Source organism: Dromiciops gliroides, chromosome 4 (genome assembly GCF_019393635.1).
Source record: "Dromiciops gliroides isolate mDroGli1 chromosome 4, mDroGli1.pri, whole genome shotgun sequence".
Lineage (NCBI taxonomy): Eukaryota > Metazoa > Chordata > Mammalia > Microbiotheria > Microbiotheriidae > Dromiciops > Dromiciops gliroides.
Genome location: NC_057864.1, coordinates 25,155,063 through 25,443,420, shown reverse-complemented (window position 1 = coordinate 25,443,420; position 288,358 = coordinate 25,155,063). Strand labels below are relative to the sequence as shown.

The 288,358-nt window shown below is 47.1% G+C and overlaps 2 protein-coding genes across 2 annotated transcripts; both read right to left on the bottom strand.

Annotated features, from left to right (window-relative positions):
* Positions 1-13,496: 13,496 nt before the first annotated feature.
* LOC122754542 (phosphate carrier protein, mitochondrial-like) lies at positions 13,497-14,534 on the bottom strand. The gene is made up of 2 exons (XM_044003069.1): positions 14,484-14,534; positions 13,497-14,429 (listed from the first exon to the last, which is right to left on the bottom strand). The coding sequence occupies exons 1-2, from the start codon at positions 14,532-14,534 to the stop codon at positions 13,497-13,499; spliced, it is 984 nt and encodes a 327-aa protein (XP_043859004.1).
* Positions 14,535-115,862: 101,328 nt separating this feature from the next.
* GLIS1 (GLIS family zinc finger 1) lies at positions 115,863-240,802 on the bottom strand. Its single transcript, XM_044003066.1, has 13 exons — positions 240,772-240,802; positions 238,182-238,380; positions 237,085-237,258; positions 234,341-234,415; positions 228,083-229,229; positions 152,866-153,027; positions 143,359-143,469; positions 140,820-140,949; positions 135,746-135,908; positions 128,701-128,712; positions 121,122-121,303; positions 118,345-118,524; positions 115,863-116,250 (listed from the first exon to the last, which is right to left on the bottom strand). The coding sequence occupies exons 1-13, from the start codon at positions 240,800-240,802 to the stop codon at positions 116,114-116,116; spliced, it is 2,703 nt and encodes a 900-aa protein (XP_043859001.1). The 3' UTR covers positions 115,863-116,113.
* Positions 240,803-288,358: the final 47,556 nt, after the last annotated feature.

The following is a 288,358-nucleotide window of genomic DNA, read 5'->3' as shown; positions in this document are numbered from 1 at the left end:
AAAATGTGAAGTGCCTAGGGATTAGATGCCAAATAAGGAATTTTAAAAGTTCTATGATGAGGGCATTTACTAGATCTTTTTAAAGTTTCCCTTTAATTTCTAGATCTGATGGAGGCTGGTCAAAGTTTACTCCAAGTTGTGTTGGCTTTGTTATTTACCAGTGAAGATGAGTTCTTAATCCCAAGAGAGGAAGAAACCCCTCAAAAGAGAGCAGTTTTTGGAAAGTCAAACTGGATTCTGAAAGACAAGGTCTGGCTAACCTTTCAGCCAATGCCTCGGTGTCTGGAAGAGGACTGAATTCACAGCACCATAGGTCAAGCCTTGGACATGGAACTTGGGGGTCCAGCTGCGCCCCCAAATGACAAAGTGATCTGCACTTAGTTGGAGGCTGACAACATCCCCTAGATCAACACTATTTAAGCTTTTGTTGTTGTTTGTTTGTTTGTTTGTTTGGTGAGGCAATTGGGGTTAAGTGACTTGCCCAGGGTCACACAGCTAGTAAGTGTTAAGTGTCTGAGGCCAGATTTGAACTCAGGTACTCCTGCATCCAGGGCCGGTGCTTTATCCACTGCGCCGCCTAGCTGCCCTCTTTCTTCCTTCCTTCCTTCCTTCCTTCCTTCCTTCCTTCCTTCCTTCCTTCCTTCCTTCCTTCCTTTCTTTCTTTCTTTCTTTCTTTCTTTCTTCTGGGGCAATGAGGGTTAAGTGATTTGCCAGGCTCACACAGCTACTAAGTGTCAAGTATCTGAGGTCGGATTTGAACTCAGGTCGTCTTGAATCCAGGGCCGGTGTTTTATCCACTGTGCCACCTAGCTGCCCCCTCCATCTCCTCTTACTAGCCCATGCTGACCCTGCCAGGAGATAATGCAGGCAGGGGGCTTTGCAATCTTCATAGAGGCTACAGAAATGCCTGTATTGTCCAACACCAGCTGCCTTCCTCCCTCCATCTGCATCACTGCTTTGTCCCCATATCACCCTGCCTCGGGATACCTCTCTGTACAGAAGTCTCATCCCCCTCACTAGAACGTAAGCTCTGGGAGGGAAGACCTTCGGCTCACCTTGGTCTTACACACAGTCGGTGTCTCATTAATGCTTGTTGAATTGAACAGAGCTGAACACTTAGAGATCCCCAGAATCCATCTACAACCTCTAGAGCACCACCACATGGAGAAGGAGAGACTTTCTAATATTCCAGGGACTTCCCCTGGGAAACGGCTTCCATTCAAAGTTTATATTTGTCAGATGAATGAGGCCAAACATTAGAGGGTTTGGAAGTATGGGAGGTGCCCAGAGGGAAGACCCAGGAGGGCCCAAGGGGGAGGGGGAGTGAGGAGCACACCCCCCCCAGTCCCCTGCCAGGCACATCTTCTGCCTCTCCTGACAACGAGTCCTGGGATAATTGTCAGCACCGTGGCTTCTACAGCAGCTCAAAGTCTCAAAGTCCTTTACCTGCTTTATCTCATTTGATCCTCATAACAACCCTCATTTTGCAGATGGGAAACCAAGGCCTACAGAGGTGCAGGGACCTGCCCGGGGTCCCAAAGCCCTGGTCCTGGGTTCTAGTCTGTTCCTGGCATTCAGTGACCTTGGGGTCTTGAGCAACCTTACAGGGTCTGTTTTCTAACCTGCCTCCCCACAAACCAAGGACCCAGTGGAGTTGGGGACAGGAGAAGAGACACCACAAGTCTCCAAGGGGGCCAGAGGGAAAGCTTGATTGAGAACAAGGCATTGCCATCTTAGCTGAGCAAAGTGTGTAGGAAAGCATTTCTGCAAAGTGATAAATCCCATTTTTAAATGCACAGCTTTCCATTTAATGCATGAACCGCTGAAAAAGATGTGCTAAGACAACGACTGGAAAACATTTCCCAGAATAGCCCATGACACCCCAGAAAAGCAGGCAGCTTTACCTTTCTCCAGGTAAGCCCGCAGCTGAAATGGGGCCCTTGGCTCCCTTGGGATGGAGGACCCTACGTTAGAAGTTCTGATCGTCAGTATTGTCCAACGGCGTCCTGCCTAAACGCCACGGACCATGCTCATTCCAAGCTTCAGTAAACACACCTTCCTCACATGAATTCAAACCCTGAGACCAGAACTGTCTGAATTTTTGTAAAACCAAGACATGCATATATCCTAAATGTTTAGAAAAAACAGTTATGAAAAAAGAGTCCAGCGGAAGCTAGGTGGCACAGTGGATAAAGCACCAGCCCTGGATTCAAGAGGACCTGAGTTCAAATCTGGCCTCAGACACTTGACACTAGCTGTGTGACCCTTGGCAAGTCACTTAACCCTCACTGCCCCACCTAAAAAAAGTGAACTAGCAACTTATCATACCACTGATCTTCGAGGCTTCTTAGCTCAGGGGCACTGCAGAGTCTATGCCAATGATCCAGACAGACTCTGGAAGCAAATTAAGAAAGGGGGAGAAGCATGGAGGAGTCTCAGGGTTGGGGAAAATGAGGCTTTTGGGCTTCGAGGTCCCTCAGATGCTCCCCCCCAGAGGCTGGCACCAATCCTGCTCTCCCCCAGTAGGGTTCTTGGAATCAACCCACAGCTTTTGTTTGCTTGGTCAGAGCAGTACTTACAGAGGATTTATCAGGAACCTGTCAATACTTGAGGCCTTTTTTTTTTTTAATCTGGCTCTTCAGATGCATTCATCTAGTGAATCCCCTAGATTTCTCCAGGGTGGAGGATTTGAAAGAGAGCTTGTGTCTGGTGTAACGATTGGAATAACGCCACCTGCTGGATACTAACTGTAGAAGAGTTCTGCCCATGAAGCGAAGGTCTTTGAGGGCAAGACCAGGAGTCTTGTCTTTGGTATCAGGAAGTGACGCGGGCTAGTGGGAGGAGGAAGAAAGAGACGGGCGCTCGGTCTCACGCTCTTTCTTCTGGACTCTGGTGGAGAAGGGAGCTAGAAATGTGCTCTCCCTTTAATAGATAGGAATCTAGGCCTTTCTCTCTCTCTTTACCAAATTCTTATTCTCCTTAATAAATGCTTAAAAGTCTAACTCTTGCTAAAGCTTATAATTTATTGGCGACCACTCATTAGATATTTTAGACAGTTTAGCTAGAATTTTAGCCGTTAACAGATGGCTGACCACGAAGAGGAAAGCTAACCCTTAGTCTTCTGATCTTCTGGTTGGGTAAGAAATTTCCCCTCCCTCTCCCTTTAAATTGCTAAGTACTGGCGCACTGGCTGTGTTTTCCTTTAAATTTTTTCGAATGGACCTTTTAAACTCCCTAATTACCCTATTTTTGATTTTAGTCTGTTTGACCAGACAAATGGGAGATAAGATCATGTTAATGCTTTGTTTTTGTGGATTTTCTATTTTTCTTTTTCTTTTTGTTAAAAGAGCCAGCAACTTACTCACACAAGGAAATATCTCTCCCTCTCCCAACCATGCTTTTTCAGAGAAACCTGAAAAGATTCCCGCAGCTTTTCCCAGTTCTAACAGTAATTGTTGCTTTAATTTTGCATGCCTGGAGGCAATGACCCACCCTCTAGAAGCTTTTAATCCCCTAGCACCTGGAGGCAAAGTGGGGGAAGAGGAATCCAGGCCTGAGTTCAAAATCAAGTCTGATTCAAATTGCTCTGGTCCCTCCCCTCCTCTCCAGACCCCACCCTCTACTCCTCCTATGGCCAAGCCCATAGCTTCCCCTGCCTGGGAAGTCCAGAGATCTGGTGCGCATGCTCAACTTTTTCTACCTGCATTTGCAGCTTCAGGCTCAGCCCTTCCCCAGCCTGGCTGTGCTTCTGAGACAACCTTAGAAAACCCTTTAAATTCCAGATATGCTCGTTTTGTTCATAATTTTGCTAACCTGCTTTTGTCTTTAATTAGTAATCTTATAAAGCATTTGTATGGTGAAAAGACTGACAGACAATATAGAGGGGTTAAAGAAGAAAAACTTAAGCTGAATAAGAATGACAATCATCACCATAGTTCAAGACTCCGCTTCTTTTGCCATGGAAGTATATATATTTTACAGAAATGTAGAAGTAAACAGCAAGGTATTGATATGAGTATTGGGGATTTTAGATATCGGAATCAAAAGTGTTCTGAATTCATTCAGAGTGATAGTATCAATTCAGAGGTTACATAGGATTTCTATGCTATTACATATGCATTTTGAAATTAATGGTATAGGTTTATTTTCATAGAGATTTTCATGCTTTTGAGATTGTGTCATACTTAGTTTCTAAAACAAGGAGAATATTTGTAAAAGCTTTTTATAGTCATGTGATCAAGTTTATATTTTATAATACTCTTATTGATATTAAGTTCATATTCATTTAGATTTCCTTAGTTTGAATTTCACTGTATTTTATTGTTCCATGTGTATTTTCTTCTATTCATTCATCTATCTAATTTTGAAACATGGTTTTGATTTCATAATACAATGTTAATTCTAGGAGTATTGTGCTCCCATATTCTGAGTTGTTTGTTTTTGTTATTTTTTTTTCCTCAACTGATTATTTGATCAAACTCTTTAAAGCATTTCCCTGGCAAATTGGTTGCCATGGCAAGTGTAAATTGATTCTAGAAGTATTATTTTTGATAAGCATATTCCCCAAAAAAAAAAAAAAAAAAAAGAGGGGAACATTTGTAAAAGTTTTCTTTTTTCAAAAAAAAAAAAGTTCTTTGAGATTCTGTTGTGCTTTAACTTGTATTTAAGTATGTTCTGATTTTTCACAAAAGTAATTGTATACTAAGTAAAAAAAAAAAGGGGTATTATTTGAAATTGTTGCATAATTATATATTGTGTTCTGAGTCAAGATGTATTCACATTTTTTGCAATCATTTATTATCCTCAATTTTTAAATCCATATGAGACTTGGATTATGGGAACTTATCATTTAAGACATTAATTGCCTTTATTCTGAGTTATCAGATGCCAGTTGGCCAAGATGCCATCCAATCACAAGAGGAATACATGCAAGAGCAGACACTGAACTGTCACATGAGGGGAGACATGCATGAAGTCAAGGTATGGCCGAGGGAACGGCTTTTGACAAATGTTGAGGTTGGATTCTCTTGGTTTAATATTTTATTTTATTTTTCCCCACAATATTGTACAGATGGCTGGAAGTATTCATCCCACCCATCTCGCTCCTACACCTGGCTTCTATGCTCCCTCCTATATGCCTGATGCCATGGACATCTCAATCCCATGCATCTGATTAAGTCTGACTCAGTTTCTTCCAATATGTTCGGTGGCTTGGACATATATTCCATCCACCTATTTTAAGCCTGGCATACTGTATGGGCAGTACATATTGCTCAAGTGTGGGAATGCTCATATCCCATCATTTCTCTGTTCTTTTATGGTAACCCCCATAATTATCTCAGGTGTCATGATAAATACAGTGTTGAATTTGGCCTTGACACCTGTTACCAATTATATTAGATTTTTAAATTTCTCATAATGGCATGAGGATAATTAGGCAGATGATGCAAAAAGTGATGAAACAAAGATAAAAAATTATTTTTAATAATTAATATTGCAGCAATTGTCTTCTCAATTACCCTCCATAAGGGGGGGACTATAGTAATATTATAATTTTAAAGAATGTTTCAATTTTTGTTTTATTATATGTTTCATGTATAACAACTAAGATTCTGTATTCCCTTAGACATGTTTTTGAGAACTTTCATTGTTTGATTTGATTATTGACAAAGCTATTTTAAAGTTGTGTTAAGCTCAATTTTGTAGGAAATTTTCCTGGCTGATTACCAGCATCCACACATCAACCCCTGAAAAGACTTCCATTCCACGACTACACCTAGAGGACATCTGAGAAAAGACTTTCAGAGACTTTAAATGAACAGTTTTGATTTGTTGTTTTTGTTGTTTTTTTTCTCTTTCTGTTATAATATACACCATCTGTAACATGTATTCTCTGCAGAGGCCCTCCCTTTGCAAGACTAATGTCAAAGCGTCGGTTCATGAGGAAAAAAAAAAAAATCGCCCCTCTGGACAAAACTTTCCTCTCTTCCTTTTCTATATTGTTGTTCACATATTAGTTATCAATAGTTATTATATTCTTTTTACTGTTCCGTCAAGGAAACATTTTGTTTCTTGAGGAACAACAGGGGGGACTGTAACGATTGGAATAACGCCACCTGCTGGATACTAACTGTAGAAGAGTTCTGCCCATGAAGCGAAGGTCTTTGAGGGCAAGACCAGGAGTCTTGTCTTTGGTATCAGGAAGTGACGCGGACTAGTGGGAGGAGGAAGGAAGAGACGGGCGCTCGGTCTCACGCTCTTTCTTCTGGACTCTGGTGGAGAAGGGAGCTAGAAATGTGCTCTCCCTTTAATAGATAGGAATCTAGGCCTTTCTCTCTCTCTTTACCAAATTCTTATTCTCCTTAATAAATGCTTAAAAGTCTAACTCTTGCTAAAGCTTATAATTTATTGGCGACCACTCATTAGATATTTTAGACAGTTTAGCTAGAATTTTAGCCGTTAACACTGGCCAGGCTAGAAGGGAAAGAAAAGTACAGGATGAAAAACAAAAAGTAAAGACACCCACTTAGGATGGTGAAACATTTGCTTTTTCTTAAAACTAAGGCAGATAAAAAATAATTTTACTCATAAATGCTGGACAGTCTAATTTAGAATACAGTGTTCCCAGGTAATGAGGTAAACATGGGGCATGGTGGATAGAGAGGCAGGAAAACCCGTGTTCAAATCCTGCTTCAGATTCTCTGTGACTGGTTTCCTCATCTGTGAAATGGGCATGAATAAAAGCACCTCCCTCCCAGAGGGGTCAGGAGGATGAGATGAGACAACATATATGAAGAACTTTGCAAACCTTGAGGCACCATGTAAATGCCGGCTGTCATCCTTGTTATAGGTCAGTGTTGAAAGGAGGTTCAGGAAATCGCAATGACACACTTCTTCTGACAGGACCCGAGAGGTTCTGGCCCCTGCCCAAGCACAGGCCTTTCCCACGGCTGTAAAAACACTTGCCAAGGGCAGGTGCTAATTTTAAAGACTTCTGTACGACCACAGGCCACACACAACTTCTCTGGGCCTCCTCTGCTCGTCGATAAAATGAAGGGGTTGGACTCAATAGATCCCTCATCATGTCCTGCCCACTCTAAGACTTTCAAAACATCCGAGGAGAGAAGGCAAAACAGTCCAAGAAGGCACAACTGGCCAACATGACACGAGGTCTTTGGGGGCCTTTCTGCAAAGGTGTCCCCCTAGGCGCAGCTGACAGCGCTGCAGGGCATGTTGGCGTGGTGGGGTCTATCAACAATTTTCATTTTCAGGAGCATCCTTTATTTTTTAATTTTATTTCTTTTTATTCTGAACTTAAGCACCAAATCATGGAACTTTGCTTATGTAGGATTGCCCATGAAACAGCAGGTGTGGGGAGCTTGCTTTTCTTTGATCATGTGTAATAGGGCAGGCCTGTAGCTTTGCTTGCCTGGGATTCTTTCTTCTGTCCTCTGCTGTGTATTCTTTCAAAAGATGCTTCCATGAACTTTTCGTTACTATTATTATTATTTTTTGCTGCCCTGTTCCTAGTCCCTTCCTCCTTTCCCCACTGAGGAAAAAAAAGAAAAGCAAAGCAAAACCCTTGTGATAATATTCATAGTCAAGCAAAATGAATCCCCATTTTGGCAGTGTCCAAAAAGTAGTCATTTATTCCCTATTTATTCTGTATCTCGAATCCATCAAGCATCAAGGAATGTGATTCCTTAGGGGGGCATTAGTAGGTAATTGTTGTTGAGTCATTCCAGTCATGGCTGACTTTTCGTGACCCCATTTGGGGTTGTTAGAAACACAGCTAACAGTTCAAATAGTGTTGTGCAGCTCAAGTGTTGCTTGCAGCTCAAAGCATCCAAGCAGGCAGCAGAGGGTGGGTGAAGGCATCTTTATTCATCTTCAAAGATGGGTACTCTTCTGAACGTGCCACAGAGTGTGCACTGAAGTGAGGTCCCACACTGTTATTTATACCCGCCAAGAGTCCCTCTCAACCAATCACATTACAGTTCTCATTAACATACAGCATTACAAAAACAACCAATCATAGTATATAGTACCAACCTCCCATATATGATAACTGTAAGGACCAATCAGATTGCACCAGTCGACCAATCAGATTGTGACACTAGGCCTTAACCTTATTCTGGGCAAGAATGTCCCCGTTCCTCACTAGAACAGTGCTATGTGAACATATATAACTTGTCAAGAAACAAAACTTAAGTCAGGGTTTGAACACCAGGGTCACATGGAGATCACCTCGGGTGCCTCAAGGTGAACTCCCAGCTCAGCTCAACTCCCACAAAGCTCAGGCCCCATTCCAGGCCCTGCTCGGGCCTAAGGCCCAGGGCTTCAGCTCCTTAGAGCCTCATGTGTTGGGCGGCCCCCTGCTGGGAAGCTCAGGGAATGAAGAGGTGGGGCTTGAAATTAAACCCACTCTCTATCATTAAGGCTCTGAGAAGAATCCAAAAAGGGTCTTTTCTCTCAGGGTTTTCTTGGCAGACACTGGAGGGGTTTGCCACTTACTTCTCCAGCTCATTTTACAGATGAAGAAATTGAGGCAAACAGGGTAAAGTGACTTGCCCAGGATCACACAGTGAGTGAGTGTCTGAGGCCTGATTCCAGGCCCAGTACTCTATGCACTATGGCGCCACCTAGCTCCTACACTAGTGCACAGAGCCAACCTCAAATACAAAAAGATCTGGGTTCAGGTCCCACCTAACGAATACTGGTGGTATGAACTTAGGCAAGTCATTTTCCCCTCAGTGCTCTAGGCTCACCCTCTGCATGAGGCTCACAACACTCCCTAAGCGCCACAGGAATGAGATTAAAATGTAATTCGAAAACATTTAACAAAATTAATTAAAATACAATAAAACATAGACAACACATTCTAAAACTGAGTCAATACGTGGCCCTGGGATAATGTTACAGATGGATTAGTGGCCCTGTTTCTATTTGGGTCTGACACCCATGAGCTGCAAGGAAGCCAAATTAATAAGCATTTATTAAGCATCTACTATGTGCCAGGCGATGACTGTGCTGAAATACAAAGAGAGGCAAAAGACAGCCTCTGCACTCAAGGAGCTTACAGTCTAATGGGGGTGGGGCGGGAGCCAATAGGCAAACAACCAGGTACAGACAAGATAGAGACAGGATAAGCTGAAGATGATGGTAGAGGAACTTCCCTTATCTATATCCCTATATTGTTAATAAAATCATAGGACCAATTCCTAGCACTAATTTGGGGGCGTTTGGAGTAATTTTAGGCCCCGTGCTAGTATCTGTGTCTTAAGCTATGGTGTATTTTTTTAAATCACTGAAAATTAAAATAAGTATTAGAGCATTTTTTTTTAAATCCTAGGCTATATGTTCTTGATAGCCAGTGTCTTATACCTAAAAACTTTAACTCTGAGTTCTGTGACTTATGTATAAGTAGTCTGGGGAAAGTTCCCTGACCCCTCTGAGACTGGTATAAATTGTGGTATGAGACTGGAGCATAGTCCAGCATAGTCTACATGGAGCCCACAGACCCATCAGTCACAAGAATTATCTGCACCCTCAGGCTTCCTTGAAGTTCAGGTATGAGAAGGGTTGCTAATAGCTGTTTATTGATCTTCTTCACAGGATGGGCTCATTCTCCCAAGTTTGCTAAGTGGTCCCAGGGTCCCAGAGGAGGAGAACAGGCCACCCTTAGACCATGCTCATGCCCTGCTCCGAAAGCCTGAAATAGCATCCTTTGTATAAACGTTAGTGACAGGCCCACCAGTGACTAACACTTGCCTTTTCACCTTGTTGGCCCTTCCTCCCCAATTATATCCTCAAATTTTCAAGGAAGAAAAAGAAGAGGAGGTGGGGGAGAAGGAGAAGCTATTTAGGACGCTTCCCACCTCTATATCATTCGCCTCCATTTTTACTTTGGTTTTGATGTCTGCCTCAAGGTATTTATCCTTTTTCCTCCATGAAGTTAAAAGCAGCTCCTTCCCTCAAATTTTGGGATGCGAGCAGAGCTGTGGGCTTCAAAGGAACAGGAAAATCGGAAGCTCACTTGATAATGAGTTCACAAAATTCTGTGCTTGAATAAACTGATAAAAGAAACCCACCGAGGTTACGTTCAGCTCTCTTCTCCAAGGTGACAGAATTCAAGAAGACAAAACGATTTGAAAAACCTTCCTAAATGATGCTAAAATCTCTTTTTAAAACAGTTCTTTGCACATCATCAAGAACTCATTCATCTTTCAGACCACAGAAAACAAAGCACTGCAGTCAGATGAGATAGCCTTTCGCTTTAAGTAATTATTCTTGCCTTTGAAAACTGAGAAATTAGAGGCTGGGCTGGAAGAAAAATCTTCTTAAGACACACTTATGCCTCAAGGAAAAATATTCATAACATTATTATAATCATTATCCCGGGATTCTTCCGAATCATTATCACTGGTGACATTAACATGTAAATATGGCCTTTGTTTTTCAAGTGCTCAACTACTTTGCCCCCTTATTCACCTCTCAAAGGACTGCTCAGTGCTTGACATCACAACTGGTTGTCATGAAATTAATTATATCCTCCAGAAGGCTGCTTTAACCATCACCTGGGGGGGGGGGGAGAAACGCACTAAACCAGCTTCTTCCGTAGCTGGCAAAACCAGAGTGAAAGGAAAGAAAGAAAACCGAGCCCTCCCTCCCTGCCTCAGGCTTCCCTGAACCCAATTTTTCAGGGACACCCCCAGGCATCGGGGAAGGATGACTGCACATGAACTTGTGCTTGAAATCCTCCCAGAGTCCACCTGCTTCACAAAATTCTCAACCACACCAAGTTCTCATGCTAACGATCAACACAGCTGAAGCCACTTTCTCCAAGGAAGGGAAGCCGTAGAAAGACAACAGACCTTCCAGAGTGAAGACCCAGCCACCCATACAAGAAGCTGGCTGCAAAGCCAGCGGCCCTCTCCAACCTAGAAAATAAAGGAGTTGTACTAACCCTCTGAAGGCATTTCTGGATCAGAAAGTCTGGGTCTAGGCACAAAGAGTGATTCATTCAGCTCAAAGGGCTGAGCTGCACTCAGGTCAAGGACTATTGTTTGGGACAGGCAGGGATCTAGAACTGAAAGCTTACAGAAGTTGACAAACCACCCCCTCAATTTTACAGAAAAGGAAAATGAGGTCCTGGGGTCACCCAATAGTAAGTGGCAGGGCTGGAATTCAGACTCAGGCCCCATGACTCCAACCAAGCTCAGCCCTCTTTTCAGGGTAAAACAGCACCCCCTGAAGCATGAGATAATAATTGGAACACACACACACAGACACACACAGAGACATACAGACACACCCCAGGTTTATTCTAAGAACCATCGATGGACGTCCTGAATTGGGGGGGGGGCGGCTTTCTTTAAGCTTCCGAGGCAGCCTGGCAGCCTGGAGTCCACTTTAGATGTGGGGTCAGTGAATCTGAGGGGATAATTATCATAAGATCATAGAGCTGGAGGGGACTTCAAAGGTCTAGTCTAATCCCCTCATTTTACAGATGAGAAAACTGAGGCCCACAGAGGTGAGGTGGGTGACTTGCCCAAGATCATAGCCATTGTCCAAAGTAGGATTTGACCTCAGATCCCCCAAAGCCATAAATGCTCTTTGCACAATGCCAGGCTACCTCCTGAAAGGGCCTTCCAAGCACCACATCTCTGATCTTATGATTGTATTCTTTACCTATAATCTTTTTTTCCCTTTACCTATAATCTTACCAGGCACCTGTTGTACCAGACTACATTATTTGTATTAAATGTCAATAAAAGGCTGAATTAGAAATCAAAATAAATGAGAAATTACTGGATCATACACAGATGGTTCCCTTGGATTGAGATTAGCATTCTCTAAGTATAGAATCTTACAGAAGTTTCCTAGACCACCCCCCCCATCCAAAATTTCATGGGGTTGCTGTGGCCATAAGCCTCTTCCAAGAGCTGCCAAAGAATTCCACAGCCCTCTTTACCTAGCCTCCATGCTGAGATTTCACACAATTTTAAGGGATTCTCTTAGTTGTTTTTAAGAAATTATTTTCGGGGCAGCTAGGTGGCGCAGTGGATAAAGCACCGGCCCTGGATTCAGGAGGACCCGAGTTCAAATCAGGAAGAAGGAAGAAGGAAGAAGGAAGAAGGAAGAAGGAAGAAGGAAGAAGGAAGAAGGAAGAAGGAAGAAGGAAGAAGGAAGAAGGAAGAAGAAGAAGAAAGTATTTTACTTGGTAAATTAATGGCCACAGCAAACATCTACTAACATGACAGTGATGTGGTAACTGTGGGAAGAAACAAACATCTATGTTTTGGAATTTTGGTAAAGTGAGACTGAATCACAACTGCCACTTAAAAGAACAATTTGGATTTTCCACACAAAATTTCAAACACATTCCAACACAAAACCCAGTTATCTTTTTTACACTCTACCAACAAAAGTTTTCATGAAGAGACAAGAAATCTGAGAAATAATCAATTTCACTTTTTTATTCACAAGTCTTGACTACCTCTGTTCTTATTATTTATCTACCATGGTCTTTACTACCACTCAAAACATTTCAAACATGCTTATGGAAAAGTCTAAAACTCATTTTTCAAACATTTTGGTCAAATTAACGTTTTTAGCTAACGAAAAGGTTAATAATCAACATATTGCAAATGTGTAACAAGTTTAATGTCTTACACCTCTAAGACTATCATGGGATATTTCTGTGAGCTAAAATTTCATCACCACATCTACAGATTTCGTTTTCAGAATCCCACTTATTTCAGAGAATCTCGATAGGCAGACAGATATATGTAAGCTAGAGCAAACTGAGAACTGGCTCACCGCTTTTGAATTAAGTTGAATAAACTTCAAATATGGTATAACTATCATTACTGAAATAATACTAAAAATAATTGACCAATAAACTTGATTTCTCCCCTCAATGAGTTTACAAAACCATACTTTTTACTCAGAAAGAAAAAAACACACCAAGTTTACAACGGTTTTAGTTTACTTAGATAAGGTAGGGAGGTGGTCTTCTTGGGACGTGCGGTTGTTGAAAGCAGAAGCCAGCATTTTGGAGAGTGAAGATTGTTCTTTACTTTTCCCTAACAGTCCCAGGTCACTCTCATTCCATTTTGACCGCCCACTTTGATCCGATTACAGCAGTTGGTGGCGGGAGCAGAACAGGGAACAAGGCACAGTAAGAACAGAGGGACCACTTAGTTTTCCCCAGAAAATGCTTCCTAGACATTGGGAGTCACCCCGAAAGGAGGCGAAAAAACAAGCCTGGAGGTGTCCCCACCCTGGGCGGATCGCACGTGGAAGGAGGCAGCGGGTCTCCCCGCGGGCCCATTTAGCGGCTCCTCTGGTTCCGAGTAAGCCTCGGCCGAGGCCCGTCCCCGAGACCGCCCTCCCACCTGCCCCCACCTCCCCGCGCCCCTCGGGCGCCTCCTCCTCGGCAACCATAGCGACCAACGGCGAGCCCCAACAGACGCGAGCCGGGCGGGCGGGGGTCAGTCGTCGCGCGACAGCCCCAGTTTCTTGCGCAGGGACTCGGGCATCTCGGCGGGCGGGGGCCGCGGCAGCCGGAAGTAGACCTTGACCGCGTCGTAGATGAACCACTGCAGGGCCGTGAGCGTGCCGATCATGAGGATGCGCGGCCCCAGCCCCTTCCAGACGCCCAGCGGCCCGAGCTGCTGCAGCACGGCCTGCGCGGAGCTGCCCTTCTGCTTGTTGAGCACCGACACCACCGAGTCGGCCGGGTGCGAGACCACGGCGCAGAAGACGCCGGCCACGTAGCCGGCCACGAAGGTGACGCCCAGCTGCTCGGCCTTGCTGCACTGGCTCCGCGGCTTGGGCACCACGTACTTGTAGAGCGCCTCCACCGTGCGCTCGAAGCAGGCGAACTTCATCATGGTGTAGGGGATCTGGCGCAGCCACAGCGGGCCCACGCCCTTGTAGAAGGCCCGCGGGCCTTCCTCGGCCAGCATCTTGGGCGCCGCCTCCCGCAGCGTGCCCGCAAAGCCGGGCTGCGTCTGCACGCGCACCTTCACCGCCTCCATGGGCGCCAGCGCCATGTCAGCGAAGAACTCGGCGCTGGCCGAGGCCGCCAGGTAGAGGGTGGTGCGCCACTCGTAGGCCGCCTCGGCGCCCAGCAGCTCGGCGTAGCGCAGCTTGAACAGCTCGTACAGGCCGAACTTGAAGAGGCCCTGCATGGAGTAGCCCAGCAGGGTGGGCGCCCAGCCTCGCACCAGGCCGGCAGCGCCCTCCTCGTGCAGCGTCACGCCGAAGCCGCTCAGCAGGCCCGGGTACTTGACCGGGTCCACCTGCATGCGGCACTTGACCAGGTCCAGCGGCACGATGGCCAGGTGCGTCAGGCCACAGCTCAGCACGCCGCCCAGGCTACACAACGCCAGGTACTTGGGCGAGCCGAATTCACAGCTGTACTCGTCCCGCCGAGGCGGGGGCCGCTTCCCCTTATTGGACCACGATATGAACGCGCGGTCCTTGAGCGACGCCGCGGCCCACGCGCTGCCGGGAGGGTAGGCCATGAGCGCTCGGGCGGACTGGAGACGGTTGGGCGCAGTGGGAGGCCCGGGATGCGGCCGGAACTACCCCCTTCCCCCTCAGGCGAGTGAGCAAAGTGAGCCCGGGGCGACGAGTTCCCGGAGGTACCGCCCTGCCCCGCCTCCCCTCAGCCAATCACGACTGCCCTCCTCCCGAAAGGCCAGTCAAGTTTTTTCTTATCCCAGCCCCTCCACGTCTTCGACCAATGGCCTTCGTGCTCAATTTCCCGCTTCCCGGAGGCTACCCCCACCTCTTAACCAATCACCATCTTCATGTGGGGTTTCACCGGAGCCAATCATTATCCTTTACACTAGTCTTTCTTTTCCTTAACCAATCATCATCTATACTCCGTTAGCCAATCAGCATCCTATTGCTTGGCTTCTGACCTACCCCCACCTCCGGTCTACTTTCTAATATCCCCCCTCCCCCCTCCACTCCAAAATCACGTTCTTCTCTCCCTGTGGCAAAGCCCTGACTGACACTCCCTCAGCCAATCACATCCGCCTCCTCACTTCAAGCCCTGCCCTTTTTTCTAACCCCACCTACTCTTAAGTCTTCGAACTGACGATCATCATGTCCAGTTTCCCCTCCTTCTTAAGAGTGACACGTTGCTGAGCCAATGACCATCTTCACGCCGTGCCTCTCTCCCGCCCCCGCGCCCCCCCCCCCCATGTGCTGCTGAAGGCGAGTACTCCCCCGTACGTCCTCCCCTCCTCCTCAGCCAGCCCTGTTGGCTCCGTCAGGTCAGTTTGGGCTCATCCCCTCAACAATTTTAAACCAACAGCCATCATGGGGGCTAGGCGCTACAGCGCCTAGGAACCCAGGTTTAGAAGCCTCAGAGACAACATCTTGTCCAACAGCCTGATTTTATAAATGAGGACACGAAGGCTGGGAAAGGAAAGTGATTTATACTTATTCTAGAGCTATAAGGCCTTTATTTTATAGATGGGGAAACTGAGGGCTCATGGTGACGTCGCTTGCCTGGGATAACACCAGAAGTAGGATTTGAACTCCCCCCCCCCCCCCCCGCCCCAGCTCAGATTCCTCCTTTCTTCCATCCAGTTCAGAGGGAACTCTCCTCTCTCTGCCTTCTTTCCCATCACTTTACTTTGGAAAGTAAATGGTCGTAGAGTCCAGGGGTCCTCTTCCCCCCTTCCCACCTCGTTCTTCAGCCAATCAATATCCATAAACCGAGTGCCCTCTTTCTCTGTCACATATTCGGGAGAACCAAGGGCCTCGACGATATGGTTCCGCCCTCTTGGTGTCTCCTCAGCCAATCACCATGCCCAGATTACGTTTTCCCAACCCACCCCAACAAGCATCTTTAAGGGTATTTCCTCACCCTTGCCATGAGCAACCAATGGGAATCTTGCGGGGAAGGGTCGGCTTCTGGAAGCTCCGCCCCCGCTACACCTCCTCAACCAATCACTATATTCAATAAACATTTTAAAGTTTTCCCTCTTATGCCTGGGTGACCAACGGACATCCTGACTTAATCTCCCGCTCTCTGAGGTCCCACCCCTACTTGCACCTTCTTGACCAATCAGCAAGCTCATTCAAGTTGCAAGGCCCTCTCTGTCTCCCCCTTCACTATGGGTGACCAATAGCCATAGCTCCCGCCTCAAATCAGCCAATCCCTACGTTCATCCGGTGTTGCCCCACCTCCCAGGCAGGCCCGGCCCCACCCCATCCTCGTCCTTTACCTCGTGCGTCCAATGGACGCGCTGCTCCTGACTCTGCCCGCCCCCTTCCCCCCACCCCCACCCCCCGCTTCACTCTCGCAAGGGGGGGCAGGGGCGGAGAGAAAAGTGGGGAGAGCCGGCCTATTTTTCTCGGAAGAGGCCGTGGAAGAGATAAATCAACATGTGTAGGAAGGCGTACACGCACGAGTAGGCGAGAAAGTAGGTGAATAAGTGCACGACAGAGACCAGGCATCCATGCACAGCGCTCGGAGCCCAGGGGCCTGCGCAGACTGCCCCACCCTGCACCACCTAGCGGCTTCAATCGCAGGACGCGCGCCTATCTGTTACCATGACAACCGTGGGCAGCCCGAGCGGCGTTCCAGCCATTCTTTGGGACGCATCCCCGGGCTGGCCACGCCCCCATCCGTGTCCTCGACCCTGAGTTGAGTCCCAGACCCGACACGGCGCCCGGACTTGGGCGGGACTTCTGAGGAAGGGCCTCAAGGCCTTAGTCCCTTCCAGCCCCCGCTACAACCCCCCCACACACACACACACACTCTTGAGGAGACAAGCCAAGAAAGACAGCCAGATCATAAGCATTTATCAGGCGCTTACTGTGTACAAGGCCCCGCGTTAAGATTTAGGCAGAGAAGCGAAGCAAAAGCGGGGCCTGCTCTCAAAGGGCTTGCAGTCTGTCGGGAATGGCTGCGTCCATGCAGGATATACCCGGGGCACACCGTAGGGGACCAACGGCTTGGGGGAACCGCAAGCCTCGGGCTGGAGTCAGGACCCGGCTCTCCCCCCAGTGCCTGCGTGACCTTGGGCAAGTCACTTAACTTGTCTGTGCTTCTGTGAAATGGGGGTCAGAGCGAGACCGATGAGACCCTCCTGATGAAGCCCCAGAGACATCGGCCATCTGGGGTATGCTCCAGACCTTGGGGCTGCCCTCTTTCCTCTACCACCCGCCTCCAAATGTTGGCAGATTGGTATTTCGGAAAGACTCCCAGGGTCAAAAAGACCCGAGACCCCGCCCTGCCTCAGACGCTTCCCAGCTGTGTGACCTGGCTCCATGCCTCAGTTTCCCCATCTGTGAAAGGAGAGCAAGTCATCAGTGACTCTCCGGTCCCCATTTACCCTGAGCTGCCCGTGAGCCGTGGCCTCTTGGGGAGGCTCTCCCTCCCTAAAGAACAGGGATGACCAGCAGCTCCTTGTTGGACATTCCTCAAACGGGTCCTTCCAACCAGAAGCCCCTGGTCACTCCTGAACTTTAGCAAGGACACTGAACAAGGTCTGTAACTTGAGTCCCACCCAAAGACACTGGGGCTGGTGCACAGACCTGTGCTACCTAGCTGCTTTTAATCAAGCCAGGTAAATGCCCGCCCTCGTTATTCCTGAAATTGTTCTCGAAGAGGTGATCAGTCACTTCCTTATGCCTATACCCACTGGCCTTCGATCATCCTTGGGTTCCTACAGGGAGGAATGAGATCCAAACCCAGGCTCCTCATCTGGGGATTCCTTGGCAGAGATGCTGGAGTGGTTTGCCGTGTCCTTCTCCAACTCATTTGACAGATGAGGAAACTGAGGCAGACAAGGTGAAGTGACTTGTCCAAGGTCACACAGCTGGAAAGTGCCTGCGGACAGATTTGAGCTAAGAGAGATGAGTCTCCCTGACTCCAGGCCCGGCCCTCTGCCTACTGCAGCGCTTAATAAATGTTTGCTGACAGACTGACCTGGCTGGGACCTCAGAATGTGGCAGGTGGCCTGTGGAAGCAGGCGTTGGTCTCCTTCTGTTCGATCCACTCTTTGTCTTTCTTGGTATGCCTCTCTTTGAGCAAAGCTCCAGGCATACAGGAAGCACTTAATAAATGCTGGTGGACGGCTGCTCTGTTTGGGGCCAGAAGGCAAAACCAGAAGGAACAGCCGACAGAAGCTTCCTGAGCAATTCAATGGGGGAATACTCCCTCCAAATGAAGCACTTCTGTTCCTAGAGCCTTCGTTTCCTGTAAGGTTTGCTGAGCACTTTGTGCCCAGCAACTCCAAGAGGCAGATCATGCAAATTTTGTCATCTCCATTTTACAGATAAGGGAACTGAGGCTGAGAGCCGTTGTTCCCTGCCTATGTCTACACAGCCAGTAAAGGACTAGGGCTGGATCCAAACCCAGCAGCACACACACCCCCTCCCACCCCGCCCCGTGCCACCACCCCCACACACACACACAATGCCCCCTCTCTGAGCCTATCGAGTTGGAGCTAGCTAAAAACAGAACGGACTGGCTTACTTTCTTGCAGTGGACACGTTCCTCTGAACAGGGTAGGGCTTAATCACTGTACTTTTCATTCATTCCAAGGAAGTGAAGGAATCTTCACTCCCCAACACTGGGGCAGCTCCCTTCCGGCTGGGCAGCTGCAGGTGGGGCTAACGGCCTCAGGGCACCTGTCCCACCCGCTGTGAGACCAGTCCTGACCAACACTTGGGTAGCCTTAGGCAATCGTGAATTGCATCCCTTTTCTCTTTCTGGATCTCCATTTGCCCATCTTCAAATGAAGGAGATGGGCATGAGAACATCCGGGTCTCCTCCAACCCTAAACAAACAAACAAAGGGACAGGCAGATGAGCAGAGTGAGAGAGATGGATGGATATTGTTTGTCCTGAAGAGGACCATGACATCTGGGTGATATCATGACTTTACTGAGTTGAATTAGTGAGAAAGGGCTGTGCAAGTTCACCAGACTCACTCTCTCCTCCAGAGCCACCTGGGGCTAGTGGATGACTGGAGATCGCCTCACATGCTTAAGGCAATTGGGGTTAAGTGACTTACCCAAGGTCACACAGTAAATGTCCTAGGCAAGATTTGAATTCATGTCCTCCTGACTTCAGGGCCACTGCTCTATCCATTGCACCACCCGGATGGATGAACACACAGACAGATGAATGAGTGAATGGATGATGAATAGATAGATAGATGGATGGACAGGAGAGAGACAGACAGACACAGAGAAAGACAGAGAGAGACAGAGATGAGGCATGGGAAGGCAGGCAGGTAAGTAGGGGCTATTATAACCCCCTTTTTACAGATCAGGAAACTGAGGCAAACAGAGGTTAAATGTGTTGCCCAGGATCCCATAGCTAATAAGTATCTAAGGCCGGATTTGTACGGAAGCCCAATGTTCTTTCCAAGGAGCCCCCTAGCCGCCTAACTGGAGTATTTATTTTTTTATAATCCTTCAGTCTCTGTTTTCACTAGTATCAAAGGCATATAACTGTTTACGGCAATTACCCAAAGAAGACTAAGACCAGTTAGTGAAGGGGGAAGGTTAAGCCAATTAACTTTGAGCCAGGAAACAATTGTTCTGGACAACCCAATAGAATTCTAAAGAAACTTTACTTTTACAAATAAGGGGAAACAAATTCTGAAAAATGGTCCATTCCCATGACCCTCCTTCCTCCCCACCCTGAGCAGGCCTTTGTATTTGTGTCGGTTATAGTGACAAAGGATACTCATATGATCCTTTGCTGTTACAAAAACCTGTGTGTACATTAGCTCATCGTCACATACAGTAACATTGGGAAAGACAAAATAAGACTCGTGTCCATTTTAAAGATGAGAAAACTGAGACTCAAAGACAATGACCTATTCACAACAAAAACAGCTTTCATTCAACAAGCATTTATTGAGCACCTACTCTATTACTAGACCCTGCACTAGGTGCTGGGGTTATAGAGATTTTTTTAAAAAATGAAATCGTTCGGGGCCCCTAGGTGGCAGGGGCAGCTAAGTGGCTCAGTGGATAAAGCATCAGCCCTGGATTTAGGAGGACCTGAGTTCAAATCCAGCCTCTGACACTTGATACTTACTAGCTGTGTGACCCTGGGCAAGTCACTTAACCCTCATTGTCCCACCCCACCCCCCAAAAATTGTTCTGGCCCTCAGGAAGCTGACAGCCTACCCACATTTTAATAAAATTTCCAGGCTTCCAAAGCATCTTTCCTACAACAATGCTATGAGGTATATAATACAGGTATTATTGGCTTCAGCATTTTACAGATGATGAAACTGAGACTGAGAAAGAGCTAGAGCCAGCATTGAACTAGATTCTGGGTTTGGTTGGTGTTCTCTCCATTAATTTCAGTGATGGTGCAGGAGGCTTCAAACCCAGATCTCCTGACATGTAATCTCGGATTCTCCTAGTGCAGGACTCCTCAGAGAGTCCTGGACCAGTGTGATCTCAAGTAACCCAAGGAGACTTGGGGGTGGTCATGCCCTGGACACGGGGAAATCCTCAGTCTGGTTACCAGTGACTGGGACTGTCCGCTGATAGGTGTGCATGTGTGCATGTGTGCGCAATCCTGCCAGAAGAGGCGTTTTTTTAGAGCTGTCTGTGAAAGAAATGGTTCTCACCCTTTGCTTCCCTTGGATTTCCCAGATACTGAAGTGCCATGGGGGCCGGGAGGAGAGGTGGAGTTGTCCCTCCCTCCCACCCCACTCCCCCAGCAAGGGCAGAAAACTCACAACTTCAAGACATGCTAGCACTTGGTGAGCCTGAGTCTGGGAGTGGGGAGGGGTTCCCCTGGTCCTGGCCGTGCCTTATGCCTTTCTCCTTCCTTTTCTGAACACAGGTGAGAGCCTGGACTTCCTGGGAATGGACTTTCCGTGCCTGGGAGGTTCTCATGGGTAATCCCAGGTTCCAGCATTCCCAAGAGATGAAGAGTTCCTGAATTTGGTTGTCTTGGCACCAGCCTCATAGAGGAGACAAGAAGACGAGTTCAAATTCAGCTGGGGTAAGTTACTTCTGTTTGCCTCAGTTTCCTCGTCTATGAAATGGGGGGAATAATAGCACCTACCTTGTTGTGAGCTTCAAATGAGGCCAGTACATGTAAAGAGCTACATAAAGGTTAGCTGTCATCATCATCATTAATAATATTTGGAAAAATAAGTGTTTTACATTCAAGCTCTGCTGTGGAATCCAAGTGTCAGTGGAAGGAGCCCAACTAATATTCATTTGTTTGTTTGTTTTTGAGGGACAATGAGGGTTAAGTGACTTGCTCAGGGTCACACAGCTAGTAAATGTCAAGTATCAAGCGTCTGAAACTGAATTTGAACTCAGGTCCTACTAAATCCAGGGCCACCTAGCTGGCCCTTCCACCCCCACACCCCCACAAATGTTTCATGGAAACAGTGTTGAAAGTCATCGATGGCTTAGAGCAGACCATTGTAAATGTATTGTAAAGGCATTTTGTTATTTACTGCATAATCACTCCCCCCTCTACCCTGTATCCTCACTTCATCAACAAATCAGTATCAATAAACATTTATTAAGCACCTACTATGTGCCAGGCACTGTGCTAACCTGCCACATACATAGAGAGCCACTGGTAAAGTCTGAGCATGCCACCCCTCAGAATTTCGGGCTTTCCCCAGATGATTCCCCAGACTGCGCTTTCTTCACTTTGCATCAGCTCATACAAGTCTTCCAGTGCATCTCAGGACCTGCTAATTTCCCAGTTAGTCAACCATTCTCTAGCTGGTGGACACGTGCTCAGAGGGCCCAGCAGTCGTCCACACTCGTCAGCTTCGATCCATCTCCTTGCCAGGATGTTGGTCTTTTTTATCTTAATGCGATCTATAATTGTTTTGGCTTTTTTTTTTAGTGAGGCAATTGGGGTTAAGTGACTTGCCCAGGGTCACACAGCTAGTAAGTGTTAAGTGTCTGAGGCCGAATTTGAACTCAGGTACTCCTGACTCCAGGCTGGTGCTCTATCCACTGCGCCACCTAGCTGCCCCTAATTGTTTTTTGATATGGGTGTACTGAGGTGAAGAGGCGTCACCCTAGCTGGCCAAGTCCCTCCCCTACAAGGATCACTAGCCTTCTGAGCTCTAGCAGAAATCCAATGGACTTCTGGTGAGTGTGAGCCTGGTCCTAAGGGCCATGGAGAGGAGAGGGATGACAAAGGAGGACAGGAAATCCCAGGGTCTGGTAGCCATTTGTAATGCTTCAGTCAACAAGTTAAATCAACAAGCATTTAGTAAGTACTTACTGTATGCTTTGCCCTAGGGGTACAAAGAAAAGAAAAAGAAAATCTCTTCTGGTCAAGGGACTCACTTTCTATTGTAGGAAAACCTCAAATAAACCAGGGGGAGGAGGGCCGTGAGGTCTGGAGAATGGACTGCATTCTCCAGTGGGAGCAGGGGGCTGGGGAGGCCCGGAGGGGAAGTCCTGTAGAGTATCTTATCCAGTGTAAACAATGGGTTTTTCACCAGGACTGCCAGCCTACCTTCAGGTAATTTGAAATCTTGGCCACTTTATCTCCGGAAAGTGCTTTGAAGTTAAATGACTCATTATTGTGGATAGAGTTTTGTTTGAAGCCTGGAGATCCCCCGACTCCTCCAGCTCTGCTTTCTTCTCAGCTGGTGATAAGGACCGATCAGAAAGTGCAGGGATGGGCAGGGCCGATTTTTGTATATAGCTTCCTTTCTTTGAATAGGCTTGAACCGTAATGCTGCAAGAGTGGGAGTCTGCCAGTGATACCACCACGGGGTCTGTATCCCAAAGAGATCATTTAAAAGGGAAAAGGACCCACATGGGCAAAAATACTTATAGCCGCTCTCTTTGTGGTGGCAAGGAATTGGAAATCAAGGGAATGCCCATCAATTGGGGAATGGCTGAACAAGTTGTGGTATATGAATGTAATGGAATACTATTGTGGTGTAAGAAACGATGAGCAGTGATGGAAAATGTTCTCCAAATCCAGAAAAAAAAAAAAAAAGAACCGTGGAATCTGAATGCAGATCGAACCAAACTATTTCTATTGGGTTTTTTTTGTTGTTGTTGTCGTTTTTCTTTTTTTGAGGTTTTTCCTTTTTGCTCTGATTCTTCTCTCATAACATGTTTAATGTGATTGTACATATATAACCTCTATCAGATTACTTGCTGTCTTGGGGAGGGAGAACAATTTGAAACTAAAAATCTTATAAAAACAAATGTTGAAAACTGTCTCTAAATGTAACTGGAAAATAATAAAATATTTATATGAAAAAGGAAAAAAAGAAATGATGAGCAGGCAAATTTCAGAAAAAATCTGGAAAGACGTAAGTGTACTGATGCTGAGTGAAGTGAACAGAACCAGGAGAACATTGTACACAGTAACAGCAACATTATACAATGATCAACTGTGATAGACTTGGCTCATCTCAGAAATACAGTGGTCCAAGACAATTCCAAAGGATTCATTATGGAAAATGCTCTCCACATCCAGAAAAAAAGAACTGTGGAATCTGAATGCAGATTGAACCATACGGTTTCTACTTTTTGGCTGTTTTTTTTTATTTTTTGACGTTTTTCCCTTGCGTTCTGATTCTTCTTTCGCAAGATGACTAATATTTAATGTGATTGTACATATATAACCTATACAAGATTGCTTTCTGTTTTGGGAAGGGAGGGAGAAAAGTTTGGAGCTAGAGATCTTATGAAAACAGGTGTTGGAAACTGTCTTTGCATGTGACTGGAAAATAATAAAGTACGTTTATGATTAAAAAAACAAACAACAACAACAACAAAAAAGAGTGGGAGTCTGCATCGCCTAGTTATGATCTGGCTTCACATCCCCCCACCCCCACATTTGGCATCTCTTAAGTAAGTACCCCCAGGTTCTGCTATGAGTAGACTTAAGTTCTCTCTTTGGATGAGGTGAAATTTCATGTTGTTCCCAAGTCTCAGAGAGCCCCTTTACCTTTGTTTAGTCATGCCCCTCCCTGCCCCCACCCTGCCAATAAATGGTTGATGACTGTCCATGGTTGTCTCTCAGCTACTAAGACCGACAAAGAGAAGGTGCCTCAAGCTCCGGAGATAGTGCCTTCCATTTCTAGATAGCTTTCTTATGTTGAACCAGAACCCCCCCCCCCTCTCTCTCTCTCTCTCTCTCTCTCTCTCTCTCTCTCTCTCTCTCTCTCTCCCTCCCTCCCTCCCTCCCTCCCTCCCTCCCTCCCTCCCTCCCTCTCTCTCTCTCTCTCTCTCTCTCTCTCTCTCTCTCTCTCTCTCTCTCTCTCTCTCTCTATCCCCCGGTATCCAACACTCACTGCTCCAAGTTTTGGCCTCTGGGGCCCAGCAGCACAAGCCTAATCCTGAGAGTCCCGGAGCCCTTTGGAAGCTCTGCCCACGTTCCTCCTGGGCCTCACTGTCCCCAGACCACATCTCCAGTCTTCTCAGCCAGTCTTCTCAAGACATGATCTCCAGGTCCTTTCCAGCCCTGACTGCTCTCCATCCTTCTAGATGCTATCCGTCTAATCATTGTCCCTCATAAAACGTGGCACAATGTTCCAGATGCTGGCCATCTAGAGCCGAAGGCAGCAGAACTAAAAGGTTGCTGACTCCTAAATCCAAGCTTGTCTAGGGAGACCAGACATTTTGTTGTTGGCAGACGACATGTACTAGGCTCCACAGGACTCATTTGGACTTAGCCCAAGGTGATTCACACAGCATAATGTGGGGTGAAAACACTGGTCACCCCATCTTCACATTGGTCCTTTAAAGTTTTTTCAAGAAGAGTCTCTGATATGCATTAAAAGGGCCCAGTTAAAAACCAGGGGAATAACGGATTGAAAATGATTTTCTAACTAGAAGTCAGACAAGAGACTGGGACCAGGAATCCCAAGCTTGGGAAAAGCAGTTTATTTGTTTTTTGTTTGGGGGTTTTTTAAATCATAAAAGTACTTTTATTATTTTCCAGTTACATGTAAAGATAGTTTTCAACTTTTTGTGGGGGGGGGGAGGTGAGGCAGTGGGGGTTAAAAGTGACTTGCCCAGGGTCACACAGCTAGTAAATGTCAAGTTTTGAGGTCGGATTTGAACTCAGGTCCTCCTGCATCCAGGGCTGGTGCTCTAAACACTGCACCACCTAGCTGCCCCACAACATTTGTTTTTATAAAATTTTGAGTTCAAAATTTTTCTCCCTCCCTTCCTGCTCCCCAAGACAGAAAGCAATCTGATATAGGTTATACATGTACAATCACATTGAACATATTTCTGCATTAGTCATTGTGAAAGAAGAATCAGAACAAAAGTGAAAAACCTCAAAAAAAGAGAAAAAACAAACAAAAAAGAGTAGAAATAGTATGGTTTGATCTGCATTCAAATTCCACAGTGTTGCTGTTACTGTGTACAATGTTCTTCTGGTTCTGCTCACTTCACTCAACATCAGTCCGCTTAAGTCTTTCCAGGTTTTTCTGAAATCTTCCTGCTCATCATTTCTTACAGCAAAATATTATTCCATTATATGCATATACCACAACTTGTTCAACCATTTCTCAATTGGTGGGCATTTCCTTGACTTTGCCACCATAAAGAGAACTGCTATAAATATTTTTGTACATGTGGGTCCTTTCCCCTTTTTTAATGATCTCTTTGGGATACAGACCTAGTAGTTGTATTACTGGGTTAAAGGGCGTGAACAGCTCCATAGCCATTTGGTCATAGTTCCAAAGTGCTTTCCAGAATGGTTGGATCAGTTCACAACTCCACCAACAATGCATTAGTGTTCTAATTTTCCCACAGCTTCTCCAACATTTATTATTTTCCTTTTTTGTCATATTAGCCAATCTGCTAGGGGTGAGGTGGTACCTCAGAGTTGTTTTAATTTGCATTTCTCTAATAGTGATTTAGAGCTTTTGTTCATATGGCAACAGATAGCTTTGATTTGAGAAGATCAGTTTAAAAGACAGACTTTACAGTGCCTAATGGCTTTCATAGCTTGATAGTTGAGTGGAGTTGCAGAAGGAAGCTCTATCTCAGAAGAGGTAAAAATGGTCCCTGAGGTTATGGGGGTAATGTGAGTGGCAGACCTCTCTCCTTGAGGCCACAGGGTAGCCAAAGAACAGCAGGTGGTAGCAGAAAGCATTACATGGCAGAGAGCAGTGAGGTAGAGAACAGAGGTGGGGAAGAGCCCACCTCAGTGTCATCTAGTGATAGCATCTAAGGACTTGGGCAGAGGATACCAGTGACCAAGTCCTGTCCATTCTACCTTTGTAACACCTCTAGTACTTGCCCCTTGTCTCCCTTGACCCTGCCCCCACCCTGGCGCAGACCCTCATCCCCCACACCTGGATTATTGCAGTAGCTTTGGGTGGGGCTGCCTGCCTCAGTTTCCCCCCCAATGCAGCCCATCTTCCATTCAGCTGTCTTCTTAAAGCTCAAGTCTGCCCACATCTCTCTCCTAGTTAGTAAACTCCAGTGGCCCCCTCTTATCCCCAGGATTAAACATAAAATGCTCTGAATTTTGTAAGTCCTTCATCACCTGGCCCCTTCATACTTTTGCTGCCTTTTACCTTCCTGTACTCTGGGATCCAGGGGCCCAACTCCAGGCATTTTCTCTGACTGTCCCCCATGCCTGGAATCCTATTCCTCCTCATCTCTGCCTCCCTGCTTTCTTCAAGTCAGCTAAAATCCTGCTTTTTGCAAGAAGCCTCTCCCAACCCCTCTTTTAAAAATTATATTTATTTTGTTTTTAAAGTATTTTATTATTTTCCAGTTACATATAAGGATAGTTTTCAACATTTGTTTTCACAGGATTTTTAGTTCCAATTTTTTTTCTCCCATCCTCCCTTTCCTCCCTCATCCCCAAGATGGAAAGTAGTCTGATATAGGTTGTATATGTACAATCACATTAAACATATTTCTGCATTAGTCATATTGTGAAAGAAGAATCAGAGCACAAGGGAAAACCCTCAAAAAAGAAGGAAAAAACCAGTCCAAGAAACAGTATGATTCAATCTGCATTCATAATTCACAGTTCTTTTTTTCTGGATGTTGAGAACATGTTCTATCATGAGTTCTTTGAAACTGTTTTGGATCGTTGCCCTGCTGAGAAGAGCTAAGTCTATCCCCATTGTTCATCACACAATGTGGCTGTTACTGTGTACAATGTTCTCCTGGTTCTGCTCCTCTCAGTCAGCATCAGTTCATGTAAGTCCTTCCAGGTTTCTCTGAACTCCTCCCGCTCATCGTTTCTTACAGCACAACAGTATTCCATTACATTCATATACCACAACTTGTTTAGCCATTCCCCTGTTGATGGGCATTCCCTCAATTTCCAATTCTTTGCCACCACAAAGAGAGCGGCTATAAATATTTTTGTATATGTGGGTCCTTTTCCCTTTTCTATGATCTCTTTGGGATACAGACCTAGCAGTGGTACCACTGGGTCAAAGGGTATGAACATTCCCATAGCCCTTTGGGCATAGTTCCAAATTGCTCTCCAGAATGGTTGGATCAGTTCACAGCTCCACTAACAATGCATTAGTGTTCCAATTTTTCCATAGCTTCTCCAACATTTATTATTTTCCTTTTTTGTCATATTAGCCAATCTGCGAGGGGTGAGGTGGTACCTCAGAGTTGTTTTAATTTGCATTTCTCTAATCAATAGTGATTTAGAGCATTTTTTTTAATATGGCAATAGATAGCTTTGATTTCTTCATCAGAAAACTGCCTGTTTATATCCTTTGACCATTTCTCAATTGGGGAATGACTTGGATTCTTATAAATTTGATTCAGTTCCTGATATATTTTAGAAATGAGGCCCTTATCAGAAATGCTGGCTATAAAAATTGTTTCCCAGTTTTCTGCCTCCCTTCTAATTTTGGCTGCATTGCTTCTGTTTGTACAAAAACTTTTAAATTTAATGTAATCAAAGTCTTCCATTTTGAACTTCATAATATTCTCTATCTCTTGTTTAGTCATAAATTGTTTTCCTCTCCATAGATCTGAGAGGTAAACTATTCCTTCCTCTCCTAATTTATCTATGGTATCACCCTTTGTCTAAATCTTGAACCCGTTTTGACCTTATTTTTATATAAGGTCTAAGATGTTGGTCCATGCCTAGTTTCTGCCATACTATCTTCCAGTTTTCCCAGCAGTTTTGTCAAATACTAAGTTCCTATCCCAGAAGCTGAAGTCTTTGGGTTTATCAAATAGTAGATTATTCTAGTCTTTTACTACTGTGTCTCCTGTGCCTAATATATTCAATTGATCTACCACTCTATTTCTTAGCCAGTACCAAATAGTTTTGATGACTGCTGCTTTACAGTATAGCTTAAAATTTGGTACAGCTAGCCCACCTTCCTGTGCATTTTTTCATTAGTTCCCTTAATATTCTTGACTTTTTGTTTTACCAGATGAATTTTATTATTTTTTCTAACTCTATAATATAAATAATTTTTGGTAGTCTGATTGGTATGGCACTGAATAGGTAAATTAATTTATGTAGAATTGTCATTTTTATTTGTATTAGTTGGGCCTATCCATGAGCAACTGATATTTTTCCAATTACATAGATCTTATTTTATTTGTCTGAAAAGTGTTTTGTAATTGTGTTCATAGAGTTCCTGGGTTTGTCTTGGCAGGTAGACTCCCAAGTATTTTATATTATCTACCGTTACTTTAAATGGAATTTCTCTTTCTATCTCTTGCTGCTGAGCTTTGTTGGTCATGTATAGAAATGCTGATGATTTATGTGGGTTTATTTTATATCCTCCAACTTTGCTAAAGTTGTTGTTTCAAGAAGTTTTTTAGTTGATTCTTTAGGATTCTTTAAGTATACCATTATATCATCTGCAAAGAGTGAAAGTTTTGTTTCCTCCTTGCCTATTCTAATTCCTTTAATTCCTTTTTCTTCTCTTATTGCTATAAATAACATTTCTAGTACAATATTAAATAATAGAGGTGATAATGGACATCCCTGTTTCACCCTGATCTTATTGGGAATGTCTCTAACTTATCCCTATTACAAATAATATTTGCTGATGGTTTTAGGTAGATACTGATTATTATTTTAAGGAAAGCTCCACCTATTCCTATGCTCTCTAATATTTTAAATAGGAATGAATGTTGTATTTTGTCAAATGCTTTCTCTGCATCTATTGAAATAATCATATGATTTTGATTAGTTTTGTTATTGATGTGATTGATTATATTAATAGTTTTTCTAATGTTGATCCAGCCTTGCATTCCTGGTATAAATCCCATCTGGTCATAGTGTATTATCCCAGTGATCACTTGCTGTAATCTCCTTGCTAATATTTTATTTAAGATTTTTGCATTGATATTCATTAGGGAAATTGGTCTGTAATTTTCTTTCTCTGTTTTGGCTCTGCCTGGTTTAGGTATCAACATTTTTGTCATAAAAGGAATTTGGTAAAACTCCTTCTTCACCTATTTTTCCAAATAGTTTGTATAGTATTTGAATTTATTGTTCTTTAAATGTTTGGTAAAATTCACTTTTTTGTTGTTTTTGGTTTGTTGTGAGGCAATTGGGGTTAAGTGACTTGCCCAGGGTCACACAGCTAGTAAATGTTAAGTGTCTGAGGCTGGATTTGAACTCAGGTCCTTCTGACTCCAGGGCTGCTGCTCTATCCACTGCGCCACCTAGCTGCCCCCAGTAGAATTCACTTGTAAACCCATCTGCCCCTGGAGATTTTTTCTTAGGGAGTTCATTGATGACTTGTTCAATTTCTTTGTCTAAAATTGGCCTATTCAAGGATTTTACTTCCTCTTCAGTTAACCTGGGCAATTTATTTTTGTAAACATTCATCCATTTTATTTAGATTGTCAAATTTATTGGCATACAGTTGGGCAAAATAACTCCTAATTATTGCTTTAATTTCCACTTCATTGGTGGTGAAATCACCCCTTTCATTTTTGATACTGGTAATTTGGTTTTCTTTCTTTTTTTTTTTAATCAAATTAACCAAAGGCTTATTTATTTTATTGTTTTTTCATAAAACCAGCTCTTAGTTTTATTGATTGGTTCTATAGTTTTCTTGCTTTCAATTTTATTAATTTCTTCTATGATTTTCAGGATTTCTAATTTAGTATTTGGTTGGGGATTTTTAATTTGTTCTTTTTCTAGCTTTTTTAGTTGCACACCCCATTCATTGATCTCCTCTTTCTCTTTTTTATTCGTGTAAGCACTTAGACATATATAATTTCCCCTAAGTACTGCTTTGGCTGCATCCTATAGGTTTGGGGATGTTGTCTCATTATTGTCATTCTCTTGGATGAAGTTATTTATTGTTTCTATGATTTGTTGTTTGACCCACTCATTCTTTAGGATAAGATTGTTTAGTTTCCGATTAATTTTCAGTCTACCTTTCCGTGGCCCTTTATTACATGTCATTTTTTTGGCATCATGATCTGAGAAGGATGCATTTACTATTTCTGCCTTTCTACATTTCACCGTGAGGTTTTTGTGCCCTATTAATACATGGTCAATTTTTGAGTATGTGCCATATACTGCTGAGAAAAAGGTATATTCCTTTCTATCCCCATTCAGTTTTCTCCAGATATCTATCATATCTAACTTTTCTAATACTCTATTCACCTCTTTAACTTCTTTCTTATTTATTTTGTAGTTTCCTAACCTCTCTTAATGCTATTGCCTTCTGAATGAGATCATCTCCAACCTCTGGTATGTCCTTGTTCTTATTGAACTGTGAGCTCTTGAGACCAAGGACTGTTGTCTGCCTTTCTTTGTATCCCCAGCACTTGGCACGGTTCCTGGCACATAGTAGGTGCTTAATAAATGTTTGACTCTGTTTCCCCAAACATAGATCTTCTGTGATCACGTGTTCCCTACGTGTGCTCTGTTACCCACTAGCACTAAGGCAATCTGTGGCAAAGCTTACTCCTGAGGGCCTGAGGGGCAATCAGTTTTGTTGCTTTTATTGCCATGTTGTTTAGCCAAATGGCTTTTGCTTTTAACTGATGTGTCCTCTGGTTGGCTGGTAAATGAAGCACACTGTTTGGGGGTGGTGAGCTATGGTTCTAAAGTGGTCGCTGACCCAAAGCCCTGATGTGCTTCAGGCTGGGGTAGTGTAACGATTGGAATGACGCCACCTGCTGGAGACTTACTGTAGAAGAGTTCCACCCATGAAGCGAAGGTCTTTGAGGGCAAGACCAGGAGTCTTTTCTTTGGCGTGAGGAAGTGACGCGGACTAGTGGGAGGAGGAAGGAAGAGACTGGCGCTCGGTCTCGCTCTCTTTCCTTGGGACTCTGGTGGAGAGGGGAGCTAGAAATGTGCTCTCCCTTTAATAGATAGGAATCTAGGCCTTTCTCTCTCTTTACCAAATTCTTATTCTCCTTAATAAATGCTTAAAAGTCTAACTCTTGCTAAAGCTTATAATTTATTGGCGACCACTCATTAGATATTTTAGACAGACTAGCTAGAATTTTAGCCCTTAACAGTAGAATAGGGAGTGGGGCAAAGTTTGAGGAAGGGCACTGGGTGCCCTTTAAATGCTTCATCTGATGGGTCCTAGATTCCCATAGTCATGCTAAGTGCTACATTTGCAAAGCTTGCACAGATCCTTTAAAACATTCCCCTCACCAGGAGCTTTCCCATGGACCTGAGGGAGAAAGAAGATATTATTAGAGTTATCCATCCTATTCAAACTCATTATTCTGATGATCTACGGGGCTTTTTTGCACCTTCCCTTGCCGAGGCAGATTGGTAACAACAATGCTCAGCCTTCAGCTGAGATGATTTTGTCAAGCTCTGCCAGTTTGGTAGTGACTGGAAATAAATATTTATCTTGCAGGTTAAAAAGGGGAAAAAAACAACATCCCCAAATCTCATTAAACAAAGTAAGTCTAGCCATAGTTAAAGAAAAGGACTGTGGGAAGTTAAACGATCCCTGTGTGCCCAGATGAAAAATGGGCCCAACAAATCCTCCGGCTTCTCATGGCCTAAAAGGGATTGCTTTGTGCAGGAGTGGGCTGAGCATTCACCCCTGTCATAAATTTCCACCTGCAGTTGCAGGGAGAAGGTTATAAATTCAATAAATAAGTTTGATTAAATTTCCTGAGTACTTAACATTATTATGGGTCTTGGGACAGCATCTTTAATATAACTTTTACATTATTCGCCCTTGGTCTCTGTTAGGGATCTCACAGGATTCTGGTGCATTTACAGAACAGATACGGGGGAAATCTTGATATTTTCTTCCATTCAATATAATCCTTTCCTGAAAAATGGGCCCACGTGAGGGTAAACATGGAAATGTTTCTATTAAATATGTCAGCCCTAGTAGAATCAGGATTCGTAGGATTGAAAACTGGAAGGGTCCACGAAAAAGCATCTATTCCAACCAAATGCTTCATTTTTAAAATTGATTTTTAAAATGACTTACCGACTCAGGGAGGGGAGAGGCAAGGGAGGGAAGGAGGGATAAAAATTGGAACCCCAAACTATGAATAAAAATGTTTATTACTTTAAAAAACTCCCTGTCATTTCAGGAAATGCCCTCGGCCTCTCCACCTCTCCCTTGAAACAAAGATAGAGCAAAAACATCCCATACAGCGACCAAGGCCAGCAGACATCGTTTCCCACCTTGTTCCCAGCCTGTCTTAAAGTAGGAAAAAAAAGTATGTTTGATTTTCTGATCTCTGAGACCACTCTTGTTTATTCTGCTGCTCCTTTTAATTATCTTACTGCTGAAGTCACTTGTAAGGCCCCTTCTGAACTCAACTTGCACCTGCTGGCTGGGTCCCAGGAACACCCGGGTCCAGGTAGCCTGGCGTCCCTCCATCTCCAGACTCCAGGCCTTTTCTCTGCCTGTCCCTGCTGCCTGGAGCACTCTCCCTCCTCATCTCCACCACATGGCTTCCTTCAGGTCTTAGCTAAAATCTCACCTTCTTGAAAGCTTTTTCCTTCTTTGTTTGTTTGTGAGCCAATAAGAGTTAAGTGACTTGCCCAGGGTTACACAGCTAATAAGTGTCAAGTATCTGAAGTCGGATTTGAATTAAAGTCCTCCTGAATCCAGGGCCAGTGATTTATCCAGTGCGCCACCTAGCTGCCCCTAGCTTTTTCCTTCTTAACGCTAGTGCCTTTCCTATGAAATTACCTCCAGTTTAGCAAAGATAAATACATGTGTACACGTGCATGTACATGTATACATATGTATGGGCATGCAAAACACACACATGAATTTTGTACACGGTTGTTTGTGTGCTGTTCTCCTCTTGGATTGTAAGCTCTCCAAGGGCAGTGACCAGCCTCCATTTTGCTGGTTTCTGTATCCCCAGCAAATAGCACAGGGCCTGGAATACAGGAAGCATATAGTAAGTGGTTGCTGTTGCTGCCTTGTCGGAGAATTCAGGGTCACTACCTGATGGTACCTAAAGGACAACTTAGTCAATAGCATTAGAGAAGACCCATAAGCCTCAGGGTTAGCCCCTAGAATTGGGCGGGGGGTGGTGGTGGTGGTGGAAGGAGGGTCCTGCTAGCAAGCCCTCTGGGGACCCTGCTCCTTAGTGCTGGTGGCCCTTGGGATAAGATAAGGAGCCCCCAGAGTGTGTATAAGTCTCTATTTGTGCATATGTGCCTGTGGCGTCTACAGTTTTCAGTTCATGAATTCCCTGGTCACACCCATGGAAAGTGGCAGAGCCTTGATTTAAGGAGATTAAATGGCTGGTCTTTCAAGGTCACCAGATCATAGACTGGACAGATGAGTAAAGGAGGCTCAGAGAAGTGGTCTCAAAGGGATCAGAAACAACAAGGGCAGCACCAGGGTTTGAGCCCATGCATGAATTCCAGCAGCCACACAATCGCTGGACCAAGAGCCAGAATGACAGATCTGCTATTTACTGTTAGCTGTGTGGCCTCCCCTGGGGACGGGGAGATGGTGGCGCACACAGCCCACATGCCGTCTCACACGGCTGCTGGAGAGTGCACCTTATAGGAATGTCCGGGCTCTGTGAAAAGTCGGATGCGGTTAGTTAGCCATCTGGCCCAAGGTCTCGCTCTCCCAGCCAGCCCTATGTGGTCACTCCATAGGACAAATCCAGAAAGCATCAATTTGATTGAGCCAATAATTTAAATCTACAAGGGATTTAGCTTTAACACTGATCACAAACTATTCCCTGGGAATAAAAATAACCACATTGCAGGTCTGGAGACTGTTCCCCAAACATGTGGTCTCTATGTGCCCACGTTTCAGCATAAGCTGAAGACCTTGCATTTGGTATAAAACTACATTTCCCTGCTTATTTCAGTGAGTTTTGCCCATTTAAGTGCTGGATTTAGGCCCAGAAGTATTGGGCCTTGTTTTGATTTAGAGAAGCATATAGTTAAATTCCATCAAAGTCTTTTTTCTGTGCCTCTGGGAGAGATAGATTCTGTTGCAGTTATCACATCTGTACATTCCATAAGTGAACAGATGAGAAAACCTGAGAGCACCTGTGGAAAAGGATGCCTCCCGCTCGGACAGGATGGGCCCTAGGGTCACTCTCAGCTCTAAATCCTGGGACCCCCAAGTCCCTTCTAGGTCTTTTGCTGACCCTGTACAAATTCTGTCTTCTAGCATCACTGGTTGGGTGTGTGCCTTATCTCTGCCCGCAATATCCCCTCCTCCCCACCATGAGATTGTGAGCGCCTTCACAGCCAGAAGCAAGACCCTCAAATATGGCTTCTCAGAGGAGGTGTTCTTTACCTACGTTAATTCATTTTATGAGATGATGAAACAGGGGATCTTGTTTTTGGTTTTTGGTTTTTTGTGAGGCAATTGGGGTTAAGTGACTTGCCTAGGGTCACACAGCTAGTACATGTCAAGTGTCTGAGGTCAGATTTGAACTCAGGTCCTCCTGACTCCAGGGCCAATGCTCTATCCACTGCGCCACCTAGCTGCCCCTCGGAGGAGGTGTTCTTGAGGATGGGTAGGAATGGGCCAAGCAGATGAGAGAGGAGAGAGCATTTCAGGTGTCGAGGACAGTACAGGTAAGAGCACAAACACAGGAAAGAGGAGCCCATCTGATCTGAGTATAACTTATGTGAAGGGGAAAAGTAGGAGATAAAATAATGATAATGATGATAAACATAATTGCCATTTCTCTAGCACTTTTTTTGCAGGGCAATGGAGGTTAAGTGACTTGCCCAAGGTCACACAGCTAGTAAGTGTCAAGTGTCTGAGACCAGATTTGAACTCAGGTCCTCCTGAATCCAGGGCCAGTGCTTTATCCACTGTGCCACCTAGCTGCCCTCTCTAGCATTTTCAATTCTATTTCCACACTCTCCTTGAGCCTCAAAACAGCCCTGTGAGGTATGATGGTCCTCATTTCACAGATGAAGAACCAGGGGTCCCAAGGGGTGAAGAGATTTGAACACAGTCCATAAAGCTGCAAAGGAAGTTTGGAACTCTACTGTGGGAAGCCTTGAATGCTGGACCTAAGGGGTGTGGACTTGATTCAATGAGCAGTATTTGTGCAATGGAAAAGAAGCTGGGTTTGGAGTCCAGACAGACATGGCTTTGAAGCCTAGCTCAGAGACTTGCTGTCTATCCATATGAAAAACTCACTGCCTATCTCTGAACCTGTTTCCTCATCTGTAAAATGGAGATCATCACACTTTGTGCTCCACAGGCTGCTTTAGAAGAACATTCTGGGGCAGCTAGGTAGTGCAGTGGATAGAGCACCGGCCCTGGAGTCAGGAGGACCTGAGTTCAAATGCGGCCTCAGACACTTAACACTTACTAGCTGTGTGACCCTGGGCAAGTCACTTAACCACAATTGCCTCACTAACAAAAAAAGAAGAAGAAGAAGAAGAAGAAGAAGAAGAAGAAGAACATTCTGCTAGTGCAGGCCCTCATCACCTCATACTACTACAGTAGCCTCTTAATTGGTCTCCTGGCCTCCAATCTCTTCCCATTCCAACCCATCAGCTCTGCCCCAGCCAAAGGAGTCTTCCTAAGCTCCATGTCACCCACCAACCGGATGTCCGTTCTCTACTCTGGGATCCTGTCACAGCTTTTCTTTTTAAAGCCTTTAACAGTCTTCAATCAAACTACCTTGCCAGCCTCATTATATTGTTCTCCCTCTCTTGGGCTCTACATTCCACCCAGCCTGGACTTACCTTCTCAAAGGAAATGTCCAAATGGGAATAGGAATTAAGCACTAAACAGAACCACATAAAGAAGGATGGAGGGATTTTAATCTAAAACTCTCTCCTGTGTTGAAATCAGGTACAATTCACTTTTTTTAAAATTTTTACACTGCCTGACTCCTCCTCAAAAGCTGCTATGTTCACGGGCTGGAGTGACCTGCTATAGTATTGTTGCATTATCTGTCTTTGAATCTCCCCCCAAAAAAGTATCTAAACTGAATTCACCTGCCTGGCTAGCTACATTGATCAAATTAATTGAACAAGTAATTACTAACAAACCCTTGTTATTTGCAAGCATTCCCTGTCCCCCAGCAGAAGAGGGTGATCCACACTGGCCAAGGTTGCGGAGGGGTCAAGAAGGAAAAGGGCTGAGAGGTCACTAGATTTGGCAGTTAAGAGATCACTGGTAACTTTGCAGAAAACAGTTACTGTTGAATGACGAGGTCAGAAGCCGGATTGCAGAAGGTTGAGGAGCATTCATTGAAGTTACAATTAGTTGAAATTATTAACCACAGATTCACAGGCTCTCAGAGTTGGAGGGGATGTTAAGAGTCATCTTGCCTGACCAAGTAACCCCATCTACAACATAATCATTATGAGCTTATGCAGCAGAAGAAAAATGACCGTTGTTGGAGGGGCTGGAGGACAACAGGCCCCACTGTGGGAGTACTGCCATTCTGGAAAGCAGCTTGGAACCAGGTCCCCTCAGTCACTAAACCTTTCATCCCCTTGGACCCACTGATTCCTCCTGCTAGACCTACCACCCAAGGAGATCAAAGAAAGTGGGAAAGGACCCACAGGTACAAAAGTATTTATAGCTGCTCTTTCTGTAGCGGCAAGGGGGTGCCCATCCCTGGAAGAATGGCTGAACAAATCTTGATCTGTTCTTGGGATGGAGTGCTATTGTTTTATAGGAAATGAAGAAGGGGGTGGTTTCGGAGAAATCTGGGGAGAATCGTGTGAACTGATGCGGAGGGAAGAGAGCAAAGCCAAGAGGACAATTTATATCACAATAACATTAAATGACCGTGAAAGACTTTAAGACTAGATCAACACAATGCCCAGCCCTGAGTCCTGAGTAGATGATGCATCGGGCTGCCCACCTCCTGACAGAGCAGCGATGGGCTCATTGTGCTGAATGAGGCAAAACTTTTTGGACGTGGCCAGTGGGGAAATTTACTTTGCTTAACTGAACATACTTGTCACAAGGGTCTTCTCTCTCCCCCAAGTTGGAGCAGTAGAAGGGAGAGAAAATAAATGCTCATTAATTGAAAAAAATGAAGGGTTTTGGCTTCTGCTTAAAGACCTCTAAGGACAGGGAACTCCCCCTTCCTTAGGCAATACATTCCAGGGGGGGGGGTGGCTCTCACTGGCATAAAGGATGATATCAAGCCTAAATCAGCCTTTCTTCTGTTGCCCTCAGTCCTGCCCACTGGGGGCCAAGGTGAGTAAATCCAACTCCTCTTTCATGTGACTTCAGAGACCTGAAGCTATATCCTCTCTCTGTCTGAAGGAAGGGTGAGTACACTGACTTGCAAGATTTCGTATAAACTGAATATTAAACACTTAACACAATAACTTTGTCTTGTTACTATAACGTTCAAACAAGTACATTTCACACAATGTCCTAACACCTGCTCAGTCCCTTCTGCTAAGGTTCCACATGGTTACTTTGTCCATTCATTTGCTTTTTCTTTATACCACTGCAGGTAGAATAGACTCCTCAGGATCTGTTGGGTTGTTGCTGGCGGGTTTTTTGTTTTATTTTCAGGATTTTGTGGGTTTTTGCAGTGTGGGTTGTTTTTTTAAAAAAATGTATTTTATTTTGCTTTGCCTTACTTCTCAAAGATTGCTCTAGCTTTCTCCATTTTCCTGGTAGTTGTCCATTTTTTTTTTCATAAATACATGAGCAGTTTTACACTATTAAAGGCTAGTAAAACTGGCAGCTTGGCAGTAAAATGGATAGAGCACTGGGTCTGGAGTCAGAAAGATCTGAGTTCAAATCCCCTGGGGAAGGCATTTAACCTTTGTTTGCCTCAGTTTTATCAATTACAAAATAGGGATAATAATAACTTCTACTTCCCAGTGTTGTTGTGATGATGACATGAGATAATTATTACAAGATGCTTAGCACAATGTCTGGCACATAGTAGGGATTACATAAATGCTAACTATTTTTATTATTTGGTCCAACTCCCATCATCCCACATTAGAGGCCACTTAGGTCTGGAAAGAAGGGACACACACATTTTTATTTAAAGTTTTGAGTTCCAAATTTTATCCTCCTTCCTTCCCTCCCCTGCCCCCTCCCTAAGGTGATAAGCAATCATATATAGGTTATACATGTGCAGTTATGTAAAACATTAACGTATTAGTCATTTTGTACAAGAAAACTTGAATAAAAGAAAAATGAAAGAAAGTGAAAAACAGCCTGCTTCAGTCCACGTTCAATCAATATCAGTTCTTTCTTTGGAGGTGGATAGTATGCTTCATCATTAGTCCTTTGGACTAATTTGGATCATTGTATTGCTGAGAACAGTTAAGTTGTTCACAGTTCATTGAACAATATTGCTGTCACTCTGCACAACATTCTCCTGGTTCTGCTCACTTCACTATACATCAGTTCATACAAATCTTTCCAGGTCCTTCTGAAATCATCCAGCTTATAGCACAATAATATTTCATCACCACCATATACCACAACTTGTTTAGCCATTTCCAAATTGATGGGCATTCCTTTGATTTCCAATTCTTAAGCCACCACAAAAAGCTGCTATAAATATTTTTGTACAAATAGGTCTTTTTTCTCTTTTGAGGAGTATCTTTGGGATATAAACCTAGCAGTGGTATAAAGACAATTTTTTAACATTTGTTTTTCATAAAATTTTGAGTGCCAAATTTTCTCCCTCCCTCCCTGCCCTCCTTCTTCCCTCCTTGCCCTCCTCCCCAAGACGATAAGCAATTTGACATAAATTATATGTGTACAATCATATAAAGCCTATTTCCATATTAGTTATATTGTGAAAGAAGAGTTTGCAAAAAACCTTTTTTTTGCAAATTTTCAAAATTTGGGGGGTTCTTGTTATGCACTTGTTGAATTTGTCATAGATACTTTTTTTTTGGTGGGACAATGAGGATTAAATGACTTGCCCAGGGTCACACAGCTAGATAACTTTTAAAATATATATATATATATATATATATATATATATATATATATATATATATATATATATATATATATATATAACAAGGGAGAATTGGTGGCACAGTGGATAAAGCACCAGTCCTGGATTCAGGAGGACCTGAATTCAAATCCAGACCCAGACACTTGGCACTTACTAGCTGTGTGACCCTGTGCAAGTCACTTAATCCCCCCCTTGCCCTCGCCAAAAAAACGACTAAAATAACTTTTAAAAAGTAGTTTTGGGGGGCAGCTAGATGGCGCAGTGGATAGAGCACCGGCTTTGGAGTCAGGAGCACCTGAGTTCAAATCTGGCCTCAGACACTTAACACTTACTAGCTGTGTGACTCTGGGCAAGTCACTTAATCCCAATTGCCTCACTAAAAAAAAAAAAAAAAAGTAGTTTTGGGGCAGCTAGGTGGTGCAGTGGATAGAGCACTGGCCCTGGATTCAGGAGGACCTGAGTTCAAATCCAGAATTAGACACTTAACACTTACTAGCTGTGTGACCCTGGGCAAGTCACTTAACCCCAATTGCCTTGCCAAATAAAAATAAAAATAAAAAAGCAGTTTTCAAAAAAATATAAAACAAATCTACTATGATAGTTTCAACAGTGCCCTGTTTTTCTGCTTCCTTCTGAACTTTCTCCTGCTCTCTTCTGTGTACTTTAAAAATATTTCATTGACATTTTCTTCTAGTGCAAGGGATACTAAGAAAGGGGAAAACCATTCCTGTGCTCAGGAAGCTTACATTCTTAGGGGAGAGACAACAGCTAAATAGCTACATACAAACAAGATTTAGGGTACATGTGAGTTGCCACATGGTTGTGTGTTTCCACATGGGTCTATCTAGGGTGGCTTTCAGGAAGGTATGAATAGATATCTCAGGCCTCTCCTCCACCCACCTTTCCCCAAGGGAGATTGATTCCTGTCCGGAGGGGAACAGGAAATTGAGTGCTGGTCACTCTCCTCTCCTTTGGGCTAAAATAATATCTCTAAAGATTGTTAATCTCTAGGGAAAATAATTTTTAGGTTCAAGCTGTGCCCTGATCCCTACCCCTTAATGGGGAAGAAACATCCCTTTCTCCCAAATGCCAGTTCTAGCAAATAGAAAATAAACCCATTTTATTAAAGCTGGTATCAGAAATCCTGTAGAGAGGAGAATATATCAGAAAACACACAGAGTGAATGAGCTCTCCCATGGGGAGAGAGGCATATCAGCTCAAACAAAATAGGGGGAGACAGAGTGCCCAATCTCACCTAAGGGGACATTTCCTAAAATCTTCAGTCTGGTAAGCTGGGGATAGGGATATGATGAAGGTTCAAGCTTCTATTCATGTTGTCTTATTTCCAGACAGTTTCTCTCCCTTCAGGGACCTAAAGAGACTCCGGAGTCACATATTTTCTCTCTGAAGCCAGAAACCAGAAGACTCACCTCTCCCAAGCTCTGGTCCACTCTGACCTTCAGCTCAGACAGAACACATTGAATAATCAATCTTGTACATCCAGGTTAAGAACCCCCAATTCTACTCATTTTGCTGATGAGGAAAGTGAGGCTGAAAGAGTTAAGTAACTTGCCTATGGTTACCCAACTAGTATGGAGCAGGGCCAGGATTCGATTCCAGGTCTTCTGGGCCTATCCCAGGTTGAACTGGTGACCATCACAAAGGAAGCACCTCCTGCTTGAGTTCTCAAAGGGATCTGTGAATGGTCCCACTGGGAAGGACATTCGAGGGCGTCTAGTCCAGTCTCCTCATTTTTAGAGGTCCAGAGAGGAAAAAGTCCTGTGCAAGGCTCTAGAGATAGAATTAATCCCAGGTCTGCTGGCTTCCTCTCCACTGCTGGTCTCTACGGGAGCAGATGGACAATTCAAGGACTGTCACTTTGGACGGATTTTATATTCAGAATATCAGAGGCAGCTCCTACTGCTAGGAGAGCCAGGTGTTAAACACTTTGTTGTGGTTGAGTCATTCCAGTTGTGTCCCTCCCTTTGCATCCTCATTTGTGGTTTTCTTGACAAAGATCCTGGAGTGGTTCACCCTTTCCTTCCCCAGCTCATTTTACAGATGAGGAAACTGAGGCAAACAGGGTGAAGTGATTTGCCTAGGGTCCCATTCAAACCCTGAAACTTTGGCATCTCTTAATTAGTTGCGTACTAATATTCTCCAAGTGCAATGAAAATTCATATAACCAGATGCCGAATTTTGTTGAAACACATGGGGTCAACACAGGAATAATTTGGAGGCGGGGTGGGCTGATTCTTCCTTATCTCAGCATCCATTTCCTTCCTTAAATTAAAAAAAAAAAGTACTTCCTAATGTATTGGCTAGATAGCTGGCCTTGGAATCAGGAAGATCTGTATTCCATTCTTGGACTGTGAGACCCTAGGCAAGTCATTTAACTCTCAGGGATTCAGGCATCTTTCTAATACTTTAGTTGCAGAGAAAAAGGGCAGCTAGGTGGTTCAGTGGGATAGAGCACTGGCCCTGAAGTTGGGAGGACCTGAGTTCAAATCTCACCTCAGACACTTACTAGCTGTGTGACTCTAGAGAAGTCACTTAAATATCCAGGGCCATCTCCAGTCATCCTGATGTATATCCTCTCCACTGGACCCAGATGGCTATGGAGGAATGAGACTGGTGACCTTGCACAGCCCTCCTTCAAATCCAATTTACTGCAACTCATGACATCACCCTAACATCATGGTCCTCTTTGAGAGCAAAGGACAAACAATAACTGCAGAGAAGATGCTGACCTTCATCAGAAGAGAGTTTCCTCACCTGGGAATCCCCTTTATCAATATCCTCTTTGGTCTAGTCCCTATCCCTTAATATTTAACCCAAATAACATTAATATAATGATTTAAATTTGCTTTGCAACTCAAATAAACAAAATTCAATATGTAAAATGTCATAACTTGTCAGTGTTTCCCTTGCCCTATGTCTTTATCGGGATTCTTTCTCCATTCGTACTAATACACTTTGCCACTTAGACGATTGAAATTAGTACGGACTCTGTTCTTTTATTTAAGGCCTTTTCTGCTGAGCTTTATTTAATAAAGTTCTCTGCCTCTTTTCTTGCAGTCCTCATACAACTAATTGAATTGTAGTTTTCCATTACACTAATGTCCTACCACTTTATTCCCTCACTGTCAGATGTTTAAGTTGCTTCCAGGTTGGGTCTGCTTTTTTTTTTTCAATCACACATAGTCCTTGCCATGGCAATCTTTGGACAGACAGATCTTATTTTTATCCTTCAAAAATAAATAATTGGGTCAAAGGAGATCATCATGTTTATAACCTTTTCTGTATACTGCCAGATTTTATTCTAAAAAGATTCTTTGAGTTTGCAATTCCACTAGCAATGAATGAGTGTACCGTTTCCCCACAGCCTCACCAGCACTGAATTTCATTGTTTTAATCTATCATTTTTGCCAATCAATCAGCCAACAAGTATTTTAAAGAGGCTACTATGTGCACGGTGCTACGAGCTAGGGATACAAAAATAAAAAATGAAACCATCCAGGCTTCAGTTTTCTCCATCTGTACATTGGCGGCAGGGGTGGGGTGGGGTGGTGGAACCCAGTTTGCAAGTCACCTTCTGGCTTTACAATTCTATGAAATGAATTTAAATCCAGTTCAAGAAATATCTATTAAGCACCTACCATGTGTAAAGACTTGCTAAGGACAAGGGATAGAAAAATGGGATGGCAGAGAACCTGCCCTCAAGGAGAATACACTCTAATAACCACAATACAAGGCAGAACGTGAGAAGTACAAAGTAAAAGTATAGAAAGAACAATAAGAAATCCAGCACAGAAATAGATAGTGGTTATCAGATTGGGGAAGGACCAGGAAAGATGTGATAAAGGAGTTGGGTTAGACTCTGAGACCCCTCCCAATTCAGAGATTCTATGAGAACATAGTCATTTAGTCTACAGATGAGAGCACTTCCTTTTATTGTTCAAGGTACCAGCATCATCTTGGTCCTCTTGCCTAGAAACCTAGGTTTCTCCTAAAACCTCTTCCTCATTCCCCCTATTAAATGTTACCAAGCCCTACTACTCCATTGCCAAAACGCCCCTCATGTTGGCCCCCTTCTTCTCCTCTGATGCTTCCGTCATCATCTTGGGCCCAAATCTGTCTCCATCCCAATCCAGCTGCCAAAGTGATTCTCCCAAGCCACAGGTCTACTCAAGACACCTCAATGACTGTTACCTCCAAGAGCCAATATAAAGTTCTCTGGCATTCAGGGCTCTTCCAAGCCGCTCCCTCCCTTCTGTCTTTCCAGCTTTCTCCCATTTTCTCCCCTCCATGTTCTCCAGAGCACAAGGATGCTGCCCCATTGGCTTCCCTTTGCACAAGAAACCCACACCCATTTTTGTCTCTCCGAGCTGAGGGCTCATCATGTCTACAACGATCACTTTTCTCCTCTATTGCTTTCTTCAGGACTCAGTTAAAATCCCACCTTCTGCAGGTCTTTCCCCGGCCCCCTGAGGTACTTGGGCCTTCCCCTTTACCTCCCATCTCTTCTGTCGAGATCCTATTTGTACTTCCTTGTTTGTATGTTATCCCCCCGTTGGACAGTGAGCTCACTCAGGGCAGGGCCTGTCCTTTGCCTTTCTTTGTATCCCCAGACCTTAGTACAGTCAGTGCCTGGCATGTAGTAGGTGCTTAATAAATGCTCCCTGACTACCTGACTGCCCAAGCCCTCCCAGCTAATAAACAACAGAGTTGGGAGATGAAAGAAGGAAGGAAGTTTTTAAGAACATCCAGCTCCTTTTAAAACTCGGCTCAGCCTTGCAGCCTTTCTCCATCCTCCTAATAATGGGTCAGTACCCTTTCCCTCCTCAAATTAAAGAGGTGGCCAGTCGGGGTAGAAAGGATGCTTCATTTGGGGTCTGAGGACCTAGGTTCAAATTCCACATCTTTCACTTACTGCCTCTGTGACCCGGGACAAGTCGTTTAGCCTATAAACAATGAGTCAATAAGCACTTATTAAGCACCTACTTTTTGCCGGAAATAGGACTAAGTACTACGGATACAAAGAGGGACCGTCCTTGATCTCCTGGAGATGGGGTGGGGGGAGGGGCGGGGACAGGACACGTGACAACACGCAAACAAGCCTTCGACAAAGGGAATTTAAACTCCCTCGGCCTCAGTTTTCCTCATCTGTACATAATGGGGGGGGGGCACTGGGACTTGATGGCTTTTGATCTGCCTAAAGTTCCACGGTCACCTGTTTACCTAGGTCTACACTTTGCAATCCCGGGCTCTTCCAGGGCAGGCAGGGTTAGTTTGTCTGTGTATCCCCACGGTCTGGGGCTCTGCCAGTGCTTAGTGTCGCTGGATGGCACTGGATGGCTGTGGAGTGGGGCTGCATTCTGAGCTTCTTCCAGAGCAGGATGCCCACCAGGACACAAGCCTAGTGGAGACAAGCCCGCCAGCGGCAAGCCCACCAACCAGGCACCTCCCACCTTCCGAAAGGCCCTTCCTGGGCACCCTCGCAAATGACTTGGCCGGGAGCCGAGCAGATTTCGCTATGGAATTCATTTGCTGTTCCCACGATAACCCTAAAGGATGGGCCAGACTTTTGCAGGCACAGTTTTCAGTTTGTTTGCAAAAACAAATAAACAAAACAAACAAACAAAAAACCCAAGGGATACCCTAGACAAACAGGAGAAATCAGTCCTTTTTTTGATTTGAAAATTTTATTTTTTAGGTCTCCTTTATGTATACCATTTGTCTCTCTTCCTTTTCTTACCCGTATTATCTTTACATATCTATCTATCTATATCCACATATGTGTGTTTATGTATATGTGTATATATAATGTGCATATATGTACATATATACCGTGCATGTATGTTGTCCGGCACACAGTAGGCGCTTAATCAGTGCTCGTGGCATTGAGGTGGGGGAAGGGCTCCTCTGGGTCTAAGATGGATTCCCTGAACGTAGCTCCCCGCCGGGCCTTTGCAGCTCTCTCGTGCCACGCCTTCCCCTTGCACAGAGGAGAGGGGAGTGCCTAGCGAGGGTCACGTAGGTTCTCAGTAGCACAGCAAGGGTTTGAAGCCAGGCTCTTTGCACCCCGGAGACCTTTCGTACTTGAGCATTGCAGAAATGCCCGCTCGCTGTTTGGCTTCTGCAACGAGGTGGCAGGTGCACGCGTCGCGGGGACTGCAAGGGACCCGCCGTCCTTCCAAAGTTCCCAAGCACCAGAGATTTCCTAACTTGGGCCACGGGTGGGGGTGGGGGCGCGCAGTCCAGGCTGGCAGAGTTTGGGTAGGGAAAGCAACCCAGAGCCTCGCGCTCAACCCGAACAAGCCCCCTTCCCGCCCACCCCCACCCCCACCCCTCCCCCCACCCAGCTGGTCTCGGTGCAACAGCAACCTCCCCGGGACTGGAGGTGTGCGCCATGCACTCTTCCAGCCCAGAGGCGGCGGAGGCAGCCCGCGCTGGGCCTCAGTTTCCTCCGCTGTCCGAGCAGGAGGCAGAAGCCTATGCCTGTCCGGGCTGTCCAGCCTCGATGAGCACGGAGGCCCCTCCCGGATCCCCTCCGCGGGCTCCCGGGGTGCTTTTGCACCCAAAAAAGGGGCTGCTGTGCAAATGGTCTGCAGAGGCGCCGACTTGTTACAAGTGTAACGACCTGGAGCACGCGGGGCTTCCTCCCGGGCGCCAGCAGCCACAGGAGCTGGAGCAGCCGCCGAGTTCGCCTGCTCCGACGGCGCCGTCTCCTCCTACGCCGCCGCCTCCACCTCCCTCCTGCCCCGGCGGCTGGGCCATGAAGACGGAGCCCCCCAAGGAGGCCCCCGCTGACAAGATGCTGCGCACCCCGAAGTGCTCCCGCTGCCGCAACCACGGCTTTCTGGTGCCGGTCAAGGGCCATGTGGGCAAATGCCGCTGGAAGCAGTGCACCTGCGAGAAGTGCTACCTGATCACCGAGCGCCAGAAGATCATGGCCGCGCAGAAGGTGCTCAAGAGGCAGATGCACGACGGCGACGAGCCGGACGACCCGCCCGCCGAGCCTGCCGTCGGGGCCGCCGCCTTGGGCGGCCCCGGGCCGGGGCCGGGGCCCGCGCCCTGCGCCCGCCCGCTGCCGCTGCCCATGCCCATGCCTCTGCCCATGCCCGGGCCCGGGCCCTGCCCCTCCGATGCGGGCCCCGACGGCAGAGCCGCCGCCTATGTGGCCGCCCGGCCCGGCCCCCCGGGGCCCTTTGACCGGGGACCCGGGAGCAACGGCGGGGGCGGCCACGTAGGCGCCGCGGAGGCGGCCGCGGGGGCCGCGGGGCTGGGCGTCCGGGGTCTGGACGGCTGCTGCAAGGCCGGGCCCCGGCGGGCGCTGCCGCTGCCCATGCCCATGCCTCTGCCCCCGCCGCCGCCGCCGCCGCCCCCGCCGCCGCCGGTCACCGCCTCCACCTCGGCTTCCCCGAGCCCACCCTATGCTGATTTCGGTAAGGACTCGGGGCCCCTCGTCCTGGGGGGCGGAGGGGATGGGGGGCCCCACCGATAGGCAGCCCGAAGGGAGGCCCAGCAGATGCGAGGGGCTCCCCCTCCCCTCATCCCGGCGGGCTCCGGTTTTACAAAGGGGAAAGTGCGGCCCAGGCGGGGTGGAGCCAGGGGCGTAGCGCCCAGGGGCCCCCAGTGACCCAGCAGCGAGGGCCCGGGCTCTCCTTCCAATTCTTTTACGCCCAGAAAAAGGCTTCTTTCCCCGCCTCGTCGCTGCCCTCGTCGCTTTCCGCAGGCCTTTCTCAAACTCTTTGGGCCTCAGTTTCCCTATTTCTAAAAGAAGCAGTTTTCTCCCTTCTGCCCCTCCCCCCAGGTCCGATGGTTTGGGACCGAGGGCGCTCCCACCGGGGACCCAGAATCTCCAAGGGCGCGACAAGTTCCTTAGTGGAATTCGGTTCTGCACCCGGCCCGAGCCCGACAGAGCCTCATTTTTTAGCTCGGCAAAATGGGGCTCCGCCTCCCTCCGCCATTCGATCCAAGATGGGCGATACCCTGTCCTTTGTAAAGCTGGGAGGCCCAGGGTTAGAGAAAAGACGAGTTGGTAAACCTGAAAGTATTATGGAGAGGGGGCGGTTAACGTCTCTGTAAAGGCCAAATGTCTGCGCCATTGAATTTGAACTGCATGGTGTTAGGGCGAGAAGGGAGCTCCTGGACCGCCGAGCCTTCAGTTTTATAGAGCAGGAAACTGAGGCCTATGGAGGTTCGGTGATTTGCCCACCGTCACTCAGTAGTGGAAAAATGGCCAGTCTGGGTCCCTTCCCTCCCTTCCCTATCGGGTTCTTTCTACTACAAAACGTGATACAATCCCTACAAAGTGGGGGGGGGGCGTGCACAGTAATTATAACGTGCTTTTCTTTAGTGCCTTAACTTGTGTGTGCCCTTAGATTTTTGCAAAGCACATTTTCCACGTGATATAGGTAAGACAGATAGCATAGGGGCCGAGCCTTAAACCCAGACCAGTATACTCTAAAAGTTTGTCATCTTACAAAAAGGGAGTTAGAAACGGAGCCCGGCCCCCCGCAGGCCTTTCTTTTAGTGAGCAGGGAGCTCACTAAGTGGTAACATCCCACGGGCCCCTTTTCGGGGGGGGGGGCGTGCAGGTGGAACCTTGTGGGGAGGGTGGGGGAAAGAGGAAAATGACTGGGAATCCGTCTGCCAAGCTGAGTACCGTATTGAGTCGCCATGATGTGATGGATGATTTTTAAAAGTACATTTGTGGGGCAGCTAGGTGGCGCAGTGGATAGAGCACCAGCCCTGGAGTCAGGAGGACCTGAGTTCAAATCCGGCCTCAGACACTTAACACTAGCTGTGTGACTCTGGGCAAGTCACTTAACCCCAATTGCCTCACTAAAAAAAAAGTACATTTGTAAATTCTTATCTATGTGAATTTCAACCCTTGGTGTGCTGGAAAAAGCCGGGACTTGGATTCAAATCCCATTCCAGCTACTCTAGGCGGGGCATTGGTGGGATTCTAGTTTGCTGGGCTTTAAAATGGGGTTGGTGTGATGGGTGCTTGGCTCTCCAAGATCTGTCTGGTGGGAGGAAAACGCTTTGCACATGAATTCTGGGAGGGGCAGTTAGATGGTGCAGCAGCAGAGAAAGCACCGGCCCTGGATTCAGGAGGACTTGAGTTCAAATTCGACCTCAGACACTTGATGTAGCTGTGTGACCCTGGGCCAGTCACTTAACCCTCATTGCCCCAGGGGGGAAAAAAAGCAAATGAATTCTGGGGCTCTGTGTCAGTTTCTCTTCGGAACACTGTCTTTGGATAGGTAGTGTCGCAGTGCCTTAGTGCTTTTGTGTCTGACCAGTTTTCTGTGGTTCCCCACTCTGGGGCCTCTGTTCTTGTCTTCATCCAGGGCACCCTTCCAACATCGGTCCAGAGTGCATGATGGGATCTGACTATCTGGAGAGAGAGCCATCCAAAATGTACCCTGGTTACGCCAACATGTACCACTACCGCCCATTTCCGCTGGGCCTTGTCAACCAGCCCAGCTACCGAGGCTCTCCTGCTGCCCCAGGGATCCCCCTGCAGAGGGGTTTCCGCCATGTCCCCAGCAGCCACGGAGCGGGGACCTCTTCTTCTATGCTTGTGAGTAGGGGGTCGAGCATCTCTCCACCTGACTTGACTTAGGGAAAATGCCTACCTTTAGGACAGCTGGGGCTGACCTCTGAAGTAGTGAGTTCCCTCTACCCAGAGATATTCAAGCCAAAGCTGATTCATTTGACCTCTCCCCCCCCCCATTCCCTTTTACAGAGGAGGAAACTGAGGCCTAGAAAAGAGACATCATGATAGAGTGGACAGAACACATGCTCTGGAGTTGAGTTGGGTTCAAATCCCGGCTCTAATCTTTCCTAGCTGTGTGACTTTGGACAAGTCCCTTTAACTTTCTGGGTCTATTTCCTCATTTGTAAAATAAGGAAATTGGACTGGCTGGCCTCTGAGGTTCCCTCTAGGACCCTCAGATCTTCTTCAATATGATTTAATCAGTACCCCCTCAACAAACCCTGCCCTCCACTCCCACAGTGCTCGGTCTCTCTCCTTCATGGTGGATCATCTGGTTCCAGATGCCGGCCTCTAGATTCACCAAGCTGCCTTGTCACAAAATAAATCCCCATGTACCCCAGATGGAGAGTTTTCTGGCCCTGGAAACGTGTGTGTTTGTTTCAAAGAAGGTTTCTCTCATTTCCACTGCCTCCGATGCCTACCCCTGGTTTCAGCAGTGCCCTGCAGGGTCCCCAAAAGCCCTGGAACCCTGCTTTTCACTTAGGTGGCTGCCGGCCCACTGAAGGGCATGGAGGGGGGCGTGTTTCAGCACAAAGAAGGCAGCTCGGCCAAGGCAGGGACAGCTCCGTCTGCAGCCCTGGGCACGGGGTCTTTGTTAAGTGGGTGTTGCTTCTGTGGGATGATCTGGGCTGTGGCATTAAAACAGACTCAAGCTTCCTGCCACAGCCAGTCAATCTCTGGGATAAGGTGGGCGACACCAGCAGGTTCTCGGTGGCTTGGGGCAGAATCACTTTGCATGGCTTATCCGGGGCCCAGAGGAAGGCCAGGCGGTTTGAAATGTGAGGTCCAGGATTCTTAGGCTTGCATATGGCTTGGCTCTGGCCTCACCCCTCCCACCCACCGCCCCTCAACAACATTTGGTCCCAAAGTGTGCCCCCCCCTTGCCCCTTCTGAAGAAGGGAGAGAAAGGGGACATTGTCGTTTCAGTTCTAAATGCCTCCTAGTGTGGCCCAGGGTCTGAGAGGGATGGGCGTCCCTGGTGTGGACCTCAGCTCCCCGGGGGGCTTCCTTTTTCTTGCCTTCCCAGTGTGCACTCACAGCTCTGGTCTCTGTTTTCAAAGATGCAGGATACCAGTGGAGACTTCAGACAAGGCTACTACCCGCCACTGCCTCAGTTCATCCCCCCGGCTTTTCTGCCGGGGCTCCACTACATCCCACCTCCTCTTCCATTGAATGTTCTGGCTGACAGCACCAAAGAATCGACTGGTAAGTGGGCCTGGCTCAGGAGGGCTCCCAGCCTTAAAGTGTGATAAGATTGGGAGCAGCTGTGATTGGCAGGACTGTGGCTGTGGGGAGGGGGAGAAGGGCCCAGAGGCCTGGGCCTGGCAGGAGCTCAGGGAGAGTGAAGTCACAACCCCAAGCATTTCTGAAGTGCCTACTGTGCGTCAGGCACTCGCAGAGGAGCCGGCTCGGTTCCTGCCTGTCCCATCTGAAGCTGACAGGAGGGTTTGTAAATGAGAGACACAGTTCCTGTTGACAGACCCATTGGCTTTCTGTCAGCTCTGGTTTCAGAATCGTGTGTGCCTGGAAGAGAGAGGGCTGATTCAAGCAGACAAGTTGCCAACTTAGTGAAATCCTTTGTCATTTGTCAGAATCCTCTGGAGGCTGGAGCCCTGTGAAGCCAGGACCCTGCCTCAGAGAGACTAAGAGTTAGTGGATAGAGCACTGGCTGGGAGACAGAGACCTGAGTTCAAATCCTGTCCTAGGCTAGCTCAGAGACTACCTGCGAAAGGCAGCTTGGTGCATCGGGAAGCATCGTGGAATAAAAGTTTGTCAGGCTTTTCCCAGACAGAAACCCATGCCTTGTTCTGTGTTTCTCTTTCAGCCACCCTGACTGATGTCTCGGAATCGGGGGTGATGTGTGAGCACAGCCAGCCGTCTCCCCAGGAGCCAGCCAACTGAGTGCCCGGGCAGGACCTCAGGGCACACACTGTGCGGAGGGAGAGAGGGGAGTGGGCCCTGCCACCTGGCACCACCGGGGCAGGGGGATGATGGGGGCTGGCAGTCACTAGTTAAATGTTCTGTCTTATTGATTCTAAATGGTTAGCCTGGAAATAATGGGGCCCATGGCTGGCCAGTCTGGGGATGGAGAAGAGAGAGGGGAGGGGAAGATAGTTTGGTCCAAATTGGGACCTCACTGGGCCAAGAATGAATTGTTGTTTCCCCAGCAGAAGAGAGAAGGGGCGGGCCAGCCCCGAGCTTCCCCAAAGATTAATTTACCTTTTTCACTCTTAGAATTTTAGAAGGAGTCGGCCCGGCTCCCAGGGGCGGGCACCATTCCACCCCTTAGATATTCTGATCACAGGCCAAAGACGAGAGTCCGGGGCAAGGGAGGAAGTGAGGTGTCAATTGTTGAAACCTTTATATGAGAGGAAGAGAGGGGCCCCACCTCACTCCCCTTCCCTTAGCACCCCTACCCAACTCCCCCACCTCAGGGCAAGCGTGGTGGGGACCCATCCACTTGTCAGTCTCTGCACAGATGCCAGGTTGATCTCACTGACATTCAGACCCATGGGAGAGCCAGTTAAGACTCAGGAAAAAATAGATTTCTTTTAAAGCCCGTCATAAGGCACCGTTTGTCTGGTTGGAAAGTTGAATTCTGTTCGATGTTGAGCTATTGGTTGTTTTTAGAGTGACTGCTAGATGAGGGAGGTTTGACAAACCAAATGAAGCGGTATTTAAGCTTGCAACCTTAGCCACCCTCTTGCTCTGCTGGGGGTAGACAATTTACTGTTTCAATAAAAAAATAAAAACCAAAAAACAAAACCCCGACACCTTTATTTTTTCTGGGTGGAAGGTTGGTTCGCTCTCTGGCAAGTAGCTGCAACTGCTAGTCCTGGGACAGTGTTTGGGGGCTTAGTGTGGGAGGCAGGGAGATATCCCCCAAAGAGCCCTGGATTGGGAGGTTTGATTCTCACCTGGGTGCCTGCTGCTTGTGTGGCCTTGGGCAAGTCATATTGTTTGGAGCCTTATGTATATCATCTCTAAAGTGAAGGGTTTGTACTAACCGCTGAACTCTCTGGCTGTCTTAGGCTCCTGTGATGAGAATCCAAGGTGCCTCCTCTGAAAGAGGGGAGCTCTGGGTGCCTGCAGTTGTAAACTCGGATTGGAAGGGTCACCCCCACATCTGGATAAGAATATCTTTTTTAGTAAAACGAGCATTTCTGCATCTCTTCCAATATCAACAAGTGCTCATCGAAATTCTATTTGAAGACCTGCCTTGAGGGGCACCTCACTCCCCTGAGGTGGGCTCTTCCACTTGGGGACAACTAGTTAGCAAAGAGCAGACTATGAACGGGCCCAGAGCCAGGAAGACCTGAATTCCAATCCCATCTCAGACACTGGCTGGGTGATCTTGGGCAGTCAGTCAGTGTTTATGAAGTACCTACTGTGTGCTGGGCACTACACTAAATGCGGGCCTGCTTTCCAGAAGCGTTTAGTCAATAGTGAGGAAGATGATGTAAACAAGATAGAGGTAAAATGTTCATTGGCAATATTAACCAAGGGAAGGGACGGGAATCAGGAGAGGCTGGGAAAGACTTCCTCTAGAGGGTGGGAATTTGAAGGATGGGAGAAGTAGGTGTTTGTGTGTGTGTGTGTGTGTGTGTGTGTGTGTGTAAGGTATCAGAAGATTAGAATGTGGAGAGGGGGAGGTAGGCTACGAAAGGCCTTGAATGCCAAACAGGATTTTGTCTGGGCCTTAGTTTCCTAATCCCTGAAATGAGGTGGGACTCTGCCTTCTCCAGTCCTGTGAAGGATGGTTTGGAGGAAGAAGGGGAGGAGCAGTTAGGAGCTTGTTTTATTAGCACAGGGATGACAGGGTTCTGATGGGTGGTGGTCAGGAGTGTAGAAGATTTGTCGATTAACAAGAATGTGTTGGTGAGGCAGCTAGGTGGTGCAGTGGATAGAGCATCGGCCCCTGGAGTCAGGAGGCCCTGAGTTCAAATGTTACCTCAGACACTTGACACTTACTAGCTGTGTGACTCTGGGCAAGTCACTTAACCCCAATTGCCTCACCAAAAATAACAACAACAACAAAAACAAAACAAAAAAGAATGTATTAAGCACTTAGGGAAGGTAATAAATGTCCATCAAGTTGATTGTGTGTGAGGGTTATTTGGGAGGATAGTGGACAGAACTTGGCAATTGGTAGCCAACTGATGAGGCGGGGTGAGAAAGAAGGAAGAATCAGGGGCAGATAGGGGGATGGTGGTGGCAAGAGCAGAGATGGGGCTGAGAGGAGGGGCGGACTCAAGGAGGGAGATGACTGAATCAGAGCATTTCGGGTGGGTGTCTAGTGCACCTGGTACCTAAACAGGAATTACCTCTATGACACACCCATCGAATGGTCACCAGCCTCTGCAGACTCTCCTGTGAGGGCAAGCCCTCCCATCCTCCTACCCCGAGCAGTTCATCCTACTTACGGATGACTCTGATTGTTGGGAAGTTTTTTTCTGACAAATCTAAGCTTTCCTCTTTGTGACTCCTGCCCTCGTTACTCTTAGTTCCAGTCTCTAAGGTTAAACAGAATAAGATAAACCCTTCGTCCATCTGACAGTTCTTTGGGTAATTGGAGATCCCTATCACAGTCTCTTCATATATCGGGGACATGCTGGGCTTGAGGTGACACCCGGCTGAGGAGGCCTCACCTGGAGGGAGAAATTTGGGGCTGGGGTTTTATACAAGGATTTTTTTTTCTTTTCTTTTGGGGGCAATGAGGGTTAAGTGACTTGGCCAGGGTCATACAACTAGTAAGTGTCTGAGGCTAGATTTGAATTCAGGTTCCCCTGGCTCCAGGACTGATGTTCTATCTACTGCACCACCTAGCTGCCCTTCATAGAAGGACAGAGTAGTGACTGGGGAAAGTATTTGGGAGGCCATTTGACAAAGACTTAGTAAGCATTTATTATGTCTGTTCTGTTCTGTTTTTTTTTTTTTTGCAGGCAACAAGGGTTAAGTGACTTGCCCAGGGTCACACAGCTAGTAAGTGTCAAGTGTCTGAGGCCAGATTTGAACTCAGGGAATCAAGGGCCAGTGCTTTATCTATTGTGCCACCTAGCTTCCCCCTAGAGGTCTGTTCTGGGTGATACTTGATACAACCCTGGCCTTGTGAAACTGATAGTGTATAATAAAGAATCACACACAGACTACCTTAGGTGATGAGGGGAAGGTTCAGGAGGAGGAGGAGGGCTTCTTGGAGGAGGAGGCACACACATTTACCACTACAGGATGGGTAGGGGCATGCTGGCAGATGAAGAGGAGGTGGGAAGGTGGATGTTGCAGGCACAGGGACCAGGGTGAAGATCTGAGAGCAAGGTGGCCCAGTTTGGTTAGAGTGTGTGGTGGGATATAGTATGAGATAAGCCCAAAGGGCCTCGAATGCCAGGCAAAGGAGCTTGAGATTTACTTGGCAGGGAACACTACAAACCTTTGAGAAGAAGAGGGCAGCAATCTGCAGGCATTATCACAAGAGGCATAAATGATGGAGCATAGATGTACAGCTAGAATGGGCCGCCCCTTCATCTTACAGGTGAGGAAACTGAGGCAGAAAGAGGTTAATTGACCAGGGTTACCACTAATGTGAGGTCATTTGAACCAAGTTTTTCCTCACTGGAGGACCAGGAATCAAAAATAATGCTGAGCAATTAAAACAACTCTGAGGTACCACCTGACACCTATCAGATTGGCTAAAATGACAAAAAAGGAAAATAATAAATGTTGGAGAAGCTGTGGGAAAATTGGAACACTAATGCATTGTTGGTGGAGCTGTGAACTGATCCAACCATTCTGGAGAGCAATTTGGAATTATGCCCAAAGGGCGATAAAGCTGTGCATACCCTTTGACCCAGCAATTCCACTTTTAGGTCTTTTCCCCAAAGAAATCATGGAAAGGGGAAAGGGACCCACATGTACAAAAATATTTATAGCTGCTCTTTACGTGGTAGCAAGGAATTGGAAGTTGAGGGGGTGCCCATCAATTGGGGAATGGCTGGACAAGTTGTGGTATATGAACACAATGGAATACTATTGTGCTGTAAGAAATGATGAGCAGGAGGAGTTCAGAGAAACCTGGAGGGTCTTGCATGAGCTGATGATGAGTGAGATGAGCAGAACCAGAAGAACATTGTACACAGTATCATCAACACTGAGTGTTGATCTACTGTGATGGACTATATTCTTCTCACCAATGCAATGGTACAGAAGAGTTCCAGGGAACTCATGATAGAAGAGGATCTCCAAATCCAAGAAAAAAAAAAAAAGAACTGCGGAGTATAGATGCTGAATGAACCATACTGTTTCTTTTGGTTTTGGTGCTGTTGTTTTTTCTATTTTGAGATTTTTCATCATTGCTCTGATTTTTTCTCTTATAACAGGACTAATGCAGAAATAGGATTAATGTTATTATGTGTGTATATATATATGTGTAGAGATCTATATCTATATCTATATGTCTATGTCTATAGATATATAGATATATATAACCTATATCAGATTACCTCCTGTCTAGGGGAGGGGGGAGGGAGGGGAGGGAGGGAGAAAAATCTGAAATTGTAAAGCTCGTAAAAACAAAAGTTGAGAACTATCTTTACATGTAACGGAAAAAATAAAATACCTTATATGTAAAAGAAAATCGTAAAAAATAATAATAATAATAATGCTGAGCTTACAGACATGCGGAATGGGAAATGGCAGTGTCCGTGATGTCAGTGAGAGAGGCAGGTGGGGCCTCTCCGAGGCCAAGGAGAGCTTCAGATTTTTCCTGACCTACTAAGTAACTACCCTCCTCCTCCTCCAGCTCAGAGAAAACAAACGCAGACAATGCCCAAGAGGCGCAAATGAGGTGGAGATACTTTTGTCGTTTTCTCAAAAAGAGAATTTAAAAAATGGGGGCAGCTAGGTTAAACAGCGGATGAAGCACCGGCCCTGGATTCAGGAGGACTTGAGTTCAAATCCAGCCTCAGACACTTGGCACTTACTAGCTGTGTAACCCTGGGCAAGTCACTTAACCCTCAGATATCTGAGAGTCAGCAAAAGAATGCTTTTCATGCCTCAATCCCCCAAAGTAGGACGATGGTTGGTGTTATAGCTTCTAGTCCTATAAAGCTTTATGCTCTACATATTACCCTGTGAGGTGAATAGTGTAGGTATGATTGTATCAGTTTGACAGATGGGGAAACTAAGGATTGAATCAAGGAAAGTGACTTTGCCCGTAGTTTCAGAGCTGGGACTTGAACCAAAGTCTCCAGCCGGAGTCTTGAACCCTTCAGGTGGCACCGTGGTGCCTCCCCCATACCTACCTGCCAACCCTACATAACAACAGGCCTACCAAATCCACCTTGGCAGTAACCTTGTTCATTTGTTAAAACAGAATCATAGAAGATGAGATTTGGAGGGGACCTCAGGAGCTGTCTAGTCCAACCCATATACCAAAGGGGGATTTCCACTATTTTCCCTGACAAGAATCATCCCTGTTAAATTTTATTGTGTATATTTTTTCAGTGTTGTATAGGTCTTTCCTAAAAAAGACTATTTAGTGTATTAGCTGTCTTTCCTGGATTTGTGTCAGTCAGTCAGTCAGTCAATCAATAAGCATTTATTAAGTGCCTACTATGTACCAGGCACTGTGGTAAGCCCTGAATACAAAAGAGAGCTAAAGAAAATCCCTGCAATCAGGAAGCTCCCAGTCTAACGGAAGAGATACCATGTAAACAGCTATGTACGAGGATGGTATAGACAGCATGCATTGGAGCTATTCAACAGAGTATCAGTGGGAAATTTGATTAGAATGGTATTTGAATGAGTAGAATGAGATATTATTTGTAAAGCACTTAGCACAGAATCTGGCAGGGAGAAGGTGAGTACATAAATGCGTATTCCCTTCCCCCTTCCCTTCTCCTCCCCCATGCCTTTGTCCTAGTCATAGATAATAATGTTAGGGAGCCAGCAGGTCACTGCCAAGTTCCACCACGGACTGCTTTCCAAGCTGACATCGAGCCACTCCTCTTTGTCACCCATTCAACCACTTCCTAATGAATGGACCTGATTATACTATCATTTAGCCCGCATCTCTCTGTGTTATCCACAAAATAGGGCTTTGTCACATACTTTGCTAAAATCTAGACAAATCATCGGTAATATTCCCCCAGTCTACAAATCTAGAGGCACTGTCAACAATGAAATGAGCTCAATCCAACCAGCTTCCAGGTTCTTCACGATCACTGTTGTTGTTTCTAGGTGCTCAATACCCATCCCTTTACTAACATGCATCCACTCTGCCTCCTCCCCAACCCCTAGTCTAGCTCCTGGATTTCTTTACATTAGCATATATTCTTTTGGAGGGGGGCAATGAGGGTTAAGAGACTTGCCCAGGGTCACACAACTAGTAAGTGTCAAGTGTCTGAGGTTGGATTTGAACTTAGGTCCTCCTGAATCGTGGGCCAGTACTTTATCCACTGCATCACCTAGCTGCCCCAGCATATATTCTTCCCCCCCCCTTTTTTTCTTTTTTTCTTTTTTTTCTTTTTTGGGTGAGGCAGTTGGGGTTAAGTGACTTGCCCAGGGTCACACAGCTAGTAAGTGTCAAGTGTCTGAGGTTGGATTTGAACTCAGGTCCTCCTGAATCCAAGGCTGGTGCTCTATCCACTGTGCCACCTAGCTGTCCCCAGCATATATTCTTACATATGCTTATTTTTTATTTTATTTTATTTTTTGGTGAAGCAATTGGGGTTAAGTGACTTGCCCAGGGTCACACAGCTAGTAAGTGTTAAGTGTCTGAGGTCACATTTGAACTCAGGTCCTCCTGAATCCAGGGCCGGCGCTCTATCCACTGCGCCACCTAGCTGCCCCTCCAGCATATATTCTTAATATTCCATGCTAGTCAGCCACATAAACAGGGAATGTGTGTGGGTATACATGAAGGAATGATTCATTTCTACCTCATAGGACCTCTTATTACCTTCAAGACACATCTTAAGCACAAAGTTTTCTGATTGCCCCCAACCCTCAATTCCTAGTGCCTTCCCTCCCAAACTACCTTATATTTGTTCTGTATATATCTACTTACTCTCTCTTCCTATAGAATGTAAGCAAGCTCCTTGAGGCAGGAACTCTTTTGTTAATTTTTTTATCCCCCACACCTAGTAGAGCATCTAGCACATAGTAGGTGCTTTATGAATGGTTGTTGATTGATTATACTGCTTCTGTTGGGACTGTCCCATCTAGTCTTGCTGGGCAGATAGTCCCTGTATCTTTCAATGCATGATGTGTAATTCTTCTTTTAAATGTATAAAGTTAAATACAAAAGATTTTCAAGGAAGAAAAGATATATAATCTTCATATATAATAATATGATATATCTTCTTTCATGTGTGTGTACATATATATGTATATATATATATATGTATCTATGTATACTTATGGGTATGTCTGTTTAAAGCCCTTTTCTGAAATCTGCAAGACTCCAGGCAAATGCCTCCTCACCAGGGGTTGTTAAGGGTGCTCCATCCCTGGCCAGGAACTCATTATTCCATAGGAAGGAGCAGATCCAGCCTCAGACACTTGACACTTACTAGCTGTGTGACCCTGGGCAAGTCACTTAACCCTCATTGTCCCACCAAAAAAAAAAAAAACACAGATAAAGGCTCAAGGGATGTGAATAGGCAGTTTTCAGAGGAAGAAGAAATAAAAATCAAAGCTATCAAAACAAAAATGCTCTAAATCGCTAATAATGTTTATCTATCCATCATCTATCTATCTATCTATCTATCTATCTATCTATCTATCTATCTATCTATCTATCTATCTATCTATCTATCTATCCATACATCCATCCATTCATTCCAAATTCTGTCCCTCTCTCATTCCTTCCCTCCCTCCCCTCCCCCCTCTCTGAGGTGGTAGGCAATCAAATATAGGTTGTACATGTGCAATTATGGAAAACATTACCATATTGGTAATTTTATATAAAAAGACTCACCTAAAAAAAGAGCATAGAATAGCATGCTTCAGTCTGTGTTCAATCAATTGGTTCTTTCTCTGGAGGTATGCTTCATCATTAGTCCTTCGGGATTGTCTTGGATCATTGTATTGATGAGAGTAGTTAAGTCATTCACAATTGCTCATAGAACACTAATGCTGTCACTGTGCACAATGTTCTGCTTCTGCTCACTTCACTATACATCAGTTCATATGAGTCTTTCCAGGTTTCTCTGAAACCATCCTGCTTGTCATTTCTTATAGCACAGCAATATTCCATTACAATCATACACCACAGTTTGTTTAGTCATTCCCCAATTGATGGGCATTCCTTTGTAAATCACTAATGATGAAAGGAATGCAAATGAAAACAATGATGAGGCACCACCTCACACCCACTGGATCAGCAAAGTCCATAAAAAAGGAAAATGACCAATGCTGGAGGGCTTGTGGAAAAATAGGTGCATGGATGCACTGTGGGTGGAGCGGTCAACTGATCCAGTCATTCTGGAAAGCAATTTGGAAGAAAACTATTGAACTGTGCATTCCCTATGAACTAGAGACACTGCTACCAGATCTATATTCCAAAGTAATCAAAGCCCGGGCAGATGTCCAAATGACCATTTGGCAATTAACCTTAATTAGCTGGTCCTTTCTGGGCAATAAAATAGACCCAATATTTAGAAGCAGTGTCTGGAGTCAGCCCACTGCTGGGGTGGGTTGTTATTGGGCTTGGCAACTGCTGTTGCTCCTGTTGCTGCCCCCTCTCCCCCCTCCCCTGCAAGCTACAGAGCCCTTTCACCCCGGTGGCAATGAATATTCCTTTGGGATCATCAGATCTGACTGAGAGGTGGGAGAGGGCCTACCCTCTCAGGTTCCAAGTCTTTCCTGGCTTAAAATCCCCTTCCCTCAGGAAGATACTCCACTTTACTTTAGGCATAAATATAAAGAATTTCCAAGGAACCCAATTATATTGAAATGCATTATATGTGGAAATATATATTATAAGAGGCTCAGTGGATAGAGCTTTGAGAATGGAGCCAGGAAGACCTGAGCTCAAATCTGACCTCAGACACTTACTAGTTGTGTGACCCTGGGCAAGTCACTTCACCTCTGCCTTAATCCACTGGAGAAAGAAATGGCAAACCTTTTCATTATCTTTGCCAAGAAAACCCCACAGACAGTATTGGCTTACTATGGTCCATGGGATCATGAAAAGTCAGACACAACAAAACAACACCAGTATAAGACACACATGTGTTTGTGCACACATACACATATGTATATATGTGTGTATTTATACATATACACATGTATACATAGATAGAATTTCTATATAATTGGTTTCCTTGGAGATTCTTTGTATTTGATGTCATTCCTTTATTTATCTATCTATCTATTTATTTATCTTTAATTATTTATTTCTTTATTTATTTTGCGGGGCAATAAGGGTTAAGTGACTTGCCCGGGGTCACACAGCTAGTAAGTGTCAAGTGTCTGAAGCAGGATTTGAACTCAGGTCCTCCTGAATCCAGGACTGGTGCTTTATGCACTGTGCCACTTAGCTGCTCCAATGTCTCTCCTTTAAATGCATAATTACACAAAAGGCTCAAGAACCGCTTCATCGGATGATATGTCCTGATTCAGTTTTCTTTCCCATAGTTCTTTGGGATCTCATGCAGATGAGGACAAAGGGCCAAGTCTATACAGACCGTACCTTGGCGTTAGGGTTAGGTTACCCTAATTTCTCGCTATCCTCATATAATTGAAACAGTGGTGAAGGCCTTTCTCTGGGCCTCTCACCATCTAAACCTAATTTTCCAGCCTCCTTTCGCTAAATTCTTACCTCTTCCTACACTATATTCTAAGGTCCCTACCAGCTCTGACTTCTAGATTTAACATTCAAAGTTTTCTCCTATCTTTCAAGTCCTATATTTGTGTTCTGAGTGATTTTCCAGAACTGACTTTCTACATTCTGCATGCTAAAGTCTCTCCCAGCTTGAATGCCTCCACCCCAGGTCCTAACACATACATTCTCAAGTCCCTTCTGTCTCTAACACATATGCTATACTGTCCTCTCCAGCTCCCGGTGTCTCTCCTGGACCCCAGACTCCCAACCTGCCCTAGGAACACCCATCAGCAGCTTTGCTATGGTCTAGGCCTTGGCTTTCCACACCCTGCTGATGGAGTGGATGAGCGGCTGGGCAGCCAGGGGTGACGCCACAAAGCCTGGGCATTCTTCAAGCAGATGTGAAGCTCATTGTTCCATTTGTCCTCTTGCTTGATCAATAGCAGATGGGGAGATGCTAACATTTCGTGGTTAAAGCAGGCGTCAGCCTGAGAGTCGTTAGGGTGTTAGGGGACAAACTCTTTCCAGAGGGGAGTTTTGTCTTGATCTTTCTTTTCATATTATTATTGTTGTTGTTATGAGATTCAGAAAATAGATTTTTTTTCTTCTTGGAAGTCAGTTTGGCCTTTGGAAAACTCACGATGATGAGGGTTGTTTTTTCCACATTAATAGGGCAATTAGTTTTAAGGGCTGTTCCAAATAAACAGGGAGATGTTAAAAAAGCCTCTGGATACCATCCACAATTTGCTGTTTTATTCTCCCTCAACCCTGTTCCCTCCTTGGGGAAAATGAACATTAATGACAGGCTTAGACATGCCTGGCTTGGAGAAGTGACAATGTTGATTTGTTGTCAGCCAAGGAGTCACGTCCCATCCCCGTGCCTCAGTTTTACCTAATCTGTCAAATGAGCTAATTTGAACAGGTGATCTTCAAGGTCCCATCCATCTCCACCATGCTAATTTCTCAGGTCCAAGGTCTTCTCTATTTCTGATGTCTTGGTTTTCCATCCAATGCTGGTGGCAGCAAAGTACAGAGAGAGCTAGGATCACAGAGCCTAGAACATTCTCCTGGGCCCCATGAGTGGGACCACACTGTTGAGCAGAAGGGCCACTAGACAAAAGGCCAAGAAATCTGGATTTCAGGTCTTGCTTTGCCTTTCATTTTCTACAACCTGGAGTTGAGGAGCAGCGTGTCATTGTGGATAGGAAACCACTTTTGGAATTAGGAAGACCTGAGTTCAGGTCCTGCTTCTGACACACCAGCTAGTGACCCTGGGCAAGTCATCTCACCTCTCAGTTTATAGAAGTAGTTTCATGACTGGGAGTTCCCTCCATCAAGGAGATATAGACAGGTAGGTTTAGAAAAAATGGAGTCGATTCCCCTTCCCAGGCATCATCTATAAAGTGGTCCAGATTAATTTATCAAGTTCAATCAATATTAACATGGAGTCCCTGGGATAAGTCCTGCGGGTGGGAAGTGGGTGGATGTATATTTGTATAGATGAAGATAAATAAGTTTTCCTCTGTCCTTTGGGGAGTTCACAGTCTTAGAGGGAAGGTAAGAGGAGCATGTACAAGTATAACTGTAATGGATGGAGCAGAAAGAAATATGGCCTCCAGATCTAGTAAATGAGTTCAAGAATCTTTGAATAAATAGTGCAAACAAAGGAAAATGGTCTAAGACTTGATCAGATAGTTAGAGGACCTTGTAAAATTTGAGGAGAACACGGAACCATAACATGCTGTTCCTGAGTGGTTAAAAAAATAAATGAGAATTATGAGAACAGAATCAGTGGCCTGAAGAGCAGAAATAATAGGAAGAATAGAAAACACTTGAATCTATGATGGCAAGTCTGGCCAAGGAAACAAGAGAGGACAACTGATTTGGAATGAAAATACACAGAAGTGAAGGACAATCTGCAAGAAGCGACATAAAAAGCAATAACATTATAAGAAAACACACTCTTCAAGCAAAACATTTTGACATCAAAGACAAGATGTGTCAAGACAACATAAGGATGAGAAATCTCCTAGAAAAACACAAAAAAGTAAAGAAACAAACCTGAATACTGTAATGCAAGAAATAATATGAGAAAGCTTCCTGGAACTTCTGAATTCATACAATAAAGTACCAATCAAAAGAATCCATAGATCATCTTCAGTACACACACACACACACACACACACACACACACAAATCAGAGCTGTAGACTCCAAGATACATAACGATTATGTTTAATCATTCAATTCAGAAGCAACAAATCTGTAAGCAATTAGGAGAAAGACCTTCAAACACAAAGGAAAGGTAATTAGAATAACACAAGACTATCCTGCATCTACCAGAAAATGCAGGAGGGAGTGAAATAATATGTTCTGGAAAGCAATGGAGCTCAGAACATAGTATAAGGTGACCTACCTTGTAAATTTGAGCTTAACCATAAATGTTTGTTTGGTTTTTGTTTTTGTTTGTTTTTGCAGGGCAGTGAGGGTTAAATGACTTGCCCAGGGTCACACAGCTAGTAAGTGTCAAGTGTCTGAAGCTGGATTTGAACTCAGGTCCTCCTGAATCCAGGGCCAGTGCTTTATCTACTGCACCTCCTAGCTGCCCCTCCATAAATGAAAAAAGAAGAATGTTCAATAATAAAGATGTGTTCAATACATTCTTAGGGAAAAAAACCCCAGACCTAAAGGGATTTTTTGTTTCTCAAACACCCCAGACAACAGACATTCAGGAAGGGTGAATGAATGCATCTGGTAAGAAGACAGCAACAGCAAGAATGAAAGCAGAGAGACAAGTAAGAGATTTCTTCCTAACGTACACAAGGAGAAAGGGGGGAATGCGGAAGTTAGGACATAACATTGAAGAGGTGAGCCTAGGGCATTATTGCGTACAGGTGAATCAGGTTTTTTGTGGGACTAGATTTAAAAATAGGAGGGTACATGGAAACTGGAAGAGGAAGAAGAGGATAGGGGGACGGTGTGATGTACACTAGTCTAGGCTAGCAAGGAGGGGAAGGTGACTCCTGTGGTCCCTTAAGTAGAGGACAGCCTGTAATGAATGAAGAGGTAAGGAGAGAGAATGGAAAGGGGTAGAAAAAGTGAAGGCCTTGTTTTGGTGGTGAGAGGGGATGCAATTAATGAATACTCCTGTGAGTGAACAGAGAGGTTCTATAAAGGGAGATGGGGACCTTGCTCCAAGTGTTGACTGATGGGATTTGGTGTTTGGAGACACCATCCTGCCTTGGGAGAGGGAAAAACTGATACTTGGGAGAATGGGAGGAAATGGACCTGGTGAGGAGATTTTGAAGCAATACCCATGGGTAGGGTATAGATTGGAGGTGAGCTGCATAATTAGGAATGTAGTGGGGCAGGTCCTTCCATGGACAATGTCTTCTCTCTCACCTGCAGCAATGGCATCATTCTGGGATTGAGGCATTATGAGAAAGGGAGGTCTGGAGGACAAGCTATACAAGGCAGTGGCAGAAGCAGCTTAGAGAGAACCTCAGAAGCTGTGATTCCATGAGGAAAGCAGAGAATAGGGAGGGACTAGATATATAAAATGCTCATGATCTTGGGAATAAGGATCTAGAGTAGACAGAAAGGGCAGATGGAAATGAAGAGAGAGAGAAATCTTCTCTGGAAAGGGGTGCAGAAAATGAAAATCTAAAAACTAAAAAGGGGCAGCTAGGTGGTACAGTGGATAGAGCACCATTCCTAGAGTCAGGAGGACCTGAGTTCAAATCCAGCCTCATATACTTGACACTTACTAGCTGTGTGACCCCTGATTGCATTGCAAAAAACCCAACCCAACCAAACAAAAACTAATGAACAGGACAAGTTAAAGGGAAAAAAGATGAAGGGAGATTCTACTTGACTAACCGGGATTTGGGATGAGGAGAATTAGATAACCAGATAAAATCAGGAAAGAAAAAGCAAAGAATAAACAAAAAAGTAAAAAAGTATAAGCAAAACTCCATAGAGAAAGTGACAGATTATGGGGGAGGGGGAGGAATTTGGAGTTGAGAGAAAAAGACACAGTGGGAATAAGGCCACATTTAAAAAATTAAGCTAAAGTAACTAAAGAGACGTAATTCTGTGTTTAAGAGAAAAAGAATAAATATTAAACTGAAAAATCCTGATATTAGTGACAAATGGAGGAAAATATAAATCCAACTTTCATAACTTTAAATGTGAATGGGTTAAATAGTCCATTAAAATGAAAAAGTGACAGACTGGATAAGAAAACCAAACCCCATAATCTGTTGCTTACAAGAAACACATTTAAAAAACAAAAGTATATACAGAATAAACCTGAATGGCTGGGGAAAAAATATTTACTATGCATCAAGTGAATCCCCAAAAGCAGGAATTGCAATTATACGATCTGATAAAGAAAAACAAAAGCAAACATTCAAAAAAAATAATAAAGGATAAACAAGGAAATGACTTTATGCTGAAAGGAACCATGGGCAAGAAACTAATATTAATATTAAACATATGCTCCAAATGCCTTAGCATCCAAATTCATAAAAGAAACACTTAGACACAAGAATAAATAGATAATAATACAATAATGTCAGAAGATGCCAATGGCTCTCCCTCAGTTTTGGATCAGTCTAACAAAAAGATTAATGAAAGGGAAAAAATAGAACTGAACAAATTGCTGGAAAAACTAAAGCCTAACGACTTATGTCATCTTCTAAATGTGACTGCAAAAGAATTAAAATATTTCTTTTTTACTTCAGCTGAAGCATAATAGATTCTGCTCCAAACCTCTGTTTTAACTCTGTGTATGCATCTCTGCTTCCAGCATGTCATGTCAACAACACATTGTTGGATTCTTGTTTTTAATCCATTCTGCTTTCCTCTTCCATTTTATGAGTGAGTTCATCCCATTCACATACAGTTTTGAACTCTTGTGCATTTCCCTTCAACCTATTCTCTTCTATTTATTCTTCTATTTTTTTATCCTCGACCTCCTTAAAAGCCTGCTTTGCTTCTGACCACTTCCTCCCTTGATCTATGTTCTCTCTTATTACCCCCTCTCTCTTTCTCTTAGCCCCTTTCCCCCCTATTTCCCTATAGGGTAAGATGAATGTCTCTACTTAACTCTGTGTGTATACAGACAGATCTTGCTTTATATAAGTGGGCTGTTCTACAGACTTTTTTTTTTTTTTAGTGAGGCAATTGGGGTTAAGTGACTTGCCCAGGGTCACACAGCTAGTAAGCGTTAAGTGTCTGAGGCCGGATTTGAACTCAGGTACTCCTGACTCCAGGGCCGGTGCTCTATCCACTGCGCCACCTAGCTGTCCCCAGACTTTTTTTTGTGGGGCAATGAAGGTTAAGTGACTTGCCCAGGGTCACACAGCTAGTAAGTGTCAAGTGTCCAAGGCCGGATTTGAACTCAGGTCCTTCTGAATCTAAGGCCAGTGCTTTATCCACTGTTCTACCTAGCTGTCCTGTTCTACAGACTTTTACATAAAATGATTTTTATGTAACGTGAATTTGCCTGCAGACATGGAGAAGGGAGGGAGGAAGACAGGAAGGAGGCCACATGCCTGTAGAGGTGGGGAAGCTGGCACAAAGTTGAAGGACAAATGGAAGCTGGGTACAAATTTTCTATTCAGCTCTGGTCTTTTCAACAAGAATGCTTGAAAGTCTTTTATTTCTTCAAATATCCATTTTCCCCCAGTTGGATCATACTAATTTTTGTTAGGTAGGTTATTTTTTAGTATAATCATAGTTTCTTTGCCTCCAGAATATCATATTCTAAGTAATTTCCTTTACAGGGCTAGCTACTGAATCTTGTGTGATCATGAATGTAGCTCCATGCTATTTGAATTATTTTTTTTCTGACTGCTTTCAATATTTTTCCTTGATCTGGGAGCTCGGAAATCTGGCTATAAAATTCCTGGAATTTTTCATTTTGGGATTTGTTTCCAGAGGTTCTTTCAATTTCTACTTCACCCTCTGGTTTTAATATATCTGGGCAATTTTCATTTATGATATTTTGAAATGGTGTTTAGGCTCTTTTTTTTTTCGGGGCAATGGGGGTTAAGTGACTTGCCCACGGTCACACAGCTAGTAAGTGTCAAGTGTCTGAGGCTGGATTTGAACTCAGGTACTCCTGAATCCAGGGCTGGTGCTTTATCCAGTGTGCCACCTAGCCATCCCCTAGGCTCTTTTTAAAAATCATGGTTTGCAGGTAGTCTGATAATTCTTAAAATATCTCTCCCTGATTTATTTTCTAGCTAAATTACTTTTCTTATGAGATATTTCACATTTTCTTCTATTTTTTCAGTCTTTTGATATGGTTTTATTGTTTCTTTTTTAATGGTTTATTTAGTATTTTATTTTATCCCAATTACATATAAAGTAATTTTTATCATCCATTTTTTTTAAGGCAATGGGGGTTAAGTGACTTGCCCATGGTCACACAGCTAGTAAGTGTCAAGTGTCTGAGGCCGGATTTGAACTCAGGTACTCCTGAATCCTGGACCAGTGCTTTAACCACTGTGCCATCTAGCTGCCCCCTATCATCCATTTTTAAAACTTTGAGTTCTCAATTTTCTCCTTTCCTCCCTCCCCCTTGAAAAAGGCAAGTAATTAAATATAGGTTATATTTGTGTAGTCATGCAAAAACATTTCCATATTAGTCATGATGTGAAAGAAAACAAACTCAAGAAAAATAAAGAAAGCAATATATATATATATATATACACATATATATTATATACATATGCTTCAGTCTGCATTCAGACACCATCAGGTCTTTCTCTGGGGAAGGATTTTTCACCATAAGTCCTTTAGAGTTGTGTTGGATCATTGTTTTGCTGAGAATAGCAAAGTCATTCACAGCTGATCATCTTCCAATATTGCTGTTACTTTGTACACAGTACATTTCACTCTGCATCAGCTCATGTAAGTCTTTCCAGCTTTTTCTGAGAGCACCCTGCTCATCATTTCTTATAGCATAATAGTATTTCATCATAATTACATACCACAATTTGTTCAGCCATTCCCCAATTAATGGGCATCTCCTCAAATTCCAATTCTTTGCCACCAGAAAAGAACCACTATAAATATTTTTATACCTAGAGGTCCTTTTCCTTTTTGGTTTTTATCTCTTTTTGGATACAGACCTACTAGTGGTGCGAGTGAGATTTTCCCCACCCCTTAGATATAAGTGATTTAACTATGCTAATAATCAGTTTATAGATTACAAAACTGTGATTTAAGATGTTTAGGTATTCTTAAGTAGCTTAAGCAAATGTTAATGGAGTGTGTAAGACAGATATTGGTAGAACTGATATAAATGCTATATTGTAAACTGGTCTGGATAACTAAAACCATCAACTCAATTCCAGTTGTGGTTAGGTGTCTACCAATCAGCTTAAAGGTCAAATACCAAAAATAGTAACTTCTGAGTTGAAAGGGAACAATTAGAGTTAGAGAAAAGTTGGAACATCAGATGCTAGTAGAGCGAATTCAAATGCTATATTGCCATCAGGTCTAAGAAACCATCTAACTGACATTCATCTATTCCCCTTGCAATCATCTGGTTCATAACTAGTGGTTTCCAGCAACCAAGCAGGCATTGTCTTAGGTGGAAAAATCAAATCCAAGCAGTTAGCAACTTGGGTGATGAAAGACTGATGGTTTCTTTCTCTCTATATCATACTTATTGTACATGAACCACTTGGGTTGTGTTTAATTTGTGGGAGGAGTTATTGTGTATAAATATCCTTGGATCCTGAGGCTCAGGGTCTTTGGGTCCTAGACCTGAGACTGGCTTTATTGTGAGACAGGATCCCTCTCTCAATAAACCTATTTTCTTTGTCTAACCCTGCGACTTAGAAATTTTCGCAACAGTGGTATTGCTAGGTCAAAGAGTATGCATGGTTTTGTAGCCCTTTGAGCACAGTTCCGAATTGCTCTACAGAAAGGTTGAATTGGTTTACAACTCCACCAACAGTTCGTTAATATCTCATTTCCCCCACATTCCCTCCAATAGTTGTCAATTTCCTCTTCTACCCTATTAGCCAACCTAATAGGTATGAGAGAGTACCTCAGAATTCTTTTGATTTGCATCTCTCTAATCAATAGCGAGTTAGAGCATTTTTAATATGGCTATAGATAGCTTTAATACTTCATCTGAAAACTGTTCATATCCATTGACCATTTATCAATTGGGGAATGTCTCATTTTTGTAAATTTGACTGTTTTCTATATGATTGAGACATGAGGCCTTTATCAAAGAAACTTGCCTCAATTTTTTTTTCAGTTACTATTGCTAACTGTATTTCCCTCCATCCTATTCCCTCCCCCATCATTTATTCTCTTCTCTCTCTCCTTTCACCCTGTCCCTCCTCAAAAGTATTTTGCTTCTGACTAATCCCTCTTCCAAACTGCCCTTTCTTTTATCACCCCCTCATCCTCTTCTCCTCCTACTTTCCTGCAGGGTAAGATAGATTTCTATACCCAAATGAGTGTGTATGTTATTCCCTCTTTGAGCCCATTCTGATGAGAGTAAAGTTCACTCCCTCCTCACCTCCCCCATTTTCACCTCCACCGATTAAGCTTTTTCTTGCTTCTGCTTTTTTTTTGCAGGGCAATGAGGGTTAAGTGACTTGCCCAGGGTCACACAGCTAGTAAGTGTCAAGTGTCTGAGGCCAGATTTGAACTCGGGTCCTCCTGAATCCAGGGTCAGTGCTTTATTCACTGTGCCACCTAGCTGCCCCATAATTCTAACTTTTAAGGAATTATTTTCTTCAGCAAGCTTTGTGCTTCCCTTTTCATTTGGCCAATTCTGCTTTTCAAGACATTATTCTCCTCATTGGCTTTTTATACCTCTTTTACTGTTTGGCCTAGTCTGTTTTTTAAGATATTATTTTCTTCAGTATTTTTTTGTGTCTCCTTTACCAAGCCATTGACTTTTTTTCCATGACTTTTTTGCATCACTCTCATTTCTCTTCCCAGTTTTCCTCTCTGTCTCTCTCTCTTACTTGATTTTCAAAGTCCTTTTTGAGCCCTTCCATGGCCTGAGACCAATTCATATTTTTCTTGGAGGCTTTGGATGTAGGGGCTTTGACTTTGTTACCTTCTTCTGAGGGTGTTTTGATCTTCCTTATCACCATGGTAACTTTCTCTGGTGGGATTTTTTTTTCTGTTTGATCATCTTCTCAGCCTACTTCTTGACTTTCAATTCTTTGTTAAAGTGGGGCTCTGCTTCCAGGGTTGAGGGTGCACTGTCCCAAGCTTTAGGGGTTTTCAGAGATACTTCTAGGGATTTGTAAATTTTCAGTTCTTCCAAGGTAGTATGATCTGAGGAGAGGTGTGTTTTCTCCGCTCATGGTCTATGCTCTGGTATGTTTGCACCCACAAGTACTCTTTTCTGCCCTGGAACTATGAGGAGGGTCCCTGCTACACTGAGGCAGCTAGATATGGTAAACTAGTGCCCCTTTTTACCCTGGGACTTCCCCCTCCCAGAACTGCAACCTGGTACCAAGTATGGGCAAAGCAACAGAGTCCTGCTTCAGTGTTAACAGAGAGACCCCTCTAATCTCCTTCTGACCGGTTGTTTGACCTCCTTACTCTCTGTGGGTTGAGAGTTCCAGAAGTGGTCTCTGCTGCTGCTGATTCAGTCACTCTGAGGCCTGCTCCTGGTTTGCTGAGTTAGTGCTGACACGGCCTGAGCTGGACAGTGCTCCCCTCTCACCCTAGTACAACAGACCTTTCCTGCTGACCTTCCAATTTGTCTTTGACTAGAAAAATATTTCACCCTCACCTTTTGTGGGTTCTGCTGTTCCAGGAATTGTCTTATGACATTATTTGAAAATATTTGTTGGGAGAGAGCTCTGGTAAGTCTTTGTCTTTCCTCCACTATCTTGGCTCCACCTTTACATGCCATTTTTTAAAAATCATAAAAGTATTTTATTATTTTCTAGTTACATGAAGAAATAGTTTTCAACATTTGTTTTTATAAAATTTCTAGTTCCAAATTTTTCTCCCTCCCTCCCCTCCCTCTCCCCTTCCCAAGACAGCAAGCAATCTGATATAGGTTATATATGTACAATTACATTAAACATATTTCTGCATTAGTCATGCTGTGAAAGAAGAATCAGAGCAAAAATGAAAAACCTCAAAAAAGAAAAAAAAGTAGAAATAGTATGATTCAATCTGCATCTAGATTCCACAGTTCTTTTTTCTGGATTTGGAGAGCATTTTCCTTCATGAGTCCTTTGAACTATCTTGGACCATTGTATTGATGAGAAGAGTCAAGTCTATAACAGTTGATCAACACACAATGTTGTTGATACTGTGTACAGTGTTCTCCTGGTTCTGCTCATCTTACTCAGCATCAATTCATGTAAGTCCTTCCAGGTTTCTCTGAAATCTTCCTGCTCATCATTCCTTACAGTGCAATAGTATTCCATTACATTTAAATACTACAACTTGTCCAGCTATTCCCCAATTGATGGGCATTCCCTCAATTTCCAATTCCTTGCCACCACAAAAAGAGCAGCTATAAGGGGCAGCTAGGTGGCACAGTGGATAGAGCACTGACCCTGGATTCAGGAGGACCTGAGTTCAAATCTGGACTCAGACACTTGACACTTACTAGCTGTGTGACCCTGAGCAAGTCACTTAATCCCAATTACCTCACCAAAACAAAGAGCAGCTATAAATATTTTTGTACATGTGGGTCTTTTTCCCTTTTTATGATCTCTTTGGGAAAAAGACCCAATAGTGGTATTGCTGAGTCAAAGGGTATACACAGTTTTATAGCTCTTTGGGCATAGTTTCAAATTGTGCTCCAGAATGGTTGGATCAGTTCACAGCTCCACCAATAATGCATGAATGTTCCAATTTTTCCACAGCTTCTCCAACATTTATTATTTTCCTTTTTTGTCATATTAGCCTATCTGATAGGTGTGAGGTGGTACCTCAGAGTTGTTTTAATGTGCATTTCTCTAATCAATAGTGATTTAGAACATTTTTCATACAGCAATAGATAGCTTTGATTTCTTCATCTGAAAACTGCCTGTTCATATCCTTTGACTATTTTTCAATTGGGGAATGACTTGGATTCTTATAAATTTGATTTAGTTCCTAATATATTTTAGAAATTAGGCCTTTATCAGAAATTTTGGCTATAAAATTATTTCCCAGCTTTCTGCCTCCCTTCTAATTTTGGCTGCATTGCTTCTGTTTGTACAAAACCTTTTTAATTTAATGTAATCAAAATTATCCATTTTACATGTTGGTTTTATTGTTTCTTGATATGTCATGGAGTCATTGGCTTCTACTTGACCAATTTTAATTTTTAATGAGTGATTTTCTTCAGTATTTTTGTGCCTCTTTCATCAAGCTATTAATTCTCATTTCATAATTTTGTTGCATTGCTCTCATTTATTTCCATTTATTTTTTGTGGTGGACGAGATAAAGGCTTTCCCATACCCAATATCCATCCACTGAGTCCTGCTAAGTAATGAACAGATGAGTTGGGGACCCCATTGCCCACTTTGGGGGAACCAAGACACGAACCCGCCCCCAAAAAGTTTTATTTGGAAAATTTCCCTAGAGCTGTGCTCCAGATTGAGGGGTGGAGCCTGAGGGATGATGACTCTGGAGGTCTCCTCCCTGCTCCTGGGCTCTGAGTCTCTTACTTCAGCCTGGCTGTCAGGGAAGGCTTTCTGGAGAAGCTTGTACTTGAGTTTGACCTTGATGGAAGCAGAGACGGGTCAGACAAGCATTAATAATCTGTGGCACAGGGGTCAGCTAGGTGGCGCAGTGGATAAAGCACAGGCCCTGGATTCAGGAGGACTTGAGTTCAAATCCAGCCTCAGACATTTGACCCTTACTAGCTGTGTGACCCTGGGAAAGTCACTTAACCCTCATTGCCCTGCAAAAAGAAAAATTCGTGGTACAGAAGACAAAGACGCTGCTCCTCTCCACCCCTCCCTGATGTGTTTAGCATTCCAGTCCCAGTGGGGGGTCGTTTTTCATCCATAAATGGCTGACCAGAAATAGCTGGGCCGGGCATTTGTACCATGGAGAAACAGGTGATTATGGGTACTTTCCTTGGGTGGCTGTATCCACAGGCTCAGACCGTGAGACTACACAAGCTGCCCAGGCAGGGAGGGAGAAGAAGGCCTTCTGTGATGGAGAGGTGCCCATGGGCTCTGGAACACTGTGTAAATCGTCCCTACACTGCCCAGTCCTACAAAAGCTTCAAGTACAGGCTACGGTGCTGTCTGAGGCCCGCGCCAGCCAGATAGAATGAGAGAGCCTCCATTAGATGGGGAGCCCTTGAGAATAGGGACTCTCCTTTGCCCTTCTTTGTGTCCCTATTGCTTAGCCCAGTGCCTGGCACACAGTCAGAGCTTAATAAATGTTTGTGGACTGACTGACTAAGTTCCTTTTCTCAATCATCATTCTTCCTGATCTCTTGTAGTCTTTGGCACTATCCATCACATTCTCTTCCTCGATTCCCTCTTCTCTCTAGGTTCTTGGGACACCCATCTCTCCTGCCTCTCCTCCTACCTCTCTGACCGCTCCTTCTCTGTCTCCTTTGCCAGATCCTCCTCCAGATCTAACTATAGGGGTCCCTCAGGGCTCTGTCCTAGGCCCTCTTCTCTTCTCCCTCTATCCTACTTCCCCAGATGATCTCATCCACTCCCATGGATTGAATTATTATCTCTAAGCTCAGGACTCTCAAATCTGCCTCTCCAGCCCTAACCTCTCTGCTGACCTCCTGTCTCATATCTCCGACTGCCTTTCCATCACAAACTCAACACGTCAAAAACCAAACTCACCCTTTTCTCCAAACGCTCCCCACATCCTTCCTTCTCTCTTACTGTTTAGGGGGCCACCCTCCTCCCCATCTCCCAGGCTTGAAACCTACGTGTCATCCTTCACTCTTCACTATCACTCCCCCACCCTCCATATCCAGTCTGTTTCCAAGGCCTGTCACAGCATCTCTCAAATACACCCCCTTCCCTCCTCTGATACAGCCACCACCCCAGGACCCCCCTTACCTCTTCATGCCTGGACAACAGCCTGCTGGTTGGGGTCTCACTCCAGTCCACCCTCCGTTCAGCCACCAAAGTGGTTTCCAAAGGTGCTCATCCAACCCCATCAGCCCCATCCTCAGTAATCTCTCATGGTTCCCTCTTTCACCTCCAGGATCAAATACAAAATCCTCCATTTGGAGGTAAAAGACGTGTATGACCTGCTCCCCGCCTACCTTTCCAATCTTCTTAGACCCCCCACCCCCACCCCATGCCCCTTGATCCAGTGACACTGACCTCCTGACTGCTGCTCCAACAAGACCCTCCATTGCTAGGCTCCGGGCATTTGCTCTGGCTGGCCGTGATGCCTGGAACACTCCCCCTCCTCATTGCTTCCTGACTTCTCTGGCTTGCTTCAGGTCCCAACTAAAGTCCCACCTTCTAGCAGAAGCCTTTCCTAACCTCTCAATTCTATTGTCTTCCCTCTTCATTATTTCCCGCTTATCCTGTATGTTGCTTGTTGTATCATCTATTAGATTGTGAGTCCTTTAAGGGTAGAGACTATCTCTTGCCTTTCTTCATATCCCTCACGTTCCTGACACCTGGTAGGTGCTTATTCATAAATGTTTATTGACTCACTAAGTCCTCTTCCAGCTCTGGCATTCTCCGGTCTAAGCTCCCTCCTAGCTCTGACCATCTATGACATTTCCTGGGACCAGGAGCAAGGAGCCCACCAACTCATCATGGTGAGAGCGAGTGCCCATCAGGAATTACTCAACGTCGTTCCAAATCTGGTTTAAATGGAATCCATACTGGGAGTACCAGTCCCTCGTGCCCTCCTCCCCTTGCCCGGCTGCTGGGGTAGAGGGTTCTACTTCCCCCTTTCATTCTGTTTATTCTTTTGAACAAATTGTGAGTTTTACAAGCTTTTCAAGTCTTTTGGTGGCAAACACATGTTCACGTGTAAGTCATTAGATGGCTCTGTTGGTGGGCGTAAGCTCTCTCCTCTTAGAGGTACCCACAGTTCCCTGCCCTCCTTGGGCATACTCCAGCCCACTTTGTCCATAAGACTCACATGAAAATGTTTTCTCTCTTAGAATTTCAGAAAACCAGATCTAGAAGAGACTTCCTAGGTTTCCAAGTCTGACCTCTTCTGATGCAGAATTCCCCTCTACAACAATCCTGAATTGGACTCATACAGCCTTCTTTTGGAACTTGCTAGTGTCGGGGAGCTCACTTGATAATAAGACAGGGTTTACTATGTCTGACTCCCTGCTGTGTCCTCCCACCCATGGTTCAAATAATCTTCTAATTGATCTTCCTGTATCATCTCTCCACCCTGGTGTAGGTTTATATCACCTCTCCTCTGGACAAGTGCAATAGCCTTCCAATTGGTCTTTCTGCACCATCTCTCCCCACTCCACTCCATCCTCCACTCGGCTACCAAAGTGATCTTCCGAAAGGGCAGTTCTGACCATGTCACTGCTCCCCGTGGCTGTGTGACCTTCCACCAGTCACTTGATGCAACTTGAGTTCAGGTTCTTCATCCATAAAATGAAGGTATTAGACTAAATGACCTCCAGATAATACAACAGGTCTGTCACCCCCTTCCTTCTTGATCACTTCTTTCTGAATGGGCCTCAAGTCCACACAGGCTTGTGGGCTGCCACATTGGATGTTAGCTTGTCCCTCCCAGCTGAGACCCACAGAGTTTTATGGGATGAAGTTCAGCTATATGGGCTGTTGGTATGGGCTTAGTAAACTGTGGAGCAGTGGGTGCAGCTATTGCCAGGCAGCCTGTTTGTACTTCAACTTCCTGCTTCTAATTCTTTTGGGGGCTCCCCTGGAAAGTAAATAACTTGGTCCTAAACCAGCCCAAGGAAAATACTGCTCAATGTGGGTCACACAGACAGCCTCTTCAGGGGTCTCACCTAAATGAACTCAGGAGAGCTTGGAGCAGAGAATGTCAGATCTGGGAGGAGCCTTAGAGCAGGGAATGTCAGAATTGCTAGGGACCTTAGATCATGGAGTGTCAGAGTTAGAAGGGACCTTAGGATATGGAATGTCAGAGTTAGAAGGGAACTTGGAACATGGAATGTCAGAGAAGGGAACTTAGAACATGGAATGTCAGAAAAGGGAACTTAGAACATGGAATTTTTGTTGGAAGGGACCTTAGAACATGGAATGTTAGAAATGGGAGGGACCTTGGAACAGAGAATGTCAGAAGTGAGATGGATCTAGAGTGCAGAAAGAATCCCCTAGAAGAAAATCTACGAGATAGAGACCTGGGACCTGGGAGTTACCTTAGAAACAGGATGTGATAGATGAAAGGGACCATAGGTCATAGAATGACAGTGTTGAAAGGGATCTTAGAGAACGTAATGTCAAAGCCAAAAGGGACCTGAGAACAAAGAATGTCAAAAAAAGAGGGATATGTGGCAGGAAACCTAGAATGTGAGAGCTAGAAGAGACCCTAGAACACAAAATGCCACAACTGGCAAGAACTGGAGAACATGGGACGTTAGGACTGGAAGAGACCATAGAACATAGAATGACAGAACTGGAAGTGACCCTGAGAAATAGGAATTGCATGGTCTGGGAAGGATGGCTGGGATTTAGGAAGTCAGAAGGTGACAAAGGAGATTTTATTATTATTATTATTTTTAAAAATTTTTTATTTTTGGTGAGGCAATTGGGGTTGACTTGTCCAGGGTCACACAGGTAGTAAGTGTGTCAAGTGTCTGAGGCTGGATTTGAACTCAGGTCCTTCTGACTCCAGGGCCAGTGCTCTATCCACTGCGCCACCTAGCTGCCCCAAAATATATTTTTTTTTGTGGGGCAATGAGGTTAAGTGACTTGCCCAGGGTCACACAGGTAGTAAGTGTGTCAAGTGTCTGGGGTCAGATTTGAACTCAGGTCCTCCTGAATCCAGGACCGGTGCTTTATCCACACGCCACCTAGTGCCCCCCCAAAGGAGATTTTATAAATGTCAGCTCTCTCTTCCTGATTCCTTCCATGTACTTACAAGTACATCCAAATCTCCTGCATCCTTAAAAACCCTCAGTGATTCTTACCAGCCTTTGAAGAGAGATTTGCTGTTTCTCTCCTCCCTTTCACAAGCTCTTAGGAGAAGTTGCCCATCTCTCTTTTTAAAAAATAATAAACATTTTTATTTATAGTTTTGAGTTCCAAATTCTATCCCTCCTTCCCTCTCTCCCCTCCCCCCTCCCTAAGGCGGTAACCAATCAGATATGGGTTATACACGTGTAATTATGTAAAACATGACTATATTAGTCATTTTGTACAAGAAAACTTGAATAAAAGAAAAAATAATAAATGAAAGTGAAAAATAGCATGCTTCAGTCTGTGTTCAATCAATATCAGTTCTTTCTTTAGAGCTGGATAGTATGTTTCATCAATAGTCCTTTGGGATTGTCTTGGATCATTGTATTGCTGAGAACAGTCAAATCATTCACAGTTCTTCATCAAACGATATTGCTGTTTTTGTGCACAACATTCTCTTGGTTCTGCTCACTTCACTATACATCAGTTCATACAAGTCTCTCCAGGCCTTTCTGAAATCCTCCTACCTGTCATTTTTTATAGCTCAATAATATTCCATCACTATCATACACCACAGTTTGTTTAGCCATTCCCCGGTTGATGGACATTCCTTTGATTTCCAATTCTTAGCCACCACAAAAAGCTGCTAGAAATATTTTTGTATAAATAGGTCTTTTTCTCTTTTGGGGGATTCTTTGGTTGCCCATCTCTTTGCCTCAGTTTCTCTCTTTTCTATGGTCTCATCTCTGACCCCATCATTCAGCTGATCCAGCTCTTTCCAAAGTGACCAATGATCTCTTAATAGCCAAGCCATTGATCTTTCCTCCATCCTCATCCTTCTTGGCCTTTCTGTAGCATCTGACACCACTGACCAACTTCTCTTTGAGACTCTCTCCTTTTTGTATTTTCTTGGCAGTGTCTCCAGGCTCTCCTTCCACCTCTATGACAGCTCCTTCTCAGTCTCCTGGGCCCTTTTCTTGTCTTCCTTTATCTTCTCTTATTTGGTGAATTCATTATTTCCTGTGGGTTTAATTATCATCTCTCTGTAGATCCCTCCATTTACATGTGTTTGTTGTTGTTTAGTCATTTCCCATTTGGGGGTTTTCTTGGCAGAGATACTGGAGGAGTTTGCCATTTCCTTCTCCAGCTCATTTTACAGATAAGGAAACTGAGGCAAACAGGGTGAAGTGACTTGGCCAGGGTCACACAGCTAGTAAGTGTCTGATGCCAAATTTGAACTCAGGTCTTCTTGACTCCAGGCCTGGTGTTCTACTCACTGGAAGGAGTCTCAGAGGTCATCTTTTCTAACCCCCCTCATTCCCCTCTATTTTCAAGTGAGGAAACTCAGGAGCAGAGAGACTCGCCCAAGGTCACACAGCTAGTACCTTTTCCTCTCTGGGTCTCACTTTTGCCATCTGTCCAATGAGGGGATTGGACTAGATGACCTCTCAAGTGCCTGGCAGTTCTGACTTCTCTAATCCAGCATACAGGGACTTCCCAACAGAAGCTGCCTGCCTTCGATCCCACTGCTGTCCTCCCCTTGTCCTTACTCCCTCCTCCCCACCCTGTCTTTGCCTTTCCCAAGAGAGATGCCTGCCTGCCCTCTGCCTCAGCCCTGCCTGGCTGAACCCCCTGACCCTCCCCAGGATCCTGCTGTCAGACTCTAGTCCACCATGGTCTGAGCTAAGTCGGGAGCGGCCAGCAGGTGGAGCACGACACCAGCCAATGGTCCTTGCAGGCTGCCTACTGAGTTTAGCAGGGTCTAGATCACAGGATGATGTGGGACCAGAAGGCTGGGTTCTAGTAACCATCCTTGCAGCCCCAAAGCCCCCTGGGCTCAGGGTCAGGAGCCTGGCTCTGTAAAAGAAGCCAGTTGAACCAAATGCCACCTAGATCTAGGACCCCATAACCCCCCATGGTCCCTTCCATTCCTGAACCTTTGATCCAATGAATTTTGCCCTTGGCATTGTGATGTTTAAAATCTATATTGTGGTTGCCAAAATTAGAAGCTTTAGCACCAGTCTTTGGGCATTAAGCATACCAGGTATTCACATGGAGTTCAGAAAGTTAAGAAAAGGCCTATCTAGCCTAGATCAGCATGGTCTTGTTCTTCCTCAAGTCCTCTGCCACAAGCATGCTTCAATCATGAACTCTCCAGCAAGCTGATTGTGGAAGCTTTTTATAGGTCTGGAACAGAGTCCTTACACACTGCTTCAAGCTGATTGGTTGGCATCATCCAAATCCATTGGTTTTGAAAGTATTCTCAAGTTGAGTTCACAGTCTAGCTTCTGAGAACAATACCTTCTTTTTTTTTTTTTTTGAGGCAATTGGGGTTAAGTGACTTGCCCAGGGTCACACAGCTAGTAAGTGTTAAGTGTCTGAGGCCAGATTTGAACTCAGGTACTCCTGACTCCAGGGCCGGTGCTCTATCCACTCTGCCACCTAGCTGCCCCAGAACAATACCTTTTTAAGGGCTAGCCAGGTGTGATTACAATCCAGTTAACTTGAAGTAGGCCAATCAGCAGTCAATCACTCTCACTTGATTCAATCAGTCTAGATTAATCTCCAGGTGGGTCTTTGAGTATCTGCTAAATCCCATTATTTCATCACAGCATCTATGAACTGTGTGACACTGGGCAAGTGAGGACCATAGAAGGGCAAGCAGGGACCTCAGACCAACCTCTCCTTTGACAAAAAAGGCAACTGAGGCTCCGAGGGACTTGCCCAACATCACCTAGGATGGGCATAGAGGATCTTGGAGTGTGTAAAGTGGCAGAACCATCAGCTGCTCCACAAGCACCTGACTCCAAATTCAGTGCTTGAGACAGCAGAAAAAATGAGGAATCTGCAGGTAGGAAGAGCTGGGTTCAAATCCTGACACTGTCACTGTGTGTGGCCTCAGGCTAGTCATTTCTGCTATCTAAGCCTGTTTCCTAATTTGCAATTTCCCGGGAGTGTGGTTGGGAGGGTCAGTGAGAAAGATGATGGAGGCAAACCTCAATGCAAACCTTCAATGCTATTGGTATTTCTGAACAATTGCCTGGTTCTCAGGATTGTTGTGAGGATCATTATGTGGTTCAGTCATGTCTGACTCTTTGTGACCCCATTTGGGGTTTTCTTGGCAAAGATACTAGAGTGATTTGCCATTCTCCAGTTCAATTTACAGTTGAGGAAACTGAGGCAAACAGGGTGCCGTGACTTGCCCAGGGTCACTCAGCTAATAAGTGTGTGAAGTAGGATTTGAATGCAGATCTTCCTGAGTCCCTCCCAGCCATCTCTGACAACAGTCTTCCTACAGTCCCAACCTCCATGTCTCTCTCCTTTTCTCCTCCAAACTTTGTACAACCTCCTTGCTGGAGTCAAACCAATCCAAGCCATGCAGGCAGAGAGGCTGGCCAGAGTGTCCCAGGACTGGACGGCAGTAGTGGTCGGACCCTGAGGAAGCTCAGCTATTCCAACATCCTCAATGCACGATGATGTGGCATCGGCAGGGAGGAGGCACTACGTCGACCCCCGAATGATTCTCTGGGGAGTGTAGTTTGTCTCTAGTCCCTGTTTCTTTTCGGAGTCTGGGGTATGTTTGTTTATGTGCCTTAAAAGCAGGCTGTCTGCATGAGGGATGGGTTTCTAATGGGACGAGAAATCCAGAGCTCGTTAAAAACAACAACCACCAATAACAAAGAAACACAGAGTGAGTCATTTGCTGCAGTCATCAGGCCCCTGCCTTAAGGAGAATTTAATAGATTTGTCATCATTAAGAGGTTTTTTAAACACCAGATTCAGCCTCTGACATGTTTTCATCTTCGTGCTTCCCTTGAAAACTGTCTTTTGCGGAAGGAAGCTCAGGGTCATGTGTCTGTCTGCTTTCTGTCAGTCACTTGGGCAGACATTTACATAGCATCATGGGTTCCCAGAAACCCCTGGAATCCGGGGTCTCCCGGATATACAGAAGATATACAGAAGAATAAGCCAAAGCGCAGAGAGCTTAAATGAACATGCCCGATGAAAGGCAATCACAGGCTCTTGAAATTCATGAAGCGTACTTGTGATGCCTTAGACTGGGATCATACTAGGTGGCAAGCTCGGCTCAGCACAACCGTGTAGCCTGACCTGAGTGTGAATTTTCCTCGTGCTACCCTGGAAACTTACTTCCCCTCTCTGAGTCTCAATTTCCTCATCTGTGAAATGGGACTAATGATGCCTGTGGTATCAACCCACAAGGTTGTCACCAGGAATCAGGTGAGAGAGCGTGGGAAAAGGGGATATGGAGGAGTCACGGAGTGTGAGAGCTGACAGGGACTTCAGTGACAGAAAATAATCCCAATTATAATATCTCTGACAAGGGGTCACCCAGCCTCTGGCTGAAGACCTCTATGGAGGGGGACTCCACCACCTCTCCAAGCATCCCATTCCATTTTGGGACAATCCTTAATGTTAGGGTGTTTTTCCTGACATCAACCCTGAAATTGATCTCTTTGTAAGAAGAATTCAAGTCAGGAAAACCTGAGTTCAAATCCAGCCCTAGATCTTCCTACCTGTGCATCCTTCAGCAAGTCACTTAATCACTGTCTGCCTCAGTTTCCTCATCTCCAAAACGGGGGGTTAATAATAGCACCTACCTCCCAGGGTTGTTTTGAGGATAAAACGAGATAACATTCATAGAGTGCTTTGTAAGCATCATATTAATACTAATATCATTAAATTCAATTTCCCCCCATCACTCTCCTCTTCCCTTAATACTTGAAGACCACCCTCAGGTTCCTCCCTGAGTTCCTTCAGCTCTTCCTCATATGACACAGACTCCCCCCAACTATCCTTGTTGCCCAACTCTGGACACCATCCCAAGTATCAATGCCTTTCCGAAACTGTGGTCCTCAGAGTGGACCACACTCCTGCAGATGAAGTATGACAAGAGAACAATATACTGGCCCTGGAGTCTCTGTCCCTCCTGATGCAGCCCAGGATGGTAGTTATCACTCTTATCAGATCAGCAGCTATTATTATTATTACTATCCTAAAATTAATTTTTTTTAGTCCACGGGTCCTTAACCTCCCTGGTGTCATGGTCCCCTTTGACAGGCTGCCTAAACTCATGACTGGAAGAGATGCTGAAAAGATGTAATGTTTTCCCCATCCAAGTTCACAGAGCCCCCTGCTATCTACCACTGAATGTCCTGCAGATCCCCGGTCCAGTGCCCCTGGTTTAGTCTCAAGTTTCAATTCTCAAGCCCCTGATGCTCTGAGCCAGCCTCCTCTGCCTTCTGTTACAGTCTCTCACACCTCAAGATTATAGTCAGGTAAACAATTTAATTAAATTAGATACAAGAGTGATCAAAATGCAAATCATTAGACACTCTGTAAGGAAGGCAACATCAATGAGAGCAAACTAGCAGCAGGCACAAGAAGCCACCGACCAAGGGACTTAAGGGAGAAAGGTTTTTGAGAAAGACATAGAGGCAATGGGGTTATTGGGGGGACCTGGGGGGAGCCTTCCTTTTCTAAGTCTGCAGCCATGCTCTGGAGAGCCCGAAGCCCCACTAGCCTGCAGAGGTATGTGGATAGAATTTGGGCACTGGAGTAAGTGAGGAGGGGGTGGTGCAAGAGACTCTGAGCAGGAGGTGTTTGGTCAAAGCACCTGTTACCAGCTAAAGCTTCCCTGTCCATCGAGAGGAAAACGGGATTCCAAGCCCTTGTTTGTGAGTTAATCAGCATAAAATTCTGTGATCATCTCAAAGAACTTGAGTCGATCCTTTGCTCCAGGGGTAGCTGGCACATAGTAGGTGCTTATCAAAGGTTTGTTGACTGACTGACTGACGTGTAGAGCTGGGGATTTTTATTCTGCAAAAGAACTTCCTGGGTGAATCTGGAAGATATGGGATACTAATGAAGGAGGAAAGAAAAATGACTCCTTCTTAAAAAGCTTTCGAGTTGAGCACAATTTATTTAATTTCATTAAACTGTTTAACTTTGGCGGTTTGAGCGACTGAAGCGACATGTTGGACCCGGAAGGCTAAAGAGAGGTAAGAGAGAGGGGCACACACAAACCCATGAAAATAGAGGCTGGAAATGACAAGGCTGGATCCCCTGATTTTTTTTGTCAGACAAAAAAACTTTAGAAATAGGAACTAACAACAACAACAAAATATACTTCTGTTTGTATTCAGATACCATCATTTCTTTCTCCGTAGATGAATTGCATTTTTTTTAGTTTTCAACATTTGTTTTTATAAGATTTCTAGTTTCAAATTTTTCTCCCTCACTCCCCTCCCTCCCCCTTCCCCAAGACAGCAAGTAATCTGATATATATGTACAATAACATTAAACATATTTCTGCATTAGTCATGTTATAAGAGAAGAATCAGAGCAAAAAAGGAAAAACCTCAAAAAAAAAAAAACCCAACAGCACCAAAAACAAAAGAAATAGTATGATTCAATCTGCATCCATATTCCACAGTTCTTTTTCTACTCCTGGATTTGGAGAGCATTTTCCATCATGAGTCCTTTGGAACTATCGTGGATCATTGTATTGCTGAGAAGAATCAAGTCTATCATAGTTGATCAACACATAGTGTTGATGATACTGTGTACAATGTTCTCCTGGTTCTACTCATCTCACTCATCATCAGTTCATGCAAGTCCTTCCAGGTTTCTCTGAAATCTGCCTGCTCACCCTAATTTTTTTGAGGGGGGCAAGCATACAATCTATTATATGGAGTGATGGCAAGGATTATTTTATTTTCATTTTTTTTTGCGGGGCAATGAGGGTTAAGTGACTTTCCCAGGGTCACATAGTCTCTGAGGTAGGATTTGAACTCAGGTTCTCCTGAATCCAGGGCTGCTGCTTTATCCACTGTGCCACCTAGCTGCCCCTGGCAAGGATCATTTTTAAAAGCTGAGCTCTCTGTGTCTGTCTGTCTCTCTGTCTTTTTCGCTATCTCCCCCTCTCCCTCTATCTAGCTGCCCCTTTATCATCTACCCATCTGTCCATCTGTCTCCCTGTCCAGTTGTCTGTCGACTAAGCCTCTTTGAGTAGCAAGTCAAACGAGGGGATATTTTCCTTTGGCCTTGCAATACCCATCGAAGGCTCTGAGCTTCATTGTTTGCCTGCCATAGAACTTTCATTCATCCTATCTCTAAGTCTTCAAGCAGATACTCAGAAGATCTCAGATAGTATGACAGTGTTGTTGGCTTTGAACCTGGCGGAATCCTTACTTGTTCTTAAAGGTTAACATTTCAGAGTTGCCCTCAAATCACTCCTCGGGGCTACTGAGAGATGGATGACTCAGTCTTTGAGACTCCTGATTGAGGTTCAAGGACAGAGATCAGCCCCCCATGGAACTCGTAGCCCTTCCCAGATTGGGAGTTTACTTTGTTTTTAAAAAAAAAAAAAACTTCATTGGGGGTGGGAGGCAGGACAGCTTGTCCTAAGTCTTCTTGCAAAGTGGGTGTGGTACTAGAAGTAGGGGCCGGATCTCAGCCTAAGCAGAACAGGCAAGTGCATCACATCTATGGCTCTAAGACCAACCCAATGAACAGGAGGGTATCGGACACTTGGGTTGGTTTCTCTCATACCTCCAGTCCCAGGCTTATGTTGGGAGCATGCAATTTGTCCTTTGTTCTCAAATTATATACAAGTGCCTTCAGCATCTATTGAGGAGAATTAGGGGCAGCTAAATGACCCAATAGATAGAGCACTGGCCCTGGAGTCAGGAGGATCTGAGTTCAAATCCAGCCTCAGATACTTGACATTTACTAGATGTGTGACTTTGGGCAAGTCAACCAAGATTGTCTCAAACATCTGGGGCCATCTCCAGTCATCCTGATGTATAACCCAGCTGGCTGTGGAGGAAAGAGTGAGGCTGTTGACTTTGCACAGCCCTCTTGCACTTAAATCCGATTCACTGCAAGTCATGACATCACTCCAGTATCATGGTCCTCTTTGAGAATGAAGGACAAACACACCAAGGAGAGTTAGACATTTTAGGCTGTCAAGGCATTCGATTCAGCCCTAAGCTGACCACACATCCCCTCCATGATGGGCAGCTCTTGAGGAAGACCTCCAGAGATGGGGAGTTAGCAAAATCCCAGAACCAAGTCTGCAAGGGGCCCAAAAGGGACCCTATCCCGTTCAGCCTCGAGCAGATCAGGAATCTTCCCAACAACATAGTTGAAAAGTGGCCGTCCTGTGAAGGAGAAACCACTGACTTGGTTTGGTGGATAGAGCACTGGGCCAGGAATCAAGAAGATCTGAGTTCAGATCTGACCTCAGACACTTATTTGTTCAAGTCACTTTACTTTTGTCTGCCTCAATTTCCTCATCTGTAAAATGGGGCTAAGTGTAGCGCCTCCCTCTCAGGGTTTTTATGAAGATAAAATAGGGTAACCTTTATAAAGCTCTTTGCAAACCTTAAAATGCTCTGTCAATGCTAGTTAGCTATTATTATTACCTCCTAAAGCAGCCTGTTACACTTTGGGATAGCCCTGATATTAGGAATTTATTTTTCTAATCTGTTTTTGTTTTTGTTTTAGTGAGGCAGTTGAGGTTAAGTGACTTGCCCAGGGTCACACAGCTAGTAACTGTCAAGTGTCTAAGGCTGGATTTGAACTCAGGTACTTCTGACTCCAGGGCCGGTGCTCTATCCACTGTGCCACCTAGCTGCCCCGTATTTTTCTAATCTTAATCCTAAATTTTCATTCCTCCTCTCCCCTTGCTTCTAGTTCTGTCTTCTGGAGTCAAACAAGTGTCATCCTTTGTAGGCCTCAGTTTCTTTCTGTGTAAAATGCAGTGGGTTTGGACTGGGTGACCTTTTGGGTCCTCTCTCGATGTGCCTGTGGTGGGTCTGACTCTTTGTCTATGGCAGCCCTTCACTGGCCAAAAGGCTGCTAAGGATGCAAGTAAGGATGATGAATTCGGGAAGGATGCTGGGAAGGACGTCGGTGCTTGAGGGGTATTGTCTGAACTTTCTCATCCACATTTTGATAGTGGCAAGTCACATGTCACTTCCTAATAGGACAGTGGGATTCTCACCTCCATCCAGCTCTCTCCACCTCTCATCCCACTGATTATACTAATAAACATTATTCTAACCCCTCCCGGACCAGTCAGCCCCACTGTCTGAACCCTTCTCCTGGCTGCTCTTCTTCTGGGATCTCTCCTTAGCAGTGTGGACACCAGACATGCGTGAAGGTCTTGGCATGAGCTTTGACCAGCTGCCCCTGTGCCCTCAGTCATCAGTGACGAGAACTGTCATTTCTCTCACTGTTTAGAGAGCTTCACAACAGCTCTTGGACGCAGGCTCTCTAGGTGTTGTTATCCCTGTTTTATACATGAGGAAACAGGCTCAGAGAGAGTGACATTCCCAAGGTCACACAGCAAGATAATGACAAAGGCAAAATTGGAACCCAGGTCTCTGGGTCCAATTGGATTCTTACTGTATGGCACTGCCTCCTTCTCTGAATACCACTTAGCACAAATGCCTATTTTTGCCCAAATTTTCCTTTTAATTTAATCTAACCTTTTAGAATTCAATCAACCTTCTAATCCAGTGTGAGTTAAGATAATGGACCTGAGGGGGTGGGGGAAAGAAAGAAGGAAAAAAAGAAAGAGAAAGAGAAGAAGGAAGGAGAGAGAAAAGAGAGAAGGAAGAATTATATTATGGAAATGCTTGTTTTATTCCATAAATTGAAAGTAAAATACATTTTTTAAATTTTACAAAAGAGAGAGAGAAAAAGAAGGGAAAGATAGAAGGAAAGAAAGAAAAGAAGGAGGAAAGGAAGGAAGGAGAGAAAAAGCAAGAAAGAAGGAAGGGGGGAAGAAAGGAGGGAGAGGGAAAGAAAAAGAAGAGGAATAAAGGAAGGAAATAAAAAACCAGGAAGGAGGGAGGAAGAGAAAAGGAAGGAAAGAAAGAAAGAAAAAGAAAGGGGGGCAGCTAGGTGGTGCAGTGGATAAAGCACCAGCCCTGGATTCAGGAGGACCTGAATTCAAATCTGACCTCAGAACTCGACACTTACTAGCTGTGTGACCCTGGGCAAGTCACTTAACCCTCATTGCCCTACAAAAAAAGAAAAGAAAAAGAAAGAGTAGAACTTCTGCAGAGGAAAGTGGCCCTTTTCCCCACTGATACCCCCAATACTGATCCCCGCTCCAGACCTTTCCTGATGCTTCACCAGTGTCATCTGTTGGACAAGATGACCGCTGAGCTCGCTCCCAGCTCTAGGCTTCTGAGACTCGATGGCCCTTTGATTCATGCCTTACCCTGGGCCACTTTGGGGGCCATTCCGTCCACCTGCCGCTTCGTCCAGCCCAAGGAGCAGGAGGAGAGACAACGACCCTCTGTGTTCTCAGCCCAGTGCCCAGCTCATGTCAATATTGCTTTTCCTCCAGTGCCCACGACCCTGGTTTATTTTCTTAAACACGTTGGGTCCTTTTCATCAGAAGATGTGTGGGGACAGCGAGCAAGGCCTCGTACGACTTCATGGTGCAGCCAGAGCCGCCCCGTTTGTTATGTCTACCAGCTGATCAGCCTTTCTAAAAATATTTAGCTAGTAACACGACCCTCCCAGCCGCCTGTTTTTACTGCAAACACTCAATTAATCACCCTAATTTTTCCAATTACCCAGAAGTCTCTGTTGTGGGGGGGGGCCCTAGAATGCCACAGGGTAGGGGGCTGCAGTTCCCTGCAAAGGGTAAATTGGCTGCACACAGTAGGCACTTCATAAATGTAGTGCTGGATTGGATTGAATTGAGCTGCTTGCTTTGAACTGGGGAAGTTTCCACTTATTATTCCACTTGTTAAAAGCGAGCTCTGGAGTGATGCGGGGCCAAGAGAATAAAACCATGAGTTGTGGTTTTGAAGGACCCCTAGGTAGTAGTTAGGAACTAGTATTTCTATAGGGCTTCAAGGTTTGCAAAGTGCTTTACAAATATTCACTCATTTGATCCTCATGCCAACCCTGGAGGTAGGTGCTATTATCACCCCTATTTTATTGATGAGGAAACTGAGGCATGCATTGGTGGTCATGGACTCCAATCCAATAACCTCATTTGACAGAGGGGAGAATTGTGGTCCAGAGAAGTCACAGAGCCAGAACTGGAAGGAGCCTTTAGAAGGAAGTTGTCTAATCCAGTCCTCTCCCCTTCACTCCCATTTTACAGATAAGAAAACTGAAGCCCAGAGAGGTTTGACTTCCCCTCCTCCCTTCTCCGCCCCCCCCCCAAAGTTGCATAGATATTGAACAGTCAAGATTTGAATCCAGGGTTTGGGACTCTAGATTCAGCGTGTGTTTCATTGACATTCATTGGCTCTGCCTTTGAATTTGCTCTGTTCCTTGGGCTAGGTGGAAGGTCCCCCCTCCATACTGTAGGGATTTGGATCAGTGGGTTTCTAAATGCACATCTAGCACTATATAGGATGGCTCTCTGATTATTAATACCCATTTTACAACTGAACAAACTGAGCCGGTGCCAGACCCAGGAGCAGAAGCCAAGTCTTCATGTCATCGACCTCTCTGGGCCTCAGTTTCCCCCAAGAATTTCAGGCTTACAGAAGTGAGAACTGGGGTGGACTATCAGAGTCATTTAGCACAATGCACTGGTTTTACACAGGAGGAATCGAACCCTGGAGAGGGGGAGTGATTGCCCAAGGTCACACAAGGAACAGAGATTGAGCTGGGATTTCTGACCCTGAATCCAGGGTTCTTTCCAATGCATCATGACTTGGATAGGAGAGAGAAAAGGCTGATATGTCCATAGTGATGCTTGGGGGAGGTCAAAGCTGCTTTCAAATCATCCTACACCTTCCAAGTCAGCCAGTCAATGAGCAATGATTAAGTTCCTACTGTTTGCATGACACCCTACTGTTACATATCCCCAGTTAACAGGTTTTAATTGAGTTTCTAGTTCCTACAAGGGAAGAGGCCCAGGAAGGTGGACAGAACTGGCTCGGAGGTCTCAGTCCTGCTACTAATTCACTGCCTCAATATTTCCATCTTTAAAATTAGGGAGTTTGGATAAGTGATCTACATTTTAACGTTCTAAGTTCTAAGATTACTCCTGGTTTGGTATAGGGGCAGCATGCTAGAATTGGAGTCAGCAAGATTTGGGTTCAAATCTAGCTTCTGATGTTTACTAGATGTGTGATCCTAGACAAGTCATGTAATTTTTTCCAGCCTCAGATTCCTCATTCATAAAATGAGAGGGATGAACTCCATTGATCTGAGAGTTCAGTGCCAGAAGTGGGGAGGTGCTTCCTGGACCCATAAGTTCTCTAAAGAGGTGCTTTCGCCCCCAATGTACTTTAAATTTGAACCCATTTTTCCAGGGACTCTGTATGTGTGAAGGTTTTGCTATCACTGTTCTTGATATACCTTCTCAGTAAATACTCTTGGATGCTTACAGAACTCTACCGATTAATATTGGGGCCATATCAGATGGGAGCTTACGAGCAACACTGTTAGAAATCACAACCCCTCATGGATACCCCTGGAATCCCGAAGAGTATTGTTCCCTCTAGCAAGCTATCTTGTGAGTTAGGAGAGTGGGTGGGGGTTCAGGGAGGGAGGGGAGGAGGCAGAGGAATAGAGCAGAAAGAGAGGGAAAGGAGTGGGGGAAAGAGAGATAGAGTCAGAGAGGAGAGAAAAGGCGACAAGGAGGGAGAGGAAGAGAGGGAAGAAATAAAGGGGAGAGATACACACAGAGAGAAAGGAGGGGGAGGGGAGGGGATGAAGGAAGGAAAGAAGAGAGAAAGGGAAGGGAAATTAAAGAAGGAAGGAAGAAAAACAGAAAGGAAGGAAGAAGGAAAAATATAGAATAAAGAGAAAGGAAAGAAAGACAAGGAAAGGAAGAAATAAATTAAGAAATAAAAACCATGACGAAAGAAATAGAAAGAAAAGAAAAGGGAAAGGGAGGGAGGAGGGAAAGAGGGAAAGATAAAGGAAAAGTCAAGAGAAATAGAAAACAGAGTGGGAGGTTGCCCAGGAAGCTGGCAGAAGATGAGGAAAGGGTCTCTCACGGAGAGAAGTGGGTAGCCCTGTTCTGAGTCCTAACCCAGAGCTCCCTCTGGTGGAGCATCGAGGGCAGTGCCCACCAAACTTGGCTTCCCTAGGGAAGCTCTGCAAGTGGGTGGGCAGGGAGTGGGCTGGATTCCCAAGAGTTCTAGGGCCAAGCTGAACTAAACAGGGTTGGCCCTGGGAGTCTCCTGTCTACCCAGGGCACCTTCTGCAGCTCCCAACTCTGCTCCCACTCTGGATTCAGGTGGAGATCAGAGGACAATAGCTTTAGAATAGGAGTGGCCGCGTCGAGGGCCAGAGAGGGAAAGTGATTTTTCCAAGGTCACACAGGCAGGGACATTTAAACCCTGGTCTCCTGCCTCCAAATTCAGCAAACTTACAAAATAGTTTTATTTTTATTTATCTTTTGGTTTTTTTTTTTTTTTTGGTTCTGAACTGTTCCTTCCCCAGAGTTACCTTCCTCCTGTTCAATTGCACCATCGACTGAAAATAAATGTGTAGTCAATCACACTCTCCAACTGCTATGTCTGATAACATATACCTCATTGTTGTTGTTTCAGTCACGTCCAGCTCTCTGTGGCCCCATCTGGGGTTTTCTTGGCCAAGATACTGGAGTAGTCTGCCATTTCCTTCTCTAGCTCATTTTATAACTAGAGAGGCAAATAGGGTTAAGTGACTTGCCCAGGGTCACACAGCTAGGAATTGTCTGAGCTTAGATTTGAACTCAGGTCTTCCTGACTCCTGGCCTGATACTCTACGCACTGTAGTGCAGCTACCTGCTCACACTTCATTCTACACCACCAATTCATCACTGCTCTGCTAAGATGTAGGAGGCGTGATTTATCATGGGTCTTCTGAAGCTGTGATAGCACACCACCTTCAGCAGGGTTCTGATGTCATTCGGTGGTATTTTCCTTTACATTATTGTGGCCACTGAGTAAATTGTTCTCTTGGTTCTGCTCACTTCACTCTGCATCCGTTCATTCAAGTCTTCCCCAGGTTCTCTGAATTCCTCACAGCACAGTAACACTCTGTCACATTCATCTATCTAGAGTTGTTCAGCCCATCTCCAGTCACTGGTCACCCACTGGACTTTCCTCCCCACAGCACCGTGCTGCCTCTTCTCTAGCTACCCATCCCTTGGGTCAATAATAACCCCGCACATGTGACCAGCTGTTACAGCTTCCAAATATCTTTCCTGTCTGTGATGACCATGATTTCTGGTCCTCATTTAACAACAGAGCTGCTGTTCTGCAGGAAACTGTGGCTGCCTCTTTCATGAAGGGACCCAGTTATAGGCTCAGTCCTAGAGGAAGACATCTAAGGAGAAAAAAGAGGCTCTTTCTTACTGTCTCTGGCTCATCATGTTTCTGCCCCAGGACCCTGGGGAAAATTACTTAAAGCTTAGGTTTGTATTTTGTCCGGGATCTCCCCAAAAGGGAGTAGAAAAACACAACAGCTAGGTAATGCTGTGCAGAGTGCTGCACTTAGAGTCTGAAAGATCCGAGTTCAAATCCTGCCTCAGTCTCTTGCTGGCTGTGTGAGCCTTAGTGAGTCTAAACCTGTAGGATGTTCGGTTTTCTTATCTGTAAAATGGGATGGATTCCATGGCCTCTGAGGTCCCTTCCAGCTTTATATCTATTCTTCTATGACCTCCATGGTCTCTCCCAGCTCAAAACTTGTGCTCCAGTGAATCCCGCTTCTGATGTCTACTGGCTGGCAACCCTGGGAAAGGGAGGGCAGTAGATCATGGAGAGAAATACATAAACCACAAAAGACTCACAAGCACATATTGACAAAGACCTAAACATAAGTCTAATTACACTCTCCTGGGGCGGGGAATGCATAAATCACCCACTTTATGAGTCTGTGAAAGAGGCATTTCTCCTTCCCTTTGTTTTACAGTTCCTCCTGTAAGCCGGGGCATGGAGGTGAGAAGGATAGAGTTGTAGGAACCTCTCCAGTGATGAGTCAACTCCAAGTGAGGAAGTCAGACACTTTTGAACTACTGAGGGAGTCACTCTGGAAGAATCTAATCACCTGTGCTTAGAGAAGGAAACATACAGCAGAAGAGGCAGCTAGACACTTGAGGTCCAGGCTCACCTCTATGCCCGATTCCCTGTGCCACAGTAGCTGCCACAATTGGTGGGAAAGGGTGGGGAAAAAGAGGAGGAGCCCCTCTCTTGACCATGAGAAGTCCCAGAGAGAATTCTAAGCCACACATCAGGTGAGAGGAAGAAGGGAGTGAGGGCAGAAGTCAATCCCTTTAAAGTATCCTGGGTGGGGGGAGTGGGTGGGGCTCTTTTCTAATTGGTCAGTCCTCTTTGATGAAGCCTTCTCTCCCCCAGCTGCCGTCATGAGGACCAAGACATCCCAAAGTCCTTTAGCACTCACTGAGCATATGCCCCCAGAAGTCCTTGGACATGGCCAGGGGAGCTCAGTTCATCTCTATAGTCCATCTTGCCATGAAATTGTCTCTATTATACTCACCATGGCAATCCAGTAGAATTTGAGATCCTTAAGGGCAGAGATTCTAATTTTCTCTTTATATTCCTAATGACTGAATAGAGGACACCACACACAGTAGGGGCTTAATCTAGTCTCCAAAGCAGAATAGACTGATTTGGGAAACACAGCCCCTTATCACTGCAGGTCCTCAAACAGAGGTTGGGTGCCCCACTTATGTGGGACATAGACAAATAACAAAGGCAGCAGTGTGGCCCAGCAGGAGGACAAAGACCTCACCCTCTTACCTTAGCATTTACATTTATTGCTAAAAGATCCTGTGGGCCTGAGGAAAACCATGGAGCCTCACCCCCACACAGCCTCTGCAGATTGTTGGAAGGCAGCCCCCAGAGTGATTTTAGGGGGATCAAGGTTGGCAATTGGGAATTTATGGGAGTTAAGGGTTGGATAAAGTTAAAGGTTAGATATCCTGACCTTAAATCAGGTAGAAACTTGGGACACAGATGCTTACTTTGCTTGTCAGAAAAACAGATCATTTTAGCTTGGGAGCACTCTGTGTGGTTCTGGAACAATCAATCAATCAACACATGTGTATTGAGCACCAACTGTATGCTAGTCACTAGGGATACAAAGACAAAAAATTTAGTATTTCTTGCTCACCAGAAGCAAACATTCGATTAGAGGTGACAACAGACATATGTGTGTGTGTGTGTGTGTGTGTGTGTGTGTATATATATATATATATGCAAAATAAATAAATATCTAAATACAGTGTAACTAGGGAGAGAGGGCACTAGCAATAGGGGCATCTGGACTTGAATCTGGAAAGACAGTCAACAAGCATTTATTAAGCGCCTACTATGTGCCGGGAACTATGTTAATTACCTGGAAGTAAGGATCCAAATAGCATGACAGGTGGAATGCAGGTTGTGAAGGTAAGCAGAACCAAAGAATCTCTAGAGGCAGTAGGGAGCCATTGAAGTTTAATGAGTACATGAATGATGTGGTCAGATTCATGCTTAAAGAAAACACTCGGGCAGCTGCATGAAAGATGGATTGGAGAGGGGAGAGATTTGAGGTAGGGAGACTTATTAGGAAGCTTTTGCAAGGCAAGAGATGACAGGGGCCCAGACTCAGGTGGTAGCTGTGTGATTAGACTGGATGGGAGGGATGTTGTGGAGATGGAAAAGGCAGCATCTGGCGATCGGTTGGCTATGTGGGGTGGTAGCGAGCCGGGCACTGAGGATAACACAGACTCAGGAGACTGAAAGAAGGTGGTGCCCTTGATAGAAATAGGGAAGTTTGGTAAAGGGGCTAGGTTCAAGGGAAAAGATAACGAATCCCCTTTGGGACATGTGTTTGATCTGCCTATGAATCATCCAGCCTGAGATGGGACGGGACAGGCATTTGATGACACAGGCCTGAAGCTCGAGAGAGAGACTGGAGTTGGGTATGTTGACCTGTGAGTCATTTGCATAGAAATGATCATTAAAGCCAAGGGAGCTGATGAGGTTACCAAGAGACTGTGGGGAGAAAAAAGATGAGAGCTCAGGGCAGAGACTTTGGGTATACCCATAGGTAGGGAGCATCATATAGATGGTGAGGCAGAAAAGGAGGCCAGGTAGGGGAACCAGGATAGAGGATGTCACAAAGGTACCGAGAGGAGAGAGTAGCTAGGAGCCTTTGGGCTGGTTCACAGTCTTAGTTATAACTAAGGAGGCATAAGGCTGGCATGACTAGGGAGAGGCTTTCTAGTTGCTGCACTTTGGCACACAGAAGCAGAGATGGTCAGTGTGTGGTCCTGAACGGCTGAAATTGAGCCCATTAGCGTCTAAGCTAAAAGAGAGATAGTGGAGTCCACTCACCTTATGAAAAAGCCATACAATCTCACTTGAGGACTGCAGCTGAGGCCAAGTAGGTGGAAAGTTAGGGAAGTCCAGGAGAGAGAGAGAGGGAGAGAGACAGAGACACAGAGAGAGACAGAGACAGGAGACAGAGAGAGACGCAGAGAGAGAGAGACAGAGACACACAGAGACACAGAAAGACAGAGACAGACAGAGACACAGAGACAGACAGAGACAGAGACAGGAGACACAGAGAGACAGAAAGAAACAGAGAGAGACAGAAAGACAGAGACAGACAGAGACAGAGACAGACAGAGAGAGACACAGAGAGACAGAGAGACAGAGACATTTGATGACACATAGAGAGACAGAGAGAGACAGAAAGACAGAGACAGATGGAGACAGAGAGACAGAGACACACACAGACAGAGACAGAGAGAGAGCGAGAGCACGAGCAAGCAGCGGAGGGATAACAGGATGGTGATGCTCTCCATAGGGCAGCAGATGCAGAAAGAACAGAATGAGATCAGCAGAAGATACTGGGCATTGAAGCATCAGAGGTATGATGTCAGTGCCTTAGCTATACATGTTCCCTGGGCACATGTTTCTTATGTGTCTCCACTATTCCCACCGATGGCACCTATATTCAGGGGAAGGTGTGCCCCAGTTTTGTTGGGTGGATCGTTCTATTGCTAATTTTCTTAATACATTGTTTCATGTTATGACTTTGCTTTGGACGAATTGTGTCATCTGACCTACTAGTCAAAGTAAATATGTTAGTGTGGGCTCATAAATTGTGGTTTTCAGTGAATACAGACCCTTAGAGTATCTTCAACCTGAAGTAGTTTGATTAGGAAGCTCACATCTGGCTCCAGAAGCCACATGCTTCACATTAACCAATCAATCAATCAATCAATATTTATTAAGCACCTACTATGTGCCGGCACATAAAAAGAAAATACAATTAGTCTGGCATGACATCTCCTCCTCTCCCCTCCCCTCCTCTCCTTTTCTCTCTCCTCCCCTTCCCTCCCTCTTTTATCCTATTCCCTCCTCTCTTTTTTCTCTTCTCTTCTCCTGTCCTCTCCTGTCCTCTCCTGTCCTCTGCTCTCCTCTGCTCTCCTCTCCTCTCTCTTTGAACTTGGAGTCAGGAATACCTGAGCTTGAATACAGTCCCAGACATTTACTGTGTGACTCTGAGCAAGTAATTTTCACCTTACTCAGCCCCAGTTTTCTCATCTATAAAGCAGGGGGTAGCAATAGCACTTACCTCCCAACTGTTTCAAGCATCAGATGATATAACATTTGTTCTTGGTGAAGCTTAAAGCTCTTTATAAGTGCTAGTTATTATTATTATTTCTTTCCCTACTTTCTTCAACTATGTTCAAGTTTTCCTTATACTTAAAAACTTTCACTGGGCACTCTAATTTCCTCAAGTCATCATCCTAGATTTTCCCTCCCTTACTCAGCCCAAGTACTTGAAACAATCTATCTTCCACCTACCTTCATTTGCTCTCTTTTCATTCCCTCTTCAGCCCTTTGTAATCTGCCTTCTGGATTCATCACTCAGTGATTTAATCAACAAGCATTTATTAAACACTTATTACATGCCAGGCGCTGGGGTAGTCATGCCCCTTCTTATTTCTGTTGCATGCCCCACCATCTTTTCAGCATCTCAGGTCTGCAATCAGCATCGTTCTTCGCTCCTCCCTCTCCCTCACCTCACCAAGCCAATTAACGACCAAATCTTGCTGTTTCTGTGACCACCTCTTTCTCATCTGACTCCTCTCCACTCAAAGAACCACCACCTCATTTCAGACTCTTGCCTAGCTTATTACATCATATTCCTCCACTGGTCTGCTGGCCTCAAGTCTTGGGTAGCTAGATGGTGCCGTAGTGCACAGAGTGCACTTACTTCTCTTTGCCTCAGTTTCCTCATCTGTAAAATGGGTTGGATAAGGAAATGGCAAACCAGTCTACTATCTCTGCCAAAAAAAACCCCAAACGGGTTCATGAAGAGTTGGACATGACTGAAATGACTGAACAACCAAAAAAAGGTAAGAGCTCACCTCACAGAGCTGGGAGACTCAGGGGTAGAGTCCATCAATCATTAAGGTTGGGGGAGGGAGGAAGAGAAGGATGATGGTAGGAGTATAGGAAGCATAGTGAGGAGATGGCCAGGAAGCTCAGACATTTATTGGTTGTCTTCCTCATTAGAAGGTAAGTTCCTTTTTAGTAGAGCTTATTTCATTCTTTGTATTTGGTCCGCAAAGCATGGCACGTAGTACATGGGTGCTTAATAAATGCTGGCTGATTGATTGACTTTCTAAATGCTCAAAAACTATCCTTTTTATAATAAGGTGCTAGACTTTTGCCAGGAATTCTTCTGATTTATTTCCAAATTTAACATGGCTAATGGATGGATGTGCCCTCATCTCTGCTTCCACTGGGCTGAGCCAGGCAGGTCACTTGAGAGCTCACTCCTCGCTGTTTGGCTTCTAACAAATGCCACTATGCTCACAGAATCTGGAGCCTCACAATGTCATGACCAACTCCAATCTCCTTTGCCTAAAACAGGAAAGCACAAATGTAGAAGAAGTGATCAGAGGCTTGTGGACCATACGTGGACAGCCAGTGGGGTGGACAGGACCTCAACCCTTACAGCCTTTCCCCTCTCACACCTGGACTGTAGCCAACAGCAAATTGAGAGCCAGTGGGCCCTGGCTGACTTTTGACTGTGGTCCATTGCCAGGGGTGTGGCCAATCAACAGACTCTTCATCAAACAGTTGGCATATGGGGTCTGAACATGCTCCATATTGGGGAATGGCATCCTTCCATTCTATAGCATCACGTGCTTTTGAGAGAAGGATCCCCAGCCCCAGGGGGACTGCACCATATTCCCCCATACACACAATGAGGCCCTTAGAAAGGGATTTACCTCAGGTCATGCAGTTTGCAGGTGGCAGAGGAGGGGCTGCCTGGGTGAGTTTTTGAGTTTTTCTGAGTCAAGGCCTTTTCCTTGTCATTTCCCAGGGTAACTAACAAAAGAAGTGTCTCTAGCCTCGTGGTCACTATGGTTGCTTTAAAAGTGGGTAGAAAATAGGGCAGCTAGGTGGCACAGTGGATAGAGCACTGGCCCTGGATTCAGGAGTACCTGAGTTCAAATCCGGCCTCAGACACTTAACACTTACTAGCTGTGTGACCCTGGGCAAGTCACTTAACCCCAATTGCCTCGCTAAAAAAAACAATTGGGTAGAAAATGAGAGCTAGCTTTTTAATGTTTGCAAAGCACCTCACATGTTACTTATGGGTTGGGAGTGATGTATAGAGCGTCGTATTCGACTGATGTGTCAGAGAGTTGAGCAGAACTACTCCCTCTCCCCTTTTTCCTCTTTCTTTTTTTCCTTTATTACAAGGGATGGCCCATTGGGCAGGAGGAAGGATGGGATACATTGGGGAAAACTATATTGAAAAAAATATTTTTAACTGTTTAGAAAAAATAGGGTGGGGTTCCACTCTTTGAAAGAGGAAAGAAATAAACAGAGATGGGAAGGCGTCTGTCCAACACCACACAATGTGCACACATCAGGGATGGAATGACAGCCCCCTTTTGGAATCCAGGACAGAAATTTGACAGGGCTCAGTTTGGCCCAGGGTTGAATGATGAACTTGATCCTGGCTAGGATCTGGGCTGGAAAAGCAGGCAACATGTCTACAACCAGGCAGCTCCAAATCCCTCTGGCAGAAGGTGTGGGGGGTGATTGGGGCATAATCATGGGGCTTCCTATATGCGTGGGATGAGCAAGGACAGATCCTGCAGCCTGGACCCCATTAACACCTGTCAGCATCCTGGGCTGGTCCCAAGTGCATATTTCTAATTTTACTGTTAAGTAATCCCTACCTTGGCTGCTCCGAGGTAGAGCCAGACACCCAAACCCAACATCTGAAGTCGATTGCTGATCACTGGCTGAGCCCTCCTTGTTCAGCCACTGGTGGGCGGATGTGTAAGTGATTAGAGGCTTAAGGAAGTCTAAATAGCCAGCTTCTCGAAATTGATAACACACGGAGAACTGGGGAGAATTCCCACAGCAATTATGGCCACCTCCTCCCTCCCTGCTGCTCCCAGCTCTGGGAGAATTTGATAATGTTTTGACACATCCTACGGGAAGCGGTCCCTACACACACACACACACACACACACACACACACACACACACACACACACACACACACTTAAAATATCTCTTGCTTTCAGGATCTTAAGTGGGTGATTTGACTGGGTCACTGAGAATCATGTGGTCCAGTTGAAAGGTCACTGATCTGGGCATCAAGAAACCTACAAGACGGTTCTGGCAATACCACCGAGGTGCTGAAGGACCATGGGTAAGTCCACCAACCTTTCCTCCTCTGTCAGCCAAATGAGACAATCACAGATGATGCTTCAGACTGACTTTCCCCACAAAGTTCTCTTTTTTATCAAGCTCCCTCTTCATTTTAGGGAGAGAAGCTTTGATCTAACCCCACTGTCTTTACTATTGGCCAGAGGTGAAGGGGGCTAGGGTTATACAACTAGTAAAGATCTGAGGCAGGATTTGAACCTTGGTCTTTCTGATTTCAAATACAGGGGTCTACCCATTGTGTCACCCAGTTACCTTTTAGATCATCTTGTAAGTCCTTTCCAGTTCTAAACCAACTCATCATTTCTTTTTTTTCCCCGTGGGACAATGGGGGTTAAGTGACTTGCCTAGGGTCACACAGCTTGTAAATGTCAAGTGTCTGAAGCCAGATTTGACCTCAGGTCCTCCTGAATACAGAGCTGGTGCTTTATCCACTGTGCTACCAGCTGCCCCCCAGTTCTAAATCAAGACTACAGATAGAAGACCCTTTCCATTGCACCATACTCAGTCAATAAATATTTATTAAGCGGGGCAGCTAGGTGGTGCAGTGGATAGAGCACTGGCTTTGGACTCAGGAGGACCTGAGTTCAGATATGACCTCAGAAACTTAACACTTACTAGCTGTGTGACCCTGGGCAAGTCACTTAACCCCAATTGCCTCACCAAAAAAAAAAAAATTATTAAGCACCTACTATGAGACGGACACTGTGTGAAGTTGTTTGTCCTTCATTCTCAAAGAGGACTATGACATTGGGAGGTGATGTCATGACTTGCAATAAAATGGATTTAAGTGAGGGAAGGATATGCCAAGTCATTAGCCTCACTCTCTCCTCCAGAGTCCAATAGCAAGATATACATCAGGATGACTGGAGATGGCCCCAGATGTTTGAGGCAATTGGGGTTAAGTGACTTGCCCAGGGTCACACAGCTAGTAAGTGTCAAGCGTCTGAGGCTAGATTTGAACTCAGGTCCTCTTGACTCCAGGGCCAGTGCTCTATCCACTGTGCCACCTAGCTGCCCCACTATGCTAAGCGCTGGGCATACAAAGTAAAAGACAGTCCCTGCCCTCAAGGAGCTCACAATCCAATACCGGAGGCAACAAGAAAATAACTATGTACCAACGAGCTATATACAGGATAAAAAGAAAATTATTAAATAAAGGGAAGGCAGTGGAATTAAGAGGGACCCAGAAAGGCTCTGTCTCCATCCTGGAAGAAATCAGGAAACCATACCCATGAGGTCCATGAAAAATGTGTGTTTGTGTATTCACTAGTGGGCCCTCACTGCTGAACAGCTTCCCTAATCTCTGATTTACTAACTTCATTTTCTCATCTCTGTACTCATATGTGTGAGAAACGGATGTGAAGGATAATAAGAAAGTTGTTACGAGGATCAGTGAGACAATTGATGTAAACTTATATAACAATTACATAAACTTTGTAAACTTTAAAATGCTATGTAAATGTTAGTTATTGTCATTATTATTCATTAGTATCATTAGTATAAAAGGCATATCCAATTAAGGACTTTTCCCAGAATACCAGGATCTAACTCATCCGTTGCTCATCTGGAAAACTTCCCAGAACTTAATGGTCCAGGAGGAGACGATGATCAGGAAAGAAAGAAGGATAGTGACAATGAGGAGAGAGGGATGAGTGCAAGCAACATAGATACAGACCAGAACTGGGGTGCCAGCTAGCAGCAATGACCAGGCAAGGCCAGGACTATGAAGAGCCGAGATTGGGGGACACAGATATAGGATGAAGCAGATTTCTAGCAGTGACAACAAGGCTCTCAGTCCTGAAGACTCAAACTCCTCCCCATACTGGAGCAATGAATGTAGGAGGAACTCTTTCCAGATCATCCCGGGGGGTTGGAGACAGGGAATGAAGTTGTACTCTGTCCAATCCAGAATGTGGGTGATTGTTTCCATGCGTGATGATGATTCATTTTAGCCCCAATTAAATGTTTTATTGATTCAATGCTATCTTTTGCCTAACTCCTATTAGTACAATGGTCAAAACAATATCCCGGCTTGAGTGTCTTTGAAAGTTTCCAGTTTCAATCAGGGTGGGGGCAAATGAGCCAGATGAAATAAGTTATCCATAAATTAGCCATCCTCTATGACCGTGCCCTAATCTTTATGAATACAGCGATGAGTGCGGAAGCATAAGTTACAGAGGGTCAGTGTGAAGATGATAAAAGACAGACTTTGGCCTTTTTATAAGGACAAACTTCCCAACAATTTCTGAAATCCAGAAGTGGAATCAGCTGCCTTGGAAGGGAATGGATTTTCCCTACCAAAGCCTATGTGGTCATTGGTCAGAGATGGAGTAGGGGCATCTGGTTAGGTATGGGTTGGACCAAATAAAGACAAAATTTTAAATCGGAGGGCAAAGCGAAGATGACAGAGTACAGGCAGCCACCCGGTCGACCTCTTCCAACATTCTCCTCCAAACAACCTTAAAATAACTCCTCAAATCAAATTTTGGGCTGGCAGAGCTAACAAAAGGTCAGAATATGATATTTTCCAGCCTAAGATAATTTAGGAGGTCAGCAGGAGAGGTCTGTGACACCTGAGCGGGATGCCACCTAGAGCAGTGTGGCAGCAGCACCGGTGGTGAGCCTTGAAGGTGGTTCAGACAGAGGCAGCAGCAGCAGCTTTGGGAGCCCAAAGAAAGTAAAGGGGTCAGTAGGAGATTACAGAGGACCTTTGCTGACACTGGATGCAGCAGGTGCTAATGGGCAATTCAACTGCCTTTACACAGTTCTGGGGTGCAGTTCCAGGGCAGAAAGAAATACTTGGTAGTTGGAGCAGGGATACTCGGCACAGTTCCAGGACCAAGAGGAACACTAGCACTTGTGGCTACAGGGGAGCAGGGACCTTTCCTGGATAAAGACCAGAGCCAGACCAGGAGAGCAGTGTCCTCACCTCTCCCTGACTTTTACCACCTCAGAAGCACCAACAATTTGTACATCTCCCAGAACTAGCTCTGAAAATAGCAGCACAAAAATACCTGAAGTTTGGGACAGTGCCTCCCCACCTCAAGGTGAGTAGGGCCAAACTTTAGCATAAAATTCAAAGTTAAGAAATAGGCTGGAAAATGAGAACAATAAAAAAAAAAGAACTTGACCATAAAAGTTACTAAGGTAGCAAGGAAGACCAACACAAAAACTCAGAAGACAATGTGAAAACAGCTACAAGCAAAGCCTCAAAGAAAGATGCCAATTGGATCCAAGGCTAGCAATAATTCCTGGAAGAGTTAAAGAAAGAAATTACTGGTAGAGGAGAAATTGGGAAAAGAAATGAGAATGATGGAAGAAAATTGTGAAAAGAGAATTAACAGTTTTGTAAAAGAGGCACAAAAAAACTTAAGAAAATATCACCTTAAAAATAAAATTGGCCTGGGGCAGCTAGATGGCGCAGTGGATAGAGCACTGGCCCTGGATTCAGGAGTACCTGAGTTCAAATCTGGCCTCAGACACTTAAACACTTACTAGCTGTGTGACCCTGGGCAAGTCGCTTAACCCCAATTGTCTCACTAAAAAAAAAAAATTGGCCTAATGGTAAAAGAGGCATAAAAATACACTGAAAAAAGAACTCCTTAAAAAGAATAGGCCAAATGGAAAAGAAAGTACAAAATCTCACTAGAGAAAACAATTCCTTAAAAATTAGAGTTGGACAAGCGGAAGCTAATGACTCCATGAGACATCAAAAAAATAAAATAAAACAAAGTCAAAATAGTGGAAAAATAAAATAAAATGTGAAATATCTCATTGGGAAAACAATTGATGTGGAAAATGATCAAGGAGAAAGAATATAAGAATTACTGGATTACCTGATATATATATATGTATATGTACATATGCAGATATACATACACACAGTTGCATATAGAAATCTATCTTACACAATAGGGAAATAGTAGGGGAAGGGGATAAGAAATATGGTGAGGAGGATAATAAAAGGGAGAGTGGATTAAGGGAGACAGTAGTCAGAAGCAAAAGAGAAAAATAAACAGAAGAAAATGGGATGGAGGGATATACACAATTAGTAATCATAACTATGAATGTGAATGGAATGAGCTTGCCCATAAAATGGAAGCAGTTAACAGAGTGGATTAGAAACTAGAATCTTATAATATGTTATTTACAAAAGACACACATGAAACAGAAAGACACATGCAGAGTTAAAATAAAGGGCTGGAACACAGTCTATTTTGCTTCAGCTGAAGTAAAAAAATATGCAGGGGTAACAATCATGATCTTAGGCAAAGCAAAAGCAAAAATAGACCTAATTAGAAGAGATAATCAGGTAAATTACATTTTGTTCAAAGGTACCATAGACAGTGGAGTAATATCAAACATTTTAACAGCAAGTTTTTCTAATAAAGGCCTCATTTTAAAATATATAGGGAACTGAGTCAAATTTATAAAAATAAGAGTCATTCACCAATTGATAAATGGTCAAAGGATATGAAGAGGAAATTTTCAGAAGAAGTCACAGGAAAAACAATTTCTAAATCATTATTGATTAGAGAAATACAAATTAAAACAACTCTAGGGGTAGCTAGGTGGCACAGTGGATAGAGCACCAGCCCTGGATTCAGGAGGACCTGAGTTCAAATGTGGCCTCAGACACTTGACACTTACTAGCTATGTGACCCTGGGAAAGTCACTTAACCCCAATTGCCTCATAAAAAAACCCAACAACTCTAAGGTACCATCTTACATCTATTAGAAATGACAAATGCTGGAGGGGATGAGGGAAAATAGATTCGCTAATGAATGGCTGGTAGAGTAGTGAATTGATCCAACCATTCTGGAGAACAATTTGGAACTAGGCCAAAGGCTATAAAACTGTGCATAACCTTTGACCCAGCAATCCTACTACTAGGTCTGTATACCAAAGAGATTTTTTTTAAAAGGAAAAGGATTTATATGCATAAAAATATTTATAGTCCCTCCTTTTGTGGTGGTAAAGAATTGGAAATCATGGGGATGCTTATCAACTGGGAACTGGATGAACCAATTCTGGCATTATGGCTGTGATGGAATACTACCGTGCCATATGAAATTACAAAGTGGGGTGTGGTTCGGAAAAAAAAAAACATGACAAGATCTATACGAACTGATGCAAAGTGAAGTGAGAAGAACCAGGAGAGCATTGTGCACAGTAACAGCAATGTTGAAATGATGATCAAATGTGAAAGACTTGGCTACTCTGATCAATATAATGATTCAGGACAATTCCAAAGGACTCATGATGAAAAAATGCTATCCGCCTCCAGAGAGAGAACTAATGAACTCTGAGTGCAAATTGAAGTATAATTTTCTCTCTTTATTTTTTGCAACATGGCTAACATGGAAATATGCTTTTGTGTGATTTTGCATAGATAATTGACGTTATTTTGCTTGCCTTCTCAATGTGTGGGAGGGAGGGAGAGAATTTGGAACTCAAAATTTAAAAAGAAAAGAATGTTCAAAATAAATAAATAATTAAGGGGAAAAATTTTTTTTGGATTAGACCTGGAATTTCAATTCCCAGTGAGAACATTTCCTGAAGCAGTGCAGGTCAGCATGTTCTTTACAAATTAAAATTGTGGAGAATTGTCTCTAGCACTGATAGGTGAAGTAAGCTGCCCAAGGTTTCACGCTTCTATGTGTCTGAGGCAGGACTTGAACCCAGTTCTTGCTGGTTCCAAGGCCAGCTCTCTATGCACTTTGCCATGCTATCATCATCCCCTCCTCTTCCTCCCTGGCACCACGTCATCACCACCACCACCATCATCAGTCACAGAAGTATAACACTAGCTGGCCAAGTCCTTTTTCCAACATTACCTCATTCAAGCCTCACAACAACTATGTGATTTGGGTGCTATTATTATCCCCATTTTCCAGCTGAGGAATGTGAGCCACAGAGAAGTTAACTCACTTCCCCAGAGCCACACAGCTAACAGGAACGGATTTGAACCCAGGGCAGACCTTCCTGATTTGAGGTCTCTGAAGTCCCTCTCACCTCTGAGATATTGTGAATGAGAAAGGTGGGGGGGAAGAATGATATCCAAGCTCCCAGGGGCAGGAAGGGGGTGTAGGAGAGAAACAACTCCCCCGGTCCCTCAGAAATGGTCTTTGGGATTCAGAACTCCTGGGGCAGTGGCATTCCCTTTGTTTACACGCTCTCTGGGTGGTGGGCCCCAGGTAATACGTTTCACCTCTGGGGGCTCCTCTCATCTTTTTTTGACTGCCTCAGAATCTGAAGTTCGTTTTCAGGGAAGCTTTTCACTCTTCTGAAAAAAGCTCCCTTCCCCCAGCTGTTAGTGTCTTCCCCTCCCAGGTTACCCTGAAGTGGATAGAGCACTGGCCCTGGAGTCATGAGGATCTGAGTTCAAATTTCACCTCAGACACTAACTGTGTGATCCTGGGCAAGTCACTTAACTCTGATTGCTTCAAACATTTATGGCCACGTCCAGTCATCTTGATCTATATCTTGCCACTGGACCCAGATGGCTTTGGAGAAGAGAGTGAGGTTGGTGACCTTACACAGCCTTGCCTTTCTTAAATCCAATTCACTGCAAGTCATGACATGACCCTGATGTCACCTCTTCGAGAATGAAACAACCTTCATCTACAATGTGTTTTGTATGTGCTTAATTATTTTGTCTCCCCACAAAAATATGAGCTTTTAAAGGGTTGGAAGCGAGGTGGCGCAGTGGATAAAGCGCCAGCCCTGGATTCAAGAGGATCTGAGTTCAAATCTGGCCTCAGACACTTGACACTTACTAGCTGTGTGACCCTGGGCAAGTCACTTAACCCTCATTGCCCCGCAAAAAGAAAAAAGAAAAATAAAGGTTAGGAACCACGTTTTTGCTTTTCTTTGTATCCTCAGCAATTAACTCAGTGTCTGGCACATACTGTTTGTTGACTGACTGACTGACTAAAACATACATTTAAGACTCAAATAGCTGTCTAGAGACATTGAATAACAGAACCAGCCAGTCTTAAATGGACTGAAATCAGCTCCCATCCTAGACTTCACAGCCCCCACACCCAGTGAATTTCTCCCACATGTCCTGAAAGCCTATCTTGCTTTCAAGGTCCTGTGTACCCTATGCCTGGCTCCCTCAACAGATTGTGGTACCGGGGTAACTAGGTGGCACAGTGGATAAAGCACCGGCCCTGGATTCAGGAGGACCTGAGTTCAAATCTGGACTCAGACACTTGACACTTACTAGCTATGTGACCCTGAGCAAGTCACTTAACCCCCAATGTCCCGCAAAAAAAAAAAGAAAAGAAAAACAAAAAAAAAGAAAAAAAAAGATTGTGGTACCTTTAACAGTAGTACTGAAGTTTGGAAGAGGGCTAGCTTTAGGGGGAAAGCTAATGAATCCTATTTTGGACATGTTGAGTTTAAGATGTTTATGGTACATTCAACTTGAGATGTCCAAAAAGTGTTTGGTGATCAAAGACTGGAGGTTAGGAGAGAGATGCTGGAAATACAGATCTGGGAGTCGCCAGGACAAATCACATAACCTCGTTGCCTCAGTTTCCTTGACTGTAAAATGTGGCTAACGACAGGACCTACAATGCACATAATAGGTGGGAAATAAATGTTAGCTATTATCATTATTATTATTAATTAATTGCATCGAAGTGATATCAAGTCAAACCCATGGGAACTTATGAGATCATCAAGAGATAGCACAGAGAGTAAAAAAGGAGTCCAGGACATTGCCCAGAAGATGCAGCAGAGGAGCCTGGGACAAGTAGGAGGGGATGGAGAGAGCACAGTCAAATGCCGCAGGGAAGATGGAGAAAAAGCCGTGAGGTGACTGGTAGCCCTGGAGAGAGCACCTGCCTTGAGGGATGAGGTCAGTCCAGATTGCTGCAGGTTTAGAGAAGGGAAAGGGGGAAACCCCAAGGAGAGATGGCTGACTGAAGAGGGAAGGAGAACTATGGGACAGTAGCTAGCAGAGATGATGGGACCTGGTGAGGAGGCAGAGTGGGAGCGGTCCTGGCTTGGGGTTTAGCAAAGCTGATAGGGCAGGGGCCAGAGGGCTTGGCGGTGGGGGATGGAGTACCGCTGAGCGGGTTTGCTGAGGGTTTGCGATTAGGAGGGGAGGAGAGTGTAGCCAGTGCAGGAGCGAATGTTTGGAATAGCACCGAGGGTGGAGGAACTGGAGGTGAGAGTGAAGAACAGGGTTGGGCAAGATAACGAACTGGGAGCGAATGAGGGCATTTCAGAGCCCACGAACATGGGAGTAGAACACATGCGGGTAATGGCAAGATCAAGGGCAGGACCATTTCTAGGCGGGGGGCGGGGGCTGGGGACTGGGCAGGCAGAGGTTCTGGGGGGCCCGGTGTTTGAGGGAGTGTCCATATGGCCCCGAGTACAAGGGCAGGAGCTGGGGAGGGGAGAGCCCGGGAGCCGGGCACCGACGTCGTGGAGGGAGGAAAGGGATTCTCCTGGGGGCGCCTTAGAAGAGTCACCACAATCCCGGGACCCGCGTAAACAGCGGCGGCGGTAGAGGGAGAGTGGGTGAGTGGCCGAAGGGAGTGAGGACCATTGCGGCTTCCCGGGGACCAAGGGTCTGGGTGTGTATTGGAGGAGGGGGGCGGCGGGAGAGCAACGGAGGCATAGGCTAGGAGGGTGGAAGAGACGCCCCTTGGAGGCAACCGCTGTTCATTTGGTCTGTCTGCGCAGCCCCTTCCAGACCAAGCATTGCCCCCTGGCCACCAGACAGATGTCCCGCCTCCTTCTGTTGGAATGCGAGCCCTTTGAGGGCAGAGGCCGTCTTGTCTTTGTATTTGTATCCTCCGGGCTCAGCACCATACTAGCACATCCTATTTGTCAAATACTTTCCACCCTCCTCCCTCCCTCCCTCTTTCCTCCCTCCTTCCTTCCTTCCTTCCTTCCTTCCTTCCTTCCTTCCTTCCTTCCTTCCTTCCTTCCTTCCTTCCTTCCTTCCTTCCTTCCTTCCTTCCTTCCTTCCTTCCTTCCTTCCTTCCTTCCTTCCTTCCTTCCTTCCTTCCTTCCTCCCTCCCTCCATCCCTCCCTTTCTTCTCTCCCTCCCTCTCTTCCTTCTTTCTTCCTATCCTTCTTTCTGTCATAGGCTCAGGGTACCCCAGAAGTTTACTGGGATAAATCAAAAGAACCTTCCCCTTGAGAAACTAAACCAAAGGACAGACACACCTAAAGAGATAAGTGGCATTGGATCAGGACTGAGTTAGCTCCAGGACCCCCACCCTTCATTCCAGTCTCCCCCACCCCTAGGGGAGATAAGATTAGGTGTGGCTGCTGCCTTTGTGTCATGAGGACAGAGATGGCTTGAGAGATCCAGAGCCACCCCTCACCCAACTTCCCCCGCCACCACTGTGGAGGATGGTCCTCCCCCAATAAGGGAACTTTCCACAGTCAGATGATCACCCCATCGGACCAGCACCATCTGTCTTCTATAAAAGTATCTGCCTGTCTCCTGCTCAGGGAGATAGGTATCTCAGAGCCATGCCTCTGTGCCACGCCTTCTCACCATGAAAAGAAGTCCAAGGATTTCTCTCCTGGTTTCCTTTCCCTAGCACCTAAATAAACTATTATTTTATTCTAATTGGATTTGTGTGCAAGAGGGTGTAATTCTTTAAAGAGGAATTCCTAAGAACCTCTACCCCAACCCCCCATCTCTTTACCCATAACACTTCCTTCCTCCTTCCTTTCCTCTCTCCCTTCCTTCCTTCCTTTCTTCCTTCCTTCCTTCCTTCCTTCCTTCCTTCCTTCCTTCCTTCCTTCCTTCCTTCCTTCCTTCCTTCCTTCCTTCCTTCCTTCCCTCCTTCCTTCCTTTCCTCTCTCCCCTTCTCCTTTCTTTCCTTCCTTTCACCTAGCACAGCACCTACAGCAGTTAAATAAATGCCTGATGGTTACATCATGAAGTTCCTGTTTTGTTCAGGGTCTGGACTAGGCCCTGTATTGGGGGAAGGTGTCCAGAGTGAAGAGAACAGAGTCTTTGCCCTGTAGGTGTTTGCTGTTAGCCTGGGAAGCCTTGGTTCCTACCCCTGGAACTATTAGAAATGAATATATATATATATATATATATATATATATATATATATATAAAACCTATATCAGATTACCTGCTGTCTAGGGGAGGGGGGAGGGAGGGAGAAAGATCTGAAATTGGAAAGCTTGTATTGGAAAGCTTGAGAACTATCTTTACATGTAACAGGAAAAAATAAAATATTTTATTAATTAAAAAAATAAATGAATAGAATACATATTTTATATATATATATATATATACACACACACACACACACATATATATAACCTATATCAGATTACCTGCTGTCTAGGAGAGGGGGGAGGGAGGGAAGGGAGGGAGAAAAATCGGCAATTGGAAAGCTTGTATAAACAAAAGTTGAGAACTATCTTTACATGTAATGGGAAAAAATACTTTATTACAAATAATAAAAAATAAATTAATAGAAGGCCGTCCAGATGTGACACATAGGGGATAGATAATTCATATGTAATGTGTGTGCTCTGGCCCACTCTCTGAGGGCCAGGCATGCTCCATCGCTCACCACGGTTCAGGGTGCCCAAAGGGGTTTGTGGAGCAGCTTTTCTTTTTTCCACTGACTCAAGCCCCCACCAGCTGTGTTCCCACAATTCGTTAGAGGCCAGGGATGACCCCCCTCAGCTCCATTTAATCATTTGGCATTGATCAATTGATTGATTTTTTTCCAAAGCAGTTTTTACTGTAAAGATACAGGAAAGACAAATGCACATTTCCCCCTGCACCATCTTGGTTCTTAGTGGACATAGGCCCCAGACCTAACTCAGGTACTCAGTAACATTAGCTCCCTCGAGTTCCAAAAAGTCACTGGAAGGTCATTCCCAAAGGTTGTTGCTTGATCCTGGGGCATCAGTATTGGAGCCTGTCTCTCAGGGCACAGAATGATTACAGCATCGTCTCTTGATAAGTGCAGTGAGCAAAAGGGCCACCAAGCTCCCTCAGACTCCAAGGAAGCAGGGAAGTGGTCAGGTGAGCAGAGCTGACCCAGGCATTTTTTGAAGATGCCAATGGTTCCAGCTGCTCAGCCAATTGAAACAGGCTCCTCCCCGCAACTGGAGCCAGTGAGAGAATGTTGGCACACTCTCCACAGTCCCTCCAAGGCCCTTCCCTTACACATCATCACGATTCTCCTGAAAACATCAGCCACATTGCATCAGCTGAGCCAGCTGAAGGATCTGCGCATTTGCTGAGCCCCGTTAACAAGAAATGGTCAAAAAATCAGAGAAAGTTAAAGTTGGAAGGGACCTTGGGACCCCTTAGCCTCTGTCCTTTTATTTTGTAAAGGAGGAAACCAAACCCCAAAGAGGAGAAGTGACCTCAGGTGTCACAAATGGGCAAAAACTGGGCTACAACTCAGATCTCACTAGGACTTCCTAGCCTGGACTGAGTTTGGTGATCGGATGAATGAATGAATGCAGGAATGAATACACGAATGCATGAATGAATGAATGAATGAATGAATAAACAACGAACATAGCTCAGAGGTGAGAGAGCTATCAGTGTGCATTGGAGAAGGCTGGGGAGGACACATTCTGCAGTCCAATGTTGATCTGGTAGTGGTTCCATGTTGTTGTTGATTTGAAAAGCAAAACAAAACCCAAAGTCAAACAAAAGAGGCCCTTTGTAGTGAATCCCAGCAGACACATAAAGTTAGCCTCACCCACCAGATGCCTGTAAGGGGAGGGAAAAACCAGCTTTTTGCCTGGCCCCCAATTCCTGCTAATGATGCCCAGCTGGCTGAGCTCCTTGGGCCCCCCCCCTTCTCCCTGCCAGCTGCCGTTCCCCATTTAACCCCTTCTTTCTCTGGCTTCCCTTCTCCGGATAAATTGGTCCCTCTGGGTGAGCTGGCCAAGCAAGGAAGAGGCCTTCCTGGGAGAAGGGAGAAGGGAAGGGAGAAGGGCCTTGTAACAGGAGGTCTATTTGATGTGGAAATCCAAACACAAGGCTTGAGGGGTGGGTATATTTTCATTTATTTTCTTTCTTCAGAGCCCTTTCCTTCCTCTCTCCCTTCCTTCCTCCCTTCCCTCCTTCCTCCCTTCCCTCCTTCCTCCCTCCTTCCTTCCTTCCTTCCTTCCTTCCTTCCTTCCTTCCTTCATTCCTTCCTTCCTTCCTTCCTTCCTTCCTTCCTTCCTTCCTTCCTTCCTTCCTTCCTTCCTTCCTTCCTTCCTTCCCTCTTCTCCTTTCTCACTCTCTGGTCTTCCCCTTTCTTCCCATCCTAATCCTGAAATGAAATGGAAACTCTGCCAACTCCCTGGGTGTTCTCTCCTCTGCCTGTTCTTTTTAATTATTAATGGAAATATGTTCTCATTGTATAAGTTAATATGACTTATCTGGATTGTATTAAGGGGAAACAAGGAGATTTAGCATTGATTCTTGAGCAATCCAGTTTAAAAGAACATCACCCCGTCCCTAATTACTCCCAGATAATTAATTATTGGAGAGAGCTCTGGAATCAGGCCATTCCCCTCCCCACAGCAGAACTCAGGGACCCTGGGGAAGGATTTCCTTGGGCCTCTCTCCATACCTTTCTTCACCTGGCTCCTTAGGGAATTTCCCAGCATGCTTTTAGGGACTGGGAGACTGAAGTGGATGGTTATGGGATAACTATCTTCCATTGCATTACCCTCTGAGCAACCATGTGGACAACAGGAGCCTCTTTCAAATCTTCCCTTAGAGCTGCCTGGCAGAACTGGATGCCTGTGGTCAATAACACCCAGACTCTTTCCATTTCAGTCCCCCCCTCCCCCTGTGAAATGGGTATGATAATAGCAGTTACCTTCATGAAGTTCAAAGGAGATCATGGTACAAAGTGTTTTGTAAGACTTCTAAAAACTTTGGAGATGTGCATAATTCTTATTATTCAGAATAATAATTAAGCAATAATAACAACTTTTACATAGTGGCTCCTATTGCTGAACACTGCGCTAAAATCTTTACAAGAATTCTCTCATCCCGATCCTCACGATCACCCTAGGAGGTAGGTACTATTACTATTACCATTTTACGGATAAGCAAACCAAGTCAGACAGATGAAGTGCCCAGGGTCGCACAGCTAGTACCTGGCCTTCAGTTGCCATCTAAGGTTTCCTTCAACTCTAAATCTATAATCCCATCATACAACAGGCATTTTTCATCCACTTTAGTTTCCTTGTATGGATGTTAAGCCGATATATTTTGAGCAATCATGAATCTTATATCAAATACCTTGTATCCCAGGCCTTAATGCAATCAGCACCATCTCTTTCATTAACAGTAGCACCTGGATGCCATTGCCACTTATAGGGAATCCTTCTTCCATTTTTATTTTGCATAGGACATCCTCCACAAAAGTGTTTGGTGAGTACACATACCTCCCTTTTTTGTGCCTCAATGTAGAAAATCAGAGGCTTGTTGGACAAAGTTATCTGTGTCGTCACCTCTTTTGAGGAATATTGAGTGAGCTTTACACGAGGCAGGGGAGATTCCTTGTTGGAAGCAATCTTGAGGGCTTTATTTTGCTCTAACAAGTCAGTAGAGGCAATAGATATACTCGAACCCTCTGCATCTTCAGTCAGTGGTGAAGATGTGGTCTGCCACATTTATCTTCCTGTTCTTTTATCGTGTTTTCATCAAGGATACCTTTGATATGTGCAGATACCATTTTCATAAAGATTGTAGAGGGAGGAGAAAATAAGGACATGATTTCTTTTAGGATACTTTGGGTAACATTATGACCTTTTTCACTTTTTAAAGAATCTTCCCTCTTGGGGATCTTGAGCATTAGCCAGTATCTGCAAAACTCTTGCCTCTAGCAGGAACTTCTTCTGTTTCCATTAATGAAATCATGCTAATATTATCCATTTCACATTCCCAATGTTGTAAACCTTAAAGCTTTATGTAAATGTTAGTTATTATTATCATTATTGTTGTTGTTTACAGGAGTCAACATAGTGTGCTGGATGGAGGACCAGGTTCAGAGTCAACAAGACCTGCCTCTGACACATACTGGCCATGGGACCTTGGACAAATTGCTTCACTTCTTAGGGCCCTGGTCTCTCCAAGACTAAGTTGCATTATAGTTGCTTATCTACACTGGTAGAGAGAGTTTCCTCACCTGGAAGTTCCTTATGCCAATAAATCACAGGCCTGACTGCAATGTCCCTTCCCCAATTACTTTCCCAAGTGCCATCTTCCCATATGGAGCATAGGGAGCCAAGATGTACAACAGTTCAAATGTGGTAGTTTGCCAGTCCCTGAACAAATATAGGTAGAAGAAAACCAACCAACCTGGAGGTGACAGTTTTAAAGGCACTTGGCAATGATTTCAATATAACTGAGAGAGGAGATTTTCAAAATGAAGAGAAAGATAATAAATTTAGTATAGCTGAAAAAAGTGACTGCACATTAACAATTACTGATTCATGTGCCTACTTTCTCATTTCTATTAAAAAATCTTGGGGGCAGCTAGGTGGCACAGCAGATAAAAGCACAGGCCCTGGATTCAGGAGGGCCTGATTTCAAATCCAATCTCAGACACTTGACACTTACTAGCTGTGTGACCCTGGGCAAGTCACTTAACCCCCATTGCCCTGCCCCAAAACAAAACAAAACAAAATCTTTATGGGAATGGTCTATGTACACACACCTTGCATCCTTGATGAAAACATGAGAAAGAGATAGCTGAGTTTTTACAAATGATTTTCTCCATCCAATCACATCTTCATGGTCACACAATTGAGTGAAAGTTGTAGAAAACATGAGAACCTGTTTTGATTATTGTTTTTTGAGAATAAATCTTTGATGCTGGAGAGCAAATGACAGTAGCTATGAAGGTTCTCTTCTCCAGCAAGGGATCTCTCATTGCATAATGGTAAAATCAAGTGATTCTTTGATAGAGAAAACCACAATGACCTTTGGAATATCAATATTAAGTAGAAACTAGGACACAGATATGTATGTCAACTGAGGGCATTTGCTCTTGTCCTGGAATATGTTTATCACTAAGGGGAACTTTTCTTCCCTCTGAACTCTGCATCAAAGACTTGTGAGATTTATGCATCATCAATGTTTATAGATCGATTAGTTTAGAGCTAGAAGGGCCTTTGCAGAAAATAGATTCCTTATAGATGCTGGCCCATCGAATTCGTCCTTTGGTGCATAATTCTAGGGCAGGCACCGCAGATGGGTTATTTAGAACATAGTTAGAGAGGAATGGCAGACTAGGAGACATTTTGTCAACCATACCGGCATTTCCAAAGATCCAGAACTGTTCCCACCACAAAAGCCCATGCTTTTAATACCGATCTCTTTCCAGTGATAGCTGAGAATTGTGGTGCACTTCATTCTGGAGGAAGCAGGCTGCCCATGACCCAAAGGACATTGGAAAGTCACAGGTGGTGTAAGCAGGCTGCCATGTGCTACCTGGGTGATTGGCAAGAAGGAAATAGTGAAAAAGATGTGGGGAAGGATGTGGAGGGCAGGAAGCAGAGGTGGGCAGTCAGGGAGTGATGTGGATGGCCCAGTTGCTGCATTGCTACCCATGGAGCATAAAAAGACCCCAAGGAAGGCTTTCAGGGCACAGACTAGCTTGTCTCTGGAGGATTAGTGTTAGGAATACAGACAAGAATCACACCAGACAAGGAAGTGTACATGGGTTGCAATATGCCCCAGTAAAGGGGCACCTGACATTGATGAAGCCCACTGAAGGACTGAAGAGACCAGGAGAATGCTGGACGAAAAACAGGTAAGTGACAAAGTTTTTTTGGACAAGATGGGGAGATGGGGGCTAGACAGGAATACATTTAAGTAGCTTTGGAATTGGTCGAAATAATAGACCCAAAGAGCACTAGTCATCAATGGCAGCTGGGTGGTACAGTGGATAGAGTACTATCCCTGGAGTCAGGAAGGCTCATCTTCCTGAGTTTAAATCTGACCTCAGACACTTCGAAGCTGTGACCCTGGGCAAGTCACTTCACCCTGTTTGCCTCAGTTTCCTCATATGTAAAATGAGCTGGAGAAGGAAATGGCAGATCACTCCAGGGTCTCTGCCAAGAAAACCACAAATGGGGTCATGAAGAATTAGACATGTTTGGTGGCATGGTGAATAAAGCGATGGCCTTGGAATTAGGAAGACCTGACCTCAAATACTGCCTTAGTCACTGACTAGTTTTATGATTAAGGACAAGTCACATAAACTTTCTGAGCCTCAGCTTCTTCACCTGTAAAATGGGAGCACGGGTAGCACCTACCTCGCATGGTTTTTTGTGAGAATCCAATGAGACAACATAGATAAAGGGTCTTGTAAGTGTTAACCTATTATATAAATGCCAGTGATTATTTTCGCTGTTGTTAGTAACAGTTGATCTTGAACTGGAGGGCAGCGTCTAGCTGAGTGCCCCAGGGATCCATCCTTGTCTGTTACTTAAGGGACTGAAGCCTTAAGAGGACACTAAGACTTCTGGGACACCCTGGGCATGCCCGGAATTTGCACATGTACCTATCAACATGTGTGCACACACCTACATTTTAGCCTCTCTTGTTTCTCCATTGCCATTGATAAAACACGATGATAAAAAAATCGTATCCTTTCTAAAGTCCCTTTTACATCTGTGATCTCAGTGGGTGCTCACAACATTCCTGCAGGGGACAAATTATTCCCACTTAACAGATAAGGAACCTGAGGCCCAGAGAGAGAAAATCAAGCTGGCTGAGGTCTGCCGGCAAGTCAGTGACAGGATTGGGAGCAGACCTGAGGGCAAGGCTGGGACTGGGGCTGGGGAGGAAGCCCAGGGCCACCCTTTGTTCCAATCTGCTTCTCGCGGCTGCCCTTTCCCAAGACACAGAGCGGGTCAGTCACTTGTTTGCATGTTTCCAGTTTTTAATGCTTTCTTGTAAAACTGAACATATAAAACCAGCTGAGGAAATGGACGTCGGTTCTGTACAATTTATATACATGAGGTCTGTGATCTTAAAATAAAAAAAAAAAAGTCCAGATAATTTCGAGGAGGGGCCCTGGCTGCCTCTGGTGTCCTGGGGAGTGTCCTTTCTGGGCCGTGGGTAATCTACTTGGGAGGAACTCACGGGGGCCTCCTTGTGTGGCAGCCTCCCGGCAGGGGCCAGGTCCAAGGCTCCTGGCCCATCCGTGGCTCCCAGGTGGGATTAGTGTTGGGCTGGGAAGTCGGGGATCTGTCTGGGCTTGGCTTTATCGGAGCTCATGGAGGCTTCCAGCCCGAGCTAAATATGCGGGCCTGGAAGGCCAGGCTGGGGCGAAGCGTGGGTACAATGAGAGGGAGTGAACAGACAGGTGGGCCAGGCTGGGCCTTAGGTGTCAGTGTAGATGGAAGGGAGAGAATTCAAACAGGGGTCAAATGAGCCATTGGGGAAGAAGCCATTCTCCTCTGGGCTGGTGGTGCCTGCCTCCTGGGGTCCACACGGGCCATCAGACAGGGTGTCATAGCCTGCCCGGAGAGAAGGGAAGAGAGCATGAGGTCAGTCAGTTGGTCAGTTAGCCAGCAAGCATTTATTAAGCATCAACTGTTTTCTGGGCACTGTGTGTGCTATGTTATACTGGAGACACCAAGAAAGGTAAATCTCTGCCATTAGGAGCAAACACTTAATGGAGAGACAATTAAGGACAAACAACAAAAATGACAATGACCTCTTCTACAGTGTTCTAAGATTTGGAAAGTGAATTACAAAAATGACCTCATTTGACCTTGACAACAAGCTTGGGAGGTAGGTTCTATTAGGACCCCCATTTTATAGATGGGGAAACTGAGGCAAACAGCAGTAAAGTGACTTGCCTAGGGTCACACAGCTGGTGAGTGTCTGAGGCTGGATTTGAACTCAAGTCTTCCTGACTCCAAAGCCAGTGTTCTAACCACTGGGCTATCCAGCTGTCTTATACCTACCTGGAGTAATACAACCCTACTCTGGACCCCAAATTTGTCATTTACCAGCTGTGCGACCTCAGGCTTCAGTTTCCTTATCTGTCAAATGGAAGATAACCTTTGCACCTCACAGGGTTAAGGCCAAGAAAGTCTGGTTAACTTTCATATTTCATACCGAAATGTGAGCTAATGTTATCATCATATCATATGACTCCAACCAGTGAGGCCCAAGCCACCCAAGAGATTCAGTGAGAGGGTCACAAGAAGACACTAAAACCAAGTCGCCTTCATTCCCCAGAGCTTAGCACAGTGCCCGGCACACAAGAGGGGTCATATTGATCGACCAGTGGGTCAGTAAAGCTTTGGCACTGTGCTAAGCCCTGGGGATGCAAAGAAAAGGAAACACACAGTCCCTGCCCTCAGGGAGCGGACGTTCTAGAGGAAAGGAAATGTAAACAACTCCACATGCGCAAGTTTATATATATATTGATGTATGCGTACACATGTCTACACACATGTGTGCATATATACATATATATTATGTGTACATATAGACACATGCACATGTGTAGGCATGTATAATTAGAGGTAATCTCAGTGGAAAAGCACTAGCATTGATCAGGCCAGACTGAGGTCTCCTGCAGAAGATTGGATCTGAAAGAAGCTGGAGAAGCCAGAAGGTGGAGATGAGCAGGGAAAGCCATGCCAGTGTGGGGCGTAGCCAAGGCAAAGGCATGGCGATGGGAGATGAAGTAATGTGTCTGCCCAGCAGGTCGGTGCACCTGGGGCCTAGAGTTCGGGGAGGGTTGTGAGGTATAAGAAGACTGGAAAGGCAGCCAGTGAGCAACCAGAGAACAGGGTCTATTATCTTCACACACACCCCAATATCTAGGTGCCCACATGCAGCATGTGCTGAGGGTACACTGGTCTGGGAGGAGGCTTGTGCCCAGGCTCCGACACCTACCTGCTGTGCGCTCTGGAGTCCCCCCCTGCCCACCAAAGGTCTCCTTTACCCCCCAGTCCCTTCCACCTACCCAAGTCTTTCTTATCCTTCAAGACTCCACTCCAGACCTGTGTCCCATAGGAAGTGCTTCCTGCCCACCCCAGCTGTCCCCAAACTGCCCCTAATCAGAGTCAGGTCCGTATTCCTGATCCAGCTTTCAAGGGTTCTCATGGGGGTTAACATAAGAGAAGGATACCATTCAGACACTCTCCTGGATCCCCCTCAGCTCAGAGCTCAGAGTTGGGTGTAGCCTTTAAAACCCAACTCCGATCCTCCTCCTCCAGGAAGCCTTCTCAGAATGCCCGTCAGTAATGACCTTCCCTCCTGGACCCCACCAGGCAATGGTGAGTGAGCATCTCGTGTGACTTGCTGTATTGCAGTCTTCTTGTCTTATCTGTGACCAGAGGGCAGGCACCCTTCCTCACCTAAACCTCCCATCTCCCCCAGGACCCAGCACAGGCCTCTGCTCTGCATATAGCAAGTGTTTAATAAAGGTTAGTAAAACAGAACCAGTCAGCCTTGGATCAGACCACAGGCTCCGGGAGGGCAGGGAGGAGGTTCAGAATGGTACCCAAGAGGTGCTTAATAAACACTGGATGAACAGCAGGCCCAAAGGCTTGTTGCCCTTCCTCGAACCCCAGCCCCATGAGAAAGGTTACCTTGGGCAGCTAAGGGGGCGCTGAGGGTGTGGTAGCCATTGGACCGCAGAGGGTTGAAGCCGTGGGGCTCTCCCGCTAGACTGTCCCCACCGCCACTGCTGCTGCCGGCTGGCTCCACTGCCCTGTAGCAGTCACCATAGTGGAAACAGTTCTGGATAGAATGAAAGCTGCCTTGGTAGCCTGGGGAGGGAGCACAAAGAGGGACCACTGAGTCAACAGGCCACGCGCACAGCCCCTCCCCCTCCCAGCACCTCCTCATCCATCACGGCCAATGTCGGCTACTGTGCCACTAACGGCCGGCTGTGGGTACTGCTTTGGATTCAGTGTGGGGGCCGAGCGAGGCCTCAGCTGCAGCAAATGACAAAGGGCACAAACCTGGGGCTCAGACCACGAACCCACAGATCCTGAGTGTGGCACTAAGTGGCCTCTGGTGGTGTCTGCCCAACAGGCTTGGGGAGGCCCTTTGAAATTTAAAAGACTATGCCAATGATGTCCTATCCTCCCTTCCTTAAGCCGTCCTTATTTCTCTTTGACCCCTGACCCATAATCCCCAGTCCTACCCTCAAGTTTATACTCCCTTCCCTGTTCATGCCTGATGAGTTACCCTCTAGCCTTTATAACCACCACTGGTAGGGGCTCTTTTCTGATCTCTCCATGAGACCCAGCTTTCCTGGGGACGTCATCAAAGCCACGGCCCTAATGCTTCTTTCTTTCTTTGGTCTAAGTTTGTGATTTCAAGTACAGGAGAATTTCAGGTCTCCCCGGCGGTGAAGATCTAGAATTGTTCTGTCACCAGGGTACCAAGAAGCTAAGCGGTTTGCCCAAAGCGACAAAGTCAGCATGTCTCAGAGGCAGGAAATGACAGTGTCTTCTTCCCTCCCTACCCATTGTGCCACCACGTATGGTCCACTGCGTTGTCTCTATCCTCTCCTCCCTTACTGAGCTGTGACCTCCATGAGGGGCTGTCTGTTTAAATTTGTGACCTCAGTGACACTGGGCAGGTCCTGTGACCTACTTAGGCCTCAGTTTCCTGATTTGTAAAGAAGGAGCAGCTGGATGCCTTGGACTCTGGGCCCCTCCCAGGAAGGACCCAGCCCAGGGATCTTCACACAGCCAGGACAGCTGAGGTGACATCATGGTGCTATCGGGCTAGGAGGTAGGAAGCGGGGAGAACGTTTCAGTGGCCGAATAATTCTTCCCTCTAAAATATTAAACGTGCGTTTATTACATGTGGCAACGTTGTGGTCTGAAGACAGGCTTGGCTTTCTTTCTTTCTTTGTTCTCAAATTTCCCTGGTTGTCCCTGTGAAAATTCCGTTTGGCCGTACTGCCCGTCTGAGTGGTCAGGAAGGATTGAGGCCCTGTCACAGGAAGTATTTCAAGCAGGGCTAGCCTGACCCCTGGCCAAGGACGCTTCAGAAGGAATTCATCCATCAGGGAGGGGGCTCAATTGAACAGTCTCAGAGGTCAGTTTGGGTTTTGATGACAAGAGGGTTCTGGGCAGGGGCTCTCTCTGAGACCCAGGCCCATGGCAGGCACTGGGGAGAGAGCTGGTGATAGGGAGGTTCACGCCTTCACTCTCACCCTCCCCTCCCTGGGCTCAGCCTCTCTACACCAATGGATGTGAAAGGCAGTCAGGAGGCGTGGGCTGGTGCATGGGGGAAGTGTGGTTTTCCTCCTTGAGATCTGAGACCGAGAGGTAGAAAATTTATTTGTAATGGTTTCAAACCCCAAGTCGGCCTTGGTACTTGTTTCTGCGCTGGCAAAGGCTCCTCCAAATCCCTCTTGTGGTTTTAGGGTGATTTCACTTGTTATAGGAGCATAATCAAGTATTGTTTGGTGATATCATGAATCCAGGCAGACTTAAGCCTTTCACATCGAATCAACGGTGGGATATCGAGCTCAGTTAAAATAAACTGTCAGAGCTGGGAGGGCCTTAGAACAGGGGATGTCAGGGCTGGGAGGGCCTTAAAACAGAGATGGTTGGAGCTGGGAAGGGTCTCAAAGATCATTTAGCCCCATCCTCTTATTTTATAAAAGAGGTAACTGAGGCCTACGGCAGCTCAGTGACTTGTCCAAGGTCATACAGGTAATAAATGCATGGCACGTGCCAATGCCCAGGTCTGGGAAACATCACTGCCCCTCAGGGACGCCTGTGTTACATCCTCCATAACTAATTTTGCTACAATTACACTAGAGAGATGTCCCCTCCCTCCCTCTCCCACAAGGCCCCTCCTCTCCCTTCAGCCTCTGAGTATCCAGGCAGGCAGCTGTTCTTCCCTGCCCAGCGTCACCCTTCTCCTAAGACGCTTGGTCCATGTGGCCTTAAGTTACGGTAATTCCGGGACTTGAGGTTTGGACGAGTCCCCAGACTCTGAATTGATCAATTCTGTTGAGCTGCCTCTTAGCTGTAGAACATGATGGGATGAGACCCAGGAGGTCCTTGGCCCCAAGGGGTGCCCCAAGACAAGGGGCATTCTGGGCTTGGCCCGAAGACCCTCACTGAAAAATAAGGATAACCCCTCGAACTACTCACCTGAGGGGAATGATGTCAGCAAAGTGCTTTGTAAACTCAAGTGTCCAAGAGAAATGGGAATTATCGTTAATTTTTATTACTACACTTTTCTGCATTTGTGTCCTTTTTCTCCTAGATTTTAAGCTTCCTGAGGGCAAGGAGGGCATCTCCACTAAACTCTGTAAGGCCCCCAGGGAAGGTTGCCGGGCTCTGAACATTAATGGGCCCCCGAAGCAGATGGAGCAGGCGATCATGATTCTTACCTTGCGGGGCCAGAGGTGGTGCTGCTGCTGCGGAGTTCTGAAACGGTGGGTATGGCTTGCTAGAGAGTGTTGGGAAGGGCTGTCCTCCAGGGGGGTGGGTCTGTGCAGGTGGCAGTGGGTGTTTCTGCAGGAGGGCAGGTGGGATGAGTGCTTTCAGAGGAGTCAGGATACTTGGAGTGAGCCTGGGGAGGGAAACAGAGATGGGTGAATTGAGAGAAACAGAACGTGAGCCACAGGCCCAGAAGCGCCCATGGTGATGGTGGTGGTGGTCTCTTTCAATGTCCTTTGCTAGAAGAAACCTGGATTTCTGCTGAGATCAAACTGCAGATTTTTTTTTAAATTTTTTTTTTTTTTTTTGCGGGGCAATGGGGGTTAAGTGACTTGCCCTGGGTCACACAGCTAGTAAGTGTCAAGTGTCTGAGGCTGGATTTGAACCCAGGTACTCCTGAATCCAGGGCCGGTGCTTTATCCACTACGCCACCTAGCTGCCCCCAAACTGCAGATTTTTAAAAGCCATTCCGAGATAGAAAGAAGCAAAAGTTAGTAAGAGCCAATGAAATGCATCATGGACAGAATATGGTCTGGAGGATTGGAGAAAACCTATGGGGGTCAAGGCAAAGGCCTGGTCATGTTTCTGACATTCTTTGTTCTAAAGTCCCTTTTAGTATGACATTCGGTTCTCTGTTTTGTAACGTTGTTTTCAAAAATCCCTTCAATCTGGGGGCAGCTAGGTGGCTCAGTGGATAGAGCACTGGCCCTGGATTCAGGAGGACCTGAATTCAAATCGGACCTCAGGCACTTACTTACTAGCTGTGTGACCCTGGGCAAGTCATTTAACCCTCATTGCCCTGAAAAAAAAAATCCCATCAATCTCTGACATTGGGTGTTCTGAAACTTCCGAGTTCTCACATAATATTTTCTCCTTCTGACATTCTCTAAGTATCCTTTTGGCCCCAGTATTTTGTTGTTCCAATCTGATATTTTGGGTTCTAAGGCCCCTCCTGGTTCTGACATTGTTCTAGGCTCTCCTCCCCCCCCCCCTACCTCTGGGCCATTCTTTGGATCTCCACTGTCAGGATTCATTCCCAAAAGTGCCCCCCTACCCCAGTCCGGGCCACCCCACAATTCACAGGAGCCTTAATGAAGGTCTCTCCTAAGCAGCTGAGTTCTTTCCTAAACCCTCCCTTTTTCAAAGAGCAATAATCCTTCAGGGACTGGCTGACCCCCAGGCGTGAGCAAACCCTCCTCTTCCCAGCCCAGCTTGTCTTCATCACTCTGGGTAATAAGACTGAAATGTCTAATCACTGTCTGGCTGCGTAAGCGGCAAACTCATTAGCACTAATGACCGGGCTCCGATACGACGTTTCAGGTTTCAATTTGTTTCAATCAAGGGAGTATTTTCCCCACTGCCAGTGAGAAGGCGGGCGGAGGGCTCCTCAGCCTGGAGGGGAGGCCTGAATCCCAGCTGGCCTCCACGTCAGCGGCCCTCTGCCTCAAGGAGCCGCCTCTGTCACGGACTGGGCTGCCCTGCCCCAGCTTCCTGGGGAAACTCTGAAGTCACCAGCAGCAAAGGGGGAGGGAGGCCTGGACTGAGCCTCCGGGATCCAGCCAAGAATTAGGGTCCTGCTGCTTACTAGCTGCATGACCTTGGGCAAGTCATTTTCCTTTCTGGCCATTGGTTTCCTCATATGTAAAGTCAAAATTTGGCTAACCCGGGTGTCCGAGTGTAACGCTCCTTCTGCCACACCCCATTGCGGCCTCTCTGTAAAGTGAGTCCTGGGCATGAAGGCCTAGCGCCGTTCTCACTTGCTCTGGGACCCTGGAAAGTGTCGACATCTGTCAGCTTTTTCCAGGCTTCCTTCTAGGCAGACCATTCTAGGTGCCAAGGTTGTCTCTGGCTTGGGCTTGTCTTGGTGTGTTTGGCTCTAAGGTTTCATCCAGGTTCACTGTATTCCGAGTTTATGAAGAGAGGCCTTAAAGGGCACCAGAAGAAGGAGGAGGAAGAGGAGGAGGAAGAGGAGGAGGAGGAGGAGGATGGAGATGGCTGATCCTTTGGGAACTCCCGGAGCCAACTGTGAGATAAATTACGGCGAGTTCTTGGCTCCTCCCGGTACGTGGTTTCAGCTGTTGGGCAGACCTGGTTCTAGTTACAGGCTTCAGAGCTTTGTAAAGCAAATGACGAAATGTTCGTTTGTGTAATAGATTAGAGCCAGGGCCGATCCCCCCCCCCCCCCCCCCCCCCCCCGCCTGAAGCCGAGACACAATGAAGCGGAGATTCTTGGGGTCCTCTGAAGGGCTATAAAAACGGTGCCGCAGCTGAGCTGAGGTATGCGTGGCCTACAGAGGGTCGTCGTTCCCCATAGACAGTCACGGGAAAAGTACAAGGGGAAAAAAAGTCTCTTCTAACCGTTTGTCTTTCTTTATACGCCCAGCACTGAGCGCGGGGCTTGGCAGCACACAGTAGGTGTTTAATCCGTGCTTGCTAACATCCGCCAAATGTTTGTCCATCTTCCCATGATGACATACAAGGCTGGTCATTGTTACTCCATCCGGTCAGATTTTGAGTTACACACCTGACAGTTTCTGGTGACCTTCCCTCTCATGATACGGAAGGACAGGTAGTGGGGGGCAAGGTTAGAGTGGGGGAAGGCTACAGGGGAATACGGCCCAAGCTGCTCTGATACACGTGACCTCAAATGAGGGCTGGCCTAAAATGGAATGGCTACCCCCCCCCCGCCCCCCACACTGGAGGCCGTCAGACTGGTCCTCCTCGTCCCTCCCCCGCCACACACCCCGCCCCCCCCCCCCCCGCCCTTGGGGAGGGGACATAGGATGTCCATTCATCAAACAGCCAAAGAACTAAAGGTTTTTCTCCAAAATAAAGAATATGTGTCTGGCCTAGTGGGGAAAGGGATCTAGCCATGGGCTTGGAAGCCATGGTTTAAGGGGGTAAGAAGCAAGGGAGAGGTGAGGAGAGAAGTCAGCTTTCCCTAGGAGGGCAGACTTGAAGGGGAGGAGGGTCCAGGACAATAACTTGAGGGGGCAGGCGGGTGGAGAGAGGTTTGGGGGGACATCTGGGGATACTGACGCACAGCTGGAAAGAGCCTCGTTGAGTCATGAGGGGTCACACTGGAGTCCGGGCTGGTACCTATCCACGGGGCCCTTTCCAGACTCCAGTCTGGCAGGTAAGAAATCGGGGAGGTTGAGAAGTGAGAGCCCCTGAGGTCTAGGGCCTCCCAGAGTTAGGAGCGGCCCAGGGGAGGCCTCTCGTCACCCAGCCAGGGGAGGTGCCCCTTCTGCCATCCCTGGACTCAGGACGGGTTTTAGGCACTGTGTGAGGCCCTTTCTAAGTATTATCACACTTAATCCTCGAACCAATCCTGGGAGGGAGGGGCGATGATTAGTCCCTCTTACAGTTGAGCAAAGTGAGGCAAAAAAGGCTAACTGACTTGCCCAGGGCCACGAAGCTAGTCTGGGACCACATTTGAACTCAGGTCTTTTTGACTATAGGCCCAGCACTCCATCCACTGCACCACCTGGCTGCCTCGGCGGCATTAATAAAAGGTTAAGAAGCCCTAAATCAGATAATCTCTAAGGTTACCCAGTCAATTGGTCAGCATGTATTCAGTACTTACTACATGTGCCAGGCACTGTGCTAGGCACTGGGGAAGGATACAAAGCCCAAGATGAAATGGGCCCTTCCCGAAGGTTGCTTCTCTTCTCTTGGGGCCTTCTCCAGCTCAACCATTCCATAGGAAGCTGTCAGTTTGGTGTCGTGATAGGCCACTGGACTCAGGAAATCCTGGGTTCAAATCCTGCCTCTGACACTAGCTATGTAACCATGGGCAAGTTACTGAACCCCTCTGAGCCTCCATTTCCTCCACTGCAAAATGGGGATGTGAAGACCTGAAGCTCTGTGGCTCCTGGTATAGGCCCAAGGCAGGGCTTGACCTCGGGTCTTCCTGGCTTTGGGGTCAGGTCCCTGGCTGCTTCTCCTAGAATAAACAGAAAGAGGACAAATCCAAGGTAGCCAGGAGGGAAGGGAGGGGGCACATCATGTAAAGTTGGTGCCTGTGCTGAGTCAAGAATGAAGAAAGGGATTCTGGGAGGGAGAAAGGAGGAGGTGGGGTCTTCCAGGTTTGGGGACCTCCCACTTCCATCCTCTGGAGATCCCCCAGACTAGGCTGCACTCTGCAGAGAATGGGATGAGCCTATAGGGATAGGAACTTGCTGGGTGACCTGGGAAAAATCGCTTCCCTTTCCAATTTCTAGGAACCTCAGGCCCAGAGGGGTGGCATTTTGTTCAGTTACACAGGCAGTGGGGGGCAGGGTTGGACTAGATAATCACTGTGGCATTTTCTAGCTGGAATATTCTATGTTCTAAAGTTCTAGATTCTACCTGTTTTGTTCTAAGGCCCCTCCCAGCTCTGAGATGCCAAAACAGGAGCCAATACCAAATTCAATGAATCTGAGTCATTAACAAAATAAATTAGCCCCTATTAGAGATACACATTTCTTCATAGCATTAATGGGAACTGGTAACAATGTGTTAACAGAAGATCTTGGGGCTTATTACAGCCAGTTTGGACCTCTCCAGTTTCAAGGTGTCAAAAATTTAAGATTAGTGCCGGCTCCTGACTCTCCCTCCCAAAGGTCCTGAGAATGGGGTTACAGGCTCTCTAGAGCACCGGCTGTGAGGGCTGAAAGACCCTAATTTCAATTTGGCTCCACCTACATTTATGAAGCACCTACTGTGTGCAAGGCTCTTCTTCACTCCAGGCCCAGTGCTCTATCCACTACCAATGGTGGTGCAAGTGAACAAGATGACTGCTTTCTGAACAGAAATAAAAGCCTGGGGCTCATTCACTGCCCAGACGCTCACTGAAGACATCCTCAGGTCAATTCTGGTAGCAGACAGATTAACGGGGACATGTTATGCACACCATCCTGTTCTCACATGATTTTGATCTCTGTGCTGCCTCTGTTCAGAGAGCAATTGGTGCCTTACGGACCTTGGCGACTGGGAATGCTTGGTGTGGTGACACCCACTGCAAACATCGTCCTTGAGTTTTTTATTGGTCAATGTCTGATACTGGTGACTGTGGGTAGCAGGTCAGTCTGCAATAGGAGTCCTGTTTATTGGTCGAGCTCCCCAGAGTATTTCAAGGTCTCTGTTTTCGTATGAGGATATATCGGTCAGTCCATGAAATGTACTGAGCCATTAATGTTTCCAGCCAATGGGTTATATCTTGCTGGTTATTCAGTCCCTGCTAAACTTTTGCTGCCATTTCCTGGTACAATCTACATTGATTATTTATTTATTTATTTTTTTGCGGGGCAATGGGGGTTAAGTGACTTGCCCAGGGTCACACAGCTAGTAAGTGTTAAGTGTCTGAGGCCGGATTTGAATTCAGGTACTCCTGAATCCAGGGCCGGTGCTCTATCCACTGCGCCACCTAGCCGCCCCTGCATTGATTATTAATTCCTGGCTTCTTATGGATAACTCCTCTAATTCCTGTTGGCAATGACCTGATTCTGAATTGCGATCTGAAACCCCATCCATTTCTGTAAAGTAATTCACTGGGCTCAGTAAATTAGCATATCCCTGTCTACACATTGTTAGGGAGTTCAAGAGGTGCTCACCCATGGAGGGCCTTTGGATTGCTCTCCTGGCTCCAGCCATTCGGCAGGCTCTAGCTGGAGTCAGCCCATTTTTGGTGACATTCAATAAATCCCATGGGGTGTACCCATGATCAGCCTTGGTGAAGTTATTTCTGCTTGTTTCTGAAGCAGGTTTGGGACCTACTTATCATGTGCTCAATACTTTTTCTATCTTTGACTGCCTTGGGGACATATGCCTAGCAATGAGATGTCTGGGTCAAAGAGTAGCCATGTTTTATTTGCTTTTAAAGCATCATTCCATAGAATTTCCCACAATGTTTGGCCAAATTCATGGCTCCACTGTGCCTGTCTTCCTTCAGGCCCCCCAACATTAACTATTTCCATCTTTTGCCATTTCCCTCCACGTTTGCCGGGCATGAGCTGAAACCTCAGGATTGTTTTAATTTGCATGATTTGGGGGACAGTCTTTCACATGGTTATTTATAGTCTGGAATTCTTCTGATCACTTTTTATTTCCACCATTTGGGAAATGGTACTTGCTCTTGGGTTATCAGACACTTACTGGAGATATTTGAGGGGAAAATTTTTCCCCCAAGGACAGTCTCCCTTCTGATACTAGCTGCACTGATTTTGTTTGTGCAAAAGCTGTTTGATTTTATGTCATCAGCATGACCTAAGTTTATCTTTTGTTTTCCCCTCTTCTTGTTTGGTTAGGAATGTTCCCCCCAGGTTGCTTACGTTCTACTAAGGGCAGAGAGAGGGGCATCCACAGAAGGGTGGGCACCAGGGATAGGAGGGTAGTGGTGGAACAGTGACAATGCCAGGGTAATTAGAGATCCTTTTGATAGCTATGTGATACAGAGGGCAGAGTGTAGGACTTGGAGCCTGGAAAGCCTGAATTAGAATTGTGCCCCTGACATTTACTAGCTGTGTAACCTCTGCTTAAGGCATTTAACTCCTCTGGCTTTCATTTTCCCATCTGTAAAATGGGAATAATCATAGCACTGACCCTCCTGGGCCGAGGTAGTTGTAAAGTGCATAGTTAATGATGCTCAGGTAAGATGTTTGACTCAGCTTGATGTGATTAATGGGCACAGGAAGCCTGGCTCTCCTCCTCAGCCAGATGGCCACAGAAAGTCACTTTGTTCTTACCAGGCTCAGTTTCACATCAGCAAAAAGGTGCCCCTAATGACCATCACACGGGATTCTAACACAAGTTTGCATGACACTTCATCTAGGTCTTATTCCCATTTCACAGAGGAGAAAACTGACTCTCCAAGAGGTTAAATGATGTCCCTTTGGCCATATGGCTAAAAAGTGTCAGACCCTGTATCTGAAGCCTAGTGTCTCTTGACTCAAGTCCTTTAAAAAAAACAAAAAACTTCTTCTTCTTCTTTGTGCAATGTGGGTTAAGTGACTTGCCCAGGGTCACACAGCTAGTAAATGTCAAGTGTTTGAGGCTGGATTTGAACTCAGGTCCTCCCGAATCCAAGGCTGGTGGTTTATTCATTGTGTCACCTAGCTGTCCCCCCTTTTTTTCTTTCTACTTGTAATGGATGTTGTGACCTATGAGAGCCCAGTCCTTAAAGTATATGTGTATACATCCTTCCAGTGGCTTGTAAAGAGTATGTGAGATGTTCCCTGCTGGTTTCAATCCAACACGTGGTGGCTTGGTGAGCCTCCTTCTGGTGATGAGTGACCAAGGGAAGGGGCTATGTGGAGTCAAGGAGTTTTCTAACTGGCTTCCAAACCAGAAGGACTAATGACCGAGCCTGAGCTGGAATATAAAAGGATGAATGGACTCCAACCTTTGACTTTTTTGCACTTTTCTTTCCACAAAGTGAGCAGATTAAGAATTTCTGGGTGGAAGAAGGGACTTCATTTAGCTTGTATCTCTGAGCATATATGGTGCTGAGGGTTGCTTTATTTAATTTGTATTGTAAGTGTGGGTGCTAACCCTAACCCTAACCTTTACTTGTCTGCTTATTTTTGATATTTACTCTTTGCTTATTTTAGGCAAATGTGTATGTATCATGAGATGGGAGTGACCAGGTGATTGGTGAGGCCAGAAGCTCCATCAAAGCTATTTGAGTTCCCACCAATGATTAGTGTCCCAGAGCTGGGGAGGGCACTGGATTGTGCTCTCTTTGACCAAGTCCAGCAGTGAACTGACCTGAGAGCCGAAAAGGAGTTAGCCAAGCTGAGCAAAGGAGTAACTCATCTGCTGGCCACACTACCCCAGAAATGGACGTGATGGGGAGTGTGCAAAAAGAGAAAAGGACTCCCAGGGCCAAGAGAAGAAATCAAAGGATTACAAGAGGAGGCGGTGGGGAGGAAGGGCATCCCAGGCATGAGCCAGTGCAAAGGCATGGAGGTGGGAGATGTAAGGAAGAGCAAGAAAGACAGAATCTATAAATGTAAGTGTATGAAAGGGAGTAATGTTTAACAGGGCTGAGAAGTAGACCAGAGCCAGACTGTGAAGTCCATCAAATGCCAAACAGAGGCCTTTATATTTGATTCTGGAAATACCAGTGAGTCACTGGGGTTTACTGAGCATGCAGAGAGCTGTGCATTAGGAAGATCTCTTTGGTAGCTGAGCTAAAGAGGGAGAGGAGGCAGGGAGGCCAACCAGGAGGATGCTGCTTCAGTCCAGGCATATAGATCAGTAGTTACTGATATTCTCTCAATTTTGGGGAAGCTGATTTTTCCCCCCAGTTGCTTGGGTTAAAACAAATCCTCTCCTCCTTTTGAGAGCTCGATGCCTTTGAGATTGAGTTGTCTCAAGCACTGATGACCTCTCTTGATCTGGGCTCTTCTCTTTGCTCCTCCTGGATTTGAACCCAGGTCCTTTGACATCCAGTGACTTCCATAACGAATTCTCTTCTGAGCCTACCACTGAACCTTCCCACCCACCATGGCAGGGGACTCATGATGGCGAGCTCCCAGTGCCCTGAAGTATTGATGTATCCCCTGCCAACGCTGGTGGTTCATGGTGTGACGGGTTAACCCCTAAGAGATGTGGGGCCTCCCCCCAGCGGCAACTAGAGTTTGTTTTCCCATCCCCAGTCTACTAGAGATTAAGATTTACTGTCTTCACAAGCGGCTGCTATTAAACAGAACCTGTCGTTATTCACAGCAGACGCCACAACGTGTGTTGAAAGAACACGGTGCTACCTGAAGTCTTAAAAATGAAATAGTGAATCAAAATGGAGCAGGTCCACTGGGGGTGGGGGTGGGGAGGGGGGGGCAGCGTTCTCTGCTGGCCCAGCCATGCCCAAGTTCAACACTTTGGCTTTCAAGAAAACACATATAAATGAATAGAAAACGACTTGTCTTGGCACATGGAGGGCTCTGCCTTCAACCCCTCTAAAAACAGATCTAACAGACACACAACCAAACCCTCTGCCTCTGACTGAAGGCCAGTATAAATATATTTGGTAATGAAGTCAGATCCTCTTAGAACATTTGTGAGTAAATTAGAGAATTCTGTCAAACTATTTAAATGTCTTGGGAAACCCTCTGGGAGCAAGGACTGCTGGACTGGACATTGACTTTGGCAAGAGGGGCCAGAATATGAGTCCTCCCTCCCCCTCCTCACAAGGGGAAAGGGACTGAAATCAAGCCCGATCTCGTGTCAACCATGAGTAGTCTTTTTGTCCCCCAGCCTGGGGGGAGGCTCTGGGTGTCCTGGCTGCTTTGGTGGCGCTATGATTCACATTTGGGATGGGCACCTTGAGGGGACTGGGTGGGTGGGAAGCATCTGGGGGCCTAAGAGGTGAGGGATCGCCTCTTGTCATCACTGGGGCTCACGGGTGTAAAAATTCTTTACGTGTACTTACCCAGGAATGTAAGGCCAGGTGATGGATGAGGCAGAGCTGTGTCCACAGGCCCGACAGGAAGGCCGGCTCGGGAGCTGGCCGTTTATTTATCTTTTACTAGGATGATATTTGTGAAGTGTCTTGAGGGATGGGTCATTTGGGGAGCGCTTACAAAGGCAGCTCCTTTTTGACCTTTATCTCTCATCGCTCCCAGACACCCACACAGGAATTATAATGCATTCCCAATGTCACTGAGAAAGCTGGTAGACACGTGGGTCAGATTGGATTAGGTGACCTATGTACAAGGAACTGATACTCATCTAAAAGGGCAGCCACAAGTCTCCAAAAGATGGATGGTTAAACGGACAGCCAACCCATGGAAAGAAGGAGCAGAAATGGTAAATAATGACCTGAAGAAAATGTTTAACCTCATTGATAATCAAAGGAATTCAAATGAAAACAAGTCTAAGGCACCTCCTCACACCCTTCAAATTGGTGAAAATAAATAAAAAGTATAAAAATAAAACCGATGCTGGTGAAGGATCAGATCCACACATACACTGCTGGGATTACTGCAATTTAGTTCAATCTTTTTAGTAAGTGTTTGGTAAGGACACGATTGGCCCTAAAATGGATCATATCCTTGTGATTCTATTACTAAGAACAGGCTTTTAAACAAATCCCTAAAATGAGAGGGGAAAAGACCTTGCCACACTTAAATGTTTATAGTGGTACACTTACTCTTTTGTTCAAAAGTCTTTGGTGGCTCCCTAGGGACCTCTGCGGAAAAAAGACAAATTCCTCAGGCGGCATGGAAGGCCCTTCCCAATCTGGCTGCACTCCATCTAGCCAACTCTGTTTCACTATACCCTGCTTCATGCGTCTTCCATTCCAGCCCAAACTATGATTGTTCCCTGAACTTCCATCCTTCCCCTCCGAGAAGTCAGTCCCCATGTTTGCAATGCCTTCTCTCCAGCCAAACCTTTCTCTCAGAATTCTTATCCAGGCTCTCTCTGCTCAGGAGTTTCCTTCTCTGTGAAGGTTTCTTGTATCCTCCCACCTGTAACCTTCTCCCCATCTACTGTGTAGATCCCCCATGCCTTTTGGCTCATCTTCCTGATATTCAAATCTGGCCTCAGACATTTACTGGCTGTGTGACCCTGGGCAAGTCACTTCACCCTGTCATCCTCAGTTTTCTCATCATCTGTAAAATGAGCAGGAGAAGGAATTGGCAAACCACTCCCATATCTTTGCTAAGAAAATCCCCAATGGAGTCATGGAGAGTTGGGTACAACTGAAAAACAACTGCACAATAATGATTTTCAGGAGTATGGCAAGGTTAAGAGAGATTCTGAAATGGTCTACTCTTCTTCTTCTTTTTTTTTTTGCAGGGAAATGGGGGTTAAGTGACTTGCCCAGGGTCACACAGCTAGTAAGTATCTAGTGTTTGAGGCTGGATTTGAACTCATGTCCTCCTGAAGCCAGGGCTGGTGCCCCAATAGTCCATTCTTCTAACCCTAATCCTAGTTAGGGTCTAGTCCAGAGGGTGAGTCAAAGAACTAGTGCTATAAAATCTGGAGATAAAAGCTCTTGTTATCAGGCTTGAATAGACTATATCTGAGGATACTGAAAGACTGCAGATGTAGCTCCTGAGCTACAGGAGTCACTGTAGATTCCTGGACGAGACAGAACTAAGGATGAAAGATGGGATGACCAGCACATAGAAAATGGATAGAGGGCAGCTAGGTGGTGCAGTGGATAAAGCACTGGCCCTGGATTCAGGAGGACCTGAGTTCAAATCCAGCCTCAGACACTGGACACTTACTAGCTGGGTGACCCTGGGCAAGTCACTTAACCCTCATTGCCCAGAATAAAAAAGAGAAAAAAAAAAGGAAAGAAAGAAAGAAAATGGATAGAAGGCATGGGACAAAACTTCTTCAAAGGAAACGTAAAGGAAATTCCAATGGAGATGCTTCAGGTGGTCTGCTTGAGGGCAGAATGAGGGAGGAAGAGGCAGGAAGACAGGAAACTGCCCCAAAGTGCCTCAGGAGGCAGGAGGTCCCTCCTTCCTGGATGTCTTCAAGAAGAGGTCAGCTGACCATTTGTTGGCAGTGTTGTAGGGGGATTCTTGTCCATGGATGGGTTGATCCAGCTGGTCCCTGAGGTTTCAACAGTGAGATTCTGGGACTCTACTCAGAGGCTTCAGTCACCTTTAATAGACATCAACCATGTGATATGGCAGTGGAGAAGAGAGCTGCTGTCTGGGGGCATTACGAAGAGAAGCTTCGTGTCCAGGACTAGGGAGGGGATGGCTCGCCCACTTTCTGAGCCTGTCAGACCTCATCTGGAATGTACTGTGTTTAGTCTGGCCATCCCAGCTTAAGAAGGTCATTGGTCGACTGAAGGGTGACCGGAGGAGGGCAATCAGAACAGCGAACAGCCTTGACTCCATGTCCTTTGAGGATTACTTGAAGACACTAGTGACCTGTAGACTCAAGCACAGGTTAGAGACCATCGCTCCCTTGTTTGAGGTCAGAGAAGACACTGGCTCCCTCGTGTCTCTGAATCAGATACAAGATGTGAAGCTGCTCTTCACCCAGCTCCAGCCCAGCTCTGGAGGCCAGAGTCAAGGCCAAGTGGCCTGCCTTTTGCTTCCTGTGCAGTCTAGTGCAGCTCCGATCTCCGTGCCTTTGGACCGGCGGCCTCCCACTACGAATGCTCTCCCTATCTTTAGCTCTTGGAATCCCATATGGGTTCTGTTCAAGTGCTGCCTCTGACAAGAAGCTCTCCATGATGGTCCCAATTGCTGGTGCCACTGACAACTGTGTGTATTTATTTCACATATATTTTGTGTGGATTTATTGCATATATTTACATATATATTTTCATATATATTTTATGTGGATTTAATAGATTTATGTGTATTTATTCCACATATTTACATGTGTTTATTTCATATATATTTATGTGGATTTAATATATTCATGTGTATTTATTCCACATATTTACATGTGATTATTTCATATATATGTGGATTTAATATATTCATGTGTATTTATTCCACATATTTACATGTGTTTATTTCATATATATTTATGTGGATTTAATATATTTATGTGTATTTATTCCACATATTTACATGTGATTATTTCATATATATTTATGTGGATTTAATATATTCATGTGTATTTATCTCATATATTCACATGTATCTATTTCATATATATTTTATGTGTATTTATTTCATATATTTATATGTGTATATTTCATATATTCACATGTATTTGTTTCATATGTATATGTTATTGTCTATTTCATATGTATCTTTATTCCATATATTTGTATGGATTTATTTCACATGTATTTTATATTAGCTTATACCTGTGTGAATTCGGAATTATCCAATTAGAATGTATGCTCCTTGAGGACAGGAACTATTTTGTTTTTGTCTCTGCATCCCTAACCTTGGACACAATAGGTACTTAACTGATGCTTTCTGAATTTAGAAGACAAGATTTAGCAGGAGTGAGGTACTATAACTGTCTTTGAGTATTTGAAGGCCTCTATCCTGGAAGAGATTAAAATGATTCTTTTTTTGGCCCTCCAAGACAGAACTGAGCCCGCTGGGTGGAAGTGAGGCTAAGTGAGGGTTAGAGGCTGAATTTGGCTGGATGGAAGGGGGAATTTCTTAATAATGGAACACAAGGTGGTGAGTTCCCTGTCAGTGGAAGAATGAAAACAGCCTAGATGATCGCTGGTTGAAGATGCTATAGAGGGGATTCATGTTTCAATGGAGATGGGGATTATACTGGACTCAGCTCATGCTGCGGAAAGGACATTGGACTTGGGTTCAAATTTCAGCTTTGTTACTTATAGGCTACAAAAACTTGGGTGAGTCCCTTTCTCTGGGCCTCAGTTTCCTCTCCTATAAAACTAGGGCAATGGCTTCTAAGGGTCCTTCTTGCTCTTAGCAAGTCCCTCCTGCTGCTAAATTCCAGAATTCTAGGCTAGGATGGGCTGGCCAGGTCATTGGTGAGGTCTCAAGAGAGGCAGAAGGCAAAGGGGGTGGGGCACTGGAGACAGCAGAACAGGCCAATTCTGTTTATTTGCAAGAAAAACTCATTTTCTTAAGGGCCCTCCAATTAGCACATTAAATACTCAGCTCCAATTAGCTGGCTTTAATAGGAAGCACATTTGTGTAGGCAGAACGTGGGGCATCTTTGGACGCCTGCATTTGCCTTCAATTACTGTGTTCCAGGCTCTCCAGTGGGTCACAGCGACATTCTGGGGACCCAGCTCTGCCTGTCGGCACAGGCGTGAGTGGGTCTGGTGGGGGTGGCCTGGGGTGCGGAGAGACAGTGGGAGGCAGGCCTGATGAATCTGTGTTTATGGAGTGCACAGGAAAGCAATTTGTCCGTCCAATAAAGAGCCATTAGCATTGGGCATCGAGGGAGGCCACCTTGGAGTTTCGGGGGGGGATGGCCAGGGGATTCCTTGGCCCGGAGGCTGCCGGCTGTCCTTCCCCTTGCCCACAGGAATGCAAGCCAGCTTGCTTCTTCTTTCTGGAGCAGAGAGGCCTGGATCCTGCTGTGGGCTCACGCACTGTGACCTGGGGCAGGGGGCTTCCCCTTTCTAGGCCTCAGTATTCCCTTTTTAGAATGAGTATGTGGGGGTTATGACATTAATCACTAAGGTGCCTTTCAGCTCCAATAGTTCCTGTCCTAAGGCCCCTCCCAGCTCTGCCATCCCCTGTTCTCAGGCCTCTCCTGACATTTCTGAGCATAGTAGCTGTTCTTCTTATCCATACCTCATTTCCCACTTTGGTCCTGATGAGAGAACATGATGCTGTCTTCCCACCTCGGCCCTCCCTACTTACACACATACACACACACACACACACACACACACACACACGCAGGAGACTCAGAAAACACTTGTAAATAACCTCTCAAGAAACTGGATCAGTGTGGCTAGGTGGCACAGTGGATAAAGCACCGGCCCTGGATTCAGGAGGACCTGAGTTCAAATCTGGCCTCAGACACTTGACACTTACTAGCTGTGTGACCCTGGGTAAGTCACTAACCCCCACTGCCCCACAAAAAAAACAAAGAAAGAAAGAAACTGGATCATTGAGAGTTTTGGTGGGGGTGGTGGGCATGGCTCCCAGACAGAGGGGTCACCTACCCTTCCCTGGTGCTCTCTGCTGCTGGCAGAGGGGACAGGTGGTGGTGGGAGCTGGCCATGGCCGTTGAGTCCAGTGGATGGTGCCGGGGGGCTCCATCCTGAGGCGGGGGCAGGATCCCAGCAGTCAGTCCATTCTGAGAGACGTTGGAGCCAGGGAACACGCCTGCAGGGACAGGAAGTGCCAAGTGTCATCTGGTAACAAGCCCCACCTCCCATGTACCTGTCCATCCTAGACACTCTCAGAGAGCCCCGAGAGGAATCTTCTTCCCCTAGAAATAAGCCAAGAGCTGAGATGATCTGGGGCTCTATGAGGGGAGGCATAACGTACAGCACCATGGAAGTGCCTGTGTCCCCTGCCCTGGGCAGGCCCTGCTGAGGAGAGGACAGAGCTCAGGTCTGGGGGCCACGGGCTGGAAGACCATCCTTCAGCTGGAATGTCTAGAAATGGGCAGCCAGGATGCCCAAGGATCCTGGGATCAAGCCATTCAGTCCAACCAGATGAGAAACCAAGGCCCCAGGAGAAGTGTCCTCACTGAATCACAAGCTCAGACTTCCAAGGTTGGAAGGGACCCCTATCAATCAATCATTTATTAAATGTCTACTATGTGCCAGGTGTTGGATTCATGTCACTCAATGAGCCTTTGTTAAACTCATGCATTTCCATTTCACTGGGGGAACCACATCCCCATGTACAAGAGGATTTAGAATAAATGCACAATAAATATAAGAAGGGGGGTCCTCAAACCTCTAACACCGAACAACGGCTGCCCAGTCTCTGCCTTGGCGATGTTCAGGAGAGGCATTGGCCACTCTCTGGCAGCTCCAATGGCCGAGAGGCCGAGCTGACCCCTTTGTTACTTCCCTCCCATTGTTTCTCATTCTGCCCCCCACCCAACCTGGTCCTTGTCCATGGAGACAAAGGCAAGAGACAAGTGACAGCGACGGGCCGTGAAGCCCGGTCCTTCAGCTCTTTCCACTATCCCATAGAGGAGCCCATGGTCGACTGTCTTCTTCAACTGTCTGAAAGGCTGAACTGGCCAATCCTCGAGGGAAGAACGAGGATAAATCGTGGACTTCTGGGGGACAGATTTCAGTTCGACGGAAGGGAGCCCTTCAACCAAAGAGAGCTTTCTGTATATGGAATAGGCTGCCTTGGAGGTAGTGAGCTCCCCGTCTCAGAAGATATTCAAATTGCAGCTGGCTCTATCCTTGATCACTAAAACTGGAGAGGGACTTTCTGCCAGGGTCTGGAAGCTGGATTTGGTGCACTCTGGATCCCTCCCCACCCCCCCTTCTGGAGGGAGCTGCTTTTTTGTTGAGAATTCATCACGAACCTCCCTCTTAATCCAGAACATGAGCAAGTGTAGACGGGAACTACAGCAGAAGCTAGAAGGAGTCTGGGGCCAGTGAGAGGAAATCAGGCCCACAGACCACGGCCCTTGGCAGGGGGCGGGGGGGGGTGTCACATAGCCCTACGGAAGGAGTCTCCCCCCTTAGGAAGTTCCTTTATTGTATCAGGGAGCCCAGGGCAGGCATGACTCCTAATAGGAGTGTAATAAACACTTTCCTGACCTTGTTCACTTGACCTCTCTAGGCCTCAGTTTCCTCCATAGTGAAATAAGAAGGTACAACACCCACAGGTCTGATTCTCTCATCTCTTATAGGCCAGGGAGGTGCCGAGGCTGCAGACCCTCCCACTCCTGGTGGGCTGGGGGGGCCTCACCTTTCAGAGACTCAGTCCTGCCCTGCTCCTTTTTGCAGTTCAAACCCAGAGGCTTCTGCCTGCAGCCCCAAAGCTTCACCCTGGCTTGGACTCAGAGACCCACCACACCAACCCTGGGGAAGCACCTACTGTGTGCCAGGCACCTGGGCTACAAAGACACAATGGAAAAACAGCCCCTGTCCTGAAGGCGCCTGCGCACTCCTGGGAAGTCAGTGCACGCACACTGCCAAGCAAGTGCCAGGTAATCCTAGGACAGGTAGTTCACTAACAACTGGGGAAAGGTGGGTGTTGGGGATGGAGCAAGGCTTCCTCACAGCAAGTGGCCCATGCTGACCTTTGAAGGAAGCGAAAGATTCTGAGAGGCAGAGGTGAGGAGGGAGGGCATTTCCAGTGGAAGGGACAGCCTAGGCAAAGGTGTGGAGGTGAGACATGGAATGACATTATGAGCCAGCAGTGGTGAAGTGGCCCCTCTGGTCAGGACAGAGTGTGTGTGTGTGTGTGTGTGTGTGTGTAGAAGGGATGTTCAGGGCTGACTGTGTTGAGTGATACAAGGTAGTTTGCATGGGACGGCACTAACAGTGGGGGAATGGCTATGAATGAGCCTGGGGAAACCCGGATCTGTCCCAGGGTTGGGGATGGGAGTGTCAGTACCTATCCAACCCTCTTAGCTCTTAGGATGTTCCCCCTCTGGTTGGGAAGCTTTGCTTTGGCTCAGACCTTCTCTCACCCCTCTTCTCTCCCGCCCCAGACACCCCGCTTGCCCCACACCTGGCCAGGTCAAAGCTCTCCCTCTTAGATGTGCCAGCCCCTCTCTGGCCCCTATAGGGACTGAGCATCCCAGACCCCTTCCTCCGTGAACCGCTTCAGTGTGTAAATACATGTCATCAATCACCATTCACAATTGTTTAACCTTTGGCCCAAACATCTGTTCCCCAAACAGTGCCGTTCTGGGCAGCTGGGGAGGGGGAGGGCCCAAAAACCCAGAGCAAGAAGCAAAGGAGCCAAGAGACAGGGCTGCTGGGGCCCGCTCTGCCCCAAGATTGCTGCATGGCCCTCTCTCTGAGCCTCAGTTTCCCCATCTGCAAAAAAGGGGACTGCATGAGAGGACTCCTAGCAGTTGTTTCTCTGGCAAGTACTTGCAGGTTTGCCACAAAGAGCTTTCCTGACAATGACTCCCTGAGGAAGGTATTTTGGGGGCTACTGGGTGGATTTTACATTAGAGGGAGGGAACCTGGGCTCAGAGAAGGTGACGCCCGGAGTTGTCACACTAATGAGTGTCAGAACCGACATTCGAACCCAGGTCCCACCTGACGCCATGGCCCCAGCTCTTTCTGAGACACTCTGGGGAGCAGAGCCGGCTTGCTTCCGCACAACCTTAATAGTGTGCGCTCCCAGATTTGGAGGCAGAGAAACTGGACTCCCCCGCCCATCCCTGCCTTAGCACATCAGTGGAGACTTCTACCCACAGGGGCAGATCCCAGTTAGAAAGGGGCTTGGAGATCCCTGGAGTGTTTTATAACAGAGGAGCCAGGGGGCAGCTAGGTGGCGCAGTGGATAGAGCACCGGCCTATCCTCAGGAGGACCTGAGTTCAAATCCGGCCTCAGACACTTAACATTTACTAGCTGTGTGACCCTGGGCAAGTCACTTAACCCCAATTGCCTCACTGAAAAAAAAAAAAAAATAACAGACGAGCCTGAGGGTCAGTCAGGAACACAGGTAGGAAGGGATGAGCCTGGCACACGAATGGGTCCATCTCCTCCTCTCTCTGCCTCCCTCCCTCCCTCCCTTCCACAGCAGACCCAGTGTTCTACCCCACTGGACAGTTTCCCCGTCTGGCTGGGTTCTCTCTACGTCTGCCAAGATCTCCTGGGTCTCTCCAGGCCCGGGCAGCAGCAGCGGTTAGCAGCCGTGCTAGTAGTTAGTGGTGGCTAGTAGTGGGCAGTGGTGGGAGAGTCTAGTGGGAAGGGGTGGAGGGGGTTACATGGGGGGGGTGGCAGAGTTCCTCTGCAGGAACATCTTCAGTGTCCACACCACCAAGGCCCAGTGATGTAGCAGGATGCCTCTCTCTAGTGCTTTTTAAGGTCTACACACACTTGACATGAGTTTTCTCACTCGATTATCACAACAACCTTGGGGAGCAGGTGCTATCATTACCTTCCTTTTACAGAAAAGGAAACTGAGGCACGGAGAATCTAAATGACTTGCCCAGGGTCATGCAGCCATTACCAAGGACGGGTCTGAACCTCGGGTCTCCCATCCCCAAGACCAGCCCTCCCTCTAGTGCACCAGGCCAACACGTGACCTTAGGCAAGTCACTGGCCCCTCTAAGCCCTGGCTTCCTTATCAGAGGAGGACTGAGCGTTGAGGACGATCCTGACTCTGGTCCCATGCCCCCAAATAAACCAGCCAGGAACATCAAGTCCCCTGTAGAGGACCTTCTGCTACCACATTCCTTCTTCCCCGAGTTTCCTCATCTGTCGAATGGAGGTGAGTGGGGTGGGGGTGGGCATTCGAGGCCTCTTTGAGGGACTGGAGTGGGAACCTGCTTCGAAGCCAGCCTCCCTGAATGACGGCGCTCTCTGCTTCTCCATAGGGTTGGCCTCCATCCCTAACATATTTTAAAACCTGAAGCGGCTCCAACTTTGAGGGAGAAAAAATAAATTTAAAACATTTAAAAAAAAGTTTGGAGTAATCCGAGAAATCCCAGTGGGCTGAGGCTCCACACACGGCTATTGTGGTTTCTTTGAAAAGACACAAAAACAAGCCCCCAAATGAGGGTTTTCAACTGGAATAAAAAGGCCATTATCTGGTATCACTTCCCATGCCGAGCACCGGGAATGCTGACGACCCATTTGTCCTGAAACACGAGCCCAAAGTTCTCTGGCTGCGCTATCTGTGCAAGCCTGGGGGCCAGGGAAGCAGTCAGAGGCGTCCTAAAGGGAGGGGGCATGGGGCCTCTGAGCTTGGGACAGAGACTGTCAGGGCTGGGAGGGGGCTTGGAACAGGGGATGTCAGGGCTGGGAGGGGCCTTAGAACAGGAGATGTAAACTCCCTGAGGGCAGACACTCCTTCGGCCTGTGAACCCCTAGTCCTTAGCACAGTGGCTGGCACACAGCAGGCGTTTAATAAATGCTTATCATCTCACCCTTGGAGCCAGGTTCTGAAAGGGTCCATTCTAGACTGAGTCAGGACTTTTCTGGGCCTCCCTTGGCTCCTCTCTCAGAGCAGCCTTACCCTTACTGCTGCCACCTCACCTGGGCGCAGCCTCACCTGGGGGCTGCCTTACCTGGGGGCTACCTCACCTGGGGGCAGCCTTACCTGGGGGCCACCTCACCTGGGCGCAGCCTCACCTGGGGGCAGCTCGTGGCCCATGGGTCTTCCACATTTCCCATCCAGGACATGCTGGGAGGATGGGGGGACCTGCGGGATCCCCAGGCACTCATTCAGGACGTCCGACTCGACCTCAGTGCACACGTGCAGCTAGGAGAGGAGCAAATGGGAGGTTTTAGCAGACAGACAGCCTTCAATGGCGCCCTCATTCACTGGAGGCCTAGGGTGATCTCCCAGAGGCCTTCCACTCTAAACCCTGCCTTCTACAGACAGGGAAACTGAGGCCCAGAGAAGGGACTTGGGGGCCACCGTCCCAAAGGTACTGAATAGCAGAAATGGGGTTCAAACCTCCATAATCTGACGCTCATTGTCACAGATATGGCTCAGCATTGTGGGGAATCCAAAGCACAATGATCATGGATGGAAAGAACCCCAGAAGCCCCTGGGTTCAACCCCTGACCCAGGCACGAATCCACCCACCAACATCCTTGGGCATTCAGCACCGGCCCTGGATTCAGGAGGACCTGAGTTCAAATCCGGACTCAGACACTTGACACTTACTAGCTGTGTGACCCTGGGCAAGTCACTTAACCCTCATTGCCCTGTACCAAAAAGAGAGAAAGTGTATGAGGGATGTAAAGGTAGACCAGGGAGGGCTTCCGGGTGGAGGTGGCACCTGAGCTGGGCCTTAAAGAATGGGTATATAGTGATACGGAGGGAAGTGTGGAGGGCATTCCTGGTGGGGGGAATGGGGTGACCAAAGCCAGGGAGATGGCAAAGTAGGGGGCACACTTGGGTACAGTGACACTTCTAGTTCAGTCTTGGTAAAGGAGAAATCCAACACTGTCCTCCCCGGCCTGGGAAGGCTGGGGGGTCAGAGGTCAGAGCTGACCTTTCTGCATCCCTTGGACTGAGTCCAATGCCCTGCATGCAGTAAGTAATTAGTGAAGTGACAGAAGGAAGGGATCCTGGGCTGGCCCAGGAGGTAATGAGCTCTCCATCGCTTCGGGTGCACCCTTCAAGCAGAGGCTGCGGATGCTTCAAGGATGGGATTATAGCCTGGGTACAAAACAGATTGGACTAGACTTGTCCATCCATGTTCCCTCTGAGGTTCCAGGACACGGCCCGGCCAGAAAAGTCCCTCCGGCGTGCCCCGGGCTCGCCAGCCGTGCCCAGGCCCAGGGAAGTGCTGCATGACTCCCTCATGCATACGGGTCCCGCCGCTTGGCAGCTGTTTTCCATGTAAACGAATGTTCTGGCAAAAGATAGGCCAAGACATGTTCTCGCTAACCACAATGTCGCTCATATTAAAACCAGCAGGAGGGGAGAATTAGGAAAGAAAAGCATTTCTAATTCTCTCTTTAAACACAGTAAGGCTGCCAAACAGCTGTCGCAAGACAGGGCTCGGCTTACCCAGAAACATCCATCATCTCCCGGGCCTCGAAGGACGAGCCATTGTTTGGCATCTCAGGATGCAGCGGGCCTGGCCTTGCACTCCAGACCCAGCAGGGCCACGGCCCTGGGGCCCTAAAAGCACTGACTGTGGTGTGGCTCTGGGCAAGTCATTTCCCAGCCTGTAAAAACAGAAGGGCGGAGCCTTCCAACTCTACATGGAAAACCTGCCACTGATTCCCAATTGGCCTCCTCTGGGGCAGAGCAGTTTCTGGGCTCATCAGGTCAAGCCCGGATCCGTCCCCTCTGGGGCAAAGCTTCTGGGGGTCACAACCCCATATGGGGCTGCACATCTGAATGTGGGGGCCCCAAAACTCAGCAACAGTAAAAAGTTCTATATCCCTGTGTGCCCGGGGTCGGGTAAAAATGCCTTGGCACAAAGGGGCTGAGAGTAAAAGAGCTGAAGAAGCCCTGGTCGAGAGCCTCACAAGGCCTGGAGAACCTAAGTGAAGGGGTGGAGGGAAAAGGGCTGGGAGAGGAGGTCCAAGCACCACTGGCCTCCAGTGCCCCATCCGGCATGGCATGATAGAAAGGGACTGGCTCTGGAGCCTAGGGGCCTGGGTTTGAATCCTTGCCCTGCTCCTAAGCTGTGTGTTCTTGGCCAGGTCTCATCACTCTGGGACTCAGTTTCCCCACTTGTAAAATGAGGGGGTTGGGCTAGGGGACCTGCTAATGACCTAGCAGCCTCCTGGGGTGGGTGGGGGTAGGGCTAGGAGGCTTCAAGGGCACTGAAAAGGGCAGTCTTGGCCCTGGAGGTTGGGGAAACCAAGCCCAGAGAAGTGAAGTAGGCAGAGTGCTTGACTTCAGGGTCCGGAGAGATTTTCCACAGGCAAACCTCTCTCGGCCTGTTTGCTCATCTGTAAAATACCTATAGCCCTTTTTCCCTATGGATTCTGTGGCACTTGAGAGAATAAAGCATTCTGCCAAAGTGCTCAGCCTGGTACATAGTAGGTGCTTAATAAATGCTGGTACACATACATGCCCCTTGTATTAAGTAACTTGCCTGAGCTCCTGCAGTCTGGATTCACACTCACCTCTTTGCTACAAGTGCCCAGGCCCAGCGGGCAGAGAGTGCCCAGAGTTGTCAGGGGTCCGAGGGAAACTTACCTTTTTCCGTACCTGCTGCTCCTTGGCGGAGTGGGCTTTGACATGCTTGCGGAGCGAGCTCGGGTCCGTGTAGCGTTTGGAGCAGCCAGGGATCTGGCAGGCGTATGGTTTCTGTGCCAGGGATGGGGAAAGGGAAGCATTAGAGACCCTGATGGGCTGAGGAACCCTGGACACTCCCTGGCCGGCCCAGGACCCTGGCCGTCTGCAGGCTAGACCAGAACCCCAGACCCTCCCAGGCTGTGTCAGAAGGCCAGGGCCAACAGGGCAGTCTGAGGGGAGGCACCAGCCATCTGTGGCCCACACCTGCCCTGCTGAGTGGCAGCAGCTTTGGTCCCAATAAATGTTCACTGCCTGCCTGTGGTCGTGGACGGCAGACCCCAGACCACTGCTGTAGGACCCTGGAGGAGTCATTCTCTGCTCTGAGCCTCAGGCTTCTCCTCTGTAAAATGGGGGTGGCCCAGAGGTCCTCCAAGGCCTCTTGATGGAGGTGCCTTTTGGCTCTGAGATCATTCATTTCCTCCCCCAAGACTGAGGCCCAGGCACCTCCACAGGGGGTTTGAGGAAGTAACAGCAGAGACCCTGGTGTACAGTGGAGACTTTGGCCAAGGGGCTTTGGGGGGTATATCTATAGGGTGACAAGCCTTTAGAGGTTCTGTAGTCCAAATTCATGGATTTTACAGAAGTGGAAACTGAGGCACAGAGAGAGGTCATTGAGTTAGAAAAAGGCACAGTTGGGAGTCAAGCCCAGGTCCCTCCCATGTCCAGGGCCATTGGATCAGACGCAGGGGGTGTTGACAGGAGGCCCTGGGCAATGTGTGTCCCTGTTAGCTGGAGGTTCTTGTGAAGGGGGCCAGGCAGGGACTGGAGGGTCTGAGGAGAGAGGATCTGAGGACGGGCTCTTCAGGATGGTGGTGAGAGGCTGGAGGTCCATGGCGGCCCCAAGAGTGCAGCCGCAGACACAAGCAACAGCCCCAGGCCCCTGCCGGACACCCTGCCCTGTTCCTAATTTACATTAATAAGTTGTCTCTCTGTTTACAAACTAAAAATTCAGGCAAATAAATAGCAAGGCGGCAGCAATCAGACCCCTCGCACGCACACATGCACACGCACACTCCTGGCCTCTCTCATCACTCCCACGCAGGAGTGGGGGCCCAGTCGCCCTAGCACACTCACCCGTAAAGCAGACCATACACACACGCTACTACCCTCACACCTTTGTGTGCACACACACAGGCGCACATGTGCGCGCGTGCGCGCACACACACACACACACATACCCATAGGCCCTCTGAAGCAGAAGCCCCAGGCCACACTGGGCTCCTTCTCTGCCATGGCCTTAGGCCCTGCCCAGTCTCCCTCATCTCTCCCTGTATGCCCAGAGCCCAGTTCTCAGTCGTGGCCAAGGCCCGGTCAGGCCCTCCAAAGTCCTTAGGCTCAGGGCAGGGGCAGGAGATTTTGAGCTCCCCTCACCCCCCGTTGAATGAGGCCTGCCTGGGCCAGGGGGTACTGCTTAAAGTTGGACCCAATAAGGCCCAGAGCCTGGAAAGCCAAGCTTAAGAGGGAAAAGCTCCCAGCAATTCAGAGGGTGGGCCCTGCTTTTGAGACCTGGCTGAGCCCAGGCTGGAGCTGCCTAATTGTCTCCCTGCAGCCCCTCACCCCACCCCAGGAAGCTCCATCTTCTCTTCTCCTCTCCCTCCACCTCACCTGGACCCCTCACCCTAACCTGGGCGGCTCCATCCTCTCCTCTCCCTCCACCTCACCTGGACCCCTCACCCTAACCTGGGCAGTTTCATCCTCTCCTCTCCTCTCCTCCCAGTGCACCTGCCTCACCCAGGTCTCTAGTTAGATCCACTAACGCTCCTTCCTATGACAGGGAAGAACGCCCACTTCCATCCATGAATTGTGCTTTTATTTACCCTCTTACTCTCAGGGCTAATGGTTTTTTCTTATTTAAGTTGGTCCTTTGCCTGGAGCAGAGGTAGTTTGGCAAGGGGCAAAGCCAGGTAGACCTGACTCCTCGGTGGGAAATGTCAGCAAACCCACCTGGGCAATCCTAATGCTCTTTCCTTGCATCTGCCCCCACCTAGGGCAGAAGGGTCTCATGTTAACAAACAACTAGCTTTGGAAGCAGGAATGTGGGGATGGCAGCCCTAAGCTAGAGATGAGCGGTCCCAGATGGAGGGGAGGGCAAGGGCTCCCTTGGGCTCCCAGCACCCAGAACAATGCAGCCTCCAGGCTCTGCTCCCATCTCAGCTTCATCACATGGGAGAATCCTGGCATTGGAAAGGACCTCAGAGCAGGGGAATCTGGGACAGCCCAGGGTGGTGCCATGGATAGAGCACAGTGTATTTAGAGACAGAGGTTCTGGGTTCAAATCCCCCGCTCTGACATTTTCAATCATTTGTGTCACTCTGAACACATCCCTTCCCCTTCCTGGGCCTCAGTTTACCCGTCTGTAAAAAAGGGGGCTGGTCTCTTGGGTCCCTTCCGGTTCTAGATCTAGGACCCTCGTAGGAAGCTACGAGTGCAGGAATCCTTTTTATGACTCCCTGGGAACATCTCTCCAGAGCCCCCTTAACTTCCCTCAAATTTACCCCCAAGCTTCCCTCCTCTCATGGCTACTTGCAGTCTGCCCCCACACACATTCTTTCCTCTTTCATCCCCAACAACAGCAACTCCCTCGCCCCCTTGGCTGCCCTGAACAATTTATTCACTGCCCCATCCCGCTTCTCCCTTTCAGCACATTTACAACTGTGTCAAGCTCAATCACATAATTACAATTAGACCCACTGCCTCAACTTCTTCACTCTGCCTTCCAACTCCTTAAGACTTGGTTCTGTCCCTCCATGGAAACGATTTTTCTTTCAGGCACAGCAAGAATGAGGGTGAGGCCACTGGTGCTTTGCACCAGGGTGCTGAATTTGGAGAAACGACTCTCTCCAGGAGTCAACTGTGTTGAGCACTTATCAAGAATATTTAGTCTGAACCCAGAGCTTCTGAATGGGGGCTGGGGTGAGCTCTTTCTCTGCCCTATCTTTGCCTTCTGAACACCCCAGCAGCAGGGTTACTCTGGGGTTTCTGTCTCCTTTCTCCTCCACCGAGAATGGGCCTGGTCAGTGATCCTTCCTCCATCACATCGAGGTTTGTGGCATCTGTCCTGGGGATGGATTCCTAGTTACGGCTCAGCTCTAGGGTCCCCGGGGAAGCCCTCACTGCCAAATCTGATGGCCTCTCCTCAGGCCGCCCTCTCCCTGGCCCCTCTGCAGGTCAGACGCTGCACACTCCCTCTCCTCCATCATTTCTTCTCCTGGGCTCCCACAATAACAATTCTCCTCTCTCTTCCCACCTCTGACCCTCCTTCCATGATTCTTCTCAATCCTTTAGACTGGGGGGCCCCAAGGCTCTGTCCTCCCCCTCTTCCTTTGACAAGCTCCTTTCCTCCCCTGGCTTCGGCTCCCACCACTATTCAGTGGCTCCCTATGATCTCCAGAGTCAAATCTAAAACTCCCAAGCCTCGGAAGGACCACGGCACTGACAAGCCGCTCTGAGGGTCCCTTCCAGCTGTCACAGTCTCTACCGGTGTCTAGTGGTGCTGATTGCGAGTCTAGACAGAGAGGGAGGGTTTCTTCTAGCATAGATATGACTCTGGGGTGGCCTGCCCTTGGCCACAGCCCCTCCACACCCTTGGCTGATGAGTCTAGACTCAACTTTGCTCCCTGTAGAATGGGCTGGTGGAGGATGAATGGTACCCCCTAGGACTGACTGGGAAGGTCAACAGGAAGGATGCACTTGTACTGTACCTTGTTGCTGGAGAGGCTCATGGCTGCATTTAGAAAGAAAGGAAAGAAGAAAGGAGTGAGAGACACAGAGAAGACGAGGACAAGGAGAGAGTAATGAGATTCGCTGAAATAAGGAGGAGGGAGAACGGACCCAGCAGCCTGGGAGGGAGAGCAGACTTGCCAAGCCCTTGCCCTCCCCCCAAACCAGTGCCTTGTGGGCCTTGTGGGCCTTGGCCTCCCCCTGCTGACTTAGAACCTCCCTCTGCCTATTGCTGCTGACCACTTTGCAAAGCTCATTATAAACTCGGCATGCAAAGAAACAAAAGGTTATCCTGTTAAGATTCCCTCCCCCGATGTCCTCCTCGAGGCCCTAGGGACCCCAAGGCTCTCAACGCTGCCCCAGTGGGGTGGGAGGGGGGATCAAGCGCAGCCTCAGGGATGCTGCATTGTGTGGTTGTCCGGGGGCTGCCCAGCCAGGCATCTCCAGACGCTGTCACCTGAGACCCAGAGGATTCAGAGCTGTGCTGGAGGAGGCAGGGCCACTGAGGACATGGTGTGCTCCCTGAATGGGTGAATCGGTCAGTCATTCAGCAAACATTTAATAAGCTTGACTCTGTGCCAGGGATGGAGCTGATAAGCACAAGAGACAGGAGGAAGACTGAGGCCTTTCCTGCCCGTGAGAAGCTTACATTCTACCAATAAACAAGTACTTCTTAAGGGCCTACTATGCGCCAGGCACTGTACTGAGGATGGAGATACAATGACACAGGTGAAACTGCCCCTGCCCTCGGGAAGCTTACAGTCTGTATCGGGGAAGACAGCACGGACATCGATGTATCTAAAATGTGCACATGGCAACTTCTTTCTGGAGGTGCAGAAGAACCGGCCGCCTGACCAGGCTGCCAGCCAGACTGATGGGGAGTTACTCATCAAGTCACAGCTCTTAGTGGGCCAGCAAGGGCTGGATTCACCCCACCAGGTCACTCATCTCCTGCATCCCCCAGGGGGCTGTGGCCTCACCCTGCCCCTGTATTGGGTGGGCCTCCTTCTGGGTACTGGGGGGAAGGACTCAAGAGCCAGTCCACAGATGTTCAAATCCTGGGGATGGAGATCATTTATGAGAGCTTGAGAAAGTGGCCCCCAGACCCACCCACATCAGCCAGGAAAGGAGCTGCTAGCAAGGGTACCGTACTTCCATACTGCAGTGTCAGCATCAGCGCCACTCCCCGCACTTCCTGGGATCACCAGGGCCCTAAGAGAATCCAGAAGGTAGGATAGAGCTTGTCTGCCCGCTGGCTGATCAGGGAGTCATTTCATCCAAATCTTCCAGAAAACAGCAGAACTGTGTACTACTCTTTTTTGGGGGGGGGATGGCAATGAGGGTTAAGTGACTTGCCCAAGGTCATGCAGCTAGTAAGTGTCAAGTGTCTGAGGCCACATTTGAACTCAAGTCCTCCTGAATCTAGGGCTGGTGCTTTATCCACTGTGCCACCTAGCTGCCCTGTGTACTACTCTTGAATTACTTCTTTTTTTTTTTTTAAGTGAGACAATTGGGGTTAAGTGACTTGCCCAAGGTCACACAGCTAGTAAGTGTTAAGTGTCTGAAGCCGGATTTGAACTCAGGTACTCCTGACTCCAGGGCCAGTGCTCTATCCACTGCGCCACCTAGCTGCCCCTGAATTACTTCTAATATGACTGAGAGTGATATAGCTATGATCTGAGGAGGGGCATGGCCAACCCCCAGAGAAATCAGCAAAGCTGAAGTCCCAGGACTGTGCCAGCCACTTGTGTCAGGAAATGACCGTCCATCCTGGCTAAATGGTGGACTCCTCGGGGGCAGAGGCTGTTTCTGATTTTTCTTTGTATTCCCAGGGTTTAACACAGTGCTGGTACACAGTAGGTGCTTAATACATGTTTATTGATCAACTATAAGCTCCTGAAGGGCAGGAGCCCTTATTTCTCTCTTACTTTACCTCCCCCATTACCCCTGTCCAGCCCTGAGAACAGGCCATAAACAGGGCAAAGTTTTAATAAATGTGTGCTCTGTGAACAAATAGGTGTCTAATTCCCGCCAGTTGTTGGTGCCCCCTGAAACTGCCCCATATTTCCTTTGTATGTAAATTTTAATTTCTTTAATTGTGATCCTGTTTTTTGCCCAGTAGAGTGTAAGTTCCTTGAGGGCAGGGACTTTTTCACATTTGTTGAGGTATGCCCACTCCCAACATGGCACCGAGAATACAGCAGGTGTTTAATAAATGCTAGACTGGTGATTGTGAGCCCAGAGGACTGGAAGCTCCTTGAGGGCAGGGGCGATTTCATTTTTGCCCCTGTATGCTCACTGCCTAGCACAGTGCCTGACAAACAGCAGGCACTTAATAAATGCTTACTGAATTGATTCATCTCTTGGACACTTGGGGAAGGACAAAGTGACATCACTGGGAGTCCCACAGATATGCTTCAGGGCTGACTCCGTCCCATCCATTTTCAAGCTCTGCTTACACATGAAGATGTGATAAGAGGTTATTCTTCTAGAAAGCCCCCAAATGGAATGTGGGACAAAAGGAAAGCAAGGGACCTGGAGCATGGGACAGAGCAGCAGGGTCTCTGGAACACCCCCTCGCCCACATCCCAGGTTAGGGATGCTAACCAGGAATGCCCAAAAGGAAGGTATGGGAGGAGAAGGCTCATGACATCGTCTGTCTCCCAGAGAAGACACAATCAAGTTCTGGGGAAGCGTCTGAGGTTAGAGATGGGGGAGAAAAAAATATTTAATTTGTCGTGATAACCACTTTGCTTTTGTGGATGGCTGAGCAAACTAGCCAAGGGAAGCCGAACCACGGGGAGACATTCGAAGCCCGATTTTCTGAAAAATAAAGGAGTTGGGCCAGTACAGAGACTCACAGAACACAAGGTTGGAAGGAACCAATGTGGTCCAACATGAACCTGCACAGAAATACCCACTGTGACACATTTGAGGAGTGGTTATCCAGCTTTTTTTTTTACAGACATCAAGTGATGGGGAACTCACTACTTCTCAAGGGAATCCACTCTAGTCTTGGAGAGCGCTAATTGTTAATAAGTTCTCTGTGACTTTGAGGGCCTAAATCTTATCTTTTCTTTTCCTTCCTTCCTTCCTTCCTTCCTTCCTTCCTTCCTTCCTTCCTGAGTTAAGTGACTTGCCCAGGGTCACACAGACAGTAAGTGTATGAGGCTGTATTCGAACCCAGGCCCAACTCCAGGGCCAGTGCTCTATCTCTACTGTACCACCTAACTTTCCCCTTTTGTTTCTTTTTTTCCTAAATCTTTTCAATCACACCTTGGACTTTTTGTTCCTGGGTGTGGCCTCTAGGACCAAACAAAACCAGTTTCATCCCTATTCTGTGGGACAAACTCTTCAAATCCTTCTATTTTCTGGGTCAACATCCACTCTGAGGACCCTATAAGGCGCATGCCGGGGCCCTGCCCCATCCTGGCTGTTCTCCTCTGGACACCCTCTAGATTAACAATATCCTCCCTAGATTTTGGCAGAACTGAACCTGACCTTCCAAATGGGGTGTGATCAAGGCCGTGGACCTGGCTAGCTCCCTTGTTCTGGCCAGCTCAGGAGAGCGGCCACGGACGACCTCTCAAGGCAGCTGCAGCTCCCAAGAGCTTGGCCAAGTAAGTCACATGGGCCCTGGTGGCCACCAAAACTTCCCAGGTCCTTTCTAAGAACTGTCACCTAGCCAAATGCCTCCCTCGAGCTGTACTAGGACAACTGATTTTTTTTACTAACAGCTTTTAATTTCTCCTTCATCTCTATGACATATACTTATATGTACAGGGTGTCCCCAAAGGACAACTGATTTTTTTAAGCTTCCTGTAAGCCTTCACATCTATCCCTATGATTTCTAAGATCCCTTCCATCTCTGACATCTATTTTACCTCCTGAAAAAATAAACCCCATTGAGGGCAGGAACTACGTAAATTTTTTTATCTTTGTATCTGCAGTGCCCAGCACATAGCAGGTGCTTCACAAAAGCTTGTTAACTGTCTGATTGATTGACATGAGGATCTTTGGAAATGGCCAATGTATTAACTCATGGTTGGGGGTGGGGGGAGGAGATGTTCTTAGCTTCCAATCTCTTCTCTCCTCTCTTCTCTAGGCAGGAGTACTTTGTTTATGCCCCAGTGCAAGCTTCAAAAAAATCTCAGAATTTCATCTCTGGCAGGGGCCTGTGAGAGCATCTAGACCAGCCTTGGGATGAACTGGAGTCTTTTCTACAATATGTCCCCAAAGGGGTCACTTCTCCATAACATCCCGCAAACTGTTGTGTCATCTCATGTGAGCCCAGAGGAACAAAGATGTAGCCTGCCCTTAAAAGCCATTTAGTTCAGTCATTTTATTTTACAGACATGGGAATCAGAGAATTTAGGGAATTTAAGGGAATTTTCCAAAAACAAACAGATAGGAAGTGGCAGGCCCAGGATTCAAACCCACATTCCCTGACTCCAAATTCTCTCTTGTATCCTTTTCGGTCCTCATCATGCTCCTTCTCTCCTTCCTGTCAATCAGCAGCTGAAAGACCCCAGGAGGAAAGCTGTCTTGCCCACCTATTGCCTACCTTGCCCTGGGCTCCCACCTATTGTTTTTGTTTATTGTTTTTGCTGTGTTAGTAGGTGGTGTGACCCAGTACCCAGGGAGCCTTCCTCAAGCCTGCTTTCCATTTAGAGAGCAGCTCAGCAGCCTGGGGCCTCTCCACTGATCACTCGAATCTTTGGCCATGTGGCCAGCCCATCTCACTGATGACACCCTTTGTTCTTGGCTTGTGCAGGATCAGTGCCTACCACGGTGCCCAGCTCGTGGAAAGTGCCTGATAGATGCCAGCTCCTTGATTTATCTGTGATGTGGTGGCACCTGCTTGAACACTGACCATGCCCCTCTCCACAGTCCCTGTGTGATACTCATTTAAAATATTTTCTGCAACTTTGGTGTCCCATGGCTTGCAGACACAAAACAGTGCATCCAAAATATGAGTATATGTGTGAATGAATTCTTATTATTATCCAAATCAGAGCAACTCCCCGAGGTTCAGTTCAGCCCGTGTGGAACTGGCCCCCTGCCTCATGGGAACTTGGAGCTTCACCTGCAATGCACTGTCCCAACTCATTCCCCGAGAAGAGAGAATTAGTGGGGGGAAGTCAGGGGAGAGGGAAGCTCTGGAACGATCCAGGCTGCTAGAGAATGGATCAGAAATCCCGGAGGTGGAGGTCATCAGGATTCTTGGTACCAACTCCCTCCCTTCTCTCCTGTCTGAAAGGGATGCGTGAAAAAGAAAGAGGGAGATGCAGGAGTGAATTATAAGCTCTAGGAGAAATAAAGAAGTGGGCTGGTTTGTGTGTTGTTTTGGTGGAAGAAGTAAGGAAAACGAGATGGTTGGCACATTACTTCAAGAGGAGGAACAAAGAAATGGGATGAGTGGGTGATACCTTGTTTTAGTAGGTACAAGAAGGAAGTGGGATGGTTGGGACATTGTTTCAATAAGTGCAATAAGGAAGTGGGATGGTTTATGTGTAGACAGCGATTTTTGGGATGAATCTTCTAGAAAGACTCTTCTAAAGGGAAGGCATACCTTTGCTATCACCCTCCCGCCAACTCCCAAATCTCATCCCCTTCACCTTCCTGCTTGTCTCCCCCCACCCATTTTCTGCCCTTCCAAAGGCCGGGGTAGAGCAGTTGGGGAGTTACCGTGTCCAGGTGAGTGCGCTGGTGTTTGGCCCGGTCGCTGGAATTGCTGAAAGCTTTCTGGCAGCCGGGATGCTGGCACAGGTAAGGTTTCTCCCCTGTGTGGCTCCGCAGGTGAATCTTCAGGTTCTCCAGCCGAGAGAAGGCCTTGTTGCACCCTTCAAACTAGATCCAAGGAGAGAGAGAAATCAAAGTGATGTGGGGGGAAGGCGCGGGGGGGGGGGGGGGAAGGGAGGGTGTGGCCGAGGTGACACTCGGCTGACGGCAGATCCCCAGCCCAGGACAGACTGCAAGTTTCCTTCCTCCCTTTCTCTTCTTCCTCCCTCCACCATCTGAAAACATCTGCTGTGATTTTCATTAAATCTCCTCTCCGAAGAGCAAAGCTTGACTGGATTTCCCCAACCAGCCTTTCCAAAGCCTTAGGAGGCAGTGGCCAAGAAGCTGAGAAAGGAGACCCAAGGAGTCGGAGGAGGGAAGCGGGGTATGGGCCGGAGAAGCCTGGCACATGCTGCCATCCCTGGGGAGGCTTTGCCAGCCTGACTCCCAGCCTGAAGAGACTAACGGTCACCCCCGGGAAAAAGAGGAAGCAGGTGTCCCCTCTTTTTTTTTTTTTTTGGTGAGGCAGTTGGGGTTAAGTGACTTGCCCAGGGTCACACAGCCTGGGCCGGATTTGAACTCAGGTCCTCCTGACTCCAGGGCCGGTGCTCTCTCTACTGCACCACCTAGCTGCCCCTTACAGGTGTCCCCTCAAGGACCACAGACAGAGCTGAAAGGGATCTGCCAACCCGCAGCCTAATATTCTTCTCACCTGATGGATCCAACACAGTCTTCAGACCTACGCCCCTTCCACCACCCCGCCCTGCCTCTTGGGGAGACAGGAATGTGGACTCTGGCTGCTTCCCCAAGCTTGATTTGCAGGCTAATCCAAGGGAATCTTGAGAATGAGGCTCCCATTCGTTTGAGAATCCAAGTCCCCAAAATGGGTACTGGGAACACAAATTTACAACCAGGGATTCAACAGGAGTTACAAGGAATCTTCAAATCCCAAATTAGACAATTTCCTAGACCATGAAACTTGAATCAGCACTGGACAGAGGCAATAAAAAATGACAGTCTTAGTCAAGGGTGGGTATTCTGTTGGCTGGGTGGGCACGGTGTCTCACAGCCTCAACAATGACCTATGACACGTCAGCCTACCCTTGTTAGAGAGTGGTTGTTATTCACGGAACCTCAGCGGATAGGAACGATTAAGAGAGCTGCAGAGATGCCTTTGAAGAGCTGAAGCCCAGCTGATGTTTGCAGAGAGCAGCTCAGTTACTACCCAACATGCAATGAGCTGCCCAGTGCTGAGAGGAGATCGGATACTGCAGAGACAAACAGCACCTACAGAGAGCAGCGTGATGGACCCGTCAGAGCACGTCGGCAGCCATGACGGGCCCTGGCCGCACTGATTTCCTACATTCTGCGTATGTTTCTGTCCTCTTTGGCGGTACACCAGCCCTGGACAGAGCGGGGGAGGGGGGAGCGTAGACCACATGTGCATGGAGGGACCTTTTCTGGATACTTTAGCAGTTGTCCCTCTAATTCTGAAATTCTATATTTCTATGATTGTACAAGCCTAGAGATCTATGTCTTACTGGTGGCTAGTTGCCTGCCACAAATTGGTTGTGAGACCTAAGGCAAGTCATCTTCTGGTCCTTTCTTAGATCAATCAATCAATCGATCGATCAATTTCATGAGTGTCTCTCTGTCTCTGCTTTCTCTCTCTCCCTCCCTCCTCCTCCTCTTCTCTCTCTCGTTCCTCCTCCTCCTCTTCATCCTTCTCTCCCCACCTCTCCCTCCCTCCTCCCTCCCTTGCTCTCACCGGTTCCAATTACACATGTCCAGCACTCTAGGGACATCCCAATCCTTCCCTCTATTCTATCACCCATATATCCAACCAATCAGACGGGTCTTACTGATTCTAACCCCACAACTCTTACGTCTGTCCTATTCTCTTCAATCAAACAGCCACAGCCCCAGTTCAGGCCCTCCCTGCTTCTTGCCTGGATCACTGTTTCGACAGCCAGGATCTAGTGATGGCCCTTCTATTAAGGGTTAACTGACTGACCCTGGGCACCTCGTTTAGTGTCTCTGCTTGCCACCTTCCTCCTGGGTACAACAATGAGCTGGGGACTCCCTTCCTCATCTGCCATCCTAGACTACTACTACTACTACTTCTTCTTCTTTCTTCTTCTTTTTTTTTTTTTTTTGGTGAGGCAATTGGGGTTAAGTGACTTGCCCAGGGTCACACAGCTAGTAAGTGTTAAGTGTCTGAGGCCGGATTTGAACTCAGGTCCTCCTGACTCCGGGGCCAATGCTCTATCCACTGCACCACCTAGCTGCCCCCATCCTAGACTTCTAAGACCAGCTAGCTAACACCTCCACACGTGGGGATTTAAGGCTGTAAACATCCCATAATCCTCGAATTCTATGTTCTAGAGTTCCACGACTGACATTAGAGATTCCATGGTGCTCATATCCTCAGATTCCAAAGGGCTCTGACTCTGGGGCACTTTTGTTTTTTAAAGTCACCTGCCATGACTTGCAATGGGGCAGCCTGGTTATCCCTTAAGCACTACTCAAGCCTCCTGTCTGGGGGAGATGAGGGCCAGGCTCTTCTGAGCTAGGGATGGACCACTAGGCTTCTGAGATGCCAACCCGTCCAATTCTATGCGCCGATGATAAGAAATGCCTGACGTGTGCCTAGTATTTCACAGATTACACATCACTTCCACTTCTCCTATCCCATTTGATCCTCACAAATAGCTCAGTGAGGTGAGGGAAGGAGAGACTGCATTCTCATTTTATAGATAATTATAACTGATGCGTGGAACCATATGTTCTTTTTATTATAATAATAATCTGATCTAGATATCATATAACTTCAATATTTACAAACATAATTTGTATATGTATCTCACAAACATTAACCTTCCCGGGCCTCAGTTTCCTCACCTGTAAAATGGAGGGGTTGGTCTCTGAGGTCCCTCCCAGGTCCAGATCAACAATCCCATGATCACATGCTACTGTGACCTGCCTTAGACACTTAGTAGCTGCCCGACCCTGGACAAGTCACTTAACCTCTTCGTCTCAGTTTCCTCACCTGTCAAATGGGAGGTGGTGGTAGACTCGGTGGCCTCTAAATTCCCTTCCAGCTTCATCCTGTGATGCTAGGATCTGCGTCCTGAGCCTGAGTGGGGTATTCGTGACGTTCACAGCCATTTTTCCCTCTCCAACCTCTCTTTCCCACACCCATCAGCCCATGTCTCCACACCCAGGCACAGATGGCTCCTGGTAAAAGAAACCCACAGACTTGCTCAGGATTAAACCCTCACATCCCGGGCTTGTGCCCCTCGACTACTTCAGCTGACTGTGAGGCTAAGTGCTTAAGAATGGTTTCTTTTATCAATTTTTTCCGCGGGTGCTAATCCTTGCTCTAAGATAGGCGATGACAAGCGTGAGCCGGGGCTTGTGGGAGTGGGGAGGGCGGATCCCTAAGTGGGAAATGAGACTTCCTGAGATCTCACATTGGTTCTACCAAGAAGCCCCAAACCTACGACAACGAGAAACATTCACTGCCTGACCTAGCTTGTGGACTGCATGGTTGGGATAGCGTGTGCCACTGAGCTTTGAGGGAGCAGATCCGTGTCCCACCTGCTGCTCCTTGCTGTTTGATGCTGCATAAGGTATTGTGGTCTTCTGATCTTCCCTTTCTTCATAAGGAATACGGGGGTGTTCGTCCCTTTTGATTAAAAAGCCTTCCAACGTCCAGAGCAGGGAAATCATCCCAAGTGGCTTAGGTGTCTCCCAGAGCTACAGCTGCCCATCTGGGACCCAGAAAAGGCAGTGACTCCTGAGAAAATGGGTTCAGGGGCACCAGCTTTGGGGAACAGATGGGCCACTTGCACTCAGGCCCTGGGCCAGCTCCTCACTGGGGCCCAGCTCTGCAGAGGCTGGTCTTCATTACTCCCTGCTTCATCTCACTATCTGGGAATATTTCTCCCTTTCCTCAAGACTGGAGTCCCGGGCAAATCCTGGCTCCTGCCCTGACGTTCTCTGCTGCTGGGAAAGCCTCATGGGTCTTTAAACAAGATTTATGGGTATAATGGGAAAGCCTTGGTTGAGTGGGTAGAGGCAGGAGTGGGCACAGGGCTAAACCACAGCAGAGACCACAAGAATAACAGCAGCAGCAGAAGCAACAACAGTATCTCTGTACCATTCAAGGTACTTTAGGCATGTTATTTAAGCTCACAACGATCCTGTCAAGCAGGCACTATTATCATCCCTCAAGTCTCAAAGACTTGCAGAGGGAGTTCCTTCTGCCCCTGGTGCTTTGGGGAAGTCCCATCTGTGCCTGAAGAAGGCTGGAGGCTTGGGATACAATTGTGCTCCGAGAAACGAGGAAGGCGGGGCAGCTAGGTGGCGCAGTGGATAGAGCACCAGCCCTGGAGTCAGGAGGACCTGAGTTCAAATGTGGCCTCAGACACTTGACACTTACTAGCTGTGTGACCCTGGGCAAGTCACTTAACCCCCATTGCCTCACTAAAAAAGAAGAAAAAAAAAAAGAGAAAAGAGGGAGGCAACAGCTTCAGAGAAACTTGGGAAGATTTGTATGAACTGATGCACAGCAAAGTAAGTAGGACCAGGAGGTCATGAAGACAACTCGGAAAGCCAATTCAACGACCAACCACATTGGGTCCAGAGGACTGCCCATGACCACATGGCCCACCCCCAGATGGAGGGCTCAGGGTGCAGAATGTGACACAGATATTTGTTTTGTTTGACTGTGCACATGTTATGAGGGTTTCGTTTGTCTTTTTTTTCAGTAGGTGCCGGGAAGTGAGAGGGGTAAAAAAAAAAAGCTTGACAATTGAAAAAATGAAATTTAATTTAAAAAAAGGAGAAACATGTGACTGAATCACATATTTAGGGCCCGAAGAATCCTTACAGCCCATCTATGTTGACCCTCTCATTTTTTTGTCTGAGGGCCAGAGAGGTTAGTGATTTACCCAAGATCATACAGATAAGATGGTGCTACAACTTGGAACTGAGCCCTGTTCCTCTGGTTCCGAAGACGGTTCCTTCCAGAGGCCCTGCCCATGGCTAACTGGCCAGATCTTGGGGAACAAATGGCTCCAGAGACCCGAAAGAGAAAGCCTCAGCATATCTCAAGCAGCACTTTGGGTACTGGGAGGTTTAAGAGTGAAGAGAGAGCTGGGTTTGAATCCTGCCTTAACTTCTGCTTAAGTATGTGACCACAATGAACTCACAACCTTTCAGAGCCTGTTTCCTTCTCTGTGAAATGGGACCATTAATATTTGCCCTCCCACCGCCTCTCAGGATTGTTCTGAGGGAGGACAAAACTTACATCCCTGCATAAATAAGCATTCTTAGTATCATTACACCCATTTGGGGGATGAGGAAACTGAGGCAAACAGGGTGAAGTGACTTGCCCAGGGTCATTTAGTCAGTACATGTCCAAGACCTGATTTGAACTCAGGAAGATGAGAATTCCTGACTCTTGGCCCAGCACTCTATGCACTATGCCACCTAGCTGCACAGGATAGAACATAGTAGGTGATTAATAAATGTTTATTGAATTGGATTTATTGAATCTTTCCCTTTTATCACATATAAAGCTTATTTTGTATACATTTGTTTACATATTGTTTCCCCCATTAGACTATAAGCCCCTTGAGGGCAGTGACTATCTTTTGTCTGTTTCTGTATTCCCAATGCTTAGCATTGTGCCTGGCACACAGTAGGCACTTAATAAGTGCCTATTGATTGATCCTAGAAGTAATAGGAAGGCACTGGAGTCTATCAAGTTGGGGTTAGCAGATATGGCTTTGGCAACTATTTGAAGGATGGGCCAGAGTAGGGGGAAGCTGGAGGCAAGGAGACCGGGGGTCAGCCACTTCCCTTCTCTTGGGTTCATTTTTGTGGCCTATAAATAGTTAAAATGCCCGCGAGAGAGTGAAGCTCTCTAGAGCCTTGTCCAAAGCTGATGTAGCCTAGGCTGGGATGAACAAGGGAGGCTGGGAGAACAGCAGGCCCTACAGCTGCAAGGGCCTCCACGGAGCCTGGAGGTGGAGGCCAGGCAGACAAACTTCAGAAAGCAGGCGGTGCTAAGGGAGGCCTTTGCTCACTGCTGAATGAGAGAACCACAGCATCCTAGAATTGGCAAAAAGGAACCTGGGACCTCAAGGGCATCAAAGCTAATCCTGAACTTTGAAAGAAAGGTGGTAGGATGGACTTGGAGTCAGAAGCTCTGGGTTCAAATCCCCCCTCTGACACTTATTACTCGTGAGACCATGGGCAAGTCACTTAAACCTCTTTGAGACTCACTCTACAATCTTATAACTCTTCCGCAATGTCCTCCTCACCCTTCAGCCCTGTCATCTCCTGTTCTAGGCCCCTCTCAGCTCTGCCATCCCCTGTTCTAAGGCCCCTCCCAGCCCTGGCATCCCCTGTTCTAAGGCCCCTCCTGCCTATGACTTGGATCCACGCCAGTTGTCTCCCCAGGCTGCCCACTGTTCTCTTGATTTGTACCAGAGTTAATTAAAAACATGGCCTCGCGGCCTGGCTCGATGAAGCCGCACTCACTCCTCGAGGCTCCCAGCCTGCCTTACCCAAACAATTTAACGTAATGACTCCAATTGCCTAAAATGTTTTTCTTTGCTCCCTTCTCACAGCTGAGCTGCACCTGAGGGGTGCGGTGGCCCCCGGCCACTTTTCTCCGGTTTCCTGCCCCTTCTCTGTGTAGGGAAGCCGGGCTGCGTCTGGAATACCTGTCACTGGCAAGATCAGGAGCAGTCAAGTGTGAAGGTGGTGGCGGCGGCAGCAAGTGACATTCACGTTGGAAATGAGTTATGGCTGGGGGAGAGAGAAGCCAGGCCTGACAAGGGGCCGTGTGCTACCTGCAGAAACCCTCGTTAGTGCCCACCTGGGCCGTGGGGCCAGCTCAACAGGCCACCTTTTATTAGGGCCTGGAGAGGCCACAGCAGGTCAGAGAGGCCGGGAGAGCCCCCGTGACTGCTGAGAGGCATAAGGCTCTCCGGGGCATTCTCTTTGAGCAGCAGGAATTCTGCTCCTGGACTGGCGCTCAGCTGCCCCGTATGGACGGTGCCCAGGCCAGGGACACCTGGTCCTCCTGTGGCCAAGAGATGGAGAAGGCGCTGCCTGCTGTGCAAACCTGGGCAAACTCCTTTCCCTCTCTGGGCCTCATAGCATCACAACATGAAGTATGAGTGGAAAGACAAGGTCATATAACCCGTGCCTCTAGAATTAGGGTTGGCTTCCCTAGTCTCCTGAGCCCATACTCTGTCCCACCCAAAATGAAAGAAGTAGGTGGGACTCTGAGGTTACTGCCCTGGAGCCCACCCTTCAAGGTCTTAATTCTTAAACTGTGGGTCACAACCCTATATAGGGTCACGTAACTGAATGTGGGGGTCGTGAAAAATTTGGCAACAGTAAAAGGCTGTGTACCCCTACTGTATATACCTATGCAACCTGGGCTGTGTAAAAATTTCTCTGGTGTAAAGGGGTTGTGAGTGGGAAAAGCTGAAGGCCCGTTCGAAGGGTGGGGCCTGTTGCCTCGAGGTGCCCGGAGTGGGCTGGATGAGCTGGGAGTTGGAAGAGGGATTTTTTTCTTTCTTTGATTTTTAATTTTTTAGTCTGCATTTAACAATCACCAAATAAAATGTTCATGCCCACTTCTCTAGGAGAACAAAAGCAGAGGGTCCTGCATGAAACTGCAAATCTCGTGTGAATCGGAGCTCTTCTCCTTCAGTTTGTAAGAAATTCAGCTCCTCTCTACCTTCCTGTGGCCAAGGTCTCCTACAACCAGGGCAGCCTGGTGGCCCTCCCATCCCTAATCTCCCCCCACCCCCAGGGATCCTTTCTCTGCCACATGGGCTTTTCTTGACTTGTCTTTGCTTGTATAGACCTTGCATCCATTTCCTGCACAGATACTGCCCAGGAGAAAGTAAATTCCCCAAGGCCAAGGATCATTTCACTTTTGAATCTGTTTTCAGGCCGTGCACTGACTGCAGCCGACACACAGTAGGCCCATAATCAACACTCGCTGAACTGAATTGAGGGGGACCCTCCCGAAATGAGGCAGGAGGGGGGCAGCTCAGGGGTGAACCAAGAAGGGAGGACTTTGGAAATCTCTGTGGCTCAAAAACTGATAAAACTACCAAGGGCAGATGGAGTTTCTTAAGAGACAGCATTTGGGAGCCTGGCAGATTCAGGGGCATCTGAGGCTGCCTTCCCGGTAACTACGGGCTTGACACTCTACACCAGGGCAGTCTAGGAACGGTTGGGAGAGAGACTGTCAAGCTGGACAGCCCAGCCCTGTCCTATTCAGTTGTTAGGGCCCTCTTAAGTTGAAGATAAAATTCATGGGCAAAGCCTCCCTCCCCCAGCTCTCTGAGCCCTCTGAAATCACTCACTCAATCAATAATCAACCTGCATTTCTTCAGCCTTGTTCAAAGACAAAAAATGAGACAATCCCTGCTGTTGTGAATACAAGACTCTGCCTTCCCAGCCCCCCATCAAGTCCTCAACCAACACTTATTAAACCCTAGTTTGTACCAACAACTGGGAAGTTTGGGGGTGAAATAGATAGAGCATGGGGTCTGGAGCCAGGACCACTCATCTTGAGTTTGAATCTAGCCAACATTTATTAGGCACCTACTGTGTACCAGGCACTGTTCTGACAGCTGGGATTCAAAGAAAGGCAGAAGACAGTCCCTGGTCTTAAGGAGATGACGGTCTAATGGGGGAAAGCCATGTAAAGATCTGAGCACAAAAAAGATAGAACCAGGATACATATACGATAATTAATAGAGGGAAGGAACTAGAATTAAAGGGACAGGGAGCAGTTTCCTGTTTTGTTGTTCACTCGTGTAAGACCGTAAGACTCTTTGTGAACCCAGGGACCATACCATCCAAGGGGTTTTCTTGGCAAAGACACTGGAGGTTTGCCATTTCCTTCTCCAGTGGATTGTGTCAGAGGTTAAGTGACTTGGCCAGGGTCACACAGCTAGTAAGTGTCTGAAGTTGGATTTAAACTCAGGTCTTTCTGACTCCTGGTCCAGTACTCTGTCCACCTCCTTAAGCTTCTTGTAGAGATGAGATTTTAACTGGGAGCTGAAGGAAATCAGGGAAGTCGGGAGTCAGAAATGAGGAAGGAGAAATTCCAAGGATGGAGGAGAGCCAATGAAAATGCCTGGCATTGGGAGATGGAGTATTGTGTCCAAGGCATGGCAGTAAGGCCTGCGCCATGGGGGTAGTGGAGTAAGAAGACTGGAAAGATGGGGGAAGGGGGCGCACCAGGTTATGTAGGGCTCTGAATGCCAAGCGGAGGATTTCATATTTGACCCTGGAGGTGGCAGGGAACCACTGGACTTGAGGGGTAGGTAACGTGGTCGGGTCACCCCAGCATCTGTGATGGATTGGGGGGAGATGCCCCACCAACTCCAGCAGCTACTGGAACAGTCCAAAGACCTGGGCGCCCGTCCTAGCTCTGACAATGACCAGCAGTGTGACTTTGGGCTGGTCACATCCTCTCTTGCATCTGTGAAAGGTCCCCCATCATCTTGAGCTGCCTTCCCTCCAAAATCTCTTCCAAGGAGCTTGTAGTGTCTCCGTAGGGTCCCCGATGGTTTGTCATTGTGCTTTTTAAAGGCAAACCCAACCCTGACAGAACGAAAGGCGTCACAGCTGTGTCAGTGATACCCTCCTTCCAACCTGTCAAGCCTAGGGACACAATACAAATATCATTTGGGTGGCAACAAATGCGGGTGCCCAGTGCTGATCGCTGTTCAGAAAAACTTAGGGGGGCAGCTAGGTGGCACAGTGGATAGAGCGCCGACCCTGGAGTCAGGAAGACCTGAGTTCAAATCTGGCCTCAGACACTTAATACTTACTAGCTGTGTGACTCTGGGCAAGTCACTTAACCCCAATTGCCTCACCCCCCCCCCAAAAAAAAAGAAAGAAAGAAAGAAAGAAACGAAAAGCTTAGGGGGTGGAGAATGGAAACTTCTCCCTTAATTCAATTGGCACAACCCAGTAAAATAAGCAGTCTGGGCAGAGGCTCAAACCCTAGCAACAATATCGAACAGCTGTGTGACCCTGCATAATTTGTGTCACCTCTCTGAAACCCAGTTTTCTTGTCTGCAAAATGGAGATAATCTGGAGAAAAGCGATTAAATCCCATCGCCCTGCTGGGCACAGACCCCATGGAAGCCAAAGCCCCCTCCCCACCAAAATATCCAGAGTGGTATTTTTAATGGAAGCCTAAACAAAGGGAGTGCTCCTAGATTGGGGAATGGCCAAGGAAACTGTTGTCTGTGAACAGAATTCGGCTGTCCCACATGGAAAGAGGAATCTGAGGCATTCAGAGAAGTGTGGAAAGGCTTACATGGGCTGATGAAGAACAAAGACAGCAGAACCAAGGGGATGATATGCACAATGACCACAATAAAGCCAATGAAAACAACACTAGATGGCCTAATTCAGATAAACTGCAGTGACCGACCACAGTCTAGGAGACCAAATGATAAAATGTAGTGAGGGATTATGGGAACAAAATTTTGCCTACATTCTCAGCCATGTTCATTTTGTTTAATTGATTTTATTAGTTATAAGGATAATTCAAGGGGAAGGTAATTGATTGGGAAGTGACTAAGTACCCATTAAAAATTTACAAATAAATAAATTCCAGGGGGATAATCCTTCTACTACCTACTTGCTTAGTTAATAAGCATTTATTACATTTTTAGTAAGCATGTACCAGGCACTGGACCTTGGGGGTTAGGAAGACTTAAGTTTGAAACCTGACCCAGATATTTACTAGCTATATGACCCTGGGTAAGTCACTCAACTCCTCTCCTCATTTATAAAATGGGAACAACCATAACAACTACCTCACAGGGTTGTTGGGAGGATCAAATGAAATGATGTTTCTTGTAAGGTCCTTTTCAAACCTTCAAGTGCCCTGTAAACTCTGGTGGTGGTGATCACCACTCTCTTGGAGAAGATAACCAAGGTGACAAATGTGCCTTTTACAGTAAGATGCTTTGTAAAGTGCTTTAGAATAAAAAACAAAAACCACATTTTATCCCACTTGATTTGATGCAATTGTCATCACCCCCATTTTCTAGATCAAAGGATCACATACAACTTTGGAGCTGGAAAGGATCAGTGAGCCCAAGCCCTTCCTTCCACAGATGAGAAAACAGAGGCTAAGGGAGGTTCTGAGATCTGTGAAGTGTTTAGGAAATGGCCAGTAAGTTTCTGAAATAGGATTTGAACTCAGATCTTCCTAACTCTAACTCCAGTGCCCTAACAATAACCCCACCTACCTGTCTCGTACACACAGTGGCTCATTCCCAGTCATAACTTTAAAGTTCCACAGAGGGGGCAGCTAGGTGGCACGGTAAATAAAGCACCAGCTCTGGATTCAGGAGGTCCTGAGTTCAAATCCAGCCTCAGACAGTTGACACTAGCTTTGTGTGGGATGTTTAAAATCTAAATGTGATGTCTACAAAATCTAATGTGTGGTTGCCTTAAATTAGAAGCTTTAGCATCAGTCTTTGGGCATTAAGCATTTATTAAACCATACCAGGTATTCACGTGGAGTTCAGAAAGTTAAGAAAAGGCCCATCTAGCCTAGAGTTCCAGCCTGGTCGGGTTCTTCCTCAAGTCCTCAGCCATGAGCCTGCTTCAACCATGAACTCCCCAGCAAACTGAGTGTGGAAGCTTTTTATAGGTCCGGAGCATGGGCGGTCCTTACACACTGCTTCAAGCTGATTGGTTAGCATCATCCAAATCCATTGGTTCACTGGATTTGAAGGTGGTCTCCTGTTGAGTTCAAAGTCCTTAGCTTCTGAGAACAATACTTCTTTAAGGGCCAGCCAGGTGTGCTTACAATCTAGTTAACTTGAAGTAGGCTAATCAGCAGTCAATCACTCTCACTTAATTCAATCAGTTTAGATTAATCTCCAGGTGGGCCTTTGAGTATCTGCTAAATCCCATTATTTTATCACATGTGTGACCCTGGGCAAGTCACTTAACCCTCATTGCCCTGCAAAAAAAAAAAAAAAAAAGGTCTACAGAAAGGGGAATTAATAATCATTAATCTGGGAGACATGTTTTATTGGCCATTAGATCACTGATTGTTGTTCAGTCGTGTCTGACTCTCTGTGACCCCATTTGGGTTTTTCTTGGCAGAGATCCTGGAGTGGTTTGCCATTTTTGTCTCCAGCTCATTTTACAGCTGAGGAAACTGAGGCAAACAGAGTGAAGTGACTTGTCCAGGGTCACACAGCTAGTAAGTGTCTGAGACTGGATTTGAACTCAGAAGATGAGACTTCCAGGCCCAGCTCACTATCCACTATGGTGCCCCCTGGAGACATGGGTTTCATCCCACCAAGTCTCAGTGACACCTCTGAAGTAAAATTTGTGTTAGGATATCTGCTTCCCTTTTTTTGGTCACCTAAACTTTGAGCATTTGTGTACAAACATCTGAGGCCCTGGGGCCTGTTGTGGATCCTGTCTCCTGCACCTAACTTGGGGCGGGAAGGTACACTGAGGTGGCCTTCTCTTTCCCCATCCCTTTGAGTTGGAGATAAGGAAGGCTGGGAGGGAGGAGGTGCTCTCTTCTGGGGATCTGTTTATCTGTAATCAGGAAACAGTCAGAGGGTCTGTTCATCTGGGCCAAGAATGGAGGGTCACAGTCCCGGATTAGAGTGCTGCCAAGTTCAAGTAACAAACCCATGGCCAGTTTTTTACCTGCCACCACATCTGCCCTACAAAATTTAAGTCCCGGGGGTGCCTCCCAACCCCAATTGTCCTTCAAGGGGCAGGGGAAAGAACAAGTGTGTGCAGTTTATTAAGGCTACACTCACGTCGTGGGACCCTAAATTCACAGAATGTCAAACATGGCAGAGACCTCAGAACAGAGAACGTCAGTTTGGCCGGGGGAGAGGAGAAGGGGGGCGGGCGCCTAAGATGGAATGTGCCTGAGAAGAGAGGATCTCTGCTGGGAGGGAGATCAGAGCACAGAATGACAGAATGGGGAGGGTTCTGAGACCACCAAGCCTAAGCTCTTCATCTCGACAAGATAAGTAAGGCACAGAGAGGGTCAGAGACATGCCCAACGTCCCACAGAACCTAAGGGGCAGAGCTGAGACCTGACCCCAGGCCTCCCCAGAGAGGGACAGGAGGAAGCCTGGAACAATGTGGATGGGGGGTGGGGGGATGCAGTTGTGTCTGAGGACCAGAGGGAGGTCGCCTCTTGAAAGGGCCGATTCCCACATGTGTGGCATGTTACAAAAGAAGATTCCAATAATGGGAAGAAAGGGATGCAGAGAACCGTGAAGTCTCAAAACATCTGGCGCTTCATAGTAACGAGCAGGGCAAAATCAAGCCCCCTGCCATCCATTACTGTCCGCCGGAGCCTAATAGAGGGATGGGAGATGAAAGCCCAGGGAGAAGGCAGAGAGGAGAGGGCTGGGGAGCATTCTTCTCTGCACGGCTGAGGCCAGACGGTGCAATCAGGCCCTCTTGAGGGGTGGGGTTTCCATCTGCCCAGGACCACTGGTCACTGGCACTGGGGTGGGGTGGGAGGGCAGGAACCCTTTCTCTGCTGGTGGAGTTCTCGGGGGCTGTCGGGCACAAACCATGAATCTGGGAGGAAGACTCAGGGGATCCAGAAAAGGGAATCAGAATGAGGCGGCCCAGCAGAGGAAATGCCTTCTCTTCACAGCACTGGCCAATGGCTTTGGCTCCTAGCCGAACAAACACATTTCTAGTTAAGGGCAAACTAGATTGAGTAAGAGAGCCTGGCAAGGCCACTGTGGGACCGGCTTCGTGTTGTTGTGCGAATTCTCGTTGACTTTACAAGAATTATGGGCAGAGACCAGTGCTGGTCTTTCACCATTTTTTAAACCGACCCACACCCGCTCTACCAAGAGAAAGCCCACCCTTTGGTCGAGTCGGCTAATTATTTGCCGATCCATCCTTTTGCTCCACACACCAAAAGGATGATTCTTTGTCTCAATCTCTACTCCAGGCCAGCTCAGATTGCTGAAGTTGAATACGGCTCAGGTTTTCTTATGAGCAGCTCTTTTTTCTGTGGATGGGTTCAATGGCCTTTCTCTCTCTTCAAGGCCTACCTCCTCCCTGGTCCAATGAGATAATACCTGCCAAGGTCTTAGTGTGCCATGGCACACATTAGGTGCTTCCCTTCCCTGAGCAGCCCCTCCCCCAGGTAACACTCCTCTCTCCCCCGACTCATTCCTCCTTCTAGACTCATCTCTAGGACTATTCTTCTTCCCCAGGCCTCTGATGCTCTGCCCCCACCCCCAACCTCTTAGAACACAGTTTCTTTACCTAGGGTCCATGAACCAGCTTTTAAAACTATGTGGACAGCTTTGTTGCAATATCATTGGCTTCCTTTGTAATCCCCTTTAAAAACATGATTCTGAGAAGGGAACAAGCATTGATTAAATGCCTACCATGTGCCAGGCAGTATGCTGAGCACTTGACAAATATCTCATTTGATCCTCACAACTCTGGAAAGAGACTGAGGCAGATGGAAGTTAAGAGACCTGCCCAGGGTCACACAGCTAGTGAGTATCTGGGGCCAAGTTTGAATAAAGGTCTTCCTGACTCCAGACCCAGGGCTCTGATCACTGACAAGGGGTTCCACATCTCAAAAACGTTAAGAATCCTTATGTTTAAAAGTCTCCCTTATATGGGATGGTTGGGGGGGAGACAGAAGGGAGATGCATACAGGGGGATTGATACAGGGTATCAATAACATTAATTGTTAAATAACCCCTGAGTTAGAGGCCTCCCCTCCAAGACAGCTGCATATATAGAAGTTATTTACATAACCCAGGGCCTAGGCGGACCAGTGCATAGAACTCTGGTTCTGGAGTTAGGAAGAGCTGAGTCTTTCCTTACCAATGGACAGCACCACACAATTCTCAGGAGACATTGAGCCAAGACAGCCTGGAGGCTGGGACTACTTAGCCATGGGAAGCTCCCCGGGTAGTGTGACATTTCCGCCTTTGGTCTGCTTAGGAAGTCCTGTGTGGGGAAACTCCATCCACCAAAGCAGATCAATACTCATTCTACAAGGTGCAAGTGTGGGTGAGATGCCTGAGGCTCTCAGAGCCTCCAAGACCGTCAAGGATCAGAAAACCCTAGAAGCAGAAGTGATCCTGTTCCCTTCTCATTTTCCAAAGTGCCTCTGCTTGATCTCTCTTCTCCTCCTATCTGGGAGTAGATCAGACTCTTCCTGCCCTCTTAGGCCCTCTGACTTCACCTACCTCGGGTGCTTCCATCAGGGGAACTCCCTCCAGTGATGCAGATCGGCCACTCCTCTGTGACTGAGGCATCCGAGAGTGTGTGTGTGGGGAGGGGGGCACACTGAGAAGTCAGCGTCTGACCCCAGATCTTCTTGACCCCAAGGCTGGCTCTCTAGCTGTTACACCACACTGCCGCACGTTTGTTGTTATTCAGTCATCTTCAGTCAAATCCTCCTCCTCCTCACCCCATTTGAGGCTTTCTTAGCAAAGCTACTTGAGCAGTTTGCCATTTCCTTCTCCCCCTCATTTTACAGATGAGGAAACTGAGGCAAACAGGGTGAAGTGACTTGGCCAGGATCACACAGTTAGTAAGTGTCTGAGGCTGGACTTGAACTCAGGAAGGTGAGACTTGCTGATCCCCAGTCCAACACTCTGTGCACTATGGCACCCCCTAGCTGCCTGAGGTGTGTGCCCACATACACAGTAGCTGCTTAAAAGTGATCCTCAGGGACAGCTAGGTGGCACAGTGGATAGAGCACCAGCCCTGGATTCAGGAGGACCTGAGTTCAAATTTGGCCTCAGACATTTGACACTGGCTGTGTGACCCTGGGCAAGTTACTTAACCCCAATTGCCTCACCCAAAACAAAAAAAAACAAAAAAAGTGATCCTCAAATGAATGCCCACATGAATTATATGGGATCTTAGGGATCATTCATTCCAACTTCTCATCCCACAAAGGAATTCCCTTTATGGTCTCCCTGATTTCCAGAAATGATGACTTCTGTTTGCATCTGAGTTCTGAGGTCACAGGGAGAAACACTGAGTCAAGTGGCCAGGACCCCTGACCCGTGTGCAGGCCAGGCCCACCTCCAACTCCAAATGCAATCAGATGGAGAGAGGGGGACCTGACTTTCTACATATGGAGGGACAAGGTTCAGGGGGCCTGCTCTAAACACCGTCGGTCTAAGCCCAGGGGACTCGTCTATATTCCTCTATCAGGTGAGCTTTCTAAAGAGGTCCTTTCCCTACAGAACACTGTCCTGATTAGGTCAGGCCAAAGAAAGGCCCTCTGTTCCCCATCTGCCCCTTCAGAAGGGCACGGAACCGGGGCAGCTAGGTGGCGCAGTGGATAGAGCACCGGCTCTGGAGTCAGGAGGACCTGAGTTCAAATCTGGCCTCAGACATTTAACACTTACTAGCTGTGTGACCCTGGGCAAGTCACTTAACCCTCATTGTCCTGCCTTAAAAAAAAAAAACCCAAAAAAGCAAACAAGCAAAAAAAAAGAAGGGCACGGAACCGAGAAGGGCAAAAGGCCTTGCCTTTACTGGGTCCAAACTGTGCCCTCTGAACCTGTTTCCCCATCCGCTGGACAAGGGACTTGGGCCAGATCTTGGACGAGCTTCTGGCTCCTGGGAGATGAGCACGTTTATAGACCTGACGAGGCCTCTGCTGGATAGGGCAAGGCTGCCGAGCCCACCCAAAGCACACTCGTCATGCACCCTCTCTTTGTCTAGCCTGCAGTCTTTTCTGTCCCTCAACATTCCTTTGACACCTGTTAGGAGCAAGGCTTTCTCCCTCCTTTTCTTTCTCCCTCCCTCTTTTTCTCCCTCCCTCTCTTTTTCTCCCAATCTTTCTCTCCTCCTTTCTTTCCCTCTCTCTCTCCCCCTCTTCCTCCCTCCCTCTCTCACAACTCCCCATCTCTTCCCTTTCCCCTTCTCTTTTTTCTTCCTCTTCCTCTCTCACTTTTTATATTTTGGATCCATCTCTCCTGCCCTTCCACCTTCTTCCCCCCTTCCCCACAACCAAGACCGGTGAGCTGGTCCCTCCTCCGGGACAAGGTGCTGTCTATGATGGCCATAGAAGCAAAGGGCCTTTCTCTCCTTTTGTGTCCCTCACTCCACCCCAATTTCTGGGGGAAGCTGCCCAGCCTCAGGGAGAAGCTATTAATTCATGACAGATCCCTGGCATGCAACCTATGCTGCATACCTCCAGCGATGGGGAGCTCACTCCTCATCAGAGCCAGCCTGCTCTATTCTGAATATCCACTGGCATCAGCAAACTGTAATGACCAGAGGAGGCGCTAGTGAAAAGGGCTGTGAACAGTGCTCTGGGTAAGGAGGCAGAGGACCCGCATTTGAATCCTGTCTCTGTTCCTTAACCATCTCTGTGTAACCCTGGGCAAGTCTTGTACCAGACACTCTTTAGGTCTTTTCCTCATCGATAAGAAGGAGAGCAGATGCCTCTGAGGTCCCTTCCAGCTCTAAGCCTATGGTCTAAGTGGGCCACAAGATGGGGAGGGGACAAGAAGGGGTGATGTCAGCTGAAGGCTAAATTTCTAATCCAGGGAGAAATTACACAAAGCAGATTTCTGTTCCTATGAATGAATGATTGATAAGCACTTATTAAGCAGGAATTAAATTAAAGCAAAGGCCTTGTTTAAGTACAGAAGATACAAACACAAGCCTACAAGGGGCTTATATTCAAATATCCAATTAAAAAGGGAGATGAACTGCCCTGGGAGGTAATGAGTCGCTGGTGACAAGAGATATTCATGTGGAAGCAAAATGGAGATATGTGGAGGTTGGGGTAAGGTGGGGGAGATTCCCAAGGACAGAGCACTCCTGGAAGGCCTTTCTATTTACCAGATGAGGATTCTAAAGGCACACATCCCAATTTTCCTTGCTAAAAAAAAAAAAAAAAAAAAAAAACAGGCAGAGAAAGTAGCCTTGACTGCCATGTCCAATTTCAGCGGATGGGGCTCCTGGTGCTGTCCCCTCCATCCCCTGACCTGAAGGAGAGAGGCTTGGAAGGGAAGGCCCTTCATCCAACCCTCCACATGTGAGTTTAATCTTGGGGGAGGGCGAAGAGAAGCAGCCGTGGCCACCACACTAAAGGACTTGCAATGTAAATTGAAAAAAATGATATCCATATGATTAAGCGGCCGCTTAAGGAGAAACACTCTGGGAAGTCGTCCATCGAGAAGAAAATGAAACACAGTCAAATGGGGTCTTTTCAGATGCTTTCGATGCAAAATTGCTGCCTTCAGAGCCCAGAGGACACCTGGAACCGATCAGCGGGATGTCGCCAATAACGGAAAATTAAAACATTTAGCTTTGCCTTCTAAAATTAAATGGGGGGAAAAGAGAGGCGTGCTATCGTGCTGAGCCCACGGCCAGCATGGGGACCAGAGGCCCAGTCTGCTGGCTCCGGGGGTCAGTGGATCATCGGGCACCAAGCATGGCCTGTGAGATGAGAGCCTCCTAGGGCTGGGAAAGGTTTGGGGGGGAACATCACAGACTCAGGAGGCCTCTGGGCCTTTCACCCATCACAGACCTGAAAGCAAACTGCAACTGATGCTGGGAACCACCGTCACAGAGTTGGGAGGGACATGAGAAGGAGGACCAGAAGTTCAGGAGAACTTAGAAGAGGAAGGGAGCTTAGAACAAAGAATGTCAGAGCATGGAATGTAGAGCTAAGAGGGGCCTTAGACAGGGAATGTCAGAGCTGGGAGAGAGCTTAGAACAGGGAAGTCAGAGCTGGGAGAGAGCTTAGAACTGGGAAGTCAGAGCTGGGAGAGAGCTTAGAATGGGGAATGTCAGAACTTGGAGAGGCCTTGGAATAAGAAATGTCAGAGTTAGTTCTGCCTTAAAGCAGAACCTGAATCTTTGAAGTCTTCTTGTCTAAGCCCTTCATTGTATAGACAAATACACAGGTTTCTTTAAAGCGATGAACTTGGGAGTCAGAAGATCTGAATTCAAATCCTGCCTCAGGCACACTTACTAGCTGTGTGACACCTAACTTCCTTGTGCCTCAGTTTCCTCATCTGTAAAATGGGATAATAATAACACCTGCCTCCCAAGATGAAGTAGCATTTGTAAAGTGCTTTATGCAAATGTTTATGTTTATGTTTATTATTAGTTTTGTAGAGGGGAACCTTGCATAGGGATGGCTTGAATGAGATAGACCAACAATTTGACAGTTTCCAAGGTCTGTTACAACTCTGAAATTCTGTGATCTTAGAGAGAGAGCATTTGGTTCAAGCTATCCATTTTCCAGGTCGGGTAACTGTAATCCCCAAAGAGGATGCACAGTGAGTCAGTGGCAGAAACGGGACTAGGACCCGGGTCTCCTCCGGGGCAGGAATCATTTCACTTCACCACGCTGCAACACAACAGAAGTAAATCGTGGAGAATTACAAAGGAGAAGAATCCGAGAACAGTCACTGAGGTAGAGTCACTGCATCCTCTTTAACCTCCCCATTCAGCCTCGAAGCCATTAGATGGACGTGAGCCTGGGACAAGGGAGCCTCCTAGCCTGCTTCACAACCCTCAAACTGGGAAATTATGAAGCTTAACTGGAGTTACGGCTCTTGGCTGGCGATCTGGCGTGACCACATATAATCGCTCCACTCGTGGAAAGCTAGCGGTCTGAGATGCCGAGGGCCCCTCACGGATCACGCAAAGCAGTGCCACCTCGTGTGCGTGTCTGAGAAGTCCTGTAGCTCCCCTGGAGGTTCTGAGAGAAGGGTCTCCTCTCTGTGTTTCCCAGAAGAGGAGGAATCTCGGGTCTAATTGTCCAGAAGAACATCAAATATCTCTGTAAGTGCCAGATATCCCAGATGTAACATATAGGGAACTAGGCGTCATCCCCCAAAGTGGTCACAATATACAAACAGCCAGTTCTCAAAAGAAGAATCTCTATTATTAAACAGCCATATGAAAGACGGCTTTAAATCACTCATCAGAGAAATAAAAATTGAGAGTATGAAGTTTTACCTCATCCCCAGCAAATTGGAAAAGGAGACAAAGGATGGGAAAAAGTCCATGTGGGAGAAAGGCAGGCACATTATAAATAATTAGAATAATACATATATAATAATAATTTTATACCTAGTTTATTATTGTAGCTAACATTTATATATCACCTTAAGGTTTGCAAAGCGCTTTGTAAATGTCTTCTCAGTGGATCCTCACCACAAAACTGTGGGAGAGATCCTATTATCGCCTCCCTCTTACAGATGAGAAAGCACAGCCTGGGGGAGGTGAGAAGACTGGCGTCTGAGGCAAGATCCAGACTCCAGTCTCCCTGACTCCAAGCCTGACACTCTTTTATCCCCAGGATGCCGCTGACACACAAAGTGAAGGTGACAGAATAGGAGTGCTCCTATGAAGAATTCCAAGAAGCATAGAAAAACATGTACCAATGGATGCAGGGTGAGGTGAGCACAACCAGGAAAAGGGTACCCATGAGGAATCCAACAACATACACCAAAAGAGCAACAAGGAAGGAAACTGAAATCTGTGGAATTATCGTGACCAAACCTGGCTGGGGACTGCAGAACCCCACACCTATCCTCGGTCAGGCAGAGATGTTAGACTGTATTAAGGGGCACTGAATGACGTTGCTTCTTGGTTAAAAGGGATGTTCATGGGGTGTGGAAGGAAGGAGGGGAAGATGTTTCAAAGTGAAAATGGCATAAAAAGATGGTAATAAAGATAAGGTATTTCATAAGGAAAACCATGTTTGTGTAGGTGTCACCTTGGAAAAAGAGAGGAACCCTTGGGGCTTGGCCTCCGTCCATTGGACAAGAAGTCATGAGTCATCAGGATTGGGTAGGGCAAAGCTTCTTAAACCGTGGGTTGTGTAGGGGTTGTGAAGAATCTGGCCGTAAGTGCTTGATCTGTATACCTATTTTATATGCCTATATACCTGGGGCTGCATAGATATTCCTTGGGTGAAAGGGGGTTGGGAATGGAGGAAGTTTAAGAAGCCCTGGGTTAGGGAATATGCTGAATGAATGAATGAGTGAGTGAGTGAGTGAGTGAGTGAGTGAGTGAGTGAGTGAGTGAGTGAGTGAGTGAGTGAATGAATGAATGAGTGAGTGAGTGAGTGAGTGAGTGAGTGAGTGAGTGAGTGAATGAATGAATGAATGAGTGAATGAATGAGTGAGTGAATGAATGAATGAGTGAGTGAGTGAGTGAGTGAGTGAGTGAGTGAGTGAGTGAGTGAGTGAAGAGGAGGAAAACATTAGTGGAGATTGGAGGGAGAGCCAGACGAGTCCCCAAAAGATGAGGACAATGATTACTTGAGAGGCAGACACCAAGAAAGGGTTGGGTTGAGGGCTCCAAAGGGTGGGTATTGGGCAGGGATAAGGGGTGGGAAGCACCTTTATCAGAGTAAGGGGCTTTAGGCCTTGAAGGGCTACGGAGACAAAAGTCTAGTGTGAAAGGCTTCCTGCATATTCCCAGGCTGAGTTCAGGTGCCAGCCCTGAAACTGTGAATATGGCCCCCAGGAAGTTTCTCTGAGCCTCAATGTCCTTGCCTGTAAAGTGGGCATAATAGCAGTCCTCATATGATCTTCATAGAGCTGTCATGAAAAACTGTCTCATGGGGGAAAACAAAGATAGTTTCTCACCAATATTAATAGCCAATTATTGAATTAAGACTAAGGTTTGTCCCATTCCTTTCCTCATTTAGAAATCAGCCCCTGTGGCTTATCCATGAGGCCTGTGAAGTTCAGGGCTCATAATGAGATGAAATCTTGGGCAAAAGTGACCCAGCTGGGGCAGCTAGGTGGCGCAGTGGATAAAGCACCAGCCCTGGATTCAGGAGGACCTGAGTTCAAATCCAACCTCAAACACTTGACACTTACTAGCTGTGTGACCCTGGGCAAGTCACTTAACCCTCACTGCCCTGCAAAACAAAACAAAACAAAACAAAAGTGACCCAGCTGGAAAACTCAGATCTGATCAAAGGGTAAAGAAAGGTTAGTTTAGAAGTGATAGATTCTGGCCCATTGTGTTATTGTGTTTTACTCAGACAGGTCTGGGTAAAAGTGGATTCCTCCATTTGTCTAGTTTACCCTAGACCAATGATATGACCAAGACTGAGTTATCAGACCCTCATTAGAATAAGCCCACCTTTCATTATAATATTCATTACTTGTTAACCAATCACAGTTGATTGTCACCCTCAGGAACTCCCACTCTTCCAAGGCATTGAGTGGGTTACACGAGGGGGTCTTTGGCATTTGAGGGTGCTACTGACCCCTTTTATTGATTACTGCTAGCACGATTAACAAAATGACTAATTACCCAGAAATGGTGTCTCTTGAACTTTTTATACATCACAAAGGTCTTAAGAAAACAGAAAACTGAGGTACCTGAGAGATGAGAGGAAAACCAAGAGAAGCAGGTGAAGGAAGGAAGAGGAGAATGAGGAAGTTCAAAGGCACCAAAGCAGCAGAGGTCAAGGAGGGATGTGGGGAACAAAGGCCATAGATTTTGCTGTTAAGGGATGATCATTATCCTGGAGAGTGATTTCGGTGAATGGTGAAATCAGAAATCCATTGTTGAAATAAAGCACTTTGTAAACCTCAATCTATTGGTAATATTCCCATATGACAGATGGGGACACTGAGGCTCCTACCGACTGAAGTCAATCCTTGCTGCAGGGGCCAATTTAAGCCTTGCTGAGCAAGCCCTTATGACCTCACTTCCAAGGGAAGGCAATAAAGGAGCCGGGAATGTGTCTTCTCAAGACCAGGCCGCTCTGTTTAACACATGATGGGACCAGATTGTTTCAATCTCCACCAAAGGCGTGAGATCAGAAAAGAGGCGGAGGGAGGCCAATGTCATAGGGAAGGACCACATGGAAGACCCAGTTTGGTTACAAGTGTTGGGCATGTTTGAGAACAAGGGAAGCTTCAGAGCAGAGCTCACGACAGTGTGTCCCTGCCTTGTAAAGGGAGATTAACAGTCTTCTCAAGTTATATGAGAGAACCAAAGTGCTGGGGTATGGCACAGCTGGGAGGGGCCTGAGAACAGGGGATGTCAGGGCTGGGAGGGGCCTTAGAACAGAGGATGGCAGAGCTGGGAGGGAGCTTAGAACAGGGGATGGCAGACCTGGAAGGGTCTTAGAACATAGAAAATGTCAGAGCTGGGAAGGCCTTAGAACAGGGGATGTCAGAGCTGGGAGGGACCTTAGAACAGGGGATGTCAGAGCTAGGAGGGGCCTTAGAACAGAGAATGTCAGAGCTGGGAGGGGCCTTAGAACAGGGGATGTCAAGGCTGGGAGGGGCCTTAGAGGAGGAACAAGAGGCCAACCTACAGGTGACAAAATAGTAAACCCCGCCTCAAAGAACCTCATACACTGGCTGAAACCCACAAAGTAAAGTTTTAAATGGAGCAAAACCCTGAGCCAAGAAGCGAGGGCGGCACAAGAAGCCTGTGCCTCTGGAGCCCAATAACAAATGAGCAGTGCTGCCTTCTTAGCCTCACTGGAGGAAAATGGTATTTATTCTTTCATTCATTCCTTGGGTCCAACCTTGGCAGGTGAGAAGGTGACACTCTCAGAGCTAAAGTGCCCAGGGACGGTCAGTGTGACCAGTGAAGGCCACAGTCTGGGGCTCTTGGTCCTCTTGTTGTGTCTCAGTGAGGAAGCAATGTTGGGTGGAAGTGAAAGTCTAACAGTAATGAATAATACCACTGTCTTATTAGTTGTGGGGTTAGACTAAATCATCTTTAAGAATCCTCCCATCTCTGACTATCTGTGTCCCAACATTCTGTGTTACTTGGAATGTTCCTTATTCCAATATTCCACGTTCTAAGGTCCCCCCAGATCTTGCATTCTATATTCCATGTTCTAGGTTCTCTGTTCCAATTTCAGAATTCTTTTATGTTACTCACACTCATACCTTCCTTCAATCTGCACGACCAGATCAAGGCACCTACAAGGTTTGTGAGATTTAAAATTGGATATTAGATCATAAATCTCCCCTACTTAACCCTTCCCTTAATTCATCTCCCAGACTAGTAAATGGAAGAAGCTTCTGGTTTTCTAGATAGAGCCTTTATTGTATATAAGGTGTTGTTGATTAGAAGGATAGGAAAACAGAAATACAGTACAAATCGTCTTAAATCTAGGCTGTCTATATTCCTTATAAAAACTCACCAAACCGATTTAGGCCACCTTTGGAGTGAGTCAGACCGTCTGTGCCGCGCCGCCCGGAGTCCCGCCAAGCCGGCAAAAAAAAGGCTACTCCCGTTCTCTCCACCCCGGAAGTCAAAAAAACCCGGCAGGCAGTCTGACATGCGCAGCAGGCGCACTGTACCTGGCAGGCAGTCTGACATGCGCAGCAGGCGGACTGTACCCGGCAGGCAGTCTGACATGCGCAGCAGGCAGACTGTTCATCTCCTCCCCAAAAGGGTGGTCCTTGAAAAACTGGCGTCTTTCACTTATCCTAACCGACTGTTAAAAACTTTCATATTTTACCACATTTCCCCCCTTTGCTTCCTCAAGAAACGGAATGTTTCCTTGATGGAACAGTAAAAAGAATATAATAACTTTTGCTGACTAATAATATGCGAACAACAATACAGAAAAGGAAGAGAGGAAAGTTTTGTCCAGAGGGGCGATTTTTTTTTTTTCCTCATGAACCGACGCTTTGACATTAGTCTTGCAAAGGGAGAGCCTCTGCAGAGAGTACATGTTACAGATAGTATATAACAGAAAGGAGATAGTAAAAGCTAATAAAGCAAAACAGTTCATATAAAGTCTCTGAGTTCTCTTGTCTTCTTGAAGTGGTAAGATGTCATCAGGAGGAAACTGGATTCTGGTCTGGAAAACTGGATTCTGGACTCTGGTCTGGAAAGCTGGATTATCTTCTTTAACTGTTTGAATTGCTGTATTTTTAAAACCTTAGCATAGCATTGTCAATGATCAAATTAATAAATTCCATTACATTCCCTCCTTTATATGGTTAGACTTGTAATAGAGGGTTGAGGTAGTTATGCAATGTGTAACACTTTTTACCACCATGTGTCTGGATCAAAGCCAAATTTAGTATGTGTTCATGACACCTGAAAATGTTATGGAAAGGTTATCATACCATATCTCATGGTTCTGAGACAGCCAGTGATTGTGCTAGGCCACAGGTTCCTAACTCTTCAGGGAACCAGTCGCTGCCCTCAAAAAGTTCACAGTTTTGAGTAAAAGAAAAAATAGAGAGAGAGATAAGGAAGGCTGGAGCGTGTTCTAGATTTCATAAGGACAGAGAGAATTCAAAGGCTGGCTCTGGAAAAGAGGAGGAAATGCCCTCTCTCCCTTCTTTGCAGAGATGGGGAGACTCCTTGTGTGGACCTCGGCATGCATCGTCAGACTTGATTGACGCATGGGTCAGCTTCACTGAAACATCTTTTCTCCTGTATGTTTTACCTGTGGGCTACAGCCCAGTCATGCTCTCCCCACTCCACCTCTGCACCAGAACCATCTGACAACTGACCCCTGGTCCCTGGGATCTCCCTCAGGTGACTGCTCTCCTGATCTTGCCCACTCAGGACTCCGCCCCACTCAAGAGCCATGCCTCTTACTGCCTCCTGCCCCCAGCTCCCCATCATGTGTTAGCTTCCACCATTAGAACATAAACTCTAAATTCATCCTTCTCAGATCATGATGCAAATAAAATTACATGTAATAAAGAGCCATGGAAAGGTAGGCTGAAGCTTAATTGGAAACTAAATGATTTCATTCTAAAGAATGAGTAGGTCAAACAACAAGTCAGAGAAACAACCAATAACTTCATCCAAGACAATGACAATAATGAGACAACATACCACAATCTATGGGATGCAGCCAAAGCAGTGCATAGGTGAAGTTTTATATCTCTAAATGCTTACATAAATAAAAAAGAAACAGAGGAGATCAATGAATGGGGCATGCAACTTAAAAAGCTATAAAAAGAACAAATTAAAAATCCCCAACTAAATACTAAATTGGAAATCCTGAAAATTAAAGGAGAAATTAATAAAATTGAAAGAAAGAAAACTACAGAATTAATCAATAAAACTAAGAGCTGGTTTTATGAAAAAAAAAAAACAATAAAATAGGGGCAGCTAGGTGGTGCAGTGGATAGAGCACTGGCTCTGGAGTCCAGAGTACCTGACTAGCTGTGTGACCCTGGGCAAGTCACTTAACCCCAATTGCCTCGCCAAAACAAACAAACAAAAAACCCAACAACAATAAAATAGATAAGCCATTGGTTAATTTGATTTAAAAAAAGAAAGAAGAAAACCAAATTACCAGTATCAAAAAATGTAAGGGGTGATTTCACCACTAATGAAGTGGAAATTAAAGCAATAATTAGGAACTATTTTGCCCAACTGTATGCCAGTGAATCTAAATCTAAATGAAATGGATGAATATTTACAAAAATACAAATTGCCCAGGTTAACTGAAGTGGAAATAAAATTCTTAAATCTCATATTAGAAAAAGAAATTGAACAAGCCATTAATGAACTCCCTAAGAAAAAATCTCCAGGGCCAAATGGGTTTACAAGTGAATTCTACCAAACATTTAAAGAACAATTAATTCCAATATTATACAAATTATTTGGGAAAATAGGTGAAGGAGTTCTACCAAATTCCTTTTATGACACAAATGTGGTATTGATACCAAAACCAGGCAGAGCCAAAACAGAGAAAGAAAATTATAGACCAATTTCCCTAATGAATATTGATGCTAAAATCTTAAATAAGATATTAGCAAGGAGATTACAACAAGTGATCACCAGGATAATACACTATGACCAGGTGGGATTTATACCAGGAATGCAGGGCTAGTTCAACATTAGGAAAACTATTAACATAATCAACCACATCAATAAGAAAACTAACCAAAATTATATGATTACCTCCATAGATGCAGAGAAGCTTTTGACAAAATACAGCATTATATGTAATGGAGATAAGTTAGAGCTTTTCCCAATAAGATCAGGGGTGAAACGGGGATGTCCATTAACGCCACTATTATTTAATATTGTACTAGAAATGTTAGCTTTAGCAATCAGAGAAGAGAAAGGAATTAGAATAGGCAAGGAGGAAACAAAACTATCACTCTTTGCAGTTATATGATGGTATATTTAGAGAATCCTAAAGAATCAACTAAAAAACTGCTTGAAACAATTAACAACTTTAGCAAAGTTGCAGGATATAAAAATAAATCCACATAAATCATCAGCATTTCTATACATGACCAACAAAGTCCAGCAGCAAGAGATAGAAAGAGAAATTCCATTTAAAGTAACTGTAGAAAGTATAAAATACTTGGGAATCTACTTGCCAAGACAAACCCAGGAACTCTACAAACATAATTACAAAGCACTTCACACAAATTAAATCAGATCTAAGTAATTGGAAGAATATCAATTGCTCATGGATAGGCCGAGCTAATATAATAAAAATGACAATTCTACCTAAATCAATTTACTTATTCAGTGCCATACCAATCAGACTACCTAAAAATTATTTTGTAGAGTTAGAAAAAATAATAACAAAATTCATCTGGAAAAACAAAAGGTCAAGAATATCAAGGGAAATAATGGGGGAAAAATGCACAGGAAGGTAGACTAGCTGTACCAAATCTGAAGCTTTACTATAAAGCGGCAGTCATCAAAATTATTTGGTACTGGTAAGAAACAGAGTGGTGGATCAATGGAATAGGTTAGGCACATGAGACATAGTAGTAAATGACTTTAGTAATCTACTGTTTGATAAACCCAAAGACTCCAGCTTCTGGGATAGGAACTCAATAGTCGACAAAAACTGCTGGGAAAACTGGAGGATAGTATGGCAGAAACTAGGCATAGATCAACATCTTACACCTTATACTAAAATAAGGTCAAAATGGGTACATGATTTAGACATAAAAGGTGATACCATTGGTAGATTAGGAGAGGAAGGAATTGTTTACCTCTCAGATTTATGGAAAGAACAGTTTATGACCAAACAAGAGATAGAGAATATTATGAAATGCAAAATGAATTATTTTGATTACATTAAATTAAAGTTTTTTGTACAAACAGAAGCAATACATCTAAAATTAGAAGGGAGGCAGAAATCTGGGAAACAATTTTTATAGCCAGTGTTTCTGACAAAGGCCTCATTTCTAAAATATATAGGGAACTAAATCAAATTTATAAGAATCCAAGCCATTCCCCAATTGAGAAATGATCAAAGGACATGAACAGGCAGTTTTCTGATGAAGAAATAAAAGCTATCTATTATCATATGAAAAAATGCTCTAAATCACTATTGATTAGAGAGATGCAAATTAAAACAACTCTGAGGTACCACCTGACACCTGCCAGATTGACTAATATGACAAAAAAGGAAAATAATAAATGTTAGAGAAGCTGTGGAAAAATTGGAATATGAATGCATTGTTGGTGGAGCTGTGAACTGATCCAACCATTCTGGAGAGCAATTTGGAATTATGCCCAAAGGGCTATAAAGCTGTGCATACCCTTTGACCGAGGAATACCACTTTTGGATCTTTTTCCCAAAGGGATCATAAAAATGGGAAAAGAACCCACATGGACAAAAATATTCATAGCTTCTCTTTTTGTGGTGGCAAGGAACTGGAAATTGATGGGCTGCCCATCAATTGGGGAATGGCTGAACAAGTTGTGGTATATGAATGTAATGGAATACTATTGTGTGAAACAATGAGCAGGAGGAGTTCAGAGAAACCTGGAAAGACTTATAGAAACTGATGCTGAGTGAAGTGGGCAGAACCAGGAGAACATTATACACAGTATCAACAACACTGTGTGTTGATCAACTGTGATGGAATTGACTCTTAGCAATACAATGGTCTAAGATAGTTCCAAAGGACTCATGATGGAAAATGCTCTCCAAATTCAGAAAAAAAAAGAACTATGGAATCTAGATGCAGATTGAACCATACTATCTCTATTTTTTTTGTTTTTCTTTTTTGAGGTTTTTCCTTTTTGCTTTGATTTTTCTTGCACAGTATGACTAATACAGAAATATGTTTAATGTGATTGTACATGTATAGCCTATATTGGATTGCTAGCTGACTCAGGGAGGGGGAGGGAGGGGAGGAAAGGAGAAAAAATTGAAACTAGAAATCTTATAAAAACAACTGTTGCAAATTATCTCTACATGTAACTGGAAAATAATAAAATACTTTTATGGAAAAAAAGAATAGATCAACCCCATTTCCATCTTTGATTGGGTCACCAGACTGGAGGAGCCAGGAAATGCCATGAACTGCATTTCAGTCCAGTATCTGGTAAAGTCCCTTGTGTTTATCTCAATTTGGGAATGACTTGCATTCTTATAAATTTGATTTAGTTTCCTATATATTTTAGAAATGAGGCCTTTATCAGAAATACTGGATGTAAAAATTTTAATATGTCACCTTAGAGCAGAGAAATAGGATCCAAAAAGATCTGGAGAGGCTAACAAAAGGAAGCAATGGGGATAAATGTAATTACCATACTTTGGCCCAAAACATCAACTGCACAACCAAAAAAGAAGAGAGGAGCTAGAGGTGGGTGGTGGTTCTCATGAACACAATCTGTATTTTTATAGTGGGTTGCTTGCTCAAGAATTCAACAGTGAAACATGAGAGGCAAAACATCTAAGGTAGTTTTAGAATGCATTAAAAGAGGCATTTCAGCCTGAACAAAGAAAGTGATGATTCCATATTCTCTGCCATATCTGGAGTACTGTTTCTGGTTTAGCATGTAAGATTATAGGAAAGACATTAATAAATCAGAGTATGCAGCAGTAGCTGCAGCCAATAGCCCCTCACTGGCTGGCTGGTCATGACAGAGGAGAGGAAGCTGGGGATGGGGCATCTTTAAAGAAAGACACAATGTGATCTGGTTCAACAGCCTAGCAATGAAGTGTCCACCTTGGGCTGTAGTGCATCCCTTTCCCTGATCAGCCCCACTTTGTAGGTCTTAATATTTCCCATCTGTAAATTGGGAATGATGGGGGTTTGTTTTTTGCTAATGCAACTCCCCCCAGAACTCTACTAACAGGTGTATATACAAGTATCTCTGTCTCATCCTTTAAAAACAAAGAAAAAGAAAATCCATTTATTTCTTTATCTTTTTTAATCTTTTAATCTTTTTTTTGGCGGGGCAATGAGGGTTAAGTGACTAGCCCAGGGTCATACAGCTAGTGTCAAGTATCTGAGGCCGGATTTGAACTCAGGTCCTCCTGAATCCAGGGCCAGTGCTTTATCCACTGTGCCAACTAGCTGCCCCGAAAATCCATTTATTTCAAAATTAACACTAATCCACATGAGGTTCCCTACAGTCAATTACTAATGACAGCGATGAAACTGCCCAACACAGCCCAGCCCATGAGCAGTTCAGCCAGACCACAAGCGTGGTGATAATTCCAACAACACTCAACAGCCTCCCTCCACTGGCCCATGCCACCATTCTCTGCTCAATCCCTCCTGACACACTATCAGAGCCTAGAGCCATCTTCCAAGTGTACAGCGCTGTCCCTACCACTCCCAGCTCCACAGCCTTCAGGGGCTCCCCACTGTTTCCAGGATGACCCAAGAGCCCTTCCGCCTGGTATTCAAAGCACCAAGTTTTCTTCTTCTTCCTTTGCACAGCAGGAGGTTAATAAGTGATTACTGATCGATTCTATGCCCTCGGTGCTTCTGGTAAACCATAGCATTTGGCATTCCCTCATGATCCCACACCTTCCCTCTCTCGTGGCCTTTCCTCCTCTGCCCCTCACTTGCCTCAAGGATTCACCCTGCAATGGGCACAGATCTTCCCTTCCCTGATCCCTCTGCCCTGTGTAGTGACCATTTCAACAAAGCATCGGGAGATTTTTTTATAATGATGACGGACGACCGCAGACCTTCTCAAGTTTGCGAAGCTTTACAAGTGTCCTCCTCTTTGTATCTCACACAGAACCCTCCCACGTGTTAATTAAAAGGTAACTTCCCGTGCTCAGGGTGAGGAAGAGATGGTCTGAGGGAAAGGCTGCTCCTGGGCCCCCAGAGATTCTACGACAGGGAGGGCTTCAATCCCCGCCTTTTCCCAGGCACATTTTCAACAGAACCACATGAATGTGCACATGCATAAAACACGCCACATGCAAACACATACATAAATGCCTGCTGACTGAATCACCGACAGGTGCTAAAAAGACCCATGGATGAACACATATGTGAACACCAACACACAGGCACACTCCAAAACAAATGAAACACCTAGAAATATGGGCACACGGGGGCAACCAGGTGGCACAGTGGATAAAGCACTGGCCTTGGATTCAGGAGGACCTGAGTTCAAATCCAGCCTCAGACACTTGACGCACTTACTAGCTGTGTGACCTTGGGCAAGTCACTTAACCCTCAGTGCCTCGCAGAAAGAGAGAGAGAGAGAAAGAGAGAGAAAGAAAGAAAGAAAGAAAGAAAGAAAGAAAGAAAGAAAGAAAGAAAGAAAGAAAGAAAGAAAGAAAGAAAGAAAGAAAGATGGGCGCACAAATCCATGTGTGAGCACGTAGTGACACCAGCCCCAGCATGGCACACACAATATGCATACACGATCACAGAGATGTACATACATACAAACCCATACAAACGAGGTACACAGGAAAAGCAGCTAGACCAACATTTTCCATACCAGATCACTGGGTAAGTGGTGGAAGGGGCAACGTTTCTCACCCCCATGGATGCCTGCTGACTCCTTCCAAAGGGGTGGGGACCTGGGTTCAAATTCTAATTCTCTTATTTGCTTTCTGTGTGACCGTGGACAAGTCACCTAACCTCTCTGACCCACAATTACCTCAGTGGTAAACAAGGAAGTGGGCCTGGATGATAGTGACTGCATCACATCACCCCACACAGGGGCATTTGGATGATTTTCTCCAAGCCAGGCCCCCAACCCTCTCTCCATGTGCTTGCTGTGTGGCCTCTCATGGCTGACCAGGTGACCCTCAGTGAAATTTCCATACCAGACCCTTGGTCAGTGGTGGAGGGTGGAATGTCATTCTCTCCCCTCATCCCCCTGAACGTCTGTTTGCCTTTTCCAAGAACTCATTGTGGTCCGTGTCAATTATAATTAAGGAAAATCAGAGGAAGCTCTGAGAGGCATCTGAGTTTTTTCTTCCCTTTTTGTATTTTTCCCTCCCAGACAAAGGGGTGGGGGGTGGGGGAGGGAGACAAAGACGCCATCTTTGTGGTTGGCTTGAAAGCATTTTAATCATCAATGAAAGGCAAGGGGGAGGGAGTGAGGAGGTGCACACAGAGATGGCCACAGGGAGACGGCCACTCTCGTTCTTGTCTACTTTCTTTGTCTCAATCAGCTGGCTGGCAAAGCGGGTAGAGTGCTAGGTCTGGGGTCAGGGAGATCCGAGTTTGAATCCAACCGCTGACACTTACTAGCCATGGGACCCTGGGTGAGTCACTCAACCTCTATTTGTCTGTTTCCTCATCTGTAAAATGAAGGAGTTGGCCTCAGTCTTTAAAGTTCCTTCCTGCTCTAAAGCTGAGGATTCTCGAATTGGGTGGCAGCAGCAGTGAGCATTTCTATGGAACGTTAAAGTTTGCAAAATGCTTTACCTCTGTTATCTCACTTAACCTTCTCAACAGCCCCAGGAGGTACATGCGATTATTAGCCCCATTGTAGAGATGAGAAAACTGAGTCTGAGAGAGGCTAGGTTTTGGGGGCCCAATAGTCTCTCAATCCAACCTGGAAGCAAAAAGAAATCCCCACTAAGATCAGAGGTCCTGCATGGTCCAGAGAAGTTTCCCATACTTGCCCCAGGCCATACGGGTTGGAAGTGGCAGAGCCTGGCTTTGAACTGAGGCACCCTGACTTCAAACCCAGATGACCAAGGCAGTGTGGTGCAGTGGGCAGAGCCCTGGGCTTGATGGCTGGAAGAACTGGGTTCGAATCCTGATTCTGACACTTCCTGGCCATTTGTGCATGTGTCGATTCTGGCTTCATCTCTGGGCCTCTGGCATCTCCCGGGGAGTTATCTACCAAGTCACACAGGCAGGGCCAATGTCACTCTTCAGAGGTGTGTGGAAGCTGTGGGAGAACCTGCCAAAATGGTCTTCACATTGTGAACAATCACCAGATTCTCTGTTGGTGCCAGAAGCGTCTGGAAGGTCAACCCCTCCCCTGCCATCCTGCAGAGGAGGAAACCGAGGGTCCCTGCCCTTCGGCCGCAGTCGTTGGTGCAGCCGCAGAGGGCAGGTCTCTGATCCGCTCAGAGCCTGACGATCAAATCCCTTTCCTTCGCTGACACTTGGTTTCCTCATATGTAAAAGGAGGTGATACCACTTCTCTTTCATAGGCGGTCACAGATGTGTGAACACAGGTGAGCACGGCTTGGCACACGTATGTGTATGTATGTAACTGTCCCTGATGAATGCATGTGCCCTCAGCCAAGGTCTTAGAGACCAGGGAGGCGGGGGCGGGGGTGAACTGGGGTTTCCCCCCCTACAGAGGCATCGGAACAGGGCTGATGAGAAGTCGGCTCTGCAGTTTGTTCAGCAGCTCCAAATTCGGAAGCTTCAGGTATGAACCTTGGAGGAGGTCGGGAAGCACAGTGGTTAGGGGCAGGGGTGGCCTGCAGCACAGCCCCCCGCCCTCAATAAGGAAAGCATGGTGGGTACCCCCCCAAGTTCTGGCAGCTTCCCCACGGGAGGGCTGGAGAAAGGCTTCCTGTGCAAGGGGAGATTTCAGCTGAGACATGAAGGAGGCAGGGGAAGAGGCCGGGAAAGCCAGCGATGAGAAGGGAGCAGACCGGGCGTGGGGCATGGCCACAGAGAATGCCCAGAGTCAGGGCATGGAGGGTCAGGAGAGCAGCGTCCCTGGATCAAAGAGTATGCTGGGGGTAAGAAGACTGGAAAAGTGGGAGGGGACAGACAGAGAAACTGGGGGGGGGGACAGACAGACAAAGGCAGAGAGAGGAAGACAAAGACAGAGGGGAGGGGGGAGAGACAGAGAGACAAAGACAGAGATGGGTGGGGGGTGCAGAGGGAGGGAGAGGGAGACAGAGAGACAAAGAAGGGGAAGGGAGGGGGGAGAGACAGAGAGAGACATGGACAGAGACAGAGACAGGGGGAGGGAGGGAGAGGGAGACAAAGAAGGGGGGAAGTAGGGGGGAGAGACAGAGACAGAGAAACAGAGAGACAGAGACAGGGGAGGGAGGGAAAGGGAGAGACAGAGACAGAGACAGAGACAGAGAAGGGGTGAGGGGGGGAAGAGACAGAAAGAGACATGGACAGAGACACAGAGAAACAGAGAGAGACAGAGACGGGGGAGGGAGGGAGAGGGAGACAGAGATGAAGAAGGATGGAGCAAAGGGGAGGAGAGGGGCAGAGATGGTAACAAAACCGGCTTAATGATCTATTCAGAGTTCGGAATATGGGGAAGAAGAAGAAGGGGGCACGGCTGGCCCTCCCCTTCACCCAGGCCGGGACCCTGGCGGCCACCCCAGCAGCCACCCCAGCGATCCCAGTGGAGGGAGGGGGCAGTGGAATGTGCCCCGTGCCGGGCAGCTGCTCAGCCCGCTTCTGGCCACCAGCCCGGAGCGGGAGGCTCGGAGGCCCAGGGTCCCTTCCATCTGTGATGTGTCTGAAACAGCTGTCAATGCAGAGACCCTTTGATCTGTGGCTGTGCATGGGACCCGCTCTTCTGTTCAGGCACAGCCTGGCGCTGGCTGTGAATGTCTGCTCTCTCTAGCCCTGGAACCCGGATCCTGGAGCACAGTCAGTGAGGGCGGGGCGGGACCTGGGAGATCACTAAGTCCAACCTGCTCGTGCGCACACGCATGCACACACACACACACACACACACACACACACACACACACACACACACACAGAAAGGCACCGAGGTCCCCCGATCCCTCTACTCTACCTCCCAAACACTCACCCGCCCTTCTCCATCTCGACCCCGCCATAGGCATCGTGGAAAAGAACTACAGGTGCCCTCCTCGGGGTCACTGGTGGCAGCAGCTGCCGCCTTCCGGCCCCACTGGTTGATGACCCCATTTCCTGATTCAGAAACTGATCCAAAGCGAGGCCCTGGGGCTGTGGGGGGGAGGCCCTCCCCATCACGGTCACCCGTGGCCCGAGCCGTTTCCTCTCTTCAGAACGCACAGACGACCGTTCAGCCTACAAGCAGATGGCACTGGCAGCTGCTAGGCCAGAGTTGGCTGGAGATGCTTCTCCGTGCCAGGGTCCTTGTGCGCGGCTCCGACGAGACCCCAGTGATGGCGCAGAGGGGTAGGACACACCCAAAGAAGAACACAAGGAAGGAGGGGGCAAAATAACAGCAGATGTTGCACCCACCCTGAATGAGAGTGCTCCCCAATATCCAGCCCTGGGCCAAGCCTTTGAGCCACTCTTTCCACACCTCTCCCCTGCAGACCTTCTCCCTATTCACACTGACACTTGAGGTCACAAGCTCCGAGACTGGGAGCTGAGAGGTCACATGGGTCCCACCTCTTCACTTTACAGATGAGAATGCTGAGGTCCAGAGAGGGTAAGTAACTTGCCTAGGGTCACACAGCTAGTAAATGTCCAAGACAGGATTTGTACTCCTGTCTTCCTGACTCCAAGTCCAGAGTTCTATCCATTACACCACCTAATTGCCCTCATCACCTCACTCCTGGACCACTGCAATCGGCTCACCTACCTCCAGTCTCTCCTCTCTCCAATCCATCCCCTGAAAGTGAAGTTCCTAAAACCCTGATCTAAACACTCCCTCCCCTCCATGCTTAAGAGGTATCCTCAGCCTACCTTAGCAGCACAGTGCCCGGCACACAGTAGGTGTAATCAGTGTTTATTGAACAAAAGCTTCTAGGATCACATACAAACCCACCCGGTTGGCATTTACTGCTCTTCTCCCCAGCCAGCTCCCAATAACCTTCCTGAGACCAGTTTATATCACACCCCTTCCCACACAACATGGTTCCCTCTTGTTCATCACATGCAATATTGTGATTCCCACCTCTCTGTCTTTGTCCAGTCTCTCACCCCTGAGCCAGGAATACTTTCTCTCCTTCCCTCTCCATCCTAGAACCCCACCTCCTTTCCTTGTCTCCCCCCCACCCCGTCTCTCTCCTCCAAACTACCTGTGTCTATAAATACATGCATATATGTAAACATAAAATATTTATGTATATATTTGTATTTCCTCATACAACATCTGTGAGTCACTGGCATTGTTAAACCCACAAGAGCTGACACATCACCAAGGGAGAAAAGCACCTGTCTTTCAAAACTCTGCTCAACCGGATGCTATCAGAAGAACTTACTAAAAATTCAATCCATCTATAGAGAAAGAACTGATGGTAGCTGAATACAGATTGAAGTATAATTTTTTTGGTTAGTTCCTCTTTCTAAAGTTATTTTGTCTGTTTTCTTTCACAACCTGACTAATGTGGAAATGTTCTGCATGACTGCACATGTATGACATTGAATTGCTTGAGTTCTTAGGAGGGGTGGGGAGGGAGGGAGGAAGAGAATTTGGAATACAAAATTTTAAAAATTGATGTACAAATTCTTTATACATGTAACTTGGGGAAAATTCTAAACAAATAAATAAATAAATTTAAAACTACTCAAGCTGCACTGCCTGCATGAAGCCTTTCCTGGGGTCAGTCCCCTCCTCAGCTCCCAGCCCTCGCCCCACCCCCCAGGGGCTAGGCCCTCACCATGATTTAATTTGTATATATCAATTTATGAACATGGTGCCTTCCTAGATAAAATGTAAGTTCTTTGAAGGCAGACTCTTTTTTTTTTGTCTTCCTCTCTCCAGTTTCTGCTAAAGTGTCCAGCACATAGTAGGTGCTTAATATATGTTTGAATGAGGCAGTCATCATGGGGTGGGATGGCCGGAGAAGTCAGTTTTCAAGCCCAAACTAGATGACCGCTTCTAAACTCTGCGTAGAGAGGATTCCTGTCCAGGGTGAGGGGCCTGGCAGGGTGGGACCCCTGGGCTGGACAGCATTTCTGAGTAGTTCATCTGATAGTGGAGCAAGGAAAGCTGTTTACTAAGGGTGAATTAATTAGGTCGTTTTCGATTGGAGCAGCTGAAGAAACGTGTCCAGAGAAAACAAACTTGTTTAAAGCTATTAGCCTTTTGGCTCAATTAAAGTCATATGCTCCTGGATTTCTATCAGTATTTGACAGTACCTATCACAGTAAAAAGACATTTTCAAAGATGAAATATGTAAAATCTCATTGTTATTGTTCAATCATGTCCCTATTTGAGATTTTCTTGGCAGATACCGGAGTGACTTTGCCATTCCCTTCTCCAGCTCATTTTACACATGAGGAAATGGAGGCAAACAAGGTGAAGTGACTTCCCCAGGGTCACACAGCTAGTGAGTGTCTGACTCATGTCTTCCCGACTCCAGGCCTAGCACTCTGCGCACTATGGTGCCACCTAGCTGCCCAAAATCTCATCACAGATCAGCATGAACAGATGAAGATTGATCATTGATTTTGATGATTGGGAGTGCTAATACTAAGCCCTAATTAAGTGAAATGTCCCCCCACCAATATCACATTCTTCTCACTAGTGGATCTGTACTACAAAAAATATATTCAATTATTATTTGTTATATTTTTAATTTCATCAATAAAGAGGTCTGGAAATATGTCTTCTCTCTTGTTCTATTAGTCTCTACATCATGTCCATGGTTTTGTGTCTTGGCCCCAAAAGTCTAAAATATTGACTGTCAACCCCTGCCTTCGAGCATAGAAAGTCAGAACTGGAAGGCCTTTAGAACACAGAACATCAGAGCTGGGAGGGCCCTTCCAATGGAGAATGTCAGAACTGGGTGGGAGCCTGGATCATGGAATGTTAGAGTTGGAAGGACTTGAAAACACAAAATGTATGAGCTGGAAGCGCCCTCGCTAATTCCCTCTTGGACAAACAAAGACAATTAAGCTCTAGGAGGTTGAGCCAGGGCAGCTACCAGGCCAACATCTGAGCGTCCTCCAGAGAGTGATCCCCTGCGTTCCTCTCAGCTAAGCCCACAATTCAGGCAAAACCGGTTTGGGGGTCTTCAGGAGGGAAGAGTGGGTTGTGAACCCACTCCCTCTCTCTATTGGTAATTTCCCCTTTGGGACACATAACCCTCCCCCACTCAAGTCAGCCCCGTGTTGTCCTGTAGGCTGCTGGGGGTTCTGGTTCAAGGCCTGCCCAGCAGAGCTGATCACCGGAGCCAGCTTCTGTCCTCTGGCCAAGAGGCCGGCCCTCTGAGGGCATTTCCAAGCCAGCCTGTGGCCAGCCCTCTTTCCCCTGATCTCATGCTCTCCAGGCAGTCCACGATCTAATTAGGGGCTCTGATTTCCATTGACAATAATAGTACTTGATTGACAGTAACCCAAGTCGGCTCCCATGCCTGTGGGAAAAGGTCCTGGTGATTTATGGACCTTCTGCTGGACGGTCAACAATGACTTCAGTGGGACACATGGAATAAATAAAGGCTTATTCAGAAATCAGACGTTTGCAAGACACTGGAAACAACTTGAAATCAACCATTTGGAGATGATAATGGGCCCCATTAGAAGGGGTAGGGTTCTACCTTGTCCGTGGGAGCTGGTGGGAAAAAAGAGGAGGAGAAGCATTTGGCAGTGTCACAGTAGCGCTCGTCCACCCGATCCCAGTGTGACTGGGCTGATCTCACACACGCCTGATGCGGGAGGAAGCCCCGCCCGTCCCAGGTGTCCATATCCATCAGCCACTGAGCATTTGTCAAACACCTATGTTCCAAGGACTGTGCTAGATACAGGGAGTACTAGGACAAAAATGGCGCACGCCTGCCTTCAAAGGGCTTACAGTCTTTCTGGGAAAGACAACACATCTTGAGGGCGGCTGGGTGGCGCAGTGGGTAAAGCATCAGCCTGGGATTCAGGAGGACCCGAATTCAAATCTGGTCTCAGACACTTGACACTTACTAGCTGTGTGACCTTGGGCAAGTCACTTACTTAACCCTCACTGCCCTGCAAAAAAAAGGCGGGGGGGGTGCAGCTAGGTGGCACAGTGGATAGAGCACCGGCCCTGGAGTCAGGAGGACCTGAGTTGAAATTCAGCCTCAGACACTTAACACTTACTAGCTGTGTGACCCTGGGCAAGTCACTTAACCCCAATTGCCTCACTAAAAAAAAAAAAAAAAGGGCAACACGTCCAAATACTTGCTAGGATGTTCTGCACTCTCACCAGGCTCTCCAATCTCCAAGCCAAACATCCCGGAGCCACAGAATTAAAGCTGGAAGGGACCTCAGACATCATAGAGGGAAGGGAAGGGAATTAACATCCATTAAGCACCTACTGTGTGCCAGGAACTATGGGAAATGCTTTATAAATATTATCTCCTTTGATCCAACCCCTACATTTTACAGTACAGTTAAGTAAACTGAGGCTCATTTTACTGGGCTAAGTGACTTGCCTAGGGTCACACAAGTAATAAATATGAAGTGGCCCAGCTGGATTCAAACCCAGATCTCCTGAGTCCAAAGCCAATGCCACATCAACAGTTTCCCCAATTAAATATACAGTGTGACTGGGCCTTAAGACTCTTTGCCATCTGAGCGACTGTGTTCTGGAGAACACTACCAGGTAGTGCCTACTAAAGGAGGCAATGGTGGGACACATATGGTGGGATTCAGAGATGCTTGGGTTGAAGTCTCCGTTCTGGCATCAACTGGCCGTGTGACCCCAGGCAAGTCGCTTGACCTTGCCATGACTCAGGCAGCTCTCTAAAAGAAGGTATAGATGAGGGGCTGATTTGTATTGATGGAGGGAATTTCCACACCGGAAGGTCTCATACTTAGACAATCAGCAATGTAGACCACGCCTCACCCCCGTGAAAAAGGTGGTAGGAAAATTCTATAAATGAAGAAACTCTGAGATAAGAGAAAGAGCCCCGGATTTGGAATCCTCATCTTATTTCTGCCACTTACCATCTCTATGAACTTGGAAAAGTTGGAAAATGGACCTCAGTTTTTCCATCTGCAAAAGGGGGCCAAAAACACTCGTGGTGCTTCCCCATAAGGTCAAGTGAAGTAATGGTTTTAAAGTTCCCTGAAGGCAAGGGAAATCACTTGAAGGCTTGGTGTGCATTTGTCTTAACAGTTCTCCTGCATCTTCTGGGGGTTATCATCAAGCTGGGGCTCCATGCAAGGCTGACAAGGAGTCTGCTGTCACCTGGGCTACAGCCAGAACCAGCCTCGGTCACTACCTCCTTCCTGGAGGGCAGTCTGTGCACACCCATGGCAACCAACAAGAGGGATACATTGATGGTTGGATGTTGCTGCTCCCTCGGGAAGCTTCATCTGATCCCTGAGGTTGGGGTTGTCTCCCTCCTTATCTGTTTACACCTTACGCTTATCTGTAAACACCCATAGGTTTATAAGCCGTACCCGTTCCCCAGTAGAATGGAACCTTCTTGAAGGCAGGGACTTTCACTTTCATCTTGTTTTTTTTGGGGGGGGGCGGTGAGGGGGAATGAGGATTAAGTGACTTGCTCAGGGTCACGCAGCTAATGTCAAGTGTCTGAGGCTGGATTTGAACTCAGGTCCTCCTGAATCCAGGGCCGGTGTTCTATCCACTGCACCATCTAGCTGCCCCCTTACTGGCTAGCTGTGTGACCCTGAACAAGTCTCCATCTCCTCTGTAAAATGGAGAATAACAGCACCTAGGATCAAATGAGATAATGTCTACATGCCTTAAAACACCATTGATGATAATAATAATAATAATTTTCTTTGGGTACTCAATAAGTGTCCATTGGATGGGATCAGATATGAGATGCCCCAATCAGAGAATAACCCCAGGAAAGGTCAAATCCCAGAATAGTCAGAGGAGCATTGGGATAACTATACACGAACTAGGCAGCTAGGTGGCGCCATAGTGCACAAAGCCCTTGACCTAAAGTCAGGAAGACTCATCTTCCTGAGTTCAAATCTGGCCTCAGATGCTTACTAGCTGTGTGACCCCAGGCAAGTCACTGCACTCTGTTTGCCTCAGTTTCCTCATCTGTAAAATGAGCTGGAGAAAAAAATGGCAAACCATTCCAGGGTCTCTGCCAAGAAACCCCCAATTGGGGTCATGACTGAAACAACTCAACAACAACAACAACATATGTAAACATGTCTATCTTTCCTCATTGTATCAAAGAATTTGAGAGTTAACAGACACAGATCTTAGACCATCAACCAATCAACCAAACATCCAGTAAGACCTGAACCTGAATCATCATCATCATCATCATCTTCTTCTTCTTCTTCTTCTTCTTCTTCTTCTTCTTCTTCTTCTTCTTCTTCTTCTTCTTTTTGCTGGACAATGAGGGTTAAGTGACTTGCCCAGGGTCACACAGCTAGTAAGTATCAAGTGTCTGAATCCAGATTTGAACTCAGGTCCTCCTGAATCCAGGGCTGGAGCTCTATCCACTGTGCCACCTAGATGCCCCAAACCTGAATCTTCTTGATGACATCTCTGCCTAATTAAGTGATCATCTAGGCCTTGTTTGGAGACCTCCAGTGACAGGAAGCTCACCCCCTCTCAAGGCAGCCCATCCCACTGTGGGACAGTTCTCATTGCTAGAAAGGTCTTTCTGACATTCAGCTTAAATCTGCTTCCCCACACTGTCCACTCTTGGTTCTCAGTTCTGCCCTTGAGGACCAAGCAGAGATACCTCGTTCACAGGACAGCCCCTCAAATACCTAAAAGCAGCCCTCATGCCCCCCACCCCTGCAAGACACTTCAGGCAAAAACCCAAGTTCTTTCAACCAATCACTCTATGACTTAGTCACTGAAACCTATTGGCCAATTAACCAAGAATTAATTAGGTCCTGGGGCAGCTAGGTGGCACAGTGGATAGAGTACTGGCCCTGGAGTCAGGAGTACCTGAGTTCAAATCCAGCCTCAGAAGCTTAACATTTACTAGCTGTGTGACTCTGGGCAAGTCACTTAACCCCAATTGCCTCACACACACACAAAAAGAATTAATTAGGTCTTATTATGTGCCAGGAAGAGTAGATGCAGCACTGGGAATGTTCAGAAAGAACAGTCCCTGCCTCAGGAAGTTCACATCCCGCCTGGGAATCAATATGTCCACATATAAATAAATACTGTACTTTGTACATATCTCTCTTGTCCGCATAGACCATACCATCTATATGTCTATATAGAATCTATGTCAAAATTATACAAAGTAAATGATCACAAAGTATATAATCTACATGCCTATAAATATATGTGTATGTAACATTCAACTGATATGTCTGCAAATTCTATACAAAACCTGTTATGATCCATATGTTCATAAATATATAACCTATATAGGTCTATAAATTATACACCCGATACATCATCTATATATATCTAGAAATACCTATCTATACGTATGTATTGTATAACCCCTGTCTATACAGAACCTATGTAAAAATTATATACAAAGTATATAATTATAAAATTATATATAATGTATATGTCTATAAATAGGAATAGATGTGATATAATATATAATCTATGTCTATAAATCATATATAAGGCATATCATCTGTATACTTATAAATCATATACAAGGTATATAACTGATGTGCTATAATTATATACAAAGCATGTTTATGTCTATAAATATATAGAAATGTAATCTATAATCTATATAATGTCATGCTAAGATGAATGAATTCTATGATCCTGCATGGGAGAGAGTCAATGTGGCTGGGTAGAAGGAAAAAGCCAGACTGATGATAAAAACGAGGAAGAGGAGGATGTCAGGAAGACCAGCTCTGAACCCAACCTTGGGCACTTCCAGGCTGAGTGGCCCAGAGACCTCTCAGTCTCCACAGGACCCCAAATGACCTCCTCAGCTTTGCCCAACAAATCCTCCTCTCCCCGAAATGTCCCCGTTTCAGTGGAGGGCACTGGCATCCTTCTGGTCTCCCTGCTCTGGAGCCACGGTGCCATCTTGGATCCCCCCTCTCCCTCACTCCCCATCAGTCTCTTCAGTCACCAAATCCTGCCTCTTCTGCTTTGGCAGGGCATGCATCTGACCCCTTCTCTCAGCTGGCACAGCGGCCCCTCGAGCCTCTCATCACTGCTCCCCGTGACCTCCTAATGGTCTGTGCCAACATAATTTGCCTTCAGTGCAGATGCGACTGTCACACACCCCTCCCATCCCCACTGCCACCAGCCTTTATTCAATCAGGCCATTTCCTACAGAATCTATTATCATCTTTTTTTTAAGGTTTCAAAGTCTCACAGAGCCCAGCCCCAGTCTGTCCTGCTAGCCTCAGTGGACTTTACTACACCTCCCACACTGATTTTCAGTGATTTGGGGCCCTCCTCACAATATGCCATCTCCCACCTCCAGGCCTTTGAACTGGGCACTCCCCATGCCTGGAATGCCCTCTCCCCACCCCTCACAGAGACCCTCCATTCCTTTAAGATGCAGCCCAGGTACCATGTTCTACAGGAAGCTTTTCATGACTCCTCAGAAGCCGGCGCCCTCCCTCCCCAACTACCCAGTGTCTAATAACTTTGTGTGTTTGTGTTCATTTGCTTTATTTTGATGTTTAGTCATTTTCAGTCACATCCAAATCTCTTTGACTCTGGGGTTTTCTCAGCAGAGACACTTCAGTGGTTTGCCATTTCCTTCTACAACTCATTTTACAGCCGAGGAAACCCAGACAAACAGGGTGAAGTGACTTGCCCAGGGTCACACAGCTAGGCAGTATCTGAGGCCAGATTTGAACTCAGGGAGATGTCTTCCTGACTCCAGGCCTGGCACTCTGTGCACTATGGCGCCCCCTAGCTGCCCAATTCATTTCATGCTTATGCCATACATTTTTGTAGCTGTCCTTACTGTCTCTTCCATAGAAAAGTAAATGCATGGTGCATAGGAAGAGCTTAAGAAATGTGTGTTGGCTAATTAGCTGATTGACCCTGGTAGAGTAACTGAACCTCCTTCAGTCTCAGCTTCCACCTCTGGAAAATGGGGATAACAGTAGGCTTGTTGAGAAAATGAAATCACATTTCACGTTATATATTTAGTATATGTGTATACACATTCACACATATTAATACACACATAAAATAAAGGCATTACAAATGTAAAGGGATATATAAATACTTTTTATATATCATGATATACTCTATATGATTATACTAATATATTAAATCATATAATATGCCATTATCATTATTATGCAATGTCATTGTAATTGTACGTCCTTCCATTTCAAAGAGGACCAGTGACATTTTCTTTTTTTTTCTTTTTTTTTTTTTTGGCAGGCAATGGGGGTTAAGTGACTTGCCCAGGGTCACACAGCTAGTAAGTGTCAAGTGTCTGAGGCCAGCTTTGAACTCAGGTCCTCCTGAATCCAGGGCTAGTGCTTAATCCGCTGCACCACCTTGCTGCCCACAGGTGACATTTTGACTTGTGGGTGAGTTAGATTTAAGTGGAGCAGAGCCACGCAAAGTTGTCAGCCTCACTCTCTCCTCCAGAGTCATCAAAGTCCAGGGATGAAACAAGTCAGAACAACAGGCGATGACCCAGGATGCAGTGGGTGACCTTGGTCTTTCTAAATTAAGGTCTTTCTGAGTCCCTGGTTTGTCTATAGCAACACCCATTCAATGACTAAGGGCTAGATAAGAACTGAGACAACTGATGGCCCGCTTTACCAGTGTGATGTCAGGATTACAAAAAAGGGCATGAATTTACTGCCTCTGACATTTGGTATCTGTGTGACCCCAGGCACATCCTTGAATTAACTTTCTGAGTCTCAGTAAAATAGAGAATAACTAGAGCTTAATGTCTACCCCCAGTGGTTGCTGTGAGACTAAAGAGGTTGGTAAACTTTAATGTCTTATAAGAATGTAAGCTATTATTATTTGTCTATAATTTTGAGGTTCCAATAGTTTTAGATTCTATGATTAGAGATACAAAAAGCAAACATTTATGAATAAGTGCCTACTATGTGTCAGGCCCAGGGTGCAAATCCAAACGTGAGAAAAGGCAATGCCCCGAAGGCAGTTGCCATCTGCTAAGGGAGAGACATAGTGTTTATGGAGAAGTCAATACCCCATGATTTGGGGCAAATTAACAATTCAGGGAATCCATCTCTTAAAAGATCCTAAAGGATCTTCCAGCTGGACCTGAAAGAGAAGCAAGGGATCCGAAAGTTGGAGAGAGAGAGGATTCCAGCCGTAGGAGCAAAGCCTGTGCAAAGGCACCATTGAGCCCAATCTCCTTTTTACAGATGGAGAGGTGGGAACTGTGTCCAGTCTGGGACTGGAGATATAGACTACGTGAAGGGGACTGACGTAGAAAGATAGGTTGGAGCCAGCTTTTAGGAATAATTATAATACCTAGCACTTACATAAAGCTTTAAGGTGGGCAAAACACTTTACAGGTGTCATCTTCTGATTTTCACAACAACCCTGAGAGGTAGGTGCCATTATTGGACCCTTTTAAGAGATGAGGAAACTGAGGCAGACACACAAGCTAGTAAGTATCTGAGGATGGATTTGAACTCAGGTCTTCCTGACTCCAGGTCCAGTGTTCTCTGTCTACTGCACCGCCTACCTCTAAGACGTTGCAATTCTATGGTTCGGGGTTCTGTAATTCTAAGGTTTTAACAATTCTATGGTTATGGTATGGTTTTGGGGTTCTGATTATATTTTGCAGTGGTGTCATTATAAGGTTTTATAATGCTATGATTTGAAGGTCTGGGGAATCTCAAGATTTTGGAATTCTATGTCTATTATTTTCCAAATCTCTGATCCCAAGATTTGAAAAGTCGATGACTCTTAGCTTCTGACTGGATGTTGTGGCTCTAAGATTCTATTGTTCTAAGACTCCAAGCTTCAGTGACTCTGTGGCTGAGTGATTGATTCTAAGAGTCCCTGGAACCAAAAAACTGGATGTCCATCGCCCTGGTTAAGCCCTCACCACATCTAGTCATGACTGCTGATTGCAAAGGTCTTATCGGACTCTCTCCCCTTCAATCCATCCTCCACATAGTTGTAAAGTCATTTTCTTAAATCGTAGATCTAGACTGCGCCATTCCCCCAATCAATAAGCGTCAGCGGCTCCTTGTTACCTCTGGGGCCAAATAGAAAATACTTGGTTTGGCATTTCGAACTCCTAAGCAGCCTGGCCTCACGCTACCTTTTCAGACTCATTACCCGTCACTCCCCCTTCGGTCCGTCCAAACTGGCCAGGCTGGAGGCTCAGCATCTGTCCCTTCAGGCTGATCCATGCCCAGCTGCCCGCTCTGTCTGTGATCCCAGACATCCCCATTCCGCCCCCCAGGGGAGCCCAGGAGTCTTGCTGGGACAGCCCATGGCCAGGTAGTTAAGAATATACTGCATTTATAAACTATGCCCTACTTTACGAGTTTCTAGCTGTAATTTCGACATAACACAGTAATTGGAAAATCTACATAATTCTGGAAGGATGTGTGCCGGGCTTAAGAGAACACTGTGATTGCTAATTGGAGTCCAAGCTGACCTTGTAAATCGGACCCAAACATGGGCACCTAATTACAAACTTTTTTGAAACCAGCCCTGTATGTCTTTACATTATTTTTGGCTGGACTCTCCCTGAAATCATTCCTATGTTACCAAGTCCATAAATCTTTTCTTTCCCCGTGACTGATGAAATGTTGCAGGCAGAGTGTCAGCGGGCCCAAAATAAATAGTGGGCTTGGCGGGCACCCCGCCCTCGGAGAATGAGGCTAAGGGGTACTTGGGGGAGGGGGGGAGGAGTGAGCAGCTAGCTCAGAGACAGAGCAGGTAAGGGGCATCATGCTCCAGCCTGAAGCTCAAGGAGGTGGCTGCTTACTCTCTCATCAGCTGGGGTCTGTCTCTGGGGTCCGGAGCCCACACTCACAGCTGTACACTGCACACACACACACACACACACACACACACACACACACACACACACACACAAAACGATCCAAGGATCCCAGAGGTACTCTGCCCCACCAGACTCCTCTCCCACACATCCTTACCAGAAGTGGTCACTCACAGAATCAGTGTTTTTCCTTATTTAAAAAGCTGACTTTTACCGATGTATTATTTATACATCACTCCCTTTTACAGATGAGGAAACTGAGGCAAGAAGAGGTTAAAGTTCTCTCCTCCCTCCTCCCAGAGCTATCATTTGATAGTTTTTTTTTAAAGAAAAGAAAGGGAAAAAAGAAAGTTCAACCAAAGTAATCACAAAACTAAAAAAAAAAAAATCTGACCTCATATGCCATATAGCACATCCGTGGAGCCCCACCTCCCCAAATGAGTGGAGGGAGGTATTTTCTCATGTTACTTAGTCGGAGCCAAGCCTGTTCTTTCTAAATCAGGAACTTCTGGTTTTTAAAAATATAATATTTTATTTTTCCCCAATTACACATTAAAACAATTTTTTAACATCGGCAACTTCCACTTTGGACGTCTCTGTGGTTGACGGGACACAGATTGTCAGGATCGAGAATAGACCTTAGAGGACACGGAATCCGCTCTCACGCTGACTCAACAATTAGAACTGCCCAAAGCAGGTCCTTAATCACCATCCCCTGGAATTGCAAATTGAACTTAATCTGATCAAGCTCACTCATTTTACAGATTGGGAAACTGAGGCAAATCACAAACACGTAGGGAGTTGATTCCCAGGGCTCCTGACTATGAGTTCAATGTTCTGATCTCTCTAGCTTCCCACAGTATCCCAAGCCACCCTGAAGGTCCGTCCAGTGAACATTTATTAAACACATACAGAGAGATCACTCCAAAACCTCATCATTAGAAGGGACTTCAATGGTGACAAGGTCAACTGATATTAGAAAAAGAATCCCCACGACCACATTTCTTAAGGTGGTCACTTTGGGATATGTCCAACGGTAACATCCAAGGATGTTTTTCCTTAAGTGGAGCTGAAATCCGTGTTTCTAAAAGATACAGCCATGACTGCTAGTTTGGTCCTCAGAGTCCAAGCAAAAAATTAGTCCGGTGCCTTCTGTTCTTTTTTTTTGCTAGTAAGTGTCAAGTGTCTGAGGCAGGATTTGAACTCAGGTATTCCTGAATCCAGTGCCAGTGCTTTATCCACTGCACCACCTACCTGCCCCTGCAATATACTTTAAAAAAAAATTTTTTTTAGTGCCTTCTGTTCTAATACTTGGAGACAGTTAGCAGTTACTAGCTGTGTGACCCTAAGCAAGTCGTTTGCCTCTCTGGGCTGAGGGGATCAGCCTAGCGGCTCTAGGAGGGCAGCCCCTGACTCTTTCCTGCTGTGGGGTTCAATACCCCAGTCCCTTCCGCTGACCTTTGTACGGAGCAGCTGGGAGACTTTAGACTTTCCCTCAAGTCAACAAGCATATTTATTCAGTGCCTGCTGTGTGCTAAGCACGATACAAAGGAAGGCAAGAGACCACTCCTGACCTCAATGAGCTCACAGTCCTAGGCGGGGCCCATATGCCAAGGATTGTGTACAAAGAAACAATGGACCGGATCAATTAGGGCATTAAGGTTAATGACGACAGGGAAAGGTTCTCTGCTGGAGGCCGGGGTCTCTCCTGACCCGTAGAGTCTAGAACACTCTCGAGAGGGTCTGCGCAGGGCTCAGGCCAGCAGAATCGTCACTGAACTCGTGGTGGACGCCGAGCACCGCGGGTTAAGAACGCGCTCCCTGCCTCGGCCGCCTTCTCCCACTGCTGAGCCCCCCAAACCTTCTCACGTGAACTGTCACCTCCCGCATTCTGTACCTGAGGGATTGGTTCAAAAACAACCACAAGATCTTAAATTCATCCCAACTGCATTTCACTTGATGAGGCTCGAGCCGTTGTTCCAAACCGTCAGGATATTTCTGGATCCTGACTGTGCCATCCAGGGTACTCGCTGTCCCTCCCCATTCTGTGTCATCAGCACATCTGACTACATCTCGGTCTTTATGCAAGTCCTGCACAGCCCAGGGCCGTGCACAGATCCATGGGGGCATAGAAACGACATCTCCTTCCAAGCTGACGGGACTACCCTTGGTGCCTGGATATTGAAGGGCGTTGTTTCCCAATCTGTTCCCCAAGAACAGCGTGACAGACTCTGAATGTGAGGTATACAGTGGGTGAGTGGTATCACCTCAAGAAGCCTCAGGCTCTTCGTCTGGAAAATGGGGATAACACTGCTTGTGTACTCCATGGAAATGCAATTCAGTCCGGCTCGGAAATCTATTACGACTATTGGTCCAAAGGAGCTGCGCAACATGGGACAGGGTAGAATTAGCGGGGGTGGGGGGTGGGAGTTCAGACCTCTGGTTTCAGCAGTATGCAGAATTCCCTCCTATCCACCCTGTTTCCATCGATACAAACTGGTGACCTATCAGGAATTTCTAGTCTGAGGGAGCTGCCCCTAAGGGGAAGGAGAAGGGAAATCCGGTGCCCAAGGTCACAGGGCCAACAAACGTCAGGAGGTGGACTTCCTGATTCCACACTTGGTCCATTACCATAAATCAAGCTTCCCAAATTTAAATAAAACCTGGTTCCTGTCTTCTTGGAGCTTAGAATCTACTGCAGGAGCACAAGACACAACACACACAGGCACAAAATCCTATAAAATAGAATACTATATGAAAAGTGCATGGGGCAGCTACGTGGCATAGTGGATAACACTGGCCCTGGATTCAGGAGGACCTGAGTTCAAATCCAGCCTCAGACACTTGACACTTACTAGCTGTGTGACCCTGGGCAAGTCACTTAACTCTCATTGCCCTGCAAAAATAAAATAAAATAAAGTCCCTTTAAAAAAAGAAAAGTGAAGTGCATGAGAGAGGGACTAAATGCCAAATGCTGTATATGTTGGTGGTTGCACTTGCTTTCTTCCCCATAGAAAGCTCCCTGAGGGTAGGGACTATTTTATTTCTGTCACTGCACCCCCTGTTGGCCTCAGTTTCCTCAAATTGAACTGGAGAAGGAAATGGCAAACCCCTTCAGCATCTTTGCCAAGAAAACCCCACATGGGGTCAAGGAGAATTGGACATGACTGAAACAACAAGAACAGTATCAGTATATGCATATGTACTTGTTCTCTACCCCATAAAATGGAAGTTTCCTGAAGGCAGGAACTATTTTATTTCTGTCCTTGTGCCCCTCTACAGTTAGAACAGTGCTTAGCCCAGCGCAGGTGCTTAATAACTGACTCCAAGTCAATCAGCCCCATCCATAAACACTTAGTAAGGTCTAGTCTGGGCCAAGTTCTGATCTGAGGGTGCTAAACTGAAACAGAACCATCCCTGCCCTCAGGGAGTTTATCTAGACAAGGATGGTCCAGCCAGTTTGAGCCTAAGGGTACTGCGGGGCCCAGAGCTAGACTATGTAAAGCTGCCTGGCTTTACAAAGAAGGAAGTGGAGGCCCTGAGGAGTGAAGTGACTCCTGATCCCAGGAACCTTCCATTGCCTGATGGTGATGCCCACAACACCAGATTGAATAAATCTGAGGCTCCACCCTCCAGTCACTCAGACTCAGAGAATTTCTTCAAGTTGGAAGAGCCTCAGAGGTTTTCTGGGGCTACTTACACTAACAAGAATCCTCGGGGGCAGCTAGGTGGCTCAGTGGATAAAGCACCTGCCCTGGATTCAGGAGGACCTGAGTTCAAATCCAGCCTCAGACACATGACACTTACTAGCTGTGTGACCCTGGGCAAGTTACTTAACCCTTGCCCTGTCAGAAAAGAAAAAAAAAAAAGGATCCTCTTCTCCAGCATCTCCATTGCCTGGAGCATTGTAGGTGCTTATAAATGGTTGTTGACTGACTGATAAAGCCCTTGTTCTTCCTGGGTTTCTCCCTTCCTTTTATTTATTTCAGGATATTTAGGGTTGGTGCCTTCATTGGGGTGAGTGCAATTATCACATACTAGCTCTGCTCACAGCCTCTCTGGCTGACCTTGGGCCAATCATTTGCCTTGCTGGGCCTCAGATTCTTCATTAACACGAGGGGCTGGATGAGGTGATGTCTGAGGTCCTTCCTAGCTTTGATATTCCCTGTTCTAAGGCTCCTCCCAGCCCTGACATTCCACATTCAAATACCCGTCTGAGTTCTAACATTCCTTGTTCTAAGGTTCTGACATTCTCTGTTCTAAGGCCCTTCCCAGATCTGACATTCTGTGTTCCTAGATCCCCACCTCCCATAATAGCTCTGGTATTCAGAGCTAAGGGCCCTCCCAGCTCTGACGTTCTGTGTTCTAAGGTTCTGATACTCTCTGTTCTAAGGCCCTTCCCAGTTCTGACATTCTCTGTGCTGAGATCCCCCCATAGCGCTGACATTCTAGAAGCTGGATCGAGAAAATACCCCTGTGGGCAGAGCCCCGCAAAAAGTCCCACAAGTTGGAGCTCCCCAGGACCTAGTCTGTACCTCACTCATCATTTGGCCGCCAGGTGCCGTCCCCCAGCCTTTGACGGGGCCCTGCTTGGGAGACCTCTGCAAACTGTGTTTTTCTTGTCCTTTCCCTTCCCAAACAGATCGAGGCCTCTCAATATTCACGGCACACATGCTAGGAGAGGGATGATGTGTCCCTGGCCCCGTTCCTTCTCCCTTCCCAAGTGGGCCGGCAAATGGAGTGGGGGGAGGCTGGTTAAAGGCCTTAATGAGTCACAGAGAGGGGGCATGGCACACGCATCCACTGGAAAAGAATTCGGTCCCCCGGGATCTCCCAATAAATTATGTGAACATATCCAAACACGATTTTTATTTTTGTAAATAAGGCCATGTGGCAGTTTAAAGGAGAAGAAGAAAAAGTTGGGTGCCCCCCCCACCCCCCGCCACCCCTGACGATCTTCTTGGAAGCTGAGTGTGGATTCCATGATGTACGACTGCTCGCACACACTTGCGGCCGAGCTAGCTCTTCTCCCCAGGCTGGGACGGGCCCAGGCAGGGAACGGGGACAAGGATCTCCCAGGAAGCACCCAACGGGGCCCGAGGCTCCAGCCTGAGCCCAGGCCGCCCCCAATGGAGGCTGAGCCCCCAAATTCAAAAGGAAGCCTGGATCAAGAGCCCATGCAGGCTTTGTTTTATGGCTGAGGAAACTGAGGCCCCAAAAGGTTGTGAATTGTCCCGGGCCACCCAGAGAGGCAGTATTTAAATGAGAATCCTTTGTCCCCAAACCTCCTCCTGTCTCTGAGCAGCAGCTTCTTCTTCTTCTGCAAAATGAGGGGGTGAGCTAGATCAAGTCCACAAAGCAACAAACATTTATTAGACACCTATTGTATGCCAGGCACTAGGACAAAGAGGAGAAAGAAAATACAATCCTTGCTCTGAAGGACTAAGTTCACTTCCAGCATGATCAGTAATCAACAAGCATTTATTAAACACCTACTGCATGCAGGCACAGATCTTAAATGCTGAGGATACACAGGGAAAAACAACAACCCTTGCTGAGTTTACACCCAGCATTACTAAGGAATCAACAAGCATATTTATTAAACACCTCCTAAGGTACAAAGGGCTTCTACTCTAATCAGACTTCAAGACCCACTCAGGTCTCACTTCCTCAGAGAGGCCTTCCTTGACCAGATGAGCGCACAGTGACCTCCCTCCTCCAGGGAATGCTCCCATCCTTGACTGCCTGCGCCCCTTCAATGGCACTGGCTTTTGTCAGGCACAGTGGAGAGAGTGATAGGCTTGGAGTCGGGAAGACCTGGGTTCAAATCCTGCCTCAGGCATTGACCAACTGCATCATGCTGGATCCAAGTCACTTTGCCACTTGGCCTCAGTCTCCCCATCTATAAAAAGGAGATTGCGCTCAATGGTGCCTTCCAGTTCTAGAGTTACAACCTCTATTCTACTGTGGTGTGGAGTTACTTAATGTTTTCTATGTGGATATAGGCCTTGGGAAGGCTTGTGGATGGACAATGAGTCCATAATTCAAGAAGAGAAGGAGAAGTAGGAGGAAAGTGGGCCCAACTGCCCCTGGGAAAACATGCAGGTGTTCAAGGACCCTGAGCTGCTTCTGGCTGCAGAGCCTCAACACCAGCGCTCTCCCGGGGATGATGCTGGGTGTCTGCGAATAAGGAATCTGGCATCTGAGTAGCCTGAGAACTTCAGACAGGGGAGAGAACACCCTGGTGGGCATAAGTGAGCCCTAGAATGGCACCAGTAATGACCGGGACATGAGTGAGGCAAGATACACGATGGAGGGCAGGATGTATTATGAACTGGCTGGAACAAGAATGTCAGAAGAGGCCAACAAAAAGGGGAGGGGGAGATGGGAGCCAGGTTGCATGTGAGGGCCTTGAATGTTAACATCAGGAGCGCATTCTGCTAGGAAGACTCACAAGAACGAATGAAGAGAAAGTAAACACGGTCAAGAAATTAATCTACGCAATGACTACAACAACGGAAATAAGAACAACAGCAACACAGGAAGTAAATCTGAAAAGTTACAGAGAACAAAGCTCCCACCCTTTGCAGATCCATGAGTGTGGAATATTTCTCCTATTTTTAGGCTTTTAAAAATGTATCGATTAGTTTTGATGATTGTTTTTTCTCTTTTTTTCTTTTAAAAAAGTATCATTATATGGGATGGCTCTCTGAAAGAGGGGAAGGTTAGGGATACAGAAGAAAATTTAGGTGACGTGAAAACAGAAGGCAGTAATAAAACTATTTTTTAAAATGAGCATATACTGCCTGACATGATTTCTGAAAAGAAAATGAAGAAAAGAGACTTAATGAAGCATGGAAAAAAGAAAACAGGACAGCAGCTAAGAAACACAGACACACAGGACAGCTTTGAAAGTTACACGCTGAACCTGGCATACACTTAAAAAGGAAATGCAGGGGCAGCTAGGTGGCGCAGTGGATAGAGCACCGGCCCTGGAGTCAGGAGTACCTGAGTTCAAATCTGGCCTCAGACACTTAACACTTACTAGCTGTGTGACCCTAGGCAAGTCACAACCCCAATTGCCTCACTAAAAAAAAAAAAAAAAACAAAGAAAAAGAAAAGGAAATGCAAGCAACATATCATAGAGAGCCCCAGTTTCATTTACAATCCTCTCCTTTTCTACTTTGTAAATGGAAATGCTTGTTTTATTTGGTGTGTGTTATAAGATATTTTTAGAAGGAGTACACACTCTATTCAGCAGACAACAGGGAGCCTCTGAAGTGATCACAGGTCAGGAGCTGTTAGGGACCAAGCCCTCTTTTGACAGCTAAGGACATTGAGGCCCAAAGGAGTGCACTGACCGAAGTCACATGAGAAGGAAACCCCAGAGTGGATAGCACTGTCTCCCTTTGGTCCAGCCACTGAACCAATCCCTGAATACTGCTAAAAGTAGCATGTCTATGCAAATGATTCTCAGAGCTGTTTATCCAGCCCTAACCTCTTTCTGATCTTTTAGGCTCAGTCATCTTTAATTCCTCATTCTTTCTCACACCGATATCCAATCTGCTGCCAAGACCCGACAATTTTACCTCTGAGACATCTCTGGAATGTGTCCCCTTCTCTCCTCAGATACTGCCCACCCTTGTTGGGCAGGTCTTCATCACCTCACACTTTCAATGCGGGGGGGGGGGGCGCCTCTCTGCCTCATGTCTTCCCCCTCCAGTCCATCCCCCACTCAGGTGTCAAACTGATCTTCCTAAAGCATGTCACCCCTACCACCAGGGGTTCCCTAGAGCCTCCAGGATCAAACAGAAAATCCTTATTTGGCATTCAAAGCCCTGCATAACCTGCCTGTCACCCTACATTTCTAGCCTTCTTACACCTTCCCACCCGACCTACTGTGTCCTGAAGTCCAGTGACACTGGTCTCCTGCTATAGCTCAAATAAGATGTACCATCTCCTGACTGGCTGTCCCCAAAGCCTGGAAAATCCTCCCTCCTTAACACCATCTCTGGATTCCTGGAAGACACAACTAAATCCCCTTCCATGGTTCCCCTCAATCTGAGGGCCTCCTCCTCAGACCATCGCCAACATGTCCTGTCTATGGCTTGTTTGTGCTACATTATTGGAATGCTCGTCAAGAAGGTCCTTTGCCAATCCGAGCTTCTGAGACTCTCGGATTCCAGCCCTTCCCCCCAAACGTCTCCAACAGGAGAGCTCCAGACTCTTACAAGCTGACTTGGCCAGGCTTGCAGGCTGGGCCTGGTGGGGTGGGGGTCTGCACTGAGTCTGCAGAAGAACTGGAGTATGGGGATCCATCGGGAAGACATCCGCCGGGAGGCGGGCAAAGGGCATTTCTTATGATACCACTTACTGTTCCGGGCAGAGAGCAAGGAGCAGGTGAAAAGCCTAATTTGCACTGAAACCCTGTCTATGGATTTAACACCAGAGGGCCGAGCTGGCCAACGGGCAGGAAGTTATGGGCTTCTGGGATGGAGCCCTTAGGAGGGAGTATCTGAGCTGGGGATGGGGGGAGAGGGTGGGAGAGGACAGGTCAGAGCTGGGAGGGACCTCAGGTCCCAGAATGCTAGCACAGGCTGGGGACCCTTGGGAAGAACCTCAGAGACCAGAACATCGCAGCTGGGAGGAACATCAGAAATGACATTAACCTGAAAACACAGATTATCGATCCGAGCTGGGAGGGGCCTTGGAGCAGAGAATGGCAGAGCTGGGAAGGGTCTTAGAAGCCAGATGAGGCAAACGAAGTCCCCAGAAGTGACTCGCCCAGGGTCATACAGTTAGGACATGTCTGAGGCAGGATCTGAACCCAAGTGTTTCTGACCCAGTAGTTTCCAGGTTGCAGCCAATCCCCCTGCTTAACAGAGAAGACATTAATGCCCACAGGGATAAGCGACTCTGCAGGTCCCCAAGTGGCTCAGGAGATAGATACGTATGGATCTAAGGACAGGAATTGGGTGCTTTTTTCTGGGTATCCCAAACCCTATCCCAGTACATGACACACAGTAGACTCAATAAATGTTGGTGAGCCTGACCGATGGGACAGGTCTGTCCACTCCCAAAGCATCTCTTTACTCCTCCTTTGCCCAAACACTAACTTAATGTTTAATTAAGTGCTTAATGAAGAGCCGGCCACACCCTTGGGCCTACAAGCAGGGCATTCAGAGTCAGCAGCAGCTCTGGGCTCCTCATGGGCAACTCACCCCCAAGGATGCTCAGCCCCGCTCCACCCCCTCCATGGCACGGCAGTCATGTCCAACAGGCATGGTCCTGGGCGTCTCCTTGGAGCAGGAGCAGGAGCTCCTTGCCCAAGGAAATCTTCCTCCTTGGCACACAAGGGCCTTTCTGTCAATGGTCTTCATTATTACAGCCCCAACCCCGAGTCCAGACTAAACTCTCCAGCCTTCCAATACAATCGAGTAAACATTTCGCCCTGAGATGTTGAGCATCGAAAACATCTCGGGAACAGGATCATCCTGTGAAGCTTTTTCTGCCTCCCCCTCCCCTTCCTTTCGCCCTGCTTTGCCCCCCCACACTGCACACCCCCACACCCCCATAATGAGCCAGCATGAAGGATGCCTGGCATCCCCAGCAGCTCTGCACCGAGGCGGCTGGCAGAGCCAAGAGGATCGCTGTGGCCAATTGGGAAAAACACTCTACTCTGCATAACTTTCCAGAAACCAATATGAAGCTGGAAGAAAGAGGTTATTAAACCCTGGGAAACTGCAACAAAAGGCATTAATTACGTTCTTGGAACGGGGTTCCTGAATTAAGTTATTACCTGTGAGCTTACAGAGCAGGAATGGAGATGAATTTCCCCCCGGTTTTAAAGCATCCCTCTGAGATGAATTTCTCTACATAGAGAATGCCTGTGGTGGGCAGCAATAACAAGGAAGCCCCCCGGCCCTGCAGCCTGGGAAAGAGCTCAGCAGATATATTCTGGGACAGAGGGAGGCTTGGGGTCACCGACTCCCAAGCTCAGGAAGGATGATTATTTCCATTCTACAGATGAGAAAAGTGAAGCCAACAGAGAAGGGCAGTGGGGTGCAGGAAGAGGCTCAGTGGGTGTCAGGATGGGAATCTGAACCCTGAACAGACCCCTTCCCTTCCCCTGGCATTAGTTTCTTGAGTCCTGGAAAGGCAGGAGGTTGGCCTATTTGGTCTGGGAGGTCATTGGCAGCACTTGGGAGAACTGAGATGCTGCCGAGGATCCCCTCCTCCTCCATCCCGTGACCGTGTTGCTCTCTCCTGGTCTGCTCCCGCCACTCAGACCCTACTCCTCTATCTCCTCTGCTGACTCGTCCTTCCCCTCACACTCACCAGCTGTGTGCATCCCCCAAGGCTCTGTCCCAGGACCCACTTCCCTTTTCGCTGGACATTCTCCCTGGGCCACTCTAGCAGAAACCAGACATTGGATCATCGTTGGCCTGCCGATGACTCAGATCTCTCTATACAGCCCCGCACTTATCATGTCTGCCTCTGCAAGGCCTCTTGCATTCTTCTCCACTCACCTGGTCACTGCTCTGTTTCAGACCCTTAGACCCTCCTGCCTCGAGTCTCTCCCCACTTCTATCCGTTCAGCTGCCAAAGTGTTCTATTAAAACACATTTGACTAAGTCACTCCCTCACTCAATAAACTCCAGTGATTGATTCCCTCTTGCCTCTAGGATCAAATTCAACCTTCCTTGTTGGGCACTTATAACCTTTTACAGCCAGGTCTCAGCCTGTTTTACCAGCCTCAATACATATTGCGGTTACTCCCATTTTACAGGTGAGGCAACTGAGGCTGACAGAAGTGAAGTGACTTGCCCAGGATCCCACAGCTAATGGGTGTCTGAGGTGTCTGTTCTTATCCAATCAGGGCTTCCTGCTTTCAGGCCCAGAACTCAACTCACAGTGCCACCTGTCTATATGAAGGCTTGAGTTCTCCCCTTGAGGATGGGGGCTGATTCATTTTTGTCCTTGTATCTCCAAGGCCTCGGATGGGATAAATGTTTCTTCACTGAGTCATGGATGCTCTGCCATGATGTCACTTGCCCATAGTCATGAGGTCGGCATCAAGAATCCAAATTCAGGCCTGCCCTCCCGTGATGGATCCTCTGCCCACACACCCATATTAAGACCCATTTCTACAGCTTTCGGGTTTCTAAAGCCCTTTCTTCCCAACAGCCCTTTAAAGCAGCAAGTATTGGTATGACTGACCCCATTTTCCAGATAAAGAAACTGAGTCTCCATGAGACGAAGAACTGAGAAAAATTCAGGCCCGTTTCTCTGAGCCCTCCATGGTCTCTGAGGTCCCTCCTACCTCTAAATCTTTTGGCTTTGGGCCAGGCTGAGACTCTGAGAGGCAGGTGCCAGGCCCCGACCCCCAGCCTCCTGACCCCAGCTGGAAAGTCCGATGTCCACCAGCCCAAGCTACCTCTTCCTGCTCCCGCTCATTCAAACCTCATGTATCCCCCCATGCCCTCTGCTCAAGGCCTCACATGTTTGTGTGGCCGAGTCTGACTCTGGGATCAAGTCCACTGTGTAAACTTACTTTATTTCGGTTCTGTAAACGTTAATATAATTAGGAGACGCAGAGTATATATTCCATTACGATAACACAGAGAGCCGCAGATTCAGAACAGATGGAGGCCGGCCCTTGCACGCAGCTCCCAGACCCACACGTGAGGGCATTTCCCATTTATTGGATCCGATCTCAGTTAATTGTGTTTGCCTTAAATACAGGGAACAGATTCAACCAGGAAAAAAATAAATGAATGAATGAATGAATGAATGAATGAATGAATGAATGAATGAATGAATGCATGTCCCTCTTCTAAAGCCTCATGTTCTGGTCTATCCCTCCCCCGTCCCCAGTTCTGCCTTTCCATGTTCTAAGGCCCCTCCCAGCTCTGACATTTTGTCCTATCGTCCCTCTCCATTCTAAGGTCCCTTCAAACCAGGAATTCTTCCCCCTTTTTTGGTTCCTCCCCATCCTAGGGGAGCCTGGTAACATCTTCAGACTTCCCAGCAGAATCATGTTTTTAAGTGCAAAAAATGAAATCCAGAGGATTCCCAAGGAATCCCATTATTCTGAAATTCCTTGATCAAAATATTTCAAGGTGGCATTGCAGCCCCCAGGCCCGGGCAGCCCTTCTCCAGGCTGAGCTCTGGCAACGGCCTTCCTTAACAGTACGTGTCTCAGGGATGCCCGTGTTGTCCTCAACAAAGTCACTCCTCATTCTAAGCCCCGGTGTTCTCCATGGCTCTTCCAAAGATCCCTGCAGTTTCTGATTTTGTCCCCACCTCACCAAGGTGTGAGGCTACAGTGGACACAAAGTGTTCTGAGAAGTCTAAGAGCTAAATAAAGGCCAGCTGGGATTTTTATCATAAAAGGCAGGCATGGCCTGATGAAGAGACAGGTGGTCTCAGAAGACGTGGGTTTAAATCCTGCCTCTGACCGCCAGCTTTTGGTGGAGCAGGTGCTGATCTGCATTGGCGGAGGGTGTCCCAATGGGAGGTCCCTGAATTGATGAGGAAATCAGAGATCTGGTCAAACATTACTCTTAACATTTATTATTATTATTATTATTATTATTATTATTGGATTGTAAGGTTTTACACCCCAGCCTCACTGGCTGCCCACAGCCCCCACTCCCCTGAGGAGCCCCAGAAAGGGGACAGTTTGTCCAAGCTCATCGGAGGTGGGCAAGGTGGGGGCCCTAGGGGACTAACCACCCCCTGACCAGGCCAAGAGGCTCCTGAAGGCCCAGGGCATCCCACTGTTCTTCACTGAGGGGCCCGGGAGCTTTGGGCCAAGCCAGCCCACTGCTGCCATGGCTACCTTCCCAGCAGTCCTCAATGTGGAGACAATTAGGGCCGGCAGCGGCTCTGACAGAGGTGTTGAAGGCCCACCGCACACCTCCTGTTCTTATCCATTCTGGCTCCAGCCATCTCCTGAAGCCCAAGGACCACACGGGGGCTCTCCTGGAAGACTGAGGCAGGCCCGGGGCCCGGGAGGGGACCCGAGGGGCACAGACCAAAGGGAGACACCCAGGCCCAGGGGGCTAAAGTCATTCCCCCAGGGGCACACAGCTAGCTGCGAGGGTCTCTCTTGTCTCTCTCTGTGTGTCACTATCTCTCACTCTCCTCGGCCTCTCTCCTGTCTCTCTGTTATTCCCTCAGTCTCTCAATCTCCTCTGTCTCTGTCACTTCCTCTCTATCCCGCTCTCCCATCTATCAGTTCCTCTATCTCTCTCATCATCTCTGTGTCTCTCTGCTGTCTCTCTCCTATCTCTATTATTCCGTCTCTTTGTCACTCCCTCTCTCCTTCTCTCTGTCTTTCTCTCCCTCTCTCAGGACTCAAGTTGAGAAGATCCCATTCAATCTTTTCTTAGACATTTGCCAGCTGGGTGACCTTGGCCATGTTACTTCACCCCACTGAGCCTCAGTTTCTTCATCTGTCAACGTGAGGGAGCTGGACTCCATGAGGTGCACCAAGGTCCTCCTGTGAGTGTGGTCCTCCCCCCTCCAGCCTCCATGCTTTTGTTCACAGTGTCACTGGGTGGTCCTACCTGGTGGTCCATCACTATGCAGATGAGCCCTCACCTCTCTCCTGAGCTCCAGGCTGGCATCACTTCTTGCCTCTCGGACACCTCCAAATGCATGTCCCATAAGCAGCTCAAACTCCGCACTGGCAAAATGGAGCTCACAGCCCTAGTCCCTCAAGGCGCCCCATGGGTGTGGTCTAGGGCACCAGCCCGCTTCCAGTGAGCCAGGCTCCCAACCTCAGTCACCCAGAAGCCTTCGCTCTCCCTCAGCGGCCAAGTCCTGTCAATTCAACGGCTCTCGCCCTGCATGCCCTGCTCTTCCCTCCCATGCCCACCATCCTCACACAGTGTCTGAGACTGGCCTTGAACTCGGGCCTTCCTGACTCTGGGCCCAGTGCTCCATCCGCTGTGCCACCAGCTGTTTAGAACCAAGAATGTCAATCAACAAACATCTGTTAAGTGCCTCCTCTATTCCAGGCACTGTGCTAAACTGGGGATAGAACAGGGATATCAGAGCCAGGAGGGACCTTTGACTACTAGAAAGAACTTTAAAGATTCTCTAGTTCAAGTCCCTCATTTTACAAGGCAGCTGAGGCCCAGAGAGGTTCAGAGCCTCGCCCAAAGTCACACAGCTACTCTCTGGCCGAGCAGGAATGAAGAGCGGAGCCAGTTCCCCACCCTGTGCCCAATGATCCCACGGTCCATCCAGCTCTCTTTTTCCACCACCACTGGAGAGAGAACCTCAGGCAATCTCCAGGATCTCAACAACTGTTTACAGAAATCAAGAGAAGTTTAGGAAAACCAGATTATCTGTCTGGGGGCGGCCAGCAAGAACACCAAGGCACACCCGAGACCGGGGCTGCAGCTCCTTCCTCTCTTGGGGTCCCGGGTGGACACTGGCTGAGCTCTGGAGTACCCCCCACCAATGGCCCCCGCTGATCTGCCCTCATGGGCAGCTGTTTGCTGGGCACTCAGGCCGACCCTGTTCAGGCCCCTGCCAGGCCCAGGGCCACGAGAGCAGCAGGGAATGATCTCATTTGGCCTGTTTGGCCTCATCACAATCAGACGAGGGCAATCCACCATCCCCCACTAATGGTATGTTAGGGGGATAGGGATTGGTGGGGGGTGGGAAGGGGGATTGGGGGAAAATGAATGCCATGGAATGCTTTCCCCAAATGACTCTGGTGGGCCCAGTCCTTGCCCCGCCCCCACCAATGGCTGCACAGGGAAGATCCATGATGCTACTGGGGGAGAAATCTAGTGAGTAAGCCAGAGACTGCCAACTGGGTCAGCCACTTGAGCCAAGCAGGAAGGATGAACGATCCTAGATCCTGAACTGGAAGAGTCCCCAGTGGCTTCCTGGTCCAACCCTCTCATTTTACAGATGGGGAAACTGAGGCCTGGGAGGCAAGGTGACGTGAACATGTCACATGGGCAGGAGCTATGGCCTAGAGAGATGAGGCAGAGATGGGCTCAGACAGTTGTGTTCTCTTCCCAATACTCCCCGCTTCCTCGAAGAGTGGGGAACGCCAGGAGGAGGCTGGGGCTTGGGACCAAGGGTAGAAAGGTCATCAGACCATGGGCAGACCCTTCACCTCTGAGCTGCCCATCTTCTCCTGGGAAAAACAGATCCCCTGACATGAAGCCGGGCCTAGAGAGAAAGCGCCGGGCTTACAGTGAGCATGCCTGGGTTCAAGTCTCTCTTCTGGGTCCCTGATTGTCTCTGGGCTGCAGGGGCCTTCTTTGTACAATGTGGATGAGCTGGATAGTCTCTAGAGCTCTCCCAGATCCAACATCCCCTGTTCTAAGGCCCTCCCAGCTCTGACATCCCCTGTTCTAAGGCCCTCCCAGCTCTGACATCCCCTGTTCTAAGGCCCTCCCAGCTCTGACATCCCCTGTTCTAAGGCCCTCCCAGCTCTGACATCCCCTGTTCTAAGGCCCTCCCAGCTCTGACATCCCCTGTTCTCAGACCCTCCCAGTTCTGACATCCCCTGTTCTAAGGCCCACCCAGCTCTGACATCCCCTGTTCTAAGGTCCACCCAGCTCTGACATCCCCTGTTCTAAGGTCCTCCCAGCTCTGACATCCCCTGTTCTCAGACCCTCCCAGTTCTGACATCCCCTGTTCTCAGACCCTCCCAGTTCTGACATCCCCTGTTCTCAGACCCTCCCAGCTTTGACATTCCCTGTTCTCAGACTCTCCCAGTTCTGACATCCCCTGTTCTCATACCCTCCCAGTTCTGACATCCCCTGTTCTAAGGCCCTCCCAGCTCTGACATTCCCTGTTCTCAGGCCCTCCCAGCTCTGACATCCCCCATTCTAAGGTCCTCCCAGTTCTGACATCCCCTGTTCTAAGGTCCTCCCAGCTGACAATCTCTGTTCTAAGGCCCTCCTAGCTGACATGCACTGTTCTAAGCTCCCTCTCAGTCCTGACATCCCCTATTCTAAGACCCCTCCTAGTCCTGACATTCCCTGTTCTAAGGCCCTCCCAGCTCTGACATTCCCTGTTCTCAGACCCTCCCAGTTCTGACATCCCCTGTTCTAAGGTCCTCCTAGCTGACATTCTCTGTTCTAAGGCCCTCCTAGCTGACATGCACTGTTCTAAGCTCCCTCTCAGTCCTGACATCCCCTATTCTAAGACCCCTCCTAGTCCTGACATTCCCTGTTCTAAGGCCCTCCCAGCTCTGACATTCCCTGTTCTCAGACCCTCCCAGTTCTGACATCCCCTGTTTTAAGAGCCTTCCCAGACCTGATACTCTGGATCCACCACCAAGTCTGTACACAGCAAAGCCTCAAGCCTCATGTGAAGCCCCTCTCTCTGCATAAAATCCAGAGTTTTGCCTCAATGGACTCAGTGCAGGATCATTTCAAAAGCCTAGTGCTTTCAGTCACCTACTGTGGGCTGTGCCGGGCAGGGCTGGGCCTTAGGTGTTAATGTGTGGTTAGCAGAGGAAGGGAGGCCACATTACCCCGTAAATGACTCAGGAAATCTATGGCCCCAGCCCCAGGGAGCTAACCACAGCCACAGGCAGCTGGGAAGATGATTGTTGTCCAGCAAATGTTTTCCCAATGGCTGCTAAGTCTCTGGTTCTCTGAATATAATCCATCTACATGTAGGAACAGAGGCCGTGGTAAAATGTAGGGGGAGAGCAGGCCTGGCATGAAGGACAACTCGGGCTCAGGTCCCTCCTCTGACACAAATGCGGTGTGTGACCTTGGGCAAGTCACTTAACCCATGGCCGTCATGTGGTCTCTCTAAGACCCACCCACGGAGCTGCAGAATAGGGTGGCTGATTTGCATAGGGAGAGAGACTTTGCTGCCTGGGAGTTCTCTGCCCCCAGTGGAATCACAGGTTTGCACCATATCCGAATCCTAACAGGAACAAATGACGAAGCATTTATTAAACACTTGCTGTGTGCCCTGTACTGTACAGACCATGTGACATTTCATCAAGGTCTTTTATAACCCCCCTCCTCACTGGCTCCTCTGCTGCCCCCATTCTGCTGCATATGCTCAAAACTGTAATTTTCAGAAATGTTTAGCAAGCCCCTACTGTGCGTGTTTGGGGGGTGGGCAGGGGGGATATGAAGTTGAGAGAAGAAGATGCAGCCCCTGCCCTCAGAGAGTTTACAGTCCAACACACCAGCCTAGGTAACAGTGAGATACAGCATCTTCTGGTAGATTCATTAGAGCAGCCCATACAAAGCCCTGTGGAAGCCAGATGGAACAGGCAGTGATTAACTGGGGCAATCTGGGAGGGCTTCCTGCAAGAGCAAACATTAATGATAAGGTGGGCTTTGAGCTGCCCTGTGGGGCTGCAGAGGCAAATGAAGCTATTCCAGAGGCTGAACTGGGGTAGCGCCAAGGGGGAAGGCCCCACGGCCTTGTTCCTTAGAGTGTTTGCAGAAATTTTGCTTTGGAAGCCCCGGCTTCACCCCCTTAAAGCCCCACGGATCTTTTTAGCACTTTACAAAAACGCTTTCCTCACAGCCCTTCCTCGAGAGAGCCTGGCACAGTGTAAAGAGAGGAATGTGCAGCCAGAGGGCTAGGCTTCAAATCCCATAGCTGCTACTTGAGGTAACATGGGACCAATGTCTCTCACACTATCTATGTGACCTTGGGCAAGTCACCTAACCATGACCTCATCTCTAGAAGGGAGGAGGGAGGACTAGAGGACCCCAGGGTCATGTATCACCAGAAATAAGTCCAGTGCCTGGAATCAGTAAGACCTGAATTCAGATTTGGCTTTAGATACTTACTGTGTGACACTGGGCAAGTCACTGCCTGCCTCAGTTTCTTCACTTGCAAAATGGGGATAATAACAGCACCTCCCTCAAAAGGTTGTTAAGAACAAATGAAATATTTATTCTCCTCCCAAAAAGAAGGCATTTAGCCCAGGGCCTGGCACGTAGTAGGTGCCATATTAATGTTTATTCCTTCTCCTCTCTCCCTTGTCCGAGATCACACAGACTGTCATAAATAAAAGAGGTGAAATCTAAACACAGCTCCACTCCACCATCCTGGGAGGCCAGGGCAGGCAGGTAAGAAAGGGGTTAAAGGCAGCCTGAGGGACAAGGGGCTGAAATCCCAAAAGCCTCCAGTGCCAGCCTGGATCCAGGCTGTTTGGGGGGCTGGGAGCCAGGCCAGGCTATAAAATATTTCTGATGGACTCCCATTTTATCATTACCCATGTAAGAAAAATGTCTCGCAAGCATCCCAACACGAGAGAGTGGTAATCGCTTGCAGGCCTCACAGGCGCTGGCGATGGGCAGAGGAGGAAGATTTATTGCCTGGACGATGAAACAAAGGGCAGTTGTGCAGACGTCCCCTCTCGCCGGACCCACCGGCAGACGTGCCTTTCCCATTTCCAGGTTTGCAGGGAGCTCCACGGATGCTGTCGGGCCAGGGTGCCCAAGATCGATTACCCACAACCCGAAGACACTAGGCCAGGGCCAGAGGGGCCCAGAACACATCTGGACCTGCTCTGAAAGGAATGTGCTTGTCCCAGAGAGCAGAGCAGCCTAGGTTGGCCCAGCTGCCCCTGAGCAGGAGAGAGAAAATAGGGCATTGAGCCCCCAACTGTCGATTACACAGTGGAGAAAACCCATAGGAAAAGCGGTGCGCCTGCAAAGAAACCTGCTGTCTTAAGCCTCCCCTTGCAGATGTCTTTGGGTCTTTTCATGAGAACCATGCAGGAATGACAACTCTACTGGCCACAAGCAGAGAATTATAAAGTAACAGAATGTCAGGGTGGGGGAAATAGACCTGAGAACAGGGGATGTTAAGGCTGGGGGGGCCCTTAGAACAGGGGATGGCAGAGCTGGGAGGGGCCTGAGAACAGGGGATGGCAGAGCTGGGAGGGGCCTGAGAACAGGGATGTCAGGGCTGGGAGGGGCCTGAGAACAAGGATGTCAGAGCTGGGAGGGGCCTTAGAGCTGGGGATGTCAGGGCTGGGAGGGTCCTTAGAACAGGGTATGTTAAGGCTGGGAGGGCCCTTAGAACTGGGATGTCAGGGCTGGGAGGGGCCTGAGAACAGGGGATTTCAGATATAGAAGGGACTTTGGAAACCATTTAATCTGACTCTTTCATTTGCAGGAGGAAACTGGGGCCCAGAACACAGGGTCTTCTACAGAGAGTGGGCATTTAATAAATGATAAATGTTTATTGAGCCTGACAAAAAAATTTTTCAAATAAAGACTTGTGAATGAATGATGGTAATCGGAGAAGGCTCCTGGAGTCATTAGCCCATATAAAGGCTGTCAGAAAAATCTCCCCTGGCTTGGAAAATATTAATTTTCAAAGTTTTCAGGCCATCTAAATGAGACCTCTCCCAGCCCTGCCATTCTCTGTTCTAAGGGCCCTCCAACCTGTAGCAATCGAGGCTCTAAGCTCCTCACTCACTCGCTCTAATACTCTCGAAGCAACCTCACAATTCTGCTGTTCTCCATCCTCATTTGATTACAACAGCCCTGGCCCCGTGATGTAAGCTGGGCATGGATTCTGCTTTCCATCACACCGCCAAGACAAGGGTAGAGAAACAAGGACTCAGAGAGGGTTAGTGCCTTGCTAAAGGTCACACAGCACTCAAGCCGTCCCTCTCGTCCACGAATTTGGTCCCAATATAAGGAGCTTGGCCTTTTCAGGCCAAAACTGAAGCTTCCACAACAGTTCTCGGGTCTTCCTCATCCATGCTAGGGTCCTGAATACACCTGGATCCATACAGGGCAAGGAAGGGTGCACAAATGAAAACCACTGTTAGCCATCTCTAGCACAGAAACAATTGGCTTCATCAGGAAGCTTAACAAGGATATTGCTGGCAGGGCTTTTAAACAATATTTCATTTTATTGCCTTTTAATTTGACCAGAAACCTCAGCTCGGGACAGCCAAGTTATTTGGTTTCATGCAACTAATTAGTTCTACAGGAGGAAAAATGGCCAAAAAGAAAGAAAGAAAAGCCGTGGGTTGTTAAACACTCGGGCAGCTGAAGGGGGTCCAGGCAAGAAGCGCTGTTTCCTTTTTGTGTTATTTTACTGACTGGAGCCGTGGGGCTTTTTAAGAGCACATTTCGAAATGCACTTTCATATCTGGACGCTTCTTAAAGATTCACTGAATGAAGGAAGGGGCGAATGAGTGAATGAACTCTGCCTGGCTATGGGTACAGCCTCTGTCACACAAGCAAGTCTCTTAACCTCCTACCTCGAGGATAAGAGACTTGCTTGTGTGACAGAGGCTGTACCCATAGCCTTGAGAGAAAGAAGAGAGTTTGAGGCCTGTGGTCAAAGGAGGGCTGGGTGTCCTCTGAAGTCTTTTCTGACTTATAAGATTCTGATGTCCCCGGACCTCAGTTTAATCATATGTAAAATGGAAACACTAACAACAATGCTGGCTACCCCTTGAGGAAAAGCGCTTTGGAAACTGCTATTAAAAACATGGTTGTGGGGCAGCTAGGTGGTGCAGTGGATAAAGCACCAGCCCTGGATTCAGGAGGACCTGAGTTCAAATCTGACCTCTGACACTTGACACTTACTAGCTGTGTGACCCTGGGCAAGTCACTTACCCCTCACTGCCCAGCAAAAAAACCCAAAAACAAACAAACAACAACAAAAAAAACCCCATGATTGTGCTGTTCTGAGCTTCAGAGTCCTCATCCAGAACCCTGGAAGATCAGGGCCTGAACAGACATGAGAAGAAAGTATGAAACCCAGGGAGGGCCTTAGAACAGGGGATGTCAGAGCTGGGAGGGAGCGTAAAACAAGGAATGTCAGGGCTAAGAGGGGGCTTAGAACAGAGGATGTCAGCGCTAGGGAGGGCCTTAGTACAGAGAAGGTCAGAGCTGGGAAAGAGCTTAGAACAAGTGATGCCAGGGCTGGGAGAGGCCTTAGAACAGGGGATGTCAGAGCTGGGAGGGGCCTTAGAACAGGGAATGTCAGAGCTGGGAGGGGCCTTAGAACAGGGGATGTCAGAGCTGGGAGGGCCTTAGAATAGGGAATGTCAGAGCTGGGAGGGGCCTTAGAACAGGGGATGTCAGAGCTGGGAGGGGCCTTAGAACAGGGGATGTCAGAGCTGGGAGGGCCTTAGAATAGGGAATGTCAGAGCTGGGAGGGGCCTTAGAACAGGGGATGTCAGAGATGGGAGGGACCTAGAACAGAGAATAGCAGAACTAGGAAGGTCCTTAGAACACACAATATATCAAGGTAGTCTGGGACCTTGGAGATAATTTGGTCCCTCATTTTACAAGTATAAAAACAAAGACTCCCAGGGGAAAGTTAACTTGTCCAAACTCAGACTGGTAGTGAGCATCCCAGCTGAGCTAGAACCCATGATCTTGTCACTTCAAGTATTCTTTCCACTGACCTGATGAAAAGTCTCAAAAAGTACAATAGAGCCTTGATTGAAACCGAAACAGAATCACCCCTCCTTTTACTTGAGGCCCAGAGATGGGCTCACCCCGAATCAGAAACCCCCAGAAGACAGAGACGGCTCCATCAGCACCTGCTTTCTCCAGGTCCCTCAGTGTGAGTATGTGGGGCAGGGAAGGGAGGGGGGGTTGGGGGGGGGGCATGTGGCCTTTAAGATTTACAAAGCTTCTTCCCTCCTATAACTCTCTGAAATAAGCAGGGCAAGGATCATTACTCCCACCTTACAAATGAGGAAACTGAGGCTCTGAAGGGGTGGGATGGGGAGAAGGGAGATTTGCCCAAGGTCAAAGAACAGGAAATGAACCCAGGTCCCGTCTCCTGACTCCTCTTCCAAGGCCCTCTACCCCACCCCACCCTCCCCTCCCCAAAACAAACAGGCAGGAGATGCTGTCTCTCAACAAAGCCCAATGTCCAAAGAGGACAGAAATGGAAGGGCAGGTCATTTCAATGGGACTGGACTAGACAGGCTCATCGGCAACCACCTGTCGATGGTCTTCCACTGCCCACGGGGTGTGAGGGTAGAGAGGTCAAGGCCATAAGGGGTCATCACAACTCCTTCCTGACAAGCTCTCTCTCCACCGCTGAGGATCGAAACCACTAAACCAGCTAATTTCTGCTGTCGCAGACAATCGAAATTCCACTTGTCTGGGAGATCCAGTCTCAGAAAGACACGAGCCTAATCTCTCACAAGCCAGAGCCCGGTCCTCCTGGCACCAATGTTTTGGTTGGCCGTCCTCTGGATTAGAATGCAGATGAAGCTCCAATTTAATAAGGCTAAAATAACATGAGTTAAGTATGAAACATAACAGGATATTGCCGAGAGATTAGGTAGTTCCCTTCTGACTACTTGTAGAACCCAAAGAAGGGGGGGGGCGGCGAAAAAAGCCCCACACCAAACCCCCAGAGAGGCCTATCGATGAGACGGCCTGGCCAATAGATGGGTTTGGTGTCACCAGGGGCTCATCCTGGCTGTGGGACTGAGATGACCCTGGGCCCAGGAGGGGACAGAGGCAGATTCCCGCCAGGGCTCTCCACGGGCCGGGCCGAGGTAGAAGCAGGCCGGTTAAATTTAAACCAGCTGGGAGGATGAGAGTGTTACATTTGGATGGGGAGGAACCTTACCTCATGAAAGGCTTGTGGAAACTGCTGGTGGAAAGATAATAAAAGGATTAACTGCTGCTTTCAGCCTCAACCAATCGCTTTTCAATCCAAACGTCTCTTCTATTTCCTGTTCTCCGCCAGCCCGGATTCCCAGATTCCTTTTGTCTATTATAGCCCACGGTATCAAAGCTTGTCATGAGAAATTAATAATTGTCCATGGAGGAGAGAGTTTATTTATCTGGGCGGGTAAGGACAGTAACCCCATTACCTGTGGAGCCAGCCAACAATCTGGAGGGAGAGAAAAACCACTGTGGCGGAGGGCGGGCTGGAGGAGCCGGATACAATGGGGGATTGTGGGATAGCCAGAGGGTGCCCCCTCCTCAGAAATCCAAGCAAATGCAAGGGGATCACGGTGGGGAGCCTGCTCGACTTTAGCCCATCCCCACAAGAGAAATCCACTTTAGGAAATTGAAGAGAGAGAGGCAGGGATGCACAGAGAAAGGGAGATTCGATCCAGGCCACCCAAAGGTCTCTAAGGAGACCAAGGGAACTGGGATAGTTTTGGGGTTTGCTTGTTGGAGCTTCCTCTCACTGGTCAGAAGGCAGTGTAATTCAAAAGAAAAGCCATGCTTCTGGAATCCAGGGATCCGAGTTCAAATCCTGTCTCTGATTCTTACTACCTGTGATGTTGGACAAGTCACTGTGTTCTGTAAAATGGACAGTTTGAGGTCCCTTCCAGATCTACATCTAAGAGCCTCCTTGCCCTACCCCATCCCCGCCCAAGGCTGGAATCTGCCCAATGAACCCCTTTCCAGAGAAGACTCAGAGAGAACTCTGAACACTGGGAGTCCTCTGGCCTGCCTGGGCACAGGGATCTGGAGAGCCCAGGCTGGCGATGCAGGTTTGAACAGTAACATGATGAACCTAGCTCTTTTCTCAGCCGAGCACCTGGCCTTGCCTAGTCCCCAGGAAGCTGGGGAGAAGGAGTGAGGGGGTAAGGGTGGGGGATGCAGAAGGGCTTCAGCTCTATGTGCCTGCCACAGGTCAGGGCAGCTAGGCCTCATCCTCCAGCCCCCTCAGGCACAGCTCCAGTGGGGACACCTTGGCCCCGGGCTGCTCAGAGAGATCTGTGGCATCTGAGGCGGCCTCACACTTGGCTCTCAAGAAGCGGGCCCCATCGCCAGGCCTTAAAATCCTTTACTGAATGGACCTTCCAGGCCTCAGGAGGCAGCAGGTCCAGGCTGAGCTAGAAGCTGTCCCCACTTCTAGGGGTGCTGATGAGGACATTTGGTAGAAAGCACAACGGTTATAAAGTCAGACACTTGGTTTAGAATCTGCCCAGATTTGGTACTGGCTAAGAAACAAAGGGGTAAATCAGTGGAATGGGTTGGGCACAGGAGACACAGTAGTAAATGCCTATAGTCATCTACTCTTTGATAAAGCCAAAGTCTCCAGCCCCTGGGATAAGAACTCACTATTTGGGGCAGCTAGATGGCGCAGTGGATAGAGCACCAGCCCTGGAGTCAGGAGTACCTGAGTTCAAATCTGGCCTCAGACACTTAACACTTACTAGCTGTGTGACCCTGGGCAAGTCACTTAACCCCAATTGCCTCACTAAAAAAACAAACAAACAAAAAACAACAACTCACTATTTGACAAAAACTGCTGAGAAAACTGGAAAAATAATATGGCAGAAAATAGGCATAGACCAACAGCTTACACTACATACCAAAAACGGGTCCAAATGGGTACATGATTTAGAATAAGGGGCGAAAGGTATTAGGAGAGGAAGGAATAGTTTTATGTCCAAACAAGAGATAGAGAATATTACAAAATGCAAAAAGGATGATTTTGATTACATTACATTAAAACCTTTTTGTATAAATGGAAGCAATGCAGCCAAAATTAGAAGGGAAATAGAAAGCTGGGAAGCAATTTTGACAGTCAATATTTCTGATGAAGAAGGCCTCATTTGTCAAATATATAAAGAATGGAGTCAAATTCATAAGTATACAGGTCATTCCTCAATTGAGAAATGGGCAAAGTATATGAATAGGCAGTTTTCAGATAAAAGAATTAACACTATCTACAGTCATATGAAAAAAGTTCCCAATCACTACTGATTAGAGAAATGAAAATTAAAACTATTCTGAGGTACCACCTCACACCTATCAGACTAATATGACAAAAAAGGAAAATGATAAATGTTCGAGAAGATGTGGGAAAATTGGAACACTAATGTATTGTTAATGGAGTTGTGAACTGATCCAACCATTCTGGAGAGCAATTTGGAACCATGCCCAAAGGGCTATAAAACTGTGCATACCCTTTGACACAGTAATACCACTACTAGGTCTGTATCCCAAAGAGATCATAAAAAGGGGAAAGGATCCACATGTACAAAAATATTTATAGCAGCTTTCTTTGTGGTGGCAAAGAATTGGAAATTGAGGGGATGCCCATCAATTGGGGAATGGCTGAACAAGTTGTGGTATATGAATGTAATGAAATACTATTGTGCTGTAAGAAACAATGATCAGGGGCAGCTAGGTGGCGCAGTGGATAAAGCACTGGCCTTGGATTCAGGAGGACCTGAGTTCAAATCCAGTCTCAGACACTTGACACTTACTAGCTGTGTGACCTTGGGCAAGTCACTTAACCCTCATTGCCCCACAAAAAAAAAAAAAAAAAATTAAAAAAAAAAAAAAAAGAAAAAAAAAAAAAAAAAAAGAAACAATGATCAGGCAGATTTCAGAGAAACCTGGAAGGACTTACATGAACTGAGGCTGAGATGAGCAGAACCAAGAGAACATTGACACAGTATCAACAACATTGTGTGGTGATCAACTGTGATAGACTTGATTCTTCTCAGCAATACAATGGTTCAAGACAATTCCAAAGAACTCATGATGGAAAATGTTCTCCACATCCAGAAAAAAGAACTATGGAGTCTGAATACAGACTGAAACATACTATTTTCACTTTTTTTCTTGTGTTTTTTTTCCTTTTGTTCTGATTCTTCTCTCGTAACATGACTAACGTAGAGAAATATTTTAACATGGTTTTAATGTATAACCTATATCAGATTGCTTGCTGTCTTGGGGAAGGAAAGGGAAGGGAGGGAGGGAGAAAAAATTGGAACTCAAAATCTTACAAAAATGAAAGTTGACAACTATCTTTATATGCAATTGGAAAAAATAAAATAAAATACTATTATGAAGGAAAAAAATAATCCACCCCCCCAGAACTCCAGCATTTACTTCCCTTTTATCAGCCTCAGTTTCTTCATCTGTAAGATGGGCATGATTAGATTGGCATTCCTTATCCCACAGTACTGTTATGGGGTAACCTTGAGGGTTGTGGCCCCATATCCACGCTCACATCAAGACTGGAAAAATGCTTTGGAAATTTCATGGAGTTACAGAAATGGGGCTGGGGGAATCATTCATTAATTATATTATTGTTGTTGCTTGAAGGGGATCGCTTATCTCTTCCAGGGGCTCTCTCTAGCTGAGGCCTCAGAGCAATATGAGAGGGCCTGGGCTGGGACTTAGGGACTTGTCCTGGGACAGGACATAGGGTGAGGATTCTTTACCTTTTTGAGTGTCTCAGATACCCCTCTGGAAGGCTGGTGGAGCCAAGGGATTGTGTTTGTAAATGCCAAAAATAAAATGGAGCATGGGGACTTGGTTAGACCACATCCAGGGACCGATTACCAAGGAAACCAATCATATCCAAATACAGTTATCCAAATATCAAAAAAACCAGAAAGTTCATGGACCCCCTGGGTAAGAATACCCAACCTGGAGAGACCCATTGGTCATCCATTTGTGATGACAGCCTCAGGACTGCCAAGGGACTTGGCTTCTGCCATCCAAGCATCTGCCTCCCTGCCTCCCTCTCTGTTAACATTCTAGGCCACTTCTGGCACGTTTCCAGGCTCAGCTACCTCCACTAGGGATGTCTTCCTCTACCCGACACCTGGAGCATGGGAATCTGGCTAGACCCCATCAAGGGCGTATGTCTCTGAGTACCTGTGTGTCTATGGATGGAGTTCAACCCGGGCCTTCCAACTCCGAGAACCAGCTGGACCAAGTCTCTCAGTCCCTGGGTTCTGATGGGAGAGCGTTCACCGCTCTGGCCCAGAATCAGGCCACAGTCCCTTCCCAGCTACTTCCAAGTCATGTCCAAGCAGGCATTACCACCCCAAATCTGACCTGGCTCCCTTTAGGAGCCATCTTTGCCCTGTTTGAATGGGAGCCCTTTCAGAGTATACAGTAGGTGCTTATTAAATGCTTGTTGATTTAGCATTTATTCGATGTAATCCTCCCTTCTAACCTAGATTCTAGCCTTGCCACTTTCAGTTACCAGTTAGCTGAGTTTCAGTAAGTCCCTTCAACCTTCCTGAGACTCAGTTTCCTCATTTGTAAAAGGAGGGGGCTTCAGCTGTCCAACAATAGAACACATTGTCTCAGAACAAGTTTGTTTGATGAGGCTCTGTGCCACCACCTGCTGTGAGCCTCAGGCCCCCAACAAGGTCCAGCCGTCAGCACTCAGAGAGCCGCGCCAGAAGCAGAAAGAATTCATGGTTGGGTTGAGCTCTTTCAAGGGGAGCAAAGAGGAAACCCACTAATGGGTCATGACACTGGCCATGGCCTATCCCATTTAAGCAGATGGGAAGGGGGCAGGGCGTCACATAGGCATCTTGTGACCCACGGAGCCCAGGATTGGGAAATCCTACCATGCTGGGAACTCCTCGCCAGATGGCGTGGATGCCCAGATCATGCCTGGCTTTGTGGGAGCTCAACACCAAGGGCTAAACCGCTCAGAGTGGCCACAACCCCGCTAGGACTGAAAGTCCATCACTGGTTACACATCCCCATCTACCCCAAGCACATATGGGCTTATGCCCAGTGCAAGCTGAGGAGAGGTGAGCATATTAACAAGCAGGTGCCACCCAGCAAAGGGCCAAGCAGACAATCACTGCAAGCAATGACACCAGCCGATCAACGAGTCTTTATAAAGTGCCTACTAGGTGCTAGGGCCATGGGAACCTGCTCCAGCTGCCCACGAGTCAGGGGCTTACTCCATGACACTGTACCTCAGCACAAACACCCTAAGGGCCCTCCATGACAGCTCCTCTTCTCCCAGGGAGGCTTTCACAGCTTCGTCATAGGGTGGGTGATGGACTGAAGAGAGGCCAGCACCGCCCTCTCCCAACACAACTGCACCCTCCTTTGGGCTGCCGTGGAGGCCCCTCCCTCCCAGGCACAAGGATTCCTGGCTAGACCTCTGGGCCCGCCCTCCCTCGATACACAGGTAAGACCTTTACCTTGTTACTAGGGTCGTGGGTCAGCTAGCTGGACAGATGTGTCTGACCACAGACACCAGCACTTCCCCACCCCGGGTTTTCTGCTTGGTGCTGCCCATGGCCAACAACCCGGATGATCCCATCCAGTTTATTTTCATCATGGAGCCTGTTCAGGCCAGAATAAAAATGGCAACAGAAGCTTCCCGCCCATTGGATGATGGAGGGGAAGGAAGGAGGCAGCAAAGGGAGAGGAGAGGATTCGTGGAACGGACGCTGTGTTGGCCGGGACTCACCATGCACTTGTTGGGCTTCTCCCCGGAGTGGACCCGCATGTGAATCAGCAGCTTGTAGCGGGCATTGAAGGGCTTGTACCTCCGCACACAGCCCGCCCAGAAGCAGGTGAAGTCTTCGCCCTTGCGTTGGTCGATATGGGTCTTCTCGATGTGACGGACCAGCTCCTCTTGCTGGTCGTAGGCGGCGTCACAGTCGATCCAGCGGCACACCTGCCGCCCCACACCCAGCTCCAGCTCTTCTCCATCACTGGGGGGCAGGACCTTGGGGGAGCCGGGGAGGTGGAGGTGGGGGCCCAAGCCCTGGCCCAGCTGCTGATGCAGGTGGTAAGGGGGTGGCAGGCCCTGGTGATGAGGGTGAGGATGGGCAGGAGGATAGAGCTCAGGATTGGACGAATAGTCATCGACTGGCTCCTGCTTCAGGAAGCCCACCTTGTGGCCGGGGCCGCCGATGCCCCCGTGGGAGGCCTCCTGCTGGGGGATGGCCCCGCTCATTGAGAGCCGGAGGCCGGCACCCTCACCCTCCAGGTGTCGCAGGGGCTGCATTGGCAGCAGGTCACGGTCCCCGTGTTCCCGCTCGGCAGGGAGGGGGACGAGGCATGCTGGTGGTGAGGGCAGGCTGCAGGGGTGGCTGGCCTGGGGCCGGGGGGGCTTGGGCGCGCCGTGTCGGGGTGGGGCATTGGGAGGCATGCCCAGGGGGGCAGGCCGGAGGCCGCTGACGCAAGTGACTAAGGAGGCCTGAGGGGTGCGAATGATGGTAGTGATATCGAGACCCTCCACGGGCAGGGTCGAAGAAGAAGAGGCTGAGGAGGAGGAGGGGGGAGGCAGGATGGAGAAGCAGCACCTCTTCATGGCCCCCGATGGGAAGCGGGCTGCTGGAGGCGGTGGCGGTGGCCCACCACTTCCCAAGGAGGTGGGGCCCAGAGCAGGATGCTCACTGCTCAGCAGATAGGATGAGGAGGGGGCCGTAAAGGGGTTGCCACTCATGAGGTCGAGATCAGCATGCAGCCCGGGAGGGCAGGCTTCAGCAAACCTCCTCGGAGCAGAGAGGTCCGAGCCAGCCTTGAAGTCACTCACACACTCCTGCTTGATTTGCTGAGGGGGGTGGCTTCCACCATTCATGCACGAAGGGTCCTGGAACCGTGGACACCTGCAACAGAGGGTCAGCAAGGGTCACTCAGAGGGAGGCCACAGCAGGTCCCTGGCCCTAGCCCAGAGGCTGAGGTACGTTATGTGACAGGTACCTTAAAGGAAGGAAGGAAGGAGGGTGAGAGGAAGAGAGGGAGAGAGAGTGGGGAGGAGAGGGAGAGAGACACAGGGAGAGACAGGGAGAGAGACAGAGACAGAGAGAGGAGAGAGACAGAGACAGAGAGGCAGAGACAGAGACAGAGAGGCAGAGAGAGGAGAGGGAGAGGAAGAGGGGAGAAAGGGAGAGGGGGAGAGAGACAGGGGAGAGAGAAAAAGACAGAGTGAGAGACAGAGACACAGAGAGGGAGTAAAAGAGAGACAGACACAGAGAGAGAGAGAGACAATCAGATAGCGATGGAGACAGAGAGCATTCCTGGTGCTGGGTTTGTGCTGAATAAACGCTTGCTGACTGCCTGCCCTCACCAAGCTTACATTCTGGTGAGGGAGGCAGCATGAGAAGAACTAGGTACATGGGATCTCTACTGTATGAATGGATGGCAATCTCAACGTGAATGCACTAGAAGTGCTGGAGTGCCAAGGCACAAGGCGCAGCCCAATGCCTGGGGAATGGGAAGCAGAGAACTACAGTGGAAAGAGTCAAAGATTTGGAGTCAGAGGTGCTGGGTTCAAATCCCAGCTCTGACTCTTGCCCTGTTTCCTCCTTTGTACAATGAGGAAGTTGGGACTAGCTGACCTCCGAGGACCCTTCCAGACCCAGATCCAAGATCCAAGGATGCCCAGTTGAGGGGGGGTCACAAAGAGCTTAAGGACAGATTTGGGGGAGACTGAAGGGGATAATGGGGAGAAAGTGAAGAGAGACGGGGATGGTGTGGAGAGGATGGCTGGGTGGGGAGATTTTTGCCCAGGATGTACCATTTCACATGGAACAAGATGATAGGAGCCCTAGTCTCCCCATGTGTAAAATGAAGAAGGGTACTTGTCCACTCACAGGGCACTGTCCAGAAGGGATCTGGATACCTGAAAATACCATGGAGATGTTAAGTCACCATTACCACTAGTAATCACCGGTAGGATTTGCACCTTCTACTTTTCCCCTCCGTGGTAAAATCTCTCTAGCTACCTGGGCAAAATGAATTGTAAGATATTATAACTGGATGGAACCTAAAGGATCTTCAGGATCAACTTCCTCATTATGTAGAAGAAGAGACTGAGGTCCAGAGAAGGGAAGAGATTTTTTCCAAAGTTTCATGAGACGACTCAGACATGTGAAATGGGAGCCATCTAGGTATTCTCCTTTTTCAGGAAAATAGTCTCACATTTCATTCTGGGCAAAGAGATTCTTGTCCAGTAGATCACACGTGTGCATGAATATATATAATCAACATATCCCTATACACACACAAAAAAGCCATGCTACTACAGTGTAACATTAAGATCACACATGCAGGGGGCAGATAGGTGGCGCAGTGGATAAAGCACTGGCCCTGGATTCAGGAGGACCTGAGTTCAAATTTGACCTCAGACACTTGACACTTACTAGCTGTGTGACCCTGGGCAAGTCACTTAACCCTCATTGTCCTGCCTTAAAAAAAAAAAAAAGAGATCACACATGCAGCCAGCCTCTTCAATCCCCAAACTTCCAAAGAAACAAATTAGCTGGTATTGTAGAAGCTCCCACTCAGTTCCCCTCCTTAAATGACTTCTACAGTTGCCAACATAAGTAGAAGCAAACTCTCAGGACTGTAGCATGGTGGGGGGGGGGGACAGCACCAGAGCAGAAGGAAGCACTGAAGTACACAAAGGACTCTCCAAGGTAAGTGGCCAAAAGGGACCTAAAGACAAATGACCAACAGGGAATAGATGAGAAAAGTTGAAACATCAAAAGATCAAAAGAGACCCAGAATAAAACCCAAACATGTGAGCAGATAACCAACAGAGAGGACCCTACAAACAGAAGGAAGAATGAGTAAAAGGTAAAAGAGAAACCAAAACACGTTGAACAAATATTATAAAATGAGTGAAAATGAGGCAATATTAATTGATGAGATCATGATGAAATAGAAAGAAACTAGGGAGTGGTTTAAAAGAGAAATAAAACTCTTGTAGAGAAGAACTTAGGAATGAATTTAGGTTAGGCTTTCAACTTAGAATTTTAAAACACAGAACAGAGCAGGAAAATTTGTACATATGAGGCAGAGTCTCTTCAAAGAAACAGAAGCTGTTAGACAGAGGGATTTAGAACACAAAAAAGCAGAAGAAAAGTTAACAGAAGAGAAGCAAAAGGCAACAATGTTATAAGTACAAGTGCATTTTAAAGGAGCCAAAGCAAAGAACCTTGAAGATAGGATGTGCAGAGAAAACTTGGGACTCTAAGAAAAGATTTCCCAGAAAAATATCACAATTAAAAAAAAAAAAGAATTCTGGGGGCAGCTAGGTGGTGCAGTGGATAGAGCACCAGCCCTGGAGTCAGGAGGACCTGAGTTCAAATCTGGCCTCAGACACTTGACACTTACTAGCTGTGTGACTCTGGGCAAGTCACTTAACCGCAATTGCCTCACCCCACCCCCCAAAAAATGAATTCTGTAAGGCAGGAAATAAAAGAAGAATCTCCAAAACTCCTGAATATGGATGATAACAGAGAACTGATCAAAAGAATACACAAGCTGCCTTCTTGTGTGTAAAGACTCTTCCTCCTTTTGTCTGATCAACATTGCCTGGCTCAGTGGCATGTAGTAGATGGACAGAAGTGTACTAACAAAAGACACATCAGGTTCACCACGCTCACTGCCAACTCTTCTGGGTTTCATCAAAGAAGTCCAAGGAACTTGGTCCTAAATTCCCTTCTCTGTCAAATGAGGGAATTGGACAAAATGATCTTTCAAGTCCTTTCCAGTTTTCATATTCTCTGATTTCCAGTATCAGTGACAGAGACTGGACTGTCTTGGGCTGAAATGAAAGCATCAGATGGACAATGTGGGGAGGAGGAGAGCCCTGGGTCTGGAATCAGAAGCCCAAGAGAGGAGAGAGGCCGCAGGGGGAAGAGTGGGGCCAACAGTGTCAGAGTCCGCAGGAGGGCAAGAAGGATGAGGACAGAGATGAGGCCATTGGGTTTGGCAGCTAAGAGGTCATAGGTTACTTTGGTGAGAGGAGTTTGAGTTAAATGGTAGAGGTTGGAAGCCAGCCTACGTACAGTCACAGCTTGAGATGGAGAAAAAGATGGAAGCAGTGAGGACATGTAGGAAGATACCTAGAGGGGGTGGGAGAGGGATAACTGTTCTTGAAGGATTGTGAAGACTTGGACATGTTTGAAGGAGCTGAGGAAAGAACCAATTGGCAAAGAGATTCTGAAGATTTGAAGGGGAGAAATTATTAAGGATGCAATCTGCTGGGAAAAGGAGGAGGTAGGGTGAAGCGCTCTTGTTTAAATATGGTGAATAACTGATGTTGGAAGGGACCTTAGAACAGGGAACATCAGAGCTCAGAAGAGCCTTGGAACAGGGAATGTCAGGACTGGGAGGGAACTAGAACTGGGAAGGTCAGGGCTGGAAGGAGAGGCACTGAGGTAGGGGTTGGAGCAGGGGCAGGATTAGAATGTAGGCCTCTTGACCCCACCAGGCAGGGCTCTGTACCCCTCCCTGTGAAAAAGGAGACTCCAGCCCTCTCTGGCTACCCCAGGACAGCTCTAGAAGCCAAATTTCCTCACCCTTCTACTCCATTGGTCATTGGGTGATGCAGTCTGATAACCTTCCCCAGGAAAGCTCAGCTCCCCACTGGCAACGAAAACTGGGCAGACGGCACATGGGCTTCTTGTAAAATGAGAACCAGCCCTGTTTCCATGAGAAACTCCCAAGGACTGCATTTTCTCTTCACTGGGCTATGGAAATCTTGGGAGTAAATACTCCCAGATGAGAGCTCCGGTTATTTAAAAAGTCTGAGATAAAGTGTATCATTTTATAGGACTCAAAAGATATATACAACTTATAATGACCAAGCTTGGATAATGAAGAGATGAGAAAACACATTCCCTCCCATCTTTGGAGAGGTGGGGGGATATGGGTATGTAACGCTGCATATACCATTCAAATCAACTGATGAGCTGGTTTTGCTCAATTTGTCCCCACTCATCCCCAGTTGTGTCTGGACTTTTGATTCTTTATTCTAAGAGATGGTTATATGGGGAGGGGAGGGGAACTATTAAAACTTAAAACTGTATTAAGGCTTTGGAAATAACAGTGATATAAAGAACAAAAAGTTTCAATAGATCTTGTTTTTAAAGCATATAAAAAATCACTGCCTCCAATTCCTTGTGGTTTTTGCCCTACTTCACATTGCCCCCACCCTGGTGCAGACCCTCATCACCTCACACCTTGGGGTCTGCCTGCCTCCAGTCTCTCTGCGATCCAATACATTCCCCACTTGCCCAACAAAGTGATTTTCCTAAAGCACAAGTCTGACCATGTCATTTCTCCTGTTCAATGACTTCCAGTGGCTCCCTATTACCTCTAGAATCAAATACAAACTCTTCTGTTTGGCCTTCAAAACCCTTCTGAACCTGGCCCCTCCTACCTTTCCAATCTTCTTAAACCTCACTCTTGTCTCCACACCTCACAATCTGGGGCCTCTTTGCTATTCTTCACACCCAACATTCCATCTTCCAACTATTACTACTCACAATAATCTCATAGAATCCCTTGTTTCCTTAAAAAAAACTACCCTTCTCCTCCAAGAAGCCTTCCCGATGTCCTCAGCTTCCACTGCCTTTTCTCCCCTAACTGCCTTCAGTTTCTTTTGTGTCCATCTTTAATGGGTATAGACTGTCTTCTTGGATAAGCTCCTTGAGGGCAAGGACCACTTCCTTTCTGTCTCTATACCCAGCACAGTGCCCAGAACAAAGTGTTTACTAAGTAACTCTCATAGATTGTACCCCAACACTCCAGAAGTTCTGTGTTCTCATTAGCGTGGCCATTCTCTCCTCTGATGAAGGTAACAGCCTTTCTACTTTCTCCTATGCAGTGTGACTCTTATCTACATTCTCCCCAACAACAAAGGAGGTAAGTATCCTGTCCCCCAAGTCTTCTCTGCTCCTGGTTAAACCTGCCTGCTTCCTTTTACTGATCTCTGTCCGCAGCATCCTCGCCATCTGGGTGAGCCCTCATCTGGATCCCCGCCAGCTTACCAATGTCCTTGCTAAATGACAGTGCCCCAGACTGAAACCCACATCCTGATGCGGTCTGACCAGGGCAAAGGCCCATGAAACCACCGGCCTCCTCCTGCTGGACAACAGGCTCCTCGTGACATCACCTCGGACAACACCAGCCACATCATGCACGGTTAATTCCCACTGGGCTCAGAGGTCACTCAAAGGCCCACATCCTTTGTCCACAGGGAAAGGGTTTAACTACAGCTCCCCTATCTCGGACATACAAAGTAGATTATTTTTCATCTCAAGTGTAAGACTGGGAATTAATCCCTGCTCAATTTCCACTCATTTACTTATTAGCCTTTTCTGAGACATTTTAGTTCCTGCGTTGTAGTGTGCCAAGCTGTTTCTCCCAGCTCTGAGCCACCCGAAAATTCAATAATCATGCCAAGCTATGAGTTTATCCAAGTCACTGATTAAAAAGTTAACCATTTCTGAGACAGTCACGTCACCTATCAATGCTCCATTAACCCTCTAAGCCTCCTGATTATCTGCACCGGTCTTTTTGTCCTGTGAACTACCGACCTGAACAAAATCATAGATCTGGACCCAAAAAAAAAAGAGAAGTTTAAGTTTCTCCCAAAGATAACTCTCCCAAGAAAACCATGTCTTCAAAGAACCGTCCCTCCCAGCACCAGAGAACCAGCAGGTGCTGGGGAAGAAGAGACAAAGAATGAGGACCAGGTGAAGTGATCAGACCTTTTCCAGGGTCTTTAAGCAGGACGGTTCATCCGTGGGGGGCATAAGGTTTGATATAGCTCTATAAAGTGCCCTCGACCAACTCTGCGGCGGGCTACAGGTGATCCGTAAAACCAAGGGGATCCGGGGTCTCTGGGCTGGAGTTGCCACAGCTAAAGAGCCGGGGCCTTTGTGTACAGGTCCCTATATTGGGCTCGTGTTCTGGGCTGGGCTGTGAGCAGCCTGAGGTCTTAGACACAGAATGGTCCAGAGGGTCAGTGGTGATGATTCTATCACAAGGCTAGTAACAGCATCTTCTGGGCCTGCCTATATCAGAGGTGGGAGGACTCTTGTTGACAGAGGTTGGGGGACTATGGCAGAGGATGCCAGAGTTTCCTCCTTGGCTTGGGTACCCTCATCCCCCCACCACCCAGTCTTGTCTCCTGGACAAAAAGGTAATCCCAAAGGCCTCTTGCTTTTTCCCTAAAGGGTAGATCTGACCATGCCACACCTTATTCGGTAAACTTTAATGGCCCCTCCTGCCCCTAGGATCAAATATAAACTCCTCTGTTTATCATCTGAAGCCCACTTGGGCAATCCCCTTCTCCCTGCAAGGGAGGGGGCTCAGTCCACAATGCTGAGTGAGGAGGAGGCTCTTGTGAGGGATGCTGTTTGTCCAAGGCCCTTGGCACGAGGGAAGTGTTTGCTTCTCCTTCCAACCAGCTAGACTGGTTTCCGGCTCTTGGGAGGAGCTCCTCAGACTTCTAATCAATAATTCTCCTGGGCTATGTAAAATGTTCCAACCAACAAGTGATTCAGGGTCTGGAAGCAAACGACTGAGGAGCGTTGGGTCCAAAACGCACGAACTATTGGGATAAAGGACACACCCTTTACCCCTACGGAACAAAACAGGACCGTGTCTATCACAGACCCGGGAATCTCTGAGCCAAGAGAGGCCTCTGAGGGCCTCTCGACTAAGCCAAGCGTGAAGCATGAAGCCCCCAAACCATTTTCAGCCTTGGCCTGAACACATCCAGTGATGGGGAGCTCACAACCGTCACATTCCTTTATCTAGTCATAATCTTTTCTCTTTCCATCCCTCCCCACCCTTGATCCCGAAAGCTCCTCTTCATCCCCGCTGTGACTTATGCTCTTTCCATTCATCAGTACTATCTATTGAAGGCCATCACTCCCGCTCCGGCTAGATCTTCTCCCCTTCCCCATCTCAGCCCCTGGCTTATCTACACTGTCTGCTCTTAAAGCCTTGTTCCCGTGTCCTATCACTGACCATGCCTTGCCAGTCCCCAAAGCTGACCAAACCACACCCTCAGCTTCCTTCCTTCCTACTTTTACATGCTATTGAACAGAACTGGAGGAGATCAGAAAGCTATGTTGACTTGGGGTCCGCTACCAATTTATTTGGAAAATCTCAATTGGGCCCTCACTGCTGCAAGGCAATTCTCCTGCCCCGCCCTAATCAATTCGCTCGAGTTAGTTTTTCAGTTGTGTCCGACTCTTCATGACCCCATTGGGGGTTACTTAAATCCAGTTCAAGGGCACGTCATGCCCTCATGATGTCACTGGACCTCTCTGAGAACAACATCTGGGAGAACAAAAGGGGGCCAACAAAAGGGTGAATCAGGAAAGGCTTCCCATGGGAGGTGGGATTTTGGCTGGGACTTGAAGGAAGCCGGGAGGTGAAGAGGAGGAGAGAACGCGCCCCAGGCATGGGGGAGAGTCAGGGGAAATGCCCGGAGCTGAGAGATGGAGGGTCTTGGGTGAGGAGCAACCAGGAGTGGAGGGTCACTAGTGCCCAGAATCCAGGGGAGCTGTGAGGTCTAAGAAGACTTTCTAAGACTAGAAAGGCATGGGGGAGGGGAGGAGATAAGCTATGAAGGGTTTTACCAACCAAATCAAGGACTGTGTATTTGATGCTACAGGCGGATTGGGGGGCGGGGCTCAGCTGACAAGATCACACCTATGTTTTAGGAAAAATCTCTTTAGCAGCTGAATGGGGGACAGATTGAAGTGGGGGTAGATGAGGTAGGCGGACCCCCATCGGCTACTGTAATGGGCCAAGCGTGAGGTGATGAAAGCCTGCACTGGGGTGGGGGCAGCATCAGAGCCGAGAAGGGGGCATATGTAAGAGATGCTGCAGGGGAGAAATTGACAGGCCTTGGCAACTGTTTGGATATGGTGGGTGAGAGGGGGGAGGGATCTGGGATGACCCCTGGGTTTCAATCCTGAGGACCTGGCAGGATGCCGATGCCCTCTGCAGAAACCGGCATATTTGAGGAGGGAGATGGTAAGGTGAAGGGCAAAGACAATGAGTTCAGTGATGGACAATGTTAAGAGATGATTAATAGGCAGATGGGGATGGGAGCCTGGGGGTCAGTAGAGAGATTAGGGATGGATAAGGCCGACCAACAATCAGGCTACATCCGACAAAAGCCCAGGCGTGAATCACAGCATCCCAGACTACTGGAGCTGGGAGGCATCCTGTCCAACCAACATTTGGTACCTGCATTCCATCCACGACATCCCAAGTAAGAATTAATTTAGTCTCTACTTGAAGACCTTCAATGATGGGGAGCTCACTACTCCCTTGAGACATCCCCCTTCAACTGTTAGGTAACCAGGACCTCCTACTGCAGAAAAGGAAACCGTCTCAGTCAGACTCTCCGACCAGGGTTCTGTCTACACTATCCTGGCACTCAAACCCAGGGCAGAAGGTTGTGAGAGAGGATCAAGCAGGGATGTGGCAAAGAAGGGGCCAAGGGGATGTCATGTGGGGTTCTTAGGGCCCATGAACTTGTTATTTCCACAGTCTGATCGTTGGGTTCTTACTTAGTTGGTTACCGGGGATTTTGTTTTATGCATTTAAAACAATAATAGCTTACACAAGCAGAACCCTCCAGGGTTGAGCCAGTTGAGCTCATTCCATCCTCACCACACCCTCTCCCCATTTTCCCAGCTCCCTCGGGAGGCAGTCACACAGACGCAGGAAGCCCCAGGGACCCCGGCCAGGGCTCTGGCCGCTTCTCATGGCCCATTCCCAGGAGGGGCAGACAGTACCTGTTGTCCGAGTGAGTCAGGTTCGGCTGCCCAACGTGGAGGCGTCGTTCACAGGACAGCGGGTGGTCCCGGGGCCCGGGGTTGGCAGCATGGATAAACAAGCTCTGCCGGCAGACGGGGACGGAGCTGTCGGCCATCTCTATGCCCAGCAGACTCTTCTTCTCTGGGGTCAAGTGGCAGTGGCCGTAGCCACCATTCACTAGCAGAAAGAGAGAAGGGGGAGAGAGATGTTTAAGTGGCCACAGGGGCCCTGGAGAACAAGATGGGGAAGCAGGAGACCAAAGAGAGGGCCAACAGAGGAGGCTCTGAAGAGCCATCTCCAGGACCATGGGCCTTCCTGGAAGACCATCCAGATATTGGGAGGAGGAAATGAGAATGTGGGAAAATGACTCTGAAAAACACAAAATCCTTTAGAAAAGAGCAATTGTGTTAAACATTCAGTAGGCCATGGGAATATCTAGATCCCCCACCTCCTCAACCCCAATCTGGGGCTCTACATCCTAACAGTCTAGGGCCCAAGGTGTTTTCCAGCTCTGCCACTGTCAGAATATTCTATTTTCCAAGGTCCCTCCCAATGAGGAAAGTTATGTTCTAGTCATCCTCGAGATCTGTTGGCTCTGATATTCTATGCTTCAAAGTGTTTTCAGCTCTGACATCCTCTCTTCTAAGGCTCTCCCATTTCTGACACCCCCTGTTCTAAGGCCCTCCCATCTCTGACACCCCCTGTTCTAAGGCCCTCCCAGTTCTGCCATCCCCTGTTCTAAGGGCCCTCCCAGCTCTGCCATCCCCTGTTTTACAGCACACACACTGGGGTGCGTGAGAATCAAGGATGACAGCTAGGCTTTGGGCAGGCACTCACAAGCCTTCCTCTGTCAGGAGGAAAGCACTAACAATGCCATCTGTTGGGATCATTCCCAATTTACAGAAGAGGCGGCTGAGGCTCAACAAGAGGGGACCTTGCCCACCGGGTCCTTCCTCTTCCTACCCCCGCCCCACTCACTAGGGGCCTTGCTAAGAACCACAGAATCATAGAGGCTGAGAGCCTCTCATTTAAAGGGGAGGAAAATGGGGCCCAGAGAAGGGCAGAGCCTTGGGGAGAGATGAGATGATCACATGATCAAAGATAGAATTCTAGAGAGCGGACAGCAATACTGTCCTGTGCCCTCTGGGAGCCTCGCTCCCTGTGACACTGGCATCCTCCAACACAGCTTCCTCCAGCTGAAAGAGAAAAACTCAGCTGGGCATTCAGGCTCCTGTTAGGCCCCAGGAGAAAGAATCCGATTTCTCCTCCAAGTAACTGAAGACACTCATCAGGCGCCCATCTCGTCATGTCTTCTCCCCTCTAGACTAAGCGTCCCCAGTTCCTTCAACAGACCCTGGTTGGGTGATGCACTGGAGGCCTCTCACCATGCAGACTCCCCTCCTCTGCACGAGTTCCAGGTGGCCAGTGTCCTTCTGACCAAAGATGGCGGCCAAAACTAAACCCATCACACTCCCCATAGGCTCGGAGAGAGCACAGTAAACCTATTATCACCTTCTTCGACCTGAGTGTTTCTTTTCTCTCAATTCCAGCCGAGATGGGGATGGGTGTGCTGACGGAAGAGAAGGAAGCAAGCATCTGTATAGTGCCAGGCACTGGGTTAACTGCATTGCAAATATCTCATCTGATCCTCACAACACCCCTGGGAAGGGGGTGCTAGTTTTGCCCCTATTTTGTTGTTGTTCAGTCATGTCCAACTCTTTGTGTCCCCGTTTGGGGTTTTCTTGGCAGAGATACTGGAGTGGTTTGCCATTTCCTTCTCTAGCTCATTTTACACATGAGGAACTGAGGCAAACAGGAATGAAGTGATTTCTGCAGGGTCACACAGTTAGTAAATGTCTGAGGTCAGAACTGAACTCAGGTCTTCCTGCCTGTGCACTGAGTCACCTAGCTGCCTCATACTGCAGGTAAAGAAAAGGGGAGATAGCAGAATAGCAGAGATTAGACAACACAGCTCTCGGTCCCTAGATGAGAGAGGATGGACACACAGATCGCTGTCCCCAGACCACAGGGGATGGCAGACAAAAGGCTCTGACTCCAAACAACAGACGATGATGCTGAAGATCTGAGTTCCTGGGGGGCAGAGGGCAGATGATACAAACTGAGTCATGGGCCGGTGGAGAGTAGATGCCACACATCTAAACCCTGGGCATCAGAGGAAGGTAACCGAGATCTGAGTCAACAGACTGGACCATTTCCTCAAGCTGTTGTTCTATGTCTCCTTTCCAGACAAATATACCGCCCCCCCCCCCCCGGCACAGACATGTCCCCTGTCCCCTGTGGTCCAGGGATGACTATCTGTGTCATCCATACAGGAATTCAGAGCTTAGTCATTCATTCTTCAGCCTCACTCAGTCCTCAAGCTTTTGTATTCCAGCTTCCAACGTCAATCCTCCACTTCAACCCTCTCTCCAAAGTTGCCCGTGATCTCTTCCCCATGTGCTCTGCATCTGCACCCTTTGTGACCTCCAGGTGCTCCTCCTCTCTTCCCAGATGCTGTCTGCTTCCACGGTGCTGGCCTCTGTCTTGACTCCCCTCCTACCTACCTACCTGACTGCTCCTTTGCTACATCATCACCCATGTCCTATTCCTTAGGGGTATCCCCCAAGGCTCAGCTGTGAGACTTCTCAATGACACACTCTCTGGGAGATTTCATCAGTTCCCAGAGGTCTAATTATTATCTCTTTACAATGATTTGTATTTGCAACCTCAATCTGTTCCATGTCACCAGCCACCATTTCAAATTGGCATCTCATGATTTTGATTACATTAAATTAAAAAGGTTTTGTACAAACAGAAGCAATGCAGCCAAAATTAGGAGGGAAGCAGAAAGCTGGGAAACAATTTTGACAGCCAGTGTTTCCGATAAAGGCCTCATTACTAAAATATGTAGGGAAAAAAGATATATAGGGAATTAAATCAAATTTATAAGAATCCAAGTCATCGCAGTTGAGAAATGGTCAAAGGATATGAACAGGCAGTTTTCAGATGAAATCAAAGCTATCTATTGTGATATGAAAAAATGCTCTAAATCACTATTGATCTGAGAAATGCAAATTAAAACAACTCTGAGGTACCACCTCACACCTATCATCAGCTAATATGACAAAAAAGGAAAAGCAGAAGCTGTGGGAAAATTGGAACACTAATGCATTGTTGGTGGAGTTCTGAACTGATTCAACCATTCTGGAGAGCAATTTGGAACTATGCCCAAAGGGCTATGGGAGTGCATACCCTTTGATCCACTACTAGTAATACCACTACTAGATCTGTTATCCCAAAGAGATCATAAAAAAGGGAAAAGGACCCACATGTACAAAAAATATTTATGGCAGCTTTCTTTGTGGTGGCAAAGAATTGGAAATTGAGGGAATGCCCATCAACTGGGAAATGGCTGAACAAGTTGTGGTATATGAATGTAATGGAATACTATTGTGCTGTAAGAAATGATGAGTGGGAAGATTTCAGAAAAACCTAGAAAGACTTAAGTGGACTGATGCTGAGTGAGATGAGCAGAACCAGGAGAACACTGTACACAGTAACAGCAACACTGTGTGATGATCAACTGTGATAGACTTGGCTCTTCTCAGCAAGACAATTCCAAAAGACTCATGATGAAAAATGTTCTCCACATCCAGAAAAAAGTACTGTGGACTCTGAATGCAGATTGAACCAGACTGTTTCTATTTTTTTTTTTTTGGGGGGGGGTGAGGTTTTTCCCTTTTGTTCTGATTCTTCTTTCACAACATGACTAATAAAGAAATACATTTAATGTCACTGTACATATATAAACTATATCAGATTGCTTTCTGTCTTGGGGAGGGGAGAGGGAAGGAAGGGAGGGAGAAAAACTTGGAACTTGAAATCTTATAAAAACAAATGTTGAAAACTCTCTCTACATGTACCTGGAAAATAATAAAATACTTTTATGATTTAAAAAAAATAGGCATCTCAGACGTCTCGAACCAAGTGTATCCAAATCTCCTCTTTCCCCCAGACCCTCTCCTCCTTCCAAGGCCCCATTTTCTGGTGAGGCAGCCCAGGATATGCTTCCTTTGACGCAGGTTTGCAATACTGCTCTCATCCTCAATTCCCTTCTCCCCCTCCCCTCCCACCTCCAATCAGCTGCCGAGCCTCCTCAATTCTATCTCCAGACACTTCTTGTGTCCCCCCCCTTGTTCTCTCCCCTTGAGCAGCCTCTTCTCTGACTCATGTTTCCATCCCCTCCACTAGACCAGTGCAGCAGCTTCTAATTGGTGCTAAGTGTCTCTTCCATGGGGCTGCCAAGTGAAATTCCTAAAGGGAAGGTCTGACCATATTGCCCCAGGCTTAATAAACATGAGGGCCTTTCTAGGAGGAGCACAGGAGAAACGATCAACTCTTCTCTTTGGCACTGAATGTCTTATTTTACAATCTGACTCCAATTTATAGTTCTAACCTCATTCCACATGACTCCTCTCTGGGCATTCGCACGTCCAGCCAAACCAGTCACCTCACTGTTCCTCATGGCCCAAGGTCTACCTCTGGTCTCTCTGTCTTTGCAGGGGTCTCTTCCCCATTTCTGGACTGCACTCCCCTCGCACCCACCACTCTTAGGATCCCTTATGTCTTTCACAACTCAGCTCAGGGCCCCTTCTATAGGAAGTCTTTCCTGCCCGGCCAAGGGCCGCCTAGCAAACGATCTCGCACTGTTTTGTAAACGGCTCATAGAGGCCTCTGCTTGTCCGTAGGTTCTTCCCGGATAGAATGGAACCTCCTCAAGGGCAGGGACCGCTTCACTTCGGTCGATGTCCTGCACTCAGCACAGGAGCCTGGCACACAGCAGACACTGTGTTAATGAATTGCTCCTTGGCTGATGAGAGTATCTGGCATCAGAGGAGGCAGACATAGGTCTGAGTCTCCGAACAAACACAATAATCACTTTCCCTGGTGCTTTAAGGGAGGTAGTAATGGGGTGATAATCCCCATTTTACAGGTGAGGAAACTGAGGTGTGGAGAGGTGCGAGAATCTGTCCGAGATTACACAAGGAAGCATGGGTTGGGGGGGGGGCAGGCAGACCCAAAATGGCAGAGTAGAGAAAGCACTCACCTGAGCTCTCCCAACACTCCCCTCCAAAAACCTTTAAAATAATGTTTCAAATCAAATTCTGGAGCGGCAGAACCAACAAAGGGTCACAGTGAGACATTCTCCGAGCCCAAGACAACACAGTAGGTTGGAAAGAAAGATCTGTGACACAGGGGTGGATGAAACACCAGTAGGGAGAGTAGGTGGTGGTGATAGAAGCATCAGCAGCTTCAGGAGCTCTCTAAGGGAGCAACGAATCAGAAAGAGATTGGGGAAGACCCTTGCTAGCAGGGGACAAAGGACCAGACACTGTTTGGCAACTCCATTGGCTGTGCCCACTTCTGGGTCATAGTTCAATGGCGGAAGGAGCACTTTTACTTAAGAGTGGGGGCCCTGAGAGGCAGTAACACTTCTGGTTCCAAGGGAGGAAGAGCCCTGAGAAACAGTATTGATTGTAATCCTAAGGGATCAAGGGTCCTTCCTGGGTAAGGACCAGAGTACAGACTAAGAGAGAAGTGAGCACACCTCTCCCCAGATCATACCATCTTGGAAGTACCAAAGACTTCCAGATGCCCAGAACTAGCTATAAAAAAATGGCAGTGCAAAAAAAAAGCTGGAAGCTTGAAACAGTGTGCCCCTCCCCCCACCCCATGCTGGGAACAGATCCCAACATTATCATAAAGTTCCAATTCAAGAAATAGGGTGAAAAAATAAACAAACAGAAGCAACAGTAACAACAAAAAGAATCTGACTATAAAAAGCTACTGTGGTGACAAGAAAGATGAAGACACAAACTCAGAAGGCAATGAAGTCAGCTACAAGCAAAGCCTCAAAGAAAAAAAGGGAATTAGGTACAAGTCCAACAAGAATTCCTGAAGAACTTTAAAAAAAATCAAAATTAAGAAAGGTAGAGGGAAAATGAGGTAAAGAAATAAAAGCAAAGGAAGAAAATTATGAAAAAACAATTAACAGTCTGATAAAAGAAGCACAACAATACTTTTAAAATAACACTTTAAAAAACAGAATTGATCAAATAGAAAAAGAGCTACAAAAATTCACCGAGGAAAATAATTCCTCAAATATTAGAATTGGGCAAGTGGAAGCTACTGGCTCCATGAAACATCAAGAAACAATAAAACAAAGTAAAAAAAATAAAATAAAATAATTTTGCCCAAATGTGTGCCAGTAAAATTGATAATCTAAGTGAAATGGATGACTGTTTACAAAAATATAAACTGCACAGATTAACAGAAGGGGAAATAGAATACTTAAATAACCTTATCTTAGAAAAAATTGAACAAGTCATCAATGAGCTCTCTAAAAAAAAAAATACCCAGGGAGGGGGGCAGCTAGGTGGCACAGTAGATAAAGCACTGGCCCTGGATTCAGGAGGACCTGAGTTAAAATCTGACATCAGACACTTGACACTAGCTATGTGACCCTGGACAAGTCATTTAACCCTCATTGCCCTGCAAAACAAAACAAAACAAACAAACAAACAAAGAAAAAATACCCAGGACCAGATGGATTTACAAGTGAATTTTACCAAATAGTTGAGAAACAAATAATCCCCAAACTATAAAAACTATTTGAAATATATATGTAAAGAAGGAATCCTACCAAATTCCTTTTATGACACAAATATGGTTTTGATACCTAAATCAGAGAGAAAAAAACAGAGAAAGAAAACTAGAGATCAATTTCTTTAATGAATATCTATGCAAAAAAAAAAACAACCCTTAAAAATACTAGCAAGGAGATTATAGCAATAAGTCACAAAGGTCATCTACTCTGATCAAGTGGAATTTATACCAGGAATGCAGGGTAGACCAATAGTAGGAAAACTATTAACATAATTGACCATATCAATAATAAAAACAACAAAAATCATATGATTATATCAATAGATGCAGAAAAAGCTTTAACAAAATACAACATCTATTCTTATTAAATTAAAAAAAAAACCTTATAGAGTATAGGAATAAATGGAGCTTTTCTTAAAATGATAAGTTGAGGGGACAGCTAGGTGGCACAGTGGATAGAGCACCAGCCCTGGATTCAGGAGGATCTGAATTCAAATACAGCCAGAGACACTTGACACTTAGTAGCTGTGTGACCCTGGGCAAGTCACTTAACCCTCAGTGCCTGGGAAGAAGAAAGAAGAAAGAAGGAGGAGGAGAAGGAGGAGGAGGAGGAGGAGGAGGAGGAGGAGAAGGGTTGTAGCTATCTAAAACTAAAAGCAAGCATTATCCGTAATAGAGATAGAAGTCTTCCCAGTAAGATCAGAGGTGAAGCAAGGATGTCTATATCACCACTATTATTCAGTATTGTACTAGAAATGTTAGCTACAGCAATAAGACAAGAAAGAGATATTGAAGGAATAAAAACAAACGATGAGAAAACACTCTGCAGATGATATGATGGTATACTCAGAGAACCCTAGACAATCAACTAAAAAACTACTTGAAATAATTAAATTCAGCAAAGTTTCAGGATATAAAATAAACTCACACAAATCATCAGTATTTCTATATATTACCAACAAAACCTAGCAGGAAGAGATAAAAAGAGAAATTCATTTAAAATAACTGTAGACAACATAAAATACGCATGGGTCTATCTGCCAAGACAAACCCAGAAATTACAAGAACAACAATTACAAAACACTTTTCACACACACAAAAAGTCAGATCTAAAGAACCAAAGAAATATTAATTTGCTCATGAGTAGGTTGAGCCAATATAATAAAAATGACAATTCGACCTCAGTTAATTTACTTATTCAGTACCATACCAATCAAACAAGCAAAGAGATATTTTATAGAGCTATAAAAAAACAGTAACAAAATTCATCTGGAAGAACATAAGGTCAAGAATATTGAGGGAATCAATAAAAAAAGGTTAAGGAAGGCAGTTTAGCAGTTCCAGATTTCAAATATTACAAAGAGGTAATCATCAAAACAATCTGGAGCTGCCTAAGAAATAGAGCGGTGGATCAGTGGAATAGATTAGGTACACAATACATAGTAATAAATGACCCCAATAATCCAGTTTTTGATAAACCCCAAGTTCCAAACTTCTGGGGTAAGAATTCAACATCTGACAAAATGGGAAAACTGTTGGGCAGAAACAATGTATAGAATGGCATCTCATGTTATGTATGACAGTATACAATGTCAAAATGGACAAATGATTTAGATATAAAAAGTGATACAAGTCAACTGGGGCAATATGGAGAAATGTACCTGACAGATGTATGGATAAAGGAAGTTTATGACCAAACAAGATACAGAGAGGATTCTGGGATATAAAATAGATAATTTTTATTACATGAAATTAAAAAGCTTTTGCACAAACAAAACTGATGCAGTCAAAGTTAGAAGGAAAACAGGGAACTGGAGAGGTGGTGGAAATTTTTAGAGCAAGTTTCCCTGGTAAAGACCTAATTTTTCAAATATATAGGGAACTGAGCCAAATTTATAAAAATAAGAGCCATTCCCCAATTGATAAATGGTCAATGGATATAGACAGTTTTCAGAAGAAATCAAAGCTCTTAATAGTCATATGAAAAAATCCTTTAAATACCTACTGATTAGAAAAATGCAAATAAAAATCATTCTGAGATATTACTTCATTCCTGTCATTTACTGACATGACAGAAAAGGAAAATGACAAATGCTGGAGGTGATGTGGACAAAATGGGACACTAATCCACTGCTGGTGAAATTGTGAACTAGTTCAACTATTCTGGAGAATAATTTGGAACTACACCAGAATGTCTATAAAACTGCTTACTCATTGACCCAGCAATACCACTCCTATGTCTGTATCTCAAAGATATCAAAGAAAAAGGAAAAGGACCCACATGTACAAAAATATTTATAGAGGCTTTTGTTGGTGGCAAAGAATTAGAAACTGAGGGGATGTTCATCAATTGGGAAATGGCTGAAAGAGATGTGATATGTGATTGTGATGGAGAAATATTGTGCTATTAGAAATGATGAGGGGCAGCTAGGTGGCGCAGAGGATAGAGCACCGGCCCTGGAGTCAGGAGTACCTGAGTTCAAATCCGGCCTCAGACACTTAACACTTACTAGCTGTGTGACCTTGGGCAAGTCACTTAACCCCAATTGCCTCACTAAAAAAAAAAAAAAGAAAAAAAAAGAAATGATGAGCAGGCAGATTTAAGAGAAACCTGGGAAGACTTAGATCAACAGAACCAGGAGAACGTTGTACACAGTAACAACAATATCATAATGATGATCAGCTATGGAAGACTTTGCTACTCTGTTCAAGACATAAAGATAATTGCAAAGAACCCATGATGAAAAATGCTCTCCACCTCCAGGGAGAGAACTGATGAACTCAGTGAAGTTTGAAGCAGAGTTTTAAATTTTTGCTTCATTTTAATTTTTTTTAAATTTTGCCTGTGTTTTGTAACACAGCTAATATAGAAATATGTTTTGTATAACTTCCCATGTATAATCAATATCAAATTGCTTGCCTTCTCAAAGAGGGAGAGGGAGAGAATTTGGAACTCAAAATTTTAAAAAATGACTAAAAAAAACCCCAAACCCAAACGATGGTCAAAAAATTTTACATGTAACTGGGAAATATTTAACAAAATAAATAAAAATCATTTTTATAAAAAGGAAGCATGGGAGGCAGGGCTAGTACAAGGTGTGGCCTCCAGGTCCGAGGCTCATGTGTATCACACCCGCCTCCTTTGAGAGAAGAGGGAGGATATGACAGAGCAGATCTTGGGGCAGGGGAGGACAGCGGAGGGCCTCTGCCATGACCCTTACAAAGACCCATTCTTGGGCGTCATGAGAAGCCAGGCCAGGATGGAAGGGTGTGGGGGCTGGGTTGATGAAGGTGTGGCTGTGACACCTGGGGCCCAAAGCCAAGACCAGGCCCTGCTCCTGCCTTCTCCCCAGCCATAAGAACCATCAAAGTCTTGTTCTGCTTGGCCTGGCCTGGGGCTGCAGACAGGAGGCTGAGGCTCCCCAGTGCCTCTGCTCCACAAAAACAGTGTCCCATCCATCCTGAGCCAAGGGGCTCACACCCTCCCGGGGATGGGCCCAAGAGAGAATGAACAGGGCCAGGCACAGAGCCACCAGACATGAGGCTCAGGGGATGATGAGACAAGGAAAAGCCCTGGGGACAGGGAGCCTGCAGATCTGGGGTCTGCTCCAGGCCTTGCCCTGAGTCAGTGCTTGGACTGAAAACAAAGACATGGGGTGGACCCCTAAGAAGCTTCTGTTTGCTTCATGTAAAGCCAGGATAATGACCTCCCGGATTCCTGGATGGGGAGTTGGTTGTGAGACAAGTGCCTTATGGATATTAAACCATCATCAGGATGGTTCTCACTCCTCAGGAGCCCAGGCTTCTGAAAAAGATTCAATGTCCAGGAGTTGTCAGGGCTGGGACGACAACTTACACTTACTGGCCTGCATGCAGGTTGGTCCCAGGACCTGGCATGCCTGCTCTCCTCTTTTCCCCAAGCAAATCCTCCTCTTTCTTTAAGGCGAAGCTCCGGCGACCACCTCCAGGGAGCCCCCCAGGATTATACCCTCAGCTCCCTCAGACCTCACAGGATCTTTGGTTTACATCCATCTAAACCACTTCTCTCATAATCCGGTGTTTTTGAGCTGTCTCTAATGAACAGTCTCTGACAGCCATCTCTATCTTTTCGACTTCCACGACTGTGATTTTGAGCTCCTGGAAGCCAGGACCCTGGCTGGTCTCTACTTTGTGTTCTCCCAGCCCAACTCAATCCAACAGGCCTTTATTAAATGCTGGGGATCCAAGGACACCGTCAAAGCAGGCCCTACCCTCAGGGAGCTTACATTCAAATGGGGGGAGACCACAGGAATGCAGAAAGTATATACAAAACATAGACAGAATACTGGCGAGAGCAGGAAGACAGTGGTGAAAGCCACTCTTGTCAAAGGTCGGTCAGTCAGTCAGTCAGTGATAAAAATTTATCAAGCACCACTATGAGCCGGGTCTCCTATGTGAAGGACTTGGGATTCAGAGGGCAAACCAGAGTCCCTGCCCTTAAAACATTCATGGTCTAATGCAGGGACACCAACAACATGCCAACGACTATGGACATGTATATACACACAGTAGGTGGAAGGTGATCTCAGAAGCAAGGCATGAGTGGCAGGGAGAGGACCAGGGGCCTCGGTTTCCTCCTTTGTAAAATAAAAGCACTGAACCAGATGATCTCTAAGGCCCTGCCTACCTGAAACACCCCCAAGGCCTTATGACTCTCAGCCCACTACTGTGGCCTGGAGCATCCCATCCCATCAGCTGACTATGCCCAGCACTGTTGGCCTGTGCCCTGGACTGGGCACTCAGGAGACACCACTGCCGGCTCTTACTTCTGTTTGTCACTGTTAAGTCTTCTTTCCCCCAACGAACTATAACATCTGGCCTCTGAAGGGACTTTCATTAGTCGTTTCATTCAAGCCCCTGCCCAAAGCAGGAACCCTTACTACAATAGTCTTTCTTTCTTTCTTTTTTTTTTTTGGTGAGGCAATTGGGGTTAAGTGACTTGCCCAGGGTCACACAGCTAGCATCAAGTGTCTGAAGTCGGACTTGAACTCAGGTCCTCCTGAATCCAGGGCCGGCACTCTATCCACTGCGCCACCTAGCTGCCCCCTACAATATTCTTGATAAACGGTTAGTGAATCTATCCCTGAATACCTCCAGGGATGGGGAGCTTACTACCTTTCAAAGCAGCCCGGCCTACCTTTGGCCAGTTCTCAATTGCCATTGTACTGAATTGCCATGAATCTCTCTCTCTAATTTCAACTCATCGCTCTTTGTTTGGTGTTCTGGGAGCACCCAAAGTTTAATCACCCTGTTCATAGACTCAAATAAGAAAACAATTATTAAATGCTTTGGAAATCTTCAACTACTTTATAAAGGCTAGAGATGATGATGAAGGTGATGAAGATGAAGGTGGTGGGGTGACGATGATACCACAGGGTGTTTTAGAGCTGGAAGGGGCTTTGGTCTAATCTCTTCTTCCTACATCACTTTTAAATTTGAATCCATAGGCTTAACTCCACAGCTGGCATAAAGTAGGTGGTTGATAACTGTTTTTCTTTCTCTTTCTTTTGGGGCAATGAGGGTTAAGTGACTTGCCCAGGGTCACACAGCTAGTAAGTGTCAAGTGTCTGAGGTCACATTTGAACTCAGGTCCTCCTGAATGCAGGGCCGCCACTTTTATCCACTTCGCCACCTAGCTGCCCCCCTTCTTTCTTTCTTTCTTTCATGTATGCATTCATCCATCCATCCATTCATTCATGAAATAGAACAGCACAGTGGATAGAATGCTGGAGGGATGGAAACCTGACTTGCCCAAGGTCACACAAAAAGTAAGTGTGGAAGATGGGACTTGAACCCAGATCCTCTGTTTTGCCATAGTGGGGGCCTATGGGTGTGGAACACAGCATACACAGTCAGATCTGACAGATGTGCTGATTAGTTTTGCTGAACTGCTCTTGTGTTCCTTTTCTGGTTTATTCTTCATTATGAGGCTAGAATTCTCAGTTTTTTCATATCCTTGGGCCCCTCTGGCCCCACTGACTGACGAAGCCTGGGGAGGCCCTCTCAGAATTATGCTTTTAAAATGTATAAGGTAGGGGGCAGCTAGGTGGCGCAGTAGATAAAGCACTGGCCCTGGATTCAGGAGTACCTGAGTTCAAATCCCGTCTCAGACACTTGACATTTACTAGCTGTGTGACCCTGGGCAAGTCACTTAACCCCCATTGCCCTGCAAGAAAAAATAAAGTAAAGCGTACAAGATTACAAAGGAAATTGTCCATCTTGAAACATAGTTATCCAAATTTTTTTCTTTACAAAGTTTGACTCTTCTGATTAAGAACCCTGCTTTCTTCCCACTTCTCTGGGCAGATGAGGAAGGGAGAAGTTGATAAATCAAGGAAACAGACCAACAAAAGAGACCCATAAATAAGCAAGGCAGGGACTTGGACTGTGACTGCACTGGTACTGGGAACTCCCAGGTGAGGAAAATCCTTCCACTGAAGCAGACTGACACCCTCTCTTGCTCTCAATAAAAACAGCTTGTTAAAAGTTGTCCCCCCCAGGCAGATTATAATCATGGAGCTCCTGGAAACTGTCAAGTCCAACCCCCTCACTTTACCAAAAAGGAAACTGAGGTCCAGAGACGGGGAGGGCCTTGATGAGCTCAGGTGACCAGTAAGTACTCAATCTTCTGACCCAAATCATATGCATTCCACTGAACTAACCTTTTTCTGCATAGAGGCCTTTATCCATCCCCAAAAGAGAGATTAAAAAAAAAAAGGCCCAGACTAGGGAGAGGAGGGGGCAGAGACATTCAGAAAAATCAGTGTTTTAGGAAAATTTAAGTAATGCCATTACCCAGTCTGGGTGAAAGAAATGAGCTTTAACAAGCAAGCCCTGGGCTTCCCTAATAAGCACAGAGAGAGGCTCCATTTCTGTTCCCCACCCCGCTACCCACCAGGAGCCTAGTATCCACCTCTAAAAAGAGACCCGTGAAATGAATATCCCCCTCCCGGAAGCAGGCTGGGCAGCCCCTGAGGGCAGCCTTGGACATGGAGGAACCTTCAGTCCCATCAGGCCTCTGGCCAGAATGACCAGTCACGTGATCAGCCCCTGCACCTAGAGCCTTGCAGAGAGTGGGCCCTCGGCCTGGGAGATTATGGGCATTTAGCCAAAAGAGGACAAAGGGAGGAAGGGCACAGGTCAGCTTCTCTTTCTTGAGTGCCTTGTGGCTAGCAAAGTGACCCACCTCACCCTGGCGAAGACAGGAACACGGCTCTGGGAGTCTTTCCAAAAGAGTGAAACAGGCATTTATTAAGCACCAACTGTGGGTCGGGTGCTATACTACACGTTAGGAATACAAAGAAATAAGTCAAGTAGTTCCTGCCCTTGGAAAACTTCTAGTCTACTTCTAGTCTAGTTTCTCTAGGGATTCCTCTCCCTGGTTGTTACCCAATCTATGAATGAGCCCCTCAGAGGGGCTCTCTTCTCTTATTATCTGAGGGACTCCTTGTTTCTTGTTTGTTTTGGGGGGGTTTTTTTGAGTGAGGTAATGGGGCTAAGTGACTTGCCCAGGGTCACACAGCTAGTAAGTATCAAGTGCCTGAGGCCGAATTTGAACTCAGGTACTCCTGACTCCAGGGCTGGTGCTCTATCCACTGTGCCACCTAGCTGCCCCAAGGGACTACTTGTTTCTTAATAAATGTTCTTTCATTCATTCGTTTGTTTGTTTCTCTGTCCATCCACCCATCCACTTCATTCATTCATTCACTCATTCACTCATCCATCCATTTATTCTCTGAATCCCAAGTCAGACACTAGCTATGTGATCACAGAGGAACCAGTGAGGGGACCTCACCTCCCTTTTCTTCCCCTCTAGAAAGCTAGAAAAAGCTGAACCCAATCTCCAGGGGGAGGTTAATGGGGAGCCCTTGGATGGGGCTTCTACAGTCTACAAACTGCTTCCCCATCCAGCATCTTATCTGAGTCTCACAATAAGCCATTTGAAGGGGCAGGGCTGGGATCCCAGGCCCCATTTTATCTATGTGGAAACTGAGGCTCAGGAAGGCAGCTAGGTGGCACTGTGGATAGAGCCCTGGGGCTGGATTCAGGAAGACCTCGGGCACTTATCAGCTTGTGACCCTGGGCAAGTCACTTAACCTCTGCCTCAGTTTCCTTAACCATAAAATCGAGATCATAAGAACACCCCCTCCCAGGGTCATTGTGAGGATCAAATGAGAGAACCTTTGTAAAGTGCTTAGCACAACACCTGGCACATAATAGATGCTTAATGAATTATCATTCCCTTTTTCCCCCTTCCCTATCGCACAGCCAGTCTGAGACATGGGACTAAAACCCAGGTCTTTCTCAAAGTCCAAAGTTCTCCTATCCATTTCTCCAACACTTGCTAAGTCACCAGCATTTTTTAAAATTTATTTTTATTTTTTGGTGAAGCAATGAGGGTTAAGTGACTTGCCCAGGGTCACACAACTAGTAAGTGTCAGGTGTCTGAGTCCGAATTTGAACTCAGGGCCTTCTGAATCCAGGACCCATGCTCTATTCACTGTGCCACCTAGCTGCCCCTAAGTCAGCATCATTTATGAAGCACCTCACTAACCTCTGGTGGGCTCTGTAAGTGGGGACCTCATAAATTATTTCTCATTCATTTTGTCCATCGTTCTGCTGCTTCCCTGCAGGAGGGAAGACCTCTGGGCCAGGCCCAGTCAGAGGAGCTGGGGACAATCCTGGCGTCTCTGAGCTGCAAGTGATCCTTGAGAGGCCCTCGGCCGCCCCCCACCCCCCGGAACCAAAGCAAGTCTATCCCCTGTACAGGATTCCATGCAGGGGACTGTCCGGCCTCCGTCACAAAGATTTGACATTTAGCTGTCTACCATGAGCTGACTTCTATGCCGAGCACACCAGGATGAAAATAAACAGGGTCTCCACTCTCAGAGAGCTTAAATTCTACCTGCAAATACTGGGGGAGGGTATGACTTCCACACAGACAAAAAGGAGAAGGGGTAAGCACAGCACACAGTAAGTGTTTAATAAATGCCAGCTGATTGACTCCTGCTGTCTGCTGACTAAAGGAATAAAAATTCATTTATTAAAGAGCATCCTGTGTGCCAAGCACTGTGCTAAGCACTGGGGATTCAAAAGGAAAACCAGGATGGTCCCGGCTCTCAGGGAGCTCACATTCTAATGGGAATGGAGTCAACTGCAGGGCAGGTGGGAAGGTCCCCTTGGTTACTAGGGTGGAGCAGAAAACCAGGTGCTAACGCACCTTCTTTCATGTTACTTCCATTGGTAAAACCATTTCCTTCTCTGGTGTTAAACCACAGGGAGCGCCCAGCACTTTGGAGGAGGGAATTCACCCAACAGCTCCACCTCCTGGCCTCCCCGGCTTCTTTAAAGTCCCAGTTAAGATCCCGTCTTCTACAGGATGCCTTCTCCCACCCCCTCTTAATTCTAGGGCCTTCCCTCTGTTAATTATCTCCTGTTTATCCTGTTTAGAGCTTGCTTTGGCCAGATTTGTTTGTGTATCATTCTCCCAGTTAGACTGTAAGCTCTTTGAGGGCAAGGACTGTCTTTTGCCCCTTTTTTGCAACACCAGTGCTAAGTACAGTGCCTAGCACATAGTAGGTGCTTAATCAATGTTTGATGATTGACTGACAAAGCTGGGAGGCACCACAGAAGCACCTGTACAAACCATCCCTAAATAAGGATGGATGGGTCAGGAAGAGGCAAACCTAACCCCAACCATGTTGGCTGGTTTGGGCAGGCTGGGGGTCAGTAACACACAAAGCCACCCAGAAAGACCAAAACTTTGGGGAGACAGGTTGAGTCACAACAATAGTCAGCTCTGCAAGCACTCCCTGGATCCTGCCTCCTGGCCTGGTGCTGGCCTGAGTCCCTGATCCAGCAAATGCAGAACCGCGGAACGGCAGGGATGGGAGGGACTTCGGCATCATGGAAGGCCAACCTGGTCCTAGCTGAGAATCGTCTCTCCAACAAACATGATGCTTCTCATCGGCCTCTGCGGCTGTGTGAGAACCCAGCGAGGAAGGCTGGCCTCATCCTGAGTGAGTGTATGCAGTGTGTGGGGCCCACAGCAGGGGGTTAATACACGCTTGTGGGCGCCTGGACACCTCGAGCAAGGGCGAGCCCACTCCTTCCTCAGGCAGCCCACTCTACCTCGGGGCAGCTCCGACTGCTTGGATGCTCTTCTATATGGCCTGCTGGGGATCTACGCTGAGCCTCCATCTGGCCCAGGGGCCTTCTCAGACTGTGGAGCCACAAAATCTCAGAAGGAGAATGAACCCGGAGCACCTAATCCAACGGCACCTGAAAAGAACCCTGCCCACGATGGACCCAACAGGTGGACTCCAAGACCAGGGTAGGGAAGGAGAGTCCAAACCCTGCAAGGCAATTCATTCTCCTCTGACCATTCCAATTGAGTCCAAGCTTCCTGACCTCAAGCCTAGGTAACCTAAGAATCTTAGGCTGGAGAAGTGACTGTGGGCCGGGGGCTAGGATGCTGGACCTGGACTCAGGAAGTCCCTACTAAGAAAACCTGGGCTCAAATCCCATCACTGGAACGTACTAGCTGAATGACCCTGGGTACGTGTGCCTCAGTTTCCTCCTCTGTAAAGGGGGGTTGAAATCAACAGCCTCTCTCTTTTAGCCCATATCCATGATCCTGTGACTAGAAGCCAGTTCCCCCTACTTCCCCCAGGTCTCCCCACTGAGGTCGAGTAGAACACAACCAACCATTTGACATTGGTCATCTGTAGTCACCTGGCAGAAGCTCTTACATGTCCCCTAGGGCTTCTCCTTTATCCTAGGTCTTCTGCATTCTTTCCACTATTTGTTGTGGTTAGAAAGTGTCTGGGGCTGGATCTGAACTCAGGTCTTCCTGACGCCAGGCCCAGCGCTCTACCCACTGAGCTACTGGCTGCCTCTCTCAAGTAGGAAATAATGTGGACAGAACCAAGCTCTACACAAGGGACCCTGGAACATCTGAGGCAGACGGGAGGAGACCCTTTTAGCTGAGGAGAAGGGGCAAGTCCCTCAGAGAACGTGGCAGGCCTCTTGGGGACCATTTCCCAACAGAGATGGGATACTGGCAAACCCAAGATTCTACAGCCCCCAAGAATCTGTCCTAAAGAAAATCACACCCTCGACTGCTTGCCAACACCCTGAAGCCAGAAGAGAGAATGAGGAGCCGTGCCCAGCCCAGAGCAGGCGATCAATAAATATTTGTGGGTTGACTGATTGGCTGATGGATTCCAGTTCTCCCGGGCCGGCTGCCTGACAGTCATTAGGCCCGATGCCTAATTTCCCAGATGCCAGCCTGGGTCCCTTCTGGGCTCCTTTCAGAACATGAAGGTTTCAAAGCCAGACTGGACAAGAGGGTTGTCTGCGCCAGAGGCCGCAGCCCCAGCAGAGTCCCCAGGCCCCAGGAATATATGCAATGTTTAGGGCCGGTCAACAAGATCGATGGGCTGCCTTTTCATCTCTTTCGGTGCCGTAAACATTGGGATCGAGAGGAGCGGCCAGGTGGCTTTCTCTTTTCTCGCTGAAGCAGCTGGTGAAAGCCAACCCAGAAGGGCCCACGATCGGGACATAAACAGAACAGAGGATAGGAGGGGGACAGAGTGGGAAGACAGAAGGGGCCCCATGGCAGCCTACCACAAAAGGGCTTGGAGCACTGGTGTGAAAGGGAGCCTAGAACATCAGAAAACAGAGCTTGGAAGGCTAGAACCAACTGGGAGCTCAGAAAATAGAATGCAAGGAGGGAACACAGAATGTCAGGATCATCAGTTTAGACAACAGACCATCAGAATATGGAGCCCAGAGTGTTAGAGCGGGGAGGGGTCTTAGAACAGAGAATGGGGGGTGGGTTTAGGACGGATAATGCTGGGGCTGGGAGGGAATTTAGAACACAGAATGTAGAAGCTGGGAACGACCTAAGAACAGAGAATGTTGGGAGTGGGAAAGATAGAGAAGAGCAAAACTGGGAGGAACTCTAGAACATTGAATGTCAGTGCTGGGAGGGCCCTTGGAACAAAGTTCATCTGAGACTGAATGGCCAATAGGAGACCCACCTAGAGTCTGAGCAGCCCTTCCTGCAGAAGGTGGAGCAGAGCAGCCAAGTGCAGGGTATGCCGCTGAGATAGAGACTGGACCAGAAGCCCTCTAAGATCCCATGAGAGGACAATGAAGGTTCGCTCCATGCCCACTCCCAGTCCTGGGTCTTTTCCACTGGGTCACAGTGTCCAACACAGGCCCAAGCTTTGAAGGTAGGGAGCCCTCTCCCGGAGCTAGGGGCGTGCCTGGACCAGGCCTGTGGGGCTTCCTGGCATCTCCTCTGGTCCCCCAGGCTCAGCCCCCGGCCCCAAGGACAGAGCTCTGAGGTGCCCATGCCTCCCTCTGCCAGGCGAACAGAGCAGGGCCTCTCTGTTGTGTAACAGAGCCCCGTCCAAATATTTCTGTCCCCATGAGCACAGGCTGCCTCATGGAGCAGGAACGTTCAATGCCAACAAACAAACAGGAGACAGAACTAATAATTTCCGTGGTGAAGACTCATCCCCTTTGCCCTGCACATGGTCCAGGCCCGGCAGGCATCCAGAATCGGCTCGTCCCACCTTCCCATTGTCCCCTCTGCAGTCTGTCCAGGGCACTGCGGGCCTCTCTCCCAGGGGAGTCCTGTTCAGCAGGGGTTGGCCCAGTCCCACAGGGGCCCTTCCACCTCAGAGGCTCCATAACACACATCGCCAGATACCCATAAGACAGACAAAACAGGATGTGAAGAGGGCCACCCAAAGTCCCACAAAAGACCTACTGACGGACTACTGTTTATCTCAAAGATGACAATATTTATAAAGCACTTAGCACGGCAGCTGGCACACAGTAGGTGCTTAAAAGATGCTCATTTCCACCCCCACACATCCCTTCTTCCCTTTAGGAAAGAAAGCCTGGGATAGACCTCAGGCAAGTGGATTGAGACCTAGGTGCAGCAAAGATCAGGTGAAGCCCAGGGGCATCAGTGACCCTGCGATCTCTGAAATTGTGGCTAGTGACAGAATGAGCTCCCTTTCTAACTCTCCCCATCTCACTCCATGCATTAACAGACAGGACTCTAAAACAGGCTCCACCAGCTTTACCAGAGTGACTTTCAAAGGGACCCCGGGCACAAGAAAGTCAGTTTCCCCATGTGAGTTAAAGGAATCGAGACACACAAAAAGTGCCTTAGGAGGGGGTCTGGTATAATGGTGGTCTCTGGGCCTCTGACGGGCTTCCCGCCCATGGCAGGGGGCCAAGGCGTGCTCTGCTGGGCCCAAGAGGGCAGCAAGGGGGACAGGGTGGGGGGGCAGGGGGGTGGACATTTCAGAGAGTCAAGAGAAGAACAAAATTCCCAGAAAACAGAGTTCTCCCACAATGGCTTCCATGGGGAGTAGGGAGTGAGCTCACTGTCCCCAGAGCAGAGGAAGGACAGGAAGCTTAGTGTTTTTTCCAGGGTGTTGGGGTGTACTCTCTCAGCTCTGAGATTCTAGGATTCTTAAGCTCTCATTACTTTCTACATTTCTAGGATTCTTCCCACCATATATCTCTTAGTGTCCTATAATATTGCCATCTTACTCTGGGGAGGCCCTCTCTGAACCTCTGTGTCTTCTTCTGTAAAATAAGGTTGTTGAAACAGATGGATTCTTCCAATTCTGTTGCCTAATTCAATTCAATTTACTGCAGCCTAATAACAAAGCATCTAATATGTGAAATACTATTCTGGATCCTAGATGTGCCAAGATAAAAATGAAGTCACTCAAATGGTTCTAGTCAGGGCATCTCTGAGACACCAGCTTGGCTCCATTCTCGAGATCAAGGTCAAAGGCTGGCATGAGTGTCTGAGCAGCTAGGAGAGACAGAAAACCAACAGAGACCTCTTTTTTCCTTTCCAGACGGAGGAGCTGGGTTCAAAGTGAGGAAATGACTGAACCAGGATCACCCAGGGAAAAAAGAACAGTCCGGAGGATTAGAACCCAGGCCAACAACTCTCATGTTCTGGGATTCTGGGATCTTGTCCAAGCTCTTCATTTTGGAGACAAAGACACTAAAGCTCAGGAAGGGGAAGCATACTTGGACCAATGTCATACCCCCTTACATGTGCATGTGCACGCACACACGCGTACACACACATGATAAATGAATTAACCCCAGGTGGCACAAATCTTGTCCAACCTCCTCAATTTAGAGATGAAGAAACTGAGGCCAAAAGAATCGAGGTGACTTACCAGAGAGGCAGCAAGGGGAAAAAGTAAAGTGAAGAGGTCTGGACTTGGGTTCGAGAAGACCTGAGTTCAAATCCTGCCTCAGACATTTAAGTAACTTAACCTTGCTTACTCTGCTACCTCATTTATAAAATGGGCATCATAATAGCACCTACATTTCAGATTGGTTGTGCACAACCAATGTAAAGCATTTCGCAAAACAGAGCTCAGTTATGCACATATATCACATAGAGAAATATACATATACATGCAAGAATGAATCATATGTGAGCTAGGAAGGTCACATCGGGAGGTCACAGCAAGCAAACAGAGTCAGGCTTCCTAAATAGAACTCCATCCCTCATTCCACCGCTCCCCAACTGAGTACCTTGGAGTCTCCCCCACCCCTGCTCTGGTGACAGGGAGCTCATTCTCTACTCCCCAGTGAAGGCTGGTGTTGGTCAGCTCTGATTTTTAGGCATTTCTTTGTTGAGTAAAGCATCTGGTCAAGATTCTGGCGAGTCCCCTACCACCACTTCCACACTCACCCTGGGTCGACAGCATCTGCCACCTATAATCAACCACCTGAAAGGGAAGAACTGGGGGGGAGCAGGAAGGGGGGAGGAGTGTGCCCTGAAGTGGATGTTCCCCGAATTCAGGAGACCACTTCTGCTCATTTCCCTCTGGTCCATCTGGGGGCCCAGCTAGAGGCTGGGCACGTGATCAGCAGATGGGCAGCTCTGCTCCCTCTAATTGGTGATAATCACTTAGGATTTTTATATCTGTGACAATTCATTTTCCGCAATTATCCCCCCATTGCTTTAAAGTCGCCTCGGTCCACCACTCATAGCTACAGAGAAACCTTTCTCTGCGCCAACTTTCAAGTTGTTTTCCCTCCTTGGGATGATGGGAATTAAAAGCAGATGTGCCAAATGGAACCTTTACCCCCCCCTTCCTCCCTCCATCCCCCCCCCCCCCCCCGCATACTGTAAATGTTTTTAAAATGTGACTCTGCTACAATCCATGTCAGACAGCTGAAGTCAAGGGAGAGAAATGTGCCAAGAAGGGGAAGACGGATGAAATTTCAAATCCGTTCGGACAGATTAACTAGAGACACTTTGAAGCCATAAATCACGCAGACAGTCTGTGCAGGGCTAATGATGAAGCAAGGTTTTGTTCGTATCTATTATCTCATGGAGATGCGGGAACAGAATGGCAGAGTAGAATCAGGCCATCCTGGGCCAGAGCACGCAGCCTGGGCAAGGCAGGGGCTGGGGGGGGGGGCATCCTGGCCTTGGGGGGAACTCCCTTGAGCATCGCTGGATCTCTGACCCAGGATCCGCCACATGCCCTCCCACTCTGCGTCATCACGCATCTGTAAGAGGAGGGGCTGAGACTCAGTAACCACCAAAGTCCTCTCCACTTCTTTTTTTTTTTTTAAGGCAATGGGGGTTAAGTGACTTGCCCAGGGTCACACAGCTAGTAAGTGTCAAGTGTCTGAGATTGGATTTGAAATCAGGCCCTCCTGAATCCAGGGCCGGTGCTTTAACCACTGCGCCATCTAGCTGCCCCCAGTCCTCTCCACTTCTAAATGCTATGATAATGGGATATAATTCAATTCAATTCAACAAACAATAATTAAAGACCTACTATGAGTCAGGCATTGGACTAAGTACTGAGGATACAAAGGGGGGAAAAAACAAAAACGAAATCATCCCTGACCTCAATGAGCTGACAATCTACTGGTAAGGAAATACATTGTATCCAAAAAAAAAAAGAACAGAAATTACATACTAAGTGATATAAAATAAAATCAAAAAGTGGTAGCTATTTCAGTTGTTTCAGTCATGTCCCCTCTCCACGATCCAGCTTGGGGTTTTCTTGGCAAAGATGCTAGAATGGTTTGCCATTTTCTTCTCCAGCTTATTTTACAGATGAGGAAACTGTGGCAAAAAGGTAAAGTGACTTGCCCAGGCTCAACACAACCACTAAGTGCCAGAAACCAGATTTGAACACAGGAAGAGAACTCTTCCTGACTTTTGACCCAGCACTCCAGCCACTAAAAAGAACATTAACAACTCAGAGGATGAGAAAAGGCATTTATCAGGAGGAGGCACCTAAATGGGGCTTTGAAGGAAGCTCCAATATTCTCTAAAGCAAAACTGGGAAGGAGTGAATTCTAGATAGGGTCAGGGTGCAGGGAGGGAGGGTGCCACTTGGGCGAATGCACGGAGGCCAGAGATGGAACATGCAGAAGAATCAAGACACTCAGAAAGATGGCAATTCTTGCCAGAGACAAGCACATTGACAGTGTTTTACTACACTCCAAGAACAGAGACTACAGGTGCAGGGCATCTGATGAGGCGCACTTGGTTTTTTTTGGTTTTTTGCTTGTTTGGTTTTGGTTTTTTTGCAGGCAATGGGGGTTAAGTGACTTGCCCAGGGTCATCTGAGGTCGGATTTGAACTCAGTTCCTCCTGAATCCAGGGCCGGTGCTTTAACCACTGTGCCATCTACTGCCCCTGATGAGGTGCACTTGTAAAGAGGCCAAGCACAGTTTCCAGGATACAGGAGTGAGGCAAGAGGGCCACCAGCCTCTGTCCTGGTCACATCATATCTAGCACGCCACGTTCATGTTTTGAGAAGGACACTGGGAGTAGCTAGGTGGCACAGTAGATAGAGCACCGGCCCTGGATTGGGCCCTAGGACCTAAATTCAAATCCGGCCTCAGACACTTGACACGTACTAGCTGTGTGACCTTACGCAAGTCACTTAACCCCAATTGCCCCTCACACGCCCCCCCCCAAAAAAGAGCAGACATTGATTAGCTGCTGAGTACCCAGAGAAGTGTAAGCAGGGTTGGGAGGACCAGTGGAGAGAAGGAATGTTGTGTAGCCTGGAGGAGAGAACGGGTTAGAGGGAGGGACTGTCTCAGGCAGAAGGATCACCCTTAAGGTTCCCAAAAGCAGAACCAGGAGCCAAGGGGGCAGAAATTATAGGAGGGCAGATCTGGAGCATGGGAAAGAAGTTTCCCAACAATTGGACCCATCCCAGACTGAAAACAGGACAGTTCCACTACCCTGGAGGTCCTGGAGGGGAGGATAGATGGACAGTGGCCGAGGGTGCTGCAGAAGCTTTTGTTATTGTTGTTGTTGTTCAAGGTCGGGTTGGCCCAACACAAAGCCTCTGAGGCTTCTCCCAACCTGAAAGCAGCTATGTGTCAGGATCAGAGTCTGCAAAGAATCTCAGTTCCATGACCTCGTCTGAGCCTCACAATTGCTTCGATCATTCTCAAAATTTTGCAGATACAAAAACAGCCCCATAGATGAGAAGCAATTTGCCCAACATCACACAGGTCCTGGTCCTCCTATGGCACCAAGATTAATCTTAGCACCTTCCCTCCAAGATTATCACCAAGGTGTCCCATGTATATCTTACAGATACATTGTTATTTGTCTGTTGTCTCCCTCATTAGACTGTGAGCTCCTTGAAAGGGACTGTGTTTTTGCCTTTCTTTGTACCCCCAGTGTTTACCACAGTGCTACGGCACACAGTGGGTGCTTAATACATGCTTCTGGACTTGACAAAGCTAAGAAGTGGCCAGTCCTGAATTTTTCTTTCAACAGTTCCGTTATGGGCTAGGTCTGCTCCAGGCATGCCCCAAGGGGACCCTGGAAACATCTGCTTGTCCATCTTCTTTGTTCATCTTGCTAATTAGCCATCAGACCTTCACTGCTAAGCCCTCAGAATGCTCTGGTAGCCTTTTGTACTGGAAACTGCTTTCCATTCAGAGCCAGAAGTTCTGGGTTCCAGGAGTGGGTCTACCATGTAAGTGCAAGCACAGGAGCATTGTCACTCCTCTCAGAGCTCCTGTTTTTCCTGCTCTGAAAAATAAGGATCTGAGAATTTCTGCTATCTCCCTCCCACTGTGAAGGGGAAAGCCCAGGTTTCTGAAAACTGAAAAATGCTGCATAAATGTGCATTAGTTTTCTTATTCCTTAGCTCTCATTTGAATTGATTTAGACAAAGTCCGGAGGCTCATTTCAAGGAGTAAACGATGCCAGAGGCTGTGTGTTTATCCCTGAGAAACACATCAGCTTTGAGAGGAGTCAATGAACAGAGTATCCTAGGAGCCAGGGAATGCTTCCTCCCTGTCCCTAGAAGATAGTATGTCTAGGACCTACCCGAGCCCTTCAAACACTGACAAGAGGCCTCTAAGCCAAATCCCCTTCTGAAGTCATGGGCAGAGGGACTGAAGTCAAGATTCACTGTATGCTGGGGAATGTGACCATCACATCTGTTATCAGTAATGCAGGGAGGTTATTATTGGTGCTGATGATGTTCAGATTATTCCCAGAGAAGGCAATAAGCGTTTAAGTGCCAAGGCCCTGTGCCAAAGGTAAATGACATTATCTCATTCAATCCTCATGACAACCTGAAAGGCAGGTGCTATTATGACTCCCCCACACCATTTTATAGTTCAGAAGTTAAGTGACTTGCTCAGGGTCACACAGCTAAGTGTCTGAGGCTGGATTTGAACTCAGTTCTTCCTGACTCTGGACCAGGTTCTTGATTCACTATCCACCTGGCTATCTCACAAAAGAACAGAATTGTCAGAAGTAGGAAGTCCCTTAGGTCAGATAATGCCTGAGCCAGGAGAGACCTTGGAGCATTGAATGTGAAAGCTGGGAGGGGGCTTTGCAATCACTTACATTTATCCCTTTTACCAAAGAGGAAATTGGGGTCCCAAGAGAAGTAATTTGCCTCGTGTTACACAGCAATTTTGGTGACAGAGAGCCTCAAAGAACCCAAGTGTCCCAACTCCCAGGCTGGTGCGGAGGGCTAAACAACACAATGATGAGCCAAGGGTAACAAACAGAAGCGCCGCACCGTCATTGCTTACACCAGCCCTCACCCACTGGTGGAGCCAAGAAATTCTTCCTGCTTATGACTCGGATCCCTGCCCCAATCCAAGTCAGTCACTCAGTCAACAAGCTCCTACTATGTGCTAATGCAAATAAAGGCCACCCCTCCCCTCGAAAAAAATCCTCTGGTCTCAGAGGGCTCCTAGGAGGAGGCAGGAATCAAGGGGCAAATGTTTATCTGGTGGCTAAAGTAAGGCCAGATCTAAACTGGGGAGCTGTGGAGGATAAAAGGAAGAGGAAAGCATGATTCCTGCTTAGAGTGCTCTTACCTCAAGAAAAAAAAAGTAGATCGATAGATGGATGGATGGATGGATGGATGGATGGATAGATGTGTACACACACAAACACAAAGATGATAGATAGATAGATAGATAGATAGATAGATAGATAGATAGATAGATAGATAGATAGATAGATGATAGATAGATAGATAGGTAGATAGATAGATAGATAGATAGATAGATAGATAGATAGATAGATAGATAGATAGATAGATAGATGATAGATGATAGATATGGAGGGAGGGGGAGAGAGGCAGAATCCTTTGCCTGGAATTTTCAATCCTCCACTGGGTACTTAAAACCCTCCACAAGTTACTGCCCATTCCAGTCTTACTTTCTGGTCAAAATCCCTATCACTCCCCAGTATGTATTCTCAGTTCTAGTTAAACAAAGCTGAATGCAACATTCCATCTCCTATCTCTGCACTTTTGTACTAGCTGTGCCCACTGCCTGGTGTGCACACCCTTCCCCCCTCTACCTCTTTGAATTCCAACTTCCCTTCAAAGTTCAGTTTAAATACCCTCTCTTACCTGCAGCCTTCCTGATCGGCCCCCTCCCAATTCTCAGGGCCCTCTCCCTCTTGATTTACTTTGCACAAACCTCTTGCTTAAGGGTCATGTCTCCCTAGTAAAATGTTAAGCTCCCTGAAGAAAGGGATTCTTTTCTTTTTGTCTGTGTAGCTTCAGCCCCAGTTTTCTACACGAGAAAGTAATAAACATTTGCTGACTTAATTTGAATAGAGCTAGAAGGAGAACTATCCACCCAGAAAGATCAAGGGTTAGCACCAGGCAGGTCTCTGAGCCATGTGCCAGGGGCCCAGGGAGGGGCCCATGCTGACTAAAGGGGCTCTAAGAGCTCATGGGAGGGGACTCTAACAGTGAGCCTGGTAACTCCCACCACATTCCCTAGTGCTATGCTGTGTTACCCTGGGCAAGTCTACTTCTCTATGGCTCACTTTCTTTGTAAGAGCCAAGAATCATAGAGCTTCAACCAGGTGACAAATATTTAAAAACCACAACACCCCTGTCTCCAGGGAGTTTTAGATTTTCCTAGGGCTATAACACAAAAACCAACAAGTAAATGCAGTATAATGTGAGGAGGGAGAGAGCCCTAACAACCAGGGCAATCAGGGAAGGCTTCCTGCAGGAGGTGGAATATGAGCTGACCCTCAAAGTGCATTAGGGATTTTTAGAGATGGAGGAATGCTGAGATCAGGTTCCAGCAAATGGGCCCGTTTGCCATGAAAATGATGAATGTGAAACAAAGTCTTGAAAGATGGTCTGAAGCCAGACCCTGAAAGGCTATTCAATGCCAAGGTGATGAGTTGGCATCAGAGGGCAATGGGGAGCCAGTGAAGATTCTTTAACAGGGGGGTGACAAGGGCAGCTGTGTGACAAGAGGGATTAGAGAAGAGAGAGAATGAAGGTAAGGAGACCAGAGAAGAGGCCAAGACCATAGTCCAGGTGAGAGAGGATAAAGACTCTACCAAGAACAGCTACTCTACTAGTAGCAAGTAGAGAGGGCAATTGATAGGAGAAATGCTGTAGGTATAATCAGGAGGATCTGGCATTCAGGAGGTACATTAATTGGGGCCACACTGAGGAGAGCCTTACAGGAGAGGCTGATCACCCTCTTTTACTCCAGGAGAAGAGGTGCCAGGAGAGAATGAGACTTGTGCCCCAAAAATAGAAAGAGTACAACACAGAAGTCAGAATGATTGACATTTACTTGTCCTTCAATGGGTCACTTAACTTTTCTACTCCTGAGTTTCCTCGTCTGTAAAATACAGGAGATCACTGGATCATAGAACTAGGCCTCAGAGCGTTCTTAGAGATTGTCTATTCCAACCCTCTCATCTTATAGATAAAGAAAATGAGACAAAAAAGAGGAAGGGGCTTGTCCCAAGTCACATGGGTATAAAGTATCAGGGTCAGAATTTGAACCCAGAATCCTTGACTCAAATCTATCTTTATTTTCACTGCACCAACCTCTTTCTTCCCGGTTCAATGGACTCTAGGTTGAACCCATTTCAGCTCTGACATTCTTCTATGTTCTCTGCAGTGCAGTGGACAGAGAGGCCAAAGACCTGGATTCAAATCTCACTTCTGTTACTTATTGGCTCTATGACCGAGGCAAGCCACTAAATGACTTGAGCCTCTACTTCCTCATCTCTAAAATGGAGATGGCAAGAGCTGCAGTGCCAACCTCACAAAGTTGTTAGGAGGCTCAAGTGAGCTAATGTATGCAAAGCACTTGCAAATATATCTGCTATTCAAATAGGAATAACAATTAATAGGATTAAGAATTAATTACTATAATAGTATCTGCTATTGATCAAATATTCCACATTTGCTCTTCTAATATCCTATGTCCTTTTTGACATCATTGGCTCTGCCATCTCCTGTTCTAAGGTCCTCCCAGCCCTGACATTCCCTGTTCTAAGGTTCCTTGACACTGATTTCCTTTTCGAAGGTTCCTCCAACATTCCATGTTCTAAGCTCTGACATTCTATGGTTCTGACTTTTTCTGAACCTAGCAGCCCCAGGTAGATTTCATGACCAGGGGCTTGGAAAAGCTGCCAGAGCTTCCTAGTTTTGACACCTGGAGGGAAATTATTCTGGGACGCCTTGGGTCACTCCCCTGCAGCGTTGGTCCAAAGAATCCCTGCAATTAGATGGGCTAGATCTGCCTCCGGCCCCTAGCTGCTCACATCTGTTTCTTGAAGGTAATTCTATTCTGAGAGATGCTATTTGCAAATGCTCCGCAGCTCAGCAAGGGGTCCATCACACCGGGGGAGGAGATAATGGGGGGCTCATCAACATCTCGCTCACACTTCTCCTCTTGGAAAACTTCCCTCTTAAAAATAGACGGGGCACGCCTTCTGGAGGCAACAGGCAACTAATAATAATAATGGCTCACATTTCCCTAGTGCCAGGATGCTTGCAAGGCTCTGCTCCTCCAAGGAGAAAGTGCAAGGATGATTATCCCAATTTAGCAGATCAGGAAACCGAGGTGCAGAGAGGGGAAGGTCACACAGATATGCCAGGTCCTGATTCCAAGGTCTGTGCTTTCTTCTATGTCACTGGGCCATGGGGCTGGCCTCTATATTACCCCAAGGGAGGAGGCCACACCTGGAGAAGAGGCCAGAAGAGCTCCGTGTCTCTCGGTAGGTTCAGCCTGCCCGATAGACAGGGACCCGAGGCTCCATAAAACAGCCCATGGATTCCAGATGGGCCTACGGGGCCACATTGAGCCGGGACGTGAGTCAGGCCTCCTCTGGGGGTACCAGGACTCCAGGATCTGAGGCCCAAAGAAGCGGTCCAGGTTCCCATACCTTTCCCAGAAGGAGAAGGGTCGGAATCTCTATATGGCTCTAAGATTCCTTATCTCATCTGATCTTCGACAACTCTGGAAGGCACGTGCTATTATTAGTCCTATTTCACAGATGAGGAAGCTGGGTTTAAGTCTCTTGTGCAGGGTCACACAGTTTGTAGGTGTCAAAACTATCAGATCCCCAACAAGTGCTCGTGTAGCCATCATTTGAAGAACTCCAGTGACGGAGAACTCACTACCTTTGGGGGCAAATGGTCCCTTTGGTAAACTGAGAAAAGTGAGAAATATGAAAATTGATTGGGCCAAAGAGCAGAACAGCTGCTTGGTGAAACCTGAAGGCCCAAAGGTCCAGACGCAACATGTCACTGAGGGAAAAGAGTCCTGAGCTTCGGGGCTGGAGACAGGGATTGTGGGAGGACAATCTCAAATGTGTGACCTTGGGCAAGTCATTTAACTTTCCCCATCCAGCTCTGAACCAGGCCCCCTGCACTTGGACCTTCCTCCCACTGGAATTCAGACTCCTGACCCAGGAACCCCTGGGACTCTGGGCTCTGACAAGATACCCTGACCACCTTCCTACTCTAGCTCCACTACAGGTGTTACCTGCCCCTGTAAGAAGGTGAACCCTCCAAGGGAAGGGGCAGTTTTCCTTGCTTGACTAAGAATGTAAACACTTCAGAAGGGACAGGTAGCAGGCACACAGCAAGCACTTAATAAACGCTTTCATGGTCATTAACCCCTCTCAGCCTTTGTTTCTTGATCTGAAAATGGAGATGAAAATACTTTTACGTCCCTCCCTCGCTGGGTGGCATGAATGAGGCTTCAGAAAGGGAGTTGTTATTATCAGAGCAAACGGGAAGATTTCTTGGGCCTGGAGCCAGAACACAAGAGGACCAAGCCTGGCCAACGGCAAGGAGGCTCACCCCAAGGGTGAACAATCTGGGCAGGGGTGGGGTGCAGAGGTCACATCAACTCCAGCAGTTGTCCAGCCCCACTCAGCTGGGGCAGGGTTGGCTCATGAGAACACAGAACCAGCCATTCTCCAAAGAATTACCAACTATCACCAGCCATAGGAAAGAATCTTCCAAATCCTCAAGAATAAGACAATGTAAATCCAAACAACCCTGAGGTTCCAGCTCACCCCAAGGGGCCTGGCAAAGATGACAAGACAGGAACGATCTATGCTGGAGGGATTGTGGGAAGACGAGCACACTGATACATTGTTGGTGGAGCTGTGAACTGGTCCAACCATTCTGGAAAGCAATTTGGAATGATTTGTAGAAAGGGACAAAGATGTCCTTAGCCTTTGACCCAGAGATCCCACTTCCAGGCATATACCCAAAGAAGGCCAATGGCAAAAAATACTCAGAAAGCCTAGTTCTCTGTCTCCAAACCCACCAAGATTTATTTATAGCAGCCCTTTTTGTGGCTGGGAAGAACTAGAAGCAAAATGAGGGCCCATTGGAAATGGCTAAATGAGTTGTTCAGTTGGTTTTCAGCCATGTTCAATGCTTCATGACCCTTTTTTGGAGAGAAGTTTGCCATTTCCTTCTCCAGCTCATTTTACAGGTGAGGAAACTGAGGCACATGGGGTTAAGTGACTTGCCCAGGGTCACACAGCTAGTAAGTGTCTGAGGCCAGATTTGAACTCAGGAAGAAGAATCTTCCTGACAGGAGGCCCAACACTCTATGCACTATGGCGCCACCTAGTGGTCTCCCAAACTGTAGTAGATGAATGTAATGGAGAATTGCTGTGCTACAAGGAAAGATAAATCTGAAGAATAGAGAAAAAAATGGGAAGACCTCTATGAACTGATACAGAGGGAAGTGAGTGCGACCAGGGAAAGAGTGTACACAATGTGGTCAACAACGTAAATGAAATGACTGCACATGTATAACCTATGTCAGATTGTTTACCATCTCGGGAAGGAGGGAGAAAAGAGGGGGGAAAAGAGAATTTGGAACTCCAAAAAAAAAATTTTAAGTGAACGTTAAAAATTGTTTTACATGTAATCAGGGGGAATATAAAATATTTTTAAAAACAAAGCAAATTTGGAACACACAGTTTTTAAAATTGATGTCAAAATTTGTATTTTACATGTAATTTGGGAAAATAAAATTCTAAAAGATTAAAACAAAAACACAAAGTAAATGAAAACAAAAACAAAACAGTTAAGAAGGCTGTGGAATTAGAATAAAGAAACCTAGCCCCAAAGGAGACACCTACTTTTTCCCCCTCATGGGAAATATGGTGGATAAAATTTTCTTTAAAAATAAGGGCTGGAGGCAGCTAGGTGGCGCAGTGGATAGAGCACCAACCCTGGATTCAGGAGGACCTGAGTTCAAATCCAGCCTCAGACACTTGACACTTATTAGCTGTGTGACCCTGGGCAAGTCACTTAACCCTCATTGCCCTGCCCCCCCCCCAAAAAAGGCTGTAAGGGACCTCCTCAGCCATCCCTTCCAAACTTCATTTGACAGAGGCTGAAACAGGAGTTCAGGGAGATCATGAGATCTACCCAAGGTTACCTAGCCAGTATTGTTGTTTGTCCTTCATTCTTGAGGAGGACCGTGACAGATGTCATGACTTGCACTGAATTGTATTTAAGTAAGGGAAAGCTGCAAGGTCACCAACCTCACTCTCTCCTCCAGATTCATTTGGGTCCAGTGGCAAGATATATTATCGGGGCATCTAGAGATGGCACTTGATGTTTTAAGGGAATTGGGGTTAAGTGCCTTGCCCAGGGTCACACAGCTAGCAAGTGTCTGAGGTGAGATTTCACTCAGGCCCTCCCACGTTCAGGGCCAGTGCTCTACCCACTGGGCCACCTAGCTGCCCCTATCCAGTAGAATGCAGAGCTAGGCTCTGAACCCAGGTCCTTCAGCTACAAATTCAGCCATTGTACTTTAATCCCTTCTCTCCATTGCATCTGCATCTGGACTGGAAGAGCCCATGAGCCAGGCTGACACTAGGCACCCTCTAAGGCGGCCTACCTTTATCCCTTCCTTTTATTCATAAGAAAACAGAAGCACAGACCGAGGTAGTGATTTGACCAAAGTATCCCATCAGTGGTTGAACCAGAATTTGAACTCAGGACAAAGATCATAGATCTAGAGCTGAATGGAACCTCAGAGGTCATCAGCCTCCCTTTGATTTTACCAATGAGGAAACATCCCCAGGAAGGGAAGCAGGATCATGAAGCCATTAAGTGGCAATGTCAGGATTTGAACCCAGGACCTCTGACTCTGAGTAAAGTATATTTCCAATCCTCAAAGCAAGGAGCGTTTCACAGGTGGAACCAAACCAGCCATGAGGGTCAGGCCAGGTGGCAGCACAGATATTCTGCCCCATTCTCCCACATCAATGAAAAAGAGGCAACACATCTACGCTCCTTGAGCTTATCATTTGCAAAGTCCCCTGCAGATATCATGCATCTTAATAATGCTGATCACTGCTAACATTTACAGAGCACCTACTATGTGCCAGGTACTGAGCTTGGGGGAGGGGATATGATTATGCCCATTTTACATGTGAGGAAGCAGAGAAGCCAGTGGGAGAGCGCCTGCAGGGAGGAGTGCCTCTGGCTGGAGAGTGGGTCAAGTGTGGGCTCCGTCCAAGTGCTGGGATACAATGACCAGCAGCAGCCGCTACAAAATACACCCCTGAGCCCCTGGGCCAGGGAAGCACTCCACAGTGGGTGAGCCCAAAGAAGGCTGCCTGGGGGCGGGGGGGGGGGGCAGCTAGGTGGCTCAGTGGATAAAGCACCGGCCCTGGATTCAGGAGGACCTGAGCTCAAATCCAACCTCAGATACTTAATACTTGCTAACTGTATGACCCTAGGCAAGTCACTTAACCCTCATTGCCCCCCAAAAACAAAACAAAGAAGCCTACTTGCCCAATCACCAGTCCAGACAGCCTGGCACCAAGCAGAATGCCTGCTTTGGCACAAAGAGGGAGACTTCCAATCAGCCACTTGAGAGGCAGTGGTGAAAAGGGCAGAGAGAGGGCTAGATGTAGTCAAGGGGACCTGGGTTCAAATCCAGCCATTTGCCACTATGGAATTTGAGGCAAGTCACATCCCCTCTCTGAGCCTCAATTTCCTGTCTCTAAATTAGGGGGTTGGGCTAGATGAGAAATCACATCCTTCTTACTTCTTCAACATCCCTCACATCCAATCCCTTCTCTCTAGCACACCCTTAATCCAGACCCTCATCTCTCATTTGGACGGCAACGGCCCCCTAAGTATGGTCTCTCCGACTGTAATCTCTTCTTTTGCTCGTCTATGGTCCAAAAAATAACCAAAAGTAAAAAAAAAAAAAAAGAAACCAAAGTAAGTGCAGCTCTGCCCACACTCTCCCTCCCTCTAGAAACTTCTATGGTTCCTCACTGCTTCTAGGAGATAGAAAGATAGATGTATGAATGAATAAGCGAAAGAATGAATGAATATATATGTGGGAAGAGAGAAAGGATAGGAGAAAAAGAGAAAGACAGAGGCAGAGTACAGGAGAGAAACAGAGAGACATGGAGAGACAGCAACCATCAGAGAGACAGAGAGAGAACAGGGGAGGGATGGAGGGAGAGGGAGAGGGAGAGAGAAAGAGAGAGAGAGAGAGAGAGAGAGAGAGAGAGAGAGAGAGAGAGAGAGAGAGAGAGAGAGAGAGATGTTCTAGGATAAAAATATAGATACACATACAATTGAGTAGGGTGTTTGAAGCCCTTCATTACTGAACATTCACCCACTTTTCAAGACAGGAAAGTACTGCAGTCTCTGGAATTGGGTTCAAGCTCTAGTTGTGTTTGCTTGACCTTGGGCGAGTCATTGTAATGCCTTGGCTTTCTGTTTCCCAACCTGCAAAAAACAGGGCAGCTGAACTAGTTGGTGGACATGGCTCCCTCTGGCTCTAAATCAATGACCCATGTTACTTCCCATCCTGGGTCCTAGCTGGACTGGCCAACTTGCTGTTCCCAGAAGTGGCCATTCCAAGTTCCAGCCGCCATGCCTTTGCAAAAGCAGCTCCCTCTGCACCTCTGCCTCTCGGAATCCCTCAACTCCTAGGCCAGTCCCTAAGGGGAAGCTTCTCAATCTCCTGCTCGTCGTGCATCTGCCTATTTTATCACTATCCATCCCCTCCTCTTCTTCTCCCTCCCAGTGCTCGTGGGAAAGGATCTTGTCATTTTTCTCCCTGGAGTCATAGAGCTCGGCACAAATAGTAAGAAATATCTGCTGAGACAGACAGGTAGCGCTGGTTGGAGCAGTGGAACTGGAGTCAGGAAGATCCGAGTTCAAACGTGACTTCAGGTGCTTGCTGGCTGTGGGACCCTGTTAAGTCACTTGACTTGTCTGCCTCAGTTTCCCCAACTGTAAAATGGGGATGAGTGCATCGACCTCCCAGGGTTGTTGTGAGGACCAAATGAGATAATGTTTGTAAAGGTCTTTTTAGCACAGCCTGGCGCATAGTAGGCACTACATGAATGCTAGCTACCCTCTTTGGAAGCAAGCACTGTCTTACTTTTCTTTGTAGCTGCAGGGCCAAGCACAGAATGGGCTGGATTAGACTGTTGGGGGCTGGCACCTTCAAGCACAGGCTAGATGACCACATGGGGACAAGAGAGAGGGGCTCACTGTTCAGGCATATTTGGGCCAGACAGCCTCAGCCTGGGACCCCTCCCCGCTCCAAAGCATATGATCTAAGGAAACCAGGCTCCAGGCCTCTCCCAGAAGAGGGGAAGAGAAGGGAACAAATGACGGGGCAGAGAATCCTGGCCTGTATTGACTCACAGAGCAGGTGACCACCCGGCCGGGTCTGCCCCAAAGTCTGGGCTCTGTCGGGGAAGATTTTGTTGATAAAAGCCCCTTCCCTCTCTTGAGAGAAGAAGAGAAGGAAAAGGATGGGAAAAAAATTAAAAGGATTCTTTTGGTTTTCATTTTCAAAGACACTGACAAAAAACAGATTTAAAATTTGGCGGGGGTTGGGGGCCGGGCCATTTTCTGATTTCTCCGTCAACTCATCGGCTGGAATTTCCCCAGAAAGAAACCTCCCCCCTCTTAGGGAATGGTGGAAGTTGGGGGGGACGGTGAGTCAAGTCAAGTCAAGTCAGCCCAGCCTCTGGCTCCTCACCTGTAAAACGAGGGGGCTGGACCTGGTGAAGCCTCTTCTAGCTTTTTTTTTTTCCAGGGCAATGAGGGTTAAGTGACTTGCCCAGGGTCACACAGCTAGTAACTGTCAAGTGTCTACGGCTGGATTTGAACTCAGATCCGCCTGAATCCAGGGCTAGTGCTTTATCCACTGTGCCACCTTAGCTGGCCCCCTCTTCTAGCTTTAAAGTGATGCAGAGCCAATGAAATATCTTAAGAGGCAGCGAAGTGTCCCAGGGCATGGCTCCCTGGACCGGGCATCAACACTGTCATGTGATCATTCTCAACCAACTTTTAAGTGACCCTAATGCGCCCAACGCTGGGTTAATCAGCAAAGCAAAAGCACAGTCAGGAAAATTTAGGTTTAAATCCTGCCTCAGATACTTAGCTGTGTGACCCTGAGAAATTCACTTGACCTCTCTCAGTCTCAGGTTCCTCATCTTAAAGTGGGAGAGATAACAGCACTTACTCCCCTGGGCTGCTGTGAGGATTAAATGAGATAATATTGGTAAAATGCTCTGCAGACCCCAAAGCCGCACAGCATCAGCATCGTCACCATTACGGTGGTGGTTGTTGTTGTTATTATGGGATGGGCAGTGACTCTTAAGTCAATCAATCACTAAGTATTTATTTTTTTTAAGTGAGGCAAATGGGGTTAAGTGACTTGCCCAGGGTCACACAGTCAGTAAGTGTCAAGTGTCTGAGGCTGAATTTGAACTCAGGTCCTCCTGACTCCAGGGCTGGTGCTCTATCCACTGCGCCACCTCGCTGCCCCTATTTATTTATTTATTACCACGTCCCCAGAGACTGCTAAGTGCTGAGGACATCAGGACAAAAGTCAACCAGTCAAGAAGCAGTTATTAGGCACTAACTGCATGCAGGCAGTGGGCTGAATCCCGGAATTCAAAGAAAGGGAAAATCTCCCAATCCAATCTAGCAGACACAGGCACCTCAGACTTGAATGGGTGACTTCCTGTTCCTCTCTAATCTCACTGCAGAGGGCCCACATCAGTAAAGTTAAAAATCCATGGGATTCCCCGAAAAAGAGAAATGTGAGGAGAAATCCGGCTTACGGGCTCAATTATAAAGCATCTTCTTCAAGACTTATTTTGTTTCTCCACTGTCTAATTTATTCCATGTGGAAACACAAAAGGCCCGGCTAGTTGAGGTCGAAGGCCCATTGGTTGGGGCTGGGCTGGGACCTCAGCCTCTCAAACCTCCCAATAAAGTGGGGAGGGCCCACGGGCCAGGACAAAGGCTTCGGTGTGTTGCAGGCCTATCCGTGGTTAAATGGGCTGAAACTCGCAAAGGAAGGGATGGCTTCAGAGGATCGAGGATGGGAAGGCGGGGCACCGGCTTCCCCTGCCTCTACCGTCCAAAGTAATTTCCATCAGTCCGCCTACCTCGACTCCATCAAAGGCCTCCCGCTCATGACTTCAGAGAGCTGGGGCTGCTGATGTTTATAATTAGAGCATACCACCATCAGCATCTCTGTTCATCAAGCTACATTATGGTGATTTCTGTGACGGGCAGGGGGGCTCCTAATGCAGACCAGGGATGGAGGCAGGGGTTTCCCTGAGAATCTCAGGAGGAGGGTGGGAGAACTGGGGGCCAGTGAGATCCACCAGGTCTGGCCTTTGCTGGATCACAGCGGCAAAGGCCTCAGTGCCTTAGACTGTGCCCAGAAAAGAATCCTCATGACAGTACAGCCAATGAGCATTTATTAAGCAACCACTGACTGCCAGCTGGGGCACGATGGGGGGCAGGGGAGGGCAGGGGGTCAAATTCTGCTTCGGATACTTCCTACCTGCATGACCCTGGGCAAATCGCCTCCCCCTTCTCAGCCTCAGTGTTCTTATTTGTAAAATGGTGATAGTCATCGCACCTCCCTCTCAGGGCTGTTGTGAGGAGCCAATGAGATAACTGATGTAAGGTGCCTTTACAAAAAACAGAGGGGGCAGCTGGGTGGCACAGTGGATAAAGCACCGGCCCTGGATTCAGGAGGACCTGAGTTCAAATCCGGCCTCTAACACTTGATACTTACTAGCTGTGTGACCTTGGGCAAGTCACTTAACCCTCATTACCCTGCCTAAAAAAAAAATAAAATAGAATAAAACTGGGCATTCCATCAATTGGCCCAGCCTGGTCCTTTTCAAGGCCCACCTGGTGCTCCAGCATTATGTCATTGCTCCTTACGGGATGTAAATGGGCTTCATACATACCCACCTAGTGCATTCTTTCCCCTACTAGAATGTAAGCTCCTTGAGGGCAGGACTTCACTTCTGTTCCCCAACATGTTCCCCAATGGTCTTGGAGGACCTGGGTTCCGGTCTCACCACTAACACCTGTGGGTCACCTCTGTGACCTTGGGAAAGTCGCTTTATTTCCTGAGGTCTCAGCTTTCTGGTTTGTAAAATGAAAAGGTGGGAATGGGTGGGCTCTGAGGTTCCCACCCAGCTCCCAATCTATAATCCCCTTATGCCCCTGGGCCTCAGTTTCCCCAACTATAAAATGAGAGGATTGGACCAGATGGCTGTTCCAGCTGTGATCCCAGGTACCAAAGGCACTGCCCAACCCTGGGCCTCAGTTTTCCTCATCTGTGAAATGATGTGATTGGATTAGATGGCCCCAGAGACCCCTCCCAGCTCCACAGGCATGATATATTAGGGTTGTGCTAGGCACCAGAGACACAAAGAGAAAAATGAAATGGTCCCTGGGTGCCACAAGCTGACATTCTATTATCAGTGAAGAAAACACTGTCTAAAATGTTTAAATGTAGGAGAAAGGGAGACTATATTCAATCGTCACCTCATCAACCTCCTGCACAAGTGGGCACTGAGCCTCGACTAGAAGCTCTTCACCACAACCCTGTGCTCCCCCAGCCTTCCCATCAGCCCTTCCTTCTCCCACCTTCCCCACTGTCCCCTCTCCCTAACTTCCTCACTTCCCCCTCCTCCCAGCCTCTCCACTGACCCGCCCCCCACCAGCCTTCCCAGTCCACTCTCCCACTCTCAGGACCTTTTCCTGCCATCGATGAGGGGGAGCCCAAGGGACACCAAGGGGATGCAGGGGACGGGATGATTGTGATTCCCTGTCTCATAGGGATGGTTTTCCACCTAGTATAAATGTCACTGGGATCAGCTGGGAAGCTTCTAGAAAATGGGCCCAGCCGTCTCATAAAAAAAACTTTTTGTAAAGGATTCCAATGTTCCTATGAGGCTCTCCAATAAGAGAATTCCTTGGAGCACTAAGAGTTTAAGTGACTTACCCAGGTTGATCCAGCCAGCATATGTCAAAGGCAAGACTTGAACCCAAGACTTTGGGCATTGAGGCTAGCTCTGTAGCCAATAAGCCCATCTGTCTCATAGGCCTTCAAGTTGAGGGCATTCTGCTCAGAGCTGGAAGGGCTCTCTGAGTAGAACCCTTTCATTTTACAGATGAGGAAACTGAGGCACGAGGTTCAAAAGTGACTCACCCAAGGTCACACATCAAGGAGGCGGCCAAGGTCCCTTAGCCCAGTGGTCTCTGTCCCCTTTGGAGGGTCTTGAGCACCTGACTCCTTGCTGGGAAGTGAACTGAGGAAATCCTAGTCAAATGACAGGACTGGGAAAGGGGTCTGGTTTCCTTCTTTCGCCTTTTCTTTTAGGGGGAAAAGCACCCTTCAAACCACATTAAACTGGAAGGGTCCTGATCAGAGACACCAAAGCATGTTGGAGTGGACGCTCAGCTTCCTCCTCCACCTTCCAGCAGGAAATCTGCGAGAGATTTAGGATCCCAAGCCTTCCCGTTAACCCCACAAACCCCTTGTCTGGCATTCAAAGCTCTAGGCAACAGGGTCCCTCCTCCTGTCTGTCTTTCTGAAGTCCTGCCCCTCCCTTTCAAGGCCCTCCTCATCTACACCACCACCCCCAGCTCCATTGATTCTCCCCAGCCACATTGATTCTCCCCAGCCACCTCTCAACACCACCTTCTCTCCTCCCTCTTTGTGCGTATACCCATCACAGGCAACCTGAATGTCCATTTATTCGTTCAACAAACAATTAAGAATCTACAAAGCACAGGACATAAAGGATCAGTCTTAGAGTCTGGAAGACTCCAGGATTCAAGTAATCAACACTCAATTATTAAGCACTTACTCTGTGCTGGGCACCATGCCAATCACTGCTCTCAAGGAGCTTACACTCTATAGACTAACTCTTTCCAATCCTCCCTTATTGCTAGCACCTTCCCTCTATGCTTATCTCCCACTTGTACTGTCTGTCACTTGTATACACAAGGTTGCTTGTGTGTCATCTCCTCCATTAAACGGTGAGCTTCTAGAGAAATGCCTTTCTTTGTATTCCTGGAACTTGGTAGTGGCCATGCACATGGTAGGTGCCTAATAAATGCTTGCTGATTTGACCAGAGCAAGCATCTGTTGTTGAGTCGATTCAGTTCAGTCTGACTTTTTGTGACTCCATGGACCCATAGCACACCAATGCCATCCATGGGGTTTTCTTGGCAAAGACACTGGAGTGGTTTTCCATTTCCTCCTCCAGTGGAGAAGTCTTCCCAACTCCTGGCCCAGCACTCTATCCACTAGGTGACCTACCAACCTCCTGCTTCTATAGAGCACTTTAAAGTTTGTACAATACACACACACACACACACACACACACACACACACACACACACATGCATGCATCAATCCTCAACTTTCCTGAAATCAGCACAAAAGTAAAAAACACAAATTCTGATACAGAAAACCTATGAGAAATAGGGGTTTGGGTCCCTGTGACTCCCCAAAACCCATCTTTTACTAAAGATTGCTGAAAATACACTTTTCTGCAGACAATTCTTTATAACAAAACATTAATTCTGATCATATGCCCTTTTCCTAACACAGCAGCCAGGAAATAACCCATAAAACGCAATACACAAAATAAAACTGGTAACATGCAAAACATTTTTTCTCACTAGTAACTCCCTAGAATTCTGTGACCTTTTGCACTAACATGTCAACTTAAAAAATGCATGATTTCAGACAATATTCATTTTTCATAACACATGAAACCTACAGCAACATAGCTTCTGCACAGCAAATAAATTTCTTAAAACTAAAACTTTGTTTAACCTGAATCTTACCTTCCACTCTCTACCTTGGCCGCCCTCTGAAAACCAAAGGCAAAATTGCTGGGACTTTTAGTGGCTGCTAACAGAAGGTGTGGAGACAGCGAGGTCTCCACATCACCTCCAACATGGCTGGTGGACAGCGGTGGAGATCAGGAAGGACAGCTTGAAATAAGCTGTCAGCGATGACGTCTGCTTTGTGCGGGTCTGAGATCCTTAAGGGTCTCAGGATACGGGAGCAGAGCAGAGGTGAATGAACACCACAAACTGATGCTCATCTTGATGCTCCGTTTTTTTCTCTACTGTGCATAGCCGCAACATCAAAGCAAAAACAAGGCCACTAATAAAAATACACAAATGCCTCAAGATGTGAGAATGCTGAAGATTGACTATATTTATGTATATATATATATGTGTGTGTGTGTATGTGTGTATACATATGCATATGCATGTACACACACGAGTGTGTGAGATAATATTTAATATATATTGATTTTTGTCTTGCTGCTGGACTCCAATGACTGGAGGAGAGATTGAGTCTGGTGACTTTGCCCAGCTCTGCCTTACTTCAGTCCAATTCACTGCAAGTCAAGACATCACTCTCCTGCTGTCGTGGGTCCTCTGAGAACGAAGGACAAACGACATTTAATGTATAAATCATACTTGTATTTTAATATGGAAATATATATAATCACATTTGTTTCTCACAAGAGCCCTTTGAGATAAGCACTATTATCTCCATTTTATGGGTAAGGAAACTGAGGTCTTGAGATAAGTGAAGAGATTTATCCAGCTAAGTACCCAAGGCAGCATTATAACTCAGATCTTTCTGACCCCAAGTGCAGAGTTCTCCCCAATGGGTCACCTAAGCCTCCTAGGTTCAAGCCTCCCTACTGGCTGTGACACCTTGTTCAAGTCATTTAATTTCTCCATGACTGCTATCTGAATTGATGAATCAAGTTTCCACAGCAGGAGTTCCCTAAGCTGATAAAAAACACAAGTCCAGGGGCAGCTGGGTGGCGCAGTGGATAGAGCACTGGCCTTGGATTCAGGAGGACCTGAGTTCAAATCCAGCATCAGACACTTGACACTTAACTAGCTGTGTGACCCTGGGCAAGTCACTTAACCCTTATTGCCCTGCAAAAAGAAAAAAAAAACCCACAAGTTCAGACTTTCCCTCCTCCAAAATAAAATGAGGGGTGGGTACGTTTAGGGGAAAGAATAGAGCTCAGTTTTGGACATGAGTTCACCTTGCCTATGGGGCATCCAGTTCAAGACCTCCAAGGAGCAGGTGGGGATATGAAACTAGAGCTGAGAAGAGAGGTAAGGGCTGGATAAGGAGGTCTGAGCCTCTTCTTCACAGAGATGCTGAGTCCACCAGAGCTGCTGACAAGATCACCAGGTGAAGTCATACAGAAGGACAGAGCCTGGGGGACATCTGGGGCAGGGTGACTTATCCGAAGCCATGTGAGTAATAAGTGGCTAAGGCAGGATTTGGACCCAGATCTTCGGACTCCAGGGCTGCAGTTCTTTCTACTGGAGTGTAATCACACATACACAAACGCTCAGCGTTGCTAGTCCAACCCAGCAGTTGTTTCTACACTAGTCTGGGGCCAGCTGACCTGGGCTGCAGATTTCCCAGGAGGGAAGCTTACACACACACACACACACACACACACACACACACACACACACACACACACACACACACACACACTCTCTTCCCCATCCCCTCTGGGGGGACTGTTCTGATTGTCAGGAGGCCACCTAACACAAGTCCAGGGGCGCTGGGTGGCACAGTGGATAGAGCACTGGCCTTGGATTCAGGAGGACCGGCAGAAATCTGTCCCTTTTCCAGCCTCCCTCATAGCCCCTGGTTCTTCGCTGAGATCTATAAAAACAAGTCTGCTCCCTCCACCTGAGATCCCTGGAATACATGAAAGGGGCTCTTGTGCCCCCCCGGGTCTTCTTGTCTGCAGACTAACCCCCCACCTCCTTCAACCACTCCTCCTGTGCCATGGACCCAAGGCTCTTCCTCTCACCGACATGACCTCCACACACCAGGTCGACCCTCCTGTCTCCACACTGAACCAGGATGACACCGGTCTCAAGGAGAGGAAGAAGCGGCCCAGACACTCACCAGATTGGGCGAGCCATCTCTCTACTATGAGCCTCAGTCGCTTCCCCTGTCAAATGACTTCAGAGGCCCTTCCTTTCCAGTTCCCAAGTCCCTGATTGTCCCAAAGCTGCTCCGAGAAAGGGGCTTCAGGGGAAGACTTTGGGGTCCCCAGCACCCTCCTGTGGGCTGGTAGCCCATCTAACCCCTGTCCCAGTCCTCATCTCTCCCATCGCATCCAGCCAGGTTTGGTAATTCGAGCTGGGTCCCCAGTTTGCTAATTAACACATCTGTTACAGCCAAATTGCCACCTGCTTGTGAGGTTCTGACATATTCCTAGACTCCCCTTGATGACGCCCAGTGAGTTCACAGTTTCCTTTGAACCCTCTAGAGCTCCCTGGACAAGTGTTTTAGGCATTTAACAACCCTGTTGGTTCTGGGCTGGGTCTGTCTCTCTTGCAGTTAAAAAATGGCTGAGCCTGCAGCAGGCTTATGATAAATTCTTCGTGCAAATATCTCCTCCACATCTCCAGCAAAGGGGTCTGACATGGGACCTTTGTGTACACGGCCCCCTCTGACCTTCCTAGATAGGCTCCCCAAGCAGGCAGGTCGCTGGGTTCGATGAAATGAAGGCCAGCAATGTCTTCAAATTAATTCGAATTAACCCATTAAAAATGGGGAGGTTGTTGACTGGACATTTTTTTTAAAGGCCAGATACCAACAGGATTATTTCTCCTTACCCTCTTCCTCCCATTTTTAACCCTTTTGGAAAAGAGAGGAGAAGAGATGAGGGGAGGGGAGGAGGCACAGAAAGTTAACCACCTAATAATCATAAAAAAGAGATGGAGCTTCGGAGCAGCAAGAGGGAAGAGGGAATTAAAATCAAAGTCCCAGAGGTTGCTTTTTTTTTTTTAAAGATATATGACCAGTTCCTTTACTTTGGTATTAAACAAAAGTTTCAATCAACAAGCATTTATCTCTATCCTTCATCTCCTTCCCCCCATGGGAAAATCAAAAGGAAAAACGGAGAACCAGAACCCTGGTAACAAACATGCCTGGTGGAGTCCACAAATTTGGACCAGGGGGCCTCCTTCCGCACCTGATCCAGCCCCCGGTCCCCGGGGGAATTCCAAGGGATGGAGATGAGCTGAGCTGTCAGAGGGAAGGAAGGTGGCTCCTAGCAGAGTGAGGGAAAGGGCACTGAGCTTGAAGCCACAGCCTTGGAGTTTCTGACCCATCCAGGCTTGGCCACTTATTCTTGTGTGGTCACGGGCAAATCCCATCTCTCTCTGAGCCCCTGCTCATTATCTATAATGTGACCTCTGGGGGATCCAGACCTAGTGGTTCTATTTGGCCACACTAGGCTTGGGCTCGAGAACAAGTCTAAGCCTATGAATGCAGGCCTTTCCAAGTCCACTCACCTCTCTGTGCCTTGGTGGTTTTGTCTGTGAGACCACAGGCTCAGACACTGAGAGCTCACTTCGGTCCCCCGACATAGAACACTGCCACCACTGAAGGCCCTTAGCACACAGAAGGTGCCCAAGGCTTTACCCCCCACCCCCTATTGTCTCTGCCGCCATAGGCTATGCTGGCCGAATTCTTCAAAGCGCCAGGCAACTGGCTTCCCCTCTCTGGGCTTCCCCTCAGCTGACTTCCCTGTGACCTGAGCATTTCTGACTCAATAACTTCTAAGTCTTCCAGGTCTGACATTCTGGGTTCTAAGGTCTTTTCTAAGTATTCTAGTTCCTATGGCCTAGCATTCTACATGCTTAGCATCACACCCAGCCCTGACATTTCCTGTTCTAAGGCCCCTCCCAGCCCTGACATTCCCTGTTCTAAGGGCTCTCCCAGCTCTGACATCCCTGCTCTAAGGCCCCTCCAGCTCTGGCAGTCTAGCTCCTTGAATGATCTTTTTTGTGTGTGTGAGGCAATTGGGGTTAAGTGACTTGCCCAGGGTCACACAGCTAGTAAGTGTTAACTGTCTGAGGCCGGATTTGAACTCAGGTCCTCCTAAATCCAGGGCTGGTGCTCTACCCACTGCACCACCTAGCTGCCCCAACAGTGTTTCTTTTTAGGGACAGGTGACTAGAAAGGGAAGTGGACCTCAAACCCAGGTTCACCCAGACCAGGCTCTGCTGGGAAAGGACCTGCCTACTAGTCAGGTCTTGCTTCATGGAAAAGTGGAAGCAGGAGCAAGATAGGGGGAAAGAACAGAAATGTGCTATTTAGAAGAAACTGAGGCATGATTAATAAAGCATGGACATTTCTTTTGGTTTAAGGGAGAGAAGTGAATTCTAAATCTGGGTCCGATGTCGACACTCTCTAGAATCACCCAAAAAAGATCAGGCTGTGAGCAGCATCAGGGAGGCTGACACACTCACATTCTCCCAGAATGTCCAGGCTAGAAGGGACACGAGAATAGGGCACAGCAGGCTGCTATAAATACAACAGGCCCCTCACCCGTGTTTATCACACTGCACTAACTTTTAAAAACTGACCTTGTTCTTAAGAGTCAGGATTATTTCATCCTCTGCAGAGAACAGGCAGTGCCTGGCACATCATATGTGTTTGTTGATTGACTGACTGACTGACCTCAGAATGCTAAATGTCATAACTAGAAGGAAATTGGCCTTCTCACCCTGGAAGTAGCCTCTACCAGAAGTCCCGTCCTCTGATTGGTCTGTCTCCCTCCCCCCCACCACCACCACCCACCCTCCATTTTAAGGAGTGTCCAGGCCAGCCATGGCTTCATCTTTCTCCCCACTTGGCTCTGCCCATGACCCAAAGTAGGGACCTGTGCCCTTCCCCCCAGCCCTGCTTTTTTAATGTGTTAGAATGCAAGCTCTCCAACAGCACAGACCGTCTTTTTTTCTGCTACAGAGCTCAGTTCAGTGCCCAACACAAAGTAACCACTTAGTGAATGCTTAGTTCCTTATTGATTTTACTCTAGAACATAGAATGGGAGAGGTGGGAGGGACCTTGAAACAGAATGTCTGAGCTGGGGGGAACCTTAGAATGTTCAACATCAGAGCTGCAAGGGCCGTCAGAGGAGAGACTGTCCAAACTGGGAGGGATTAGAAACCGGGATGACACAGAGAGAGACAGAGACAGAGAGACAGAAAGAGAGAGACACAGACACAGACAGAGAGACACAGAAAGACAGAAAGAGACACAGACACAGACAGAGAGACAGAGAGACACAGAAAGACAGAGAGAGACACAGACACAGACAGAGAGGCACAGAAAGACAGAGAGAGACACAGACACAGACACAGACAGAGAGACAGAAAGAGAGACACAGACACAGACAGAGAGACAGAAAGAGAGGCACAGAAAGACAGAGAGAGACAGAGACACAGGGACAGACAAGAGACTGAAAAACAGAAACAGAGAGACAGAGATTCAGGAGTCCAGGACCCACCTAGGTTTGGAGCCAAGGTGACTAGTAGGACAGTGGTGTTCTTGACAGGAACAGGGAAGTGTGGAAGGGAGAAGAGGTTGTTCATCACTGAGGAAGTTCAGGTAGGTCATGAGGGGAGGGGAGATATTGGATGGTCTGGCTCAGAGATCCTTAGCATTTTTGTGGCCTGCTGGGTACTCTGGCTGTATTGCTGAGCCAAGGACCCTTCTCTGAACAACACTTTAATGGTGTCAAACAAAATGCATAGCGCTGCAAAGAAAACCAATTATACTGAAATATAGCTATCAAAATTCAGCCGTTCATATGTATTGTAAATATAAGTAAATATACACATACCTGAGTATACATGTATATATGTATGTATATATGTATTCATCTCCAAGTTCATGGGTATGTGTATATGAATACATGCATATTATATACAAATAGGTATTCTATACATGTATATTATGTGTGCATGTGTGTATGCTGTGTTTATATGAATATGTATGCATATGGATATAAATGTGTGTTATTCTCTGTCTCTCTTGCCCAGGCACACACCCAAATGCTCTGGAGCCCAAGTGCTCTGGCCAGTCCTATTCCTATGTAAGGGACTAATTAGGCCAAGCCCTGGGATGCACCAAGACCTGGATGAGCCCCTAAATGAATGAGGGCCATAACTGAGGGACTCCATCCCAGGGTGCTGAGAGAAGGGACTGAGGTGACAAAGGGAGCCTCTGACCTTGGAAAGATTATGGAGAAAAGAAGTAACACCTAGAGATACAAGAGAAATGAAAAACTTTCCAATTTTCTTTTCCTTTTTTTGGGGGGGGGCTGGGCAATGAGGGTTAAGTGACTTGCCCAAGGTCACACAGCTAGTAAGTGTCAAGTGTCTAAGGCCGAATTTGAACTCAGATCCTCCTGAATGCAGGGCCAATGCTTTATCCACTGCGCCACCTAGCTGCCCCACCAATTTTCCAAAAATAAAAAAAAAAATTTTAAAAGGATCTGCAAACTTTAGGCCAAATTCATTTTCAGTCACTTCCTGACAGCACTCCAACTCGTGACCAACCAGATAGGTACGTAAGGGTCTAGTCGTGGACAAAGTGCTGGGGGGGGAGACCATTTAGTCTCCCTGAGCCTCCATCTCCTCGCCTGCAGAATGAGGATAATGAGCACACCTACCTCTCACCAGGTGAGGGTGGGGTCCACATTAGTACCGAGCGCCCTTGGAAGACTCCAAAGCGCTATTCAAATGTTAGCGATCGCTCTTGTTATTAGACTGTTAGCCCAGACATCCCATCACAAACTGGCCTGGCCCGGCCCGTGGGGGACCGTGCAAAGGTCCGGCATCTGCTTTCAATCTCTCCTCGGAGCCGCCTCCGCCGCTGGGAAAGCTGGGCTCCGGCTCCGTGCTTTAGTCAACAAGCAAACGGAACCTGCGACGACGCAAAACGGCGGTTGGAGGCTTTGTCCAGATACAAGCAACAAGCTCCTGCTCTCTGCTGCTCTGCCTTTCGCGCTCTGCACTCTCTCCGCTCCCTGGGAAAAGTCGTCTCTGCCGGAAAGGGCCAGGTGTGCCTCCAGATGTTTTGTCGGGGGAGTGGATGTCAGGAGGCGCTGCAGAGAGGCACGCAGGGGAGCCAGGGCAGAGAGGAGGGGAGGGCAGCCGGGGCAGCGCGGAGCCTGGCGGGCCGGCAGACCGCCGCCTCCCACCCGCAGGCTGATTTGTTACATTTTATCTCGTCTTTATTGATACCTTTTGTTTGCCCACCACCTTTATTTCCTCCGCCTCCTCCCCCGCCCAGAGAGGTCTTTGTTTAACAAAGGCTGAGAAAGAATCCACCGGCTTAGCCAGACTACCGCAGGGGAGCCCCCAAATGGTGAAGAACCACCCCGCCCCCTTTAGCCCGACTAGTTCTTTTTACCCGGGAGGAAACCGAGGCAGCAGGAACACTGGGATGAAAGGAAGGCTCGCCCCCTTAACCCAGTCCTCGGTCCCTGGCCGGACCTTTATAAATACTTGTGGATCGATCTACAGATTTCCCCAGTAAACTAAACACTCCCTGAGGGCAGGGCCTGGCACCGGGAGGCAGGTGCTTACTGAAGCAGGAGAGGGGGGTTATTGGGAGATAGAGATTGGGGTTTGCGCACGGAATCTCCCATTTTGGGTCGTCTTTGCATGCGGACATGCCCGCTTTTTGGTGGTCACTAGGTTGTGAATAAAAAAGAATACACTTTTAAAAAATTGATTTGCATGAATAAAACTTGAATTAATTTGAATAATAATTAATTTTTTAAATTATTTTAAAATATTTTTGACTCTTGCTTCTTAAGGGCAAGGCCTAGCGAGTGTTAAATAAATGCTTGTTGATAGACCGACTGTTTCATTTGTTTCTTTATGTTGTCAGTGCCTGACAGCCCTTATGGGGGAGTTAGGCTTCGGAAAGACGGGGGTTTGGAAATAGGAAGATTCGTCTTTCATAAATTCAAATCCAGGCTCAGACACTAACTAGTCGTGTGAGCCTGGACAAGTCACTTCACCCTGTTTGCCTCAGTTTCCTGATCTGTAAAATGAGCTGGAAAAGGAAATGGCAAACCCCTCCTGCATCTTTGCCAAGAAAACCCCAGATAGGATCACAGAGAGTCAGACAGGACTGAAAAATGACTGAACAACAACAATTTAGCCCCTGGCACATATTTTGGATGGATTTAGGTAGATGGTTGATGAGCTTGGGAATGGAGGAGTAGGGAGATTATTGGTCGTTTTCTGGGTAAAGGGAATTTTCCTGATTAGAAAACTTGACACGGAGCATTTGAACAACCCATGTGGAGATGCCACTCTGAGAGGGCTGCCACATGGCAAGTTCACATCAGGGCTGATAGTCAAATCCAAATCCAGAGACCTTTCCACTCTACCTGCCCCACTGACCACCTTCTGGTGTTATTTCATTTTTAGCATCATCCCAGAGAGCAAGAAGGGAACTCTCCTTATTTTTCAGATGAGGAAATTGAGGCACAACAGGGCTTAGTGACTTGCCCAGGTTCCCACAGTCAGGATCATTAGACCATGGGTCAAGAGCTACCAAGGACCCAAGCCCCTTGTTTTACAAACAGGGAAACTGAGGCACAGAGATTTTTTTTTTTTTAAAGCTTCAGCCAGGGAAGGCTTTGCCACAGGGCCAGGATTCAAATCCAGGTGGTTCCAGGCCCAGCATTCTCTGAACCAAAGCATATCAATTCTCCAGAAGGTGAAGCCTGAGTCTTGGAATAGGGGCTCTGTACCCAGTGTTCCAGGGGGCCCTGAATATTGGAATGATGCCCACAAGCCCTGATCCTGTGTACGGAGCCCCCAGAGCCTTCTGCTGGCTCCATGCCACCCCCCAGACCTCCTTTACTGGCCCAGAGAGAGCACCCCCAAGGGATCCCCCCCAGGGACGGGGGTCAGGAGAGCAGCCCCTGTAGTCAGCGCCTTCTCAGCTTTCCCTTTCAAGCTTCACGGTCACTTTCCCATAGGTTTATATTTATTTTCTTTCCATGTAAATGATGCAATTTTCTCTGCAAGGAACACAGAGCCCCTTCCAAGGGCCCATCACAATGACGACTCTGTGAGCTGCAGGATAAAAACCCCAGGAAATGAAGCGCCATATTCTGAGGCCAAACTGGGGGGGGGGGAGGGCAGGGAGTGTTCCAGGGAGCAAGGGGAGGGATGGGAGGGGGGAGGGTGGTTCCTCCTGACATCCCCCTGGGTGGAGCCCCTTCTGAGGTTCTAAGCAGAAACCAAAGGGGGTACAGGATGCTGGGCCTTAGAACAGGGAAAGTCAGAGCTGGGAGGGGCCTTAGAACAGGGGATGTCAGGGCTGGCAGGGACCTTAGAACAGGGGATGTCAGAGCTGGGAGGGGCCTCAGAATGTGGAATATTAGAGTCAGGAAGAGCTGAGG

Excerpts from the sequence above, each read along its gene's own strand:
- GLIS1 (XM_044003066.1), bottom strand. The coding sequence starts at position 240,802 with ATGGGTGATGATGTAGCAAAGGAGCAGTCAG. Across the intron at positions 234,416-237,084 it reads AGATTTTTCCTAAAACATAG|CAAGGACATTGGTAAGCTGG; the intron begins GTGTGATCTTGT and ends ACTGTCATTTAG. Across the intron at positions 135,909-140,819 it reads GGGCCACGAGCTGCCCCCAG|GCGTGTTCCCTGGCTCCAAC; the intron begins GTGAGGCTGCGC and ends CTGTCCCTGCAG.
- LOC122754542 (XM_044003069.1), bottom strand. The coding sequence starts at position 14,534 with ATGGCCTACCCTCCCGGCAGCGCGTGGGCCGCGGCGTCGCTCAAGGAC. Across the intron at positions 14,430-14,483 it reads CGGCGTCGCTCAAGGACCGC|TACAGCTGTGAATTCGGCTC; the intron begins GCGTTCATATCG and ends CGGCGGGACGAG.